At 37.1% G+C, this 288,358-nt stretch overlaps 1 protein-coding gene across 2 annotated transcripts; it reads right to left on the bottom strand.

The window, feature by feature from the left end:
* Positions 1-50,038: 50,038 nt before the first annotated feature.
* Positions 50,039-174,223, bottom strand: STXBP6 (syntaxin binding protein 6). Of its 2 annotated transcripts, none has more exons than XM_074909819.1 (6): positions 139,415-139,447; positions 131,400-131,585; positions 82,498-82,628; positions 80,544-80,709; positions 57,009-57,166; positions 50,039-53,267 (listed from the first exon to the last, which is right to left on the bottom strand). In XM_074909819.1, exons 2-6 carry the CDS (start codon positions 131,551-131,553, stop codon positions 53,244-53,246), a joined length of 633 nt encoding a protein of 210 aa, XP_074765920.1. In that variant the 5' UTR covers positions 131,554-131,585; positions 139,415-139,447; the 3' UTR covers positions 50,039-53,243. The 2 variants fall into 2 exon arrangements, with proteins under 2 accessions (XP_074765920.1, XP_074765919.1); XM_074909818.1 differs by lacking the exon at positions 139,415-139,447 and adding an exon at positions 174,139-174,223 and having other exon boundaries at positions 50,040-53,267.
* Positions 174,224-288,358: the final 114,135 nt, after the last annotated feature.

Genomic DNA, 288,358 nt, shown 5'->3' on the forward strand with positions numbered 1-288,358 from the left:
TCAGTTCCCTCACCCCAACTTCAGAGTTACAGTCTTATAAATGTGGCATAGGGCATAAGGGCGGGGAAGGGAGGTACCATGGGATGGAGAGGCACAGAAACAGGAATGAACAGTTGGGTCCACTCCCCTATTTGACTATGCTGATTTATGAAGATGTAAAGTTTGTGAGCATCTCAAGCACCCAAACAGTGGAACTGTAAAATGTTTAATATGGGCATGTTTAGTGCTGTTGGTTAATTTTCCTTCAAGCTAACTAATTTTTAAATAGTTTTACAATAATCTGATAAAAGCAGTATGAACAATCAGTGAATAAACAATCTTATGCATATGTTTAAGATTAGCAGGTTTAGAACAGACCTGCTTTAACATATCAAATCACATGGATATTTTGTTTAAATGGCACCTGCTGTTTGTAATATCTGAGTGCTTTCAATGAAGATATCAGCAGAGCAAGCAATGATGCATCTGGTGAGACTGTGTGCTCAAAGATGAATGGTATCTGGAAGTAGGACAACAGCAGAATGTAAGCAGATATGCTAGAGGATATAATGTCAGTGGCTGGAAGCTATTTGGATAGCAAATGCTGCAAGTTTTATGAATGGCTGTCAGGAGCCAATCATATAAAATAAACCTTACATAAGCCACATAGAAGCTTGGGAATAAACTTGTAAAATATTTTGCGCTGCCTCCTTTAGGCTCATATGGCAGATCTAGGTCTGGATCTGAATCTAGATCAGATTGATCTTGGTAGAACAGTACCAGATCTCCCTGAATTAGTTTCTAACCTTAGAAGAGCATATCTTTCAGAGATGAAAAAATACATTTGTGAATATAATGATGGAGAAGACATCTTGACATGTCATTCCAGTAGCTAGTTTTTCACATTTCTAAAAATGCAAACACACCTACTGTGAAATTACCTGTCTTCAACTTCCAGCCTCTGGATCCTTTCACACTTTTTTAGGCTAGTCTGAGATCTTAATCTGTACCATCTACTGTTTAGACACTATGATCAAATTTTCTCCTAAATTTTTTAGAGTTAGTGCAAACAGGTATTTCCTAGAACTTTTTCCTACTAGGAATGTTTTTCTACTTTTTTTATCACAGTTATGGTAAAGGCCAGCTTTAAACATCAGGAGAGTAGGTATGACAGACATCTAGTGTCAGCAAAATGCCTCTAGGATGGACACTTGTGGCTTTGACTGCTTACTTTGTCTCTGCAGGAGGAAACAGGAGACAAATTACTTGAATAGCGAAACTTTCCAAAGAGTGCAAATCTCCATTTTCCATCCAAAACCTCTATCCTAAACACAACAGGAATAAGCCTAACAGCAAAAATTTAAATGACCATAGATGCCAAAATATTTTCCTAAAAATATTAACACTAGTAAAAGTCATTCCATCCAAAAATTATAAATCATTTTACTAGCAATCACACCTAATTTACAGCCATAGAGGAACTAAGTAGTGATTTGCCTAAAGTCAAGGTACTGTTCAGAAACATATCTGGAAGTAGAAACAAACCTTCTTTTTGAATGTTCATCAGAGAAAGCATCAAGTGTGTTCTATGGTTTAATATATCTATTTAAAGCACAAGTTAAGTTTTTTAAAGTTGATCTGTCATTGAAATATTAAAACCCTGATTTGGTATGAGTTCACACAAATGATTGCATCTAGAACTTAAGACGCCCCAGAGAAAACTGCATGAAGATTTAAAATGAACTGTTTAACCATAATTTAAATGGCAAGGGCTTTTTTTACCTCCGCCACATTCTATTTAGTAAGTTTAAAACATACAAGAACTATTTGTTTACTTGAATCTTCTTATTTTCTCTGCATCTAAGATTATTTGGTCAGGTGTGATCACATAACCAGGTCCCTAGCATCAATAGGCCAAAGAGGTCTGACACTGGTGAATAAATACAAACCCGTGGACATCCACTGTATGCATTTCATGCAGTTGAAATTGTGGGTTTGCCCAACAGCTGTTCGTATGCACCATTAGTGCCCTCTACAGTATTATAATGTAGTTGTGATATGAAGTATGATAATAAAAGTACAGGAGAAAAGAGCAGCACAGCTCTGAACATTAAGGAGCCAAAGTGTGAGAAGAATATGCAATTTAGTAATACAATATCCAGAAGTATTTATCTGATTTCCATCAATTTAAAATCAGTATCGTGGCGTAATATGATTGCAGTTTGAAAGGTTTTTACTCATGCAGGCTGCTGCACTGACAACTATCAAAATAACTGTAAATTAGAAGGTTGACACAGTGTTATGACAGTTGCATGACATTGCTAGGAATGTGTGTACATGACTAAACACATTCAGCACACAGTAATGGCCTTCCAAGGTCCATTCAAACTATAAATGTTCTTGACTTCGTGACAGTGCTACTCTTACTCTCTGTTTTGTGCAGTCTGTCATCACCTCAGCTATTGATTTAATTTACTCCACTGGCTTTATCCTGCTTAACCATGGTAAGCCCAAACCTGCTTACTCCCACATATCTTTCTCCAATTCCTAATAAAGTTTGTGCCACTGTTTGCTTTTCATCAAAATCCTAAAACTGCTACTCACACCTTTATAATACCAACAGTGAAGAAGCACTCAGTGAAAGACTTCATAAATTCTATGCTTATCCCCAAGATACCAATGATAAGAGGTAACATTATCTGCTCTTGCACCAGCTCACACTGCTCAGATGCTGAGCTACTCCTTGCTGGTGTCAAATTTTGCTTCCTGGATCTTCCTGTGTCATATCCTGTGTCGTATCTCCTCTCCAGCAACTTGTCCAACCAAGGCTGGGAGTAGGGGGATGCATAGAACTATAGTGTCTGTCCCGTATAACTAGATTAGAGTTTGTAGGCTTTTATGTTTTAAAATTTTCAAGCACCTATGGCAAATATTTTGCCTATGCTTGTTGTGGTTTAAGCTCAGAGGGCAACTGAGAACTATGCAGCTGCACACCTCTTCACCCCTCAGCTGAGAAGGAGGGAAGCAAAGATCCAGAAATATGAGATAAGGACAGAGAGGGATGATGTCATCCTTTAAGGCACAGGCAAAAACCAGGTTCGTTAGGGGAAGAAAAAACCATAAATTTAAAACAGACACTAAAAACAACAACACTTTTAACAGACATACTAGGGCTGTGAGAAATATTATCACATCTTGAAAACACCTTGCACCACCCTCCCTTCTTACCAGCCTCAGCTTTGCTCCCGACATCTCTCCCAGCTCTCCCCCAGCAATGCAGGGAGCAGGGAATTGGGGGCGGGGGGGGGCAGTCAGTCCTGCCACTTCCACCTCAGGAAGGGGGAAGCTTCTTGCATTCCTTCCCTGTCCCAGCACGGTCTCCCTCTCACACAGGACAGACCTCCACAAACCACCTCCAACATGAGTCACTCCCTTGGGGGTGTGGGTCCCCCCTGTGTGTTGCAGTCCTCCCAGAACCAAACTACAACTGCAGGGGCTCCCCATGGGGTCCCAGCCTTCTTCAGGGCACAGTCACCTGGTGCTGAGTGGGGCCCCCACAGACCACAAATCGACATCTGTTCCACGGTGGACATCCATGGGTGTCAGGGGGGGCAGCCCTGCCATCTCACCACGGGATACAGGGGAGTATTTGCTCTGGCACACCTCCTCCCCTTCTCCTCCTTCCTTCCATTGACCCTGGTGTTCGCACAGATGTTCTCCTTTCAAATTCTCCTCACAACTCCCCCAGATTCCCCTTCTTAAATACATTGTCATAGAGGTGCAGCTAACTGGCCCAGCTTTGGCGCAAAGGCGGGTCCGACTCAGAGCTGGGGAAACTTCAAGAAGATTCTCACAGGGGGCAACCGCTGTAGCCCCCTCCCCTGTTACCAAAAACCCCCGCCACTCACTCAAACTAGGACATTGTTTCTCATTGGTAATAAATGAGTAGAAATCTTTGACATGGAACTGTTTTGTTTGGATAATAATGTTACAAGAGAAGTGACATTTTCAGACTAGAGGAAGCTGTGCTGTATAGAAGCGATCATACATGAATGATGTTGGAAAGAAATGACTAGGAAGGTGTTCTGCATCAGAAAGGGTAAATAAGGGGAGTTCAAAATGAGGTAGCTTGCTTATCAAGACCATTTGCATACTGTTACATAATTAGTGTTATTATGAGGTCTTGGACATCAAAACAACCTGTTTACTATTACAGCAATTTTAGCTAAACCATAATGTCAAAATGCAGAAATACTTTTGCACCATTCTCTCTGTTTAATTACAGAGTTGTTAGGTGGTAATCTGGGAAGCAGTAATTTTAAAGTACTTTAAATTCCTGAGATCATTTAGGAATAAACAGATGAGTTCTGATCTAGCTGGCTGTGTGGTAAAGATCAGGAATAAAATGCATATACAAGCAGATATTTAAGAAATTATCCAGAATAAGCTAGGAGTTGAATAGCTTTATATGATAGTAAAAAAATGCATATTTCTGTAATCAGATGGTGGAAAACACCTAAGACTGGATGTAAAACAGACAGCTCAGAGAGAGGAAGTAACAACTGTGAAGATGGCAGCCTGAGACATAGTTTTCTGACTCTTGAATGGAATTTTCTAATGAAGCTCAGCAAGTTGCCATAAAGCAAGGGCTTTGAATGGGCCAAATGCTGCTCAGCATTTTTAACACTTGAGATAAACAAGGCTACATTATACCCTGGAGGAAAGCAACATTTCTAGAGTGGTATCAGGTTAATCAAAATAACGTATTTGTCCTAAAAGGAGCTGGTATATTATTGCCAGCAGTATGAAAATTTGTGAAGCATACTTGGATTTTCTAAAAAAAAAAGAGAAAAAAAAAAAAAGAAAAAAAATCGCAGATATGACTGGCAGTAAATGTAGGACAGCAAGTAGGATATTTTGTTCGAGTAAAAGGTCTTGTTTGCACAGATCTTTTTCAATATGTCACACATGGTTGAATCTTGATGGCCCTATCCAAGCTTAAAATTTTAACCCTCACCCAGAGGTCACCTCCCACAGGACAGTATCTTGCAGCTACCAGCCAGTTTGTAATGAGAATAGCCTGTAGCAAATCCAAGTATCTGGAACATTTCAGTAGACTAGGGGTTTAAAGTGAACCTTCACCTTCCAGATTCATAGCTGTTGAATTTAATAGATATTTTTGTCATCGTTATAACCTCTGGTCAAGTGAAAATCTGTTCAACTTAATTTTCTCTCTATCTTTAGAGCTGACTTTCCAAAAAGGCAGTGATTTGCAGGAAAAAATCCATTTTGCAAGACCACAAATAGAAGGCCCTGAGAAAACGAGGAACTCTATGGTTTCTATCTAAAAGAGCTGCCTCAGGCCTTGGCCATAGGATGCTCCTTTTGGGATTTCGCCTCATACTAAGATACCAGTGTATATATTAAGCTACACTATATTCTAAGACTAGTGAAAAAATCAACTTTCTGTCCTTACCTGCAGAAAAAACCCAGGAAATCTCCAGATCACCCTAAAACCACTTTCAAAAAGTTTGATTCTGAAAATAGTTTTGGTTTGCCAAAATTAAAATAAATATTTACTTCAGGGGCTCTCTCTTGCAACTACTCATCAGGTTTGATTTACAGGTCATGTTTTGTGCATGGAATCTAAATAGTCACTGGCACACGAACAGATAACTGCCCTGGTTTTGGTTGGGATAGAGTTAATTTTCTTCCTAGCAGCTGGTACAGTGTTGTGTTTTGGATTTAGTATGAGAATAACATTGCTAACACACTGATGTTTTTAGCTGTTGCCAAGTAGTGTTTACAAGGACTTCTCAGCTTCTCATGCCCCGCCACTGAGGAAGCTGAAGGGGCACAAGCTGGGAGGGAACACAGCCAGGACAGCTGACCCAAACTGGCCAAAGGGATATTCCATACCATATGACATCATAACCAGTATATAAACTGGTGTGAAAGCTTGTTGGGCACAGCTGCTCAGGAACTGACTGGGCACGGGTCGGTGAGTGGTGAGAAATTGCATTGTGCATCACTTGTTTTGTATATTCTCATTATTTTATTATTATTATTATTACTATTATTATTATTATGTCCTTTCTTTTCTGTCCTATTAAACTGTCTTTATCTCAACCCACAAGTTTTACTTTTTTTTTTCTGATTCTCTCCCCATCCCACTGAGTGGGAGGAGTGAGCAAGTGGCTGCATGGTGCTCAGTTGCCAGCTGGAGTTAAACCACGACAGCAGCCGATAGCCATTGGATATGCAGCTGCATCAGAAGTTGCAGTGAGGAAAGGTCTGGCCACAATACAAACATTTCCTTGGAAACTTTCCTGCTTATCTGAAGTTATACCTCTGATCAAACCGAGGGGATCTCAATGGATCATTTTGCTGATTTTTGTTGAACATAAGTCAGCAGTGTGCTCTTGTGGCAACAGGGCCAGCTGTGTGCCAGGCACAGAGATGGACCACAGCCCACAGGCCCAGGGAAGGGACTGCTCCCTGCCTGGCCACTTCTGCTGTACCCAGTCCAAGCTGAGACCTCAGAATAAAAAGATATGGAAAAAGTAGGGAAAGTCTTTTGGAGGGACACCGAGATGATGAAAGAGGCTGCAACACATGCTCTTTGACCAGGAGCTGAAGGAACTGGATTTCTGGAGCTCCAAGAAAAGGCTGAGGGGAGAAGCTCTAGTCTTTCCAAGTGTCTAAAGGGGGGTTGTAGAGATTCTGCTACTGAAACCAAGTCTGATTTTTGGATTATTAGTAAAAGAACTGGTACTTCCTTTCTGTGTTTCCCCATATTTTGGAAGTATCAATAAATACAAACACTTTGCATATATATAATAGAAGAATGCTTTCTTCATACTCTTAAGACTTACTAAGTAGCACTGTTAATGAATCAACAGCAGTCAGACATCAAAGGGTAAAGGTCCTCTCTGACCTGACACTTGCCCATTTAGCTCACATTTCTGATCAGATATGACACAATGAGACAGATGGTTAAACTGAAAGACTGCTCTGTAAAGGAGAATTTTCAAAATGTTTGGGCAAATGTATTTTCACCAGGAGTCACCTCAAGGTTTGGGGAGTACAAACTATGCAGCACTGCTGTTAGCAATGAAGCAAGAATTATGGAAGAGGAACATAAATATATACAAATTAATTTTATGACTGCTCACATAATTTTAATGCTCTTGATCTCTGGTTTCTGTATGTAGGACTGTTCCGGTTTTGCCTTCTATTACTAACAGTCTCTGAATTATTGTTGATATAATACTTGACAGCTTTCAGCTGACAACTTTTTCTCTGCTTCAGCAAATATATCTTCTTTGTCTATGTTTTTAAGTTCCCACTTACTGGTAACAATATTTAAGTAAAATGGCCGATCACATATTTATAAGACAGGGAATGGAAACTGTGGGATTCTGGTGTGACTTATATGTCTACAGCACTATAATTCACTGGCAAAGGTGCAGCTTCCTTATATTTCATCCAGATGAGGGCTATGCGTACATTTATCTTCTGCAAATATCCTCTCACTTCATTTTTCACTATCCTGTCTCATCCCTAAAGCACAATATCTAAATTTGCACCTAGCTATATCTGCTATGAAAGTATCATCCGGTGGTGTGGCCCATTTTCCACAGTAAAGCTCCACTGTTCCTGATGTAAGGAAAGATTTGACTGTCTTACCTTAAATTAGACAGTAAGGCCTTCCAACCAAAGACTGCCTTGTGCTACCTATTTATACATCATTAAGTGAAATATAATTATATTTAATCACTTCAATATGCCTAACTGAATTAATATACAAATTATATGTAACTGCTTCAGTTGGGGATTGATGAGATATTGGGAGGAAATGTGGCTGGCTTTCATCCTCAAACAAAATAATCCAAAATCAATCACTTATGGCAACAGCATGTAAGAATGTATTGGGATGGGGCTAGAAATAATAGTATTAGATTGTGGTGGGTTGACCCTGGCTGGATGCCAAGTGTTCATTAAAGCCACCCTATCATTCCCCCTTCTGAGCTGGACAGGAGAGAAAAATACAATGAAAGGCTTGTGGGTCAAAATAAGGACAGGGAGAGAGCACTCGCTAATTACTGTCACAGGCAAAACAGACTTGACTTGGGCAAATCGGTTTAATTTATTACAGGTCAAATCAGAGTAGGGTAATCAGAAATAAAATCATATCTTAAAAACACTTTCCCCCCACCCTCCCTTTTTCCTGGGCTTTACTTTACTCTCAATTTTCTCTAACTCCTCTCCCCCAGCAGCACAGTGAGACAGGGAATGGGGGTTGCCATCAGTTCACCACACGTTGTCTCTGACACTCTTTCTTCCTCAGGGGGAGGACTCCTCACACTCTTCTCCTGCTCCAGTGTGGACTCCTCCCACAGGAGACAGTTCTCCAAGAACTTCTCCAGTGTGAGTCCTTCCCACAGGCTGCAGTTCTTCACAGACTGCTCCAGCATCGATCCCTCCCATGAGATGCAGTGCTTCAGGAACAGACTGCTCCAGTGTGGGTCCCCCGCAGTGTCACAAGTCCTGCCAGCAAACCTGCTCCAGTGTGGACTCCTCTCTCCATGGATCCCCAGGTCCTGCCAGGAGCCTGCTCCAGCGTGGGCTTCCATGGGGCCACAGCCTCCTTCAGGCATCCCCCTGCTCCGGTGTGGGGTCCTCCCTGGGCTGCAGGGGGAGAACCTGCCTCACCATGGTCTTCATCATGGGCTGCAAGGGAATCTCTGCTCCAGCACCTGGAGCACCTTGTCCCCCTCCTTCTTCACTGACCTTCATGTCTGCTGAGTTGTTTCTTTCACATACTCTCACTCATCTCTCTGGCTGCAACTGCTGTCACACAGCTTTTCTTTCCCCTTCTTAAATATGTTATCACAGAGGTGCTACCACTGTTGTTGATGGGCTCCACCTTGGCCAGTGGTGGATCCATCTTAGAGCCAGCTGACATTGGCTCTATTGGACATAGGGGAAGCTTCTAGCAGCTTCTCACAGAAGCCACCCCAGTAGCCTCACCCCCTACCAGAACCTTGCCACTCAAACCCAATACATAGATGAATCACTTCATCACTTTCATATAGCACAGAGAAGGTCTTCAATTAAATGTCAGCCTTGACCAAGTCTGATGGAGACCAACAAGTGAACAGCCTGATCTCATGAAGTCTTTTAGAAAACAGTGAATTTATACTACTTTACTATCTTCTTGATGGTATTTGTCATGAAAAAATAATCAAGCTCTGGTTTGTTGGAGAACGGCTTGCAGAGCAAGGCCATGGGTCTCTGCAGGAGCTGATGGCAGCCATCTGAGGTAAACAAAGGAAAAACCCAGGGTACAGTTATGCTAACAACGGACTGTTATGTTAACAAAGAGAAAAACTGAGGTACACAATGGCCTTGAGTGTGATGGAAAAACAACCTTGGCAAAAAAGGCAGGCCAGAAGAGGGAAGATGTTGTGACATGCCTGAAATGCCACAAGGGGCTGAGATATTATAATGTAACCTTTTAGACGCATCCAATAGATTTGTGAGTAGTATGCATGATTATTGTGGAGTGCTTACATAAGGTGTGATTTCTTTCAATAAAGTGGAAGCTTGCTCTATCATTCACATTGAATCGACTGCTTGCTTCCTCCGTCCTCCGCACTGGTTGATTTTTTTCTCCAATAAATCTTGATCAAAAGCTGAACCTGCACAACTTTTAATGCCTCACATATTCTGTGAATTGTAGTGCTACACTTTATTACTTTGGCCTTTTCAATATTCAGCAATTTACCTGACTGATCACTTTTGCTTTTCTCTGTTTATAGCTTCACTGACTTTCCTGGTCATTATGCAAAGTAAGCACATAAAAATAAAATTTGCATAGGAAAAATAAACAAAACTTTAAAAATGAAAAGTAGATCAGAAATAAAAACACACAACTTCTTCTGAAGTAGTCTCAAGTCAATGCTGGATGTCATGTGTCAGAAGGTCTCATGGACACTAAAAATAAACAATAAAGTGTCAACTTCAGAAGTGAACCAAACAGTTATAAATTTATTTTCACTGCAGAATTAACTCTGAATATACCTTAAGTATTGCCACCATGTGCAAATCCCATCTCCATCTTAGATGATGACAATAAACTGTGAGTTGTCTTAACTGCCATACACAAGTGTAACCCCTTTCTTTTAATCTAGTCATGATCTGAGTTCAAACTGATGGATCCAGAAGGAATATATATAACATCTTAATACAATTCACTACCTTGTAGTATGATTGCTGCATAATATGAACACGTATTGTGTCATTCAAATGACATAGCTCTTCTGTACTTTCCCAGAATTGCCTATGAGGCCAGGAAAAAACCCACCAGGCTTGTTTTCTTAAAAGCACTGACTTCATAATTCATAGAATAGTTCAGCTTCCTCTGGTGCAGAACCCAAGAAGATATGACCTGCAGGAGACTTGATGCCTTGCACAGCTGAGTGCTGTGCAGGAGCCAATTCTGTCTGACTTGATCAGGAAAACTTAATTGTAGATAAGCCATACTAACGATGCAGTAACAATATACATTAAGATATACATTTACAAACATGTTCCTTTCTCAAAATACCTGAAGATATTCGAGAAATTAGCTCTGAGAAATTTAAAATGAGAAATAGAAAGCCATTGCTCTCACCTGCTAAACTGAACTGGTATTGTTGTGATGATCCCCCTGAAGTGTGTATCTTACCCAGTGCACAAAAGAACAGTGCAATTTTAGGTAGTAGAGAGAAATGGCAGGATGAAGAAAATTAAAAACAATATCTAAAAGATCCTTGTTATTTTATGCAGCAGTATTATGTCTTCTTTGTTTTGGTATTTTGTTCATCTTTTGTTTGTTTTTCCCCAGAACTTTGTTTTCTGATGTATGTAACAAAACATGTGGCACCATCTAGTGGCCTCATAAAAATTTACTCAAATTTTGAGACCATCTTTAACTACATATAATCACATTGGTTTTAGGGACGTCTAAGACGTCTAATGAGTTACTTAAGTAATGAATTCCTGATTAGTGAAACCTTGGGTTTTTAGCCAAAACTGGCACGAAGGTATTATCATTGATGAAAAGTCAGAACAATATGTTAGAAGCTTCTAAATAAGACTGTAACAATTTAACACGATTTCAAATTCTGATACTCTGCTCTTGGATATGTGAATAAAAGATTATTCAACCAAGATGCATCATTCTTCTTTGAAGTGAAATCCCAAGTTCAAATAAATGGCAAAGCCAAAGGAATAGTCTGCTCCTCAGATTCCCATTTGGTGCTGAATTCTTTGATTTCTGCTGCAGTGTGACTGATTGTTTAACACAATATATTAGGGTTGATGTCTTATGTGTCATTGGTTTCTGGGTCATAGCTCTTCCCTTACTTCTTCTCAGCTCTCTCACCTTTGGAAATTAGATCAATGATTTAGGGTGGGAAGGTAATGGCTTCCTTAAAAAAAAAAAATAAATAAAAAGAAGTGGTCTTTTCAGATTTTTCCTAAACTGAGCTAAATTTGCGCATCTACAGTTCTGTCCTCAGTCATTGAGTTCAACAAGGACAAGTGCAAGGTCCTGCACATGGGTCAGGGCAATCCTAAGCACTGGGGATCAGTGGATTGAGAGCAGCCCTGCAGAGAAAGACTTGGCGTATTTGTGGATGGAAAACTGAGTATGAGCCATCAATGTGTGCTTACAGCCCAGAAAGCCAACCATACCCTGGGCTGCATCAAGAGAAGTGTGGCCAGCAGGTCGAGCGAGGGGATTCTCCCCCTCTACTCTGCTTTCATGAGACCCCACCTGGAGTAGTGTGTCCAGCTCTGGGGCCCCAACATAAGAAGGACACAGATCCGCTCGAGCAGGTTCAGAGGAGGCCACAAAGATGATCAGGGGCTGGAGCACCTCCTCTGTGAGGACAGTCTGTGAGAGTTGGGGTTGTTCAGCCTGGAGAAGAGAAGGCTCCAGGAAGACCTTATCGCAGCCTTCCAGTACTTAAAGGGGGCTACAGGAAAGATGGGGAGGGACTCTTGATCAGGGAGTGTAGTGATAGGATGAGGGGTAATGGCTTTAAACTAAAAGAGGGTAGATTTAGATTAGATATAAGGCAGAAATTCTTCACTATGAGAGTGGTGAGGCACTTCTATGTTGAAGCCCAGAGAAGTTGTGGCTGCCCCCTCCCTGGAGGTCTTCAAGGCCAGGTTGGACAGGGCTGTGAGCAACCTGGTCTAAAGTGTCCCTGACTGTGGCAGGGGCAGTTGAAGTAGATGATCTATCTAGTAGATGATCCCTTCCAACCCAAACCATTCTTTGAGTCTAGTAGATGATCCCTTCCAACCCAAACCATTCTTTGAGTCTATGACTGAGTTGTCTGGCTACTTCTGAAAACCATGTAGCGATATTGCTGCATTTCCTACATCAGTCTTTCCTCAATCTCACCTCTCTCCTCCATTAAGAAGTGCAGATCTATCTGATAACTCTGTGTTTTACCATCTTCATATATATACATACAGCACAAGCTAGATTACTCTTTTTCCTACTAAACACTGCTCTTTTTAGAGCTGATAGGATTGCCTTTGTTCATTATAAAAAATAAGATGCACAAAACCAAGAATGGGTTCATACAGTAGGTTAGGTTACAAGAAAATCTTCAAGCTATACAATGAAGATCTGCAATAGATCATTGTCACTACAAAATCTCCCTTTTTAAGCACCTTCATGAATGAAAATTGTTTTCTGCTGTAGATTGCATTAAGCCTGTAAGCCTTCACAAAACCTTTAGAAAGCAAACGTGCTATTCCTTACTATTACTAAAATAATTACTATAAACAATAATTTTATATAAATATAATTATTACAAAAATGTAACTAAAATAATGATATAATCTCTAATCCTGAACAATTAATAAATTCCTAAAAAACAGACGGACATGTAGCTGGGTTGGAATCTGAGGTTTCTTTTTGCCAGCAACAAATATTCATGACTTTGCCAAAGAGCCAATTGCAAAGAAGGTTGAAACAAAACCAAAGATGGCAAAATGTATAAAGTGCAGGTATCAGAAGTCTTTATGAAAACTTAATTTTAGAAGGGTATGAATATAGAAACTCTCCATGTGAAACAATGGAGGTGAAAATCAGACCACAGGGTAATAACAGTTAAGCATTTGAACATTCCAAATGAAATACAGGTATAATTCTTGCACATATCCAGTCTTAGTAAAATTCTCCTTACTCCTCTGGAGAAAATTTCAAGGCACCCACTACTAGAAATTGTTTGTCCAACTCAAGATGACACTTTCAAATCCTGATAACAATTCATGAAGGTTCCCTATATCAACTCTGCTTAAGCTTTTAAAAATCAGCTGGGAAAGCCTTGTGTAAACGTGGTGGTCAGTGGCTTTACAGAAACACATAATTTTTTCATTTGTTAGACTGTGAATCTGTGGGTCTGGATGCACAAGGCTCATATCAGTATAGGGATGCCAACCACTGCACTGCTTGGATTCTTTTTTGTCTGTCCTGCTGCCTAGTGCAATTCACAATGATATTGTAATGATTGAGGGAGAGAAAGAGAGAGACACTATCAGGGACTAGCCAGTATGAAATGCCCAAAAGAGAAAAGTAGGCCATGTTATCCAGAGCCAGTTATTTCTCCAGTTCAATATTCACAGCCATGAATGCCTTTTGTCATTGCCAAAGCAATTTATCCTTTCATGCTCAACAAAAATGAAAGAAAATGAAAGGAAAGAAAAGAAGGAAATTGTTCTTCTGCATTTCTTTCCTGAAGAATCAGTAGACAAAATAGTTAGAATATAGTTCATTGGCATGAAAGTATCACTCAAGGCAGCTGTTACAATCTGGGCATTCAGACCAGGCAACTATTAGCAGCTCCTTCCAATTATCAATTATATTGACTCTACAGGCAGGGAGAGTAGGCAAAAATCAACTTTGACAGCAGCTGAGTAGGTCCTTAGTGAATGCAACCTGCAACTACTGGACTTTGACATCTAAGAGGCATGCAGACATCTAATGTCACCACCTCTTAATGCTAAACAACAGAGACTCCTCACACCAAATAGAAAGTGAAATTTACCAGCATAAGTTGTATGAAATCCAAGGAGAATGACTTTTTGAGCAAAAACTTCAGCAAGACTAGAAAAGGATACCTTGTCATCATAGCTGTCATCCTCTAGTTTCTCTCCTTTACAAATACAGTATTAATTGAATTCTCTGTGATACCAAGACTTTCTGTGGCGGGTAAATGTTTGCTTTTCCTATCATTTTTCCTTTACAAAACAACATTTCAGACTTCTCTCTGTGAAAAAAGTACATTGCCACCAATAAAAATATTTCCATTTATTAACTCGTAAAATATTACCTTTTCCCATTTACTGAAAACAGGAAGTAACTCTGCCCTTAACAGAAGAGTTAGCTGTCTTTATACAAATATAAACTAATGTTCAAATGAAAACCCCTACATTTACCGCTCTATATTGCATGTGCAGTGTGATACTTCTTAGGCTAACACTAATATTCTAAATTTGGGCATTTAGCCTGGTGAGACAATTGATTCCAGTCCTAGATTATCTTCCAGTCATTCAGTTGAGGTCTTATAGTCAGATAAGTCCCCTCTACCCAGAATTTGTATTGCCTCTGGATGTCCTTGGACTCAAAATAAAATATGGATGCTCTGTGGTAAGTAGGAGCTTGGGCATCTGCAGGTTGAGAACTTGTTATAAGAGACAGCATACTATTAGCTTCCCTATACCTGAGCAATATCCTCATCAATAGACACCGTAGTGAGCTCTAGAACAGAGCAGAAGAAAGTTCAACAGGTGTAGATCCCATATGGCTCATATAAACTGGAAAAGAGGAGAAACTGACTTCTTACAGCTGATACCATGTTCAGTGAGGAGGTAAAACCAGTTCTTCATTCAGCTTTACCAAGAGGTAGAAGCTTACTTTCTACAAGAGAAGCCATAGAGAGGAAAGGTGCCTATGGAGGCAGATGCACATCCTGGTGGAGAGTGAGCTCTTTTTCTTTTGTTCTGATGTACACCAAGCAGATGGCTTAAGCTGATCTCTTTGACTTTGAAACAGAAGACAACATGAGACCTTCATGCTTACATAGTTAGCATCAGTCTCATGCAGGAAGCTGTAATTATCTAACAACAGACCAGGCTGTGTCCTAGCTGTAAGCTGTGCTGTCTGTGTCCAGACATGAATTTTTCAAGGTCAGATTCTGAAGGGAAAACCCAAATAATATACTGTAAATTGTGTAGTTTCTTAGCAGAGAAGAAAAAGAAAAAAATATAATTGATATTATGTTTTTAAGGCATGTCTAACTCTGAGAATGCCTAAAGTATATTAAATATTCAGAGGCAGTTCTAACAGAGCTTCTAGATTAAAAAAAAAAAAAAAAAAGTGAAAAGAAAAAATTAAAAATCTGTACTTAACAGTTAGCTCCCCTTCTTATCAGCAAGGCACAGTATTTATAACCTAGTTATACAAATCAAACGAAATTAACTCTGTCCTACCCAAAACCCATACAGTGGTACAGAAATAAGTATAATGATTTTGTCATGGGCAGACTCAAGGTTTCACAGCATTGAATCAAAATTAATGAGGATAAAATAACAAACACTTGCTTAGACTTTCTGACTCAATGTAGCATGACTGCCTGAGAGAAGAGAGATGAAAGGAAGGGCTGTCCTTCTCCAGCTCCATGCTGGTATGTTTCCAGACCTCCTTTGTCTATCAGTAGTAGGATGAGGGAAAAAACAAGGCCAGGGAGTGGGATAAATTTTCTCATTATTGAGACTAAGCTAGTACAATCTCAGCACACCAGGTTGTGCCTGGGGGAGCTGCTCTGCTACCACAGCGATTTTCGTGTCTCTCTGCTGCTGCCTTAGGCAACTGACTACTTAATCTGGACATACAGCTGCCCCCTGCCTTGGCAGATATGCTCCATACAAGTCATACATCAGATTTAGAAATTTAATTTGGGAGATGTCTCATTATTAATAATATTTTTGAGTTATAATATGTTTGAAAAACTGAATTATTTTGCATAATTATCAAACTAAAAATGTTAGTCTGATTATAGAATATAGAATACACGACTAACACAGTGAATACCTCAAAAATGACAAGTGCTCATAGTGGCGACTCTCTGTTAAGGGGCACTGAGGCGCCCATCTGTCAGCCTGACAGTGAGTCACCAGAGGTATGTTGCTTTCCCAGAGCTAAGGTCAGAGCTGTTGCCGAGAGGGTGCCCAAACTTATCAAGAGCACAGACTACTATCCATTGCTATTCTTTCATGTGGACATGAACGACACTGCAAGCCAGAACCTGTGTGCAGTCAAGGAAGACTACAAAGCCTTGGGGGTACAAGTAAAAAGTATTGTTGCCCAAGTTATCTTCACTTCCATTTTACCAATTAGAGGTAAGGGTGCAGCCAGAAATAAATGTATAATGCAAAACACTTTCTGGCTTCATGGCTGGAGCCGTCATGAGGATTTTGGCTTTTATGACAATGGGACATTCTTCTACAACTACAGCCTGTTAGGGAGGGATGGGATCTGCCTGTCTAAAAGAGGTAAGGGAATCTTTGGCAGCAGACTGGTCAACTTGGTGAGGTGGGCTTTAAACTGAAGGATCTGGGGGATGACGTCCAAAGTGGCAATGCTTGCACTATTGCAACCAACTGGGGGATAAGCCAGGACAACCAGAGCAGCAACAGATGTTCCTTAGCTGCCTTGCAAGATGAGAACCAGAAGATCAACCATGTCAAGTGTATGTATACATGCATGCAGCCTGGGGAAGAAACAGGAAGAAATGGAGCTCCATACCCAGCCAGAAAGTTATGATATCATAGGAAACCTAAACATAGTGGGACAACTCATATGACTGGAGAATCACAATAGTTGGCTGTAGGATGTTCTGTAAAGACAGGCAGAGAAGAAGAGGAGGAGGAGCTGTGCTCTATGTTAAGGAGAATCTCGCATGTATAGTAGTCAACTACAGTGATTGTGGAAGCCCTATCGAATGCCTCTGGGTCAAGATCTCCAAGGGGGATCTTAGAGTAGGCATCTGCTATCAACATCCAAACCAAGACAATAAGGCCAAAGAAGCAATATTTGGGTCACTTAAGCAAGCTTCGGGTCAACAGAGCCTGGTTCCTATGAGTGCCTTTAACTACCCAGGCATTTGTTGGAAGAACAATACAGCAGCTCACATGTCATCCATCAGGTTCCTGGAATGCATAGGGGACTCCTTCCTCACACAAATGTTAAACGTGTCAACCAGGAATGAGGCACTGCTGGGCTTGCTACTCACAAATCAAGAAGACCTGCTTTGCAATATCTCTGTTAGTGATAGCCTTGGCTGCAGTGATCACAATACTGTGGAGTCTGGGATCCTGCTGAGCATGCTGAAGGCTAGTACTTAGACAAAAGTTTTAGATTTCAGAAGAGCAAACTTCAGCTCTCTCAGAGCTCAGTTCGGAGGGATTCTACGGGAAGCTTCCATGGAGGATAGATTCTAGTATTTCAAGACCATTCTCCCAGAAGCAAAAAAACAGTTTATCTCCTTTAAAGATTAGGGAAGTAGGCAGAGCAAGAAACAACCTTGGCTTAACTGTGAGTTTCTGTGTCTGCTTAAACCCAAAAGAGAAATGTACCAGAGGTGGAAAAGCAGAATAATACCCACTGAGCACTACAAGGGCATTATCAGGGTGTGCAGAGATGCAGTTAGAAAAGCAAAAGCTCAGCTTGAATTGAAAATGGCCAGAGATGACAAAAACTACAAGAAAGAGTTCTTCAGGTGAGTAAAGAACAAGCAGAAGCAGAAGGAAAATATTGGCCTGCTGTTAAACCGGAGAGGTGAATTAGTCACCACCAACACTGAGAAGGCAGAGGTTCTCAAAAATTTCTTCACCTCTGTCTTTACCAGCACTGTTGGGCCCCAGGCCTTGGGAGCAAAAATCCAGGTTAATGCAAACACAGACCCACTGTCAGTGAAGGAAGAGTTGGTATGTGAAATATTACAGGAGCTTGACACCTACAAACCGATGGGCCCTGACAATATCCACTTAAGGCTGTCATTGGAAGGTCGCTCTCCATAATCTTTGAGAAGGCATGTGTGGTGGGTTTGGGCAGGGGGTGTGGGGGGGTGCTAGCAGGGGAGGGGCTAGAGAGCAAACTCTGTTGAAGGTTCTAGAAGCTTCCCCGCCTCCAATACAGACCTGCCTCTGGCCATGGCCAAGTCAATCAGCGACAGTGGTAGTGCTTTGGTGATATTTAAGAAGGAGAACCTGAGAGGAGGAGGAGGAGTGAGGGAAATACCTCTGCAAACACTAAGGTCAGTGGGAAAGAGGAGGTAGAGGGGGAGGTGTGCTGGAGAAGAGATTGACCCCTGCAGCCTGTGGTGAGAGGGCAGACTGCCCCCCCGCAGCCCATGGAGGTCAGCAGTGGAGCAGATGCCCACCTGTAGCCCATGGAGCACTCTACACTGGAGCAGGTTTTTGTGGTTGAACTCAGCTGGTAACAAATCACCACGTGGCCAGTTGTTCAATTGTTTACTCCCCCCCCCCAATCCCCCAGTGAAATAAGGGAGGGACAAAAAAAAGAAATTTGTAGGTTAAATTTAAAAAAAAAAACAACAAAACAAAACAAGCAAAACCAACAGTAATAATGGTAGTCCAGAATGGGTAAAATGCAGTAATGGCTCAGCAAGTGGTGAGCGGCACAGAGTCCATCCCCAGCAGCAATCTGACTGCACCAGAGGACTCTGCCCAGCAGATCCGGAAACCCAAAACAAAACGACGTACGTGAGAGAGCACGTGCCCACCTGTATGCTGAGCTTTGACATCACATGACATGGAATGCTCCAGGGATCCGCCAGGACCCAGCCTTTCAGCTGTGCTCCCTCTCAGCCCAGGGGAAGCTAACTAACTCTGTCCTGGCCAAAACCAGGGCACAGGCGGCTGAGCGCAGGGACAGCCGTGACTCTGAGGGAGGTCTGCGCTGGAGCAGTCTATTGCTGGGGGGACTGCAGCCCATGGAAGGGATCCACACTGCAGCAGTCATGAAGAAATATTCTGTTTCTTTAAACTGTGTTTGCATTATATTTGCTCATGCTCCACAAAATTAAACACAAAGGTCTCTCTAAGTTTCACCAAGTTTCATGGTATAAGTTGAGATATTTCACTCTATAATACTAAATATAAATACTGTTGTAGTGGGTTGTAGACCTCTTATCCCCAGAAATTCTTCATGTATATTAGCTCTCTGAGCTTGACTGCTTCTTCTTTTTGCATATCTGGACCAAGGCAAGAAGTCATTAAGTTAGTTTCATGATCTGTAAATACTCACTGTAATTTGGCAGCTACAGTAGATTTTAATAAAAACTACTATTTTGGAACCTAGCATAACTGAAATGTGCACTTTACCACACGATTACTAATAGTCACACTAAGTAACTTAGAAAGCAGGCAGTAAATAAGCTCTGTAATTGGAAACACCATGTGTTCTGCAGGAAGAAAATGCGATTTTAACAATTACTTAGTCGTATTGAATAGATTTCACCCCACAGGCCAGATAATATCTTTGCAGAACAAGTGCAGTAGTAGACCAGTGACAGTAGAAGATGCCGACAAATTGTACCTAGAAAAGTTTCAGGACAGAGCCAAATTCTGCTGTGTGCAGTGGCTTCGATTCTAAAGAATAGTCAGTATGATCATACACACAAGATAAAATTAAATACTGACACAGGTTTTTTGCAGAGCTGAGCCAAATATGATGCATAAAATAAAGACAATATTTGCATAATAACATAATTTACTAAAAATAGCTACAACAGTGTCAGCTTTGCTTTCACTGTTTTATAGTAGTATAACTGAGCTGCTGTTTAATTCAAGCAAACAGACAAGTTTTGAGATTTTTTTAAAAATAAAGATACTAGAGCATCTTTTATTATTTGGTTTTGTTCAATATTTCATCCCCAGTGATTCCAGCTCTACTGGAGATATATCAACTTACACATCAGAATTTGACACTAACTTCAGAGATTTACTTTATTACTCCTGGGCTTACAATCTTTATTTTGTTTCATATTGGCCCTCCCCCAAGCACAGCTTGAAATGGATTAAAATTGAATAGCATTACTTTTGACAAATCCCCTGCTAAAACATGCAAAAGAGCAATGCACTGGAGATGTCTGTGTTTATTTCTAATAACAAAATTATGGCTCAAGTAGCTTCTGAAAATAATATTCGCTGATTTAAAACTTTTGCACAGACTTTTATTAATGGACTTAATTTACCACCAATCCCTCTTGATGAACACTGATGATATTACATTGGAATAAACCAGGATCTGGGGCATGTTGCATGAACTTTCAGAGTTTGTTTTGCTAAGATGCTGGTAAAGTTCAACTTGTAAAATTTTAGGTGTCTAACAAAGATCTTTAAATTAGAAAGTTGTTTTCTCTAGGATTCTTTTAAAGACATTAAAAAGCAAGACTTCTGCTCTGAATTATCTTCTGGACGACTCAGAGCCTTTTTGCTACAGCTGCACTGTGGGACAGGCAGAGTCTGGTCCCTTCGCAGGGAGATGGCTGGAGTACAAGACTTCCAGCTCTTAAGTTCCCTCTCCACAGATTCCAGACATGGCCCTGTCACACACTTTGAGCTGAGTGAGATAATCCTTCCTCTGGTTTCACATAACCTCTGTTTCTTGTTCAGGGATAGTAAACCTCACAAGCACCCTGACTTAACCACCAGTGTTCCACCTTTTATTACACATTTTTCCTGAACTTGGCAGATTCATGAAATGGATGCAGGCCTTTCCAGCCAAAAACGTTCTCCCATCAGTTGAAATTGCTCTAGAGTGTGATAGCATCGGTGAGCAAAGATTGTGAATGACTTTTTTTCCAGAAGAAGACTGAAGCGAAGTAATGGTTTGTATGTTAATTTTGCAGGATTTGTGCTGCTATAGATGTAAGGTATTAGACTAACAATAAATTAATCCAGATCCATTAAATCACTTATAAGGTTGTAAAAGCAGAGTCCCTAGTAAATTGTCTTTACTAAGTTTCCTATGGCTGTTTAGAGTATATATCATAGTACACATGTGTGGGAGCAAGTTTTCCTCTCTACATTTTGAATAATTGTTGTTTACATAGAAAATATTTTCTTTCCTCTTCAAATCACTATTTGCTGTCGGGAAGGAAGGTTTTCTTTAGATTAGAATTATTATAATGTAAGAAATCTATCCTGTCGTGTTTCTGAAAGCTCCAATAAATTACCTGGCACTTTCATAGAGATGTGGTACATGACTGATGGTAGAATAGCTGTATTACTATTTTTTCCTTTCTCATAAAGGGCCAAGCATTGCCATGAGTAAGGAAAGTATGATTTTTTTTTTAAATTACCACATAGTTTTCTAATTTAAATCCAAAGAAAGTGTAACATTTTTCGAAAGCACTAAAGCCACAGTGTTCTCTCCAGAAGTTACTACTACAGTGGGTGCTATATCAGCAAAAAGATCTAGGTATGTAATATGGTTGACATACTAAACTGAAATGCAGAAATGTTCATATCCTCTTATTTCTGTCACAGGGCTTGCCTCAGTTAAACTAATCCTTGCCAAACATAACTAACTGCAGTTATAACTCTAATCTAAGCTATTATAGCATTAATTGGTGAGATGTATAGTTCATTTAATCTCTGATACTTGAAGTAGCTAGCATTTCTGAGAATCATCTGTTTAATAAATGCAAAAGAGAAGGACACCCTTTTACCCAGAGCTTAATGGTCAACATATGTGTAGGGATGTGGAAATTCCAGCTTTGTATTTTTTTTTATCTTCCTTGAGGACACTTGATTCCACATTAACCTACAAGCAGAAGAGTGACTTTTCTGCCAGGCTAGAAAAATCTAAAAGAACACAATCTCTCTTGGTTGAAGACTTTCAATTTTATACAAAATAAATATCACTGACAAAGGAACCGAAACTCAGGTATGAAAGTGCTACCACTCTGCTGGAGCTCTAAGGTAACAAGAGTCTCCTTGTAGTGCTGTCTACACAGATAACTAAAAGAGATTTTAAATGCAAAATTTTCATGTTATAATAGAATATAAATTAGAGTTTTTAACCTTTTAAACAAAGAAAAATTCAAGATGACTAAGCCAAACAGGAAAGGAATTTTAAAAAGGTCCAGGCTTGATTGCAGACTACTCACTGGCTTCCCAGGTTGCAACAAACTCTGTACAGACCTTGCTGGTCTCTGAGGGAGTTCGTCCTCCCTCAACTCTGCCCAGCCTGCTCCCTGCTCCTCCCAGTAGCAGTAGGATCTCCTCTTGGCCTTCACTTCTCCAGGTCAGACAATTCCAGTTCCTGCCGCCTCTCCATCATGTGCTCCAGCCCCCATCAGCTTGGTACCATCTGCTGCACTCTCTCCAGCAAATCAGTACCGATAATTGTCCTGAGGAGCCCCAAACTGGACACAGCACTTCTGGTGCAAGCTCGTAAATGTCAAACAGAAGTGAAGGAACATTTTCCCACACCTGCTGGCTATGCTCATGCCTGATAGGCAGGGGGGTTTGCTCCATTAGTAATCATTGACTAGCATTCACCTTGTCATCCCTCAAGACCCCTAGGGTTTTTTCTGCAAAGCTGGCCGCTCTTCAGCCTGCACTGTTGCATGGCATGGGCTTATTCTCTCTCTGCAGGATTTTGCACTTGTCTCTGCTGAAATTCATGAGGTTTCTGCCAAGTCATTTCTTCATTCTCTTGGCGGCCCTCTGAATGGCCCTACCCATAGGTATAGAATAGTTGTCCATTGATTAGGTATTATCTGCAAAGAAGACATAATTTTTTAATTTATTTATCTAAGAATATTTCATTCTGGATAAAAATAGAAAATGTCAAAAGAGATCACAAGATGGCCTGAGAACTTTCTTTATTACATTTTCCTTCTGTCCCTCATGTGCTGTGGAATGTTCGTATCAATATCAGATGTACATTTTGGAAGGCTGTAAATGGGCTTCTTGCTCTTAGATTGCCTTTATAACAAAGCTACTGATGCACAAGAGGGCAGTATGTCACAGGAAAATCTAGCACTGGAGTTATAAAGTACACTGCTGCTGTTTCTGGCATTAAAATGATTTGGGCCTGATATATCAGCTTGGTTATTTTAAATACAGTCACTGAGCCAATTTAATGAGCCCAGGGAACTGAGCAAATTAAACATGTTTTCCTACATTTTCCCAGCCTTTACATCTTTATTGACTATACAGGCTTTGTATATACTATTTCACACTAATGCATGTAGGGAATTCTGCCAAGAGTGACAATAATACAACATTGCTGCAAGCTGCAGCCAAAGCATGATAATGGCAACAATTGACTCTGCAGCAAGTGCTGGCTCTGATACTTCAAGGTCACCTTTCAGTAGCAGCAGAGGACCTTCCAAAAGCTGGTGTTTTGCCACCCAAAGTAACCTGGAATTGAGTTTTTCCTCCTGTGTAATTTCAGGACATGTAAGAAAGATTTGTGATGAATATTCAGATAGAGTTTTTTAACTTACCTGACCATGAAATAACTTTGCATTGTGCCTGTGATTCAATATGACAAATTAATTTAGGCCTTACTGCATTTTAAAGCCTCCTAAAACACAAAACCATGCAATTATCACCATGTAGTCTATGCAGTGTTCTGCTTTACATATTGTGAACACCTCTGTGGTATGGTAATGGCATTCCTAAGGTGTCTACTTTTATGGTATAAAAGAGCTAGGACTCACAATGAATGTATTTGTGCTGCAGGTCTGGAGAACAATATTTGAATGCTGTCAGAGTTCATTATTTTAAAGGCTCTTGTAAACTCTTTTGCCATAGTATAAGCTAGCAAAGTGCATCAGCGTTCCTTGTCATGTCTTTAAGTGTCTTCTGCTGGGGCCAGTGACTGGGATATTACAGGTCAACATACAGATGCATTAAAGCAGCACTGAGAGAAAGCCTCTATAATATCTTCCCATAATGTCTGGCTCACACCAATATTGTTATACAATGTACACTAAACTTAGACTGGCTTAAAAATAAAGGAACATGTATGCAAAGTGAACAAGCAGCCAGTTCTTTATATCAGAAAAACATTCAAGAACCAGCATTACAGAAGTGTAAAGCATTTATATGCCGGGGAAAAAAAGACAAAAAATATCCTATGAGATGTCACTAATTTACTTTTAAAGTACCTTCTTCCCCAGGCTTCTCCCTTCATTGCATGTGGAATCCTGAGAAAAATAATGCTTTTACTGTTGTGCAAGCCATTTGTTATTTTGTACTCTTCAGTTCAAATTTTCTTTTAGCAAGAGAATGTTGTCCCCAGACTTTCAGCAGAGAGAAGGGCAAGAAGGAGGGGGAAGGAAAAGCAAAGTCCAAATGAGGTTCTTATGTGTCTCAGCCGTGTGAGTTTATAATCCCTCTTACAAAAAGAGACTGGAGGTAGTATAGCCGCAAGATGTCCACAGCAACCTCAATAAGGGTATCCTGTGGAACACAAATTTGAAAATATATTTGAATACATATTTGAAAACCTGTTCTTCAGCAAGAACAAACACTGCCATTACAATCTTCCTTTCCACACAATCCTTTCCAGAGGATCAGTCCCCTATGTTGGTAAAGTAATTCTGCCAAATGCAGTCACTCAAATTAATATTGTTCATTTGATATCAGAGCATCTTGCAAAACAGAAATAAACCATCCAGCAAATAGGTATGCCTAAAATGCGAATTAGCTTGCATTCTTGGATACCATGAATCTGAAAAGCTATTTTCTTAAATTTCCTACTTCATTCCCAGGTCTGGGAAATTTCCAATCTGGGCTGAAAAACCATTTAAGCTGTATGAACGGAATCAGTCTCTGCTTAGAAATGTAACTCAGCCACCAGATGAAACACAAGTAATGCTGTGACATTTTAAATTAAAGTTAAAATTTTCATTTCTATGTGCTTCTAATTGATTGCATGTTGTTGATTTGCAAATATATTTAAACACCATTCTGTGAATGATTTTTTTTCTAGGATACCCTTTTGCCCAAGAGAACTCTTACTCGAATCACATTATCTACCATACAATTCATAGACTGTCAACTTCTTCAGATCATACTTCCAGTGTAGAATCCTCTGGGCAGTCTCCACTTGGGCTGCTTTGGGTAATCTGAATTGCAGTTTTTCTGGGCTTCATTTCTTTGTTTTCAGCAAAACTGTTTTGAATTCTGTTTTAGGTTAATTTCTGGTGCACAAGACTGTAAATGTTTCTGACAATCCTGAAAACAGGATCACTTCTAAGTTTTCAAGATCTGTTCTCAAGCTGAGAGAAAGCCCAATCAAAACCCACACTCAAGGTTTCCTTCCCTTACATTAATTTGTGTTGAAATGTTCTGGATGCAAATTTAGCAACATTTATCCTAGCTCCACTTACCACAATTTGCAATAGAGACAAAACTACAATATCATATGCTTATCGTGCAAAAATATTCAGTACAAAAATTAATCTTTTAAATTTTGTAATAGCACAGTAGTAGCAAATGCTTGATAACTGTAATGTAAATATCAGTCAGCTAGATGGCATGAAAATGTTACCACACTATGACTGAGTAAAAGCTCAAGCACATATTTCTAAAGTATTGACTCTTAAAATTGCCTGTATAATTTTCCTTTTTGCAAACATACATTACAAAGCACCTATTGTTAGATAACTAAAATATCTCACATTTAGTGAACTTTTAAAATCTTTTCAGAACCACTTTGAAACATCTATTCTTTTGTAATTGAGTAAGTAATATTGGAGAATACATTTTTTAATGTCCTTTTTTATTGCAAGACTAAATCTTCTGACATTAAATATTTCAGAAATGCTGACATAGTCCTACTGCCCAGCTCCTAGGTTCCACTTACAGCCCTTCTCCTCACAATTATCTTTATTGATAGCCCCAAGGCATTAGGCCAACAGTAGTCTCAAAATCTTGAAAAGTGTGGAGGTAGTCAGATCTCTGAGGAATCTCAGAGCCCAGACATTTGCTGGGCTCATCCCGGCAGCGCACATGCAAGAAGTTTGACTCAGTGTCGGATAATGTCAGCAGAGCTCTGTAAACCTGTTCTGTGTTGTGAAGGTTCCCAATGGAGTTGCACTGAAACTTTCAGTTACCATTACCTCCTGGTGCCTTTTGGATAAACTGTGCCACTTGTAGCTCAGACAGTGTACTCATACGAACTGTAACACCTATCTCCAAAGCAGCTCTTGAGTCTTGGATCTGATTTCACAGTCATGATTCCTCATTGCCTGACCTGGTTCTTGGAACAAAACTGAGAGATATTCAGACTCAGCCGTCATGTCTTTAGAATTTTTCTGTCAAGTCACTATGGCTGCTATAGTCTGAGTTTTCTGAGCCATCCTTTGATTTTGCGTTGGGCTCAGTCCGAAGATTTGATGGAGCATCTTGAAAGTATTTTAATGCACATACATTGCATGAATAAACACACAAAAATCTGATTATTTTTGTTTCCAAAATCTCATATTTTTTACATATAATGCTATCTTTTCCTGCTTGAGTATTACTTTGAAGCAATCTTCTTTAGTTTGTGATTTTACTCAACTTATCCAATGTTTCAGACATTTTCACACTAACCATTCCCTCCCTGCCCCCGCTAGTTTTTTTCAAAAGTAGTCAATATTCTATTCATTGCAAGAGCTTAACTAGGAACACAGTAAAATTATTTCAAATTTGTATTTATAATGTCTTATAGAAAAAGCAGAATGGCACTGGTTAATATTGATATGTCTGAAATTGGTATTTCAGTGCATCTGCATGGATTGCCTTGCTCTGCAAACAGTGGAAAAAGAACAGCTAAAGAGATGCAGAATGTTCCCTGTTTCATCCCCCAAACTGAGTGGTTCCTGATGAACTTTGCTAGAGTGAGGCATAACTGGTAGGAAAGTTCTGTAAAGTTCACTTACATTCAGCCTTCATCTATTTGCAAAGCAATTCAAGGTTGTCGACTGTTTGCATTATATCATTGCTGGGGCCTGTGTATTCAGAACTGACAAACAGAAAATGCCTCAATCACATGGCACAGGCAGTTCTCTAACACAGAGTTTTTAAAAAAAGCTTGCTTAGCTTGAGCAACCACCTCGACAAGTGTTTCCTCGATAGCCAGCAGTCTGTGAAAACTGTGAGGTGCGTGAATTTTTCAGTAAGGTTTCCACCTGTGAGCAGTGGAAATCTCTCTGTGCTGGACATCATTCTTCAAAACTGTTTGGATATGGGAGACTGTAAGAGGCTGTTTTCTTTCTTCCTCAAAAAAAGGGGTTTAACATAGGCCAACACACAGTGAAGTGTGGAAACTGACTGGGTGAAAGATTAACTTCTGATACCAGTACAAGTCAAGGCTGTGGTCACTTCTGATTCTCCTTATTATCTTAACATTGAAATTTCTGGACTTTACTTTTTGATTCAGTCTGTACCTCATCTACAGGACTGGGCCTTTACCGTAGTACCATCATATACATTGAAATAGGAAATAAAATATGTTAATGGAAAAGTTGTTAAAAAAAAAAAAAAAAAAAAGGAAAGCTTTGATCACTCTTCCCCATAGAAAAAGGCTTAAAAGCATGAAAAAAATTGTTTGAAAATAAATTTACACAATTGTTTGGTTTTTACATCGAAATTTTTTCCAGCAGATAAAGACCACATATTTTTCAACCTTTACCAGACTTATTTTTTTAAATAGGATAGTTGTTATAAAATGCCAAAAATCTCTCTAACATCTATTAAAAAACACAATTCAATTAATATCAGACACAGGATGTTTCAGATTTGCAACTTCTTCTGATACAGTATTGTCTCATTGGTGAAATATTTGCAGTCGTAGAAGAGCAACCCTCCCTTTGGAACCAGTGGAGTTGCCAGGGATATCTCTTTGAATGTTCCTTTTTTTATGGATTTCTATATTTAAGGAGCTTGTGTAATTTTGCCTATTGTAGCCAATATATAAAGGATTAAAGCAGTTTATTAGCATTAGTATTCATTTCCACAAATATGTGTTATTGTCTTTGACAAAGATCATCAAGTTACCAAGAAGCCTTTTTCAATGAGTCAATAATGAAAAATTCATATGCCTATATACAATGAATTCCATCCAAGCCCCAGAGTATATTCTGTTATCTACATTGCCCTGCATAGGTGAGAGGAATAATTAGCTTTTCTGTCTTTGTCTCCTAACGGTGTGAGTAGCATAGGATATACATAGGATAAAAAGCATTTTCATGGTGTCCGCAAAACGTCCATGTTAAACTCATCCCTATAGTTAGAAGGATCTAGTAAATTATCTTGGTGATTACTGCTGTCCATACATCCTTCTCCTGAGTTCAGCAAATCTTCCCAGTGTGAAAACCAGATGGGATTTATCAGAAGAGATGCTCAGACACTGGAATGGGACTGAATGAAAAGGCACACTTTTATTCATCATCCTTTGTTCATAATCAGGTGCAATTCCTGTGTCTAATGTATGAGCACAGACAAGTACTTTGTCACTGGAACATATCATATTTTGCTATAAAAAAAACCCAAACAACAAAAAATCAGGTAACTGAAAGCTGATGAATTGAATGGAAATTGCATATACCCCATGATTCCAGCTGGAAATGCACTGAATGAAGAAAAAATTGTGGCTAAGAAGAAAACCATAATTCATTCACATATGCTTGTTTTACCTTGTGTTTATATACATATTTTATGGGGGGGGGGGCCTTTATATTTTAAAAGACGCTGTAATGTGCTTTCAGAAGAAGAAAAAGACAATTAAATCTTCTGAATATTCTATTGTAGAAAACAAAATGAAAAACTGGGCAGAGGATGGCTCATGAATTTCAAAAAGAGCTCATGAATTTGCAAATGTGCCTGCTTAGTTCAGATAGTAGCAACACCTCCTCAGACATCATGCTCTATAATGCACTTTGACATGGTTACTTGAGAGGTAGTAAATGAACTGCAGTCCTTGTCTGGAACGTTTGGTCAAAATGGAACAGTCACAATTGTGCCAGGCTTAATTCACAAAAAAAGGCATGGAGGAAATTAATGCAAGCATATCCAGCCTCTAAAAGGATTTCATGAACCCTTATAGGACAGCAGCCTTTGCATAGCAAATAATCCAGAGCCAGAAAACCAATTTAAGAAAATAGGAAGCATCTATCATTTGCACCAGCTGGACTGCAGTGTGCTGGCACAAGAAAATTTTCAATTTGAACAGCTATTAGCAGGATGTCAAAGTAGACTTTATTTCAGAATCTTCAGGACTTATGACTGTATTTTATAATAAAAACTATTGTCAGAAGTTGACTCTTTCTTCATGCAGAAAAAGATTAATAGCCCTATTCAGCTAGCCTTTTGCTTTACCTATTATATTTGGAATAAGTATTAAAATATAGAGCAGTATCTCAAGTTTCTGAACTACAGCTCCAAAGCAGAATAGAAAAATCTCAGATGTGTCTCCCATCAGCTTCCACGAGAGGCAAACTCTACCTTTCCTATTATAATGTTGGACTTTTAAGGTCACCACTTTTTTATTTCTGAGCTCTGATTTTTTTTTTTTTTTTTTTTAAAAAGCCATTTCTTTCTTTTTGAAACAGGTTATCCAGACTGCAAACCAAGCAATTCAATGTTTCCAGAATGTTGAGACTAAAAGAGTGTACTTACATGAGGATGTACATTTTTTAAAAAAATTATTCTGAATATTCTTTTAGTTAACTTTGGCCACTGTAAGAACTTCTGGAATTCTGTTATAAATTTATGTTATAAAACAAATTGAATAGAACACATAACATTTTTAATGCTTACTGTCACAGACTGTTGTGGTTTGAACTCAGCTGGCAGCCAAACACTATGCAGCCGTTCACACACCCTCCTGCCGCCCGAGGGATGGGAGTGAGAATTGGAGTGATAAAGGGAGACATGGAGGTTAAGATAAAAAACAGTTTACTAATTGTAATAAAATAAGACAACAACAATAATAGAACATACAAATGGGTAATTCACAATGCGATTGCTCACCACCCGCCGACTGATGCCCAGCCCATTTCCAGCTAATGATCCCAAAAAACCTAAGAGCTGGCAATTGCAATCCCAGAAGTGAAAGAAAACCTCCTCCGTCGTGGCTGCCCCTCATTTATATATTGAGCATGACATTACATGATATGGAATATTTAATCGACTAATTTGGGCCCAGTGCTCCGGCTGTGCTCCTTCCCATCTTCTTGTACACCTATGCGTGGACAGGACACGGGGAGTTGGAGAGTCCTTGATCTCTAAGCAACAACTGTAAACATCAGTGTATTATCAGCATTCTTCTCATACCAAATCCCATACCGAATCCAAAACACAGCACTGTTCTAGCTACTAAGAATAAAAATTAACTATCCCAGCCAAAACCAGGACACAGACCTATCTTAGTTGGTCTGGTAACTAATAGCACAATAACACTATAGATGTTAGCCTATATGCAGGAATGCTTTGTAGGCCCTGCTAGTAGATCCACACGAAGATCATAAGAGTTGCACATCTATACAGGTATTTTTCAGACTCCAGCTGTGCTGTTCAGGTCTGACAACACCAGTTTCCTTTACAGTACGTAATTGAAGCTTATTATTTTGAAAAAAAAAAAAAAAAAGTGTCATTAATTCTTGTAATAATGTTACTGTTTTCAAGATCTTTGATACATCTCTTAAAATTCCAGCTGCTGGAGATCTGTGATTATGAAAGGCTTTTGGCTTTCCTTGAGAAACATGCTTTTCTTGACACCCATGGTTGAAGAAAAGCTTGTATATATGACCTGATTGTATGCTGACAGCTCAAAACCAGTCTGAAAAAAAGAAGTCAAATATATTATTTTTAGCATCTTGACAATTTTAAGCTAAACTTTCAAATTATTGTCCTTAATTTAAGTTCAAAAACTTGGCATCATTAAGCAGTGTGGCAACCAGAAAGCCCTAATCTGAATTTATTAATAGTTCAATAAAACGATAGAGAGAAATATTTAAACTCGTTTTTTTCCACAATACTCTGTTACTCTGTTAAACAGAGTGGTAGTTAAATTACATGATTTATGGGCTAGTACTGGGTTCATACTAGCAGTCTTCAGCAGTTCAGTCATCTATTCTGTCCTCCAACATGAGATATTCAGCAGCTTCTGGAAATCTAGACAACAAAGTGAAAGTAAAAATAAGAAGAGAAAAAAAAAGAAGAAAAAAAATGAGAATACATCTCTAAGAAGAAACAATTTATCCCTCATTGGGATGAAGATTAAAAGGAATATAAATGAATAAAAAAACCTGATTTCATTTCATCAATAGAAACTGAAAGAAAAAAAAAAATCTGCCATACTATTTTTTTGCTGTGAACCTTTGCCAGAAACCACATATTACTGCAAGCATTTCCTTACAGATCTTTGGTATTCTATACTTTTAATAATGCACGTGTACTATTTGGCATTTAATTGCATGTAAGGAAGTAATAAAGCAGCAATTTATTTTTGTTTTCAAGTCAGTGTTTAGGTTGTCAGTCCGTACCTTGTATGTGATTCATCATACAAACACTATTCTGAACAGTGAGTGATGAGTTTGGCGACAATTTCTCTATGGTGCTTATCCCTGTATAAAGTCCAAGTCCTTCACAAATAGTTATTATTGATTTTCACAATACTATGGTGTGAAACATTATTTCCCACTTTGGAGGTAAACTAAAAAAAAACATTATTAGTTTTAGGTTGATGAATTGCAACATGTATTGGAGCTGAATTTTTGAGCAGCCATTTTCTAACACCTACTGTTGAAGCACAGCTGTATCTATATACTTGGGAAAGTGCAACTCAGGGCATCTGGAAGAAACACATCAGATGAAATAGGGACAGAATGCCACTCCCCAAGGAAACATTTACCTACCTGAACCCTGCCGCCATCTTTTCTCATTCTCCAGTCACTATATCTAAAAGGGCAAAAAGGATGAAAGCGAGTTCCACCAAGTTGTTACCTCTACCTGAAATTAAGCCAGAGATCTGTGAAGAAAAAATAAAATATTTGGTGACATGACTGAAAAATATTGAATCATAAACCTAGGAGAGTCAGTTTCAAGTTGACAGTACATAAACAGACTATCCCTTCCTAATTCTTAAATGACTGATCTTGCAAACTGAGTGTATATTTATGTATATAGATACACACATGCACACATTATCTACATATTTATATCAAACCTGCACACCCATAAAAGCCTCTCAAACTTAAAAATACAGACGCAAAATTTTAACATAATTACAATTTGTTTATTGGTATCAGCATCTTTTACATAGTTTAAGATAAAGAATATCACATCCAATTAAACTTGTAATGAGATTTTGATCAGAAAGAATATGACTGCGGACTGTGATCAAGACTGTTGAAGATGACAGTCTTGCTTTGACAAAATGCACACTGGGATCCAAAATGAACAAAGTGGACAGAATCTAGCTTGAACCTCCTGCCTAAATGCTATATATCTTGCCGTTAATATCTGACTACAATGAAGTTAAGTAATTGAGTGGGAAAATCCTAAAAGAAACAGAGGAAGTAAGATAATTGTCATACTGTTTATGCTTAACATTTGAACTATATCTTAAGGGGATGTAGTAATAATTTCTGCCAGAATTTGATTCTTGGTGTATAACGTGAAAATTGGAATTTTATATAGTATACAGCTATAGAGTTTTCTTGTGCTTGTGCACACTCAGACAGCTAACTAGGAGGGCAAAGTTCAGTTAATCAAGGCATCCTAAGCCAAATTCTACCCTCATATATATTAGTTCAAACACAGTCACCCCATCACTGAAGATGATATGGAAGTGGCTTTAATGATGAACATAGTTAATTAAGAAGTGTGGGCTTAGTCCTATAAATACAGAGGTGATTTACGCCTTCAGATTCAAATATACCACCTTTTAATAAAATACAGGATCTGCCTTCTGAAAACGGCAGATTACCACTGACAAGTAAAAATTCAGAATCCATGAACTCAGTAAGTATTATCTGACAAAAATCACACACCATCAGCTACAGAGCTGTATCAAGTAGATATGTAACCCCTTAAGCATATTTCCAAAAATAGCTTTAAAGTGTTATCCTGTTAAATTTGAACCCCATTGGTAGAAAGGACACTTTTTTTTTTTACTCCTATTCTCTTTCATACATTCTAACAGGAGGAAAAATATATTTAAGCAAATGTACCCACTGTTCCAATCACTTGCAAAACAGTAGGAGTGATTTTAATGGACACGATTTAAAGTAGACCTTTACCAAGCATGTCCTTCTATTTAAAACTGCAAAATATATTGAGGTAATTCTTATGTTAACATATAGCTAAGTAAAATGCAGAAATTGAAAGAAATTTAAACTTAAGAATAATTATTTAATAGAATATTTTACCAGGCAATTAACCATATTTCACCTAGAAAGTAAAAAATAAATCACAATTGCTAAATTACTCATTTCTGAACACTTCTGTTTTTGTAAAATAAAGCTAAGAGAAATTGGATAAATATTTTTAACTTAGTCTTTTGTCACTCACTAGCAACTCCCCTTACTTCCTTTCACTGGAGTTAATTATACAGTGTATTTGATCACTGGTTAGAACCACATGTTTCATTTCAGGGTTAATCTGTTTTCACCAGAAATATAACTGGAGGTATATATTGGATCATCAACTAGATTTAAAGCTTGATAAAAAATACTGTAGGAAATACATGTACAAGATGTAGACCGATGGCTGTAGGTCTGAATTAAAACAATCAACAAAGAATTACACAGTAAAAATTATATATGTGATTTAAGAGGTCTGAACCATATTTAAAAAAGAAAAAGAAATAATACTAATATTAATTAGAATGTAAACAAGTAATTTTAAATTACCATTTCATACACTTCACAGAAACTATGGTATAAAAGCCTCAAATGACTGTAAAACTTAGTTTCTTTTGTGTATTTACTTTAAAAAGTGAGTAGGGATGATCGTAGTGTATCAGGTGTTCAGAAAGAAGGAGCAGATACATGATTAGCAATAGCAATGAAGATTTTCTAATCTGGCCCGTACCTCAGCTTCTGAGGGCTTGTTGGTGTTACCAAGATCAGTTGAGATAATGTGGTCTCATACTGACAGGGTAAAATATGGCTGGGAGTGGGACAACCCTTAGATCAGGAGCCAAGATATTTCTTACCATCACTGGCTTCTGAAAAAACTGGCATGAGAAAAACTCGTGGACCAAAATGGCTAGCTCACTTCTTTCAGCCCACTGGGCAACATCAGACACTGATTCGCCCAAATTACATGTGAAACATCTAATTCAAACCAGAGTCCTAGAACCATCACACGTATTCCACTGGACACAGTTAAAGGTATTTAATATAAATGCATAAGCTTCACTCTTATCTCTGTCTTTTGCTTTTGATAAAAAAAATACTGATTTATCAAAAACTTCTACAGGTAGTGTATAAAAAAGCAGTCTAACAATTCCTTTCTGGGAATTTTTACTTTTGAAGTTTTTACACTACTATTAAGTTGAACAAAATAAGAAAGGAAATCAGAGAAAAATAGCATACAGTGCTGCTAGGCATGAAGTAATCCACGGAATTTTTTATTTCTGTGTAGTTATGCAATGCTATTGACCTTGTACTTTTGCAACATGACTGTTCAGTTACACCCACAAAGATCTTAACAAGCCAGTTTTGATTAAGGGCAACTGTGAACTTCAGATCCTGTTTACAATGTTCAGTGATATAGTCCAAGACTATTCAGAAGTGTGACAAGCCAATCAATTTTACTTTTTTTTTCTTGTCTTTGATCTTTATACTTTTCATTCTTCCTAATTTCCAAGGAGCCTTAGAGTTTCTCTGCAGAGAGAGAGATGTATTTCAGAGTAACCTCAATAGATTTTTCTACTGTGCCATGTACTGAACTGACACTTTAAAGCAGTCCTCAAGGAAAGGTCACTTACAATCTAATTTAATTCATGATGTAATGAGTATATTTGGGGAGCCAGTACAAGGATAATGATGATGTGAAATGCAGTTTGATTGAGTCTGTTTAAGTGAACAGCTAATAGAAAAGAGATCTGAAGTCACAGAACCATTAATGATACGAATGAAAAGGATACTGAGGTTACCTGCCCCAAGAGAAGATAAATCATAGCTCCATCATTTCTGGTCTTCAGAACTCTCAGTGATTCCCATTCAACCATATTTACACCATTAAGAATTTTTTTCAATTGTCTAACTTATATCTCCTTTCCTGCAGTTGTAATACCATTGCTTCTTAAGCTACCTGCTATTAAACACTTTAATCCTCTTTAATCCTTTGTTCTTCATATTATCTTTGTACATATTTGTAAGTCATCATCATGCATTCTCTGTCTTTGCTATGCTAAATGACTTGAATGTGTTCAGACTTTCCTCATTGCTTAACACTTTGCAGATCATTTTTGTTGCCCTTCAGTTCCAGGCTACTCTCCACTCATGTCAGACCTCTCTGTGAAAGAGTCAACAAGAATGCAAGTAATATTGCAATTTGTTACTTGCACATTACAGAAGTAGTCAAAAGGGTTTGGAACTTTGTGAACAATTTTTTTTTTTTTTTTTTTTTGCCTGGAAAGGCAAAGACTAGAAAAAAAATAATCATAGCAACTTTACAGTTCATTTTCTAGTGATAGAGAAATGATGAAGAGTGCTGGGGAAAGAAGGATGCCAAAACTGTATTAAGCAAAAGAAATGGGGACAGGATGAGGTAGCAGCACACTGACATTGGTGGTTTGAATGTTGCATACATTTGGGTGTAAGAAACTATCCCAGAAAACCTGAATTATTGACGGAGAGGAAGTCAGTCAATTAAGATATCAGAAAAAGGAACAAGCAAAGCAGGTCAAAAATTAGCCAACAGAACTAATTTGAGAGGAAAGGGTATCTATTTAAATAAATTTGTTGCTTTGTGAAAAAAAAAAAAAAAAGTAGTCTATTGTTGTTCAAATGTAAGAAATGCCCCAAGTGGTTTTTATTTCAGATTTGTTGTCATGGTGAGGCTTTAGCTATGGTGCTTCCTAGCCATATTTTCTTTTGCTGGTCAAATATCTGAGGCAGTTTTTTAGAACACAAAGGTTAGCTTTGCTTCATTAAAAACAAACTTTCATGGCAAGCTCAAGAAAAAATATTTGACTAAGACAAGATGGCTGTTTGGATGAGTGTTAGAAAGGTGTTATTTTGAAGAGTTGATATGCATCTAATATCCTGAACAAAATTCTATGTTCAGTGTCCCAGGTCCTTCCATATGGCTAGTATTGAAAATGCAAAAGATTAACAACTTCCTTAGCCACTTTGTTCTTTTGGCTTACCAGACAATCTGCATGCATACGAAGGCTTCTTGGATCAAGACAATAGTTATATCACAGCAATATTCCTGCCTCCTCTGTACGTTCACCAAGCTGCCTCACTTCGTATTTGCTGACATAGATGAATAACCTTTTCCAACAGTACAACACCAGACAGTAATTGGTTTCTAATAATAAAACAAATTGCAGAGGTTTCCTGCTGCTTAGCCTTGGTTTAACGGGAGACAGAAGAAAGTTAGCCACTTGATAAATACTTCAAAAGGTTTAAGAGATAAAAAAAATAATGCAGGCCATAAGGGTATGATTGTCTGCACCCTTAACATAGTGTTGGGGTTTTTTCAATCACAGTGTGACAATGTTGCCAAGGGACGTATATCCCTGCAACTAGCCCATGCAGCATTTTTCAGTTTGTAACCTGATTATTTTACTCAGATGTGGGTTTTGTAGCATACAGGAATTTAGATTAATTTCTAAAAAAAACAGTGAAACAATGTAAAGATTTATACGTGAAGAGCTTCAGTTTCAGTATATACATTTCTTGGAATCAGAGCTGAAATTCAAAGATCTTTAAACATCAGGCATTTATCAGGTCATGCAGCATATACTTCAAGACATTTTTTCAACAAGAAAGTGGTCTCCACTCTTAATTTCCCTCATCATTACTTGTACTTCTTTAACTTGTCTCTTCCCATCTGTACCAGTATCGTCCAAGCCTCACTTTTGGGTCTGTCTGATGTAGATATCCATCTGAGGATATTTACATCTCTCTTGTAGATACCAATGCCAAAGCTATCCAGTATTTACTAGCCACATATAGTAGAAGGACCAATATAGCCACGAGTGGTTCTTTCCTAGCATCATCAAGAGTTCTTTAATGAATTCTTCCAGATTTAAAATGATGCCAGATGTCTTCAAAGAAGAGAAGAACCAGAGTAGTGGAAAGAAAACTTCCACATCTGCAGGAGATCTTTCTTTCTCTTGTGTTGTGATCTAGCGTAGAAAAATTATCTGAATTTTCTCACAATTTATGGACAGCACAGGACAGAAAAAAACAGACAACCTCTTTCTTCCATTAATGGAAGTTGGGGAGCTGTAGTTGACAATAAGACCTAAACTGGAGTCAGTTTCAGCCCTGAGTCACAATGTTCTGCTGAATGTTAGACACTGCTCCCTTGCAAAGGAGAGGGGGATAAATTATGGTAGGTGTTACTGTTCTCATCATAACACCATTTATTCTGTAGTCTACCACACTGAAAGCAACAATAATTAGCACTGACGTAAAAACAACAGCATCTAATACATGCTTAGTTTTATATATAACAAGAAAAGCCAGCATAACCTCAGGATGAAGTAAATCAATATCCAAGTTTTGCTTGCCAATTTCCTGACTTTTACTCAGAATTAGGTCTCAGCACTCAGTGTCTGAACCTTTTTTTCTATCATTTGTTATGCTAGCACTTGCTGGAAGTTAAACACTATTACTATGCTTCTCTCTTCACCAAAATGATAAAAAAAATCTCTGAAACTCTTTGAACTTCTAGTGTCAAAACAAAAATTCTGCGCACAACAGTCTTAATATTTTTAAATCTTCAGAGGTCTAGGATAAAATCACATCATATTCTAAGCAGGAAAATAGTTCAAGGACTTCTGGTTATATTCTTTTCTTTGTCCTTCTCTATGGATCTTACATTATTTCAAGAATAGGAAGTCTAGTGAAACATACAATAAATGGATAGAAATGTTGCTAAATTTATCTTGGTCTAGTTTTGACCAGGGTAGAGTTTTTTTGCCTTTTTTCCTTTTTTTATTTTTCCTTTCTCATATCTCCAGTCTTGGTGGGGTGCTATAATCACCTGTTATCCTCCAAGTTACAGACTCAGATGAGAACATATCACCACATCTGAGAGTCCTCTTTTTTTTTTTTTTTTTTTTTTTTTTTTTTTTTTTCCCCATAAAGAAGCCTCAGTTGTCCAACCATTACCGGTCTCTGCTGTCTTATGATGTATACAACACAACATTGATACCACAATTTTTTCTAAAGGACAGTATAGACAATCCTCTTCAGACACTTTCAAGATATTTTCAGGACACAGGTAACTAAACCACCCCCAATCCCTTATTATTGCTCTTTCTTAATGACCACAATTTCATGGCATATAAGGGTTGGCTGACAGCTGTCAAGTTAAATATCTCTATACACATTGTCATTTTTGTTTGAGATACTCAGATATCATTGAGTTCAATAAATACTACACTTGCTTTGAGCGTTTTTTCTGTTACATTATTAAAGTTCTGCCCTTTATTTATGTTACTTTGAAAGTGTCATTAATATAATTAATATCTTGCTGTCGTTGTTGTTGTTGGCAGTTTTTTAGCCTGTTTCACTTCCAAATACAATCTTAATAACTGTGGTTTTGAACCCAGGGTTATTTTGAGCTTTGTTATACTGAACATTCTTCCAAGAGACAATACCAAGTCTCTTCTTCTCTTTACCACTTGATGTAAGTCAGGTGCCTTGTTTACCAGAAGTGCAATACTATCAAATCAAATTCATTATAGCTTTGCTGATTCTTTGCATTGTATTCCTATATTATTTCTAGCAACTGCATTTTTCAAAAGAAGTTAAACTTCAAAGTTTCAAAATTCATTTCTTGGGGGTTTTGTGTGTTTTTGGTTTTTGTGGGTTTTATTTTAGTTTAGTTCAGTTTAGTTTAGTTTTTATGACCAGGCATAATTAACACTCCTTTCTGAAGAAACTTACATAAACATCATATATGTATTTCTAAAGCGAGAGAAAATATCAGTGCAATGACTTGGCTAATTAACGAACACACTTCACACAGCAGCCTAGACTGGCTTCTCAGTTGAAGGTTAGAGCTATCATCTCCTTGAACTGCATTCTGCACATCCTGATCAATCTGTCAGAACTCCTGTATGTACCCTTCAGTGCTGAACAGAAGCAGAATTTAACAGAGAGCAGATAATCAATAGTAGTTAGGTGAGAGACACATTATTTGTGAAGAATGTTTAGGGAAAAGTAGTTAATTATTTCCTATATAGCCTGACCTGGTTCCTCAGTTTAAAGAACAATTAATACAACATTGTAGTTCAGAAATACCTCTGAAAGAGGAAACATTCTATTGAAGAAACTGTTCTATTTTTTCTACTTTTTAAAAAAAAATTAATAATGCGTTAACTGTATTCTAGTATTTCATATATTGTAGTTAAAGAGTAAGACAATATATTCAAAAGCATTTAAGGATTTTAGAGCTTTTTTTCAATCAAAATTTATATCACTATAATAGGCAAACAAAAATTATTTAATAGACTAATACATTAATAGCACAGCCCACTGTTTGAGAGTTAGAATTATCTAGCAAGAAAAACCCCAGATTCCTTGTTTCTTGACAAAAGAGCATCTCTTCATGTTTTAAAAGAAACCACTGTAACAGAGAAAAAAGAAAAAGTAGTCCTAGTATAATTTGCAGAATGTTATCAGAAGAACTGTAGAAAACAATCTCTGTTATATGGAAAAGATGGCAGACCATAAGCTAAAACAGAAGTGACAATATAAAGAATTGTATCTGAAGCAGAACAACCATGAAATAAGAGGTGATAGCTACAGCCATAAAGTCAGCTGGTAGGGTCATTAAAATTGGAACCTGTTTACATTTTTCTCCTTGTTTTTGCTACTAGTGACTTTCCTAATAGTTTGAACATTAAATACGGGATTCAAGAGAGAAACTGCTTTTTCAGAAATGTGTAATGTATAGTACAACTGTTTAACATAGTTCTGGTGATTTTTTTAAAAGGCCAAGATAATTATCACTGCTAGCACAGTGTAGCTGTTCTATCAGTTTTAATTGTTTCAAGTGATAACTGTAATGGTCTAAGAACTGTAAGTATAAATTCACATATACACTGATTTAGGAAAAATAGTAAAGGATACTACAGTAATATTACTTTTGCTTTTTAATTTGGATGATTGATGAGGACGCTTCTCTACTTCAGAGCAAATAGTTATGCTTGAATTCATAACAGAAAAGAACTATGAAGCAAAATGCCATGAATTGCTTTTTCCTTTCCTGTAAACACTGTATAATTATGATCTTACTAATAACATATTTCAAAGACTATAGTATCATGATCTCTACTCTGCAGCTCCAGATATAATTGTATTGTGCAGGAACAAAAATTAGTTGACAATTCTGGTATTCTTCAAGTCACCATTTTTCAGACTAATTGTCAACTACTGCTTTACTGATATTTACAACTAGAAGTGACTTCTAGAAATCTCAGGAAATAGTGGAATTAATGGTTCAGCTCATGATAGCTAATGATTTGTTATCAAATAGACAAATACCTTACTGTTTCAGAAAGAATTTCCTACAAAAATGTTTAAAGACAGTTTTCTACTTCAGGCAACCTCATCCTTTGTCTTCCTAAGATACAAAAAAACCCCTGGGATACGGGGTGCAAAACTCCTCAGAAAATGGAGGATTTTTATGTGAAAAATGAGTCACATTATACAGTCATATTTCAAATTACAAACATGATAGGAGTATGTTTTGAGTACTGCATGTGTATGTATAATTTCTGTATATTTATTTTGTGCATCTGTGAGTTGTTTTCCTTTCCTTTCCAAAGCCATGAACAAGTACTGGCTGGGTGTGGAGTTTTGCACAAGTTCATAATCAATTCTGAACTCTCAGGACAGTGCTTGAGAGATAAATGTTTACATAAAAACCAATTGTTATTTTCATAGAAAACTGTGAATACACAACCAGGTAGAGTGGGATAAAAACTTGTCTAAAACAAAGCAAAACTAAACCCCAAAACAGAGGCTCCCTCAAACCAGTGTAATTGCAGCATTGTTTTCTTTGCAAATCAATAAAGATGTAATTTATTGAAAATTGAAACTGACTCCAGTGACTGCAAGGATTAATGATCATGACAAACTGACCCAGTGCATACATTGCCTTGTCTAACTCTGTTGTGACCCAAAGTTCTGTTGACCAAGTTGAATTTTTAATTCCCCTAATTTTAAGTCAACATTGTAATTTTAGCTTTCACAAATATCACAATTAAGAAAGGACATTTCTTGATGTCTCTTCCACAGATGCTTCAGAAAGCCTGGGAAGTCCCTTTTTTCTCTTACAACAAATACACTGTGGTAATGCCTCCTCTTTCAAATCTTAATTCTAGACCAGAGACACTTATTTTTTTTATTTCTTCTTGCACTTCTTGCCTACAGTTGGTAAGCCATCCTATGGTACTCACAGAAGTAATCTATTTCTCAGGTTCTACTTCCTGTAATTCACACTTTGAGACATAAAGAATATTAACTTTTTAATCTTTTCAAAGGAGCTCTAAATGACTTATCATGTTGGTTAGAGGAGTCTTCACCTTTTTGGTTTGTCAGGACTGAAGGAAAGTGTGCTGTGCCACACATCCACCTTGTCTTTTCCTGTTATCTCAAAAGGGCTTCAAAGTGTGTGGCTCACTTCCATTCTACATGGCCAGGTTTTATTCTTTCAGAGGGAAACAAAAGGGAAGCAAAAGAGGAGAAGGAAAGCCTGTTATCTAACACAAGACATATATCCAAGCTAATGTTCCACTCCAGAAACTGAAATCTCAGATCCAGAGGTGGTCAAGGGTATCCTTGACCATAAGTCAATTTTAACTATTAGGCTAAGAACACCTACAACAACCATAAATTTCATGGGAATCTGTACTGTATTTGTAATTTACAACATGTAAGAGGCCAAATTAATAAATTGAAAGTTAGTTTCTAGATCACTGAATGTAACTTGCATAATTATGTAAAGGACCATCACAAAATTCCATGTCCTTTAGCAAAATAGTCCTTCAAAGCAGACCTAGGGTGAAATTTGCCACTTATTTATGACTCAATGATTAAGATATACACAGAAGATTGACAAAATATGCTTCAGAAGCAGAGAACGGGAGCAGCAAAAAGTCAATTAAATACCGTAATAAATGAAAATTTATTTTAAGACAATTTCTCTTGATGAACATGAGTGCCTACAGCAGAAGTTGCAATGAGAGTAGGATACTGCTTTTCAAAGAGAGTTAGAAAATATTTGAAAATGTGTGTTTGTTGAAGAGGCAAGACAAAATATTTGAAAATGTGTAAATGTTTGTTGAAGACGACGACAACTTGCACTAATTCTGACACACACACACATGCTTGATGGGATATATTGTTACATAATGACAAATATCAGGATGATAAATTAGTACCAAGAGACAAAGTGAGACTATTATCTTAATGCAACTTAAAAAAGCAGTAAAGAACATATAACATTTCTTAATACCATAGAGTTTTTCTATTTCCCTGATACTTCATAAAGGACACAGTAAATTTCTTTAGCAATTCCTCTCACATGAAAGAGCTGTATGCTAGCATGCAGCTGTCTTAAATAACTTTTAACCTCTGTTAAATTATAAATTTCTAAAACATCACTCCCACACTCTCAGAACTTACAGTTGCACATGCTTTCAATACTAGTAATTGAATGATTATTTTTTTCTGTACACAGCACTTCATGTAGGATATTAAAAGTCACGATGGCAGTATGCTCTACGTCTTCAAGACATTTAAATTCTTTTCTGAATCTCCTCTAGGATTCCATTGCCTACACAATAGACAAGAAACAAGGCACATTATCATTATCACTCATATTAATCAGCATGAGAGAATTAACAAGAATTGTAAGAAATTGTATTTTCCTTTTAGCTTTTGTAAGTAGGCTAATTAACTTAGTAAGTGCCTTTTGACAGTAAAATTGTTTTCTCCTCACAATTTTTTTTTTCAGTTTAGCAAACTTCCTGCATATAACTTAGTTCATGTCATTCTTCAAAACCTTTCTGAGAGGGTCTTGAAAAATCCACAAAAATACTGGGTTATGGAGTTTACTGCAGCAAAAAACATCTAACTAAGCATTTATTTTGATTACACTTGTGTCTAGAAAGAATGTACATAACTCTGCAAATCTGTTCTCTGCACTTACAGAGAACAGAAACCCTGCACTAAGGAGAAATTCAGGAAAGGAAGAACAATAATGCAAACTAATTGCAATAACTAAAATGACAAGAATTAAGTTATGGCTATGTGACTTCTGTCATACTGTATCAAGCAAGCTTAACTCACTAGTCAAGCTTTAAAAACTGGCCATGTAGATTCTCTTAGACTTCCTATTTGTGAAATAAACCATGCTTGCTTAAAACACAAACGCTGGGTGTCTACAAAAGTAGTTTAAGCAAGTTTGTTTTATTGTATAAGCCTGAACCCAGATAGCTGTCAGAACATAACTGATGAACCCATTTAACCCTAGTATCTGAATTGCTTCTGATGTGCCTATGACATTTTTCTAGGGATCAGATACAGCTGACAGGATGAAAGCTATTGGACTTGCATCTTCTCACTGGAAGATGCTCTTCATTTGAACACATGATTACATTTTTATGAGTGATTACATATGAATACATTTTTATAATTCCCTCGGTATGTCTGGCAAATAAGTATTTTCACATACTAATGTGATCTTGCTAACTTGCTCCATTAAATATGTTTTTAATACTTTATATATGTTCCAGATTTCATGAAAAGACACAGTGTACTTTGCACGTCCTCTTTGTTTTAGATGTATCATATGACAGCATGCTAGTTTCTATACATCCCACTCAGAAGTGCCTTAACACACTGTGCCGAAACTCATAAAACTCACAAAAATTGTCTAGGGAGTCTATGATTATACAAACAACCCTAGATCTTGGCTTATGCAAAACAACCCTAAACTATCGTCACCTAGAAAGTCTCTGCTCTGCGCTCTCTAAGGATTCCAGGCAGCCTTCCTCTCCATTCCCTTCAATTTCAGAAAATGAACCACCTTATTATTACCATTCCAAAAGCCTTTCCTTCATTGTTTTACATTGACTTTCTTAGCAAAAAAAAATCTTGAAGCTATTTTATTTGGAGAGATTTCTAAATTCACCTGACACAAGTAGTTGCACCTGCAGTCTGACTTGGGGAATCACTGCTTGTCTGGAAAAATGCTACTCTGTTGCTTTACAATCCTTGTAATGTGAAAAGTATGACAGATTTTAATACAAGTTTTAGTAAGACTACTAAGAATTAATATTTACCAGTATAAAGAATTTGATTGGAACTTGGTAACACTACACTAGTTTGACGAGTCATTGCAGTTTGAAGCATGAGCTGTCAGCCACTAATCCCACTGTGATGTATTTTAGATAGAAACTATGCTAAAAAAATAACAAAATTGAGATAAAGGCTTTGTGTCATTTTAGTAGTAACATTTTTACAAATCTCAGTACTGAAAAATTCCAGATTTGAGGACAGCAGATACTAGAAGTTTTTACTTAACCCCACTACAGGACAACTGGTGAAATATTAAACAGTCAACTCTCCAAAGATCTTTTTTGTGTGGAAGGGATGACCAAAGAACAGTTTCTTCTACTTTTTGATCAGTTAGAATGAAAATTAAGATATCTGTCTGTTTCAGTTGGGTTAAACTAAGACGTTCTGACATTACATTAGCATTTGATTAGGAATGATAAAGTTGCTTACAGCATGAAACTTGAAAATGGTTGAGTTACACTCATTATAAGCATACCTTAAAATGAAACCCTACGTCATTAGAGACAGCTAAACTATTTGATGTTGAAAACGAAATCCTGGCTACTTTTCTATTTGTAAATTCTCTACATGATCTTATGAAATTTAACTCTACGTGACTGTCTTGCTTATTTCTTGCATGACAACCACAAATCACATGCTTTTCACAGATTATCACTTCTCCCCTGAGATGCCGAGTCCTGTTGCCCTCTGAGGATCAAGGCTGTCCAGCCTATCCTCATTTCTTTACTGTGACTTCTTGGCCTTCCTGTGCCTCCTCTGTTCACTGCATGATCCCCATCCTGGGTGACATCCATGGGCAGTAGTAAGTCTTGTTTCTAAAAGTACTTCTCATCCTATTCCACATTGTTATTTTGTAATACAATCCCTTTCACTTCAACCAACAATTCCAGTGCTTGATTTCTAAATTCCAAAAGCAGGGACAGGAAAGACTTTGAAGAGCTTTTTAATTTCATTCAGCTGAGTTAAGAAAACAGCTCATATTAGGCTGCCTGAAATACTGTTTGCAATATGAATTCCTATAGCAAATACCACTGCAGAATAGGAGTATTTCTGATGCTTTATTAGGATTTATATTCTTTTCCTTGAATTACTTTTTTGATGCTTTGAGAAGGGTTCGTGTGTTTCAAAAGGGCAGTTTAATGAAAGCTGACATTGACAAGGCGCTCTGTGTGACTGATACAGAGATGTTTTTGTTCCTTACACTAAGCCAAAGAGTGTCAGAACTGTGTGAGCACAAGGCAACAGACATTTTTTCCTCAGAGATGCTGAAGCCTGTGACAAAAGGCATACATACACATACGCATTCCCCCAAATACCTTAAACTGAGTTCTTTCATTGCATTGATACAAATGCATTCAGCCCAAAAGCCGACAGCTTCTTGCAGTGCTTGTAAGATCCAAGTAGAGAAACAATGAGGTTTTCTGGCTCCCTTTGCCCATCTTTCCTCCGGTGCCTCTCTTTCTCCAGAAACATTTTGCAACAACAGATTGGGCTTTGCAGGCAGTGTATACTGCACACCATGAAAGATACTATACTGCTAGAGCAGGAAGGAAAAACAGCCTTTGTCACAAGCCTACTTTTGTTTCTGAGCTTCTAACAAAACAAGAAAGTAAAAATATTTCCATTATAATCCTGACGTTTTGTACTAGGAATAGAGATCTGAATTCTATATTCTTAGATCTCCATTTACTGTAAATTACTTACTTCTATGCCTTAGTTTATATCTGTATGAAAGAAATTTTGTATTTCCCTTTGAATTCTTGCTACAGAAGGGTGAAAAATACTAAATTCAGTATAAATACCTTTTATTATTACAGCTTCAGCACAGACTTCAGAGAAAAATTCAGCAAGATTAAGGAAGAAACACCTCAGCTGGTGATCTAGCACTATGAATTTCTGACTATGAAATCTTGTCCTAAATGCTTTCAGACATGCTGAAACAACTCCACAACTTTGCCCTTCTGATGCAAAGTATCCTCATTTTATGTGCAGTGCATGTCTACATCTTCATCTACAAACAGCAACAAACTGCAGCCAATAAATAAATCAACAGGAGCTGTTCAAACTCCAAAGGGCAAGGGCTAAAGATCATACTTCATGTTGACCTTAAAAATCCCAAGTGTTCAGCTGTAGAGCCACTTCTTAGCATCAGGGACTTGTGAGTAATGAAAGGAAAACATGATACTGAATATAGAAAGACTGTACTACAAAAGTGGGGACTAGGAAAGACAGTTGGGGTAGTAGGGGAAGCCATAAATAACTTTGCACATCTACTGTGCCAGACAGAAACAGAGGAACAGATTCTCTGAAGCATATCCAGTCAAAGAACATGAACACATAACCGCTTTCTTCCCACCTACTTTTCCTATTTCAGTATAGATATTGTCATATAGAATACAGATTTCAGGGGGAAAAGGAAAAAAAAAAGGATTTTAATCTAACACCTACTAAGCTGAGGTAATTAGTAATAGCTAACAGTTAATGATGCTTTTCTCATGAATGGATGCTAAGAGTTATGAAACCTTGCCTGGCAGATAAATGGTACCTTTCTCAGCCATCTGTCTTACAAATGATCTTATATGTACAGCTATTATTTCAGTCAGACACTGGTAACTCTGCAATTGTTCATGGCCTCAGTAAAGAATAGTACCTGTCAAGCAGTTTGAGTACTCCGCCTTTTCACAGACCTGTTTTCAGCTTGTCTGAAATGCTGAACAACTGCACACTGAGAAGCAACAGAAAAGAATAGGAAAGATAGAAACAAAGGGTACTCAAATTTCTCTATACAGAGGTTTAAAGCCCCTCAGGACTGTCCTGAATAAATTTTGCTAGAACTTGCTGCTAAAATTACAGACGGCTCTCTACCCATTTGTGAGAACACACTCATAGCAAGCCCTTCACCCCTGCTGTCTTCTTCCCTGGGAGCTACATCATCACAGGGCTCTCTTGGCAGTTACTTCATCACCTCTTCTGATTTGCTCATGTGGTGACCCAGAAGTCTCCAACTCTTCACTCATCTCACCCACCCTCATCTCAAGAGTTTAGCCGCTGTTGATTTGCAGCACGAAGAGCGCTTTCACTTCTTTTTCACTAAAGAGCAATATCGGGATGCTTTGAGCTAAACTCTCTTACAAGCCTCTAATGAATGTAGCAATCTATTATTAAAGCCTTTTATCAGAGTGCTGAGCATACCTACAACACTGAGGATCTCATAGCTGTTATATGGGTTTCCAGATGCTGTATTTATAAAACTGGTAAAGGTTTTGGAAAGAAGGAGTCTCATTACAATCTTACTATCTCCCACAGGTAAATGCACTTTTTGTAGAAATCCTTATTTTCTCATAATGCTAATCTGAAGAAAACTTTACTGTGTCTCTTTCTGAAATAGGAAAAAACCCTGACACTGATTTGGCTGCAAATCAGCATGTTGATTAATGTTGGTTGCACATGTTGAAGATTTCCTTTTTGATACGGTATAAAACATGATCAAAATTTTCTGGTTTATTTTTATCCCATTTCCTTTCTGTTCTATTCAGAAGAGAACACTTAAGACAGAAGCAAAAATGTTTGTCCTTCCATTTTTAGCAGCAACAGAATTTCAACACAATACAGGCCTGCCTGAACTTTAGTTCCTCTGCAAAAGTTATCATAATCTTAGCTGCCAGAAACCTGTGAAATTGTTTAAAATATCTATTAGAATTTTGTTAGATGCCTATTCTCTACACTTATAAAGCCACCTGACCTCCCTGACAAGCTTACTTTTGTACCATTTTATACCCTGAATGCTTAGTCCTAACACTGAAGATCTCCCACACTACTATGCTTCCATATAACAGTATCTCTGTATCAAGTACACTTGGTTTAGAGTTTTTCAGTCATTGTGAAAATAAATAGTATAGTATTTTTTGTGCCTGTAATCCGTAGTCAATACCTGCCAAAACTAGCCACCATCACATTAAAAAATGTTACCACAATTTGGGTTGCTTGGGGTAACAGCCGACAAAAAGATAGTAACAACTCAAATAATAAAAAGAGAGTAGAGTTGAAACATATACTATACAGCGCTTCCAGATGATGCACAAAAACTGAAATGACGTACTATGAAGTGGATGCTGAGGTTTCAGAATCATTGGAAAAATTAGTTTATATAAGTTCATGTATTACCCCACTAGTAGCTGACCACTTCTATGAGGGACTAATTTTGAAAAAAAAAAAAAAAAAAAAAAAAAAAAAAGAAATTTTTAATCTGAGACATTGCAATCCTTAGTGAGTACTGGATAGGTCTAACTGATATGCTCACTACGTGAAGTAAGGCTTATCTTCAGTGATATTGTGACTCGCAGCTGAAGGTGACAGGTGGCTTAGTTTGATTTTCTCAGTCAAATATTATGCCTTCAGGAGTGTGACAGCAACAATATTCTACAACACACTCAACATACTAGCTCATCTTTTTCTTAGAAATCCTAATATATTGAATCTGTAAACATTTGTGCTTGAGCCTCTTCTATGAATTAAAGATAACATAAAAGACCCCATTGTATTTATCAAATTATACACAGCAGAAGATTAACCTGATGATTTATGAGAATCATAAAATCAAGAAAAAAATGCCAACATGGTGTAATCGATCTAAAAAAATGGTCAGAAAATGAACCATTTTCTTTTTCTATTCTTACAGGATAAATGTATAATAATGATGGAAAAGAACTGCCAAAATGTTATGTATGAACTACAACAAAATGCTGTTCTGATCAAGTTTGCTTCTGATCCACCAGAAATCTCCTTCCTTCTAAAAGTTTCATATACTTTGGGCATCGGGCATGTATAGCATTCAACATCAGATGGATGACATGCATTCCAGCAAAAATTTACCTAGTAACTGAAGAAATTTAACCAGTTGACAATATTCATCAACGGGACATTTCTGAGATTAGGATCTTAGGGAGTACACTTAAGTCTAAAAAAAAAAAAGAGGTGGCAGCAAAGTCAGTTCATATTGGATACAATTCTTCTGCAAGTAGCCCTCATTCGCTGTGTGTAGAAGAATTCTACCTCTGTATTATTCCCACGGGGCAATTAAAATAGCTTTCACTTTGATAAAAGATTATCAATAAAATTAGATTGCCAAATGAAAACAGTAACAATTTGAGAATAAGCATTTTATAGCAAACTGAAAGCAAGTTAACACAGACATTCTTTTTAACCTGTACAACCTTTAGGAAGGATGTTATCTTAAAGCTGTGTTAACCACTGTCTGGAATCTGCTTGGACATGAAATCCATCAACCTAGTTCCCATTCCTATTTTAATTACAGTATTTTTTCTAGAGAAAGTTTCCATCATTACAGTGGAAGCTATTTTTTATTCAGTTTTGCTAGAGTGAAATACAATTCTGCTAGAGTGAAATATAAAAATATAATTTACAAATCATTTATATTTTAAATAGATAAATAATCCAAGGACAGTTTTCTTTTGATCACAGTTAAAGTATTTAATGACAAAATCAGGGTTTCCAGTAACGACTCAAGAGCAGGTCCCACTTTTTTTCTTTTTCCGCCAGAATGGCACAAAATAATTTCTACATCTTTGAGAACTTTCAAGAAATTGGTTACAATAGATACCAGCAAGTATTACAGTTCTGGCATATCATAGCAAAACCTACCTACCTTTAAGATCACTTTTAGAGAGCATATTTTTGTTAATATTTCACATAATGCACAACTTTTGCTAAACACAAAAGTAGCCTTGTAAGACAGAGTTTGCAGTACACAGTCAAATCTAACAATACAGTATTTTTGTTCTTTGCAGAACTTAAAAAAGATAAAGAAACTATTGATGTTGCAATTTACAAATACATTCTTTCATATGAAACATTAACCTGAATTATAATATATGTTATGTACATGACTATCTAATAATACTAGGTTATATACGCTAGAAGCTAAGTTCCAGAATGAGATTGCAATGCTGTACGATTTACCTTTGGATAGACATTTATACACCTCTGATTTTTCTCTAAAAACTACCGAATCTTGTCATTTAATGAACAGCAAAAACAAATTAAACCCACAGACAAAAAAACCTTTCCTTCATTCAGTAACACTAGGTTACTCAGAATTCCCATAGTAAATGGCTTTTGACAGCTGGATAAAAGTCCTGAGTTATGATACATAACACAATACACTTAACTGGAGGATCTAAAAAAAAAAAAATAAAAAAAAAAAATCAAAAAACTGTCAGTGGGACTAAAGAAATGTTTTAGAACATTCAACTCGCAAAAGGTCTGGAACTTAGCAGTGCAACTGTGACCTTGTCCTGTCCAGTTGATATTCATGTAAACACCTGAAACTCCATGCCTTTTAATCTGAATTTAGACAACTAATTCTTATCAGGTCCATCTCATCTGGGGTTTAGACACTACTAAATTATTGACGAACTTAGAAGACCAGCTAGAGGGCAGCAGTTCAAAACCTATTCTATTCCTTCTTTCTCTCAAGAGAAAGACTTAATGAGGTTAGCAGCAGAATATAGTTAAAGAAAGAACGGAAAAGATGGTGACAGAAGATAGCTATGTGGTCAAAAACGTACTCCCTGACTAATTTCCAATGCAGATATTTTTAAAATAATAGCCTAACATTTTGTCTCCAGTAGAAGACATTTCTAATGAGGGACTGCTTTCCTAGTTAATTTGCAGAAATACCAATAGTCATTACAATAGTGCTCAGACAGGTACTGGCATTTCCAGGGCAAGCATTAATTGTACATAGCTCAATGGAGTGTTCAGAACTCATGTCGTTAATGACCCTGTTCTGACTTATAACAGATGGGGCCAAATTCCTTTTCAGTTGACAGTGCTGGATGTAGTAACTGTTAAAGCTGATGCTATATAGATCTAAATGATCGTATGGTTCTACACAGATGACAAATTTATCGCTTAATTCCCACTCTGAGATTAAATAAAAGGCTTGATATAAAACAGTTTATATTACAGGAAAAACAGATGTAAATTTGAATGTAATCGGTTAACAAGACATGTCCTTAGTTCAAATGACAATGTTTTCCTAAAGCCAAGCATCTTTATACAAAATGGTTATTTCCAAGAGATTTCAGTTACTTCAGTTTACAGTAACTAGAATAATTCTCAATTACTACAGAAGCTTTTTTATCTCTCCTGCAAGCACTGCTCTGATAATTTTAGACTGTTAAAAGTGTCATCGATAATGCAAAAATCTTATTCTACAGTGAAAATGAAAATACAGTACATTCATATAATGCCAGCTTTCTGGCTCTCCAGTAAGATGAGGACAGAAGATGAGAACACATCTTCAGAAGATGAAGGCTGAAACTTCTGCTAGGACTTCTGATTCTAGCTCACCGGTAAAAAAAAAGTGCAGCATCTTTTTTTTTTTTCCCTTTATTTCTTCATTCTAGAAGCCTATTAAAACACTTAAAAATGTTAAGAACACAGTTGTGAAGGAAAACAATAACCTAATTATTTTTGTAAGAGAATACAGTGCATATATTGCATATAGTGAATACAGAATGAAGTAGGGAATCACCCATCCAGTGATAATATACTGAAAATTGAGACCCAAACTAGAAGTTATGGTTCTAATGTACCAAGACATGCTTTTTGAAAGCTTCTATTTAAAAATCGGACAACTAGCTAACACAAAAGTCATTCTAATCAGACAAATTTCTGAAGTGTTCCCAAAATTTCTTACTACAGTATTTATGAAAAACTGAAGACTTGGAAAACAGTGCATTCTCATTTTCCCAGGCCCTTGCATTCTCATTTACACAGAACTTTATCCACAGAATAACAGGTAAAAAGAAAATGAAATGTTGTTTTATACCAGATTGGTAAATTCAAGATTGTGTCTGAGGCACAGCCATGTGTGTACAGATCTAAAAAGTACTTTTTTCCTCCATTTTGAAACCTCGAGCATACATTCTGTAGGTTTCATTACACTATTCAAATAACCAATATGGAAGGGAAAATAGAAATATTCAAAATGCAGCACTGGTAACAGATTCCCCTACAAAATTCAGATATGCACTTCTGAATGCTGGTGATGGCACATGCAAAACTTCCTACATTGGGTAGAAGAAAGTTTTTCCGTTTCCCAGGACAAAGCAGTCTATTCTCCACTACAGTTACAACGCCAGGTGTTTAATTCCAACATTCACATTCTGCTGATGCTACATAAAATGAAGAAAAGTATACCCCCTTCTTTGGATTTTATTTCCACACATACATCCACAACCAGTTAAATAATTATCTGTACAAATGGGGAATAATATTACTATTTTAATCTTGATTAGCTTGTCATTTGGTCCAGTTCCCCTGTTTGCTTTCACTCCTGTAACAATTGAAGTACAGGTAGAAAGTACTGCAGGATGATGTAGCAATATTACAAAAGAGGAACAAAAACAGGTCAAAAAAGGTAGAAATGCAACACTCCTGCACAGAAACTGAAAGAATGCATCTCCACTGAACTGGAAGAAAAAAGCACACAGAAGCCTGGATCTCCTGTAAGAACTGCTGAACGTAGCCTTTCCAGTTTCTCTTGGGAAGATTTCAACTTTGGGCAGTATCTCAGCATTTGTGCTTCATGGCAAGCTGAAAAATGAAGAAAAAATGGATTAAAGAGAGATCACATGTAATGATAGCTAGATCAAACTAATGGGGCTAGTCTGGAACAGAAGACCTTGTAAACTGAATTCTCCAAAAGATGCAGGAAATCTCTAACTTCTTTGCAGACAGATATGCAGTCGTACCCTTTACTGTAACAGAAATGCAAAGTCTCCCTTTGCTAAGCTGACAAGGTAGGATTTATCTGCTTTCTTAGCTGTGTTTCCCAATGTTACATTATTTTGCTGTCTGTGAGAAGGGGCTACAGCAAGATGCTAGAAACAAATATTTGTTTTTTGTTTATTGTACAGCCATTTAGACCGAATGATTTGGATTGTTAAATATAACTAGAAATTCTAAAGAATTAATTTAAAACACCTATTCAGCAGCACTGCCACTAAATAGTGACAAAAAATTAAGAACTGATTGTCCTTTTACCTTTGTGATTACTGATTATTTCCATTTCAAATAATTAAAAAGTTGACTTAAAACTGGGAATGAGAGGGATAAGAAAGAGCTGAAGTGAATTAAATCCTATACAAAAAGTGTAGACAAACTGACATTGGCAAGCCAAGCAGAGAACTTAGTTTTAGTCTCTGTATAATAAAAAATGGGTATCTGTAGATAATAGCATGCTATACAAAGCTGAGATGAGTGAACCCCCTAGGAAGTTGCCTAGAAACCAGAATTGGCAAGGGCAGTTAAAATTTCCTCATTTGCTACCAGTGAAATGCTGTCCAATAAATGACTCAAATTTAATTGACATAAGCCTTTGATAATCAAGGACCTGGTCATAAATGTGCCATTTAAAAAACCCTATTACTTACGAAAGATATACTGGAAAGGCATTTCAGCATGAAAAAAAATTCAACACTTTTCATTCTCACCTCAAACAAGAAGAGCTTTTTTCAGAAATGTTTGCCTTTAGCAGGCAACTCTGACAGTAAGTTTTTATTATACAGAATCCATAACTCAGAGTCTTGTTCAGTCACCAAGGGGAAGAAATTTAAAAGGCAAACAAAGAAAGTGAAGAAGGTGTCATAAGGTGGATTTGATAGATACCCTGAGTTCCAGCTGTTACACAACTAAATATAGATAGATGCTTTAATTCAACAAACTCCAACAGCCAAAACAGAAGCACTCTGTGAGGGCTGCCGATTCTGGTGCAAACTAAGTGGGTTTTTGTTTGGTTTTTGGTTGTTTTTTAAACTTTTTTTTAAAATAGTTTTTTTTAAAGATGATAGAAAATGTATTCCTATGCTGTGCATCTTCCATCTCCAATTACCTGTTTTATATCTTAAAATAACCTGACATATAACCAAAGCAATGTGCAGACATACAAATTAAGCATATCCAGTCATGATACTATAGTGGCAAAATTAATTATGGGCTGACAATAATTCAAAGTACTTTTACTGAAGGCAACGACAGAGAAACCAAAATGGGAACTCCGCTTTGCTGCACAGTGTTCACAAATACTAGTAAGTTAACATTTGGGTCTTTCTCTTCACTGTCACCATTTTGCCAGAAAGTTACGATTTTGCCATTTAAGCAACACTCAGCTGGACCACAATTTTCTGGTTTCACTGGAACAGTATGTTTTCTTTTCTTTACAAACAACCTCTAAGGTCTGAGTAGCAGCTGCCCCTAGAAGACTTAACCACAGGAATATTACACAATAACAGTATTGTACTTATTCCTAAACGCTTCACCAAAACCCCAACAAAACTTTTTGAAAACCAAAGTACACCACCAGAAAGCAACTGTCTCTAATCTAACACATCCTTCAATGGCTGCCCTATGCATTGTTGTGTGATAATGGTAAAGGAATTGCAGGACTACTGCCCCACTAAGATACAATTCCAGACTTGAGGCACCAATAAATGTTGTTAAATCCCATTCTACTAAATTACCTTTACGACCATTAAGATGACAAGTGTTCATTTATGGTCCTTTAAGACCTAAACTATATTTTGTTTTCTTCACACACAGAGATGCTATTTTCTTGTTAAAAAGTCAAAACCGATGCATTTATTACAAATCCTTAACTATCACCCACTGAAAGACTGTCACACTCCTCTTTCAGGCAGCTGGTAACTGGGATAGCTTAAACAGTACACGGCCCTTCACACTCATCTGAGGAAGACTGATGATCTGTGTAACAGGACTGGCAGGAATGTTTCATGAATCTCAGCCCAGCACACTGTCCAAATGGAGACTATCTTTTTCTGTTCTGCATCACCTAGACATTTCTTGCAGAAACTGTTCTCTTTCTGCCATAGAGACATGTAAGCTCAAATGACTATGTACAAAATCCTATTGAGAATTTCCCTATATTTTTTATTTGATTGAAAAAATATTTGTATTGTGGATGTTTTCAGCTTCTCCAGCATTCCTGTTGTGTTTTCCCTCAATTTTTGTTTTCAATTATTATATCAGAAATAAATGTTTACAAAATCCTAAATATGGTACAGCACAGGCTATCAAGGATGGTATTTTCATTACAATACTGAGATTTTTTAGACATAAGATTTCCCTAATAGAATCTGAAAAGATTTGGTTTTGTTCACAGCATGTCTTCATCTGTGGAACTGCTGTTGTGCATATGTGGAAGATGAAAGGGCAACACACACTAATGAAACTCATTCAAATCTTAATCAAGATTCATAGTATCCCAACTACCAGAGGCATTTTTCATTTTTGAACTCCCTACCAAGCAACACTCTATGCTTTACTTGAAAGCAGCAAACCTGATTCTCCATTATCCTAGAAGCAGCGGTAGCTGCTGTGTAAGGCTCTTTTTCTGAGTTGGCACAGTTATCACTGGGGGAGAGGGTGGGGAAAGAAGGTGTTGATAGATGGAAGAATCCAAGAGCAGACTCCATGCTTGTGCCACTAAACTGAACCACGCTAAATGGACCACAAAGTAGAGAATTTTCCCAGTAAAAAATAAAATGTTTTGTGGAATTTTGAAGATTACATAAAACTGAGGCTTGTACAGAACTGCAAGACATCAATCCAGGATTTCTAGTGCTAATGCAGTAGCCAAGCACTGCTTGGCATAAGCACGGTAAAGCCTTACGCATGTCCTAAGCACGAAACCTATCAAACTTGCATGCTAAAATGGCTGCCCGTGTGTAGAAAACTTTCTGCTGTGAATGTGTTACACAGCCACTGAATCAAACACTGTGGATGCCTAGAATTTCTGTCACAGAGATGGAAACTCAGCACCATTATGCACAAGCAGCCGCAACAGGCATAGTGCTATCAATACCTTCCACCAAGCATAGAGAATGTCCATGCATTCCCAAGACTGAACAATTCCTTAAAATCCTCAGAAGTAACTTTTCCAGACATAAAAAGATACCTCTTCAGAAACAGTCACAGACCTATGACTGCTTACCAGTGGGGATTAACAACAATTTCACTATACTGCTGCACAAAGTATGAGGAATCATTCCAAACAGTAGTGGGAAGATGGATTTGGAATATACTACAGGAAGGAGAAGATAGGTAGTTTCAATTCGAGTGGCAACACAGCAAACCTCAGATCTATGCACAGAAATAAACCAAAAAAACTGCCAAGTGAGGAACAGCATATATCAAGGAAAACAGCAAGCTGTCTGTAAACAGTGACCGACTGCAATTCTTTCTAGAGCTTCTTCCCCTTGCAATAAAGGAATGTGTGACACCGACCTACTGAAAGCTTTAGTCCCACCAAAATCTTACCTTGTGTGCAGTTTCTGCAAACTGCTGAGCGCTGTTTTTCAGTTCCTCTGTCTTTTCTTCTGCTCGACCTAGCCTTTCACCACGCTCATTCAAAGCCTGACTTGCCTTCTGTACTGCACTTGTCACACTGTCTGCTGCTGAATGCAGTATGCTGTTTCCTGCAATATCAAAAAAGAAACTATTAAAACACCCAAACATATATGAGCTTTGATTTATAACGTTCTAGAGCTGATGTGTTATCTGCTAGTTTATCCTTTAGCTGCATTTTTAGCAAATTATAAACAAGTACCATATTGCAACATAATATTTGGGTAAAGTAAGGAAGCAGTGGATATAACAGCTATGTATTATTTCTTTAAGCCTTATGCTGATACATCATTTCATGCTATGCTACTAAATCAGTGAAACCATTCACAAATGCACACAGCTTCTTCACAACACTCTCACGGTTCATATAGATCAACTTTCTTTGGAAGTTACACTGTTTCCCACGAGAATAAATGATAGACTCCACAGGACATGTCTGTATGAACTGACCATTTTTTTCCATATTATAGTTATTGTAGTATTAATTAATTTACAAGTGTACCCAAAACACTATTATGACAGTTATTTTATGCTGCTTTGATCTCTTTACCTTTGACCCTTCTCCACATGGAGCACTGGCCATGTTTCATGGGACAACACACTTTATTTAAACCTTACTATCTAAAATCCCAGCAAGCCTCAATGTCTTCTAAGACTGTAGCTTTACCATCCAAATCAACTTACTGGTTTCTCTGTTTCTTCTCTGGCACAAAATGTAGTGGTAGTTTCAAGTTTTCAACAGAATTCCATTTCTGCACTACGTTTATCCCTTTTAAATGCTCACTCTTTTCAGTACTCCTTTCTATACTGCTTCTCAACAGAAGGGATCATCCTCTTTCTGAAATGAACTGCTGATGAATGTTTATAGTATGAACCACAGTACAAACTGGAAACTCTTCAAAGTTATGCATTATCACTATGAACTGGTATGTATTAAAATACATGTAGGTCTTGTCCTTTAACTTTTCAGCAAAAGGACTAGTAAAAATTCAGCTTTTTGCAATACGGTAGTCCCTTGGTGTCTTTTACAAATTTTAAAACTTAATCTACCTTACAGGGAATTTGTTATGTAGCAATTTGTTGTATAGATGTATAGAAAGGCAATGTAGGGGCCAGAAAGCCAACACAGAGTATTAACCATTAGAGGCACACTGTCACTGCTGGTTTTCTAAACTGCCCCAAATATTGTAATCACACAAAGCCTTTTTTCACAGCATTAAAACCAAATATGTAACACTTTTAAATGAATTACACAGGTAAATGTATGAAACCAGCTGAACTGAGCGCTACAGCAACTCCACTGTTACAACAAAGTCTGCTGTTCTTACAGACATACAAAGACAAATGAAAACAAACACAAACCTACTGCTTTGATTAACCTGAAAAGTGTGTCTACCTCAAAAATATTTCCAGGTTAAAAAATAAAATCCAAGCACTAATTTGAAGGGTTACTTTGCTATTAGTTTCATCAGGAAAAAGAGGAACAAAAGAGCCATTCAGATTCATTTTACAGCTAATACTCCTTTTCCTTAAAACAGCAAACAAACAATAAAGAGTGAAACCGAAGGTTGCCCCAAATACCCTGTGCAACAAGAGTACAAGATGCACATGCAGGAACTCCTGAGATAAAAAAACTGCTTTAAAATTTTATTAAACTAAACCACAACTAGTATCAAACTATGGAAGTGGGGGAGGGACCCAAGAACCCACACACAATGACTCACATATGATGAATCAGTGTGAGAAATACCAAGCAAAGAGCATGGTAGCCTCCTGTATACCAATATTGTTACATTTTTCACATCAGCAATTAAACAATAATGGATGTATAGGATGTGAAACAGCTACTCTTTTTTTTTTTTTTTCTTTCTATTGTTGCATGGAGCAATGATGCTACATTTAGAAAAGGAAAGTAACAATTGCCATTAATGTTGAAGAGAATAGTATCTGAGAATACAGTGAGTTGGAATTTGCAGACAGAAATGAAACTATTTTTATAAGTGGTCTCTCTTCAGGCACTGAGGAGTCTGATAATAAAAACAAACAACTTTAAATATTGTACACTTTCTTACTTCAAGATTTTTTCAGTTAATTGGTATTTTGTTCATAATTTGCTCATTTAAAGCCAGGGTTTTTATTCTGTTCAGGTAACTTTTCCAATAAACACAAGTACTGGGCAACACCACATAGTTTCCCTTTTCAGGTGGTTTGATCTAAAGGTTTTACCCTCTTGTATGAATCAGTGCTTGTGTTCTAGGATAAGAGTTTTAAAAGCTCCCAACACTGAATTAAATCTGTTGTTGCTTTACCGCATCTCAAATGTTGCTGAATTCAAGGGAAGCAGGGTACATGGAGACCTTTATAGAACTAAGCATCTTCTGAAGTCTCAACATGTGTTGGGTTAACACAGATTGCTGACCTTCTGTCAATGTCAACAGGAAATCGCAGAAAGAAAATATTCTGTACTTTCTGTATTCCTGAAAATATCAGGATTTGTAGCCAAAGATTGATAATGATTTCTCCACGCTGTTTTCAGAAAAGAATGAACTTGGAAGTTTGGCACAATGATAATAACTGTTTTTCTAGCTAATACAGTATCATGTTCTCTCTGTATTCTTCTATGGGCAGTGAGACTGTTTTAGAGAACTACTTTTGGATAATCTTTTCCAATGGAATGTCAGCACAATAAAAATATCCACTCTATGAGCAACACATAAGCCCATGTGTCAGAACTCTACTGAATTTCATCAGCGTATTTCTAGAGCATGTGTAGGTGGTTTCTGGTATGACTGACTATGCCTTGTCCTTATATTAGTATCACTACAAGAATATCAACACTTGTACTGGATGTAGTGGAGAATCATTCCTGTGAACAAACCACCTACAACCCGCAAAATTTTTAGGCTGCTCTTCAGTAGGTGACTACTACAATTCATGATCTCCAGAGAAGTCTGTCCCATGACTGAACAACAAACCTGCCTGAGCTGTACCCATGTAGGTGTAAACTTATGCCAACCATCTGCACTAAGCCACTGAAGAAAAGCTCAAAGAAATGACAGTCAACAACTCTTTCCTGGAAATACTGTTTTCTATCTTTGTTTGATTTTCAACCAAAGACGTGACAACTGTTGTTAACCACCTTGTTTTGTTTTTTTCTGGTCTATGAAAAGTCTGAGGAGCTCATAAGCTCCTCAATGGAAGACTTTCAAGAGCTTTTCACATACATCTTAGAAAAGAGATTTTATAAAACTTGCAAGATGAGATAAACACCACAAAAATATGGGTATGGGTCAGATGATGTTCTGAGTTGTTTTCAGTAGGAAAGCACTTGCATTATTCCCAAGATGTTCAAACTCCAATGGCCTGTGATCTCAAATTTTGCACAACTACAGTGTTCACTGTGAGCAGTCACATGCTTGTGTTGCTGCTTTTTCTAAAGTATACATGGATCCTCCCCTTTTTGGAGTGCATGTATTTTTCTATAGCTCCACAGAACAGATCTCGGAGTTGAGATTACAGACTTTTTCAAATAAGCATGAAAGCAAAATAGGAAAGTTCACATAATTTTTAATTTTATTAAACAGCATTTTCTAAAGTTTCTATTAAGGGCAAGCACACAGATTTTCACTATCTAACAGTATTTGCAGACTCACTAAGTGGAGCAAATATTGCCAGATAACCTGGAGAAAAATACGTATTTATACTGAGCTTAACATAAATTATTAAATTAGTATTAATTTCGAGTATCAGCAAAACATGTACGTTTAGGCCAACTTCAGTTGAAACTAAACAAATCAACCTTAATTCAGTGTGTTTCTTCAGTTTAATTTCACTACGTATGTCAAAGCACAGAAACATACTGCTAATTTATTTTCAGTTACTCAAACAAATGGCTTAATAAGGTCGCTTCTAATACAGCTTTTTCTTCTATAATACTTTTTGTCTTATCTGATGTTGTCTACCTAGACGAAAGGAGCATGAAGATTTCCAAACCAATCAACAGCTACACAGCTTGGTAATCCAATTTGCTAATAAACTTAAATATTTTATTTTGAATTTCCTGTAGCAAAATATAAACTATTGGAATGAAACTCTCTTTTCCCCTTAGGAAATTCAGTTAGTGACCTGTATGTAACATTATTGGGGCCCAAAGGTGAAACAGAAGGGCAGTGGGCCTTGGGCAAGTGCTTTAGACCAGTGATCCTTGAAGTACTACTTGCTTATGGGCATAAAAACTGAAGAAAGAACCTTGCAAGAAGCACCACTGCTCCTACCTGACCGATTTTTAAATCTGTGGTTCTTATGATCTCAAGCTCTATCAGAGAGTCTTGCAGTCCATGAAATGAGGTGACATTACTTTAGGCCTTTTATCATGCACAAGAGAAAAGTACATCTTTAACCTACCATACCTGAAAGATAAAGAGATACTATCATCAAACACCATGGGAACCAGTCTGTTGAAGAAACTAATTGGTCTCTAGAGACAGTTAGCATGATTATTTTAACACACATTTGTAAAAGGTTAATTGCATTCTCTATTAGCCACATCAAATGAATTTCAGTTCAATGCAGGGATTTAGCTGGACATTAGTGATAAGACTTTACAGTCTTATGTTAGCATTTACTTTTTAGTTGTATATACACTAACACAGCACTTAGCAACTACCTGAGAAGGAAATAAATGCAATTAGCTATAATTAAGAAGTTCCATCTATCACACAAACTTTTTAAAGAAAACAGGTATTTACAATGCCCACTGAACTGTACAGAACTGGACCTGTGTCACTGAGTAAGGGTTAAAAGTATAGTAACAATCAGTTCAACTTCATTAGCAAGACCACCACCATCACAACATAATTATTCTATATGCCTGCACATACTATTTACACCCAGATATGCTGGTGCCACTAGAAGTTCAACAGAATTTTGGAAACATTGATTGTAAATACAAAAAATGGCTACTTTCTCCTTACTATTTTGTGTTCTGTTAACTTCCTGTACACTCAAGTGATCACTTAAGAACCAAAAGCGTTGACCAATTAAAATATCAATATAAAACTAAAGGACATTAAGGAGAAGAGAAACATGTGGAACAGTTAAGAATTAATATATCCCTTATGAAAGAAGGAAGCATCACAGAAATGTATTTTTAAGTGGGAAAGTGGTCTGAAGGAATGGAAGGAGCTATATAATACAGCATTCTCTTCCCAAGTTACTTGAAAACACCTGCTGAAAAAACTGTTTAAATTGACAAAAGCCAAATATAAAAAACACTAAGAGGGGAAGAGATTAATGTAAATTCTGGGTTTCCTGACAAAGAATAGTAAAAGAAGTCTTAAGACTGTATTTCTAATTATAGCTAGGAATTAAGGTTACTTTCCAGTTTATCTCATCACTCCTTAAAAATGAAGGTGACAAAGACAGCATATGTCTTCAAAAGGGAATTTCGAAAATAAATTACCTTTTTAATATCCATGTAAAATTAATGATGATCCTTTTGACTTATATAACAGACCAGCTTTAAATTCTTTGCTTAGTTACAGCAGTTTTCTAACCCCTTCACACCAATGATTATTATTAGACTCCATATATATATATATATATAAAATTTGATTAAAATATAAAGAAAATTGCAAAAACGAGCCAGTTTGCTAATACTTTGATCTTGTGTTCACACATTCCAAATCTCTTACTGGCAAGTTAATTGAGCATAGGAAAAATGCTCAAGATAAACAGAATTTCAGGTCAAGTATTTCAGTGATTTTTTTAAAGATAATACATCTATTTTTAAATGAACTTCCAAAAATATAAAGTTAAATTTTTCTCTTAACCACAAATAATTTCTTTGGTCTCTCTTAGCATTTCATGCTGTCATCAAGGCTGTTAAATAGCATGGGCCTTGGTGCTGACTTAAAAGGAATGACAATAGTAACTGGCTACCTGGACTTTGAACTGATGACCATTACCTCTGATGTGCACCCACCTTGCTGTCTATCTATCCACTCTATATTTCCCCAGCTTTGCTATGATGATGCTAAAGTAGACAGTGTTGAATGACTTGCTGAAGTCAAGGAAGGAGACATCTGCTGCCTTTCCTTCATCCACCACGCCAGTCAGTTCATCATAGTAGACATGCTGGTTCGGAATTATTTTTTTAACAAATTGCTGCTTGCAGCACTCCTTGTCCTCTGTGTGTCTAGAAGATTTGCTCAACAGCCTTACAAGTTTAAAAAAAAAATATTTCAGGTTTTCAGCACAGAACTATCACTGGGTTCACATAATTGTTAAATACCAAAGCTTCTCTATGAATGCAAATAGAATTCAAACTCATGAAAGCCTCATTTAATCTTCAGTCTTACCCATAATATGGCTATTCATGTTGGAAGTTGTCTTAGTTGTCAATGTCAAGCATTAATTTTCAAATTCCAGGCTTGATAAAAATTACTACAATCATTTGCATATCTCAAAGTAGAAGTGGTTTGGTTTTAGGGGGGGATGTTTTTGTTTTTAATTGTCAAATTTTTTTTGTCCACCTCCATCTTAGTTTTCATAAAAAGTTTTGAAAAACACCTATCCATAATTACTGCACAGCAAAGATCCACAGTATTTCCTTGATACTAAACTCATTCACTACTATAAAACTTTTAATAGACTGGAGAAAAATATTCTCAATATATCAGCATGACAGCTCACTCCAGTCACAATGAGACTTTTTTTAAAATCTAATGTCCTTTTGTGTCTTTCTGTCAGTGAAAGGCTGCTATTCTAGCATTCTATTTCTGGCAGGTTCTCTCTCTGGCAGAGATAATGTTTGTTTGTTATGCTAAACCTGAAGGTAATGTAGCTAAAGCAGCAGGAAATTGAGGGGGAAGAAATCCTCTAGTGTGGGCTGCTGTGTTGAAATTTGTACTTGTTCCAGCTAAATATCTGCACCAGCAATGCTAATCAACAGCTTGTGAGTAACCAGGCGCTGTAGTCTGCAGCCCATGAACACTCCTGACATAGTAGATTTAGGGGAGATTTAGGGAAGCCTAAGTACAAGCAGCGCCATTGCAAAACCTACCTCCATGCTCAAGGATGAGAGCTGGGATTTGCCCCACAGAAAAACTGAGGTGTTTCTGAACACAGCAGAAATTGCATGATTCCTGTAACATTACCTTGGATTGACAACAGCGAGATCAAGTCACAGAAAGTCTTAATCCTGAGTTACAGTTAGTAGTGTTTGCCAGTAGTAACACACCTTATGCCCATATTATTATTTAATTTTACTTTCACTTTAATCAGTCTCGCTACACATAGGAACTGTATTGAAGCCAGCTGTTTGATCTCTTTCAGACAGCCATGCTTTAACCTGTTTAAATGCTCTAAACCTTCCCTTTAGGATGTGTTCCCCCTCTCCCCAAAAGCATTAGAGATTGGCAATTTTGTTTGCAAATAATGAAGTAAGGAGATCACTGCTATCAAAGACAAAATACCAGATTTTACTCCGATCTGGTTTGCATGTTCATTATGTTCCAAGAAAACATCTGAAGATGTTTAACAACAATTGATGGACATTTAAGAAAATTACAAGAACCAGCAGATGCTTTCAAAAAGTTTTAGAGCAAGGTAAACATATAGTGACACTTGCCTAGTATATTTTCTAAGTCTACAACTATTTGTGGCTTTGAGGATTTCATAAGAGAAACAGTATCCCTGCACATACAATTTTTGACTGAATTCTTTTCATAAACTTTTCTAAGAAAAGAACTGACTTCCATTTAGCTGGCCAAATAATATTATTTTCAAATATATGCATCTGGATGATCTCTGCTGCTTAACTCCCATATTTCAACATATCCTAACCAGAACTACACAAATTTAAAAAAAAATCATGTAGCATGAAGCACAGCAGACTGTTAAGCTGACCAAAACCTGAAAGCAGCACATGAATAAAATGGCTTCTGCAGAGCACAGGCAATAAAATTTAATCAAGTGGAGAAGATAAGGTCTTAAAAAAAATAAATCACCTTAAGGGTACAAGAATTCAGTATTTTTATTTCTAACAAGCAAGGTGTACCCAAATTTCTCCATGTGGCTTGCAAAATCTTAGATTTAGAAAGAGTTGTACTGCACAAAACCAACCCTTTTTATGGTTCTGTAAGGGACTATAATAACCCCCTGCACAAACAGTTGAGTATGATAAGCTTTCTTGCCAGTCAGAAGAAAATGGAAGTATTATCTCTGATGGTAGTGCCCTTTTATTTAAAATAGGGACATTAAACAACACAGGGGCCATTAGAGTAAAAAAAAAAAAAAGTTTTTTCATTGATGAAAGATCTTGATAATGAGAATACCTTCTGATTTACTGAGATTCCCTTCTGTTTAATTCAGTACTCCATAGCAATGGTGTCAACTAAATTATTCATACATTTGAACAGGTAATCTAATGTAAATGCTTTTGTAACCACAGATTATTTGTGTTAACTGAAAAGATAAGTGTCTTTAAAAATATCAGAAGAAAGCTATGTTGCATAGATGACACGTGAAATAATGTGTTATGTAAAGCTTTGCAAGTATTACTCTGTTGGGTCACCTAAGTAAGACCAGATTCAATGTTGTAGAAAAAGGGTCAAAAAGCATTTTCTCCACAGAAAAATCTGACAAGGACCAAGAAAATGAAGAAAAACTCTGTGTATGAAAAGTTTTTGTTAAGAATGCCTGCAGCAGTCATGAAGAGACTAATCTGATCAAATTACTGATTCAAATTTCAAACAGTAGTTAGAAAAAAAAATCATTTAACATATCTTTGCTTCAATTTACTGTAGGAATTTGGGTCTTATCTTTACTTTGCTCAAAACGCTGTTAATCCTTGGGGGAGTTATTATGCTGTTAGTTATTTTAAGTAAATACCTTCTTACAGATAAATCTTGAAAAATGAAAACCATCATTAAATAACATTTAATGGTGATAGTTAACATTGGTACTTATATTAATGATAAATAGTCAAGATTATTAACCCAGTATATCAAATAGAGGCCAAATGCATAGAAACTTGCACTTTTGGGAAAAACTTCATATCTGAAGAGCCAAGGTAGAAAAGACATTGTATGTAATATGAAAACCTTGCAGAAAGCAAGCTTAACGTGTTCTCTAAAAATAATATTTTTCTTGTGGATGATAAAACCAATAAAGTCTAAAAATCATACTGAGCAGGTTGATATTTGCTCACTATGACAATTATGAGTTAAAGGGGCCTACTCTGGAAAAGTTCTGAATCTCAAGCAATGCAACTATTACAGCTGACCTGACAAGCAGAAGAATGTGCAACTAAAACAAAGAACAGCAGCTACGTACCATGGCAAGCTTCTGTTTTAGAATGAGATGCCGAATTTAAACATTTATCTTACAGGCAGTTCTACTGGGGCCACATGTGATTAGTCATGAATACCAAAAAAACTTGAGAGCTTTGCTGCTTTTGATCAGCTGAGTGGTAAAATCACCAGAAATGGGATAACTTCCACGTGGATTTTTATTGACATTGATATCATCCTATAAAGAGGAAGCATGGGGTTTTTGTTTGAAACCTTTCAGCCATTTCTGCCAGTAGGCGAAATCCTGTATTTCTTACATTGCTTCATGACCGTGAGATAAAATACCCAATCAAATTCCATTCTAAACCAGAGTACTTTTCTGTAAGGCATATTCAGTAGGAAACATATTTCATGTATGATAAAAAGACAGCACTACTAAGTAGAGTTATATTTAATATGAAAAACATCTGATTTTGAATGAAAGCCTGAGGTGAGTTGACCCTTATTAGCAGGTAAGCTCCCACCCAGTGGGATGAGGGAAGAGAATCAAAGGGGCAAAAGCAAGAAAACTGAAAGCCTGAGATAAAAACAGTTTAATACGTGAAGGGGAAAGAATCAAAACGAACAAAACCCAAGTGATGCAAAACCCAATCACTTACCACCAGCAGCCCAATGCCCAGCTGGTCCCTGAGCAGTGGCTACCTTGGGAACTCCCTTCTCCCCTGCCCAGTTCTTACTGCTGAACAAGCTGTTACATGGCATTCAGTATCACCTTGGCCAACTTGGCTCAGCTTCCAGGCTACTTGTGTCCCCTCCCAGCCTACTTGCTGGGGGCAGGCAGAATGAGAAATTGAGAATGCCTTGACACTGTGTAAGAAAGCACCGTTCACCTAAAACACTGGTGTGTTATCAACACAGTTTTGATCACAGGTCTAGAATACAGCATTCTACTGGCTGCTGTGAAGAAAATGAGCTTCAACACAGCCCAAACCAATACAAAGTCTAGTTCATCTTTTCCCTACTAAGGCAATCCAAAGGGTTTACATATGTCCAAATGCAATTTTTTTGTTGTTTTGTTTTGAACTCAATTTACCAAAGTAGTGACATTTCTTTTAGGGTGGGTAGGAGAATCACGTAGCAACATACCCTGAAGATAGAACACAGGATTTTTCTAAACAAAGGTACTGCTTGCAGTCACTGTGTCAACAGCATTGATTGATCTTCTGATTAAGTAGCATTAATTATTACTGAGAAACATAATGCACTAATGTGCTAATGGAGGCATGGAACACAGTGTGTTTGTCAACAGATTCACACTTCTAAATCAGGTAGGTGTCTGAGAATTCTGTTTGCTACAAATTCAATCTGCGTATTTACACAAAGACTATTTAAGTAGCATATTCAAAATCACCAACTTCTGTTACCACGTAGGCTGACATAAAGTTGTAGCTCATGATTAAGAATGAAGAAGACTGAAGTGAGAACTTGTCAAGGTCAGGATGGAGTCGGTTAAGAGCAATGGTTTGAACATGTCAAATGAAACGCAGTGTCTGGCCTGAGACTGACAGGCTGTACAAGAGTAGCTGTCCTCAGGAAAAACGTGGTCTGGTAACCTAGAAGCAATACATTTAAGGGCAATCTTTCAGCAGCATCATAGTCACCCAGGACTGGTACAACTATGTTTATGTCTGAATGTCTTCTCCACTAATTGTGTGCATTTCTCCCATCTGTTTCGATCAGCTACTGTCAATAATAAAACCCTGCTTGAACATCACTTGTATCTGATGAGTCACTCTTACTTAGCAAACACTTTGCAAAAGCCACCTCCTCCTCCACCCTCCAAACCATACTTAACCACTGAAAACAACACTTCAGAAAGAATAAAGCAAACACAGGAAGCTCAAATTCTTTACCTGGCATGTGTTCAGATGGGAATTCAACTTCCTAGAAAACAGAAGTTACAAGTTTCTCTAGTCCGAAAGTTTCCCCTAGGGTGTCAAGGTGGTGACCCCCACATATTGTTTTGACTGCTTAACCTAGCTAAAAAGGTTTGTTAGAAGAAAGAATTTTACCATTAAAAAAATATTTAATAGCTGTTCATTACTGCAACACAGCACTGAAGACAAGAAGGGAAAGTCTCTTCCTCCACTAAAAATGTCCACAAGGAACACTTGTGTCTGGAATGACTCACCAGAAACACAATAGTAATAAAGGACTAAGTGAACTCTATTTAGGCTTCTAACTTGGGAAGCTTAGGTATTTCAAATTAAAAATATTTAAACTGATCAGTTCTGACCGATGGTGCCACTTCACACTTCCATAAACTGCCTCTCCTTACTGAGCATATTTGCTTTCTTAAAATTGTAATTACCAGAGAGTTCCTAGACTACCATGAGCCCAAGGCTTTCCATCAGTACTGTAACATTAACAGCTGATCCCAAAGGTCAACAGGACAAACATGTTCTTCCCCTCCTTTTTCATGCCCTCACCTCCCTGCCAAGTGACTGTTACACATCCTTTCAGGTGTATTGGTGCTGTGCTAACAGCCTTGTTTAGGAGCTCTTTTGCATAAAAGAGGAAACTGCTGCTAAAAAGAACTAAACAGATAAGAGGTTTCTGACCTCTCAGAGAGCCATTCAAAATCCTTATTAAGCAACTCGTGTTATCCTATAAGATAATTCCCTCTTACAACTTAATGAATTCCTGTATCACACGACTGGAAAGTTGCCCAGTTAATTTCTATATTTAAATTATCAGCCAGAAAGGATGATTAAGTGATCTGAAAGACAGAACATTCATAGAAAGTAGTGTATTTAATTGATTTATTAATTTAATTATAACTTTGAAATACTTGAACCTGAATTTAAATCTGAACATAAACCTCTCAAATTATCTTTCAAGGATAATGTACTTCCAAACTTAAGTGTAAGCTATAAAATCTAGAAGTCTCCTAGCTCAGCTTGGACAGGAGGATTTCCACAGACTTCCACCTCCTCTGAAAGCAAACAAAACAGTTCTGTAGGTCTTTGCACCTCAATCTGGAAAGTTTATGACCATCAAAAGAATAGTTAGTTACTAAAGTGTGGTAACTATTGTGATGTACGTAGTATGTATTCTGCACTTAATATAGCTTTTACTAATCACACAACATTGAGTCACTGTACTCTCAAGTCACAGATCAATGGTCCACCTTTATAAAAAATGTGATTCTGCTCAGGAAAATAACACAGGTTTCAGAGTAGAGAAATTATCTCAAATTAAGACTGATTACACTAGTTTCCCCTGTTTTGATGTGGCATAGGCTATTTCTTCTGACACAAACCTTTTAATACCCATTAATGCCAACAGTGGCCAAGAACAGCTGTGAATAGAAAAATGCAAGAAAACTGCATATTATTTTGAAGCAGAGACTTTTAGATTAAGAAAGCCATCTGATCTGATATTTTTTCCAAAGCACATAAGACAAACAGAAAAAAGAAAACAAACAGTGGATTATAAGCACTCTTTAAACCTCTATAAACCTCTTAAAATACGACCCAATATTTTTCAGTCTTCCTGACTGCAACATCTGAAATGAAGCCTGTAACATTAATTCTAGTAATTTAGAATATTTCATACTATAACAACATATTCTAACATAACCCTACTTTGTCACTTTATTGCTTCTGAATACGTTATTTACATCTGCATACAATTTCATTTTATATATCTGTAATCTTGTACTTTTAAGGCCAAAAAACCCCCAAGTTTAACATCTCAGTTTTCACATGAGGAAACAGCATTATTTTATTCCTACTAGTTTAAGTAATATCTATACCCTGGGAGTTAAACAGATGCTTCCAAATTATTTCTAACAATAACAAAATACCTTTAGATCATAACATTATACTTTTAGAAAAGTCCTAATGATTATAAAGGTAGGAGGCAAAATGATAATCCTAACTCTTCAGCTGCAAAACCTTCATGAGCAATCAATAAGATAACCTTTATTGACAGCTGAGATCAGTTTCTTCCTCTGCTCTCATTAGCCATGTCAGCTCTTCAGATTCGCTAGGTACATTTTAAGTGCCACAGGAAAAAAAAAACCAAAAAAAAAACAAGCCACCAAACAAAAAAAAAAAAAACAACACACAACCAACAAAACCCACCACAACTAAAAAAATCAGTCTAGTGGGTAACATCCCACTTTTTGTTTTAGCCCTGGCTTTAACCTATTTACTGAAAAGAAAGCTAAAAAAGAAAGCTATGTATTCTTTCTGGGTCGACTGACTGAACGAAGACTGTGTCTGTATTCCGCATTCCTGCAACGAGTGCAGCCTACACAGCCATTCCAGATGTGGACTGCTAACTACTCAGGGTCTTGCAAGTAATATCATCACAGCTGCACTAATCTTAGAAGAGGCTGCAAGGTCCACCTATTGACCCCAATAAATGTTCTGATTTCAAGACTGCTATAACTAGGCTAATAGTATTCTGCTTAGTAGAGTTATGCTCAACTCATCTGCATGATTTTTTTTATCATACATTTGTGGAAATGTTCTAAATGAGACACGGATGGAATAAAGTTTCTTCACTTTTGTACCACTATCAAGCATGAACCATGTAGAACAATCACAGTATCCTGGCGCTCAACAGCTTAATAACTTAAGAGCTGAAATTCACAATGAATGAAGAGGAATCTGCTGTGCTTCCTGACAGGGGATAAGGGAAGTCTGAAAGACACTACTCACCTTAAATTCAGCAGGAGTGGAAAGACATGCTACTAAAAACCTGTCCAGGTTAGAATAGCAATGGCTTTGCTAACTGTAAGCTTAAGTCGACACTTGAAAGAACTTTACTTTTTGTACTTTCCTGTTGAAATCTATAACTAGCTTTAAAGCATCATTTCAGCACTAGCCCTTCAGAGGGGGGGAGGAGGGGAGAAGGAAAGAGAAGAAAGAATATTGTTTATGTAGGTGTGCAAACTGAGGGTACATACTGAGAAGAAGAAAAAGCAACCAGCCAAGGTACTCTCTTTACATTTTTATCAAATGTAAATATAAAAGCAAAGAGGGAAAGATATAATTTGATGTTATACCTTGTTAGTTGTCTGGCACTGGAGAGAGAGTAGACAATATTACACAGCTTCACCAACTATGTATTATTTTAATGAAGAAAAATTCCTGACAGAATGAAGAGATGAGACAAATGTCATTACAAAATCTGTTTGTAACCTGACAGCAGTAAAGGGTCTTTCATGACTAGCCAGTATAACTAGTCTTTCAGTAGCTTGGATCAGCTTCTAACCTTCAGTAATAGGAAAATTAAGTGATTTTAGGGATTGCCACTTCAGATTTGATTCTACCCCTGGAAATCAAAACAGTGGCATCCATACCAAGCCTCTTCTCCTCTCAAGATGTTCTACATCTGCACAGATGTAATGCAATGCACTAAAGTCTACTAAAGTTTTGCATTTTCTGAGTTTAAATACTGTGAAGAGAAAGAAAGACAGAAAAATCAATAAATTCTATACTTAGAAAATTACTATGATGCCACAGCAGGCATTCTGAAACAATCCTTTTGTAAGTAATTCTGAACAGCAAAAATCCAATACTTTGGTCTAAGACATCATCAAGACTACATACAGTGTTCCATTTCTTAATATTTTATATTAAAAAATGCTAATCTATGAAAAGGAATCATAAAAATATTGAGTCATTGCAACTAAAATTTATGGGTTAATTTTCAAGTGGCTTGAGTAGCCTGGAAGACACTTTCCTGTTTATCTGCTACCTAGACTGATGATCTACAACTCTGTATTTTAGATTAACCTCTTCCAGGTTCGAAATCTAAACAGTTTAGAAAGCTTGGTTAGGAGGAAGTTTTACATATCTATGTTTATTTAGAGACCAGATGAAAGACATTAGACACCCAGAAACTAGCTTTTTCTTCTAAGCCAAAGAACAGGGACTGACATTCTATTCAAATGTGGAGACTGGAGATATATAATTAAGCTAGCATGGAATGGCTGTTAAAATCAGGGGGTGGAAAACAGAACTAGACAATTAGAATGGGCAATTTTATCCGACAGCACTGCCAGCAGACTTTTTTTATTTTTTGAGCAGTTATGTACACAGAATTGAAAAAGAAGAGAGAGATGAAAACATGAAAGGAACATTGTTCAGCAATAAATTGCTTAATAATATTTCTTTGTTGTAGATTTAGTTTTGCTGGACACAAAATTAACTATGTATTAACACATAAAGAAGCAATTTTAGTTGTTCTAGTCTTTTGTTCCTCTAAACAGACTCCTGATTCTGAAAGTTTTAATCCTGGAAAGGATTATGGTTTTATTACCATGTGGAACAAAGGGATCATCTCCCAACATCCCAGCTGCTGAATAACTTTATCTTCCTTCCCGTCAATTCCCAGAAAGTCTGGAGATGGAGAATGTAGTTTAACTGGTATCATTTGCCTCATCTTCACATAGATTTAGCACAGACTTTTCCAACATTTAAATACTATCTTCCAATTCATTTTTTGGAAGCCCTGAACCTGGGAAGGTCAGCCATATTAAAATAATATAGTTTGAACTGCAAGAACTTAGAGGGAAAAAAACCCTGATTTTCTTCCACTGTAGTGGCCTATCCTGAGTTCTGTGTTTTCAAATACTAGGGTTTATAAGAAGGAAAACAAATAAATAAAAACCACAAAAGACCCCCACAAAACACAAATAAATGAAAACCAACAAAAAACACACAGCCCATGTACTATAGATATTATGAATTAAAATGCAGCTATCAAATTAACATTGCATCTGAACGATCAGAAAGGAAAATAAAGTATTAGTAAATAAGACCATCCAAGCAAGGTCTTCTACACATTCTTACGTCAATATGGGAACTGCAAAAGATGAAGGAGAAGATAAAATCCTTCAGAAGAGAAATGACCTATGCTATCAAAGAGAGCCATTGCTGTGAAACCACACGGTGGGGATATATATATACACTGAACTGTTCCTATCTGTGTCAACACAAGTACAGAAAACTGAAAATGTCAACACCAGTGAATTCCTGCTACTTATGAAGGACTACATGGTACTAAATTTAGAATGAATTTTGGAATGGATAACAAATACAAGATAATTTACACTTTATTTACTTCATACAGATGTATAGTAATGTCATTGCCTTATGACCTTGAAAGGGACCATTTATGAAAAATATGGCATACAGGATTTTTACCCAGAAGATCAAGTGATTATTGAGACAGCTTGAGTCCTATACTTTCTGACTGAAAGTGGAATCAAAATTCAAAAATATAACAAAAAGATACACTAAAAAAAAAAATCAATTCATTAAGCGCCACATGGTTCCAAGTAACATTTCAAATGGAGTAGTGGCTGTGCGGTTTACAAACAAGATGAGGTCAAATGGTTGAGAACACTGTCATTTTAAGAAAAACTGTTATTTAATGCTTCATTTGAGTTTTCTTGTCTCAAGCAATCTAAGAATTTATGCAAAAAAAAAAAATCTCAAGGACTTAAGCAGCTCACGAACATTAAGGAATGGGTTTGGATTGACACAAAAGTGAGTCCCATAGCAGTATTTTCAGTAGTTCATTTTCAGTTATTACTATCGAAGCACCACATGCATTCATTTTCTAGACTAGGAAAAATGGCTGCATTGAATGAAGTAACTGTAACCTAAAGAAGAAAAGAAATACCAGGTCTCAGGCACAGAAAAGAGGGATTTTAGTTTTTGAAACAGCTGGGCATTCAGGTGGTACAGTTTTTCCCTTTTAAAATATTTCATTTGGACATCATCCAAGGCTGCTTTTTTCCTTTTTTGTAAGAAGCAATTCTGTTTTCCATTTCTAACAGTTCTGAAGTCATTATGAACATGGACAATCACCTTTCCATATCAGAGTACACCTAGATCAAAAAGTTTCATTAAGGATGAAGAAGCTGGCTGGTCTCACATGGTTACACACAAAGGTGACCAGAAGACGGCTTTCACCAACCAATTAATGCACAGCAGCACCAAAACAGAACTAGCATCCAGCTTATTTTAAGCATGTACTGATGAATTCCAATACTATAAAATACATATACAAAAAACAAGCTTATGTTTCATCTGTACATGAATATATCTATATACCTATACTCAGTATGTGTAAATCAGACTTGTACCTTCAAAACCTATTAAAAACACTAAACTAAGGAAGCTATGCAAGGTGAAACAGTAAAAGATATCTCAGTAAAACAAATCAGGGTCAAACCGACAGTGAACAGCTTTGCCATTATTATCATAAATTACATTCAAGATAAATTCCACCTCTGGGGTAAGAAACATATCAGGCAGTCCTTCAGGTGGGCTTACAGAACTGAAAGTGAGTATGTAATAACTCAGGTGTGCTAAGACCAATCAACCAGTAAAGAAGAAAAACATTAACTTTTCTTCAGCTTACTAATCAGCAATTTTGTTTAGTGAACCACAGCAAATACCAGCTACCTGCAGAGAGCATTTCAAAGATGTCAGCATTAATTTATAAGTCCAGACAGTTGCATTTCATCTGAAATACAGTAACGTTTTTATGTCTGGAGGATGTGATCTCTAGTGTTCACTGCAATGCAAAATAGGACCTACACAAACTTTTTCTTGTCGTATGTAGCACCGTGACACTGTGCTTTCTCCTGGAATCAGATTCATGGCATGACCAACGTGCAGAAACGGACTTCTCTATTAAGTTTATTTTTACATTCTATTCACTTTCTTTCACAAAAGCACCTTTTCAAGCAGAACTATAATGCACCAGAACTGATAGTGCAGTAACTTACAAGCCACAATAAACAATACATTGTTTAAATGCAATTTCCTAGGAAAATACTTACCAAGGCACACACAGTGAAACAAAATATACACAAGTGTATGACTCAAAGGTCTTGGAATGCACTACAGATAGGACAGCAGTTCAGTAGAACTGCATTATAAACCAATTGTATTTTATTTATAGAGAAGTAAATAGAACTGCCACAGTGGATCAGATCCATGGTCTGGCTGTATGCATTGCCACCTTCTCAAAGGCATGGGACAGGCACACGAGTAACTATACAACTAAGTCATCCCCTAAGCCTCATTAACTACTAGTTTGCTTGATGATCAGAAGAACAAGTAAATATCTAACAGATTACATCCAGTCTTTACTTATTAAAAAAATTATTACTATATTCATATTTTTAGATAGCTAATCTTTTAAATGTTTTTTCACAGGCAGCACATTAAAGCAAGGATTTTCATAAGCTAAGTGTTTATTTTCCTTCTACCTTTGACCTTTTTGTCTTGACTTGGTTTTAGTGCTAAAAAATATTCCATAAATAAAAGGATAAGATATTATCTATAATTTTTCAAGCCAATAACATCCACACATTTCAGTTTGTTCTAGGGTTCAACATCACCACATAGTTTTGATGCCCCTGCCTTCCTGCCTCCAAAATACAGTACTGAAGTTTAAAGTGTAGTCAAAATTACAGAAATTAGAAACTATTAATTAAAGTCTGGAGAATATATAGCACAAAGATTAAGATAAACCAAATTGACAGGTCACAAATGAATCTAAAAAAACCTTGTCTTCTCCCTTTCAAATGTACTTCTCCTGTGAATGTCTTTATATACTGGCATTGGTGCCAGGACAGACATTATTGTATATTATGGATTAGAATTTCATACTAGCACAACCTTTACCCTCTTCTAAACTGAGAAATTTGTTTAGACTTGAAAACTTTAAACTCTCAATTAATACATTTATAAAAATCAATACTAACTGAAGTTAGTAATATTTTCAGTACTAACTAATATTTATACTTAATGAAATTCTAACCAACCAGGAATTTTCAGAATCACTAATTACTACAAAACCACAGAACTCCATTCTGGCTCTGTAAGCACCAAAATCTGCTAATTTTCTATGACAAACAGTAATATTCTGGATCTTGAAGATAACACCTCACTCAGACTTTAATTCTTCAGAAAAGACAAGAAAATATCTCACTTAATGCTTTCTGTATTATCTCGTCTCAGAGTTACACAGACCAAAAGGGAACCAACCTTTATAATGATAAATGTCCCTTCACATTTTATGTAACCCTACAGATTTTACAAGAACATAATGTACTTTTTTCCCCAAGATTCCCATTTTAGAAAGTTAATTTAGAGCTCTGATTATATGCAGTATTTCTACAGAACAAGCACTCAAATATTCTTATCCATTCTGATCTCAACACATGGCTTTTATGCTTAAGATAACTAAAACCCATCCAGTTAAATAAAAAAAAATGTAAAGCAGAATTAATCTTGACATGAATATGCAAAGCATAAAAGCAAGCACCTGCAACGGTCTTTGGCAGCAGAAAATGTATTTCTAATATTTCAGTCTCCAGACTGACAGTGGCCTTTATTTCTCTAAAGCAAACAACTGAGTATTTAGTATATATTGGTGAGAATTATCTTAATCAAACACAAAATAAGTTGTTCTTTCTGTATGGAAACATTGCTAAAATTTATCTGATTTGTAATTTCAAAATAGTAAAACACCACAAAAATAATATAGTAGCTACTTTGGGGTGGGTTTTTTTTGTCAAATAATTAATTTGCATCACAATTAACTTACAAGGGAAAATCTGTAAGAATACTACATCTAATTACACAGTTTTTTCCAATGGCTATCAGTTAAGAATTAAAACTAACAACTACCAGGTATTTGACAGGAGGGAGGGGAGCAATTGTCTGTCTTCCAGTCCTAATTTCTAATGGCAAATTTTTGTTTATCTCCTTTAGTCAGTCATTAATCTTGCACAGGATGGTAAATACCACTATATGCTTACCAGGTCTCAAATGTGGTAAGCTAATGCGAGTCAGTAGTGTATGACAAAAGAAGTACTCATTACCATTCTCACACTGGCAATATATTCTTGGAGGAGAAAAAGAATAATCCATTAATAACGCCTGCCAGCTGTCCTAGAGAAAAGGTTACAGAGGCAAAGAAGTCATTACTTTGGGCTTCTAAGAGTATTTTAATTAATTCAGCAGAATGACTGTTAAAACCAAAGCATAAAACAAAAAACCCCAAAATCTCAGGATCACAATCTTCCTTCAACCTGAGGTCTTGCTCCTTTCCAAGGATTATGCATTTCTAATAGGTAACTACAGGTGGCAGCAACTGTTTATTCTTACATGTCCAGAGTTAATCTTTGAAGAGCTTCAAATGCTGTATCACAAGGTTCTATCCAGAAATAGAGTCAAATTCATCTTCAGTGTCAGGCTAATGCTATGTCAAGAATTAAGTTGTTCTAATGAACACAACTTGTAGATGACAAAATTTCTGCACACCACTCATCTCCAGCTTTGTTTTTTACTTTACTGATGTAAAAGCAATACAACCTCATTAACTTGGCCACTGAATGACAATTAACATAACAGAGAGATACTACAAATTAAACATATTCCAGTATCAGAACCTGTATGTTAGAAAGATACAAAAGTGGAAAATATTTCCTACCTCAGTTAAAAACCCCTTTACTCCCAAATGCTTGCCCTTCCTTCCCTCTCCAAGGTAGCACCAGAATGCACATAAGCTATGGAGAGGGCTCTTCTAAATTCTAAATAAAAGAAACTCGAAATATTTAGCACAAGATACTAGTGGGAGGAATCTTGTTACGGTCTTCCTAAATTTGAATTTGTTCTTTCTTCTCAGAATTAGCACCCACACCTTTAATCAGTTCTCATTATTGCTCTAATTACTGATGTAATTAATTAAGTTACAGAAAACGGTCTAGTCTATTTAACTCTACAGACTACATCCTTAAGTGATACTCAAATGAAAATAAAGCAAAAAATTATTCTGAAGGAAAAGAATCAGGGACAGGGCTCCAGCCCTTAGTGTGTGTGTGTTTGGGAAAAGGTAAAAGAAGAAAGGCAACAAAGAGGGTCTACAGTTCCACAGGGACACTCATATTTACTTACAGCTAAGCTCCTAAGCACTTCCTGCAGAAACAGGAGCAGCATGAATTTTACTTTCTTCACTCCTATCCTTTAGGAAGTAATAAGGCTCAATAAGATAAGTAAGCTTGTAAACAAACCCTTTAAGTTCTTTCATCTTCAATTCCACATGGGAGGAAGTGTTCTTTGGTGGTTTGTTTTTTTTTTTTTTTTTTTTTTTTTAAATATGCATTAGCTACAACATACACATTACATATATGATGAGTATATCTATATATAATTACATATACAAGCATGTGGGTATAAGGATATATATATTCTCATAATGTATTTAAAAAAATATGTGTAGCATATTAGAAGTTAAACTGACTAACCTTCCAAAAAAATTTTTCACATCCTCCAGAAAGTTCAGAAGAATATCACTTAAAACATAAATGCTACCTTGGTAGAGAAGATGAAGTGACAGGTTTCATCTGAAATTTGACCGCACTAAGGTTTAAGAATGATTTTAATATACTGCCTTGGCTAATTAGCAAAATAACCCAACAAATTCTGAACTGAACTTAATTAATTTCAAGCTATATCCTCAGGTATATGTTCTTTGGTTTGCTTGGATACAGTTGGACCTGACTTTTTCCAGTCAGGATGAATTTGAGATCAACAACACATTTCACTATTTTCTACAAAAAAATACTGAAGGTTTCAGACTAAATGGGTTTTGATACACAGCAGGCCCATCCCTTGGCTTCAAACAAGGACTAGCAGAACTGCAAGTATCTTACCCCAGTGTCTGACCCTCCCAGCTACCAACTTGCAGAACAATTTCTGAAGTCACTGAATAGTGCTGCTTCTGGTCACTTAATTAGGCCCTTTGCCTCAAAGTAACAGACCAACTAACATAACCCAGTGACTGAATTAACTTCACAGTATTACACATTACCAAGGACACCTGACTTTAACTGCGAGATATTTCAAAGCTGTTATGACAATTATTTATGCAAAAGTTCTTGATGATGATGGAAAGATTAACAAAGTATATTCCCATGTATACTAGAACATTAGGAAAAATGCTAACTAGAGCAGAAAATACTTTCTACAGGTCAAAAAAATTTAGTTAAAAAAATTAATTTAAAAATACCAGCATGAGTGCTATAACAATACTTTTGGAACTGAATAAGAATATGTACACACTAATAAAACTTGTAATTATAGTATAGATACAGTATTTCTTTAGAAAACTTGGTATTGCATTAAAAATACCAATCTGAATAATGAAAGGAATAGCAGATTAAACAGACTTCCCCGGGGGGGGCGGGGGGCGGGGGAGAGAAACAAAAACTAAACAGAACCCCAAGGAAGCTTGCACTTTTCTACAGTTTGGAGACTCATTAAGAGAAAAAACATTTTTCATTCCAGACGGGAAAACATGGGAGGTGTAAGAGTTTTTAAAAGTGTTCTGGTTTGGAGCAGACAAAAAGATGACGACTGTTTTCAGAAATTTCATTCTATGGGAACAACTAAACCATTTTCTTTTCACAAAGAATACTTAGTGAAACATGTGAAAATCCTCCCCAAAGAATAGTTTTTGTTGCTCAGGAAGTGAATGGTAAATACCAATTTCACATATGAACCAGATGTTTTTTATCTAACCAGAAATTTTTTAGTCTAATCCTGGAAGTCCACCTTAAGATATGAGACTTACAAACAGTAACAAAACTTTAAACTAACTGATTCCTGTCAAGACCTAAGAAAATTCCAAAAAACCCATGGGAATTTTAGTAACAACCACTTCTTCACAGAAGTGTAAGGAAATGGCAAAAAACAGGCTTTTAGTAGGAAATATTTCAGGGCACCCAGAAATGCTTCTGGATAAACCAAAGTAGAGACACAAATTAAAACCAGGGTTGCTAAACAGGGAGGAGAGCATGACTTCTGACAAGGCGCATAGGGGATGTTGCCTCTAGAACTGAAGACTAAGAGAGCAAAGATAGCAGAAGAGTGTGAAGTGGTGCTTGATGAAGAAATGCTGAAGCCTAGAAGTTTACTACTGTGAAGTTAGCATATTCAGACCCATGACTTCAAGATGTAATTGGGCTGCGAGCTCATCTGAACAGAGTAACTCACGTGCAAAATCATTTCATGTCCAACTGCACAAAGCACTCCAGCTTCAATTGACTTACCTCCCATAATTTTAGACTGGCAGTTGATAAATTCTGGCTTCTTGTCTGTAAGGTAACGCTGACAAGTGTGATGTAGAACCTGAAAGAATGTGCATTTTTCCGAAGCTGTGCTTGCTACCCATTGGTCAAAAGCATTTTCAAATAGTAAATCAAATTCTGGGGAATCCTAGAAGAAAAAAGAAAACCAACACATCACTATTATTCCAGATTTATAATGATTTGGAGAGTAATATAGAGCTATTATTTTTTAGAAGTTATTATGTTGGAAGGTCACACAACTCAAGACCATTCTGGGATTATTTTTCCTTTGCATGTTTCTGGATGCAAAAGAAGTACGGCAGGAAGTTTTTTTCTTGCAGATATTCTGAATGAGGACTATTCAGCTATGACAAAAATACCTGAAAACAAAAATACTTTAGACCAAAAAATTATAAACTGGAGTCTCATAAGAAATCCTTGGTATCTACAATTATACAGTTACTTGTGTATTCTTCATTACAGAAGGATTTGTGACTTTCAGCGCAAAATCTACTTTCACACTATTATAGAGATGTGGCTCTGCTCTCGATGTCCAGCCAAAAAGGGAAAACAAATAACAAGTCCTATCTACTATATTTACTGTATTATCATAAAGTCTTGTATAGGTCTCAGGATCACATAAAGAAAAGAGCACTCCCAGAACAAATCAAAGTCCAACTCTATACCATGCATCAACTTCCAAAATAAGTGGATTTTATGCAAGAAATATTGCTATATATTTAGCAATATTTGCTAAATATAATTTTGCAATCTAATCTAGTAAATGCTGCCTTTTTTTTTAAAAAAAAAAATAAAAATAAAAATCGATGACACTAGGAATTCACAGGAAGACAAGTCTGAAAGGAACATGTCTAAGTTTAAGAACTTGACAAGACTTTCAATCTGAGATTATCCCAGGTATCTGTTATTTACGTAGCTGCGCAGCACAAGCTGGGAAAGGGCCTAAAACTCACATCCCTTATCTATTGTCACTGCTCTCATTTTCACTGTCCCTTTCCCCAAGGAATACAAATTCCACTCCCTGCATTTCGTAGGACAGTGGCCAAAGGTAATCTTTTTTGTAGAAAAAGGACTGTACTGGGTAGTAACAGAATTTGGTACACCACTGTTAAGATGCTTAAGTGGCTGATCAAAGCACCGCTTTGAACAAACCAAGTGGGCTAGTCACAAACATTTTTCTGTACAGTGAACACAGTAAGTCACTTTGTGATCACACAGTATAAGCCACATTTCTAACTTCTAATTCTGATGGTTTACTACTATAGATATGTATTCATAAGCTTATTGCATATTAGTATGACTGTCTCAAGACAGTTCAAGGCAGGCTGTATATACCACATTAAAGGAGTAATTCTGGAACTATTTAGTGGGGGTTGGTTTGTTTCTTTTATTTTTGGTTTAAATCAGTGTTCACGTGCCATTGGCAACTAAACCACACCATCACCCTTTGTAGAAAAACATAAGCAATGCAGAAGGATGAGAGTAGAAGAATGTCCTAGAAAAAACTCAAGGTTCACAATATTTCACAAACTTGAACCTCAGTAACCTCTCCTATCCTTACTTCTACTTAGTGCTCTATCTTACAACATAGCTACATGCCAAAATGGACCCAAGAGGCTTATAGCTGACGACAAGCAAACAAAGCTCCTGTTTTTCTCTTTACAAAGAGAGAGAGTAGGAAGAAAAGTAGGGAAAGACAGGAAGAAAAAAATCCTATATGACTGTGAGCTTTGGCCTCTTCCCAACTTTCTCATTAAAATCTATTTCATATATTCCATTAATTACTTTTTGAGAATTTACACTTAAACCTGCATCTTATCTTTCCAGATACCTTTCAAATGGTGAAAGAATGCCTGACTCACAAATCAGTAGTAAAAGAGCTCAATTCCTGTTTTCCAGAATTGTTCAAACTCACCCGATTAGGGTCTATACCATTGACCTGGCGAAGCTGCTCGAGCATCCACTGCGTTCTCCTGACAAAAGACGTAGAGCCTTCAAATTGCTTCACCTTCGTAATAGATGCTTGAGCTGGTTTCTTGTTTGTCACTGAACATGGAACAGAAAAAAACATATAACTGAAATGGGTTTAATGTTTCAGAAACATGCCATTTAGTTCACTGTATCAGTAGTTGGTTTGCTGGTGTATTTTCTATAATGTCCCACAAAGTAAATACATGTCACCGATTCTGACAGTAGAACACATTCCCCTTCCTGGATAACATACTAAAAAGCACATTCCTCATTGCCAGAATGGTGGTACAATGCCAGACAAACATTATACTACCTGAAATTGGAAACAGTCTAGCCATTATCAGCTTAAGTTGCCAACACTCTGTAAAAAACAGAACTACACCGAAGGTCTTTCCATCTGCATTCCACATTCAATAAAAATAGTACAGAAAAAAAATCAATGTAGTACCAGAAGGTAGCAGCAAAACTAGATCAGAACAATTAGTGAAATGCAAAGACTAGATATTAGTAAGAAGTGAGATTAAAGATTTATTGATTGCTCAATGGCCTATACACCCAGGCCTAAATATCAATAAAACAGAAGTGACAGGCATCCCATCCAGTTACTTAGTGTATACAGGTTCTGTTTTTACTTCAAGTTTACACGCAACTGAGTGGGAAATGAATTCAAAAGTTACATGAGCAGACCACAAATTTATGTCCCTACCTTCCACAAATTCACCATTTCTAAAATTTACTCATGTCTTTTTTGTCAAGTGATCTGTAGCGTTCCACAAAGTTTCACATAATATTTTCTAGAAAGCAGTACTGATAGGCTATTTAACAGTAGCTCAAGTTTTGAGATCTGCAGATTATTCTCTTTCCATGCGAACCAGGCAATAATCTACTGCTGAATGAGCCATGTATTAAAAAGAAAAAATTATGCACACTATACAGAAACCACATATAGAATTAACCCTAGTAGCACTGCAAAACAAAGCATTCAAAACTAGAAACCATTAGACAACAATTATGTAACCAAATGCTATTTTTTCCTCTCAGTATCTCATGAATAATCAATTAAGAGATACATAGTCTTAAACTTTAATACAGCTAATTTCTCACTTCTCTGGAGGCTTCCACATGACATACATTCTAGTTCTCTTAAAAACAAGGCTCACCATTTCAAGGTGAAAAATATCAAAATCGACATATATAATAGTTGAACACTAAATGTCTGATCTCAGCATCTCCATAAATTGGATGATTTGACATATGCAAAATCTAATTCTCCAAACTTCTCAGTACAGCACTTTTAATAATCAATGAACAGCAGCTTTGTCTTCAGCTGGAGCTGTTAGTGCTCTGTACTTCAGCAAAAGAAGATCACATTAAGTGACTAAACTTTGGCAGCTCTTAAAAATGGCTATTGGTGATCAACTATAAAAACATCTTGATTAGATGACTGTTTCTATATCATCCACCACACAGTAACTCTGGGAGAGGTCAAGAGGGCTCATTTTCTACAGAAGAGCTTATAAGGGTCTTGGGTATCTCAGCTGTCTAAGGCAGAAATTCAGTCTCAAGGTAGCTGATGTGATCCACTTGGAAAAATGGCAGTTCCCCCTTTAGGTCTAACACTTGTAATTATTGTGCACAACCAAACAGATCTAGCTGCATTTCACCTTTCATGTCTTGTTATTTTAGGAAAAAGCTATCATTTCTAGAATACTCAAAACAACAGCTACCCACAAACCCAGCAAACGTGCTTTAAAACCTTCATTTAATCCATGACAGCTTGACAGTAGTATGGCGGTCATTACAGCTCTGTGAAACCCTTTGGCAGCTGAGAAAACCAAACTCACTAGCTGCTCATTATGTTGCTTTGCAAACTAGAGCACTTCCACATAAGCCACTGAGTGGGTGTTACCTTGCAAGCATGTAAAAAGTCTTCTTAAATGTGAAAAAAATTGGAAGCAGTTACATGTTCCTAGCCATATTCCCTCTCTGACAAATCTTTCAGATGTGTTCACTGAAGTCTTCCACAATCATTATCTACCTTAATAAAAGAAAATATTTAAGTTATGCTTCAATTTTAGGTGGTGTTTTTTGTTTGCTTTGGAGTTTTTTGTGTGGTGGTTTGGTTTTTGTGGGTTTTTTGGTTTTTTTTTTTTTTTTTTTTTTTTGTAACAGTACTTAACATTATGCTTCAAAATATGAAGCTGTAGTAGTGTGGAAAAACACATTTATTTGGAACCCATCAATATATGGTAGTTCCATATGGTATTTCTCTGTGTCAGATGCAAGTTAATAAGCTTTTTTTGCCTTTTTTTCTTTAAAGGAACATACAGTTATGGTAAAGTAAGAAAGAATGTGTGAGAAGTCAGCTACAGCAATTTATGATGGAAGACATCATGAGGTTTGGTTTTGGTGGGTTTTTTTACACACTGGATTAACATAAAACCAAAAGTTGCCGAGTCAGAAACAGTACCATTTATTCTGGGATTGAAGACATTAACCATTTTGCATTATAAATAAAAATAAGTTACAGCATTAAGTTTCAAAGAGGTTGTTAAAGCTTGAGAGGCACATATTTAAGTTAAATACTCTTTCAAAAGCAGATCAGAGAATATGAGGCAGAAACAGTCAGATCAGAATTAGCTTTAAAGAATGCTTATGACAGTTAGGAAAGTCACTGTTCTCATTTGGAACACAGAAACAAATGTATTTGAATTCCAGATCTTAGCTAGAATCAAGTATCACGTGCATGTCTCGCATCTTAAGCAGCAAATCTATACAGCTCATCACAGAATGCTACGGGAAACTGAAGTCATAGTCCAACTTCATCTCATCTGAAGTCCAGAATATATTTTCTTTATTTTTTCAGTCTTCTAAAGTACCCTTATTTGAATAGAAAAGATAAAATAATGAAAATAGTTAATTCCTTAAATATCAACCCAAGTCTTGAGAAGCAGTCTAAAAGCTCTAAACCACCACACTATGAACTTTTATTTATTTATTTATTCATTATCAGATTTGAAATGTATATTTAAAAAGCAGTGTCTGTCCTTCAAGTCTTGACTGTGGATATCTGTGTTCGTTCTGGATGTTCTTTAAATTTGGATCTGTGTATTTAATAACTTGAACTCTAGGTAATTAGGAATCTTATGACAAATGGCTTGATCGCCTCACAAAATTTCTAGTCACTTTGCAGTGTATGCCTACAGTAGTTAGTTCAGTGCTTAAGGGAGAAATTAAAAAAAAAAGTCTTGAAGTAGGCAGTGACTGCTGCAATTGTTTACATTCTAACAATATTTTTTTTTACCTGGGCACTACACAGATTAATCACTAAAGCAGCCTTAACTTTTATTGTCATTCTGTCACTAGCTCTTTAGGAAAAAAAATAAAATAGCATAAAAGTAGGAAGATCACTCAAAAATTTACTTTCATCTATGAAATTATTTGATTTGTGAAAATGACAGACTCACTCCTGAATGGCCTGAAGAAGTCTACTGAAGGGATTGGCTATCTGTAGTTCCATCCAAAACTATAATCAATGATGCAAAGTTCAAAGTGGCTGTTAATAATTAATGATGGAAACAAGCTTTAGAATAGACTCAGGACAGTCTAAAGCCTTTTAGAAAAATATCTCTGATGATGAAAAAGTTGAACTCAGTATCATCACTGTGTGATGTGATTTCATAGTCATTGTATCTAGAGCTTTAACACGCCTACCTTCTTCTAAAAACGTTCCCCTAAAGCAAAACTCTTTTCACAGTGAGAGTAAGTCTAAAACCAGCCAGGAGTTTCCCAAAGACCTTTAGATTCAGTCAGAATAAAGAAAGCAGATTTAAAAGCAGTGGCACAATCTAATTTAAAATATTATTTAATATCTGATACAGAATTTATTACAAAATAGATAAAATTATGTATTAGTATTTGTGGTAGAAACACATCTTTTTTTCAAGCCAGTTCTTAAGGAAAAAAGTTATTAATAGATTCTGAGATAATTACTTCTCTATACTTTCCAGTTTTCCAGAGTTACATATTGAAAAGCTGTCTTCTCCCTCCAGACTTCTGTTTGTGCAATTACATCTAATTCTCACTCTGCAAGTCCCTTCACTCCCATCCACCAAGAAAACAACTTGCAAAAAGCTGACTAAAATCCTGACAGTCACATACACATCCTAGTAAGCTATGGCTACCAGTTAGGCTGAGGATCTGCAGTTTCTGACCGTCGAAAAAACAGTGACTTTTTTGTTTCTTTGCCCAATTTCTACTCAATTCTGAAACATGTTTGAATTTGGTATTCAGAGGACATAGCACAAGTAATTTATGGAAATGCCTCCGAAATTTGCAGAAACCCAAGACAGATTTCTTTCTTGAAAATGTCATAAAGTACAAAGGCTGAAAGCAAAGACAGTATCAACAAGATATCCACAAGGACTGACCCTCATTTGATATTCCCACCTATACCATTTCAAAGCAAAAGTCAAGAAAACAAGACTTTGTTCCTCTACCATGAGTAGCTAGCTCTTTCTTGTGTTACAAGAACCACCTTACAATCGTTTTCCCCCACATTTCAAAATTTTACCCACCCTGTTTTATTACCAGTGCAGAAATGGGGACTAGGCAGGGGTAAGGACACTAAGTAACACACCCCTCATCCCTTATGATAGTAGAAGCCTGTATTATTGCTGTTGTGCAATGCTCCAAGTTAGTCTGAACTACTACTGTTCAGGCCACATAGTCCTATAAGCAAAGTATGGTCCTGGCAAGTAACTTTCAGAATTTCCTAAAGCAACTTTCCAATGGTCAGACAAATGAAGCTGAGGATTAAGTAAAATAGAGCAAATGAGTACATTCTGACTAACTTAGGTATTAAAGAAAAAGGACCAGATACATGAAACTGTCTTAGTATACGTGGATTTCCGGAAACTATTTCCACTGTTTCACATGATGGTTGTGAGCTTTGCTGTCTAGCAACACCAGCTTTGAGTTTGAACATCAAAACTTGTAGTATTTCATGCTTTTTCAGAGCAGTTTCAACTAAATGCTGATTTAGTGTGGAGTCTAGATTAATTCTAGAACTTGAAGCATTCCCACTGTGGCTATACAACTGCTACCTCCTGTAATCTTTGTTATCTGCCATGGTTCTTAGACCTCAGCTATCTGTAATACAAAGAGATGCTCTGAGAAGACAGTGCTAATAAGAACCAAGATTTACGTTGCCACCTCTAGGATTATTTTTAGGTACAGACAAAAAAGGGTATGTTTGCACTAGAAGACTGCTAGCCTCACTGAAAGAAAAACAGCTGAAACTGGGGCAGGTTTAAATCACCACTTGCTAGTCAAGGCATGCCAGGTGTCAAAATGTCTGATAAGTTAAGGCTTGACTTCTCAGAATTGCATTTCCTACTTTTGCCCATATTTCCTCTTTCCTTTGACAATGCTGCTTTCTCACCATCTGGGATCAAAGGAGCTGAAAGCAGGGAGAAGCTGCACAGCTCCCACCTTTTCCGCTTGCCAAATAGGACGAGGGGATGTCAGTGGCCCTAAATACACAGCAGTTTAACCAAAAATTAATTCCTTGTGTTTCTTTTGTCACAGCACAACGTTTTAACATCAAATTGGAAAACATGAAGAAAAGCTTTCAGATACAGATAGGCATGCTAGTCATAATCTAACACATGTTTTTTCCCAGAGCCCTTCTCAATAGTTCAAGTAACAAATTCTCTGCATCTTCTGCCTGCTTAAAACAGCATCTACTGCATTACTGTCTGTAACAAGTTGCCAGCCTCACTCTCATTGCTTTCCAGACAAAAGTGTAGGAAATAGATATTGCTTAATTAAGGTTTATTCATAGATTGTTCAAAATAGATTTAAGTAGTATTCTTTCTACATAAAGATAACTTGTATCTGCTGAATAGTAAACCAAAAATTAAGTACTACAAGAAATCAGTTCCCCTGAAAATTCATATTAAAGTATGTGATAACTTCCCAAGACAACAGACTAGACAAAACAGTTTTCTGGTGCCTTTAAATAATAATAATTAAAAAAAATATCGCTTTGGGTTGCAATGAAAAACTTCTTTTCATGTGTAAGTGCTATAAGCCTGAAGTGAGATTGTTTTCCAAATATACCACTGAGTCCAGTAATAACAAACTGCTGCTTATAGTCCCTTGCTTTTCAGTTTTGCACCTAGTTTTCCATTATATTTACTTTTCAGAATGCCATGTAAATACATGTCCTTAAAAATAGCTTTTATGCCTATTCAAAAACTTTAAGTCCCCATCATACCATGCACATTAGTCCCTACACTCACTTTTTATTTCTATAAAATTTTTAAAGCTAGAAGGATAGAAGTATTGCAGTTATAAATAGCTTGTTTAAATTATTCTTCATATACTGCAGCAATATAGTTCGAGGTATTGATACCAAAGCAACTGCTTTTCATATTGGCAAAGTTATAGAGACATATTGGCAGCTAACAGTGGAAAGAATGGCAGACTTCATTTTACAGCCCGAGAGAAAGCTTCTGCTTATCTGCAAATATTTGCAAAGGAATCTTATTAAACACACATTCGCTTCCAGAATGATGACTGAACTTCCAGGTTTTGTTGGAATTGCCTTTTACTATTCTATATTGCAAAGCAGCCAACTTTCAAACTTCTATCGCCTCCTTCTTCCTGCAAACAATCAGCTGCGTTTGAAGACTCAAGATATTTCTAGTCAAATATAGCAAATTTGAGTTGTGTATATGGTTTTAGTTAAAACCTATTTGAGAGAACAGGATGGTGCTCTGACAGATCTACCAAGGTACTGTTACTGCAGAGGAAGATAACCGGTATTCCAGCCAGGTCCCAGGGAAGAGGAGTGACTTCCTCACAACCCAGGAATGAAAGTCTTCACTGAAGACCTCTTAATCAGCACAGAGTTCCGGCTGATCCTGGCCTAGAGCATTTCACACTAGTAGTTCAACTTTTCCTGGGATGGTAGAGCCTCACCTCTTAACTAGAAGGTATTTGGTGACTGAGAATTTCAGCCCACCATAGCATGTGCCCTTCTGTATTATTCTGGATCATCTACAGCTTCAATCTTCTTTGCTCTGTTTTCCTTGCAAGGACAGCAGCATCCTACACAGACTTTGCTGAACAGGATACTTTAAACACTGTTGTAAGTATTTACACACACTTCAGAAAATCCCACTTCAATCTAGTTTCAAAATCAAGGCTCAAGATACAGACCACACGGAATATCTGTGTGGGTGGCTTGAGATACTCCTTTTATCACTTCTGGTCACTTCAGCACCTGCAACTATGGAGAACCAGTTAAAGTCAATACCATGAATGTATTTTTAAACTTACTAAGTGGAATTTGGCATTATTACCATACAAGTTAACAGATGTGCATCCGCATGCAGAGAGTACACTAGGAATTACCTCACCAGCATGAAAGCAATGTTTGAAATTCACAGCAAGTGTCCTGAAGGGGCAGGAAGAGGCTCTGGAAAATTAATGTTTGAATTTGTTACTCAGTAACTCATAAAAAGTGTGGTATTATGAAAGAGTTTCCCCTTTCTAAGTTTTCTTAGGTAACTTGACAGACTCCAGGTTCTGGATTTAATTGGCCAATGACTTTTAAGACCCTACAGTTTAAAATGACCCTGTTGTAACAGGATAGTATTTACTGGAGCTTTTAAACTGACTTATAAAACTGTGCTGTTTTCTTGATGTACTGAATCAATGACCTAAAATATAGCAGACGAGACTACTAGTAAAGAAAATACTTTGCATACAGCAGATGCAAGAAAGGACTATTACATCTGTTCAATACAAAATCCCTAGCTTTTACTATATAACAGCTTAAGTCAGAACAGCAGTGCACAAATTACTCCATATTCTTATGGCTCAAACCTTCAGATGGACAGAACTGTACAAAACCCTTCATGTTCACATGTGGCATGATAATATCCAGGTCTCAATATAAGCAACTAAAAAAGGCTGGTAGATTTTGACAACTTCGATCATGAAGAAATTAACACACACACACACACAAACCCCCCAACCAATAAAAACCCCAGAAACACATCTGTGGGGAAGTACTGGAGGTGATAAAAGGAGAGGCCAAGCAGGATGAAAGACAAGTGGGCTAACAGCTGCCATCCCAAGTTATCATACATTAACTAAGCCAGTTATTTAAAACCCATCCATTCAACAACAAAAGCCAGTATCTGAACCTATCACATACTGAATATCTGAATCAGTTACAAATATCTGAACCTATCAGATAAGCGAGGCCACATCTGGTTTTGGCCTCTCACTACAAAAGGACATTGAATGACTCGAGTGTGTCCAGAGAAGGGCAACAGAGCTGGTGCAGGGTCTGGAGAACAGGTCGTACGAGGAGCGGCTGAGGGAACTGGGGGTGTTTAGTCTGGAGAAGAGGAGGCTGAGGGGAGACCTCATCGCCCTCTACAGCTCCCTGAAAGGAGGTTGCAGAGAGCTGGGGATGAGTCTCTTGAACCAAGTAACAAGTGATAGGACAAGAGGGAATGGCCTCAAGTTGCGCCAGGAAAGGTTTAGACTGGATATTAGGAAGCATTTCTTTACAGAACGGGTTGTTGGGCGTTGGAATGGGCTGCTCAGGGCAGTGGTGGAGTGGAGTCCCCATCCCTGGAGGTGTTCAAGAGTCGGGTTGACATAGCACTGAGGGATATGGTGTAGTTGGGAACTGTCAGTGTTAGGTTAATGGTTGGACTGGATGATCTTCAAGGTCTTCTTCAACCTAGATGATTCTGTGATTCTATGAAGTACTCTACCCCCAGTATATCACACACAACACATTTATTCAGCAGAAGTCATATCCAGCCTTTCTTGTAGCTTATCACTAGAAGTGCAATAATTACTACAAAGGGACATTTTTACATGCTGATTTTTTTTTTTTACTGTCTGAAATATTTTCTGCAGACAACTAAAATGAAATACAGCAACACATACATTTCAGGTAGTTTTGAGCTTGAGATGTAAAAGTAGGATAAGAGTCTCTAAAGTATGTCTATTCTGACTATTTTGAACTTGATTTAAGTTCATAAAAATAAGACTACGAGTACTACTATTATTAGATCTGGGAGAATGCTCAAGCAATGGCTCTTACTACAAATACGCAGAATATCTTACATATCAGCAGGTCCCATCTCTATCCTACATATCCAATAGTCAAAAGTGTGAATGCAACAAATTAACTTTAAAGCCCAATTTTCACAAATTTACATATTAAACACTATCAAAGCAGTTTAGAGGTAAGACCAAAAACTTCCATGAGACAATCCTGTGCAGTGTTTTATGGATAGTTCATCAGACTGCACCCTTGTCACACTTTCAATGCCCATCATACTTCTGGTAATCTGTTCTATGCCCATCTGCAACCAAGGGCTTTCAACTCTCTTGCACATTGAGTTCAGTGGTTAAGTCCTCTTTTTCATAGAATCATAGAATGGTTTGAGTTGGAAGGGACCTTAAAGACTATCTAAAGCCCCATCAAATCTGGCCTTGAACACTTCCAAGGAAGAAGCATGCACAACTTCTCTAGGCAACCTGCTCCTGTGCCTCACCACCCTCACAGTAAAGAATTTCCTCCTTTTATCTAATCTAAATCTACCCTCTTGCAGTTTAAAACTGTTACCCCTCATCCTATCACTACTCTCCCTGATCAAGAGTCCCTCCCCATCTTTCCTGTAGCCCCCTTTAAGTACTGGAAGGCTGCTATAAGGTCTTCCCTTTTCAATGGCATCAACCAAGTGTTTTTGACATAACCCACAGAGACTTTCTTAAACCTTCATAAATATTCCCTACAGCTTGAGTTATTTGAAGAGGCACAGCATGGTCTCTTGTCAAGATGTTCACTAGTATTTCCATGTCCTGTTCAACAACAGCATTTCAGGGTCAGAAGTCACCTTTACTTACTTGTATGCCAATTTGTTTTGCAAAGCACTTTGAGACCATGAGATGGAAGGTAGTATGTGAATATTATTTAAAGTTTTGAAATCTTTAAGCATATGAATTGTGACTTGAAACCCAAGTGAAACTGAGACCCTAAGGATGCTAACTTCAGAAGTAATAAAACCAATTCATTTTACAGAAATAAGTGTCTTGCTAAACTGGGACCCAACCCTTAGGTTCTGTATTTACCCTCCATTCTTTTCCACTATGCTTTATTCTCCCGTTCCATTTTACATTTGTACAATGATAGCATTTCTAAAAATGCCTTTTTTTCTTTCAACTATTGTTTTATTGTAGCCACCCACTGAGCTTGTTTCAGTTTGTGAACAAGATGCAGGTCAAGCGTCTAGAAACTGAAGTGTATGTATATTTTGCTACTTTTACTATACCAATGCTTACATACGGACTGAGCCATCGAAAGGCCCTACCACAATAAACCAAGAGCAGTTCAGAAGCAACACCAGAAGAATGAGTGACAAACACTGAACAACTAATTACAACTCTAAAAAACAAGGAAAAATAAACAGGAAGAAAGAAACATGTAGACCACTTAAAGCAATAAATAGTTATATTTTGGTTCCCTTTTTTTTTTGACAGCAAAACAGAAAAAAAAAAAAAGAGAGCGCCTAATTCAGTTCCCCTCTATCTCCCTAGCTGAACAGTCCGAAATAATCAACATTATCCTGATCTCACTGATGGCACATGCATTAATGAGGTGTGATTTTTGTGGGAAAGAAACCATTAGCAGCTTAAATCCTACAAGAATAGGTCTGTGAATAAGATGATATACATATCTTCCATTGTCACACTGAAAGGTTGTAAAGAAACTATGACATAAGAGTATTTACAGTATGAAAAAAGGAAAAGCAGCCTTCTACTACTGGTATGCAAACAAAGAAAAAAGCCCCCACAACAAAATCTAGAACTATGCATATTTGTCAATACACAGCCAATTTATATTAAACATATATGCAAGACATTTGTAACAGTTACTTCATAACATTACTGAAATTAACAGCAAAACAAATGTGTACTTCATGTTATAAGAGATAATTTTCAGAACTCCAGGATTACAGCACACCACCACTGCACCTGAATGCATTTCAGTAGGACCATCTGAATGGATTTTTTTTTCCCCCCATTAACACAGCAAGTATCAATTGCTGATTCATTGGTCAGTATTCTCAGAGAAGTAAAACCAATGCAGAAAGACCTTTGTGAATATACTTCAACTGTGTAAAGGTATATTTTCTCAATCTTTGAACAGACACTGAAATCTGAGTATCTTAGCTTCACAGATTTTACCCATGTTACAGTCATTCATTTTTTGTAACACTTGGATCCTAGGTACATTCACAGATCAAACATATCCAGTAGGAATATATGCCTCATTAGACTCTGTAGAAACATCTTTGAACTGCAAGATAAGTTTTCATTTTATATTCTACATTACGAATTTCACACCTGCAGTGTACTAGATTTTATTTGAAGATGCTATGTGTAGATAGCATTCAGTTACTCTAGGTAGTATTCTAAGTTACATGACATATGAAATACTGCATACAGTTCCTTTTATTAAGATAAAAGGTTTCACTATAAGGGACCAGAGTAGAAACTAAAAAGCAAATACTTAGCATGTGTGTATTGTTACTATTATTACTACTACCAAAGCCCTCTGCAAAGCACTGAATCTCAGAGCACCCCTGCAAAATGTGCTTCTTTTAATTCAAAGTTTTATTAAAATACAACTACTCTCATCTGCCATTGCACAATCTTGCAATGCTAAGATTGAAAATTTGACTTAAATGATAGTTCTCCTATTTACCATTCTTTACGAAAACTCTCAAAAGTATGAGTAGTTCCTCTTTACCAAGGATAAGTCTACCATTTCCAACCATGGAGCTTTCCTAGCCTTTAAAGAAGAAAAAAAAAAACAAACCAAAACAAACAAAACAGAAACCCAGGTAAAAAGTTGTTGTAGAAACTAAGTCAAACAGGTTTAACAGTAGAAGAAAAGCATGTAAATTTGTAGCAAAATTTTATTTCTCCAACTTAATCGCTCTCCTTAAATGGGGCCACAGCAATCAAGGACTGAGCTATACCTCCTTGAACAATAATTTTAAAAGGTACTCCACCAAAGAAAGGTCCATCAGGGAACATTCTGTGATGGGAGAGAATTGTGCACAGGTAGATCTCACTTCGATATGCCATCAGGGGACAGCTGGAGGACTTCCCTAACAGCTTCCATATCCCAGAACATAAGACTACCTAACCAGCGCAAGTTGAAAGTGAAGATCAATTTTGTAAATTGTAAGTTTACCTAAGCCATATCTTCAAAACCTTACCTAAGAGGCCAACTTTCCAAAGTCCAAGCGATTTATGATGATGTACTAAAACAACTGAATGTTTTGAAAATGTATTTTTAAGAATTACCTTCTCAGACTGGTCAACTGAATAGCTAAAGCTGAATATCTAAAATCATAGATACAAGACATCACACTAGAATGAATTATATTAAAATATCCAGTATGTTGTCAGAAAAGCCAAAATCTACTGTGGCAGACTTTCTGCAGCTTTCCTCCATGAACTCTCAGCAAGTCAGTTACAAGTGTCTCTATTTGTGCTTCCTCATACATAGGTGTAAGAAAACTCCGAGAAATTTTTTTAGTTCTCTTCATCAAGGATTTTACTGACATCAGAAACTTTCTGTAGGTTTATTAAATCCACCAGATTTAACGTGATTAGGTATAGATTTAATCTAATTTATAGTAAATTTAATCTATGCTATTCAATATTGTGTAGTATGATGACTAGCAGGTGATCAAACTGGTATTCAGTCAATCTGCTATTTCCATTTTCCAAAGGGTTCACTGAAACGTGTAATTTCCAGGCAGAAAAACACAAGCAAAATGACAAAGGATACCTTATTACTTACCATGCAACATTTGGGTACATCTAACTGAACTACCTTTCTCATTTGCGTGTGGGCATGCATACAAAGATAGAACTAAACATCTCAAGTGCATGCCACCAGCTTTTTTTCTCTCCAACCATTTTTTTCAGTTTGTGTTCTTTTCCATTTGAAGGACACCTATTGATTTATATCTTAAAATGCATAGCTCCTTATGTTACAGGATTAATTACTGCTATTTCACAGGCATACTCTTACAGGAATACACTCCAGCTGGTCCTTACAGGCCCCAAATTTTCTGCCCAGTAGTGTGGAAGACTGTGCTCTTCTCTTTAACTGTAACTCAACTAAATGAAATTTGGCTTCAAATTTAATCTCTCAGCTGTGAAACTACAAAAACCTAAACTGAATGTGCCCCTGGCTATTACTTTACACATGAAATTTCAAACCAAAGAAAAACTTGGAAACAGTTTTAAGATACAATTGATGACTCATGCTTGAAGAGAAAAATAGATACCCTACAGACATAAAAATGTCTCAAAAAAAATCTAGAAATAACTGCACATTTTAAAGATAAATTTGTTTCCTAAAAACCTTTTAATGATTTACTATGCTAATGCAGCACTGATTTTTAATTTGCATTGATTTTTAATTTTAATTTTACTGCTTATAATAGCTTTTCCTTTGTGAAAATTTTTCCTTTGAAAATTAGCCTGAAAAACAATCTATATTTCCAGTGTTACAAAAGGAGTTTTCTTCATTAATTTATTTTAGAGCACAAAAATTGACTGAAAACCTTATTTCTTTGCATGTTATAGATCCTCATAGCAAGAGGTCTTCACAACTTGCTTTCCTACTGTATACACAATGTACTGCACTATGAGGACAATATCCTTTTCACTACATTTCATAAAACCAAAACCGACTGTTAACATTCCGCAGCTCAATTCCTGTGTTCAGTTTTGGACCTCTGACTACAAAAAGGACATTGAATGACTCGAGCGTGTCCAGAGAAGGGCAACAGAGCTGGTGCAGGGTCTGGAGCACAGGTCGTACGGGGAGCGGCTGAGGGAACTGGGGGTGTTTAGTCTGGAGGAGGCTGAGGGGAGACCTCATCGCCCTCTACAGCTCCCTGAAAGGAGGCTGCAGAGAGCTGGGGATGAGTCTCTTTAACCAAGTAACAAGTGATAGGACAAGAGGGAATGGCCTCAAGTTGCGCCAGGGAAGGTTTAGACTGGATATTAGGAAGTATTACTTTACAGAACAGCTGTAGGCGTTGGAATGGGCTGCCCAGGGAGGTGGTGGAGTCCCCATCTCTGGAGGTGTTTAAGAGTCAGGCTGACATAGCGCTGAGGGATATGGTGTAGTTGGGAACTGTCAGTGTTAGGTTAATGGTTGGACTGGATTATCTACAATGTCTTTTCCCACCTAGATGATTCTGTGACACTTTTCAGGTTAACAGATGTTCACCAAAGCCTTCTAAACACTGTAATCCTACCAAAATGGATACAAAGTAGAGAAGAAAGACTAATAGAACTGACCCAAAGGACATAAAATAGTTTTTGACACAATAAGTGATACATGAAGAGGCCAGACCTAAAGTCATAGCTGAAAAGTGAAGCCAAAAGAGGAAATATATTTCAGTTTGGAAACATTTTAAAGTTACATTTCGGGTTCCAGATCAATACTGAAATATTATTTAACAAGTCTGTATAGACTGCACTAATTTTGTCCATCATCTGTAAATGCCCACAATAGAAACTACTGCAGACATACGTTCCAATTTCCCTCTACCAAGTATCAATTATCAAGTCACAAAGCCCCCAACAAAAAAAGATTAAAAAAAATTAAATATATATGGATCCCCAAAAGCAAAAAAATCTCACTGATACTGTAAATAAATAGAATTCCAAAGAACTGATTAAAAAATGAAGTCAGAACTTTCAAAAAGTTATTTTTACACTATGCATTAGTGGTCACCACTCAATTTAAGATAAACAGGAGGCATTCAGTAGTACAGCACCCAAATGCTACAGTATGCACTACCTTCAACTGTAAAAGATAATTTTGATACTGTCTAGCAGATTTTACTGACATTTTTTCTGAAATATTAGAAACAGTGACTCTCTCCTGCCTCCATTAAGATGTAACCACAAAAGTCCTTCTCCTCCTTCACACAGCAAGAATTAGCCACTATTTTCAGCACTTCCCATATATAGACTAAAATACAAGACCTTTGTTTTTAGAGGTTGAATGACAGAATCAGAACATAATCAGTGAAGCTTACACCTCAAGAGCTGCAAAAGAAGACATCAACATTCATGTTTTGTGAACTGAGTTGGCCCTTTGAAGGGTTATTAATCATCCCTACACAGGGCCATTGAGCTAATGAGTCGGGTCCTCTCAGTTAAACTCTATGGACAGGGAATGCATACTAATACCTGGTTTGAAACAGATCAGCAGATTAACATTTGAATACTATCTTATCTAAACTTGGTCTGCTGTAGTACACTTCATGGAAAAATAGACAGATAAAACATCTTCCTCGGAAAAGTATAAAACGCACCAAAACTGTTACACATCTAGCCCATGCATCTGCTTTGTAAAACAAAACAAAAAAAACCCCAAACTAGAAATAAAAGCATGTCTGTTAAAAGCACTACTGCTTGCCCTTTTTATTAAAACCATCAGAACAGTAGGATTTTATCTGTCCAAGTAGATAATTATGAATTACTTGCTTGAAAGTGTGTTTTGCATGACTGAAATGGATCAATTTCCTATGAGAAAACCGCCACTGCAAGTATAAATTAATTGACAGTACACATAGGATAAGTTAAAGGACACACACACACAGAGGAAAGTATTTCCTTCAAAGCAATATCCATAGTGTTCCCAGACACAGTACACTAACATCAGTCTTTGAGAGAGAAAAACCAATTATTTTCTTTTGCAAATTGTGTGTATGAGTAACACATTTATATTTATAGACAAATTAAAACCAGGTGGGAGGAAAAAAAAAAAAAATGTTCCTCAGATCCTGATCTCCTCTACATTCAGACGTTAAAACTAAAGATATTTTGAAGCAGATAATGCAACAGTTTGAAAGATCTTGAGGAAAAAAAAGCAACACAAAGATAAAGAACAGGCATGAAACATGAAGAAAATATATATCACAGAAACCAAGAATCTTAAATATTTAAAATAGTATCACTGTCTAGCAAGAGTTATACAACCAGGACACTCAATAGTTCAAATCTGTGTCAGCAGGTGTGCCCCCTTAGCTCACAGTCATGCTGTGATTGTTGGTACAAGAAATATAAAAGAGTGGAGGTACCTGCTGTCTCAGTGGGTGGTCATACAGAGAGGACATTAGTACTACTGCAATCAAATTAACAGAGTTATTTCCACAAACAGTCATATAACAGGAAAAATACAATGCTACAAGAGTGCAAAAAAGCCCTAAATCATGGCAGTATCTGGAAGCCAAATATTTCCCCAAACCAGGAAAAATACAGTAGGATCACTTTAAACTCAAAATAGCTACGATAAATCTGTGTATCAAGAAATGCTGCAAAAAACCCCAATCTGCATTTCACCAAATGTCTCCTTACAAAAAAAACACTGTCTGAACATAAAGACAACTGATACTACAAGCACCGCTAACATCATGCAGATTTGTTCCAACTGTTGTCACTATGTATGAATTGCATAATGCAATGAGAGAAATTTATTTTAAGATGGATGAACTGCTTGTTATGTCTCCCTGTACTTAATTCTTCTGACTGATTTTTAGTTTCTTTGTGGTAAAAAATGAGGTGCAGACCAGCATACAATCAGGCAAATTTGGTACCTGGCACGACTGCTAAGATGTGAAAAATCACAACAAATTCCAGTGATTTTTTTTAAGAGCCTATACTTGAAGTTATGATCTTTAAACACAACCACCTTGACAGATGCACAACCTGTAAACTGAAATCTGACAGTGTAGCTTTCTTGTCTCATGGTTATCTAGTCAAAACCCTGCTCAAAACAAGGCAAACATTAACATTCAGTGAGGTGGCTCAGTGGCAAAACACAGCAAAACTAAGTGCATAACTTCACTTCCTCATAGCAATTTTTTTTCCCTTTTCCCTTTTAACAGATCGTGATTTCCCCAATTGTGACTTGTCACATTTGCCTCCTCGTTTTCTACTGTACACATCTAAGAAGAATCTAGTTCTACCTTCTCTACAACCATGAAACATTTAGGGAGAGGAAGGCTGTAATTAGATCCCCCCGGCTTTGTTTTCTTCTGATCTTTTCTAAACAAAACCAGTTTCCTCAGTCTCTCCTCATGTCATATACTACAGCTTCCTAAATAACTTAGCTGACGTGCTAGACTTTCAAGTCTAACAGTATGCACCTTACACTAGGATGCTGAGAAAGGTTTCCAGTGCAGTCCCATATGCCCAGCAGAGGAGACTAACCACTCCTGCTGATCTGTAGGCTACACTCCTGCTCATGGCATCTTCACTGCTGCAAGTGTGGTCCACTCACCCCTATCCAGCCTGTCTTTCCCACAAGGCTGCTCCTAACACAACTGCCCAGTCTCCAGCCTGAGCAGTGGATTATTCCAGCCCAGGTGCTGGACTGGACTTTGCATTTGTCTTGGTTGAATGTCATGAAGTTCCTGTCATTCCATTCCCCCATCCAGAGTCAGCTTATTAAAAGTCCCATCCCCCTCCTCGCATAATGATTACTCCCCTCCAATTTGACATCTCTCGCAAACTTGAAGGAAGCACAGCACATCCCATTGTCCTGATCAGACAAGGACATGAACTAGGATCAGCGCCAGGATCAGCCTCTGCACCATGCCACCAGCTGGCCAGTTAAGACTCTGAACCACTGAGGAGTTACAGAATCATATCTTTGAGCTCTGCGGTTCTCCCAGCTCCTCCCTCCACCTCGCAGTCCATCTCTCCAATCCAAATTACCCTATCTGCTTGCAAGGATGGAAAGGCAGAGCATTGTACCACGCTTCTACATGACTATGTTCCCATAGATAACTGAGTGATATTAAATTTACTTGAGATTTAAAATTCCATTACAAGCATCAATACATCGATTTACTGTTGTAATGCTGAACAGTGAGCTATAGATCTGTCTTTTGATGTCGATTTTCCATAATACATAACTTTTATCCTCACCAATATTCTACTTTAGCATTACTTAATTATTGAAGACTCAGGGCCTAACACTTAAAATCAGACAAATTATATAATACCAAACATAGTGTCTAAGGGTCTAGCACTGAGCAAATTTGCAAATGAAATTTAACTAATGTTTACATAAACTTATAGTGAAAGCTTGAACAGACTAAAAATACATAGAAATTACAGACCTCTTACTCAGAAATAATGTTAACATTCAACTTAACTGCCCTCTTAATTGGTGTCATCATTCTCTTCTGACCAAATTCTATATTCTTCATATTTATGTCTCAGTCATTTTTGGTGTGCGAACTAGTCTGTAAAAGCTGAAAGCACTTTAAAGTGAGGGAATTAAGTCAAAGAAAAAACTCACACTATTTCTAACAAATTACCCATTCCTCCACTTTTTCCCAATCAAATTAAAATTCACATTAAGAAAGAGAAGAATCTCCACAGCAGGGCTGGAATTTCAACATGTAGCTAATCAATTCCTATTTTTCTTGTATGGAATTTATTACTACGCAAGTTACATGCATTTTTGTATTTGACTTTTTACACTTTTTTTTTTTTTTTGGCTTGGTTACGACTTTTTGGAGTTTCTTATTCTATGCTTTATATACCCCCAAACCAGACGATTCCCATACTGCAAGGAAAGCTCCTATGTCTAACCTGATATTCTATGTATAACAGCATTTGCTTGGATTTCCTGTTCTCCAGTACACATTATTAATATATTCTATTATTCTAAGCCCCATCACTTGTAAATTTGCTGTTAATAGCTTCTTCCTACTGCATAGTTTAGAGCCAAAAATCACCAGGAGTGTTGGTTTGTCTGCTGCCCAGTCTATGAAGGCTATCTTGTAATTATCCTGTTAAGAGTCATCAAAAATACTCATTGATAAAACCAGTTAAAAAGTGCAGCAAAGAAGAAAGTATGTCTGCTGTCCTTACTGTAAATTGCTTAGTTTAAACATATCAACGTACTTTTCAAGGGCTTGAAACTACATTGAAATTTGTTATTAAACAAATTCTGTGAACAGAATGGCCTTAAACTACGGTAGTGGTAGTAATAACTTCACAGCTTTTTCAATTTCCTTAAGACTTTACCCTGTGTGAAATAAAATTCTTTCAAAGCTTGCTGAAAGTCCTAAAACATTAGACCTTTATAGCAGTATCCAGAGACACCAATAATTAGCCATCTTCTCCTCAAAAGACAAGTCTTTTTAAAACAAAAAAGTCCAATATAAAATTACTTTAGGAAAATTATAATAAAAATGCAGTTGCATTTGTTAACTTATGTATAGCTGTAGACAAACCAAAAAAGTGGGACTGTGTCCCGAGTGATGCATTTGCAAATCAAACCAGTATCACTGCAACACACACACACTTGTATTCAGCTTCGGCAATTCAGAAAGTAAATTCTGAACATTCGTCAAAACTTACATTAAAGCACCACACTAAGATATTCCCTGAAGTATTCTGCTTATGCTACATAAACTAAGAATATATTTTAAAAGATATTTACAGATTTTACCAGGTCCTATGCTTCTTGGTTGCAAATCTCTATACTTAAGACGCAAGTGTACAAATGTATGAAGTAGACACTCTCGCAGCTTTTTAGATTCTTCTGATAGTCTAAAAATAGCCTTTCCAACAACAGCATCATAAAGTACCTCCTTCACCTCCTATTAGTAACACTACATATTTTCATTACAGATTAGGAAAGATTTCCTGGTAAATCCATCAGTGGTACAGATCTTAAGTTTATGTAAGAAAAAAAGTTACTGCAAAACATCCTCTGAAATTACATTTGCCATGTGATATCAGGATAAACAAAGTACTGAAATCATAAAATTCTGAACATTATTTACAGGCATTGACTTATTAGTTTAAAAGCATTAAGAAAGAAAATGGTATACTTACAGATCAGTGACAGGCATAGCTACATTTTTAATATAACATTCAGAAACCGTATTATGAGAGCTGACCAAGTAAACAAGGGTCAAAACTTCTTAAAAAAAAAAATCCTCCTTAAAAGTAGATTTCGTCACTAAACTCATGCTTCAAGAGCTTTGTCCAGTGATTTCAATGATTTCCACTACCAAATGACCTCTCAAAAGTATTAATTTTAGCAAATAAAGCCTTTATAATTCCACAAAAACAATACAGCAGCCTTAACTCAGATTTACTTTAAAGAATTAAAATACCATTGATATATGAAATGTTAGGAAATTTGCTACATAACTGTAAGATGGTTGTAGCAGGCCTAGGAGTTGTCTGTTTAAGCTAAGGAGTTTGAGTTGTAGGAACAAGGAAAGAAACTCGCATAAACACAGATAAAGGCCCCAAGGACAGAAGATGTGGAACCATGGCGACAGAAGATAATGTGCACTGTATGACCCAAAGGATTAGGCCCAGGCCCTGGCAACAGAAGATAACGGACATCACACTTGAGATAAGGTGGGCAACGAAGGATTTAGTCAGAGGAGTCTGGCTTTTAGGGGCTGGCGATTTCAAAATAGGGGAAAAGGTGATGAGGAAGACTACTGGCCTTCCTCCTGAAGACCCCCGAAGACCCCCACCCGGAGGCGATGCGCAGGTGCAAGAGTGACATGATTGTTTTAAAACTGCTGATAAAGTTTTTTTGACTAACCACGCCTTAATAGTAAATATGTATGTTTGTGTTGCGCAATCCTATGAATATGTATAAGGTACCTGCATTTAAGTAGTAAATCTAAGGGGCTTGGTGTGCATGCTTGTGGAGGAGCAATCCCCCGTGCACCCAGCGCTGCAGTAAAGAATGCCTGCTTTCTAAAGCTCTGATTCTGAGTCTTAGAGAGTTTTTCTTCAACCAGCTTTCCAGTATCACCATGAAATGATAAGCTTTGCTTTTATTAAGATAGTGATATACTAAAAGTCACTTACTAAAAGATACCCTATTTTACTGAGAACTTTATCCCTTACTGAAGACAAAAGACATAAAGTCCCTCTCCATGAACTCTGGTATATCATGCAGTTTGTTCAGCTGGTCAAAAGGCTGTCAAGAGGGTATAAGTCCCAGTCCAATCTCAAACACACGGCCTTTAAATTCACTCATCAGCTGATGCAAATCAATACAAATCCTCTGATGACTGTCTATATTGAGGACTTGAGATGTTTTACAGATTTATTAAGCAAGAGGACAACAGCAAAGTTCTGCCAAAGCAAGAGAACCAACTTCAGTATCAACAGCGGTTCTAGAGGGTGGTTTCTCAGATTTATGAAGCATCCTCATATATTTAAAAAAAAAAAAAGTCCTGGAGAACAGTGTAACGGGACACTCAGTAGCTGAAAGGAAGCATTACAAGCAGAAAACATTTTCCATCTGAATCTTTCTAGACTGTTTTAATGCCTAAGTATCACTTAAAGAGTTGAACCAGAACTTATTCCAGAGAATAAGCTATTAATACTTCATATGTAAGCCACAGAATGGCTATTTCTAATAAAGTCTAAGATTTAGGAAGGAGCTAGAAAATGTATTAGTGAGTATAATGACATGTTCACCCTCTCCTTCACTTCGCCCTCCAAGTACTCATTATTAGTCAGTATCACAGAAACTGCAGCTAAATGGATCCTTCTCAGTATCGCTGTTACAGACTAACCGGTCACAGACAAAGTAACTCTTCCTTACAGACCAGTACAGACTAAGCTGTTCAGTCAAAACCCACTATTAAAACCTGTCGAATCATGCATTTCTTTGCAAGTTACCAAATGCTTATCTGACCGAGGAAAAACAAACAAAAACCACTGCAAGATTTATTTCTCAGCTGCCTTCTGTGAAGTTCTTAACAGACTCAAATAGCTAAAAAGCAAGATGCTGAGCAGTGAAAATAATACTAAGTCTAAAGCATACTGGTGTAAGCAAGTGAAAGTCTCATTTTGAATCAAATTTACTGGGCTCAGCCTCGCACAGTTTCAGGAAGTGGGGATGGGAACCTCAGGACCGCAGCCCATGTATCACTTTCTCCACGCTTAACTGAATCACACATCCCTACTCTGCAGAATTCAGACTTGTAACACCTCCCTTTCCTATGAGAGCCCCATGAAAACAGGATGACAACCTTCTTAAATCAAAATAAAAGGAGAACAGAACAAGAAGCTTTGGCACAATCTATTTTCCCTTAATAGTTCTCTTCCGTGCCATTTCACAGCCAGTTGTCCCCAGCCATCAAGAGATAACTGCATCAGACTCCACTCTGGCTGATGTTTCAGGAAGAAAACAGTTCCAAGCCACTGTCTTATACATATGGCCTAAGGCTAATATTTTTGTTTGTTTGATTGTATAAACTGAGGAAGATTTCAACCATGCAGTGTCAAACTGTCCTGCTTCAGTAATAACTAACTGCTTTGATTTCTCAGCCTGGAAAAAACTCACTGCACTTTATCATGACCTGTTTTATTATTGTGGTTTACAATTTGTGGTTGGTTCTCTAATGCTAGGAATCATTTTTGTACAAAAAAGCTCTAACCAATGAATCACTTAATTATTTAGTTTCCTTCAGTGCTCAAACGCACACATTTTGAGGAGACAGAGGTAATTCAAAACAAGACAAACATGGTATATCTATAGCTGGCTTCTGTCTGTCCTCCTCTCACCCACCAAGGAGGTACAGTACTTCCATACCTTTTCCTTCTAGAAACATCAGACATCCTATTTATTAAATTCCATTGAAATTAAAAAAGTTAGACAAAGCTGTTGCTAAAGAATTTCCGGGGGGTGTGTGTGTGTGTGTGAAGAGCAGAAATCACTATTTTTCCACAGAAGTTCTCAGCATTCAAGTTTCAGATTAAAAAAAAAACCAAACACACAGGGTTTGCTTCACACCATAAAGATTCACTTTCACAACTTCAAATAGTTGACAACAACAGCATATTGTCAACAGCTACCGTAATTTCTGAAGGTCTGATCCTGCCTCCCACTGAAACTGGAAGTTGGAAAATCAGTTGGAAATTTCCCAGTCCCATGCCTTTGAAAAAAAACCAGAACTGGAAGAAAGTCGCAATAAAGCTATTACCTTATTTAAGCTGCTTCAGAGTGAAATTCAAGAGAAAATAACCTACAGAAATCTCCTAGAAACACAAGTTTTAAAAATATAGCAGTATTCAATAGCTTAATTACATAACTATACATTAATAGTAGCAGTTAGAGTACCTTAAAAGGCGGGGAGTGAGGTGTAGGGAGAGGGACCGGAGTTAAAACCACCCCACCCTACAGGCTAATTCTCTTAATGAGAAACATTTATTTGTTTCATGGATATGCATTTCCACTACCTTTTCCATCTAGTAATTATTCCTAGTTAGTGACCTGTTGCAAACACTACCGTTTCAGTTTATGTTTGCTAGGAGCAGCATTCTTCTGCTAGATAAGATGCTTTACTAAACCCAGTTGTTTTGCTTCCCCCCTGAAATAAATAAGATCAAGAAATAGGACCCCTCACTTTAAGGGGTTTAATCCCCCCTTCCATCTTTTCACATGATCATTTGAGAAATCAAGAGAGTTAGTATTAAACTTACACATAAAACACCATCGCAGCATTCCCATTTTGAGTCCTCCCCTGCCTGGCACTTTTTCTGTCACTAGTTTTCAAGAAGCAACATCCCTCTTTCAAAACTCAGTCTCCGCTCATGAAATGGTAAATGGGACATCAGAATATCTGGGAGCCACTGCAATACAGTAATTAGTACCTATCATCTGACCTGCCTAACTACTGCAACAGCTGTTCATAATATTTGCTGCCAAAACCTCCCATGGCAGTAGTGAGAGACAATCACTGAACCCTTCCGTCCTTCCTCCAAGACTGAGAATACTGGTTTGCTCATACATTAACTTGAATCTTAAATCCGTAAGATTAGCTATGAACCTGAAAAAGTTTTTGCCAGCTAGAGAGAGCTATGTACAAGCAGTATGTTGCTGCATCAGCTGGTTTAATGGTTCTTAAGCAGACACATCTGCATCCCAGTTCCAGGTTTCCACAGACCTACTCTATCACAGCTGTAGAGAGTATGCTATTTGAAACTAAAAGAAATGAGAGCACTATCCTAGAAAATTTATACCGCACAGGGACAGGTATTCAAGTATTTAATTCTTCAGCATTGCTAGAAGTGCAGGGATGTGTCCCTATTAGCATGTCAGGACAGAAACTGACGGTAATGAGGCCTTCAAAAGGCTCTTCAGAAGTCAATTTAGCCTTGTCAGATTTACTGAATGAGGTATAATTGCAAACACTGTGAACACAAGAAGTTGAATGTGATCCAGAATAGCTATAGAAGCTACAACATCGGGGGAAAAAAAGCAAAAGACATTTGGATTGAACGGATGCAAGGACTAAAATTACAGGGGAAGGGAGCAGAACAACCCTATCTTAGCTGAAGTGTTTTATCTTAACATCTCACTCTCCCTAGTCAAACTCAACAGCATGAAGCATAACAAGTACAGTACTGATAGAAAGACTGGTTAAAGCAGCATCCCAATAGTTTACAAATGCTCCAAGATTACTGGACAATACCATGGGAATAGTAAGGCTTCTTGGTTTTAATTATATTTTATTTTAAAGGGACAACTGATTCAGTTGTATTTTATGTGCCAAGTTAGGCCAGATCATTCCCAGATTAACAAGTATTAAACATGTCCAGCAAGACTGTAAGGAAATAACTAGGACCCAATTACTTTAAAGCAAATAACTGAATCACATCAATTTCTCTTAAGAAGAGCTGAAATGCATCATCAGCCAAGTGATGTTTCACAGCTACATTACGTATGCACATCATGCATTTAAAGAGTGATGTAAAAAAGGGCCAGAAACTTTTTCACGCTTCCATGTTTGTCAGATTGTCCAGAGGTAAGACAATAGTAGTAGTTTCATCTTAAAGAGGCCTTGCAGAAAGGTCATCCGTGCAGTCATAAAAGACCTTTAAACTACTTAACTTTCTTTCCTACCCACGTAGCACACACATCATCATCATACTTCCAGAAAAACCCAGGAAAAGGGATGCTATCTGACGCAATACTTTTGCTTAAGGAGGAAGCAGTTCTTCATTTATATCTCAACATGAGATACTCACAAGGATTTGAATGTGACAGGAAAATTAATAATGCCATACGTTCTCCACAACTCACCTTATACTGCCAGTCAGAAACAACATTTCTCCCATGATGGACAATGAAGATATTATACAGCTACTTTTACAATAAATTTGTTAAGTTAATTCATTGCAATAAATGTAAAAATGAAGATTTGAGACCATCTATAATGTTGATACTAAGTGTTCAATCAATGGCAAATAAAGAAGAATAGTCTGAGGAAATAAATCATACATTTCACATAAATCTCATAGGGATAAATGCCTATTATCTTTACAATGGGACATAACCCACCATCTTTGAGAGGCTTGAGCGACTGTGCTGGAACACTTATTTGGGCTGCCATCCTGCAGCTGAGATCGCAGAGCAGCTTGCTAACATCTTTATGTAATGGGCCGTTGCACCCTTTAGCTACCTCTGAATGCATATCCTAGTATATATGACCAATTCATCAAGAGGAGTCTATGCACTACTATACAGTAGTAATGCTGTTCTAGCCTTTGGAAAAAAAGCCCACGTGAAGTAACTATTAAGGTCGTTACCTTAACAGCTATTGATTAGGAAAAACCTTGCATAATACCCCAGCCTTGTGCATTTCACTTTGTTTCTGTTTTGAGTATTTATGGACAATATTTTTATTTTATTTTTAATAAATGCATAACTTTTTTTTTAATTTAAATTTGTTTGGTCACGATTTGTACCAGCAGCAAACAAGGGCTGCAGTGCAGAGACAGCAGACTATGGTTAGAATCTTGGAACCTCTACAGCTTAAATCAGGTACTGTTGCCAGCTTCCTCCTCCCATTCCCCTGTTTTTCACCACGTCACATGCTGTGGCTTTCACAGTCACAGAAAGAACCAGACTGCTAAGTGAGCAGGCTGGAAAGGAACACAGGAAAAGAAAAATATTTTTCAGTATAATCAGTTCCTGACCTGGGTCAGTATACCACCTCACAAACTGCAGTGCTATCAGAGAGAGAATGGCAACTCCTTAAACAGCCACCAAAACGTTAAAAGGTAAGAATGAAGACTTATGCTGAAGAATTTGCTTTGCAGACTCCTTTCAAACCTGTGGTTTTTGGATTTTGTGGTTTTTTTTCAGGGTTGGGTGGTTTTTCTTGTTTTTGCTTTGCTTTGTTTTCACTCTGACACATCCCCCAGTACATCACCGAGCAATAATTCCTTGTCTTTCATGACCTGGACTGTGTCAGTCTCCCATTACACTCGATAGGAGCTAACTAAATACAAATTCAACCTCAAGTTGCTGGACAGTATTCTGTGACCTATGCTACAGGAGAGGTGAGACTAGATAAAGACTGGTTTTCTTCTAACCCTATGTTTTCTAAGTTCTGGTTCACACTATGGCCTTCCTGTTGATTTAATGTTTGGTTCAACTATTGTAAGACAGAAGAAGTAAAAACAACCAAAATTCTGCAGATTGAGAAAGAAGCCATGAAATTGTCAAAAAGTAAACCATAGTAAGTCACTTACATGAAGGAAATAGACCCTACTGACTAGTTTAAAACAGTTTCTTGAACTGCGTTTCCTATTATACTTCTCAAGCTAGTACATATGACTGTATCCTAAAGCATTTACATCATTTAAATATTTCACCCAATGGCTTTAACTGAAATTATGACAGATTAATATATGAGAGTAAAAAGTGGGACGACTTATTTCAGCAAATAGTCAAGTTCGGAACCATCATCAAGTACATTTCCTAAAAGAATTCAATTCCTTTATTTTTATAAATGCAATTGCTGAATAACCCCTACTGTCTTAGGACCCTATGTACTTTCCAATTCACTCACCAATATTACAACAACGTGATATCATTAAAATAATTAGTATGTGATTTTTGTTTAGGCTTAACATCTAATTTATCTTTTACTGCTAGATTAGCCAGAAACTGTTCTCCTTAACAAGAGCACTGACAACAGAGCATTAAAGTACACCTTCCCACCGCAGCCCTGCCAGTTAGGACTTGATTGTAACCATTACAAACAATGACAAAATGAAATTGATAATTAAAGCCTTATAACCATCAGAACAATAAGCACCACTGGATATACTATTAAACACACCCAAATCATTACAGCTAAAGACAGTGTAAACAATTCAGTATGTGTGTATATATATCAATGCTGTGGCAAGTACTCTGGGTCATTGCTAGGAATAGTGCTGTTCAGACAGGAATATAAAAACATGGCTTTATGAAGCTGCTTAAGATACTGTGTTTCACATATGCAGAAAGAGGATTCACTAGATGCATATGATTACAAATTGGGGTAAGAAGATAAAGCATGCTAATCTGGAAAATCATACTTGGTACCCCAAATCCTAACATGATACACAGGTACAATAAGCTTTCCGAAAATTCTACATAAGTATCTGTCATCTATTGCAGATCAATTCTTTTAACATTACCAAACAAGGTTATTATTTTAATGTTTTGTTTATAAAGCAAGCCACTTCCCAGAAAGCTGAAAATAAAAACAAAGCTAAGAAACACACCTGCCTTATGTTCAAGTTTCCTGAGATACATCCTCCTCTTTCCATCTGGAAGTCTTTCCTAAACATAAACTGAAGACTTGGAATACTTGCATGAGGTTTCCCATGCAACTGTTGCTCAGGTGAGACTACAAGACTGAACAACATACCAGGATCCTGAGAAACACCTGCACAGTGTGTGCACTGATTTAGAACTGCAAGCACACACACACTTCAGGACTTGCATGCCTATTTGTCCGGAAATCCCATGTAAAAATGCAGGAATTCTGCTTAAGATTGCTTGGACTCCTCCTCAACACCACAAAAATCTCACTCAACTACTCCTTCACTGAGAAAGATAAAGAGCTATCAGAGTTGCATATACATCTCTCAATTGAGCAAATAAACAACGATTCAAAAGCCCATGGCCTGGAACAACATGAGCTAGTTCAAGTAGCTGGAGTAGGAACAAAATGATAGCTGAGATACTTTTCCCTGCCCCTGCTTGTAGCTGTTGGAAAAAAATCCATATCTACTTAAAGTTCCTGTAATTCCTTAGCCTTCCACATACCCAGTGCAGACCATTTTTTGTACTGAACAATTCTCAGAAGAGGTCATATCAGAAGATTAGAAAATTATAGATAGGGTTTTGCAGGGGGGTTCCTTTTTTTTTAGTAAGATTTTCCATGAACAAAAAAGAAATCTTAATACCCCGTGCTAAAGATATTTAGATTTTTTTTAATAGTTGCTTTTTAAAATCAGAATTTCATACTGTACCTACCACCACTGAGATTAAGATCACTGAGGGCTTTCTTTTGCCAATATAGTAATCAGTTGGCTTTAATATGAACCCCAGCATTTTACTTATTCATTCTACCATCCTAAGAAGCTCAGCCTTAAATTTAAATTTAGAAATTATACAGCAAATTCATAGTGAATTCTTAGTATATAAACACTGAACTTTACAAGCGAACACAGCATACTGTACAACCCTACACAAATTGCAGTTGTATAGGCCCAAACTGCAGTAAGTTCTCTTGCCATTGTTGTTTAACCTATTGAAAGGGCTTAAAATCATAAGAAGCAGCTGCATCTTGAAAGCTTAAACAAATATTACCGGCAGAGATCCTGTGGAATATATAATACAGATGAGACACAGCAAAGAGTGATTATCATGTGGATGACCCTGAAGAGTTAAAAAAATACAGCAATGCATGAGTAGGCAGTTACTGGATTTTATTACTACATTATAAGAAACAATGCTAATCTGTAGCCTAAGGTTATGATTTAACATTATGGGATCACAGATATAGTATCATCACAGATGGAGGTTTGGGATAACAGGACTTAGGGCTTGCTGTTTCGTTTTTTAGTGTTTATATATAATCTAGGACTGAAAGTTAATAGTTCTGAAATTATAGTCAAACAGAAATCAGAATAGCAATACCTTATAGAACAAGCACCTCTCAGTCTTCAAAGGGAGATTTTCCAGACGGTATGTCAGAGTACACTGAATAACCAAGCATTTGGGTGAAGTAGTGGTCCATTATTCTTGGGACCAGGAATTACTGCTGGGAAAACTTTGGTTCTTCTGGAGTGCGTCAAAACATTTATATGACTAAGAGGTCAAAGTTTCCTCGAACAATAAATAGAAATGTCTTATCTAAAAAAAAACCTCCCACCTAATAAATGTGTGATTATCCCTGTTAGCATTCCTGTGGAACACTAATAACCAAGTTCAAACACAATCCAACAGCAGGTTGAGCACATCAAACAACTGACCAACTGCATAACAACTTTAACAACGTTCTGAACTAATGCAGAGCCTGCATATCAAATATAAAATAAATTAAGACTTGGTTAAACTGGATATGGTAGCATCCACCTCATTTTATAGATGAGCAGTACTGTCAGGAGGATACACCGACTGCAGACAGAACTATAGCTCTTCTCTCTATTTCTGTCCCCACTTGCCTGGGCTCTGTTTTCTGAAACCTGTCCTGGTTTTGGCTGGGATAGAGTTAATTTTTATTCTTAGTAGCTAGAACAGTGCTGTGTTTTGGATTCGGTATGGGATTTGGTATGAAAATAATGCTGATGAGACACTGATGTTTTCAGTTATTGCTAAGAGATCAAGGTCTCTCCAACTCCCCTCGTCCTGCCCAAGCACAGAAGTACAAGAAGCTGTGAGGTAGAAGAGCCAGAGCACCAGACGCAAATTAGCCAATGAAATATTCCATATCATGTAACGTCATGCTCAGTGTATATATATAAAGGAGGGGTGACTGAGAAGGAGGGGGTTATCTCACTTCCAGGACTGCAATTGTGGGATCTTGGGACCTAGCTGGGAATCAGCTGGGTATCAGTTGGTGGGTGGTGAGCAATCACATTATGCATTATCCATTTCTACTTTCTATTATTATTGTTATTGTTTTATTTTATTACAAATATTAAACTGGTTTTATCTCAACCTGTAAGTCTCCCTTTACCCCTTCAATCTATACCCAGGTGGGGAAGGGTAAGCAAATGTCTGCATGGTGTTTGTCTGCCAGATGGGTTTAAACCATGACATAACTTACCAACTTCCTTGGACAGTGCATCTCAAACAACTAACACACTGAACTTGGAAGAAAGTAACACTGAATTCTTAGAAGCTATCAATACTGTTATCAGCTGTACATCAAGCACTTACTGGTACAACACTAAACATAGGGGGAAGACAACAAAGTCTTTTCAGAACATTCTCTGCGTTTCAGAGCAACAAAACAATCCTAAAGGTACACAGGTGGAAACGAATAACACACATTATGTCACTCAGCATTTGCTTTCAAAGAACATGCAATTTTTTGAGATATGTCCATAAGAATCACCTGTTACTGATCAAATATTATGACCCCTTCCAGATTCTAGACCTTACTAACACAGGGATTACATGTATTGATATATATCAGTTTGGTAAATCAACCTCCTTTTATCTGCTCGTTCAATTTATGGTCAACATCAAAGGGAATGTGAGCTAATTCATTACTTCAACTGTTTGTTCTTTCAATACCATATTACAGTGGCGAAGAAAATCCTGCAGATCCTCACAGTATTTGAAATACCCAGAAATAGTACCTCAATGCCTTGCTTAATCACATTTTGGACGTTCTGCAACCATCATCGTTTCCAGTGACTGATTTTCTTTGTGGTGCCTTTTAAATTACACATTCTACTCCCTTAATCCAGACTGAATTTCAATAAAGTATGTATGAATACCATTAGCTAAAATACCACATCTATGAAAATGTGCCCCAGAGGTTCTGAGCCTCACTCTCCCATGGCTGATGATACTGCACTTAAAGATCTGGCCAGACCGTGGATGTGCGCAGAGCAGTTGCACAGCTGCACCCTTCTCGTGATGGAGACTGCACATCTTGCACAGTGTAGCATCAGCTGTCCCCTGAGAATTCCTGTCATTGGTAACTCAGAGATCCTGCTTCATATGCTTTAAAAGAACGAAACAAAGCACTAGCCAACATCTCAGGTAATAAGGAAATAGCATTCCTCGTGGAAAGGTAATCCTGCAGTCATCTACCTTATGATTCAATGTGTCTTGTAACATATCTTTTGGTACTCAGTACCCAGTAAGATAAAACTAATTTCTATACAAGTTTCAGCCACATCAGTGTCAAAGAATGAAATTAGAAAAATTAGACAAGAACTCTTAGTTTTATACTAGAAACATAAGAAGTGGGCAGTCTACCCCTTTTCTTTACAGTACTAATTACCCCTTATGCAAGCTTATACTCACTTAGCAACTTGGTGGTAACTGCCTTTGTTTCAAGCATTGATAACTAGATTATGAAACTACTGGTTCAGTAAAAATAACATCTTAACATAAAGGACATGTCAGTCAAGTTATTCCTATTCTAGGAATTCTATGTGCACTCTGAGTCAGATTGCTTTGACAGATAAAGCACATAGTCAAGACATAGCTTGACAAAGTTGCATGTGCATGTATTATATTAAGTTTCCAGAATTTACTGAATATCAATTTCATTCAGTTCTTGAGATACTTGTATTATGCTCACAATGAAACAAAATCCATCCTTTAAAAACATTTCTATACTTACGAAAAATAATTTTAAAAGCAGTCCTCAAATTGATGCATTCCTGTGATGATTTAAGAGAAATTGTCTGCTTAGGCAGCAGTCTAAGGCCCAAAGAATTTGCATTTCTTTTATTCTATTTTCTATACACATACAGATGTTTGACAAACTGTGTTATTAACATGTCACACTATCAGAGATAAAGCACTTTATGAAAAAGAGAAAATTAAATCACCATATTACCCAATTTTTATCTGCACTCTTTTGCAAGAAATGCTGTGAGACAACTTACAACAAATAAAGGAACTAGGTCTAAAGCTAACTTTAAAACATATGAGGATGGATGTACTGAAAGAGATCCATTAGTATTCCTCACTCCTGTGTTTTTCACTGAAGCCTCAACACATGGACAATATATTTTTTTATACATATATATGATAGTGTTTATGGAGAAGACTGTGTAAAAAGAGGGGAAGATGATGTAAATTCTTTTTCTATTGAGATTAACATGCAAAAGAGAATGAAGCATGAACAGTAAAGACAAAAAGCTCTCCTAGAGGGAAGGAATAATATGCTTTAACAGATGAAAAGGAAGACAGAGCACAACTAGCTGCAGCAGAAATTTACAGCTGAATCTCAAATGCTTAAGAGAATGCAACACAGCTGTTTCCAATGATCCATCCCCACAAACGTGTCCTAATGACCACTCATATACAGCCAAAAATACAGATATACAAGCCTGTCTTAATACTTTCTGTTTCTTTGCTATTCTGTGCATTTCTTAATTTTCCAAATGGTTTTAAAACCAGGCTGTGTAGCCAAAAACCCAAATCATTTTTCAGGAACAATTTCTCTGCCCTTCTGCTATGTGTCTCCCTGTACAGAGCTGACAAGCAAGTGCTAGGATTGCTTTAATCAAGTATTATACAAGTCAGCCGAATGATACCTTTTGATCTCCCAACAGTGTCTCATTAACAAAGCATGGAGTTTGCAAAAGCCAACAGAAATAGCAAACATCCAATTGGGCTGGAGGCAAAAGCATGCAGGGAAAATAAGAAATAGGAATTCTGCACTCCAAATGATTCCTCCTGAGCAGGGAATGAAGCCAAGTGATAGGATATCAAATTTTCACGGAAATGGCATAGCGGAAGCCTGGATTTACAGCTGCAGCAGGATTCTAGAAACAAAGGGAAAGAGAAAAACAAAGCAATGCAAACCAAAACAAGAATATGGTCCAACAGAGCAGATGAAGTATTGCGAATTAAAGATCTTGACTGTAAGATGGAAAAGTCAGAAGACTGGACTGCTTAAAAAGAACAAGGAAGGTAAAAGGGGATGGAATAATCACATGAGGTTAACAGAGAAACAGCAACATTACTAGTCTGCGTTAGGAATGGAAGAGATTGGTATAAGCAATGGTTGACAAAGGAAGAATAGTGTTATGTTTTACTTGTTTAAACAACCCAGTAGATTATTGCATAGAGCTGGACAGATGGAAATTGAGTTAAGCAAAAACAGCAGCAAGTTGACAATGGATTGTTGCTAATGAGTATTCCCACTCAGAAAGGAAGCATGCAAAATTATAACAAGAATTAACTTGAAGTGAAGGAACTGTATTCAGTGACTGAAATTTCCCCAAGAAAGTGTTGTAGCCTAAAAGAATCAGAGACAATCAGCTGACAGAAAGCAGTAGATATGGCAAGAAGCAATACCAATGGCTGCAGAAAGAATCCGATTCACTAACCATAAAGAAAAAGGAGTATTTTTAAAGCAGAAGTAATAAACAGAAACCTTGCCAAAGCTTCTGCAAATAAGAAGCCTAAAGAACTGTCCACAAACAGGCTCGTTTTAAAGTAGGAACTGCTTACAGAAAAAGGGGATTTCAAACATTTTCTCTAGCTTTTCAAGGCATTTTAGATATGCAAAAAGAGGAAAGACATAATGAAACCAAGTTGATTCCTAAATGATGTAGGTTTTTTTAAAAGGAGAAAACAGCAAATGAAAAGAATAAAATTTGAACAGGTCCACAGTAATCAGAGAGGTGAGAACAGTCTTTACGAAATCCATTAAGAAAGTGACCAAGACTGAGCTGAAACAGTCTGAAATCATATGTAATGGGTAAATGCTTACAACAGGAAAAACAGAACTGTAGAAAGTCACAAATACAAGCAACCCTTATAGTATTTTTCTCCACTTCATGAAATTTTGAGACCAAACCAATCGTACACCTCTTTGAGACTGTGCTATCTAAATGAATGGCTAACACAATTTGTGACAATAATTCTACTGTTTAGACTGCTTCTCTGAATAATTCTAGCAGACTGTCTGAATGACACCACTGTCTCACTACAGACTATTTCTTTGAATACATTATTTAGTAAGTAAAGGCTGGACCAGAGGATCTTTCAAGGTCCCTTCTAACACAGGCTGTTCTGCCATCCTATGATTAGTGTAGTGTAAGGACTGAAATATGACTAAACAAACAAAAAGCCTTTTCTGTCATAGTTAAAAGGCACTTAAGAGTCTTCAATGAAATCTATGTTATATCTCATCACCTGGATCACAAAACCCCCACTACCACTAAAACTTAATAATAAAGTGCTTTAGTCCCTGCAGTATCTCAGTATGGATGGAAAGACCTATCTTGCAAAATAACATCATCATGCTCCAATACATCATTAGAGTTAAGTCTGTAATTCTACCAGCTTGTACAGTTGCACACATTGAGTCTTACCATTCTGCTCTTGCCCTCCCGATCTTTCCCCTGGCCAAGAAAAAAAGCACATTTGACATCAGCACAAAAATGTTTAAATTAGGCTACATCACTTTCTAGCTAGAAAACAAGCCTCACCTTTGGTTAAAATTGATACATATTGCTTTATACAATCTGCTACAAACACAGATCAATACTTAAAGAAGTTGGAAAGGTTGCCTACCTTTTATTTTTGGGGTGGGGGGGTGGGAGGTTGGAATGGGCCACAGGGAAAGACACTAGAGGAAAACCTTTTTTAAAATTTAAGTTTAAAAAAAAGAAGTTAGATTTGATTTGACAGTCCAACTGAATAAAAAATGAATACCTCATGGCTTTATCTGTCAACACACAGGGTGGTCTATCAGTTTGGAATCTTTCAAGTGTCATAGTACAAACCACCCCTTTTTCCAATTCCTGAAAAATTTCAAAGCATCTCTCCAAGTCTCTTCCAATTTTATGTTCTCCACAGCTGAGAACAACTTCTGTTCTTCTGCTTTCCAGCTACACTGGGTAAACAACCAGCATTCCCTCAGATGGGTACAGCTGAAGAATGGTTTGTGTGTATTTGTATGCTAAATTTATGTGGGCTAAACTTAAGAAAGCTATTCTTAAAAGAAACTGACATCTGAATCCAAAAATAAAACAGGACACAAATGATTCCAGAACATTTTAAAAGTTCTTTACCTAGCTCTTTGTTTTCTTTTTAAGTAAACTCAACAATTTCAGCTGCCAAAAATCTTATCAGTACTTTAGATATTCCCACACACTTGAACTTTAGGAATCTGTCATTAATGCAGGTGAACAAACATAATGACTGGAGGATGAAAGCTTTTGTTTATTTAAGCTTTCGATTTTCACCTCACTCAGAAAAAAACATACTTCGTGTAAATGCTTTAAATGCTTTGTGCAAAAGCTTCTCCTGCTAGAAGAGAATACTCTTAGCAGTTCTGTTCTCTTCCAAGTCATTGATCCAGTCACAGAAAACTGCTCTTGCCATTACTACTGTGTTCCAGAGTGACAAGAGGCAGATTTAAGAAAACTAGCACAGCAGGAGCTGATATCGTATTATTCATGAAAAGCATTTACTAGTTATTTCATCCAGCAAGAAGTTTATATTGCAGCTTCCCTTCCAGCTGATCCTGTCCTCTGAAGATATGGCAGAGCAGACAATATGGAAGGACAATTAGAAACTTAAAGCAATTTTTCAATAGCCATGTAGATTTAGGGGATAAAACTGCCTAAAACTTCACTGCCTGATGCGTATGTTCCACAACATTATAAAGCTATCTCAGTCCCACCCCCTAAAATGAAATTTTCTTCAAAGTACTAATGTTAAGAGAATTTGAGCTTCATATGGTTTTAACTCCACCATTCCCTGAGGCTACCAAAAGTTACTGTGTGCTACTGAGCTCTACTGAACACAGCAGAAGAACAGCTGATAGGGTGTGCCAGACCTTCCCTATGAAGTTGTTCCAGCCAAACAGTTACTAGAGATTGTTTTAACTTGGACAAGTGATTAGGCTCCTCCCTGATACAAGGCCAACAAAACTCTGCATAGTTTATATTCTCTCAGCCTCCCCACCCTTCATATGTTGTTTTTCCTTCTTGTTAGGATATGCATAATCAGACTACCCAAACCAAGTTACATGAAAATCTTAATGTTAGTAGGCTGGAGGAAGAACACTGCCTGCTTTAAATGCAGAACAGTTGTTTGCAATAGCATATAGACATGCATACACGAGATCATGAGCTTGTTTTTTTATTGCTGCAGTCTGAAATGTTCAGATGTATTGGTGAGGAAGAACTGGACAGAATTAGTTCAAAATTCCCTCCCTACTGTATTTTATAGGTGGCATGCTACTTGATTGGTATCTGAGCTCCTGCTGCAGCAGTTTGGATGAAGTGGGGAATACAGACAAATCACAGAAGATTAGGCATCAGGTTTTGATCCGTTCTTTTCCTATTTAACTTGCTTTAAAAAAAATATGTAAAGTCACAAACAGAAAATATTCAGAGATCTGGACTGCATCGTTCATCTTTCTTTGTCAAGGCAACAATAAAATCTACCTAATGATAAACTTGATAGAATAATCAGTTTAGAAATTCCTTTGTTAAGTACTCCTTATGTGCTGCTCTGCACTGAAAATTATTTGATAGTACAGTCTTCAAAGCTCAGAAGCATGATGAAAACTTAGAGAATTTGACTTGGCTCCTACAGCTTGGAAGACTATAAAAGGACTAGATTTTAATCTGATGTTTATGTACTAAGAGTCTGTAACATACCAACCACTGGTCAGGCAGAAGTTTTGGATTACTTCACAAGCTGTTACAACTAAGAGCAGAGTTACACAGCAATTGACAGATATCCTTTCTGAAGTGTAACCAGCGAGGGAACAATTCACCTCTTTTCTAGCCAGGATGATTCAAGTTCAATAACTCACAATGCAGTGAGCCCGGGTATTATAAATACCACTCTCCAGAATCAGGAAAACTAAGAAAACTGTTCAAAATGAATTCTACCTCAAAGCGAAACACACCAGTTTTAACTACTATGGTAGAATGAGAATGCTTTCCACTAAAGCTAGCAATTGGGGATACTCAAGCGGGTCTTATATGCATGGCTGCTGTACTTCAACTTGAAGAAATAGATGCCATGCAATACTGTTTAGTATATCCTTACTTCTAGCTCTGCATTTTTATCATATATAAGATAGCACCAAGCTCTGCCAGAAGTCTCACTTGAACAAAGAATGAACAAACTGCTTCCAAAGACAGCATGACATTCAAACACTTTAACCTGGCATTAAACTTGATGCAAGCATCTGCCACGTTCTGGGGAAAACACTGCAGTGAGATATGCTGTACTCACTGAAGGAAGCTACTGACAGCTCTTGAGGAATCCAAACCTACCCAACACAAGTAATTCCAACAAATGCATAAAGCACCACAGAGACACCATCCTCTTCTGAACCTGGAGGTGGGAAAAGGAGCCTGCAACCTCACAACTTTGTGTAAGCCTTCACAATAATTTTTGGATGCCTCCACAGAAAGGCTACAAATTCCAACTAAGAATAACATTACCAAGCTTCCTTTATGGTTAATGTGGCAACAGTTTCATACGTACAGCTTTGCAATCATCTTGCTTTACGAACAAAAACTTACTGCATTAATACAGGCTTCATTTATGAATATTAGACCTATCCCTTTTAATTACTGCAAAATGACATTTCACTAGAACCCATCTGATGCCTCACTCTTCCCACCAAATTTTCCATGATTTTGTTTTGTTCATGTTTTTTCCTTTCTTATTTTTTCCAAGATAATCTCATTTTGGGGTTTGGAAATCTTTCCTATAAGTCCATGTGTGCTTGAAGTGGATGGAAAAGCAATTCCAAAAGCTCACTTCTGAATAAAACTGAAGGCAACATTGGCAACACAAGTTCCCTGGAACAACACATCATTTTATAAAACTGAAAGTGATGCACAACAGTGAAAGGGCTCAAACAAATAAATTTCCAGCAACCACTGATTAAGACTAAACTGTGATACATGAAACCTTTGTTTCTGTTTTACTTTGTTTGTTTCAAAGCTTTGCTTGTGATTTTTGCTTCCCAAGGACTCTAACTGTTTCCCTAGACCTCTTTTCTCTGTTTAGATCTCCCTAAGTAAATCACTGATAGCAGACTCAAAGCCTTCAATGGACACTTGGGCAACTCCTAGAATGGACAAACTAAGATAAGGATGACTCGAACAAAAGGACACAGAGATCCTATTATAGGGAGGATGATCTTGCTGATTTAGGAAGATGACACCTAGACTTGACTTTACAGCACATGCTCTGGAAAGAAGGTCAACTACTGCGAAAAAGACTACCTACTTCTTTCCTTGAACACCGAAGATTCCCACTCCATTTTTACTACGCATGCTCAGCCTATGTAAATAAATTCCTGGAACTTATTATCATAAGACATCCCCTTCCAGGAAATCAAATGAATATGTATGATTTCTGTGTATGTAAACTGATGTCCCTTGCTAGTTCTTGGGAGCCCTTATGGTGGAAAATCCCCAGGGCAACCCCAGCACTGCTAATAAAGAACACCTGTGTAACAGTTCTATTGGATTCTGACTGTTGAGTCAATTTCTTTGTTTCAATAGTTAACTGTGAGGCTTTATCTGCTATAATTGTATTCTCAAAAAAAAACAACAAAAAAAAAACACCACAAAACGCCCAAAAAATGAAAGAGGAAAAGAGCTAAACATCAGATACATAACTGCACACCTTCAGCTTGAAATTTAGAAAATATTTCCTGCACGCAAATTAGATCAAGTAGTGTGTTGGGAGAAAGCACAGGAACACACGTACGTTCTTTCTCCACTTTCAGAAAAAAATACCAAACAAAAAGCTCACTAATCTTAGACTAGATGGTTTCAAATACGCAATTCTGTAGCTCTGCTATAACAGGAGTCCCTCCTACACAAAATTCTTGTGAAAAGGGACTGGTTACGTTAAGTTGAACAACTCAGAGTCAGGAGGGATCAGAACATCAACATATATTAAGGGTGTTATTCTGAATACGATCAATAAATACAGCCTACCTGCCAAAGTAGTTAATAATTTCCCTTCTTGTATTTCAATAAATATAGAAAAATCAATAATGAAGAACAGGAGGTTCATCTGCCCTCCACCCAAAATCTATCAGTTTTTCACTTCAGATTTTTAAATTCCTTTCATAAAATGGAATTTGGCATTTATTAGCATTAAGAGCAAGTGATATTTGGACTTCTAAAACTCCTTTTGGAAACCATGTAGATAACATGTCAGAAATACCTAACAAAGATAAAACATATTCTGATAAAGAAGGCAAAAGACACTTGGTTAAGAACTATATTCAGTATCACAATCACTTATAGGTGAAGGTGATTATATTTTGACAGTTTAATATGAGCACTGAACCTAAAACATCAACACTGCAGCAAATCCACTGAGCCATGATGTAACAGGAAGGCTAGTTTTGAGACAAGCATTACCCTTGTTGGTGCTGCCAGTCTTCCAAGCCTCAACATGAGAGATGTCTGAGCACAGCCAGTTACAATCAATCAGCACTCCTGGAAACAACTGCTTCATTTCAACAAGCCCTGAGGACAGCAGCTAAGAGTAGGTGGAAACTTCAAATATATGTACACATCTGTGTTTATTTAGACACACACAGTACACAAGATGAATGTAACCATGTTAAGCAACAATTCAAAAAAGCATCAGTGCTCTCCTTTACCCAACAATGGTCAGTTCAGAGTAGTGAATATATGTCATTGAGCACCCAGCAAGAAGAGCTGGACATTCATTTGCCCTACAGCTACCCAAATAATTAAACCTTCACCTTAAAGAAGTCATTACAAAGATGAGACAGTGATGGTTATTAACTCTACCTTTAGAAGAAGTGGAAAGAATAGAAGCCTGTTTGGGTTTTTTTCCTGTTCTGCGTTATGAAAAAAAGGATTTGCATTTCACCACAAAACACAGTACAAAGCTTATAATGTTATTATTAAAAAAAGCCCACAAAAAAACTCAGCTAACACCTGAAACTAAAGCAACATGCATGGTTAAAAGCTCATGGTAGAGAAGACCAAATCTGAAACCTCTCTTAGACTTTATTTTTTATTTCTCTTAGAAATTGTCTTAAAACATCAATGCTGTAACATATCTTAGTTCACTCCACAGAAAGGCTAATGATAATATTATGCCTCTGCATACAAAAATTAAAATAATAAAATTTAAGTAACTCAAATTAAGTAGAAACTTCTGATGTGTTTTTAAGTAGCTAGTTGTGGTGGTTTGACTGGCTAAATGCCAGGTATCCACCAAGTCGCTCTACCACTTCCCCCCCTTCCCCCTTGTTTTCTCAACAGGGCAAAGAGGGGAAAGAAAATAAGACAGACCAACCCTTGTGAGTAAAACAAAAGCAGTTTGAATATAAGCAAAGTGAAACAAAGGTCCACGTGCGGAAGCAAAGAAAAGAAAACTGATTTATTCTCTACCTCCCATGACCAGGCGATGTGGGGCCTTCTCAGGAGCAGGGCTCCCATACACGCAGTGGCTGCCTCGGAGGACCAAGGGTGACCCCATCCCCTTCCTCCTTTCTCCCAGCTTTGTACTGAGCAGACGTCATATGGTCTGGAATATCCCTTTGGGCAGTTGGGGTCAGCTGTCCTGGCTGTGTCCCCTCCCAAGATCTTGCCCACCCCGTCCCACTGCGGGGGGAAATGTCAGAAGGAGCCTTGGTGCTGTGTAAGCGCTGCTCAGCAGCAGCCACAGCACCAGGGTGCTGCCAACACCCTGCCAGCTCCCAGCATAAACCACAGCACCGTGAGGGCTGCTACAGGGGAAACCAATTCCAGCTCAGCCAGACCCAGTACATTATTTCAAAAGGAAAAGTAAAGGCAGAGTAAGCATCAAAATTCCTCCAAGCTCCTATGATGGTTCATCAAGGTTAAAAGAAACCCTAGCAAAGACAAGGTAGGGATACTGAAGAGACCTATTTGCTTCAGTCCTATTGTTTTTACAAAGGATTTTAACTCCACTCAGACTGACTTCTGAAGCAATGCTAATAAGGGGAAAATTTACCCATCCATGAAAGGCCATAATCATTCTTGCATATTTGATGATGTAAACGTGTTTTCCAATTGAGAATTTATGTTATGCAGAAATTGACTTTATATTAATACTGACAGTCACTAAGCATCGGATTTTGTTTGCTTAGCATTTAACGACATTTTAAAATTTGGTATCATCACTGAAAATAACTTTGCTAAGCAACAAATATAAGCACCAGCCTAACACACACTCAGTGGTAAGGAAAATAGAGTAATCTGGCATCTACACAATCCCAAGAAGGCACTATCTTATTCAGAAGTAGAACAGATAAGCATTGGAATGATCAAATATTTTTTTTCTAAATTAATAAAGCAAAGAAAGTGGAATAAGACTATTCCATCTCCAAACATTGAAAGTTTGAAGGCCAAGACATACGTATTGAAAAGGACACAGTTCTTGACCCTTTTTAATATTTGCCACAGCCTTCTGACTCACTTTAAGGAATCCTCACACATGCCCTTAAATTTCACTGAAGAGCTTATGTATTTCAGCAGGTTTCCTGAAAAGCTTATTCAATGAATGAAGTTATGTCCCCAGATGAGGAAAGCTTTCAAGACTGAACCACAGTTCCAATTATCAACCAGGTATTATACAGATGGTGTGCTGTACACACCCAGAAAATTGTTTCCCAGATTTTCTAATCTAAAAATACAAACAAAAAACTGAAATGCAGAAACAAGATACAGCATATATGAAATAACATATAAAGGCTGACAACCCTTGTGTATATTTACTTGCTTTCTGGTGGTAAAACAATTACTGTGTGAAGACTGAATAAAAAAGAAATTATTTAGTATAATTACGTTTTACACAGGTATATGCCAACACACTTACATCTAAGCATATTGAAAGGTATCCAGCAGTAGAATAGGAAAAAAGATCAACAGCTTAACAGAAAACAGTAACATTACTGACTTTTTCCTCCCTCTGTGCTGAAGATACTCTTAAAAAAAAAAAAAAAGAGTCTACGTAATAATGTATTAAAAAAATAATCTATCTAGAAGTAAATACAAGTGATCTCTCTGGGCATCTTCTTATCCTAAATACAAAACCAGTCACCTTTAATACAACTCCTGACCCACTTCACAGGTTCTTCCCAAAGGTCTCCGATGACAAACTATGTAAATTTTCAGTTAGCTATACCAATGACTTGTTATTCTTACAGTTAAAAAAAACCCACAAAAACATTTTCCTCATAGCATCTTCATCACTTTATTTTTTTACAACTTTATATTTATACTTTATTTTTTTACAACTGTAATGTTAATCTTAATAATTTCATATCAGTAAAAGTCAGCTGAAATTATTAATGTTTCTCACAGCCAGAGATTCTTGCTCACACATTTGCACCAGCTCAGCTGCATGAGCCATGGTAAAAAGCTTCAGTGAGCTGCTATAGTGAGCTCACAATACAGACACATGAATATCAGTGTAGGCACCAGGAAGGCAGCCAGAGACATCAGTCCACAGAAGTCCAGGAATAAACATGAAGTTGCCATTAAATTGGAACCTAACTACATATGTGTGGAAACCACAGAATGCTACATCAATTTAACTCCACCCACCCTAACAAATTGTATGACTGACTTAGTCAACATGAATGCAAAATTTGCCCCAAATCTGTGTAGGTTAGGTCTCTGAGTAACTGGAAACAAAAGCAGCCACTGACTCCCAACAGTGAGAAGGTTTTAGAAGGATCAGTAGCCAATTGAAGAAAGTCTCCAATGTGTCTGTACTTTGGCACTGAAAAAGACATTAAAGAAGGAATAGTACATCTATCTTCTACATTTTCTGCATTGCAGAGTCCTGCCCATTGAATTCTGAATAGCTTCTTTATTAGCCATCAGAAAGTTATCAGGTATTTTCAGATAAAATGCCAAAGTGTTGAGGCAGAGACCTAGTGATGGCAGCCACACTTTTAAAGCTGATAGTATTCAAGAAACTCATCTGAGACATAGGCATACTTAACATCTGATTTATCTGAGGGACAGAATATGGTCTTTATGTTAAAGCCACCATCTGCAACAGGCAGTCCTTGTCTTAGGTACAGGTACCAGAAATATTTCCCCTAATCCCTGACTGAACATACTGTTTTATGCCCAGATGTTCAGCCTGCTGTGCCAATCTGGGTCCACAGGGCTAGGGAAAGCACCACAACTGGCCTGCAGTTGTCTTCAAATGGCTGTCCAGGTCAGAGCTTGCAGAAGACTGGACCACCATTTCACATGCATGGTCTTCTGGGATGACTGAATCTCTCATGTCAGTCATGTTCTATTTTGCATAAACAATTAAACATTCAATGGAGAGTCTGACATTTAAATGAATCAGACAAAGTGAACGCCCTTTGTCTGACCATGAACACTGAAGTATCATTCTCACTCCTTAATATAACGTTTAAACAGGCGGGAAATGCCCCCCCAAATATGCAGTAATACCTCAGATACGCACTACGGGGAAGTGATTACAACATTCTCCTGGAAAATCAACGGAAAATTAAGTTTACTCTGTTTTCTCATATCCTGAGAAGGAAACATTAGAATCTTCTGCACTATTATGTCCTGAAAATGGGATGTTGTCTTCAACAAGAAGATACAGAAAATAAATTGGGAGATTGTCACTTTAGTATAGTAGTGAAACTCAAATGGAAAATAAAACACATTAGGAGAAAACTGAATTCTTTTGATATGAAGTTCCTTATCACCGCTTTCTAGTTTTCAGTTCAGCTACCATGCTGAAAACTCAGTTGCACTTAACTTGCCCTGGAACGCCACATGACATTAAGGCCAATTTCTAGCAGCCATGTCAAAGAAACAAGAGATAGAAGTCATTCCTGGGTAATATTCTATTCCACGAGCAGCCAGCATGGAAGCAACAACAAATGCATATTTGGAAAAGAATTTCATGGCACCATTGGCTCTACAGGCAAAAAACAGCATACAAAAGCTTACGGTGGAAGTGTAACCAAGTGGCAGTGGTAGATATCTGCTGAAGTAAGTGTGCTGTTAAGAGCACAAACGAGAATATTCACAGAACTATTTAAACTAGTAAGCCAAGCCTCTGTGTCTCTGTATACTTAGAAACAGAAGTAAAAAACATCCTAAACACCTACTGTGGTTAACTGCAAATAGCAGTCTTTTGAAAAAATCCGTGACGTGGCCGATAAGGTTAGATTTTAAAGGAGGAAAAAAAACCCCAACACTCTCTCCCCCTGCACATACATTTTTAAATATTATTTCTAATGATTCCTTTGAGATTTCTTTTGACTCTTCTAGCACCATTACTGATAGATTGTACTTCTGCATAAAAGCCATCCAAAAAAAAAGACCCTGAAATGACAACATGTTAATTTAATTTGGAAGTGGCAAAGAAAGAGCACTATTAAAGTTGTAAAGTTCTACTCCCAGTTGTAAACAACTTTAGCTTTACAGTCAAATCCCAAGCTTTTTAGCAGAAGGACTAGAAAAAGTGGTGCAGCTAAGCTGAGAGTGTTATGACACACAGGAATTCAGGTTCAAAAGGAACCATCTGGTTCATTCAGTTCACTGCAACTTCAATAGATTTTTAGTCCTGAAAGGTCAACACTACATCCATATATACAAACTGGAACACTTCCAATGCACTGTAACACATTAAAAACCTTTTTAAATAGTGGAAGTTACTTAAACGAATGTAATGATAGGATGTCAAAGGAAGTAACACAGAGAACTGTGCACAAGCAAGTAGGAGAGATCACCAATGTCCTATATCTCTGAAGTGACCTTTGAATTATTTTATACTTAATTTGGAATTCTAAATAAGGCTAAGAACTATTTTGAATAATTATGTTTCAATTATATAAGACAATGGTGACAAAATTTAGATCTGATCCAATAACTGTCACTAGGTCTGCTAGTGTGGAGGAGGTGATAAGTATCCACTTTCAGCTCTGAATTTCTTGTCTTTATGATAGATCCTCTTCTACATTAAAAAAAAAAAAGATTTAAAAAATCCCAGTTTTCATCTTCTCTGTTCTGCCTACAGCCACCCCACCTCTGTGTTTCCCATCTGTCTGCTCCTTTCTTGCTGTTCTTCAACTAAGTAACTCCCAAAAGATCTCCCTGGCTCTGCTTGGCAGTCTAACTTGGCCCCACCAACACAACAGGCTAGAAAGGTTGCAGATAACACGAGCAGTCTTTCTACAGCGTTCTTACCTTAACCTATCTGTAGTTTCAGATAACAAACATTAGGTACACCTTTTTTTGAGCATGAATGAGGATTTCCTTCTAAACAGTTCAGTATTTAGTATTATCAATTTTTTAAAAAAATCCAGTACATAGTTAAAATTGGTATTTGATGAAAGAATCTCCTTTACTCTCCCATCTTGCTCTGTTCACTATTTGATTCTTTCAGTGGTTCACTATCTCATCTCTTCAAGGCCTAAGGGTATTCTCCCTGCTCAGCATCTCTATCCATATTTACAAAAATGCAGATATACAACAATTATGAGATAATGTATTTTCAATTCAACACAGAAAGAAAAACACTTAATTTGTGCAATTTGACAGTTACAAACCAAGCAGTAACTAAAAGTAGCTATCACAATGGCTGTTGTTTCATTTTCTGTTCCATATCTTGAATGAAACTATAACTAGGCAGGGTATTTTATATTCACAAATATTTATAAGTCCCTTTACAAGTCAGTTTCTATGTGTATTCTTTCAACTGACAAATGCAGTTCTAAACAGTAAATTATCAAATTCCTTTTAGCAAAGGCCAAACTAAATTAATCAAAGGAAACTAAGAACACAAAGATATTCCAGTCACTACGTTTACCTAATATACTGCAAACCTGGGAAAAATGGTACAACAGTCAAAGGCTGATAAAGGTGTTTCCAAGATAGGTGTTGCAACACTCAACATAAAACCCTGTGTCGCTTTAAATAGAAAATAAAATCCAGAGCTAGCAACCATTGTGTCACATTCATTATACCAAATAACAGAAAAATGGAAGGACACCAAGTACATTCTGTTATCCAAAGATATAGTTCACCTTAGACTGTTTGGGGACACAGCCACAGCTAAACTGACATCCCCACATTAACTTGCCCTTACTAAAGGAAAATTTTTTCTTAATTGGTAATACAAACTTCTTGCAGCAACGAAAACCATTATTGCTTCATAGTCATCACAAACAGCAAAAACCACAGTTGGCAGAAAGAGTTGTTCCCTACCCCTTACTTTTGTGCCATTGATCATACCCATCTAAATAACTAACTGCACTTGACCCTACCAAATTGCACCATCTTTCTGATCAAACTGTTTGGAACTCTAATATTGCCCTCAAACACACAGAATGTCAGGCAGGTCTCTCCCTAGTTGCCCCGTTGCCTACTGAAATTGCCAATGATACTGTATGTTTCATAATATAAACTACAGATGTATATAAAACAACAGGCCTCAGATCCCTGCAAAGCCCCACTAGGAGTGAGCCACACATAAGGGCTCTTCCAATACACTTATGAAGCTTTTCAGTGCCCACCATACAGTAATTTTATTTAGATCCTGAATGCTTCTCCTTGTCATCAGAGAGAAACTCTGCTGAAGTCAGGACATCTGCTGTTTCTTCCTTACTCATAATATGTTATCCTGTTGCAGAAAGACATTAGATGTGTCTAAGATCATTCAATCTCCTAAAATCCATGTTGGCTGCTACACATCAACATGAGGGTGGGGGAGCTGAAGGAAGGATAAGTTCCCCATAACAGCAATTAAAAAAAAAAATAAATTAAAATCCATCTAATGAATAGAGTTAGCCTACAAAAAATTATAAGCAGAGATCACACCTCTTACCTTTCTTCATGAACACGAATATCAAACACCTGGGTATTACAAAACTGACTGCATGATCGTAGAACAGGATTGTTCTTTAAAATAAAATGATTTAGAAAAAAAATTGGACTGACACTTGAAAAGTTTGACTGCCAAAGTAAGAAGAGTTGAGCTTTGTTTCAAAGGTTAGCAATCTGAACATTTCTTTAAGAGATGGGAGACCTAGATTCAGCTTCCTCTGCAAGAGAAGAATTGAAACTTGCAATCCTTAGATCCAAAGAGCATTTCAATCACAAGTGCAGGGAACAGCCTAGGTGAGTAATTTTTTAAACCCTTTCTTGAAGCTCTATATATAGGGAGAATGACAAGCAGAACACTCAGCTGGAAAGGAAAAGTCTTCTGTTTTGTCTCACTGTCATGTGTGTGTATACACTCTGCAGCTTGTATTTTAACATAAGCATTTTTACATATGCATACAAATAACATTTCATTCAATAACACTCCATAAATGTACATTTTGTGTGAAAGTGTGTGTGGTCTTATACCAAGTCACTGAGTTTTACTTCCTATGTTTTGAAAGTTTTAACATAGCTTTCAGTGGAAAAAAATTTGAAAGAGTCCATGGAACATTATTGTCCTTAAGTCCTAAAGTAATTGCAGTCTTTGAGATTCATAGAGCACTTCTTCCTCTGAGCACTAGTTGTACTTTCAGTAAGATGCACACACTCAAAGGGGAGCAACAGATATGTCTCAAAACCTAGGTGACTAAATCACCCTAGGATACTAAAGCTATTCACATACACTCAGCTGGCAGACATAGAAACAAGGGATTTCTGCCTTTCTAGGGAGCTACCTGGAGGTAGCTGGAAACCTGAAACTGCACTGAATGCCTACCTCCAGACAAGAGAATTCCACTATTAATTTTGAAAACAGGTATAAACTACAGGCAAATCAGAAAAACAAACTACTTTCCAACTGCCTTAAGACATAATCTGATGGTAAATTTCACTACAATAACCAGAGTATTCAAAGCATTAAAAAAAATAAAGCCAAAAAACCTGCAACAACCATAGTTAACCATAAGTTACCCAATCACTGGATTTCATTTATACATTTAGAAACACATTAACTGGACCTTTATTTTGATTTGAAAGGGTAAAAATATAAAGCAAACTACTGTGCAGCTACTACCTACCCTGTTCCTGAAATACAGACTGTCACAAGTGCTGATTTGACCTTGGAGAAACTAATTTCATCTGAAGACATTAGCCACAAATTTATCCCTGTTCCCCATGACCTCTCACAAAACATGTCTTTATACATCCTTTTCTCCTTCATTCCCAGTATTTCCATGTTCATCCCTTTTAAAAACAGGTGATTGACACATAGTACCACTGTTCTGTTCAATGGACTGAAAATATTCTGGCTGAAAGTTGTATATCTAACTACCAAATGAGCTAGTAACATACAGAGGCAAATATAAGAGGAATACATATCTGCTTCAAACAAAAAATTTCAGGGCATTATAATGAAATACAACATAAAGTTCATCCCTCCAAGAAAGATCTTAACCTCAATATGCAAAGACTGTTACCAAATATTCTACTTGCTCATAGTCTGCAGCTATGTTGTGAGAGAACACAATTTTTTTAAACAATGAAACCACCTGTACAATAAACATCAATAGCCTTAAACGTGTGGTTTCTCAAGATTGAAGACGTAAGTGCTGTAATTCTCTGGTTACGTTTTTAAGATTCAAGTCACTCAGCTCCTTATGGCTATGGATAACATCTAATCAGTTAACCAAACATAAAGCTAAACAGATAACTGGATGTCAAAATCATTAATCTTACCTGAGAGGCAGATGTATGTTAAATATTCACCCTGACCCCCAGTAGCTAGGAAAGGAATCTTTTTTTTTGTTCTTCTTTTCACTTGGACAGCTCCCAGCATCCTTTCATCGTGCGGGGCAAAAATTTCTTTGCTGATTGCAGACTTGGCATTCATTGTAGATCACAGATATAGTAGACTGCTGCTCTCTAAAAATAAAATAAAAAAAAAATCAGAAACTCCTAAGATATGTGGAAGTCCAGTTAACTTACATGTATGCTAGCAGCAATGACCTTCAAATAAAGTTTTTATAGATTCCAAGACTTTAGAAGCTAATTTCAAGCACTTAGAGGCATAATTTTCAAAGTATCTAACAGTCTTCACTGAAGTTGTTCTCCATGCTTCTTAAATTCTCTTAAACTAGCTTAGCTTATTTTGGGCAGAAGCTGTCCCCACTAGCTCTTCAGTATGATGCAAAAATCTTCTCAGAGAGATATCCTGTTACTTCATGCTGCATAAAAGCTTCATTAATTCCCTCTCTGGTAACTGGAGGGAAACTCATCTGTCCCACATAGACAGGGAAAGCACTGCAAGGGCATAGGGAAGAAACACTGTGCTTGTGCTGGCAGACAGGTCTCATTCACGGAAGATGCAGAAAGCTTCATACTCAGTAAGACTGTTCACTTCAGGAGCACTGCTCTTGGTGACAGTAGTTGTTTAAGCAGCTCCTGCACTTCTTGCAGCTTTAGCACCCTCATCCCATTAACTCCTCTGTAATTATCAACTGGGCAACTGCACAGGAAACAGCATCAGAGAAACCATCAAGGTTAACGCAGACAAAACCACACCTCCTCTTTTCTCCTAAGTAATTCTGACCCAGGTCAGTTCCTCAATGTGTTTCATAAGAAAACAGCACAGTTAACCTAGGAGACATTTGGAGAGAAAAAAAAAATTGTAGAGAACAGGGAGGGAGAAGGAGGGAAGCTGCTTATTCAGGCGTGTCCAGCAAAGAAAAGGTCAATCTGACCACAGCTTACAGAGGAGCCCAGTTAAAGGAGAGAGAATGCAGTTACAAAGGGGACATTAACAGGCTCTTTATGTAGACAGCACCACAGTTATAACTCCAACTAGTTCTGCACCTAAATCTGTTAATAAGTACATAGGTACCTCTGATACCGACTGTGGAATGCCCCTTTTAATTGTTCAAATATAATGATTCTCCAAGACACATGTGTTAAATTCCTCATCTCTATATTATTAAGACTTTCAAGCCCACAGATCTTTGACACCCTTAGCTTTCTTAGTAGACGTAAGATCATCTTCAGGTCTCAACTACTGAAGTCAGATATTCTGCCTGTGGAATCATTTGATATTTGCCACAACTATTAGAAAATATAGATAAATTCCAGTCAAAATTAAGATTATGAAGCCAAAACAGTCACAAAACCATTATTTTTAGTGTGCATAATGCCAGCAGAGTAGTTGTCTTAACACTTCCAGTCTCAACATTTTGTTGGTACTTATTTATGATATTCCCTTATGTTAAAAAAAAAGAAAAAAAAAAAAAAAAGGAAGAGCCATATTCACAGAGGCATGAGGGAACACAACTTAGCCAAACTAAAATTCACCACCTACTTATTCTGGGATGCAAATAGAATCCTCTGCCAAAATACTCTGTAATGGTATACCTCAGGTAACTAACAGAGGTATGTAAATTCTGAAAAGTTTTATCATTAAGTCATTTTATATGCACCTTTACAAAAAAAACCCAACTGCATTTAAAAAATGATCCCATCAAAAGAAAAATCCAGACCAGTTTCAAAGACAACCATGCAGCTCCTGAAAAGATTTTGTAACTTCTGCTATGTAAGTTACCTACCCCTTAACAACAAATACATCAACGTGAAAACAGAATCAAAAGAATAAATTTGTCTGCTAGTTACTCAGAAAAGGCTGTTTTCACATGCAATGTATATACCACAACTTTCTCCTCTTCTGTGTTATGCAAATATTTGCAGTATATCTTATGGAAGATGTTGACACTTATTAGCTTTCTCTTTTATTTTTTTTTTTTTTTTTTTTTTTTTTTAAATTCAAGGCCACTGTCAATGACTATGGGTTTAATCAGACCTCCTCCTGAGATGGAGACTGATAATCTTTGGAAAAATAACTGTCTCAGACCTCTACATGCTTAAAGAATTTTCAATAAAAAGCTTATTGGGAACACACACACAAATGCTGTCAGGTAAAAATATACTCAAGTTACTTCCAACTGAAAAAGTGTTCTCCAGCTTGCAATGATCTGATGCTGTTAATTGTGTTAACTGACTTGTTGAATAGATGTTCTCAAACGTTTTCTTGAGACTCACACACTGCAAAATAAAGTGTGATTTCAAAGATATACTCAGTCATGTAAAGGCTTCCTAGGTTAAGAGAGAATATAAATTTTCCTTACCTACAGTTGATTGTAGCAGAAAATGTTATTGGTTTATAGGTTCAAAACTTTCATATAGTACTTCAAGATTTACTGTAAGAATATTACAATCAATAGGTCTCACTGTATATAGCTGCATTTGATAAGACTCTGCTGAACAGGAGGCAAGCCAAACAAGACCTAACCAAATCCTATTTCATAGACATCCCAAATCGTTTTCCTTCATACGTGCACTACAACACGAAAGTAGAATGACAGCTACACATACAATAATCCAAAACAAATTCAAAACCTAGATTTAATTAATATACCTCTCTATGTATACAAACATCTCTATTAATGCAGTGCTTTTATGCACAATCAACATACAAATCCAACTTTAAATAAAGACTGGCTCAACACAGTAAAGGCAGATTAAATCTCCTGTTTCAGTAGAAACACAGAAGACAACACAGAACCATCAAATATTGCAGTTTATGGCTGCATGCTCTTACTTGCTTTGTGATTAAACTGGTTTTATATACATCTACCAGAAGTTGTACACAGACACAGTAGACACCCATCATTGTAACTGGAACCTCGAACTAAAGTGTGCACTCACTGCCTAGGAGGTTGTGATCCTTCTGTTCCCAGTACTTGGTTTACAACAGTCTCAGATGCCAGAATTAAGCAATTAATCTAATGCAGTGTACTTGACATGACTGCTGCATCCAATGTGGAAACTGACACTAGCACAAAACACAAAAGTCTATTTAAAAAAGAAAACAACTAATTGTGCCTGTGTGCATCAGACCTGCACACTTAAGCTGTCAGCATAGTTTGGATGAAGTTGTTTTTCATAGGTCAAAAAAATCAGCAGCTGGATTTAAATAAGCAACCTTCTCATATTTACTGGCAGATATATGCAAAAGACCTTTGCTTAAGTAAAACATTACAGTGTTCCTCTTTTTCAAGAGCAGACATAATGCAATCTTTTTCTTAGTTTTACTAAAAAAAATATGTTAAGACTTGCTCAAGAAACATGAATAAGTCTCAACTTTTCCCATTTTTCCAACAAAAACACTTCGTCTCATAGAAAAAAAATAAAAAAGGATGCTGGCTGTACATGCACAATTTCATGTAGTACATGCTGATTTCCTTACACAGTAACATTTGTTCTTGGCGCACATTTCAAGACAAATTCAAACCATCATCAGTTTCCATCCACAGCCATGTGGATTCACACACTGGAATGCAAACTGTCTCCCCCATGCTTGAATATAAAAATGCCTCACAGAAGAAACTTCTACTGGAGGATCTCTGAGCACTCCAAGATAGTGTAAGACTTTTCACAACTTTTACCCCTCTAAGGCAAGGGGGATTTAAGCGTTTCAGTTAGAGTCTTTGAACAAAACCTGCATTTCCTGAATAAACACACTTTTTGTTCCATGTATTTAATTCCAGTCAAATCATTATAATGATGCTTTTGGCTGAACAAAGAAAATTCCATTTTCCTGCCACAGTTTTTCACTCCAACCATCACAGAGTTATGGAAGAAGATGCAAGCATTTACTCTGTGCCTCCAGCGTCCAACAGAAATGCCAAGAGGGAGGATTCCTGTGTAGATTTGAATTTGTGCCTGCAATACACTCCTTATTTGCATCTCCTCAAATCTTTCTGTACTGCAATTATTCTGCATGATATTTCTATTGCTAAAAACTCCTCCTAGGAACAGCTGACCATTCACCTATAAGTGTGTGAGGGAACAGTGATTAAAGGTAATTTCTAAACACACACAAAAAACCACAACACAAAACACCATCAAAAAAACCCACAAGTAAAAAACCTAAGATACTTAAGCTGATATCTTCAGAGATCCCACATGTTCAGTAACAGAAAACTGTTTTCTGGGCAGCCAGAATCTCAGACTGTTTTCAGGCAGACAGCCAGCAAGCGGCTGACTTATCTTCACATCCAGATGTTTTGTAGGACTATGCAAGTGGAAAAAAAAAGTTATCTACAGTATCTTCGTTGAGGTACTGGTATACAGCAACAACTGGGGAAACTAATCCTCAGCACGCATAATTTAAATATTAGTAAATTAGAAAGGAGAAATGAAATAAGGAGAAGGAAGAGCAAGTGATGTTTTCCCAAAAAAGAAAAAAATGTTCAGTATGTTAAGTCTTGATGTTTTCAAAGATCTTTAGTTTAATCACAAACAGGGATGGGCTTACAGAACAGGCTAACCCCTGAAATGTTCCCTGCAGTATGAAATCATCTGAGCAACCAACTACTACTGGGCTGCGCTGGTAGCTCTAGCAAGCACTCAAATCTGCTTTTAATAAAGCCACCATCCTGACAGAGAACATCTACTTTAGAAAATCATTGCAAGAGACCATTATTAAAAGCCTAGGTTCTGTCGTGATAATTGTCTGGTATTTACTTACTCGAAGTGTTGAGACTACACATTTGATCATTACCATTCAAAATTCTATATTTGTTGATATCTCAAATAGCTAGTACAACTTTGGAGAAGCACAAAATCATTGCTAAACCAAGGCAAGTAATTTATAAGTCCTTAAAAAACACATACTAAAACATACAATTTCTGAAGTTGCTTTTCAGTAGATTTATTACACTTAAATCTATCCTACAGGAATAACACCGAGTTTAATTAGCTCTGCAAACAAGGATTAAACCAGTAGATCAACCATACTCTAAAACAGTTGAGGTAAAAATCTTTAAAAGGCTTGAACAAGAAGCTCAGAATATCTTCCGTCATCCTTCTATTTGCAAATCTAACTTTGCTTGACAGATTTTTATTTAAATTAGGACAATAGAGGCAGTCACTCTACAGAACAAAAATTCTATTACAACCTACTAACATGAGTTCATGACTTATAAAAGTATTTACAGGGGGGGGAACCAGTCTCCAGAGTTATTTGTAGGCACATTTCCAACTAATTTTTTCAAATTAACTTGCAGTGATAACTGGTTTATTTGAATAAAATATTAATTCTAACATATGAAAATTACAAAATTGTAACTGTATCTGTAGCAATTAAAAGTAAAAACAATAAATGTGTTTTTACTGACATATATAACTATGAAGTAAACTGTCTGCCCAGCTAAGCTGAGCTGGACATAAACAGACTTCAGAGAGCAATGGCTCCTAAATCTAAAATCTGAATCTCTCTTGCAGTGAAGTGACTTTTCTCATCCTTTTAAGTGGAGCCTACTTTATATTGTAGCTACCTAATCCAGGATCAATGTTTGGTGGAACGTACTGTAAGTCAGAAATACAAGCCTTCTTAACGTTGTTTTTAACTGAGCTACGGTTTGGTTACAGGGATTTAATAGCATTCCAGCATTATTTACTGACCCCTTAAAGCAGCCTGGTTTGAATGATCCATGAATCTCTCAAAAACTCCTATCATAAGCAAAAGGAATAGTAAATATACTGCGTACCATACTTTGTGGCTTGAGAGCATGAAGTTTTTAGTCAAGAAAAAAAAAATAAAGAAGGGCAAAAAGTATAGTAATAATATGTTGAAGTCAGACAGAAGCAGTTAAGTGCCTAAATACTAATGTTTGATGTTTCTTCACCTGAGGCAGGCAGCCTGAGGCCCTGAGCATTTCCTACATTTCATCCCAAAAGAAGGCAATTTGAGTTTGGTGCAAGTTGTATGGACCTACAGATATAAAGATATCAAATGCATTAAGAGCTCTGAATGGAATATGTATTTATAAAGAAGCACTAAAAAAAGGGATGCAGAACAGAAATGTACCTTTGAGTTTGTATCATCCAGTGCCTCAACATGGCAGACCAAAACACAATCCATTTTAAAAATGAACAAAGTTCACCTAACAGTTTTGTTCACCTTCCTTCATCACCCCAAAAACCCCCAAATATCGACTTACAATGAGAGATTATCAGGGACATCACAGAAATCCCACAAGTGGGTAAATGCGAACCAGTCCCACTTTCACATAGAAGAAAGAGCAGTTGTTTTCATTCCTGCACTCTGCTCTAGTAGAAATATATTACTGCTGAGAAAGAGACACACATACATTGAGCAGCATGGTAACCAAGATCCTTACTTTCTCAAGCCGAATAGTAGCAAAAGCAGAAGATGCAACATCACTTGGTGGTTCTGAAACTCTGTGCCCCCAAACTCTCCCCAAGAGGTAGAAAAATTAAGTAGGAGGTGGCACAAGAAGGCACCAAAGAAGCATACTGATGGATGGGTTATTGTATATTCCAATCCAAACAAGTTTTTCTTGTTCTGGCATAGAAAACAGTAATTCCAGATCTAGCAGCTAATGTCCTAGTAAACAGCATGGTGAGTCCCAGCTAAACTCTGCTCACAAGCATGTGAATTCAAGTGAACCTACAGTACTGCAAGCTGGAAAAAATTCAACTCAAATATAAGACATATAATATTTCTGTACTGCAATTCTATGTGTGAACAGCTGCAGACAGTATACTACTTTAAACAGGCATGCAAAACAACCATACATTCAAGAACTGTAGCAAATTAAAGTGAATTGCTGCTTATGTTTTCTTAGCCTTTTGGATCAAGGCTATACACCTAAGAAGTTAATAAAATAATAATGCAAGTACTGGTGGACATTGTGGACATTCATTCGCTAAGCAGCCAAGAGCAACAGTGTTCCTTAAACAAGCTTTCCTCCAAAGCCCATACGGACAGCTAGGGCTGCTTCTGGGACATGCCCCAGGGAGGGAAAGGCACCTCTGCAGAAGATGGTACACCCTGTCCGGGCCTCTCTGAATGAAGTGCAACAGCTAGGGACCCACTCAGAGAGGTCCTCATTAGAAGAGTCCCAAAATCTGAAAGCTATTGTCTTAAGTTCTAAGAACTTGAAAACAAGGATAGTCAATGACACCATTAAGCAGCTCCATCCAAACAACAAAACTATTTACTGAAAGGCAATGGAGAAGTGCTTGGGAAGACTGCCACTGGAGTCATCTTTTTGAAAAGGGAATATTCTGAATCTCACAAAGAGATTCACAGAGAAACTTAAGAACTGCCTGCTGAGTGTTGTAACAAGGCCCCAGAGAAAATACATTTGTATTTGTGGAAAACTGTATTTATTACTTCAGGATACTGGGACATTCATAGCAACATTAAAAATTACAGTCTTAAGAGGTCAGCCTAACTCCTATGACCTTTTAGATATGTTTAGATGTTAAGACCAGTATTACATCCACCCTTAGACTTCTATTTGAGGGCTGAACTACTACAGCTTCTTCTGCCATTCCTCAGAGATTTCTTGTTCTAGACACCTCACTTCACCTCTCTAGACTCCTTCCCAGTGGCCCTCATCTTTTTTGAAATGTGGTCCTCAAATCTGGATTCATAGCTTCATTTATGGCACCAGAGTCAACCGGAAAAACCAATGGGTTGGTCACTGTAAAAGGCTCCACAGGGAAGTGGTCACGGCACCAAGCCTGTCAGAGTTCGAGAAGCATTTGGACAATGTTATTAGTCATATGGTTTAGTTTTAGGTAGTCCTGCAAAGATCAGGGAGTTGGACTCGATCTTTGTTTGTCTCCTCCAACTCCAGGTATTTCATGATTCTATGATACTTGATAGACCTTACAGCAAACACTCCTGCTTGTATAGCTACTGCCACACATGGATCTTTTCCAACTGGTCAGCAAAAGGCCAGGGCTTCAGTTCAACATCTACCATATTCTTCAACCTTTTTCTGGAAAAAAAAAAAAAAAAAAGACATTTGACATCTAAGTAACTAATTACTCCCATTTAACAGGGGATTTTTGTACTTACAACCTTCAGGCTATTTCTAAGATTATTTTAACTTCCAATCCTGTCTTTCAACACTTGCAGGTCTCTAGATTGACACACTGAAAAACAGGATCTACACTGTGTGTGCCACCACTTTAGACAGTTACAACTGTTAGAAACCTAACACAGCCTCCCTTCACTCCTCCAGTTAGAACTAGAAAGATTCAACTCCTTTGAATATGCTTCTACAATCACATTTTTCGTTCCTACATCTTACACTACTTCCATGTAAATTTAATTTCCTTAGTTCACTCATGACTAATGTCACGAAACACTATTAAAGACACCATTAAAGTTGAGATATATATATATATGATAGTTCAAATTTATTCGTTTGGTGTTGGAATGGGCTGCTCAGGGCAGTGGTGGAGTCCCCATCCCTGGACGTGTTTAAGAGTCAGGTTGACATAGTACTGAGGGATATGGTGCAGTCGGTAACTGTCAGTGTTAGGTTAACGGTTGGACTAGTTGATCTTCAAGGTCTTTTCCAACCTAGACGATTCTGTGATTCTGTGTGATATGGCCTAATAATTTTAACACAGAAACAAATCAATTGGTTTGAAGTTGGTTTTTTGTTTAGGGTTTTTTCTGGGAGGTTTTTTTGAGTTCTCTCTCCATTTGTTTCATTGTTTGTCCAATATTTTGGCAAAGAAAAATAATTTTTAAAATTAAATTAAAGAATCTTGGTGAGAAGGAGCAGTCCACATTCCCCAAGGAAAGTGGAACTGGTTTGAAGGACTGCAGCTTGGAGCACGTGCACTTTCTTTTAGCTGTTTGTGTTGTTTCACATTTAATTTATGGCCACCTTGTGCATTTATACTGGTAGAAGTGATTCATTTCCCTGGGCACTTTTCTTCCTTGTGACAGCACAAGTGATTATGAGGTAGTGCAGTGAACTAGAGAAGATAATTAATCCAGGTTTAAACCAGTTTAAACGAAGAAAAATAGTGATTAGTTTTGGTTTTACTCAGATCAGCTCTGACTCAGTTGACTATACAGCTGTGTGTCAGCACATGGGAAGGAAGAGCAGGGGCAGGATTAGGGCTGCCTTAGGCACCAGCAGTATTAGTTTACAAGGATCATGAAACTGCAGTTTAAAGACAAAACCTGAAATGTCAGGAGCTTTCAAATAGTGAAATTTGTCGACTGAAGACATGGCACAGAGCCAATCCAGACAAAATTTTTCAAAATCAAAACTTGCAACAAAGAGGCAAACTGAATAAAAAGCTGTAAACAGGCATTCATATGGGGCTTCTTGATAAGAACAAATGTATCTCAAGATAGGAGCAAATTTCTGGGTATACTGACTCCATTATTAGTTGGGTTAAACATACACATAGCAAAAAGACAGGTTGGAAGTTAGGCTCGGACTGCAGTGTGATTTCTGCACTAAATCAGAACCTACTGCATATAGGAATATACAAAAATATTATGTAATGCTATCACTGTAGTATATCCTACATAACTAGAACACACTAAGTCACAGCAGCTACTCTGGGAAGACATCTCACAGGAACCTGATTTTGCTTTATTACCATGAGCAATCACAGATGATCAATAAGGACAATCTGCAAGTACTAAGTACTCATCACTGAAAACCAGATGTTAAACAGATTCATAACTCAGGATACAGGCTGCCAGAGAGATAGGTATTATTGCAGTATTAATAGAAGGTGTTTTAAAGGGGGAAAAAAATGGTTTCAGCTAGCAGCTAGCACATAGTACTCTTGCCACTGCCTTATTCCAACTAGTATACCTCAGTATGCTCTTAAATCATGCTTTCCAAATCCTCACAGTTCCAGTTCCACTCCTCCTCACATAGCTGGTATTGGTACAAACTGCAAATTTCCGCATAGTACAGTCATCTATGAAGTGGAATATTCCAAAAAGGAAGGAGGGAACACAGCCAGTTCTCTCACTCCAAAGATTTTCAATTTTCTCAACTGCAACCTCATATCTGAAAAACGGGGAAGTAAACTCTTGATCATTATGTTCTCTTATGTTACTTTAATGCTGGGGAAGAGTACAAAACCAGAGTAATACAATGGGATAAAACACAACATTAAGGGATTAAAGCTTTCTATTTCAACCATCCAAGATGAATCAGCTTTCTCTGGTAAGTATAGATATTTTTTTCAATCACTCCAAATGTTTGAGCAAAATCACTTACTAGCAAAATGCGTAATTCTTTTAAGAACGGAATATATCAGGTTCTGGGGATATCAGAATCTCTGTAAGGGCAGAGAGACCTCTGTAAAGTATTACACCAATGTTTTACTTGAGGGAAAACAAGAAATGTGTAAAAGTAGTAAACCATCTGTTGGCAGTATCCTAATACTTTCTAGCAGTTAACTAAACAGTTTTCTTTCTGGCAAATAAAACGAGCTGAGCACATTTCTGACATGCTGCATACTTCTTTCCAGGAATCCTCCAACAGCTATAAACTGGAACTATAAGCAACACCCACTTCAAAATGGGTGAGCCCAATAAAGCTTGCAAAACTGAAGAGTCCTGCAAGCTGAAGAAATTACGAAAGACTGATCTGCTCCAGTGTTTTGTTCAAGGGACATAAAAATGCCATCCATGGCTTTTATCTCCCCTCGCTACACACACACACATTTGATTGCTTAGCTCTGCAGTCCTCACAGAACTCAGGAAGAAAAAAACAACACTGCAAACAGACCTTGCACATTTCAAGACTTTTTTTTTTTTTCTTTTAATGAAAAAAGCCTGTTGTTCAGTCTCAAATCTGAGCAAAGCTAGAAGGGAAACTACTGACTTTTTCCTCTCCCTTGATGCTTTCATAGAAATTTGCAATCAGTGATAGTTTTAACAACTAAAAAATTTCCATTAAACATGGAGGTGTGAGGAGAATTCACCTTGTCAAGTGATAGCTTGTTGGGAATGAGATATTCTTCTTTTAAAGTCAAAAAAAAAAAAGGTACCACTACCTCCTCTGCAATCCTTTCAGGGATCAAGTAGTGACTTCTTGAGGATGTGAAAGCTTTCTTCAAGGTTATGAATCTGGACAAACAAGTAAATTTTAAATTAAAATCTCTCACAGTTCAAGTGTGTTATTAATCAACATAGGCATACCTGTAAAAGACAAAGTAACATTTTACAGTTCTACACTAAATTTTGAGATCAACAGTGTAACAGCACAGTGAGGGATGAAAGAGGGGAAGCTTAGATAGCCAAACCAAACAAAACACATCCTTTCCTAGTTCTTTCTATTATGTACTTTTACATTTTCCCAAGAGAGAGTAGAGTACATTTCTCTCAATGTTTTAATTTCAAATAATTACATACGTTTTCCACACCTGAACTGAGACAATACAACATGGAGTCACGAGAAGGTAAACCAAACAGTGGCACCTAAGCATGTATAAAAAACATCCTATCCAAGCAAAAGTCCTGCAACACGCATATCAAATTTAGGAATGATTCCATGTTTCTTGCATACAGAACTTAAATTTATAACCCTTCGCCATATACTCATTTCATGTGTCAAAGGAGGAGGGCTGTTTAAGAAAAACAAACATAAAAACCAAAACATACAATGCACATCTTCCCTTAAACTGATCCCAGAAGATAACAGCTCAATCAATGTATCAGAGATCATTCTAATCAGAATCACACAGTTTGGAAAAGACCTTGAAGATCATCCAGTCCAACCATTAACCTAACACTGACAGTTCCCAACTACACCAGATCCCTCAGCGCTATGTCAGCCCGACTCTTAAACACCTCAAGGGATGGGGACTCCACCACCTCCCTGGGCAGCCCATTCCAACGCCTAACAACCCCTTCTGGAAAGAAATGCTTCCTAATATCCAGTCTAACCTTCCCTGGTGCAACTTGAGGCCATTCTCTCTTGTCCTGTCACTTTCTACTAGGCTAAAGAGGCTCATGCCCAGCTCTCTGCAACCTCCTTTCAGGGAGCTGTAGAGGGCGATGAGGTCTCCCCTCAGCCTCCTCTTCTCCAGACTAAACACCCCCAGTTCCCTCAGCCGCTCCCCGTACGATTTGTGCTCCAGACCCTGCACCAGCTCCGTTGCCCTTCTCTGGACACGCTCGAGTCATTCAATGTCCTTTTTGGAGTGAGGGGCCCAAAACTGAACACAGGAATCGAGGGGCGGCCTCACCAGTGCCGAGTACAGGGGTAAGATCCCTTCCCTGTCCCTGCTGGCCACACGATTGCTGACACAAGCCAGGATGCCATTGGCCTTCTTGGCCACCTGGGCACACTGCTGGCTCCTGTTCAGCCGGCTGTCAATCAGCACCCCCAGGTCCCTCTCTGACTGGCAGCTCTCCAGCCACTCCTCCCCAGGCCTGTAGCGCTGCTGGGGGTTGTTGTGGCCCAAGGGCAGCCCCCGGCATTTGGCCTTATGGAAACTCCCCCAGTTGGCCCCAGCCCATGGCTCCAGCCTGTCCAGGTCTCTCTGCAGAGCCTCCCTACCCTCGAGCAGATCAACACTCCCACCCAACTGGGTGTCATCTGCAAACTGACTGGGGGTGCACTCGATCCCCTCCTCCAGATCATCAATAAAGATGTTAAACAGGAGTGGCCCCAACACCGAGCCCTGGGGGACACCACTCGTGACCGGCCGCCAGCAGGATTTAACTCCGTTCACCACAACTCTTTGGGCCCGGCCATCCAGCCAGTTTTTTACCCAGCAAAGCGTGTGACCATCCAAGCCTCGAGCAGCCAGTTTCACCAGGAGAATGCTGTGGGAAACTGTGTCAAAGGCCTTACTAAAGTCAAGGTAAACAACATCCACAGCCTTTCCCTCATCCAGTAAGCAGGTCCCTCTGTCGTAGAAGGAGATCAGGTTTGTCAGGCAGGACCTGCCTTTCATAAACCCACGCTGACTGGGCCTGAGCATCTGGTTGTCCCACATGTGTTGTGTGATGGCACTCAGGATGAGCTGCTCCATCAGCTTCCCGGGCACCGAAGTCAAGCTGACAGGCCTGTAATTTCCCAGATCATCCTTCCGACCCTTCTTATAGATAGGCGTCACATTGCCCAATCTCCAATCAGTCGGGACCTCCCCGGTCAGCCAGGACTGCTGGTAAATGATGGAAAGCAGCTTGGCAAGCACCCCAGCCAGCTCTTTCAGCCCTCGGGTGTATCCCATCTGGTCCCATAGACTTGTGTATGTGTGTGTGATGCAGCAGGTCACTGACTGTCTTCTCCTGGATTGTGGGGGGTGTCATTTTCCCAGTCTCTATCTTCTGGCTGAGGAGGCTGGATTCCCTCAGTGCAACTAGTCTTGTTATTAAAGATTGAGGCAAAGAAGGCATTAAGGACCTCAGCCTTTTCCTCATCACTCATTAACATGTTTTCTCCTGCATCTAGCAGGGGATAGAGGCTCTCTCTGGTCTTTCTTTTGCTTATATATCTTCACATCTTTGCTTATATATCTTCATATACTTACAGAAACATTTCTTCTTGTCCTTGATCGCTGAAGCCAGATTAATTTTCAGCTGGGCTTTAGACCTCCTGATTTCCACCCTGCATAGCCTCACAGCGTCTATGTAATAATTGTGAGTGTCAAGCTCCTTCTTCCAAACCCCATGAACTCTCCTTTTCTCCCTGACTTGCAGCCAGAGCTCCCTGTTCAGCCAGGGTGGCCTTCTCTGTCACCAGCTTCTTAGAGCACCCGGGGACAGCCTGCTCCTGAGCCATTAACACTTCTTTCTTAGTGTCCAGCCTTCCTGGACCCCTATACCCTTCAGGATCATCTCCCAAGGGATCCTGTCAAGCAGATACCTAAACAAATCAGTCAGCCCTTTACAAGTCCAGGATGGCAGTTCTGCTTAGCCCTCTCCTGGCCTCTCTAAGAATAGAGAACTCTGTTATTTCATGATCGCTGTGCCCTAGTCGGCCTCCAACTGCCACATGATGCACCAGCCCTTCTCTGCTCACAAAGAGGAGATTCAGCAGGGCATCTTCTCTGGTTGATTCTCTCATCAGCTGTGTCAGGAAGTTATCTGCCACACATTCCAGGAGTCTAAGACTGGTCCCTCTCTGCTGTGTTTTATTTTCCAGCAGATGTCTGGGAAGTTAAAAGTCTCCCACCAGAACAAGGGCAAGCAATCATGAGATTTCTCCTAAATGCCTATAGAGTCTTTCATCCACCTCTCTGTCCTAGTTGGGTGGCCTACAGTAGACTCCCACTACATCATCTGCCTTGTTGGCCTTCCCCCAATTCAAGCACAAAGACACTCCACCCTGTCTTCACTACACCTGTGCTTGAAGCAATCATAACAGTGCCTAACATACAGTGCCACCCCACCACCTCTCCTTCCTTGTCTATCCCCCCTAAAGAGCTTGTACCCATCAATTGGCACACTCCAGTCATGGGAGAGATATCACCATGTTTCTGTGATAGCCACTACATCATAATTTTCATTGTGGCTTCAAGCTCCTCCTGTCTGTTACCCATGCTGTGTGCATTGGTATACATGCACTGCAAAAGGGCTGATGTCCGCAGCATCTTTTTACATTTAGAGGTCCTAATTCCAGGCTGACTTTTCACAGGTGTCACCACAGTTATTGATCCATCAATATCCCTTGTACCTTTGTTGCGCTGCATGTCTCCATCCCTTGCCTCCACTGAGATGGCAGGGTGAGGGTCATCACTGGCACAACAGCCCACAAACTGTGGTAATCTACCCTGGGGTTTATGTCTGGGAGTTCCAGTTTTGTCCCCTTTCCCCTTCAAATCTAGTTTAAAGCTCTCTCAATGAGCCTAGCTAACTCTTGCACCAAGATCCTTTTCCCTCTCTGGGACAGCTGTGTCCCATCCAATGTCAAAAGGTCTGGCATCCTGTATACTAACCCGTAACTTAAAAATTGAAAGCCCTGCCAGCTTTACTGTGAATAATTTACATTGCCTCTAAACAGTGGGTACAGCTATGTACCCTGAAATAACATCATCTCTCAATATATCTTCACAGGCTTATACAAAGATATTTGTAGCACCAAGAATATGCTGAGTTTAGAAATATACATGTTCAAATAGACTAAGAATTTCACTCTTCCTCTTTCTTCACTATTCACTCTCCCTTTCATTCTCCTCACTATTCAGTAGTATAATAGACAATGTCCACATCAACAAATCCTCTGTAACAGTTCTGTGCCAAAATCAACTTGATACATCCCACATCTAGTGCTGAGCTGTGAACATGGATATTACAAACAGAATGACATCTCCAACCTTCAAAATGTTTACTGCCAGAAACCATCTAAAAAAATACAAGGTATTTTACATGGCAACACCCTTAAATAATGGCATCCAACTGAAAGAACAAGCAGATATCCCATACAGTCTTATGATTTTTAACATACAAATACTTCCTGCGAGATCAACAGGAAGAAATAGATTGCATCTTTAACTAACAAATCTGAATACAATGTAAGAGAAAACAACTGGCAGCCACACATCCCTGGTTGTGCTGTGCAGCCTAGAAAAGGAATCCATGTAGATACATACATGTTTATCTCAGATGCAATATGTTTTTTCCAACATAAACAGCTTCATGAAAATCCTCCATGTGTGCCAAGCCAAACCACCACTATGCAACAGTAGCAACACATACAATTGCTCATGGACAGAAATACCCAGTTACAGGTAGGAAAACTGTTTCATCAAGAAGTCAGTCTAATCCTTTCCTCAGACAAAAGAAACTTTTCAGCACCAGCTTCTGCCAGTTTAATTGTGGGATGCTACCAAATAAAGTGGTCAACATCCTTCATCTCCCAGTTTTTTGCAGATTCATCAGAACACTAATCCTATACTAAAATTTGCAGCTGCACATCATTAGTATTAACACAGTGAGACTGTGAGAATATGCACTGCTTCTGGCAATAATCTACAGTTCACTGTGTTCATTCATTCTTGAAACCTTACCCTTTTCTCTGCAGATGTCTTTAGAAATAAGCCTGAAAATGACATTCTTAAACTTGATTAGACTTGAATCCTAAACTGATGTCTCTGAGATAATGATGTGATGTGGCCTGTTATAATGAATCTAGAGAGTCCTCTCCACAGCTTCAACTGTTTTCTTTCTTTACTCAACAGGCATGTAACCTCTATCCATCATAACACCATGCTTTATCCCAAACTACTTAACTACTTTGCCTTTCAAGTAGTCCAACAATCATCATAAGTAGTTAAAAGAAATTAGGTCTGGACAGTAGTTAACTACTTATCACACCCAGCATCCAGAAAAATTTACAAGTATATCTTACATTAGGCCAAGTGATTTCTTTGCTATAGACTTTTCCTTTCATCTATTCTGCAGACATAGAAGAACAATACAAAACAAAAAAGTCAGAGGTACTGTTATTGTTTGAGCCCAGAGGGCAACTGAGCACCATGCAGCTACTTACTCCCCCCTTCTCTCTCAGGAATGAGAAGGAGAAAATAAAGCAAAAGGCTCAGGAATCAAGATAAGAACAAGGAGGGATGACTCAGCCATTACTGTCATAAGCAAAAGACAGATTCCTTAACAGAAGAAAAGAACATCAATTTAATTCAGACACTAACAACAACACACTTAACAGAGTAGGACAGTGAGAGTATTAGGACATCTTAAGAACACCTTCCCCCCACCCCTCCCTTCCTCCCAGGCTCCACTTTGCTCCCGATTTCTCTCTCTCCTCCCCACCAGCAGTGTATTGGGCAGGGAATGGGGGGTTGGAGTCAGTCCTGCCGCTCCTCTGTCATCAGGAGGAGTACTCCTCACGTTCTTCCCCTGCTCCAGTCTGGCTCTCCTCTCACAGGAGACAGTCCTCCAGGAACTTTCTCCGACATGAGCTGTTCCCACAGGCTGCAGCTGTTCCAGAGCTGCTCCACCATGGATCCCTCCCATGTGTTTCAACCCTCCCAACGCTGAACTACAACAGCAGGAGCTTTTTCCAGCAGAGTTCCAGCCTTTTTTGGGCGCATCCACCTGCTCCAGCATGGGGTCCTCCACAGGCTGCAGGTGGGCATCTGCTCTTCCAGTGACCTCCATAGATGATACTGGGGGTGGCCCTGCCCTCTCTCTATGGGCTGTATGTCTCCGCTCTGGTGTGCCTTCCCTGCCTCTTCAACGGACCTCCGTGTTCACACAGGTGTCCTCACAACTCCTCCCAGGTTCCCCTTCTAAATACATTATTGCAGAGGCACAGCCACTGTTGCCAACTGGCTTGGCCTTGGTGCTGAGGCAGGTCTGACTTGGAGCCAGGAGAGCTTCGAGCAGCTTCTCACAGGGGCCACTGCTGTATCCCCTTCCCCTGCTACCCAAGGACCCCACCACACAAACCCAGCACAGGTATCAGTAGCATTATCTCCAGACTCGTAACTCCTGAAAACCACCCACCTATAAAATCAGCTACATTAAAATAAAAAAGGTTTCATTTAATAATACGAATGATCCAAATCAAACTTCACTTTACCTCTTACTTTACTTTTCATTTCACAGTCAGTATGTAAATAAACATGGCTTCAGAACCTGATACTTCACCATTCACTAGATTAAACAACTGTAACAAGTCACTTCAGACATGTTCATTTCATAGTGCCTAACAAGTTTGAGGGAAGAAGCTTGAGAATTTACACAGGTAACTTAAATTCATAATACACATTTACAACTTTCACCATCTAAGGATATGCTTATATGTATTATAAGTTATCTTATACATGCAATTACAGAAGAATTTATACAAAGACTTGTTAAAACAAACAATGTACTCAAACTTTGAGAAAATTACATTACATCTCATTTCTGTGTCTGGTTCATCCACACTGAAAACAGCACTTTGGTAACATTAAATGCATAATAAAGAAAAATCTCGCTACATCCACCTTAACAGATTTGCAATCTAGATAGTAACCAGCAGTTACCCTATGTACAGTTACAAGGAAGAAAACATACAAGTGAAACAAAAGTCCTTCGGTCAAAACAGTATGGGTGCAGTCAAGAAACTTACAGAAGAGAGCAATCCCAGCTTCCAGTGATGAAGGGAGAGGAGACAGAGAACATTTGTTGAAATACCAGTAAAAAAATTAAGCGAGTATAATAACCCCAAGTGCAAGAGGCCCTTGATTTAGAAGCTCTTGACAGGTGGCACACTTATGAAATACTTTGCCAGAAGAGATTAAAGAAAAAAGTTTTCCACATTCCAGATAAAAAGGTAAAACTTGTTTCTTCAGCCCACATAACATCCACCACTGCCTAGCAGGAGAGCAGTGATAGACTCTTGTGCCCTGATGGTCTTGGCAAGTACAAAAGTAATTTGTTCATGCTTTAAGTCTTAGGATAAGCCTCCTTCCTCAATTTATGTGCAGCTAAGACATATTAATATAAATAAAAGAAACTTTGAAAATTAAGACTCCCACAGAAAATCCAACCCTAAAGAGGAAATAAAATCATGGGAGGGCCTATGACTCATAGCTGGAGTAAAGGATCCCACTGCTTAATGAGATTACCAGATAGAGCATCCGAATATGGGAATATATGCAGGAGACCCACAGACAGTGCCGCTGACCACCATGGTAACAAAAAATCTCAGGAAGCATGTGCGATCCAGCAGCTGAGGTAGAAAACAGATTTTTTTAAGGGACTGAGACTGGATCAGTTTCCATACAAATCAAAATTAGGGATTTTATAGTGTCCAAAAGGAATGTTCAAGTGCAAAGTGCTTATGCTAGCCCAGCTGTGTACTTTTCTGCCAGCAACAGTTACTGTTCTTACCTTATCAACTACAGCACCAAATCTGGAGAAGATATACAACGTCCTTGCTAGACAGTATTTCAAAACTTACTACATCTCCTACAAAAGTTAGAAAGAATGGACTGAATTCTTGAAAGTCATCTCAATTTCTTCTTGTAAATAAATCATGTCAACTAGATAAAATAATACTTCACAAATAAAACCTCAGAAAAAGCAAGTGCAGAAGAGAATAGCTTCATTTTCAACAACCGTTTTCCATCTACTGGTGCCATAATACTGCTTTTCAAGCAGTTTGTGTTTAAAATGTGATTTTCTTTGAAACATTTCTGTATTACTTTTTGCCAGCCACTCAAAGTTTCTCCCTCAGTTATGGTATTTACCCATATATAAATTTAGGCCAAAACTGAACTCGCAACAACATGCTGCTTCTGACCACTCTTGCCATATTCTTTACTTCCTCTCACTGCATTCAGATTCTTTCTTTTACTAGTATAGAAAATTTTGTCCAAGTCCCTTCAATCCATTGAATAGCAAAGAAAATGGCTCTCATGAAAGAGTTCCTAGTTTCATAAAGGCTCAAAAGTAGAAGGCCATGTGCAAGTATAAAAGGAAAGTAAGTTTTACTGACTTCAAAACATAGTTTTTCTTCTTGGAAAGCAGGAAAGAGTGAAAAAGCTTAAGTCTTCTGGTGATCTCATTGCGCTGAGACCAGCACAGTTCCCAAACCCATGACTCATTTCAATCCCAGCAAAAAAATTGCTGGGGAGACAGATGCTTTGTTTATGATGAATTAATTCCTTCAGCATGTCTTGCTTATAAAAATACCAGGCTCCACTTTGTATACAGAAGATAAAGCATGACAGTCATCTCCTGTCTTAGTCTTTCCTTAACACTATTGTGCTAAATCTGAAATGGCAGTGTATGCTGCCGACAGTTGAACAACTTATTTAGCAAAAAGAAAACAGTCTTGCCAATAGAGGTTTAATTTCCTAGTTATGATCTGTAAAAAAAGTTTAACTTCTAAATATTCAGGTTTCTGGCTTTAAAGTTTACTTCCATAGGTCTTATGCAACAAAAACTATTATTTGTGACAAAATAAAACTAAGCCGAAGTACAACTTATTAACAGAAAATGAAATTGAAAGAAATAACATTCAGCATTGTTCAGTTTGACATCAAACCTCAAATCGAGTGTTTTCATTTAGACAGTTTTGTTAACTAATTTTTTTAAAAGTCTTTCTCACTACACACTTGAACATCATCAGTGGAATTACACTAAAGGAAATAACCGCTACATGACGTTTGTCTCTTCCCCATAAATGTTTATCTTTATCTACCCCTAAAATGTACAGAATTCCAGTATGAACCAGTTCAGAGAGAAATCTGTTTATTATGCACCTTTGTTCTCTCCTCCCCCACCCTCTGTCATCACCATATCCTCCTTTGCACGTGGCTCTGTTTTCTGACACAATATTTCCTCCTTCCTATCCAGTTTCTTTTGTAACACTACTCTAAACTGTATTAGATTTGCATCCCAGTGAAGAAAACCTGGCACTTCAAAACAGTAACAGGAGCTAAATACCCATACCTTAGTGAAATCCGTGGAACTGGAAAAAAGCTTCAGTCAAACACTCCTCACTTCAAATTATTTTATTTATGCTCAAATAAACTACATTTCACTTGCACTTAAGGGGACCACTAGTCTTTATTCAATGTTCTAGATACTGTTCAATACTCCACAAGAAAGATCTTTCACAGCTTTCATACCAAATACAAGAAGAGACGTGCATCCATGCAGCTGAAGTGATAACGATCAGGAAAAACCATACAGCAATTAACCAACAAATGCATGCTTTTACTCATCTGAGCTACAGATGTAGCCCAAACTTGTAATGCAGAAACAGATATAACTTGAGCTAGTGATATAAGAGTTTAGCACTACTGTATGATGCATATAACTAGTTCCTTAGTAAACTGTATTTTCAAACAATTATTTACATATTTGATATGAAAAATACAAACCAAAAAACCCACTACAGTCACCACCTCCCTACCACCCCAGATTTTATACTTTTGCAGCAAAGTAATCCACAAACAACTGTTAAATGCAGGTGTATTAAGGGCACTGTCAGTTATCTGACAAAGATACAAAAGTACAGAACATAACAGATAGAGATCAATTATACCATACCAAATTCTATTGATTTGTCACTGCCCAACAGCCAACAGGTTTAGAGAAGTGATTTTATCACATTCTCAGGGCATTCTTCCCAATAAGTTTGAGATTAATCAAGTTTCAGAGTTATGAAAAGCAGTATTATCTCACTTCTTGTCTACCTTCTACCTTAAATAATGTTATTCAACAAGCAAATTTCTCACAAATGGAATAGGTGGTTGTGGTATATCAGAGAAAATACCCCCACAAAACCATTTGCTTTACGCAATGTCCATAATAACATAAATATATAGCACTACTAACTTCATTTATGTAGAGCCAACAGCAAAAAACATGTCTTACTATGCCACATGAAGTAAAATTAGCGTGTGAAAACTCTCAGACTTTTTGTTGTTGCTGTAAACCATATGACCTTTGGCACATCAATTAGATGAATGAAATTCTTCACATACTAATTCTTAATTAGCATAAATGAGAAAGACAAGACATAAATGGGGAAGGGAACAGTGGAAGTAATCCTCTTTTCTCAGTCAAGGTTTAAATGTAGACTATAATTCTGCAAGGAACATCTGTAAATAAGCAATGACAAGCTGTTATTTCTATAACATCAATCTGACCAAAAATGAAAATGGTGCATTGAAAGTATCAGCAGGGGTACACGAGTAAAAATACTAAAATTGTACAGCACCTCCTATTGTTATAGAAATTTAAAATAAGCATGTCAAAGAAATAGCTAGTCAAATTTTTTAAAGCTATGTTTTATGGTGTAAAAAAGATTTCCAATATGTTCATGATCTTTCTGTGCTATAAAATATCCTCAGTCCAGCCTCATGCACATCTGACAAACACCAGTGCTTCTGCTATGTTGTACTCTTTTCATGTAAAACTCCCTCATATTTAAATAGGTATTTTAAACTGTTCTATTAGGTATTTTAATTTTACAGCTAAAACCATGTATAGGTTTTGTCAGGACCCTGACAGGCCTTACTGGCCCTGTGTAGTCCTGCCGGGCTCTCCCTGCCCAGCCCAGGCCCCCATGTCAGCCCCCGGGGCCATCAGCCCCTGCCCCAGTGATGCTGCAGTCAGCGGGGCCGGTCTCCAGCTCCCCACAGCCCTGCCTGCCTGGCCATGGGCTCACCAAGCCAGGCCCACATCCCAGCATGGCCTGAGCCCGTCCCTACAGACCTGTTCCTGGCCTGGACTTGGCTTGTCCTCATCGCCAGGGAGATGCCCAATGCCCCGGTCTGGGGCTGCACCCAGCCCTGGTTGTAAGCCCCAGGGGAGCCCCTGCCACTCCTAGTGCCCCAGCCACAGGGAACCACCCATCCACAGGGCACCTGGGCAGCTTTAACCAACACAAGAAACAGAGGAGTGACTCAAAACCATCAGCAACTGTGCACAAGGAACATCAACAACAGCTTGAGTCAACTAAGCAGTAAGCAGGATCCAAAGCCCATACTGACTCAAGCTTTTTTCTACCACGCAGTTATTTCAAGTCTCAGTGTGACAGGGAAAAACAAAGGAATCAAGCAAACAAAATTGATTTTTACTTGCTTTCAGAAGGTTTTAAGTAATGGACTGCAGATCACAAGAGAAACTACCATGGAAGTTACCAGTAGAGGACAAGCAGCCCACTAGAGCAGAGAAGCACAAGGAAGGAAACAGATACACCTAACCATTGCTGGCACACAGCAGTATCACCAATTCAGCAGCAGTAGCCAGCCTGAGCTATTTTTCTTTTTCGAAGAAAAGGTAGTTATGCAAGAGACTGCCAGCACAGCAGCTCAGCAGCGGGAAGGAAGATGGCACGCATCTGAAAGCCATAGCACTGAATCAAAAACTTTGTGTTTATTTGTGGTTAGCAGGGGCAGCAAGGACTTCATAACTGCAGATGGAGAGAGTGAGGGCTGCAAAACTTTTGCAAAATGACAGCAGCAGCCTGATTTGACTTTGACCTAGAAAGGGTACACCATCTCCTTTAGTCACCATGCCTTCTATAGGCAAGCCTCAATGCACAGAGCCAAAGTGACTACTGACATTCTTCAAAACACTCACCAGCATCGAAAGAATATACTTAGTCCTTCTGACAAACTCTGAGCTGAAATTTAATGGGAAAGAAAAATGTTATGAGTAATTCTAGTCTAATAAGAGCACATTAAAAAATTGGTTTGGTGACACTAACAAGAAATCCAAACTAGATAGGAGGCAAAAGACCTACTGAGCCTGGCCAGTTCTTCCACTCTAAGTCCAGACAATGAGATCATCACTTTAACAATTAGAGAGCCCAGCACATCATACCAGTGTCAATAAAAATTCCTTCTTGTTCAAACACAATAGTTCATGTATAATAGAAGTAACTGCTCAGACTGCAACTGATCCTTATCAATATTTATGAGCATCCAGAGGGCACAATCCCATCCTAGTGAGAAGATAAATGCAGCAGACCAGCAAGGAAAATTATGCACGGAATAGTCTTGTTCCATGGTTCAATATGGTTCCCTTTCAATACAGGTCAGCAGTGGGCAGTCCTCTGAATTATCAGGGAGAAGCTAGTCCATAAACTCAGAGAAATTAGAAAGAGAGAAATAAATCCTTGAACTTATAAGCACATCTGAACAGAAAGGGAAAAAAAAAGTCCAAAGCATTGTTACTGTATAAGAGAAACATTTTACATCAGACTTTTGAGCAATCTGTGCAGTTCAGAAAGAGTTAAAACCACTTCACAGATCACTAGTATGTGTAACTATCAATAAGACACTGGCTACAAACCTTAATAGTTTATTTAATTCTACCTCTCAAAATGCTGGCTATGCATAAAATAAAGAGACTGCTGCTTCTACCTGAGCAGTTATGAGAAATTCTTGATGAGTTTCAAAGGTTTCATTATTTCCCACAGGTTTTCTCCACTTTCAGTCAGTAGATGTATGAAGTGAAGCACGTAACTACCCATTGTAAACAACTGTTTTACCCATTTATTGATAAAACAAACTGATTCTCCTCAGCCTTGCATAAGGAGGCAACATTTTGAGATTTGAAACAGAAAATAACAACAAAACAGAGAAACTAGAACCACTGCTAGGTAAACTACCATTTAAGAATTACTGATAGTGGGGGAACACGAAAAACAACAGATCAACTTATTTCTAGGGACAGGACTTATTTCTTATTTCTGAAGAGTAGGTAAGCTTTCATTTCAAAAGAAGTTTAATTCATATTGAAACTCAAAAAATAGATCTGGAAAGCATTTCAAAAAATCCAGTCCCTCCTGGGGACAGCTCCAGTACACATTTACAACTGGTAATTCTCTGAGCAGTTTTTAATGTCACCCCAAGGTAACCTTCTTCTAGAGGTATTTTTTCCCCCAGGAGATGAAACCCGGAAACGTCATTCCTCAATCTGTCTAAACCAAAGGAAACCCATCTGAAGTGATGGAGATATAAAAAACCCAAAGGGAACAAGCTATTCCTTGGCTTGTTTTAATATCCTTTAATCCTACTTACTACTAATGTCACTGATACCATTCAAGCCTTGCCTGCTTCTGCATAATAGTTCAAACTCAAAGACACTGTTGAATTGCATAAGCATCTTAAAAAGTAGTAATAAAACTAGTAATCTGACTTTTTAAAATCAGAAACCATTGTTCATGTGTTGATGTAAAAAATTAGAGAAAAATTAGAACAGAGATCTCAATCTTCTAAACCCAAATTTAAAACAGAAAAAATTTAAGAGCTTTCTATTTAGTACTTTATACTATTGTATGATAGATACATTTGTCTATCAAAATGCTAGACATTCGTCCATCCAAAAGACAACCTATTTGTACTAGTTACAGAACATATAGCTAATGTTTGACAGATACACAAGTCCTGTTTGCACCACACTTAATTACATCACTCCGTCAAGCATTCTTCTACTACATAAGCATTCCGTATTACACACAGCGTTCATGTCCATGCTTGTGACACATAAGCATGAGGTAACTGCCATGCTTACGTGTAGGATAAAAGTATGCAAAAGACTCATAGGTCACATACTTCCATGCTAGAATAGCTCAGCACTTCAGCAGCAAGCAGTAGATGGTAGACTGTATAAACTACAAATGGTGATGCTGACAAGTGTTATAAAACAGACTACTTTCCAGCTGTGGAAGAGATCCCACAAACCCATTAAAAGCAGTGAAAGGGGATTAATGCAACCTACAAGCAACTGGACAAAATTCGCAAGTGTATTTGAAAACTGTCATTTATACTGAAGCTCCTTTCGTGACAGTTGAAATCAAATGAAAAATCTAAGATTCCAACTCAAATATTTTCCTTATGGTTATTAACTTATTCAAACACAAAATACATGTATTCCTTCAGTTACAAAGTTTCTGCCCGGTAGCAAGCAAGTTCCAGGCAGAAACAGCCAGTTCTCCTTTTTTTCCAAAATTAGGCTTAGACTGAAAAGAGTTTCTGGGATGATGAAACACACTTACTAAGTACTGCCAAAAGAGAAACAGACTTGATATTCCATGTAACTTCCTTTCAGTTTCTTGTGAATTACTGAATATGTGAATTAAGTTACCCTGAAGAACAGCAAAGGAAATTCATTAAAAAGCATCCTTAAATTGTATGAAAAAGGTGTCAGTTATCACCTTCTAGCACAATCACACAAACAAAAAAATGTTTAAAGCAGAAAGCACACCTCTTTAAGCCAAAGCAGCAAAAGATATTATGAACTTCAGTGACAAACAGTAACACTTGAGGCTAACAAGTGGTTTAATAACGCACAGTGCTCCAAAATGCCAAAAAAAAGACAAATGAAAAGGTTAAAGTAATTAGGGATAATTCTGTTCCAAGTAAATAAACAGATGCAAACTGAAAACATACTAAAATAAAGCACTAAATTCAGAAGTTCACATTTGTAATTAGTATCTTTCTGCTGTCTCACACAAGTTTCCCTCTTCCCATTCCCTCTTCTGAGACAGCATTTCCACATATGATGACAGAGAGGTTACATGGTTTGTCTCCAGTATACCTACACTATTATACCAACATGGGGGAGGAGAAGATAAAAAAGAAAACCTGTATGCAAAGGCCAGACTTCTAAGGCCAGACTTCTAAGCTGTTCTCACTTAAGCATAGTAACAGTATCCATAGGGGAAGATCCCCTTTCTCCTCCTGCTCTATTTCAAAATAGCCTTTCTTTGATTACCTTCATAAACTTGTTTTGCAAAATTGGAATTATCTAGGATCATTGCTGTGGCCACTAGTGGAAAACTGTAGGCAAATGGGCCTTCTTCAGTTACTCTGAAACTACAATATGGAAAATAATGCAGAAAAGAGGATCCTTTCTGTTTCCAGAAGACAAAGAAAAGTATTTGCACTACACCAAAGTAGTCTGGATTTTGGGTAGCTCACAGAAATAATCGGCATTAGGCAACCAGCATTTGCATTATGGAAGCTTCAGTATGACATCAATGTTCTTTTAAAACTTAATCAATCGTGAGCACAAATCACTGAATAGGATTGATGTCTACAGACTTGTCGATTTAAAAAGCTGCTTGCAATGAAGCATTCGGTTGCCTTTAAGAGACTGCATTTTTAGAGAACCATTTTCTGGCAGTGTCACTGTTGCACACACTAACAGATCTCAGAAATCTTCTATGAGAGGAATCACCACATCCACCTCAGAAAGGAAAAAGTAAACCAAACAAAAATCATGCAACCAACTTCATATTGATATAATCATAATTCTAGTATCTGCCAGGAACTCTCAGAAGTTACTGCAACATTTCTTTTATTATGCAGTTTAAGAAAAAAGTTCATCACCATGCTAAATCAGCACCAAAATCTTTTAACATTACTACAATAATCCAGACACAAATGAAAATAGTGGGTTTTTTCACCACAGTACCACACCTCTACTCCAACTCACTAAACTCCTGTTGTATGTTTCCCATTTGGATATCCTTTTTGGGAACGTCTCATGTAATTCAAATCCCCAAATTTCATTCCACAACCTGAATAAACAGAAAATTATGTTAGCTGATATAGGAGATTAAATAATTTATCAAATTTCCCAATATATGGATCTTCCGTACATAACTGTTTGGGGGCAGAAGGGACAGCACTTATGCAAGTGGTATAGAAGAAAAGGAATTGGGAGCAAAGCATTAGAACCGAATGCTATAACCTTGGCATGTTATCCACTCTGATCCACACAAGTCTATTCATTGGCTTTATGAGTGTCCTCCCTGAAGGAGAAGAGGTAACAGAAGTGACCAACTGCCACTTCTTACATAACTTTGGTTTCAAAAAAATGCTTAAAGTAATCAGATCTTTGAGACCATTTATTCCAATGCAAATATATTAGCAGACTGCATTTTTGAATACTTCAGAAAACAAGAACCAGAAATCCATTTTTTTTGAGGAACAGTGTTGTGGTGAGAGCAATCTAGGACAGTTCTACAGTTTTAATAAAATGCCCTCATTGCTCTTAGTTCACAACACATTTGCAATGGAAACAGTAATTATCTTATTTTCCTTACCTTTAAGGAGATGACACAGGGGGAAATCTAAAACACTGTAGTAACAGGTGATTGAAGTTGATGGCACAATCCTGGTATAACTTCACAATATGAATGGAGTATAGGTAAAAGGGAGAACAAAGGCCCCATGTGAAATAAACACCCACAACTTCAAGTTATCTGAGTTTCATAACCAAATTTATGTGGTTCTACCTCTTTAGGGGTTTTTAAATCAACACTGTACAGTTTACTTTAAATCACCAGACTATTCTGGTTACTACTGCTGTCCTCAGTGATGAATGAAATCAGATGAATTTCAGCTTCTGTTCAAGCCAAGGTAATTTGGTTTTTATTCTCATATTTAACACCCCAAACAGATTAAGAGTAGACTTCAACTCTACTCCCTGGCTATACCATTACTCTGCTAACAGATTACAGGATTTTTTTTAATACAATGCTCTCAAACCCAGTCAGCATGGTCTCTGAAGCTCTCACAGGAAGGTTGCCTGATTTTCTCCTTCCTTGTAGTGCAAAAATGTCGGCTATGTTTCACATACAGAGAGAAAGAACTAGGTCTTTCAAACACGACCAGAACTTCTCAGCCTTTTGTTAGGAGGACTCTCCCTTCTCAGGATGTTATTTCCCCATATCAAGAAGTCAGCTGGTACAGCTGTGTTCACACTGATGAAGAGGTGTTTTCAGTGTACCAGCACATTTGGTGCCTTATAAGTTTACCCTGACACCTGTGAGTTGCCTAAAATAAACTACAAGTGTTTGCCAAGCATTCAAATATATGCCGCATTCCTGCGAGCTTTTGCAAGTATGTTAACTGTTTCAACGTATCTGACACCCAGTAAACCCAAGTTACCAACACCTGAGGAAGGCATACATGGAAACTCAAGTTACTACTCACCTTATAGTTGCCACAAGTTCCTGCTCTAAAAGCAGGTAGCTTCGTTAAATAAACTATGTAAATCAGATTCAAGATCAAACCCAAATTTTTACTGTCCTTTAGTTGTCTTCGCTGCTACACAATAGAAATATTTACTGCTTTGATGCCTTTTCACAACAAGAACAATTCAGATAGATCTAGCATTTCCTCATACACAGCTCTAGAGCTGTCTTCACCAGAAACACAATTCTCTCCTCTGTTCCTTTCTGAAAGAAAAATGGCTTAACTCTGTGTTTTTGAGCCCTGTTGCAATACAATGGGAAGGGTAAAGAGCTGTGAGAAAGTACACTGAAGTCAAAAGGAAAATATCTTCAAGCAAACTTTCACCAACTACAAACTCATCCTAGAACTGTTAAAATCTTATTGAAACTACTGTTAATATTCTTTTGTGATCAGTACTCTTCCCTGCAACATGAATGGCATTCTGTACCTCGTTAAACATCAAAGTTTTGTACATTTTTGCTGGTAGCTTAACAGGTTTTTTTCTTTCTTTAAAGTCTTCTCCTTTTAACAGTAAACTTTCACACTCATCATGCTGTAACCTAAGTAGGAATCCTGCTGCAACTACAATCTTTTTAACCACTCGTACCCAAGAAATTTGGTGAAGGGAGGGAACAGAAGATAAAAGAAAGGCAATCCAAGTACATGACACCAGGATAAAGGAGAAGGAAGGTTAAGAAGGAGGAAAGAAGAGAAGGAAAGGAAGCCCTATTAATTTTCACATGAAGACAAGTGTGCAACAGGAACAGGATAGACATTAAAGGAGAAATTTTTTCCTCTGAGAGGAAGACAATCCATAAATGTCATACATTCAACAAAAAGCCAGGATCGTGTTCTATACACAGGTATCTTTCAAGTTAATGATGTTCTGTACTCATTATGTTCAACAACTGGAGAAATCCCTGACAGAGATCTTCAGGACAGGTAGTTAAAGGCTCAGGGATAACTCTTCATATCCAACAGCTCTTCCAGTAGCTCTCCCATTATGCAAGGAGGATTCAGCCATGCATTTTATCATAGATATTATCACTCATATAATACATTAAACACAGTATAAACAAAAAGACAAAAACAAAGAAATCCAAACAAACAAAAAATTATCCATACCCTACAAAGATAATAAGGCAGACCTATCTGATCTTACCGACATTTGCTTTGCAAATAATATTTTCATCTCTACTCTGGTAAGGATCAGTTATTGCATTACCATCACTAACCTTCTGAGATTTAAATGCTGCAAATTTTAGTCTTTAAAAGAGACTACCTGGCTTACAAAATTCTTTCACCTTCATAAATACATGAAAGCAGGACCCACATTCCTCACTGCAGTTCTATAACTGATTCCTGAGCCATAGAAAAAAAAAAACCAAAACAACTCAAACTCAAAGGCCTGAATTCAAGCCTTGGCAGATACAAGCATTTTTAATTTTTTTTTTTAAATAGTGTGTTTATATGCAATGCAGATGTACAGTATGTATTCGAGGAGTAATGCTGAGCCAAAATATAAACTAACAGAGTATATACAGCATAACAGGTACAGTGAGGCCCCCGATGAATCTCACACAGGCACATACAGACAGGTAAAGAAGTTTCAAAAAAGAGAACCAGTAAACATTATCCTTGAAAGGGTCTGATAACACAGTGGGTACACACACATATCTACATACGCTTTCTTCTGATCATACTTCACTACCATAGCTGAAACAAGTTCAGATGTTTTCATGAAGATTCCAATAGCACCAAATGCTTTTTAAAAAGTGGGATACTATCCAGGTTGTATTACTTAAAAATCCTTATTATTCCTGTTTATATGTTAGAAAGATTTCAAAGAAAAAAAATAGGAGTCGACTAAATTTTCAAAGTTAATCTCCAAAAATGCCCGGGGGGGGGGGGGAAGCTTAGGATTTTTTTTCCCCCCCTAAAAAAACCCCCAGAAATCCCAAACATTAGTGCATTTACTAGAAGAAACAAGGAAGCATTTAATTTGCAAAATACAGATGTCCTAAGGGCTACAGGTTCTATTATTTGAGAACCTTCTGTCTCTCCAGGAAAATTTCTTGCAAGAACAGACAAGCAACTTTAGAAAAACCAGCATCTACAATGCAAGAGCCATGAGTGTAGGCACACAGCACGACACAAATATTGTTCTGACAACTTCTTAAAAGGCTTTCATTTCATTTTTACAAGGATACCAATTTGTCAAAAGATACAGCATTGTGAGAGCTGCTTCTAAATCCATATGAGAGGGAGATCTTGAGATTGAGGACAGTTAAGTTCATTCTATGCTTTTAGCTACTGTGCCTAGTGACGTTTCATTTTTTCTTAAAAGAGCAATCTTTTGTATGGCCATCTGCACAACAAGTGAAGAGAGAGATGTTTTTCAAATAAGGGTAATATCAGAAAAGTGTGGGTATAGCCCTAATAGCCAGATGCATACTTTGAATTCTTTGCAACTCATTATTTTTAGTTGCTCATTCAGTTTGACAACTCTAGCATCACGTATATACTTGAGAGACTATTTGCTTACTGTAGGAAAGAACAATTTCATAGAAACCCCAAAATGAACTGAAAGATTTCCATCTGGAATCAAGCAAGGATCTACTGGTAATAAACCTTCCCAAAATATTCCAAGATTGCTTTTTGCCCCAACTGTCCGTTCAAGTCTAAAAAAAAAAGAAGTATTTATTCTATCAACACAGCAGATCAATCAATAAATCATCTACCAAGACTTATATTATCAATCTAAAACATAATACTGCTCAGACCACTTCCATTCTAAGGTCTTCTGTGTACATATAATACAATGAAGCTCTGCAAACAGACAACTGGTTTCAGCTTCAATACTCTATAAGAGCAGATTTTTACTGATACCTGAAGCTAAGACAATTCAGATTTGGTTTAGGTCCCACTTTTCAAACTACTATAAAAAAATGCACATTATGGTTATGCAGAGATACAAGTTCATCTCTTAAAAAGCAAAGGTCTCAGATATAGATAAACATCTAATTAATTTACAAATTATGTATACTAAAGTTAACCCTTAATAAATAATTTTACAGAAGTGCAATAGAAAATTCAGAAGTATGGTATAGATATTACCAGTATTTGAAGTGCTCAGACTTTTTAGAACAAGGAAAAATGACAACCAGAAGAGGAAGCAGCCCTTCAATGTCCTGTGTCTTATTATACAGATAATCCCACAATGAAATAAATTGTTCCTTTCAATGAAAGGTGAAAACATAACAGATCTATTTCTCTTGTCTTTGAATGTACATTGATCCAGTTTTAAGCTTCATTACATATAGAATACTCTGCACAGTGCTCTACTCAGGCAACAACAACCCACCAGCTCAGATTTGTCTTCTTATTTTTAGTGACCATTCAGCACTGGCACAGCATTGGCTGCTTTTTGCTCCACTATAGCATAAGGAGCAATCGTTTACTTACCTATGTAATATAACTCCAGGGCCCTCTCTCCATGCAACCCCTTATTCTATGCACGTTTTCCAGCTTTTCATTTTAGGATTTTCTGGAACAAGTTATCCAGCTCTGCTAATTTAAAAGCATTTATTCTGAACAGCTATTATTTACTCACTGTATATGAAATATTTCACATCCTCCTGTCACAGACTGTAATGACATATCTGGAAGGACCCAGAACATACCACAGTGGCATTTACAGAACACTTACTTTTTATCCCTTACCATCAGTTACTTCACTGTTTTATTTAAAGTGTACAATTCTTATAAGAACGATAGAAGAAACTTTGTGAAAGGGAAGAAAAATGGAAAAGTAGAGAGAAATGGAAGCTAAAAAGAAAAAGTCACATCTTGCTCTCCCTCTACAAGATACCTTGTTTTCAAGATAAGCTGTAAAGTCTGATTATTTACATAAGGAAACAAGAAAATGAGGAAAGGGCAGAGCTAACCTGTCACTGGAAGAAATCAATCTCTAGACAAAATTTTTTGTCTAAGGATGTAGAAGTTAATGTTTAAGGTGAGGCACAACATGGAAATACACACCTACTGAGTCCCTTAAGAAGTCCCAGGGGACTATTAAATGAGGTTTGAAAGAGAGCAGCCTGGTGACTAAAGACACCTATGAAGGACAACACAATGAGAAATGCTGAAAGAATAGTCAAAATTATAAAGGCAGAAAATATAAAGAGCAAGATTAGACAGAGTAACACACAGCTGAGACCAGGTCATGGGAGTAATCCTTGTCAGAGAAGGACAGCTGAACCAGTGCTACTGGTTCATTAATCAGATAAATATCTCCAAGAGCTTCCACACCTCGGTGTTAACAAGGCTACTCACTGTACCTCTCTGTGTTTTAGTGGTACTGAAATCTCACTTCTTCCTATCTCAGACATGCTTATAGGGGGACCGATGCACTTTCCAAAAGTCCTATAGTATTTATTTTCCATTTTTCAGAAGAGTTTATTCAAAATAGCTTATTACAATACTTTATACAGTAGTTTGTGTTCCACCTTTTTGGGACTCCTACTAGCCCCCCCACCCCCCCAGGGTAACTCACTGAATGAAATAAAAAGGATTTTTCTCTTACTGCCACCAAAATCACATATGTGCCCCCATTTCAGAAGAACAAGGTTCCCTTTCAAAGCCTAAATCGTCACTCCATCTCATACCACCCTTTTGGAAAGAGGGGGGGGGGGGGGATGCTGAAGTGATAAGGAAAACCTTCAAAAATTACTATTAGCACTCACATGTCAAAGCTGGGCACATCTTGAAATTCAAACAAGCCTATGCTGTAAGAACATGAAATAAATGCACATAGTATGCACATAGTAGAGGGAACATACAGAAAACTAACCCTGGATTTACTGCTTTGTCACCAGCAGGAAGTGAGCAAATGCGCTTGTGTAACTGGCTACCAAACCAGGTCCCTGCGAAACACCCAGACACTACACCTTCACGTGGTGTGACCTTTATTGCTCCACCTGTGAAAGTTCATTTCCTTCTGGTGCAGAGATCGGGTACATGCACAAACTATGTTAGCCTACAGAGCAAGACACAACAGATGTGCAAAAGAAAGAGGTAGAAAATGTAACAGTCCATATACATCATTAGGTTTCTAGAGTAAAACAGGCAGAGTAACTGGTTTGTTATAAGCTGGAAAGGGGAAGAAGTTTGTGTTACCAGCTGGGCAGATTCTCCATGGCATAAATCCACAAATTCAAGTACCAAAGGGACTTCAAATGCATGCTGAGTTGATTTCAAGTCTCTTACTGAATTCCTTAAAAGATAAAGTTTAATACACTGGCAAGCTACAAAAATGGAAATAGAAAGATGCATTATTATCACAGTTTTACCAGTGAAGTGTAACATGACCTTAAACAACTCACTTAAGGTCATTTACTTCGGCAGCAAATGCAGGTTCACCACACCCAGCTCACACGTACGGGAGCGTTCAGTGCACACTTGTGGGACTACAGGTGCCAGGTGCTATTGAACACCAGGTTGGTGCTGCAGGGGTGCACAGCTGCATTCCTTGGCCCAATCAGTTCTCCAAGAGGGGGGCTGTAAGGAAGCCTCACCTTGCACTCAAAAGTGGTACCTGGATTACTGGCAAAGACAACCTATTCCTGCACTTTTCCTAGTAAATAAATAGAATACAAAGAATAAATACCGAACCGTGCACAGTTAGCTTTTGAATGAATAACAAGACTACCTTCACACACAAAAACCAGTCAATATTTAAAGTTACTTCAAGGTTTCAGATAAATAATTTGAAGACAAGCCATTTCAGCATCTTAACTAGACACTACTTCATAAGCTTCCCAAACATGAAATAAGCAAGTGTCCAATACCACCCCCAAATTCCATTTTATTTACCCAAACATGCAGACAACCGAGTCTTTAAATAAAGTAGTCTCTAATAAAGTAGTGGTGGGGAAGAAGAACCAGACTTGCAAACATGTTCTTATCACCCCTATAATATCAATGCAGTAGCACCGTTGCTGCACTCTAAGGACAAGGACCATCATAAGCAATTAATTCTCCCACTCCGAAACGTTACTGACTCTTCCACAAGAATAACCCCTACAAAAAAAAAAAAAAAAGGCAGTTTTATTTTACATGACATAACTAAGTCCAATATATGTATGTGAGTACACATACTATATATAAAAATATATATACACACATACACTTTCTTCTTTTCTGGAAGAAAAATTTAACACAATCAAGACATTTCTTAGCTAACAGAAGTTATCTGTGAAGTTCTGGGGTTTGTTAGGAGGTTAAGATGCATGATTTTTAAAGAAAATAAAAAAATTAAAAGCTGCCAGAGCCTAAAATATTTTAACTGCATACTACTTGTCCCCTAAATTGAAACATTGTCTAAAAACTGAACAGAACCTGAAACTAGTTGTCTTCTATGGAATTCTTCTGAGGATGTGAAGGTGCCCTATACATAGCTCACATCTATTAGATTCCTTCATCAAGGAATTTTCGTTTGTTACTTCTTTAAGAGCTGGCATACTAATCTTCTGTCAGATAAGGGCTTTGAGTTAAAATATCATCAGATACACAGCTTTTATTTTTATGTTAAATGTCACATTTGAGATCGCATCAAGGCATTAAAAACAAGTTACAGGTCCCAACTTCATCCTGAGAAACTTCAAAGATCAATGAATTCTCTAACCTTCACAAAGCTTTCTCAAGAAACACCCCCATGCAAGCAATCCCCTGGGCTGGGGACAAGAACCATCCACAATTCAGTATCGCCTTGGTAAGTTCAGGCATGCCGGGGTGGTAGTGTGCTAAGATGTGTAAATGGAACATAACCCAACAGACAACTAGCATCACTCACCATGGTACAGTCACAAGACTGCATTGCCTTATTCCCAACTCACATAAAAGCTATTTCTGTTCATGCTTTTTAAGAGAGTTTACTGAATTAATGCCATTACTATTTTGTGAAACACTACAATGCTCCAATTCATGCCCTCAGGGCTTCAGACTCCTTCCACTGACTAGACAGGAAATGTGGACACCTCAGGTCAGGGGATCATCAGGTGCCTGGAGTAGACAGTGTCAAGTCACAAGAGTTAATGCAAGGCCTGACATAAAAGACTCTGGTTTTAAGCCCGGTCTGAACCACAAATGCAATTTGTGACTAGCTGCAGGTTAATTAACAGCTCTGTAAGACACAACCAATCACCATAAGAAAAATCTATAGTCTTAGATTTGAGTATTGCAAGAATAGATTATATACTGTATCTATAGTCTTAGCATCTGAGAAATACATAACACCTAGTCCCAAAGTTACATATTAAAGAAATGTCTGAAGCCTACTAAATACACAGGAGTCAGAAAAGTAAAGCAACTCCACAGGACAAAGCACGCCTAGCTGCTGCAAATCCCCTTGAAGTCAGCTACTGTCTTTAATTTTCACTGGAGTTAAAATAAGTCAGAATCTTCAAAAAACACACTTAAATTGCGAATTTCAGTATGCATATTTCAGGCCCCAGTCAACTGAAAGTGAATACTCAAAGCAACCTCAGTCTGCTACATACCATATCCAAAGTAGTTTGTCATCCAGAAAAGTTATTAAAAACATGTAAATATTCAGTCTGGGTTGCATTTTTCAAATACAGATCATAATACATTACCAGTGATGTGGGAAGTATCTAACTCTTCATGTGCTGTTGAATCATTCTTTGCTCCTCTGACAGTCACTCTGAACAGTTGCAAATGCATGCAGGCTACCCTAAAACGGATGTTTTCAAAATTTAAATGAACTATTGACACATGATTTCAATTCTCATAAACTGGAAGTTTACTAAAACCAGTCAAGTACAATCCTTCTCCAAACAACATATTGAAAGTGTGTTTATACTGAAACTGAACTTCTGTACTGATCAAGACAAAAATTAATAGTTTGGGCACAATTTAAGGTGACTCAGAAAAATGTAAGTTAGGAAAATTTCAGGTTTAGTGAACAAGCACTCCATTCCATCTGTGAATGCCTCTCTGACCTCAAGCAGCCATCTGCTTACAAAGCAACTGGAAAAAAATAAAGCAAAACCTCCTGTGTTTGATATTCCCTCTTAACTAGTGAACATATAAATTTACAAGCAGCAATTTCCTTTCGACATCTTCCAAAACAAACAAAAAAGTTAATCTTAACATAGCTTTTGTCCTAAAGAGAAAGGTGTGACAGAACTGAAAAAAAGGGACCTCCAGAGGTCCCATCCAACCTCAACTGTTCTGTGACCCTGATATTCTGGGGGGTTTTTGCATTATAAAAGCCTTGTTCAGACAATCACTTTGGTGTGGACAGAGATTTTTTAAATGACAAAACTAAGTTGTAAATTCTGAGTTTCAACATCTACCTTCAAATCTGTCCTTAACAGACTAAGAGAAGTTGAATACAAGTCCTTTTGTTGGTCTTTCCCAGTGGAAAGATACCACTTTTTTGTCTCTCTGAATCTTATAACTTGCATTCAAGTGAAGAAAAGTTGCAAAGGCCACAGGTACAGAGCCCATCTGCAGTGGCTGTCTATCAGCAGGAAACTGATAGCCACCGGTGGAAGCCAGTAAGTCCCTTTGCATTGCAAGGCACAGGGGGAGCACATCTCTGAGCATCCATCCCTTCTCCAGTGCACGCTGCCTGAAAGACTAAGGCCCCAACACCGAGTCCTACAGAATAACAAAGTCCGTGCTGTTAGAGTGTAGAGCTGACTGTTAACCTACAGTGAACAAATTCACATTCCACAAAACTAACTGATATGTTAACAGGTGCTAACAGACTAGTCGCTATCTCCGGGCATATCAGAACATTTGGACACTATTACAGTGTCAGCAACCTGCCATACAACCTGAAGAAAATAAATGAACCATCAGGAACTCACTCTAACAAAGTAATACTAATTTGTCAATAATTGATAACATTCTTCCTTTCTATATATGAGTAACAATAATGACCTGAGCATTGTGTCTCTTTAAATAAAGTCTGTATGCTCAGATAAAGGCCCACAAAGGCAAACAATTCAAGAGGAAGCTTGTGAACACCCTAGAACTTCGATTAATTACCAAGAGGGAGTTTCCAAGTGTGGATTGCATATGGCCAATTGTTTGTTCTTCCCCTCCTCCAAAATACACTAGCAAGTGGAAATGTAGAATTGGAATTGAAAGACTTTCCAACTTTGCACTTCAACAGTCCTGAAAAAAACTGTAAGCAAACTTAGGGAATTATGGTTTTGGTTCTGTGAGCAAGTAATTGCAGAACACAAAAGAGTGTTTTCTAAAACAGCCTGCCGCATAGCACAGACATGCCTGGGAAAAGGAGACCCAAAACCAAAATCTATAAGTAACAAACTTATTGGCCAGCACAGTTACTAAGAGGAAATTAGAAGTATTTAAGAGCTTTTTTTATAGATGAACTGCAGGCAAGCACCGAATTTTATAAGTTACATTTCCGATTTTACGTTATGGGGATGCTTCAAGCAAAAGGAATCGTTTCCACAGCAGTACAATTTTATTCATGATTTAACCAGGTTTATTTTGGTTCAGTTTAACTGGAGTAGGTTAACTTCTTATAATGAAATCTAATCAAAACAAGTTTATCATTTATTACTGATACAGGTTTAACTGAACTGTTTTATGCAAAGACAAGACAAACTGAACCTACCGAGAAACCTGTTTGCAAAGTATCTCTATCCAAAGTGTTTCATACCGATAAATATAATCTAGGGGTTTCACCTATTATTAACAGATCTGGCTGTAATTATACCACATGAGTTTTATGCTACTTGGAAACTGCACAGATAAAAATCACATGAAATCTCTAAGAGAAGATAATGAAGGGAAAGCATCTGGTTTACCACACAAGACAGTCAAGGCCAGAGGGCAGGGGGTAAGACTCTTGGAGCGGGCACTGCTCTCATGTCTACAGCAAGACTATAACCAAGTTTAAGAAGTTTAGCTTTCAGGGCTGGACTTTATATCAGCTCGTGACAGTAAAATTTTTTAACAACTTGTGTTCACAACCGTTGGTAAGAAATCTGTACTGCTGAGAAATCTTAAACACTCATAATGCTCCTGTTTTATTAAGGAAATCAAAATTTAACAGAAATACTTAGATTTATTTTTTCACTTGGGGCAACTGTTGTTGCATTACTAACTGTTGTCTACATATAAAAGAAGCTCACAGTGTTGAACATATACATATATAAACCTCGGTCTTCCAAACATCAGAAATCCAATGTAAGTGCTACCTTGTAAAGAACACAGCCTGCCCTTCCAGGAACATTATGATCCAAACTGCTCCCAGACCTGCAGCACCTCCAGCACAGCCAGGAATCCTTTCCCAACACTATTTGCCAAAGAAGTATTATGAAAGGGAAAACAGAAACACATATTAATTGAGCTAACCTACAGTCATGCAATCCCATTTGCAAAGGAATTACACTTATGGCAAAGAAACCCCACAGCATCATCTGTGTCAAAGACCTCAGCTGCAGAGAATATCTGTTTAAACATAAGATGGAAAAAAACATACCTTAATGTTCACAATGAACAACACATGCCAGAAGTCAACTGGGTCTCCAGCAAATGCATACTGGAGAAAGAAAATGGACTACGAGAAAAGGATTTTTTGGGATGAAGGAAGGGTACTGGCATTTTGGGAATAGTTTGAATACAATAATTTTGTAAAATGGTCTGGTCTCTTTTCTCGCCTCAATTACACAGTGAGTACATTTCATGAGTTTATTTCTGCTATATATACAGGCTCAGAAATGCATTTGCTTCCTGAGAAACCATCATTCCTTTCTGTGATAGCAGCTTACTCAGAGGACAGTAGAAAAAAAAAAAAAAGAGGCAGTAAGAGGCAACGTCCTTCCCCCCACCTCACTAAAACCAGAGTACTCTTCACATCAGTCTAAATGTTCAATGACATCATTTGGGCAGGAAAACTAATAGTCCCTTCTCTCATTAACGTATTTCTTGTTTTGAATTGTTGTTACTATTTTGCTCTCCTTTTCTCCAAGTTCAAGAAATTTGTTTGAAACACAAAAAAAACCCCTTGGCTTAGTTGTTCCCTATTAAAGATTTGTAGAACCAAGGAATGCTACACAAAAAGCAACCAGAAACAATCAGGTGATGTTTGTTAGCAGTGATAATATACTAGATTTACCCTAGTTTGTGTGTCCTGATTCAAAACAAAAAAATAGTCAAACCAAAAGCCTAAATTTAAACACACTTCTACACAGTTAACACAGCACTGCCTGCTGCAGTAATATGCAAAAGTGTATTAATGAATTCACTGGCATATCTGGCTACAATACAAATTAATGCCAAGGCTTTTTAGTTCATCCGTTTTCCAAATCCCCAACATCACTAGGGACTGCCAATCAAGGACTAAACAAATTAAGCATTCTCTTGAAGGACTTGATTTGTCTCTATACGCACATTAGCTACAGCATTCCTGTTTGGTTAAAAAACAGAGGAATCAATTTGTCTTACCATCACATTATCCAAACACAGGCTTCCAAAACTGTGATTAAAACACTTTTGTACAACCTTGGCAATGTTAACTTACCAGCTGCACACTGGAAATGAACATTAAGTTACAAAGGAAGAAAAGAGACAGAATGAACAAATGCACTATTATTTAGACAGCATACCTGCCCCCAGAACAGACCAACAGCTACTGCTTTCCAGAGTCAGCATTTCACTGAATTTTATTCATAATAAAGCAGAAGTCATCTTACCTCATATAGTTTTTCAAACGGCATTTTTTTAAAAAAAGGTGTTTAAGTTCTCTAAAATGTACACTTTAATAACAACAGTACAAACACAAGAAGTATCTATAGTGAACTTCAAGTAGCCTGAAGTAGTGTAATGAAAAGATATTCATAAAGGAGAGGAAAAAAATACCTTTCATACTGAGGATTTTATAAATAGCTTATTTTTATACTATCCTCACTGTCTAAAAGTCTTACACGCACACAAGAGTGAGGTGATATGCATATATACCTGGAAGAAAAAACATAAAATATTTCTGTTTAGGCCCTCTATAGCACACATTATTGTGTTATCATCACATTTCCCTGCCTCTGGATGTTCAGATCTGGACCACGTCTAGACAGACACTCAGAAACTTGAAGATAAATGGAACGGAGATGAGAAATCAATGTGTGCGAGTTAACAAGAACTTCACTCCTCACAGCAAACATTCTTACTCAGGAGAACACCTCTTACTTTCCATAGCACAACGCTTCAAAGACCTTTTTCGACCTAGAAATTCCTTCACCTGGAGAAGCTACCACAAAATGGTGATTGGGCTAAATTCCAGACTAGTGTTTTCACTCCACTCTAAAAATGTCACAGTATTTTTCATTTTCATTGATTTATCTTAGCGCATCTTTAAAGGTGCATATTCTTAAAGAAAATCAAGAGTATGAACAAGGGAAATTAGTGTGGCATGACTACACCGTAACTGCATTCCCCCAGGGCAGAAAGGTCCTAAAACATTTCAGTGAAAGAGACCTTTTTCAAGAAATTTATCAAGCAGACTGCCATCAACCCCATGGGGGATCATTCTTCCCAGGGGCAAGAAACTGTAAAATTATATTTCACAGGGGCTAGGGAAAAAAAAAACAAACCCAAAACAAAACACCCACACCCCCCAAAAAAACAAAAAAACCCAAAACCCTCACTATCATGATTATTCATACTCATAAACTAACACAAGTATTTCTTTTGGGTTTATTAATTCAAAAAACACCACACTGGGAGTTTTTAAGGCCTCATTAAAATAGCTAACTACACTTACAGAAAAAATCAGGAGTTAAAGGGAGCTTGGAAACTGCAGATGTTGAAAAGCAACCCCACGACTTGCTAACTCAGAGCATCACCAGCAAGGTACAACTTCCCTGCTGTCTGCTTATTCCCCTCTTACAGAAGTGACGGCAGGCCAGAGACTTCCTCTACAGTTAGATGCTGCGGCTTTGAATAGAAGTCATAATCAAAAGACACTCAAGATACCACATTGCCATCTTCCAGTACTTCAGGACGGAAAAGGATAAGGTCCCATCCACCTCAGTAACATCACGTAGAAAGAGATGCCAGAGGACCCCCATCCTACAAGCAACAACTCTTAAAACTCCTAAGAGAGGTGTCATGGGTCTGCGGAGCCTGTTCGAGCGGTGAAAAGCAGTAACACTAGTTCTGACTCACAAAAGGAAAACAGCCAAGCAGAAGACACCCTAAAGGACAGCTTGTATTTAAACAAAGATAGAGGAATCTGCAAAGTGATGTAATTCCTAAAACGTAAACTCCTCTTTATCAGAGGGCAAAATAAGATTAAAAAAAAAAAGTAACACATTTCTCTAAATAATGGTGAATATTTCCTTGAACGTCAGACTTGAGCAGTGCAGCACAAGCGGGTAACGACTGATGTTTTAAGTTTTACTTTCCCATTAGCAAAGCTAGTTCAGACAGAAGAGAGTGGTGGCCGTTCCTCTGACTGTCAAGGTTACTCCTAAAGCACTGTGCTGGACGGAGACCAGCAGATCCGCTCAACGTTCGCTGGCCGGTTTTGTGCTGCTCTTCGCCACCCGCAGGATCTGCCCGGGGGGAACGACAGGGGAACGACCACTGCCGGGCTGCACCAGCGGCTCCCGGCAGCGCCCAGCCTGCTGGACCGCGGCCAGAGCGAAGCCCCCGGCTGCGGGGTGACCGCAGGGCCGGGACACCCCCCCGCCGCCCGGCTTCGACGGCGAGGGCAGGAGCGCTGCGCAGCCAGCCGCGCCGCCCGCCTCACCCCAGCCGCCCGGCGGACGGCGCTTCGCGGCCGCGGAGCTCCGCGGGCTCCGGCAGCCCCCGCCCCCGCCCCGCCGGGGGCCCGGGAGCAGCCGCTTCCCCTCGAGGACGCGGACCCGCCTGCCGCGGTCCGGCACCCCGGGGCGCTCCCGGCGCCGAGACGGGGAACGCCACCGCGGAGCTGCTCGTTAACTCGCGGCCCCGCTTCCTCAGAGGGCTCCTCCCGCGGGCGCCGCGGCAGCCGCCAGCCCCAACGGGGCGGGCGCGGCGCCGACACCGAGGGAGCCGGTGGGCGCAGCGCCGCTGCCCGCCCCACGGCGACCGCGACCCGCCGCCCGGCAGCTGCCGCCCACACCCCTACCTTCCCGCCAGCTCGGCTCCTCTCCTCGCCACAGCGGTGCGCGGAGACCCGCGGAGAGCCGAGCCGAGCCGCGCCGCGCCGCGCCGTGCCGTGCCCCGCGGCGGCGGCGGCCGCGCTGCCAGCGCCGAGGCGTGAGGGCGGCCCCACGTGCGCCGGCTGCGCCAATCGGGGCCGCCCGCGGGCCGCCCGCCGCCGCCCCCCGCCGCCGCCGCCGTCCCCGTCCCGGGCCGCCCGCGAGGCGCCGCCGGGGCGGGGCGGAGGCAGGGGGCACTCGGCGCGTTAGCGCGGGAGGTTGGGACGGCCGGCGGGGAGGGAACAAAGAAGCCCCAAACGCTGCCGGTCGCGGGCCGTGCGCCGCTTCCGCGCCAGCGGGGCCGCACCGTGGGCGCGGCGCGGCCGGGGGAGGCCCCGCAGGGGCTGGGTTCCGCCGCGGCCGGAGCCCCGCGCCGCTGGAGGGCGGCGGAGGCGCCCGGCCCTGGGTTAAAGGAGTTTAGACGGAGAAGCCTCCGCGCGAATCTCTAAAGCGTTCCTAGGGCGCTCTCGGGAGCTTTGCGGCGCTAAAGGCGCCGAGGGAACCCGAAACGCGTTCGCACCTTGTCCCGGGGGTCCCGCGGCGCCGGGGTCGGGCTGCGAGCGGCCCGGGGGCGGAGCGGCGCTGGAGCCCGGTGGGCCCGGGGCGGGAGCGGCTGCTCGGAGCCCAGAGCGAGCTCCGCGGGACCGGCGGGCGTCGAACAAATAATGGCAGGCTGCAGGGTGGTAACGGAGGGTGCCGGTCCCCGCGGGGAGGGGCGGGTAAGGCCGCGAGCAAGTCCTGGCTGCTGCACTTTCTACTCGGGGTGTGAGCGAGATGCCCGGCCTGCGCCACGCTGGGCTGGAACCGCTGAGTGTTCGGTATGAAAATACTGGGGATGTAATGCTTGAAAACAATAAGCTGGTTAGTAAGAAAATAAACATTCCTGACATAGCGAGATATTTTTGTACTTTATTTTACAATGTTTGATTTATAACATCGCATTTTTGTATGATTGTCAACATGATCTGTAGTCGGTACGGTTTCTGTTACTTAATGAAAATGTTAGTTGATTGTTTCCTCGGCCTGGGTGTGTTTTGATCCCATCGTTTAATATAATGGCTGTTGATGCTAAACAGTGGCAGTTGTTCGCTACCGCCTTAGTTTTTCAGTCCGTTACACTCAGTTCTATTGCTGGGCCTTTCGAGCTCTCTTAAAAATGCTCTGAAATCCATTCAGTGACTCATATTAATTTCAATAAATTTTGCATGGGTGTCGTGGAAACAGACCAATCTACTTTTGTTGTAGGTAACAGCCTCCCACAAATGCCTTACTGCCTCCCCATCTTGTATTTAAAGAAGTTCAGCCCTCAGTGGCCTTCAGTTTTCCCTGTATATTCAACAGAAATTTCCAAAAGATAGATCCCTTTTTTAGTGTGAGTCTGCTTGCCAGTAGATTTCAATGTCTTCCACATCCATGGAATTCTGACCAGATGCACAGCCGTGAAAAGAAAACAGGGAGAATGGGCCACAGTTCTGAAAGGCAAAGTTGGAAACAAGGTTCCTTTTTTTAGGATAAATCTGAGCCTTGAGACCTTCAAAGAGTTCACTACCTTTTTTTAGAAGGATAAACGTGGGAACATCCAAATATGTGATCCATTTTTATCTACTATCTAAATACCAAGTCCTTTAAAATGTCATTTTCTTACTTCTCTGCAATCATACAGACTAGTAACGCTGAAGCTGAGTTGGTCATTTAATTCCCTGATTCAAGAAACCAAGGAGAAAAAAGCTCAATGTGAAATTTGGAACACTAAAAATGACACTTTCCAGCCCTTCAACCTTTTATCCCTTTTTTCTTCTTTTAGTTCTAGGGTATTTTGGTGGGGGTTCGTTTTTTGCTGGTTTTGTTTGGTTTTGGGTGGGGTTTTTTCCCTCTCTTTTTTTATGCTGTAGGTTCTCTGCAGGCAGTATAATAGGTCTAGGCAACAAGTGTGTTTACACATATAAGTAGCCCTAAACAACACAAAAAAGATGTGTCAGTCAACCATGTAAAACTATCTGAGTGCCTAATGGTTCTGACAAGTAATATCTGGTGGATGTAAATGAACAAATTTGAGAGATTAATGCCCACAGCTGTATGCCCGATTCCTTCACAGAGTTTACCATTTGCACAGCGGAACAGGACATGGGTTTGTGTCTCTCCTACTCCAATTCATAGTCTGTTATCTCAGTACAAACTAACCTCACCTCTAACCTACGCATTCCTTGCAGCAAACCGCTGCTCAAACCTAGGAAGTGATTCTGTCTTAAACCGTTTAAACTAATTCTACCAAAGCACATGACTGAGACCCGTAGTGTTTGCAGGGTTGAGATCAAAGAAAAGAACTCTGATCTTGCCTGTATGTTCTGTAATCCTGTGGGATCAGGAGGAAGGTCCAAATTCAGAAAGGTTCACTTTCCATCTGTTCCACCAGAGCTGAGGTGGAATAATAATAATAACCATCAATAACCATATTGATCGTTACTGGTTCCAAAACTCATCTGAGTACTCAAAAGCAAAACTTAGCCTTTGCTCCAGGAGCACATGAAACTGTGGAAATGGCTAGTGTGCATGATACTTAAAATTACATTTCAGATAATAAACCGCTTTCGAGAAATATGACCTCAGAATTCAGGCCAAAGAAATGCAGGCCTGGAGAGCAGGAAATCTATTATAGCTATGCAGTTGAACCACCGGAATGCCTAGGAGTGTCACTGATAAAGAGCTTGATAAAGGACTAATGAACACAATGTCTGCAGTCCATCACAGCACTAACTATGCAGGACACCTGAAGTATTTTATGGGAAATAATGTTCAAACATAATATTTAAAGATACATAGCATACACTGAGTGCACAAGGCTGCTAATGACAAGTGCTGGCATTCATGCCTAGTGCATAGCTAAAGTCATTAAGAAATTTAAATGGTTTACAGATGTAAGATAGAGAAAATAGCTCTTAAGAAACAGAGTGAGACAATGTATTGATGAACTATATAGATAGAGAGGGGAGTTGTGTCCTGGACTTTTGGATTTCTCAGGCGGCGGTGCTGTGGAGCCGGAATGTGTTCTGCTGTCACCTGCATGTGGTGCTCCTCTTGCTAATTGTTCTACCCCTCAGATCAGAAAACCCCACATCACAAATCCCAGTCTGTGATTAGAAGTAATTGGGTGAGTCAGGGGACTTGGTGGATGGCAGGGGCAGGCTCTAGAGCCACTGGTGTTCCTGTTGCCTACCTAGGAAGGCAGCCAGCCTGGAAAAGTCAAGAGGTGGAGTCTGTGGAGAGCCGGAGGGGTAGAACCTTGTGCAACATAGGTAAAAGTAGAAACAAGTCACCCGTGACGAACAGCATGTATACTGCAAAACGATAGCATAACCCCAGTGTGTCATCCAAAGGACCACAACTGTTTCTCTTTTTGCTTCAGAATGAAATAAACAGTATTGCTTTTTCTCATGATGAAATAATGCATCCATATGTAAGAAATTAAAGTGACATCTTTATTTTTTAAAAGGTACAAATACATTTTTAACATAAAAGTATATTCCCATCATCCATGCTCTGTCATATTTTCATCTGGAAGTACCTGGTATTAGCAAGTGTTGCTTAACAAAAAGAAATCTGGTACAATCTGGTCCACAGAATTAATATGATTTACGAATGTTTTCAAGAAAAGCAGTATGCATCTATGCACTGCAAGATTGATAAGTCTATATTAATAGATACAGACAGTGATAATAAGGTAATTTAACAAATCCCTTCCACCCCTTTGTTACCCACAGAGGGAGCATTCAGGAATTCTTCACTTCTTCCAGAATCAGAAAGTATTGACAGGTAGCAAAGGAGGTATTCCTCCTCTCTGCTCTTTTGGACTCTTCCCTTCCCACACAATAAAAAGCCCCCAAAATATCTTCCTGAAAGTATTCCTTCTATGAGGCTGAAAGAACAACCAAAAGGATTGAGGCTGGGAAGTAAGACAGTTTGAAATAACACTTTATAGAAAACAACCTGGATATGAGATATTCTACAGCAGTATCTATAAGACATGTAAATCAAAGCACAGAGGAACTCTCATCTCACAGAACCATAAAAGAAGATCAGCAAGTTTCAATACTTCAAAATATCAATAGAAGTCCAGTATGTGGAAGATGCTGTTCTACAAGATTGTTTTATCCTTAAGACAGACAAAATGAAACACCACAAATGTTGAATAGTATTTCATTGTCATTTTTCTATTTCTTCACTGATATCTTCTGATATTTATTCATTCCTGTTTAAATTAAAAGTAATATCCCTAACTGCAAACTCAGGTCTCCTCTAAGCCTCATCTCAAATTGAAAATTAAGATGTTTAATTAAGTGTGAGCACTGCCCAAATGAAATACCCCTTATCTATATCTAATTAAGATAACATCAAAATATGTACATCTCTCCATGTGTGGAAAATCCAAATCCCAAACTACTGGGATACATTAGAACTGTCCAGCTTCCTAAAATGAAGGTACAGATGCTTGTTGTCACCGAATGCACATGAACCAGTTTAAAAATAGCTATGTAAGAATGGGATAAGAATTGTCTTCCCTTATGAGTGATGTCTCAGAAAGCTTTCAGACGCACAGCAAAGCAGTGGGCAGCACAAGTGAACCTCAGAGTTCTCAGAAATGTTTGTGATGTTTTCCTAAATTTTCTGAAAAAATGCACTTTTCTGAAAAGACATACAGTGGGTTGGGCAGCAGTGGGAGCTTTAAAGGGGCTTGATTAGTGCATGCTTATAGGACTTGGAAGACCCTAGCATTTTATTAGATCTGGTTGGCTTAGTCACTAATTACAGGTTTCTCTTGAAGAGCAGATAAAATCTATGCATAATGTTTATGATTACCAGGGGAGTGGCGTCACATGCTGCCTGGCCTAACAAAGTATATGACTTGACCGCAGAAATTCTAGTGTGATTCATAATATGGTATGGAGAATGCAGCATAGAATTATATATAATTTGCACAGGATGTCTTTCTGTTTATCATCGCTAAATGATTAGTATCACAGCCATGTGGAGACTAGTGTTAAAGATTATGGAGCTGAGTAGGAAATTCAAGGACTGTAGAATGGTTAGAAACTTTTTCATAACAATTAATTTAAAAACTTTTACAACTGAGGATTTTTTTGCTTTGGAGTCAAGAGTTCTTAGAAAGTTTATAGCTATTATTTGAAAAATGCCCTTCATGGTAAAATGGAGAAAAAGCAGACAGCAACTAGATAATTTACTCTGATGCCTGTACAAAGCACTTGTGTAATGTTTTATCAGCTCTGTAGTAATCTTTCTTAAATCATGTGCCAGATTAGATAATATAAATACGTTCCTTTCTTAGAAACAAGTTTATTTTTCTATTCAGCTTGCAGCTGTGAATAAAAAAAAAGAAAAATATAATTGTTTTGGGAAAGTTTTGTTCTTCCAAAAAAACATTCAGATTATTTTTTATTATTGCAGTGATTATAGACCCTAATTTTGTTTAGGGTATAAACTGTTATGTGGGCTTATATTTGAAATATAAAATGTACATGAAATCTATTTTCCTCAAATATTATATTTGAAACAGCTTGCTAATAATAAAAGGAGTAGGTTTAAAGACCATATAGATAGATAACTGAAGATACACTACATGCTAGAAGAAGCATTGAAAATAGATTTTTGAAAACTGTGTTATTTTTATCAATATTATGATGTTGGCTTATGAAGATGCAAAGTTTTCAAAAGGTCCTCATTCTGACTTCTATTTTTGCATATGCAAATGGCAAAATTAAGGTCAAACTACCTTGCCTTTCAGTTGGCTGTGAAAGATAGCTGAATGCTGTCATTTGTGTGTGAATTGTCTGGATTCATACCTAATTACAGGCTCACACATACATATATGCACACTCTAAATCCCAGTTTTCTGAAAAAAAAATAAATTGTTAGCCACATTCAATTTGGAGATAGCTGTAATCCTATGAGAGAGTCAAGGCTGTGAACAGAAATCCCTACAACATATTGGCAATACAATGGAATCCATATTTTATAACCCATTGTAACTGAAAAAAAAAAAAGTATCTCATACTTTACGTTCTGTTTACAACTCAGAAATAGGATAGTACCCTGTACTTCCTAAAACTGCGAGAATAACAGTCTTGCTGATATAGGTGGAGCTCTGGATGAGAGCTGTGGATAACATACGTCCCAGAGTAATGATAGGAAGTTTTGAAGATGAAGGGAGTGCTTTTAGTGGAAATCCACAGGTAATGACAGTTTAAATTCAACATTCTAAGCCAATAAATAGAATTATTCCAATTTTTGACAATTAACATGCATAATACCCTATGAAGTATATTCTAACTTTTCATGAGAAGTGAACACCAGAGATACCAAAAGCTGCATCTTCAAAAGTGATCTCAGACTTCTTGGTGTCTCAGACTTGAAAAACCATTAGAAATGCCCAAAATAATATGCATGAGAAAGAAATGTGAAATTAGAAGTAATTTTTAAAAGTGTGACCATGACTGCACAGCAGCTGGTAGGTTTGGAAGAAGAGGGTCTTTGATCTGTACCTTGTGTTTTTTTTAAGAAGGGCTTCTTTTCTTAACAGATCTTAGCGCTGCAACTACAGTATTGTATGTAGATACAACTGGAAAGAAGTTCTTGGTGATGAGAGTGATGATACTCAAGGACAGGTTGCTCAGAGGGGCAGTTGAATAGCCATCACTGGGAAGGCCAGATCTGTCATTGAAATTAACCCTGCTTTGAGTTTGGACAAAATGACCTAATTAAATTTTCCTGTGATGCCATGACTGAGTTAGATTCAAGTGTCATCCTGAAGAACTGGGAGGAGGCTCTGTCTGAGGCCAGCACAGGCACTCAAAACCTGCCTGAGAAGGTTTTATCCTGACATTGCACTGGGGGGTATGCGAGGAGGTGGACTGGGACTGGCAAGCTCTGCGAAGCTCTCCTATGTCCTCATGATGGGCAGATGTCTGGTAAGACAGAGAATGTTCCTTATGTTTCTTGTAACTTCCCTTGGAAAATTCTTCAAGGAACCACTATCGTACTATCTTTTCTAACTAATCTGCATATTAATGAATCTTCAAAGTGGGAATAAGGAATAAGAAGAATTGCAAGGAGGCATTTTATTGTAAAAAAAAAGGTGAAACCTCTGCTTATAAAACCTCATCATAGGCAGGATATAATGATAAGGCATGCTTTTGAAATACACAGTGAACTATAAAAATTTTCCATTCATGAACATTGCTGCTTATATATATGTTTTGGGGTTTTTTTATGAGTCATCAAATAAAACCATAAAAATCAGAAAATCCATATCTGCAGAGCAGTTAATTGGGCATTGGTGAAAAATTGAAAGACCATAAATCATAAAGAAGCTTAAAAATCTTGCCAAACTTTACTCTCCAGAACTCAGATGTGTTGTTCTAATGACCACATTTACATTTGTTTCTGCAACCAGTCTTGACAAAGGGAGATACAAAAAGAAGGAAGATGCAAATCGTTTGCACCACCGCTTCTTGAATTGTTTTGGTAATTTTTTTTCTAATACGAATTTCTAATAACATTAAAATAGATTTCCTGTGGGTTTTCTTCTTTATTTTTCTACCACTGACCATCTGTCTGCTTTTTGTGAGGACACAGCAAATTGAATATAGTTTCAAAGTTTCCTGTGTCATAGACTTGATATGTGAAATAGTGTTGAATTCAGGGCTGGATTTGAGTCTGCCTCTGGTAAAATCAGCCACAGGCTCTGTTAAGGTATTAACACTGAAAGGGGTTTACTGGTTGCCAATGCTAGAGGTTGTACTTTATATTAGACACAATTTGTATGGTCAGGTTGCTTGGATAGGGACATACGCATGTGGGCGAATGTGATTTTTTAGAATAGTAAGGATTATTAGGTAAAAGTCCAGTTACAACCTGAAAGCTGTAAAATACATTGCTTACATCAATGACAGTAAATTAAATCTTGTCTTCAGAGGCAGAAAGAATCAAATCAGTGGTCTTAAGAAAGAAATTAATAGGTTATTTAATGAACATACATTTTTTAATGTTTACAGGTAAATCTATATCCTACATATGCATATAGATATGTGTGTTTCTGTGGAGATACTGTTTAACATTGTCACCTTACTGAAATAATCACAATGCTCAAAGACTTAAGTACCCTGGGAATTTCTGCAACAGAGGTGACACAGGTGTGCAGTGAGGCCTATAAATAGTGCAAAGCTGTGTACTTAGTCATAGCATGGGCTCTCTGTTGCCCACCAAGATTGTTGGGATCAAAATGGCTCACAGTCCTTACTTCAGAGAAAAGACTCTTGGAATTCAGTCAGCTCCAGCACTGTAAACATCTCAAATTTTAAAAAGGTTTCACAGCATACAGCTGAGGACAGTAGCAAGCATGCATACTTAATAACTTCTGAGTTTCATTTTGTATTTAAGAAAATCAGTTTTCAACCCACACATAGCATAGTACCCGGCCTCTCCAATCATTTAAAAAATCAGTTAGATGAAATGGCTTTGTGTATTCTGACAATGAAATAAATGCCCAATGGGTAATTTTGCACTCATGATTAATGGCACCGTTCCCTTGGGGAGCTAGTCAAACCATGTTTGTCAAAATAAGCAGCTATGCACATATATGTGTATATACAGATATAGATATATATATATATATATATGCACAGAAAGATAAAGCAATAGATGTTCAGTTTGTTTCTTTCTTTCAAAACTGGAGTCTAATCAATACTGTGGTTTTTGACCTGAAATCACTTACCAAATAATACAATTGATAGCACCATCATGTTTCTTTAAATACTAAAAATGCTGATTCAATAGCGTGGTCAATATAGAGAGACATAATAAATTGGGGGGGCAGGGGGGAAGTTCATGTATTTACAATACAGCATTTGAAGGATTTGAGCATATGTAATGAAAAGGTGCTTTAAAAATTAATAGTCTTGAGGATTTAAAGAAAAATGACTGACTTTTCCTTCATATTAGAAAATGAATTTCACTACGCACCTGTATATGGCCAGTGATGATAACTTCCCAAGAGGGATTATAAACTTTCCAGGTACTTGAAGTCTGCTCTTCTGAATACTCAGGGATTAATTTTAAAGTGTGGTTCATTCTGCAGAGCTTTCATTCTCTGTATAATAGTAACAATAATCAGACTAACTTCCTTTCATGTCATTAATAAAGTTCCTTATAAATCTTTCTTAGGATAAACTAGGCAGATCCTCTTTGCAACATAAGCTTTGTCTTCATTAGGCTTTATTGTTGACACTTCCGATAGTGATCTGAAGTTCAAAAAATGAATTCTGGATTGGTTTCTCTTAGCTACATTTTACTTTCTGCAAACTAAGGGAAATAAAAAACACAGTAAACATTCTTTGTCTAGGAAAGACAAGAGTTAACTAAATATGAAAACCAACCAATCTCTTGAATAAATTCAGTTCTCAAGGAACTGTTAGTAGAAAAGTTCCTGTGACATATTTAACTAAATAATAACGTTAGTTGCCTTTTGTTGTTAATCTATTGAAGAAAAGTAATGATGAATACAGTTAATGAATAAAATTCAGAGTCTGTTTCCAACAAAACAATCACTACCGCCTCCCCAAACACCAACCCCAGATCTAGTAGTGTATCTCTAACTTGAAGTTAACACTGCATTCTGTTGACTATTCTACTTTTGAGTCTTATGCTATAGTGCAGGGCAACTGAGAAAAGAAAATTTGTGTAAAGCATGTAAGGAGAAGATATTGTACATAGAATTCATTCCATTTCTAGGCCATTTAGATGTCAAGTGGCACATTGTCATCCTGTGCTTTGTTTCACTACCATTATATTTTTAACCTGCATATCTCTGGCAAACAGTTAAGATAAATTTTCTCCTTTATAAGCACTTTAGTGTCTAGATAAGCAGAACTAAAATCAGCTTTCATTGATACCATCTTGTCTAAGTGAAAAACGTTTTGGATATTTGTTGCATTTGCTTGCTTTTTTGTCTAAAGGTAAACTTTCTTTTTTTTAAGTTAGGAAAAAAAAGGAAAGAAAATATCCATGTTAAGCAACTTCTGTCTTTTAAGACTTGATTCTCTATAAGGGGAAGTAGAAAAAGGTCAGGTCAAAAATTCCTAAAATAAAAAGGACAGTTAAGGAAGAGAAAATCATGAAAGAATACATTCTTGTTAACATCCAAATGCTAGTTTTAAAAGTTAGTGTTCCATGAGTGAGAATATTACTGTAGCTAACTTGTGTTTTAACACTGCATGATCAATATTAATGATAAATATGCAGGGTGTGCTGGCTCTGCTCTGAAATGTGCACTTTGACTTCATTGTGTTCTTGTAGCTGCCTAATTTCAGTGAAGTTACTTCTCTTTTCATCTTGTAATCTTCCCATTTTTTTAAATTCATTTTTCTTTCAATAAAGTACATGTTTTCCTCGTGTACCAGTGAAAAATATTGCTAAGTCTGGAAAAGCATTTTTTTGTTCAGCTGAAGTTTTTCGTAAGTATACAGGATTTTAAAAAATCCCCACTCCCTTACTGCTTACAGCCTGTAGACCAAATCCAAAAGACATTTTTACTTTTCAACTGGCTTCTTTTATCTGGACTTCTTTAATATTCTTCTGTGCAAAAGTGCAGATGCAAGTACTTACGATGGTAAAGCCTTCTCCCCAAGAGTACACTGCAACAATACATAGTATGATATACAGGTAACCACACTGTGTCCTTTAAGAAGTTAAGGCAGTTTAAATGAAGTAAATTGAAAACTTCATGGATTTCTGTGTGTTTTCCAGCACACATTTGATTTCAGAATACTCAGTGATTTGTGAATTTTGTTCTCAGGTGTTAATAATGAGAACTCTCAGTCAGGGAATTATAGCTAGAATGTTTAACATAACAAAAAAAGCTAAATTAAACTAGGGGAAAGCTTTTAGAAGAGAAAGGGTTCTGTTGGTACCTGAGGCGGTGCATTCATGTTCATTTCAAGGGGATCCCTGTGCTCTCAGATCACTATGTAGTGCAGATTTGAATGGGAGGGACCAAGTGTGAATGCAGAGAGCAGCAGTATTATGGCATTTATATCTGCATGCTCTGTGAGCATGTGGGCTACTTTTCCAGATTGCCTGGTGTTTTTCCTCTGTGTAGCTGCATGTCACACTGAGGAGGCTTTTGGCAGCTGGTTCATAGGCTCTCCTGTTTCTGAGCTCAGCCTTGCAAAAAAGCCCCTGATAAAGAACCACACCACAAACAGAACACCATTACCTTTCAGGCCAGTCACTTCCCGAGTGCTTTATAGAAGCCTTTCTGGTCTGCAACCTGAGAGCAGCTGGACATTGGGGATGGAGCTGTGCAGCCACTGAACAGTAAGCACTGTTTTCTGCTCTCCAAAAACCACGGAGTGGTAGGCAGGGAGCAGAGCTGGCAGTGCCGCTAGTGCATCTGACTGCCAGATGTCTGTCTCATAAACATCCAGACACCTCCACCAGATAGTGTCTGGACCCTGAGGAAGATACTGGCTGAGTGCTGTAGAGTGGCATCAGTGAAGGGAGAGCTTCCAGATGAAAGCCAATGCCCACGCATGTAAATCTGTGCTGAGTTCACCCTTTAGCTGCTGAAGTAGACAACTGACATTTCTGCAGCCAGGAAGACTACTGTTGACTATCATCTGACTAAATAATTCAAGAGGTGACATTCAGCAGTTCGAAAAGTCTTGTCCATCATCTCTATGAGTGGCAGATACAGAAGAGATCATCTGTTGTGTTTTCTCATCCCAGTAGTATCTGGCTCATGTACGTGATGCTGCCCATAGCATCTGTTCTTAATTCACAATTCTTCACCAGTCAGCACTTGAAGAGGGGGAATCACTGAAAAATTAACAACTTACTCGGACAATAATTGGCCTAACCCAAATGTTCTGGTGTTTGTTATAGTTCTCCCAACTCTTTTTGAAGAGCTACTTATTCTGACAGCCCAAACAAACAAACATTAAAATCACTCGATATCTATTGGTCTTTCTATGATCAAGATGTTAGTTAAGAGAAGTCACTAAATTTTCCTGTGGCCCTATAATCAAGCAAAAGTTTCTACTTAAAGTTTATGCAGATTTCAGTAATGAGTTAAGGAAATTTTCAGTACATAAGGACTGGTTAAAAAAAAGGCAAGTTGACCCTACAGCTCTGGGACTGTGATTAGATTTTGCAAAACCCACAACTGATCAACCAAGACAATTGTTGAAAATCAAAAGCAAGCTGAACAAAGAGTGTATATTGAATTGACGTATTAGCTATTAAGTATTAGAATAACTATGTACTCTTAAATTAAAATTATTGAAGTCCTTTACGTAAGTGGTACTGATACTGATGCCAGTGCTTTTGGAAGCAAAAAAAGAGAAAGAAACAGAAGAAAAAAAACCCCAAAGCCTATTGATTTTTATGTACTTTTTATTTACAGGATTTTTTAGACAGGATATAGTGACAATAGATATATTTCCTTAAAATATACTGTCACTCTGTAGTGTACACAAAATATTTAAAAATCAATAGAGTGAATAGAGCACAGATTTCAAGGTGGGTACTTATTTTTATGTGAAAACTCCACACCAGAAACACATTACATTGGATAGCCCTGAAAATTACTCCCCAAATTATGTTTTTAGTAATGGCATTGCAGGGGAAAATATACATAAAATATAAACAAAGCAGTCATGTTTTTAACAGTTGGGAATTGACATTTTGTGTTATGACAAGTCAGCTAGGAAGGAAAATTGTGTGGAGAGAATTAATATTATTATATAATGTGACTTTTATTTTAACAGGCATATAAAAATCATGTTTAAAATGATGCTTTTGCTTACTAAGATGCCACATTGCCTGTGTTTGATTCTTATGTGAGGAATAATTCATTCCATTACAACTCAATTTCGCTGGCTGTGTTGGGAAAATACATGTTGACATTACATTGTATATGAAAAGCCCTTCTCAAATGTTAATAATATTATTTGGTTAATGTGCATATAAGAGTAGTAAAGCCTGTGTTTTTCTTTGCTTCAGAAATGTAGAAACCTGAAAATAAAATGCAATTGCTTTAAAAACACACTGTGTTTACAATAAAGAACATACACTTTCCTGAGCAAATGAACAATGGGACAGGAACTCAGACTCTCAATTTTCAGCAGTAAACAAGTTTAACAATAGAATATTTTACATGATTTTAAAATCACAGAACAAAAACCTAAAATTTCCATACTCAGGTAAGTGAAGAGTGTTTTAAATCAGTAATTTCTCTAAAACATCTCCACAGGCTATTTTGTCTGATACAAAATTTCCAGCGAGAAAGCTTAGATGCTTGTCTCTTAGGTAGCTGAACTTCACACTGCAGATTCAGGATTCTGAAGGAGACAGCATGGTTATGCTAGCTATTCCTCTAGAGCACATGGAAAGGCTAAGAAATGTAAGCAAAGGGAAAGAGGAAAGAAAAGGTCTGCTTCTTCTTTTCTTTGTCTAAAACAATCTGCTAATCTGTTGCGTCTGTCCCAGCGAGAGAGGATGGCAAGCTCTGCACAAGCTCCTTGCTGATCCTTGCCACCTTGGAAACTAGCATGTCCATCTGAAATCGGTGTCCGTACCTGCAACAGAGAGGCTTTGCATGATTCTGTTCCTTAGGCAGGCTGAGCCATCTCATGTATGACTTACTACTTAGGATTTTTTCAATTGTTATACTTCTTTCAGACTTCCATGCTACCCAGATTTGCTTCTGCATGTTAAATCCCTCCCTGTATGGCAGGAGTTCCACTGTGGGCCAGCAGCGTGGGGAAGCCATGAGAGAGATTGCTGAAGTAGTGCTCTCAACATGTCCCCAACACATTGAGCTACTTTTGGAGAAAAATATAAGTGAATTCTTCCTTGGGGAATTTGCTGTCAAATTTGGAGATGTGTTTGGACCTTCTGTAAGTGGGAAAGAGAAGAAAGATTTGGAGAAAAATGTGAAAAGGCATGTGGGATTGACTGGGACAGAGAAACAAAACCAAGTTCTCTAGAGCATGTTCTGACACCAGCATATACAACATCTTCATCAAACATTAGAGTCCTTGGATTGCATTTTCCATCTGCAGTATCTGGATGGAGCAGACTGCTACAGTGTAGAGTTCAGGTTTTGGTGAAAGCTGGAGAGAAAGTATGGTGGTGATCAAGGCATCTGTGGGGACTGCCTCAGAAATTTTTATATGCCAAATACTCCCATATTGGCATATGATGCAGGCAGTCCTAGCCTGAGTAAAAAAGACATGTGCGTGTCAATCAGTTGCTAGATACGTGAAACATGGGGTTTACCTCAGAAAGGGGAGGGTTCTTTTTCATCCTGCTACTGTGTGGCTCGTTTGGTGCATGTAGGTGTAGCTGGGACTGAAATGGAAAAGGAAGGGAAGGTCATGAGGATGTCATGAGGCTCTGGTGATACTTCTGCTGAAAGCAGGTATTGTTGTGAGATACTACTGACAGCGAGGAAACAGACTAATAAGCACATTTGAGCCTTTGATAGTACGGTAGAGTAAGACATAGCTATTGAAGAAGACAGCAAAATTACCACTGATTTGACTAAAATAAATTTCCTTTTAATGCTCTAGACTAACGACACATGGACATGTTTTTGCAGAAATAAGCTAAGCAGTCTCTCCTCAGCTGAGTGTTTATAGAAAGGCAAGGGGGGAGAGCCTGCTCACAGCAATTGTCTCTGCTTCAGCAATGAGAACCACAATTCCTCACCCTCACTCTGCCACAGTGCTATAATTATCCCTCAGTACTTGATGACTAATTTCAAGCCAAGCATTCTGAGAGGCTGCCCAAGTAATATTTTAAGTAAATTTTTAGAATACATGTTTTTTTGGTTGGAAACAAAATTAATGAATCTCTGGTAGTTCTTACTACCTACATCTAATACACACTATGGATACAAATGCAGCAGCATTTGCTTGCAGTTTAAGTTTATGAAAAATGCTTTATCCTGGTTGTATAGGCTCCAATTTCTGTAATCAGTAAGGGCACTTTGCATCTAAGTCATATATTAATCTGAAGAATTCAGAAGCATGTTGCTAATAAATCTCTGCCTAGAGCCTCTGTGAGAATAGAGTATGGCTGTTTCCTAAAGTGCTTAGATTAAGGCATAAAGGTGCAAAATGGGAAGAGAAATTAGAATCCTTTGAGCCAAACAGTGAACAATCTTCTTCCTTTTGCACACTTTGTGGACAGTGAGTTGTGAAATACTACCTTAAAAGTTATTTTTCTTTCTAAATGCAACTAACATAAAAATAACAGCTTGTAACAGAAACATGAAGAATTGATGGTGTACAACACAGCATAGCAGATCACAATTATCCTTCCACAGTTTCTAAAAGCATCAGTGTAATACTTTCCTGTGGCAGAGGCAGGACCTTTATTTTCCCAGCATATACATTTTTCCCCCAGAGGATGTCTAAGAGTTTGATATTCCTCTGTGATACAAAGGAGTCAGAGTTCTTTCTGAATGCAGCCTTCAGGCATGCAGCCTTTAGCAGTTTACACTCCACTGAGAGCAAAATCGTGAATCTCGTGTTCCTTGAAAGCACTTGCTCTTCTGTGACCCAGAAGCAGGCCTTCTGTGGTCAAAATAAATTTATATCTGGATTTTGAAGCCCTGCCAAGAGCCCATTTCAGACTATAGAAATAGATTTTTACGTATCAGTTTCTGTAGGTGCTTTGACCTTGTTTGATGGATTCACAGCTTCTGGGGCCATTCTTTTAGGGAAAAGTACAGTCATTTTGCTTCAGTCTCTAATACAAAGGCTTAAAGGCAAAGCACTGTAAGTAAAGAATAAACACAAATCTTTTCCACGTATTAAAAGGCAATAGAAGAAGATAATTTTTGGAAGATGGTTCCACTGATAGCTATTAAACATAAAATTTTGCTTTTAAACCTCTAACTGATCTGCCAGAATCCAAAAGGGGAAGGATCATATAAATGCCCTGGTTCTTGTACTCTTCCGTTATGCATGTGCTATCAGCCACTGCAAGGGTTAGACAGACCTTTGCATTGACCCTATGTAACATTCCTTATATTTCAGTTTTCATCTACTGCATGAAAAGTCAGATGAAACACACAATAAGAAAACCCACAATAAGAAAATGTAAAACTAATAATTTCAAGACTAATGGTATAAAAAAAATGGAAAAATGATCAACAATGTGAAAAGGAAATGAGATTTTTTTTTTAAATTATTTTTTAATGGTGTAATACAAACGTGGGAGGCTAACGTTTGTATTAAGAAAGTAAGCTTTCCTGATATCTTGAAGTAGTTCTGTAAAGGCACATATTATCTCAAGGGATTAAGTTCCTTAGTTTCAAGATAATCATATTCCATTTCCTTTCAATCAAATTAAAACATTTTTTGTATGCCACTTCTTATGAAGGTCAGGGTCTGGATCATAACTGATATGAAGGGTTTTCTATGAGTTACTTGTACTGTGAATCTTCAGGTGCCATAAAGTACTGGAGAGCTCAACACAGTGACATACAGCTATTTATTTTACCTAGTATTTATTTAACCTACTTATGCTCTGGAGAAGTTTACAAGACAGCTAAAGGCTTTATCATGATGCACTATGATCTGGAAGTATATATATTTGTGCATATAGTATATATACCTATATATAGTATATATTATATTTGTATAGAGAGAGTATATGTATGTCTCTATAAATATATAGGCAAATTCAGAGATGGGAACACAACACTCTGCCTAGAAAATTAAATTAAATTAAAATTAAACCCAGGCATATTCAAATGAATGGAAATACTTCAACATGGTCAGGGATTTCACTTCAGTTGTTCCCAAGTAGGACTGTAAGGAAACACATATGTAATCTAGTTAGTCTTTATACAATGACAGCCAGCCAGGCAGCAAAATTTTAGTTCAGAGCTCCACAACTGCTCCACATACCTGCTCCCCAAACCCCCATAGGCTTCCATATACCTCATCTCTACCTGCTGCTCCCAGTAGTGTTGCATAGCTGCTTAGCTTGCATGTGCAGAGAGCAATCAGACATATCCACATACCTACTCACAAACTGTTAAAAGAAATTTGGTTTTCAGTCTTACATATTTTATTATCACACATTCAGATCTTTTTTCTTTTTTTTTCCTGTGCTCTTTCCTTTTGCTTTTCAAATAACTTTGGGAATATATAGAAATTAAGTGGCTTGTACTATAAAGCTTAGCTTTTAAGCTTTCAACCTGACTTCCTTTCCATTGCCTCCAATATCTGCAAATGTGCAAAATGGAAAGTATGATTTATATAAGCTAGCTGCTGTATTTATTTAAGTCCAGTTCATTTCAGATAAGCGGCACAGTCGGATGTGAAGCAAGCAAGCAGATAAGTATTGACCTGAAGCTAGAGAGCTACCTAGTTAGACACCTATACTCTGTAGTCTAATACCCTTATCTGGAAAATCACAGCCTCATGCTTGCAAGCTCAAAAAGGAACCCAGCATATTAAAAGTTACGTGAAATCCTAACAATTTATGTGAAGCAAAGTAAAAAGTGCATTCCATATGGCCCTTGTACAGTTATGTGATGCCTGAAAACACATTAGATGATTGAACAAAAAAAAAAAAAAAAAAAAGCAAGCTATATCTGTTAGATTTGTATTTCTGTAGCAGAGAAACATTTCATACATGGAGGATACAGGAAAATGAGGTTCAAATGAAATACCTAATAGTGCAAGCCTTTATGCAACGTAATCTATTCATAGACAAGGATCTCAACTGGTATTCATCTGATATATTTCTAATTGCGGATTATCTGGCTGTTAGTTTTTTGGAATGATTTTGAATTAAGTACTTTTGAATGGTTAACCCCTCAAATGCTGTTATACTCAGGAAAGGTATAATATGCAACCCTGGTTTGTCTGGTATTCATTTTCTTGAGACTCTCTAGACAGATTTTCATCATTTCACAAGTATAAAAATTTTTCTTTTCCACTCATTTCTTTTTTCCACCTTTCAGATTTACAAACTCCATCTGGAATCTGAAAAAAGCAAGCTGTTCATTCCCTCCACTCTCCTTTCTAATGAGGATTCTGCAGACAGAGCTAAGCTGACAGTTTGGATGATGTAGAGGAAAGGTGCAGTCCAGCTCATTCTTCCATAACTGTACTAATACTATAACACAGCAGTAAAAAAAAAAATCTTTGTCATTACAGTAAGTCTGTGTGACTCCACAGCGTTCAAGGATGTAGATTCAGAGTAATAGGACATCACAACTTACATTGTTATTTTTTCTGACCATAACCTCTGCAGGTTGGTTTATTAGTGGATCTCATTTAATCACATTCTCAAGATGCCTACAGGTAATGAACCAGCATGTATTTCATTATTTGTATCAAGAAGAAAATATCTCTGTACAGCTTCAACAACAATACAAGACAGCTTTAAGAGACCAGAATGTCTTTCTTCCAGGAAAAATATGCCCTTCTTCATTTGTCCATATAGCATTGTTGGAACATTTATGTGACTGTTAAGCTCTACTGTGAGTAGAAATACTGCATTCAGTATTTAACTGTGAAAATAAGATCTGATTTATGAAATCACAAAATAAATAGGAAAGAAAAGATGGCTGTCGTCCTAAATGACAAGCTCATAGCAGCTAGGCTCTTTTGGGAAACTGCCAAACATCAGTTACCTCCCACATATGTGACTGCAGTTCTAACATTAAAAAACAGACATTAAAATGATGTAAATATAACCAACTTTCTGAGATACAACAAGTATTAACAGTTTCACATTCATTCATTTAAAAGCATATTGGAAAAATAAATCCAATCTGCACTGACATCTGTTATTTTAGAGTTTTTCAGTTAATGCATTACATCTAGAAAGTGGATTATTTTTCCTTTCTGAAAACTACTGAAAACTCTAAATATTCTTTTATTTCTTAGAGTAAACAATATCAGAATAGTTTACAGAGATGAGATAAGGAGTAATTAGCAGGTACTCTCTTTACCATGTTTGGTGTATATTTGTGGGCAGAATGAATGTAATGGACCATATCCCAAATGTCTGACCATGACAAAACCAAGATATGCATAATGAAATTCTATAGTCTGTATTTCCATAATGTGAACAGAGGTGATTTTACATACTATAAGCACAGAGGGGCAGGTAAGAGACATAACAGGAATTGTAATAGGGTATTACTTGACTCATACCAGTAAGTAATAAGCAGAGCATTAAAATACGTTTTATTTTTCCATTTCCTTCTCATATGCGTTAATGGATATGGAAGGAGTTCATACAAGTTAATTAAATGACAGCTGTGCCCTGTCCCTGTGCATCACAGTAACATTTAAAGTCAACAGGGGGAACAGTGCCACCTTCTGAACCACCATGTTCACTTTCAAGGGCTGTCTCATATTGGGTATTTTCTTTAAAAAAACAAAGGGAATCTCATTCTTTTTCATGGCCTACCAAGATTCCTAGATCCAGCTGTAAAATGGAAGCTTTTTCCACTTCAACTTGCTAAAGATAAAAATTCTACTTAAAAATTATCCATATAGGAAACAAAGTTTTTCACCTTAGGAAAATGGGAGAAAAAATACCCCAAACAAAAAACTCCAGGTAAAAGAGAAAAAAAAATTTCTCAAAGTATTTTTTTTTCCCAGCACTGTAAGATGTTTTCATTATTTTTGTTTATTTTTCTCTCTCTTCTGGGGAAAAAAATATATACGTATGTGTAGTCAAGCTTGTGTGCTATTTGCTTCTTTTGTATTTAAGAAAACCCCACAAAGTATTGGCGGTAGAGATTAATTTTAAGGCTATTTTCTCAGTCTGTTTTGCATACAGAAGAAGAGAGACCTGAAACAGACTTTTTGGAAGCTTTCGTTATATCTAAAACTACTGCTTTGTATTTTTAACTTTGTCAGTAATATAGAATGTATTCTTCTCAGGTATGTGAACTATCAAGACTCCTAAACAAATTGCATTTTATCCTCTAATAGCATATTAGCTCCCCATATCAGTGGTTATAAACATCTTTCAGTTATACATACTTCAATATTATCTTCCATGAAGAGGGATTAATATATTATTAGCTATCTCTAATAATCATTAAGTAGTAATTAATCAGTTGTACATTGCTGATAGCTGCTATTAGTTCTCCGAAGATTTCTTCTGTAGCTTATAGCCTATTACACAGACAAAATTAATTCATAAAAAGGACATTTCAAGAAATTATTTGCCATTAGTTTCAGTGTAAGTGCCATTCACTTCTTAGGTCCCATGACAATTAACACTTGTGGAAGGCAACAATAGACTAATAGACTAAATCAGGTTCAAAGATACTTCCTTTGATTTTCCTGAATGTCTAAAAAGCTAGCCCCCTTAGGGGATTAAACTTGATTTGTTCAGACAAAAAAATTATTATAATATTCCATATAATTTAAGGACTTAGTTCATCAGTTGAACAGCTCTGTCATACTACAAATTACCTTTTTCAGTTCAGATGTTATTAGGATAGGTAGTAGTAAAAGATAAAAAGCAGAAGAAAAAATATTTGCAAACTATCATTTTAGTTATTTATTATAAATGTAAATTATTTATTTAATTATTTGGATTCTATTATCCAAGGATATAGTTTTACTTCAGAAATATTTAAATAAAAATCTGAATTGCTACAGAAATTAATAGCATTAATTCATAAATATTTATACTTTCATTCCAAGAGACATTATAAATTTAAATGTAGTCTATGTAATTTTAAAAATAGTTTTATAACTAATCTTCCCTCCTTATATACACAGAAATACCCTTCTTCAAGTGTAATATAAAGCTTATTCAAAAATCTTTATTTTAAAATAGTTTTCCTATACATTTATATTTTTTCTGATTTAAAAAGTCAAGCCTTATTTTCTCTAGTTGCAGCTCATCTATCACTGTAAGATCAACCCAAATTTATTTATTTTTAGCAAAATCCTTGGACAAATGTTTAGATCTCAACAGAGCTTAAAAATATGCACAACATCTCCATTCTGACCCCACTTTTTTTTAATCAGAAAAATTTTAGTCAATTCAGGGAATGCTGAATGTGAGTAATTCCACTCACTTTTGCCTAACTGCCAGGGGAACAAGTTTTTTATTCTTCTCACCCAAAAATAAATGCAAGTTTTGATATAAAATTTCAAAGTCATGAATATTTTTATGAGAGCACAGTGAACTACCAAATGCCATACAACCAATTTATGCTCCTGCCTATGCATTCAACCACCTTTTCATCTGATCAAGTTATAGACAGCTCAGACGGAGCCTGCAGTGAAGGCTGGCTCTCACTGGCTGGGTGGCTGGAGGATGGGTTCTGCTAGGAGGACTGGAAAGTTCATCCTGGAAAAGAGAAAGTCTCAGGGAGACCTTACTACTGCCTACAAATCCCTGATGGGAGGATGGAGGGAAAATGTACTCAGACTCTTCTTGGTGGTGCACAGCAATGGGAGAGGTAACAGGCACAGGAACATGGAAAACTCCCAACTAGATATAAAGAAACATTTTTTACCAAGGGGAACATGTTGCCCCCAGAGGTTGTGGACTCTCCAGCCTTCAGTGTATTCAGGACCTGAATACACTTGGCCTGGAGAAACCTGATAAAATTAGACCTGCTCTGAGCAGGGTGTTGGGATAGATGATAATGGAGGTGCCTTTCATCTTAAATTATTCTGTGATTTGATGTGAAAAATGGCCAAATGACAGCAGTCAAAAGATTGAGGTGGATGGGTGCTTCCCTGGCTGGCAAGGGAACAGCTGGATGTACAGCTCAGTTGTTTTGGTATCAGAGTGTCAGTGCCCATTCCAGCAGCTACCCATTGCTCATAACAAATATAACCATTTATAAGCCCTGGAAGAACTAAAATATGCATGAATCAGACACAGTTTTAATGAAGTTATCATTATTTCCTTCTATTAAGATGTGATTTAATTTTCCACAATATGAAAGGCAATTCCTGTGATGGATGGGAAATTTTGTTTGCAAGCCCTAGATACTTGTTTCTGTTTGGGTTTGTGGTTTTTGGTGGTTTGTTGGTTTTTTTTTTTGTTTTGTTTTGTTTTTGTTTTTGGTTTTGGTTTTGGTTTTGGTTTTTTTTGTGGTTGTTGTTGTGGTTTTTTTTTTTGTTTGTTTGTTTGTTTTAATTTCAAGCACCAAATTGTGTGTATCTTACCTTGAAAATGGCTCCTGCTCTGCTTTAGCACATCTGTGCCCCAGCACTTTTATTATCTGTCTACTTATGCTTCAAACCAGTAAAATCTCTGTTGCAGCTGCTATAGATGTGTCTCTAAGACCAACAGATAGTTAAACCTCTAAGACTCCTGGGGAGCCAAACTTCAGTTCTTGTACAGATGATAATGGAGAATGGAAAAGGATACAAAAACCACTCTTCACTTGCAGACCTACGTACTATGCAGACTCAGGCATTATAGAATTGAAATATGAAAGTGTTAAAACATGGTGCTCTACTGCCAGAAGAAACATATACCATTCTCTCTCTCAGCTTCATACATTATCAGAGAACAAGCTGTACAGGAAGAAGCACACTGCTCTACTTAAAGGACTATGTTGCATCTTTGAGTGTGTTTTCCTCTTAATATGTGCATGACCATTGTTTTATATGGGGATGCCTTCTCCTTAGTTCAGTTAGAAGATATTTTGATTTTCAGACTAAGCCTGAAAAGTGTTGAAAGGAGGCTCCAACAGTATGGAAGCACAGTTTTATATTTTGAAGTATTTTGAAAACATTTTAGTTTCTGTTAAAATACACTTAAAGCACAGTTTCTATAAAAAGCAAAATAGTGTGTGACTTAAGAACAGGAAACTGAAACTAAGCTTTTATTTGAAATCCTCCTTCTCAGCTTTTATTTTAAATCTTTTACAATCTGAAGAGCCTCAGCCATTTTACCAGTAGTAAAACTGGATTTAAAGAAACCCTTCAGCTCTGGGAAGCCCCACCACAAATGGCAGTATTCTTCATACAACAGCATGAACTACAATGTGCTTAGCCTGGGCTGACCCACATCTCAGTACAGGAGCCCTAAGATGAAAAACCTCCCTTACTCCTTTTCACTGTATGACCAGGTGTAGATCCTAACCTGAGACCACAGAGATCCCACAAAATCAAACTGTCCTATAATTATGTGTGGCAGAGGGCAGACAACCACAGAGGAGACCTGACATTCTCCTTTGAACATTTTGCCCACTTTTCCAAAAACAAATTTGATAGTATTTGGAGAACTTTTATGTGCCCTAATTGTTCATATGCCATTTTCTGGCCTTTGAAGTTCCACACTGTACCTTGTTTTCCAGCACACACAGCAGCAAGGATCCAAAATCAGTTTTAGTGTGGAACTAGGTAGCCACTTACCAGTTCTCATGTACAAAAGACCAGATACACCTGTAGTGAAGTTCAACAGTGTCTTTCTGCCTCTTCTATGCTACAGGAAATCGGAGCAGATATCTGTAACAGGTTATGTTGTGATCAGCTACATAAGAATCAAAATATACTTAGTTTCATTTCTTTATATAAGGTTTTAGTCAATAAAGGAGGTGATCAACAGTATGAAGTTGCTGTCTGAAGAGAAACTATTTCCCTTTCTAAAGGAAGTTTTGCACCAGGATAGCAGAAGGAAAAAAAATAAGGTTTCAGCTAAATAATTTTATAGATTGTACATTGGGCTCTAGGAATTGTATTTTGCTGTTGGAGCTGGCACTGCTAGAAGGAGGAATCCCCTGCAGAAAATGTTATCATGAAAGAAGAGAGGAAAAGACAAGCTATTTTTCTCCCTAGATAGAAACAATGACCTGTATTTGGCAGCTACAAACAGTGCAAACTGGCCTTATGATACATTCTTCTAACTTCTGCGACTGCCAAAAATAAGTCAAAAAATTAACATAAGATTGTTGCCTGCTCAACAATCCAGTAGGAGCTACTAAAAGGCAAATATTAAGTTGTCATCTGATATACATCTGTTGAACAAGTTTCACTATAGCTCATTACTCACCATTGTTAACCTGCTTATAGCTGAGAAGGTTGAAAGAAGGTCTTAAATCCTGAAGTATCATTGAAAAGATGAAAATGGTGAGATCCAGGCTAAAGTGAGAGGAACATGTAACATAGCAGAAAAAAACCCCAAACCTAACAACAAGATAGAAATAAGTTTATTGTAGCTTATCTTTCCTGATCTTTACTAGATGTTTGCCTGTTTCAGTTGCTTAGATAATCCTGATAGAAATAAATACTGCTAATAAATAGTCAACATTTTAGAAAGTATTTAAACCAGCAGAGTAAGCTCATACCACAGTCTGAATCTGGTGCTTCTCAGATGGGAATTTTTCAGCAGCCATTTCAGCAGTTACAAGTCATCACTTCCACCTAAAGAAGTTCTGCTCACTCCTTACCTGTGTGATCCCTGCTCTCAAGCCTCAGTTGTGTCAGAAAATTGTTCATGTGTCAAAGTAGAGGATCAGATACAGGATCTGATCTGACAGAAATAATTCCTCCCTCTGCCCCTCTTCCATTTTTATCTGCTCAGCTCTCTGACCCAGTTCAATGTGTAAACACACACAATCATTTGTGCTGATATAAGGGATGGGAGGAATGAGGATAGGAGCAAGTTTTCAGTGGTGACCAGGAATGCTTTTTCCAGTATCTGTGCCAATTTATGCTTACTGAAAGTAAGTGCTTGTTGAACAACCTAGCTGACTCTTTAATAAATTTGATCTAAAATGTAGTTAGTGCTTTGGCTTTGTGCTTATATACAATTTCAGGAATATTTTGGTCAAAAGACCTACAAATTATGAAAGTCACCAAATTGTTTAAACATTATTGATATGTTGTAAATAAAAATATGGCATATATTTTAATATACAATTGACTTCGGAGAAAACATATGACCAATAATTTGTCCTATTTTGCAATAGCAATCAATTTCTTCCTACTTCTAGGGTTTTTATTCTCTTCTTCAAAAAAATCTGTCTTTTCTGTCTGACATTACCTGGTGAATCTCCTCAGATAATAACTCTTCCAGAGATATATCACTTACTCATCTTTCCAAGCATTCATCCTTCTCAATTTCTGCTCTGTCAGCACCATTATTTTACTTAAAGTCTTGAACGGCTATTCAAGTTTCAGAAGTTCTCTTTTCTATGTAACACGTCTTAATTCAGGCAAAGTCCTAACTCCTCCCCCAAACAAACAAGCACAAAAAAGCGCAAAACAACAGCTGTACTGTGGAAGCTTGAATCTAACATTTTCAATCCCAAAGCTTTCTAAAACTACTGAATTGGTTTACAAATCATTGTGTTCCAGATGGGGTTCTATCTTTGTTCCTTTTTTTATTTAGCTTTTACGGGGTCTCGCTCTGAAGTTTTTCACTGAAGTAATGAGAACAAGAATCCTACTTTTTATGCCATAAAACATGAGGTTCCAGGTTAACACAGATGGTAAGCTCTAGAGAGTTAAAAAACCTCAAAAACTGCTAGGTAATGTAGATGTCAAGGTAAATCTCAAAACTGTAATTTTACTTACATATTGCTATTATTATAACTGGGAAAACACTATAAAATTGCTGGTAATGAGCGCAATGAATACAGCGTTTCAGATACCATCTGGTCTGTAACTTAATAGTTCTGCTTTCTCAGTAGCTCTATTTACAGTCCTGCAAACAGTGTCCATTTACTGAAGTTTCAAAGTTCAGTTTAATTTATGAAACTCCTTACAACTTGAACGAGTCTGGAAAAATACCATCCTAGAATTGGGGAAAAAATAAAAGTATTCCTAAATTGAAGGTCATGTGCTAAAAACCAAATTACTAGAAGAGTTATTAGCATTACAGTAGAACAATTCTTCTTTGAACTGAGTTGCTTTAAATTTTTCACAGTTCTTACTCAGAGTGAAAGAGTAACACTGAGAATGGCAAAGGGGGAAAGAACGGTGTTTTAATATTTGTCTTTGATTCTCACTACCTGAATCTATTTTAATGGACAATAAATTAAATTAATTTTCCACAAGGCATTCATTGGTAAGTGATGCCCCTGTCTTTATCTCAAATCACAATCGTTCTTATTTTCTCCCCCTGTCCTGCTGAGTAGGGGGAGAGAACGAGCAGCTAAGTGAGAGTTTGACCCTTAGCCAAGGTTCATCCACCACAGTAAAAGCAATTAAACATAGTTTTCAACTTTTCTAACATTTCTGTTTGTGGAGCCCATCTGACTCATTACAGTTCCTTACAAAACTTTTGAACAAATGTATCAGAGCATTAGAAATAAAACTCAAGGTTGTTGCACAGCTTCATTACAATTTTCCCTAGAGTATTTATTACCATATTAAACATGCTGATTAATGAACTGCAATTAGAGATAGAAATGAAGATTTAAAGATTGATATACTGAATTTTTCATCACTGTACTTTTCCTCAGAGAATTTGTATTGCAGAGACAATGGAAAGCCAGTTTTATGTATTAAGCTAATGCTGATTGTATATTATGGTGAGAATTCACACATGGTATTATTTGCACATACTTTTAATGCTGTTCTGCATACACAAGTAAATGTTTTCTTTTAAAGAAATATGTTCAGTTTTGTGCAGAAACTGCTTGAAGAGGAAGCTGGATGAAAGGTTTATGAGCATAGACAACTCTTGCAGAATAGTTTTTATGTAGGGATTGAATACTGAGGCTGATTTGAGATATCAGAGGAAAATGGTTGTTTAGTTGCTGCTTGATCCAATAGATTGGAAGTGTGGTTTGTGCATGTAAACAAAATAAGATTATACTTGGAATCAATTATTGAAATCTGGGTACTGCCTTTTTTAAAAAACAATATGTTATATGCAGATATCTATGAACAATAAGGGAAGAATTGACTTTCATTTTAGAAAGTGAAGAAGACAAACATATTTACATTTCTAGAGAAATTTAATTTCTCTAGAAATAAAAGTAGTCAGTTTTCTCCTTCTTTTGTACTTGGCATAGGAAAGCATGTTACATAAAATAGCACTAGGCATCTGTTGTGTGACACTGACCAAGTCACCTTGCCTCTCTGTGCTCTGCTACACAGTGGGATAAAAAGTGTTTTGACATTTATTTCTAAAAAGACCTATATAAATTATTTGCTGTTATTAAAAACTTACTCTTACCTTTTATGGGAAAACCGAACTCCGTATTAATGATGGACAGATCTGCAAGCAAGTGATAATGAAATTAAAGATCTATCCTGTTCTTGAACAGAATTCCTGTTTCCTTGCATTATTTAAAGAAGGCAGGGACATACCTACAAAAAGCAATGTATCAAGGAAAACTTTTCTTCAGCATATTGGAAAGTATACTGCATGATCAATCCTCCTTATCTAAACCTCATACTTAGGGATGAGATATATGAATATTTTTCTAGAGCAATTGTCTAGCGATGAACTAATAAACTATCTGGTGAGTAAAAGATCAAAACAGTTGTAGTTCTTAGAAATTTATGACAGCAACTTCAGGAGTGGAGTTACCTTAGGCATGCATTACAGTGGAGTCCTCCGGCTATGCTTGGGGAGGAGTGGCTGGAGAGCTGTGTGGCAGAGAAGGCTCTGGGGGTTCTAACTGACAAGCAGCTGAACATAAGCCAGCAGAGTGCCCGGGTGGCCAAGAAAGCCAACGGCATCCTGGCTTGGATTAGAAATAGTGTGACCAGCAGAAGCAGGGAGGTGATGGTTCCCCTGTGCTCTGCACTGGTGAGGCCACACCGGGAGTGTTGTGTCCAGTTTTGGGCACCTCAATACGAGAGAGATATCGAGGTGCTGAGCGAGTGCAGAGGAGGGCAACAAAGCTGGTGAAGGGCCTGGAGAATAAATCTTATGAGGAGTGATTGAAGGAGCTGGGACTGTTCAGTTTGAGGAGGAGAAGGCTGAGGGGAGACCTCATCACTCTCTACAACTACCTGAAAGGACATTGTAGAGAGGTTGGTGCTGGACTCTTCTCACGTGTGGTGTTGGGGGATATGGTGTAGGGGAGAACTTTGTAGAGTAGGGCTGATGGTTTTACTCAATGATCCCAAGGGTCATTTCCAACCTGAATTATTCTGTGATTCTGTGATATGGGCTCTGGGGACAGCTCCATTCAGCCCATCACCTTTACAACTACTGCTTCACACTGAAACTGGATATGGGGGGAATCAGTAGTTACTGACAGGACATGAGGCCTAGAAGCTTTACTGTGTTTACAAACATAATTACACCTAAAGTGTAGTCACAAGCTATCATGCTTGTGAAGAAATTGCTAAGTGATAGTCTGGTAGTAGCAGGTGGCCAGTAGCAGCTCCAAGTAATAAAAAGCATTACGATTATAAAGGTTTCATCAAAGTTCCAAAGATTTCTTTGGATCCTCCTAAAATATTTATCCCACTGCTTAGATCATCCAGATTTAATTAATACTATTGGTTCTTATGTAAATGAGAGACTGAATACAAAGTTCTGTATGAATTGTGTAGGTATACAAGCATCCTTATCTGTGGCCCAGATAGAGCACTTTAATTTTAATTTCAAAAATATTACTACATTCTTGTCTGTTAAAAGTAGATGCAGAGGCTAATGCCAAACTGGGTGGTTACCTGATGTGAGTTTTAACTGTAGTTTCGGTAACTCAGGAGACAGCTCAAGGAAGTTAGAGTAATTTAAAAAGTAATTTAAATTATTTTTTCCACGGGGTAGATCTCTTAAAGAAACAATTTAATCTGTACCAGTGAGTCTTGCTTATTTACTTAGAAGATACTTATGCTTTATTTCCTGCAGGTTTGGTTCAGTAATGCAGTAGAAATAGTCTAGTATGAGAAACACCACTTCTCTGGTAATGACTTTTGAAAAAAGCCTTATTGAGGAAAACTTATTCTGTCAAATAAAAACATTTCCACACTGGGTCACTTTTCTTGGTAGCAGGGACATGTTGTTATCCAATAAAAATATTTTTAACATTTAGAAATATACTGAAAATAATGCATAGAAAAGTCATTATGTTCCGCATTTTTAAATGCTCGTTGAAGTAAGAGATTAATGTCCTCAACCTCTAATATTAACAGCTTCTGCAATCAAGTCAAGCAAATCTATTTGTGGTCATTAGTTTCACTAATCACCGTTAAAATTTGGGGAATGCTTAATGTGTTTAAAATATGAGATATGCATTGAAGTTATTGATACGGTTTTTCAGATGGAAATTAGGAAGCCTGTATAATTGTGCTCCTGGGCAATGTCCAAAAATAGCTCTTAGATAAATCTCTACTTAAAGAAATGTCCAAGGAATGGAAAGAAAATCTATTGTCCAAATTGCTACTTACTGCTGCTGAGTGTGGGACTTCTGCTAAGGCTGCAGCTTCTCAATGTGAGATCCTCAGAAAGAAATCAAGTCTAGATTGTTCTGACAAAGAGTAATGTAAAGTTAGATCCTGTGTCTCTAATCGCCTGCCTCTCTCCTTTTTCCAAAATGTAATATTCAAAGTTGCCTTTCAACTCCCTGAGAAACTCTGTTGCAAGGAAATCTGGAACTGTAACCATATTTGCAATTCCTTAAATTACACTCTTTTCTTTTGTCCTCCTCTTTACCCACATAAGTCTTTTCTTCTGATACAAATGAAAATAACATTTATTTCCTAAGCATTGCGTTGATTTGATCAGATAAGGATCTGGTCCTTAAACATGCATGTCTGAAGATGACAAACAGGTCATGTTGAGGACGGTAGATTTCTGAGGTGGGTACTGTCAGTTTGGCAGGTTTACCTGCCGGCAAAACAGGACTGTGACTTCTCTCTGGGGTTTCTAAGGAATGACAGTGAAAAGGCACTGCTTAAAAGGTATCTAAAGTGACATTTAAAAGTTTAACTGTTCAAATACCCAGGCTCCCATCATGGTTGTGATTATCCATGGTGAGGATAAGTGGGGGTTTTTGTTTTAGTTTTGCACTACAAAACACCATAGTAAAAGAGAAAATAGCCTCTACTTACCTCAGAGCTTAGAAATACTCACAGCAAATTTAAAACCTTATGGCTATTATCATTCTGTCTCCCAGAACATCTTCTTCACACCAAAATATAACCCCAGACACCTACAAAGTTATCATTCCCTCACATTTTCCTCACTGTCCCTCCCATTCCCTAGTTTTACTTGTTCTTACTTTTCACTTAATAGAATTTTTGTTTCCTTGCAACTCTTGTGTAAAACTAAGTGATTCTGTTGATTATTTGAAATTAAGTCTAGTAATTACCAAGAAGTCTAAGAAGGTTGAAGCTTTTACTAGTTAATTTTATTGAGGAATAATGGTACGTCTAGGAATCTTAATTGGATATTTAAGCACTTGCAATATGCAAGGTTGATTTTAAGGATGTTTGACAGACCTTTCAAATAACAAAAATATATGAAGCTGTGAATCTATCTACTGCCAATTTGCTTTCAACAGGCACAAATGGTTCTCTTAGCCTTAGAACTGAAAATAATTTGCAGAATATACTTTCCAGAGTACAGAAATATAGAATATAGAGTTTTCAGGATACCATTCTGGAAGCAAGATTTTGAGTCAACCTTGGCTTATATTTCAGGGGGTAAGACTTCTGAAAATGGAAAAGAGGCAACTTTTCTCTTGAAGCACGTTCAAATTAAGATAGTACACATATTGCATAACTGTTTGAACAAATATGATATTCTTATTAGCTTTTAAAAACCATTCAGACAGCTGATGAATAGTGACCACTTGTTCTTTTTATCTTTCCTTGTGCTTTACTCACATGAATGCAAAGTGCCTTCTCAGAAACTGTTATTCCTGTCTGGTACAAACATTAACCGTGGAGAACAAGCAGGCAGTGAGTCCACATGTGGTAAGGTTTAAATCGAAACAGATGTTTAACAACATTTGCAGCATTTGTTCTTTTGTAACGTCTGATTCTCTGCATGTTCCTGTTATGCTTGACAATGTGCTGCCATTTTACAAAAAAACCCCAAGTGTGAGGGCTTTTAATATCAGTTGTAGTAAGTTTGCAGGTTACAGGCACACTGCAGTGCCCACCCAAGGCCTGTTAAAATTCAGTGGGATTTGTTTCTGAACTATTTAAGGTTATATATTCTCTTAGTCACATTTAAAAATAGTAATAAAATTGAATTAATGATCTACAGAAACATTAATTTATACCTCAGATCTTAAAAGCATTTTCACATTTATATTTAGGAAGAGGGAGCCATATTTTACTCTATAACACTTATGTAAGAATATATAAGCGGTATGGAGGATTATGTGTGCCTTTGAATTGTAATAAATTTCACCTTAGTGATTGCAGGATTGTAAGGCATTTTCTGTTAATTGGAGCAGAAAAAAATATGGCACATTGCCGACATTTTCTAAGACGCTCCTTTGCATGGAATGTGACATGAGTGGTATTCTGGATTGTTGTCTGATAATCTGAGAAGTTTCCACATTTATTACAGTCTCTTTTATTACAAAATAATTCAAACTCCAATCAATCATACAAGTTCACCACCCAGAAAGTTTTGTCAAAACCCAAAAATTTACCACAACAGACTCTCATTGTGTTGTCTTAAAAAAACCTAGGAAATTAAGGATTAAAGTCCCCATTAATCTGTGGAGATGTTATTTCATATTTAATGAAAATATATAATCTTTTGCCTAAAGGAATATAGGTGAGAACTGGACTGTGGGCAGGTCTTTTGGGTGAGATATAGATGTGTAAACTAAAGAACTGTTGGGTTGTTGGTAAAACAGCTTGCAGCTAAGAGGGTGCAGAACATGTCTGACTTCCTAGATATCACTTTTATCCAATAAGCAAGAACATACAAGGAAAGTGATGCCCCTTTTCCCCCTTCTCTTTAAATTGTTTTACAAGGAAAAAGTCAGATACCCCTATGCAAAAGACAGCCCATGTCAAAAAAGGCAGTTTCATGATGCAGACTGCAATCTCACACACATACTGAACTCAGAGATAGATCCAGGTATATAAGACATCCAAAACATTTTAGAGAAGCTCTTCTCTTAAGTGTTCTTGTGAAGATTACACATCTGCTCCAAAGCATGTGTTTCCTGGGAATCCCAAACCTAGTTGTTTAATTGTCCCAGTTCACTCTGTGGCTAATTCAGATTCTTACTTAATCATTGCTGAAACCAGGTATCTGAAAGTAGGCAGACGTTTGTGGAATTAGACTGCAAGGTTTAGCTACAGAAAATTAAATATAGTGGTAATCCCACCCAGCTACAGAAGTTTACAGTATAAGTATGTACATCTCAACTACTCATTCTGTCTCATTGCTTATGCCAGCTTCTTCAACGGAGGATGTCTGACATCCACCTGATTTGTTAACATGGAAGACTTTGTGCCCCAAACGACATTAAATCAGTCCTTCTGGTTATGATTCCTATTATCAAACTTTAGCTGTCTAGAAAATACCTTCTAGGCTAAGTAGCTGTCAAAGCTGTCTATACTCAATGAGGAGAATCAGGTAACTCCAAATGATAGTTTACTTCACCTGTCCTAGTCACTCCTCCATTCTGAGACAACCAACTGTTAGAAATGCTCCTCCTCCACTGATCCAGATGAACCATATAAAATAAAAACTTTTACAGAAAATGAACCATATGAAATGCTGGGGCTTCAACCCCAAGCCCCAAATTAAGGTTGACATACGGGTGATTCCCACAGCCCCTCACCAAGGGGGGGTGAGTTTACCTTTGGGCTTCCCTCCAGGGTGGGGCCGGCCTGGCAGACAGAGCCATTGGGTAAAGGAGCCCCAGGTGTCTGCATTCAGTAAACAAAGGTCAGGTGTCCCACTGAGGGATAAAAGCTGGGACCACTTGCAGGCAGGGGCAGTGTCTGTGTGTGAGGTGGATGCCCTGTGCAGGTTTTTCTGTTGGGGAAGGACCTCCTGCCTCCCTGGGACTGGGCTCCAGTCAGGTCTGGCTTTGTAAGTGTGGGCTGTGTAGAGATTGAGTATGTGTCTTCCTTGGTCTTATGTGTTTGGCTTGTTGACTGGGTTGTCTCCTGTCCCTTCTATGGGAAACTGCATTTCACCACTTATTCCACCCATTGTTGGTGGTGCGGTGTTGTTGTTGGGGTCAGTGGGATTGATGTCTCTTATGTATAATCTGACTGACTGGTTGACTTGTTTGTGCCCCCAGCACTCACCCATGTGCTGACCCTTTTGTATCAAATACAATTTGGTTATTGGTTCATCTTTATGCTAGGCCTAATAGTTGGCAAAACACCCTATTATTCTGATACTAGGTAAGATACTAAGTAAACAAGTAAAAGTGTCTGAGCCTGATTTTGCAGAAACACAGAATGGATGAGGTTAGAAGGGGCTTCTGGAGGTCATTTCATCCAGCCCCTGCCCTGCTTAAGTAGGGTCACCTTTAGCAGGTTGCCCAGGACTGTGTCCAAATAGCTTTTGAACATTTTCAAGGATGAAAAAGATGGAATCCAAGGACAAAATTCAAGAGGTATGTTACATGTACTAGTTTCATTTTAAAATTATAGTTGTAAAAGATGCTAGATGTATTTACTCTTTGGGGAATTAACTTTGACATCATTCTGTATTTCTATCAACAATATTAACACATATTTTTTCTAAGATGGACATATTTGAATTGCTCTTAGGAACAAACACATTGCCCTTTTTAGAAAAAAAACATGTCAAATAATGATGGTGGCTTGTTGCATTGATTGGACAAAATTTTAAAAGAAAGAGATAAAAGAGTTTATTATCTTGAAATTTTATGATTTCATTTCTTATCTGAGGAAATCACTATGGAATCTTTTGTACTTTCTTCTTCCTATATACTGCTGGTAGATTTTTCACTTAAAGTTATGTAATTTATACCATTGGGATTATTTGTCAAGGAAAGAATGTTCTTTAAAAAACCCAGTGGTTTAGTCTAATAGAAATAAAACATAAGAAGCAATTAAAACATAAGAAGTAATTATGCTGAAGAAATCTTAAGATTGTGATGCTGAGAAAGCTGTCTAATAGCCTCTTTAAATAGATGCTCTGTCAGAGATCAAAAGCATTGCATTTCTTAATTTAAGATTGAACATCTCTGAATATCATAGGTTGTTTAAATTTGTGTTACTACTTCCCATGTGAATTCACTCAAAATTGATATAATCAAATGAATATAATTTAAATATCAGAATACAATACTATGATAATGTTTAAGATGAAATGTTTTACAAATTCATCTTTTCTTGAGACTGAACTTTCCCCCTTTTAAGTAGGTTACAAAACATACTCTTTGACTTCAGTGAATATAAATAATTGTAATTACTATTTAATATTTAGATAGCTGTTTAAATCCATTAGGCCTTAATAGCCGGGCAATCACTTTTCTGATTCAAATTCTGCCTCATAAACAGAAACTTTGGCAAGCAAGTTATCTACTATTCTAAAGTGGAAAAGTCTTATTCATGGTTCAGAACAGTAGCTTGAACACTGGTCTACACTTTGCATATGAAAAGATATACATTAGATGTGGGATAGAGATCTTGTCCAAGACTGCTGCTCCCTCATTATTAGAATGAAAGTTGAGAAAATACTTTATTATATATTATTATATATTATTTATTGATCAGTTAGAGGATTTCTTTCAGAAGCAATTAAATACTTGCAAATATAGGGAGACAGTATCAGTTCAGAGTAAATACATGATTAAGTCTCATCATTACATGAAAGTCCAGCATTACTTTCCCAGCAAGTACCTAGTTAAGATATGACTTGATATTGTTTGAAATCTCCCAAAGTGTAAGGAAACAAAGTAGTAGAAAATCATAAAATAGCATTAGAAATACATACTCTTGCAGTAGCCCACAGCACAGATTACATTTAGTTTTTACTGAACTGTTTCACAGAATTAATTATTAGAACTTCAGTGGCAAAACTATTCTCAGCCTGAGAATAGTTTCTTAATGCCAATGGCTATTTTGTGTTGCTGGAAAAAATAGACAGTGTAAGAGGAAAATGGACAGATGTAGAGAATACAAGTATATGTAAAAAAGGCTTTTTTCAGATGTTCTGCCCTTGGCTTTTTCATGACCCACCCTTCTGTCAGCATGTCAATTTTCAGTCTCATCACTGTCACCTATTTCTTGTGAAGTTTGCTATGGAGTTGAGTATATAGAATAATTTCAAACTCATTAATACAATACAGTTTTATCTAGGAGAAGGATTAGTCTGCTATGGAATTCTGATTTTTCTTCAGTCTGTTTCTGTTGCATTTATTTCAGTTGTTACTTCAGTCCTCACTTGGGTTCACACAGAAGGGCTCTCGGTGTTTGGCTGCACATCTGGCCCAGCCTAGCTGTGAAGCCTGGAAATGTACACATTTAACCTCACTGTTCCTGTTCACTCATGTTAACAGATCATCCTCTTTACAGGGAAGACACAGATTTTGTCAATTGTTGATAATCACCCAGTGTCCTCACACAGTTTTGTCCAACCTTCTGACTAGAACAGGAGACTTCTCTTAGCCATCTTACACTAACGCATTAGTAACCCACATCAAAGTTTTGCTAGACAGCTTTCTGATCACATTTACAGAAAGGCGAGAAGATACTTGAGCAAATTAACAGCTAGTATGGATAGATTCCAGCATCTTCAAACCATTTCAAAGGGATTATTTTAATCACAGTGGCTGAATTCTGAACAGTACAGCAGTCTACTTCAAAGTCCTTAGTGAGGCAAACTTGAGTAGCTTGTTATTACCTGAGGTTCAGGCAAGCCTAAGGCTGAGAGGAAAAGATTAGAGCCATCAGCAGAGCTCACCTTCCCCTCTTATAAAACACATTTTAATGTGTTTTATAATTGTAATGTGGTTGTCTGCTTTGTTTTAGCAACAACATTTAATATGAACCTATGAGAATTTAAAGATGGATGGGTGTGATTGTGAACTTTTTCCCATTTTGATCTTAGAAATCAATGACATTTTTATTATAGATGTTCTAAAAGCCCCACATAGGTCAATATCACATCTTGCATGGAAACAAACATATGGAAAGTTAAATGTTAGTTATTTAAGAGAACTATAATCAATAATGTGTGGATAGTACGTAACATTACTTTTTGTCCTCCATAAAATTCTGCTATAACAGGAAATTAAAGAGTCAGTATGTCCCATTAGTTGCTGATTTGAAGAATTAATCATGTAGTTGGGGTGGACTGATATTTTGAATTAATTCTTCTATCCTGTTGGACCTTGAAAATCAAATTATAATATCTTTGGATACTTAATACTGCACTAAATGGTTACAACCTTACAGTGGGTCTGATGCAGTTTTAGAAGCTTGCTCTTTCAAACCTAGAACCAATGCTTGTGATACTGATTACAGAGAACACATACTTTAAATGCATTATCTTTTTTCTATCTGACAGGAACAGTTCCTGAAAATACAACTGCCAAGAAAATGTTTTGTAGATACTGTCCAGCTCTCGGAATGAGTGATATATGCTTATGAAAAAGTTCTTGGCTACATTTCTGTTTTTTTTCTACACAAATGTCTGCAAATCAATTGAAAATCTGTAAGCTTTTGCTTTGATCCATTATCTTTACTCCAAGGTTCAGAAGATTAAAATATGGGCTGTCACTCAGAACATATCAGTCTTACCAGCTTGAAAAGAACAGCATGAAACTGGTTAATACATGACAGCTAAGTTAATGAAGACAGAATTGTTGTCAGTACTTTTTCTCCTGAGGAACTAACAGCACAGGGCACTAGAGCAGAATATAGCCTGGCATTGCAGAGTTTAATCATGCGGACTGTAACTCTACTGAGACATTATATATGGCACAGAGGTGTATAGAAAACTAATTTTTTGCCCTTACAGACAAAAGATTTTTTTCCTTAAAGGAAAAGACCCCCAGCTGCTTAACATGAGAAAGATCAAGCTAGCTATAGAACAGGAGATCTGAGCATGTGGGACCAAGATTTACTCAGGGGCTCAGCAAAATACCATCAACTTTGGTGCCAAAACACCTTCTTCTAGAAAATGCATCAAAAGTCTCAAAGGTGAAAAAAAGACAATATGGCAAATATTAATTCAATTCTACTGTAAAGACCATAATATTATTTCTGGTAGTTTTGGAGGGGAAATCAAGACTGGAACATCAAGAATTATGTGCACCTCAAGGAAGCCTACTGTATTGCTGAATTTGCTAGCCCTGCATAAATGCTTTGCATAGTTTTGTGGACTAGGAAAATGCATTTTGGCTCTTTACAATCGGTATGAACTATTTAGATTTATAAAGGAAGAGATGAATGTATTTTGATTAAATAAAAAGTTTAAAAACAAACCTAATTTTCAAATATAGGCTTGCAAGTTCCAGACTAGAAGTGATTAAACAAAAATTAGAAACCTTCTTTGAAGAGTCATTCTTGTTGCGGTGGGGTTAGGTTGAGCTCATGCCTTCCTGTAGCCATGGTGGAGGTCTGATAGGCTTTCTGGCCAGCTGGCAGCTTGCTTGGCGTGATCCCACTGTTTATGGGGCTGGAGGTGTCATCTTTGCCCTTTGGGATCAGGGCTGCCCTGTAACTCAGGGCCAGGTTGGCATGGCAGGGATGGAGCCCCTTTGTTCATGGCTTTCCATGCCCAGACAAATGTTCACAGACTGCCAGCACCAGTGCTGCCTGTCCTGCTGTATTCCCAGCTTCAGTCAGGCATCCTGGCCTCATTGTATCCCAGAGGCAGGTGAAGCAACAGTAGTTTTGGGTGTGTTTAGAAGGGGGGTTCCCTGGGCTGGGCTGTTATTTTTATGTGTAGTCATAAGGAGGAGTTGTTTGCTGCATGGTGTCTCTGGATTTGGGGATAATGTGCTATCTAGACTGGTTTACTGGCCTGTGTCTCCTTTCTCAAGAGGCTGTTCTTTCTTCCTTGTGTTATTGGCCCAGTAGGTATCCCTTGTATGCCAGGCTGAGGTCTGTGGTAGCTTTTCATATCCAGCTTCCAGAGAGTGGAAATCTGCAGGGGTAACTGGAGGTTCCTTCTCCACTTGCAGAAGGCAGCAAGAAAAGCTTTGGTCATGGAAAGGAATGGACAGATGAGTGTAAATGTCTGTGACTGCTGCTTTTTCACCATGTTAAATTTTTCCTGTTTTGTGTCACAATAGCCCATGGCCTTCTCTTCCTAGAGAGGAATTAGTTCTGTCTATTTGATTTTTAAAATCAAGAAGAAATAAATAAATTACATCAATTTCTAAAGTGGGAAGAAGGTACTTAAATAGTGGAAGAAAATCCATGCTGCAGAAGAGATGTGTGCTAATGTAGAGTTAATCATGCATTTAATTCAGGAAAAGAGCTCAGATAAATGGAAAAGAAATAAAATGTAAACATTTCATTAGAGACTCAACTCCTCTTTTCTTTGTTGTGTACTGTTTTAAACTTCTTTCATTTGGATTATTTTGAAGTAGGAACATTTTCTTTTGTCTTCAGAAGTAATCCAGTGTCAATGCACTGAGCCCTTCCATGTGAAAGCATCCTGACAGATTGGTTGTAGAATAAGGTCTTACGTTAGAAACTGCTAGTGGGAAAACCAGTTGAGTGTTTTAATTAAACTGTAAAATAGCTAGCATTATACAAATAGAAAGTAATGACCAGGAAGTAATTTAGCAGTGAAAACTGGGGCGAAACTATTCCTGGTAGAATAATTAAAAGATGTTGGTTTTGATTGCTTGGATTTTTTTGTCCACACTATGTAGCAAGGTTTGAATTTTTGCTACAGTATTTTTGATAAGGAAAGACAGAATCTCCTGTAGAAAAAAAGGGTAGACCCATCTGTATGTTATAAGTAGTATATATTAGTTATGGGAGTAATTAAAAAATCCAAAGGCTTTTGTGTACCTGTGCAGTATGTACTGTAGGCCTAACTTTCATGGTAGTGTGAGAAGGAGTAAGCCCTTATGTAACGGAGTGAACCAAGCTGTTTGATACCAACAAGAGAGAAATTCTGTATTACTTAAATCAGGTAAGGTAAGCAATTATACCATAAATCATTAAAGTCTAATGAAAAAAGGTCATTCTGGGATCAGGCCAAGAATAGAGTTACAGAGTCAGCTATAATTAAGAACTTTTAGGCATAATATCTACAAATTAATGTAGCCAACTACAGTTACTGAACTATGAGCATAGGCCTGGCACATATGTTTCTTCTCTTATTGCAACATTTATCTTTGTATTTGGAAATTTTTTGCAGATTATTGTTTGAGAACCATGGGTAAAGCTGACAATTTCAATACATGACAACCTGCTGCTAAAGTAAGGGTGAATGTTCTAGAGTTTAATCTTGTTGTAAGGGTAGAAATGTTGTAGGTGTCATCACCCAAGCTGAGACTAAGTCAGACAAGGGATGTAAAAAAGGTAATATTTTATTAGGCTGGAGGATAGCATTTTGGAAAACAGACATACTTTGGGGAAGACAAGCCCTTCATTAGGGATAAGTTTTGCAGGGACCTGTAGGAGGTTTATGCATCCAGAAGTGTAATTTCATTTTTTGTTAGCTGGTTTAATAAAATACATTCTTCTCTTTACAGATTTAGACTCTTTAAAGGATATAGATGACTGTACTTCTTGTGACAGCAGTATTATTACCACAGTTCATTGGTGGCTCTATGGCTTTTTGCTGGTGGGGGGAGCTCAACAGAATTTTGTAGCAGGTGCATGTATTCATATTTGTGTGTATTATGCAACAGAGGTTTAAGAGAAGAATATACAAAACAAGAACAGTATGGGTTATTCATCATCAAGCCAACAGTAACAAGATAGGAATATTTAGCTGCTGTCAATTAGAAAGCAAAAAAAAACCCAACCCAGACATCATTTTGTAAAGGACCCTGTAAGTCTTCTGCAGACCTTGTTTCATGCTCAGACTGAGCATGAAAACACCACATGCCCTTCTTCCCAAATTTAGGAAGACCCAACAAAATCCCCACTGTGGGCTACTGCATGAGTTCATGGATGCACAAAAACCCTATGAGGAATTTAAAAGTTGGTTTTAAAAAAGGAATCACATTTGTGACGTAGTATTTCCTTATTACCGCCTTCTTTTGTTGCATTATATCCGCTGCAGTTCACTGAACTCAGAATCGCAAAGAAAGATTAAGGGAGTTCCAGTGTGGATGGACTCCACTCTCCAGAGCAGGAGTTGCCCCTGCCATGATGACATGTGCCTGTGTTCACATACTAAAACAAAACAAATGTTAGAGTGGGACATTCTTCTCTGTGAGGGTGGTGAGGCCCTGGCACAGGTTTCCCAGAGCAGCTGTGGCTGCCCCCTCCCTGGCAGTGCTTAAGGCCAGGCTGGATGGGGCTGTGAGCAACCTGGGCTAGGGGAAGGTGTCCCTGCCCATGGCAGGGGGGTGGGAACTAGGTGATCCTTAAGATCCCTTTCAACCAAACCCATTGTATGAGCCTATGATGTGCTGTGACAGAAGAACTGGGGCACTCCTGGACTCCTGTGTACCTGCTGCTTCTAAGATTCACTGGGATTGTTCACACTTCTTGTTCAAAAGATTTAAGAATATTGAGGTACCATGATGATTTTATGGTACTTCCTGGAAAAAAATCTCTGGTGATGTAGAAAGTTTAAACAGAGGTATGAGAAAGAAAAGCAGATTTATTTTCACCAGTACTGATGTCGTATTTTATAAATTGAGAAGATCCAGTTGTCCTCCCATGAAATGTTGATTTTAGAGTGGCTACTGTCCCTTTCAGTGAATTAAAATGATCCTATAAAGAACCTCAAATATCTCTGGAAACAATAGGTATGACCCAATCAACCTTTATTTCAGTTCAAACTCTTTCTAATTCAAAGGCTTATAGGTGGATGTATATAGAAGGGTTGGAGACATTAGAAGTATACAAGGAATAACAAGCAAGATTTTTGATTCAGTATCACATAAATAGCTTGTGAATGAGAAAGGGCAGTCTTTTGTGCTTCCATATTCAGGAATGGGAGATTAATTGGCCTTTGCAGTCTCAGGATAGTGAAATTTAATAATTCCTCCCTCACTTTTGTACTGTCACTGGCAATTCATTAGGAGTGATTGTGGTCCAAAAATCAGAAGGATAATTTCAAGAGAAGCTGGAAGAATCAAGGCTGAAATTCCCAAACGTGCATCTTAATTTACAAAGTTGGTGTGGGTATGAAGAAGTGATTAAATAGGATTTTTCTTAAAAAAAAAGAAGCCTAGTGGAATATTTTTAGGCTGCTGGTTCAGTTCTATTGACTTTATTTTCTTTGTAAATCAAATAGGGAATAACACCACTGTATAACAAATCAGTTCCAGAAAAGAGAGTCAAGAAAACAATACACAAGAAAGCTTCCCTCACAGCGGGGACCACATTTGCTGCTGCTGTAGTTTAGCTCCTTTGGCTGAAGCGTTAGCTCTCTCTTGTTATTTTTCTGCTGCTGTTGCTGTTTCTCAAATTAGGCTGACAGCTCAGTTTCCACAGTCTACATCTTTTCATGCTGAGAAGCTTAGTAAAATGGTCCAAAAATTGTACTGCCCATGCAATGGGTCAAAAGTTATAAGTATTTAATCTTGAAAACATGCACAAAATCGAATGTCAACTGTATTTCCATCCCCCAGAAAAGTCACTGAAGGCAAGTAAACAGACAACCACAGAAGAGTCAGAAAATATCTGTGAAAAATAATTTTTGCAATTTAATAACAAAACAAAACTTCTGTAGGAACCAAAAAAATGACCTTAGAACACTAGCAAGCTGTTCTCTGCTTTCCCATTTGAAACCCTGCTCTGTGGCTTGGAGATCCTTAACAGAAGGGAAAGGTACATTACTCTGTGCAATTTCTGCTATCCAGAATCACCCTAAGAACTGTTACCATCAGCCTTGATCTAACATTCTCACCGTCAAGGAGAGACTCTTTCACTGATATTTCCATAGTAAGTGTACAGTACTCAGTACTCAATGAACTGGTAGTCTGTAGCTCAAAACTTGGCAGCTTAATGTACTGCCCATCATGCTGACATGATGATTGTCATTTTCATCCTTGCTGTTCCCATTTGCCTCTTACCTTATACTCAAGATTAAAAACATTATCAGGAAGGAATTGACATTGACTATGTAGGTATGCAGTGTGTGGCATACTCTGTATTGTATGATTGTGACATATGACATCAAGTGATTTGTCCTCCACACTGATTATGAGGTGATGAGGTCTCAAATGTTGGTCTTTTATAAAACCCCTAGAGGTGCTGTCTTAAGATCTCCATCATATTATAGATAGTATGTACCCTAGGTGCTACATTAACACTTGCTGAATGCCTGATGGTTGCTAGATGGCAACCACAACGTTGCTTTAAACAAGCAATTATTCTTGATTGTTTTCTCAGATATCTGATGGACAAGTAGAGCATAGCGCTATGGTTGTTTAAATCATTTGTTCTGTTGTCACCGAGCTAATTCATATTCAGCTAATTCAGACTTGCTTGGTCAACCTTTGCTGCACAGAAACCAATATTAATTTCTGGATATTTTGAATCGTTAGTGTAATCTGAAAATAACCCTGATGAAACCCAACGGTTGAAGCTGTATTGACATTGGCCCTCTACTTCCCTCTTCTGTTTAAATATGGGAATCTCAGTTTGTTGATTTTCCTGCGGATTTGTTTTTCCATTTTTCCAAAGTTTAGTCTTTTAGTGAACAAGCTGTTTGTAGAATGCTGTGTAAATAACTTATTTGTCCTCAGAGGTGACATTGAATAAACCATGGTCCATATTTGAGGCAGATGTGTTACGTTAGAGTGTTACTTTTCAGTGGGACAAGAATATCAAGATGAGACAAATATGAGTTAAAAGGAAGTATTCCTCTTAACAGATAACTTATGAAGTTATGATTTTGTTCTGCTCTGCACTGCTGAAAAGTAAACATAAAAATATGGGTTCAAATTTTTGTCTTGGATATTCAAATACTGCATAAAGTTCTCCTTTGTTCTATGCTATATTAATTTAGGCTTGTGCTTGAACTGGAGATTTTATCTTCATATGTCCATGGCAGTTATGGAAGAATAGACACTTGGGCTTGCTCGACTCTGGAATAAGGCAGCTGGCTACTGAGGTTTTCAGAGCTGGAGCTGGTCCCCTAACTTAGGGAATCAATACAACTCTGAGCCCTCTGTATTTTTCTGCTTTTTTCTCTCAGAATTGTTCCTCTCCACATAGCCACACTGTAGACTGAACAGGTGTGCAGATCAGTATTCCCACCAGCGCCCCCCCCCCCCCCCCCCCCCCAAAGCATAAACCTCCTCTGGAAAACAAATCCATGCATTTAGTTATAGTAAAATAAAATCCAAGCATGTGACCAGAATGAGTTTATGATATTGTGTGACAACTGAGTTTTGTATATGGGTTGACTACTAGCCAGGTCAGAGATAATGCCACAGAGTGAAGGTGATGAGTCATTAATAGTGTTTATATTGTAGCTTCTCTGCTTCACATTAATTCTGCTTCTTACGATGATGTCCAAACTTTTTTATTTACTGTAGTAAAAATTACACAGTAAAAGTTGAACAGTATAGCTGGACTAGATGTCAAACCTGCAAAACAGGATAATTTTGATAAATGTACTAAATGTTCACAAAATCAGTTAATTCCACATGAGATTTAGAAGTTGTTAAATCAACAGTTTGCAATGGAAACATTCAAAAATCTTTATATGACGTATTTTAATCAGCTGCATTATAGTACTTGTGCTAAAACGTATAAACTGATTCCCTGTAAAATTTAATACATCTTCTTAGTGATCAAAACATAATTGTCCTCCAGTTTTGCTGTCCATTACCATCTGAATTCCAGTACTATTGAGAATGTTTGGCTATTTCTGTCATCTTTGAGATTAATTTTCAGGAATGATGACAGTGGTTTCATTGTTTGCTTGCATAGTGCATAACGTGAAAAGCATAGAGAAAGGGTAAGAATATAGCTATTGTAAGTAACAGCTCCCCAGAAATTTCTCCTGTGCTTCTCCAGCATTTTACAGCTCAGACACTCCAAAGCCAGAAATGAATTCTTTATATTTATTATAGAAGTCCTTAAAATTATTTTTTCTTCCATGGATGTAACCTTTAGCTTTTTTTGACTCCTGTAAACTCTTAGCATCTACAGTTGCTTGTGACAACTTAATTACATATTGTGTGAAGAACCACTTCCTTTCATTTGTTTAAAATGTCCCTGTAGCTTCCCTTAGAGCTCCCTAGTGTACCCTTTTTGTAAATGTCATACATCTTATTGTCAGTGAGCAATTGTCATGTCCTGCTCAGAAGAGGGAGACAAGTGATTCATAAATCCCCAGTGGAGTGGACAACGGTGAGATAAGTCTCAAAGTCCAGACATTTATTGACTTCTCACAATGTACTAATTTGGTATACAATAATTAGCTAAGTATATAATGAGTTATGGCAAGTGATATAGTATGCCTTGTCATACTTAATGGTAGTGAGGGAAATAGGGGAAAAAGGAAAGGAGGGAGAAGAGAGAAATAGAGATCACAGGCCTAGGTTCCTGTGTCGGTCCTATCCAAGTTCATCAGCGATGCATCTGTTTTCTTCACTTCTTCATGTCTTCTTTTTTCTTTCTCTATTTCACTCCTCTTCCCCCCCTCAATTTATATACATGTTCCTTGGTTCCATCCCCTACGTCAACCCACGTACCGACATATCCCATGTATGGGGAGGAGTGCTTCATGGGGTGATATAATTAGCATGATGTTGTTAATCTTTATTAACATATTCAGGGATGTCAACTTTATTATGCATTTCATAGATAATGAAGCAAAGGTCATTCAGCAGACAGATGGCTCTTGAAACTTTACAAGGTGCCCCAGAGCAGAACCGTCCTGCCTTCACAGGGCTCCAGCTGCTCCTGTGCTGTCCAGGCAGCCTTATCAGCTCCAAACTCCACACTATCCACCCGGTGACTATAGTTTTGTTACTTGCGAGTGTTTGAGACATTTCTTGGCTTGGAGGGCCTCTGCTCCCCCCGATCCCTTATCTCTCAGGCTGTTTTTTCTCACAGGCCTGTTTCTCTCAGACCCTGTTTCAGGGAGTTACAAGTCATCTCTCACAGCAATACACTGATAAAGTAAGGGGCAGTAATAATTTTCCCTGGTTATGTAGGAAATCAAGACTATCCCAGGTTGTCACAGTAACTCCCAGGCTATTCTTTGGAATCTGTAAAAACAAATTAGTCCTTACGTCTTGAAAAAATAATTCTGCTTCAGACCTACTTAAATGGACTTGAAATTCATTTTGATAATCAATGAAGTGATACTTCTGAAAAAACTTATCAGTGAAGACAGAGGCTAAGTAGGCAGAGAGGCTAACAAAAAGTGTCCAGACAAGACCACAATGTCAACATCTTTTGATGTTGCAGACCAGTACTAGCAGAATATGCTAGTCCCCACTCAACAAGTGTGCTTGTTTTTTCCTGCTTCAGAAAACCTAATGGAAGTGAAAAACTCATATGGAGCACCAGGAATTTATGGAGCAGGGAAAAGAAGAAGGAACCAATTTCTTTAGAGAAACAGAGTGAGCTGTAAGAAAACAATATAAGAAGACAAATTCATCACAAACCATTGTGGCCATTTCTGTCTATAGTATATAGAAAGCCTAGAAACTAGCAGCAGTATTAGCTTTAAGGGGCCCAGACAATGTCTTTTCTAGACTTCTTGTATCAGTCGCACCTACTGAGCATATGCAATAAACTCACTAATTTAGAAATTCCATCTTTTTAATCTCTTACCTTGTTTTACACTCATGCATTTCTTTCCTCTCACATTGTTTCTGTTCTATATATGGTTCGTTACAATTTTTTTCATTCTTTCCTTTTCGTTTTCCCTTCGTACTTAGAAAGATTTTTTCCCCTTGTCCTTTTCAGCATTCATCTTTGACTCATACTTAAATTTCTTCAGTACCTTTTTGTTCTCTTTACTTCCTTTTTTTTTTTTTCCCCAGTTACTTGCTGTTAGCAGTTTCATATCTCTCTCTAATAAGTAACATATATAGTGCTTTATAATAGTGAAAATATCCATCTTCATTCCTGGAAGAGTGGAAAAATTCAATAAAACCACAGAAATAACAGGGGTCAGAACTGCAGGCACTGGAGATTTGTGCTGCCAATCCAGTCATTACAGATTTTTTTTTTTCCCATGTCTTCAGAGATGTCCCTCTTTGTAGTCAGAGATATTACCAGCTTTTGGGAACAGGATTTGGCTGATATGCAGACAGCTGTCTAAGACCTGAGAGGAGGTTTGTCCTGAGTCCTGTTAATGGGAATTGAGTCACCCAGTGCAATTCATTGTCCTGAATTTTCCTCACATTTTGAAGAAACCAGCCACACAACAGCCTGATATGGGTGACCACAGAAATTCAAGATGTATGAAAAAAGACTCTGGATTTGGAAAATTATGATGATTGGTCTGTTAGACCTACAGTCAATTTTCATTAACAAGGGCATTTGATAGGTAAAGAACACTCACTAGGCACTTAATTTTCTTTTCTTTTTTTTTTTATGTTGAGTATTTGTGTTTTTCTGTTTCCCAAAGAAACACTTTAGTGTTCTATAGCAGTTCCTGAATCAAAGTAAACTTCTTTAATGCTTTAGTAGGTGGTGGCTATTATAGCGTTTGGCACTTTTCCTAACAATACTTAGTACTGCAGTGGGGAAAATATTCAGACAAATACAATATATTTTATTAAAGATTAAAATATTCAATAAAAGACATTTAGGCAGTATGAGTTTAAAGTGTTTATAGTGTAATGTTTGTACTGCAGTGTAGCTATATACATCAGTAAATCATAGTATATCTGAACCAGGAGGATGTTAGAGAATTTTGTTAATGCAGTTCAGTGTTTTTTGATGAAGTCTTGGTGTTCAAACATTTATGCTGATCTCTTTCTGTATTCAACAAAAAGGGTGAGTTTTCAGGAGATGCTTTAGGATAAAATGGGTAACACCTTTGATGGGGAACAGAAAACTAAATTTGAGGTGGAAGTTTACACTCTAATTACCTACATTTGATCAAATGGGTCTCACAAAATGTCTGCACCACTGGGTGGTCCTTTCTTTGTTGTTATATCATCTTATCTGTCGTTTTATTGTCAGTCATTAAGTGTTATCAATGCAACACTTCAGTGTAAATTGAACATTGATTAGCCTGAATAATTTCATATTAGAAACAAATTATCACTTCATTATTCCCAAATGTTTTGTTAATATTTTGAACTACACAGAAGACCTTGTCCCTTTGAACCCCAAGGCAATTCCTCAGAGTATAAGAACTTAAACATAACTCTCACAGCTGACATAACTGAAATAGTTAGGGCAGCTTGCTGTCTGAGGGATTTGTTCACAAGGACAGTCTTTCAGATTTTGAAGGATCTATACTACCCATTACACAAGGGTAATTATATTTAAAGAGAATAAGTCTTTCCGTACAGTCAATGCTTAAATGAATAATAAATGTCATGTTCATCTTCACAAACTAGTTCCTCAGATGTAATGTTAAGAAACAGTCCTTGAAGTATACCTTCGGGGAAGTTTAGCTGAATTTCCATTCATACATAGGTAGCTATTAATAATGCACACGGTGCTGTGTATTATTCAACACTTCATAAATGGCATTACGGCTTTTAGAATATGTGGCTATTATAAAGGATAATAATAAACCACTGACTTTCATGTGGGAACTTCTCATATAGAATGTTTGCTTTCTAATTTAGATCAGATAAACTAACTTTTAAATTTCAGCAAACATGGCTATAGTTAGCAATTGTGATTGAAGTATCATTGTACAGGATACCAGACAATTTATCATCTCCAATCAATTCTGATTCATCCTGGCATGTAATCATGAAGATAGCTTACCTACATTTGGACTAGTGTCTGAATTTAATGGTGAAACAGCAAAATTGTCTTAACGTACTCCACAACACAAAAGACCCAAACATATAGGAATTCTGTGACACCTTTACGAACCATGTGTGGCCTCAACATAAGCATATGATGACCGGTCTGTAGAATGACAGTAGGATAGGCTGAAACTAATGTGTGTTTTAATTGATTGAATACTAATAAGATGAGTTAAAGGTGAAAGAACTGCACCAGTGGCTTCAAGGAAAGTGCCACTTACACTGCAGAACATCATCTCTTTCTACATTGTTGTATAAACTCCAAGGGTTTCATTTAACCCCTTCATGGTTCACATGAAGACTACATACTTGGGCCCTATGTGGCTGAAGTGGAGTTCCCATCTCATGAAGATGTTATAAAAGAGATGAAAAGTGAAGCTCAGCTTTTGCTTGAAACAATAACTAAACATTTAGGACTATGTCACAAATGAATATCACAAACCACTCTGTCCCAGCCCTGCTCTATCTAATGTAGCTTCTGTCAGTTCTACCCAATACATATAGTTCTTCGTACGTAACAGTTCAAGCACAGATCAGACACTTAAATAACAGTAATCAAATGAAGAAACATCTTGGTGTGCTATGCCACAATGTTATGATCTTTAAAGGAAAAAGCTTTGAGAATACCATGTTCTCCAAAATTCTTCTGCAGCTAGCCCACATAAGCAAAGATGTGGTTTTCCTTTGTGGTTCATAGAGCAGGTCCCTTCAATACTTTCACTGGCCTAAGGAAGATATGTTCCCTTCATGATACTTGTGCTGTATGATGCCACGAGAGCACTGTGATCACAGTGTATTTTGCTGAAATCTTAGCTGCAAATGGAGTTTAGATGAGAGTTAGTTAAGCATAATAATGTTAACATTCCCTACTACAGTGAATTTCACTGTTAGTGAAGAAGAAAAGCTACATAAAAAAAAGCTAGCTGCAAGTCATTAAAGACTGTTTTAAAAATATAAATAGTATATTTTTTAGTGCAAGTTTTATATTCCTAACTTGTAAAGGTGTGCAGAACTATAAACTGTTGTCTACATTTTTACACCTACATATTCTACATTTTTGAGATTTTCATGTAAGCATTTTGAGGATTCTGAGTGCTATTCCAGTTTGAATTCAAAGTATATGAAACAGTTTAATTACTTATTGTTCCTTTATATCTACTTCAAGAGGCTACAAAAATTACAGGAAGTCCTGGACTCCATTGTAGATTTGGAAACGAGCCTACTATTCTATTCCAGATTACAGAAAAACCAGGTTTAATTCATATAAGAACACATCAAGTGTAAGGTCTCAAGGAATGAATAGGCTAATATTATGTGGTTAAAACAAGGCCTGTAATATACTACAGAGTGCATCAAATTAGTATCATGAAAAGCTATTCATAAGTGTATGCCATACTACACATCAAGTCATTTTATCATCGTTGTAGACACAATACAAAAACTAGACTGGCTGAGTTGTAAAAACCTTTGATGCCTTCATATATATTCAACTCTAACACAGACATATGACAGTATAGCTATCATTCCCCATAGCACTGATAATGACCTCCAAATAATCATGAAGATTCTTCCACCTTTTCTATATTGATACAAGCTATCAAGAATCTGAGTTAATAAAAAGCTATGAAAAACTTCAAAAGCTCTTATTAGGTTCAAATGCAGCAAAACATTCAAGCATACACTAAATTTTAAGAGGGATTACTACACTTTCATATGTTTTGGCAATTAGTGTTGGAATTACTCACATGGTTAAAAAGACCATAAGATTCTCTAAGTACCTTATTGAATTAGAGGTGTTATTGCAAGTAGAATTTTTTTTTCTATATTACTTCTAAAACTGCAGTCCTTTCATTGACTTTTTGGAATTTAGCAACATTACTAGAGTAAGCAGATCAGAAATAAATTCTTAAAGGTGGTAATATGTTAATATCAGCCTTAATTAAAAGCAATCCAGTGATAATAATTGGTCAGCCTATGCAGGTGCCTACTTTGTAACCTAATAATGGGAAAACTGCTGATTGTCCTGTTATTAAAATTTTAAGTAATAAATTAATTATATGCTTGTGTAATGAAAGGAAATGTGAGTTTTTATCATTTTTTTTACAAAGGGTGATTATTCTTCTGCAATTTCTGGAGTAAATATTCTACAGTCTTGCATTCCAAATTGTCTAGTATCATCAGTGCTATCACAAAATTTCATGATTTGAATTTGCTCAGAAGGTCGTTTCTTACTTTTTTTGAATTAATTGCTCTACCATCGTGTGCAAAGAACCCTATAATAATTATTATACCTATTTAGTCTCAAATAAAAATATTTGCATGTGATTTATTAGGTAAATTGGACTTTTTAAATATTTTTAAAGCAAACTTTTTAGTTTTCTTTAGCTTTTTTTTTGTGTGTCTTTTCTGTTTTAGAAGTTAGGGTTCCCCCACCATCTTGTTGTTCTTGCATTTCTTGTAAAAAAAAAAAAAATCAGTTTAGATGAGTGACAAGAGGTAATGGCCTCAAGTTGCACCAGGAAAGGTTTAGACTGGATATTAGGAAGCATTTCTTTACAGAATGGGTTGTTGGGTGTTGGAATGGGCTGCCCAGGGAGGTGGTGGAGTCCCCATCCCTGGAGGTGTTCAAGAGTAGGGTCGACAGCACTGAGGGATATGGTGGAGTTGGGAACTGTCAGTGTTAGGTTAATGGTTGGACTGGATAGTCTTCAAGTTCTTTTCCATCCTAGACGATTCTGTGATTGAGTATCATTTAAAATGGTGTGGAGTGGAGGCAGATGGGGGAGTGACAAGGAAGTGGCTAGTCAAAGGAAGAGGCTGGGAAAGAAGAAAATTAGGTGAGGTCATAGAAAACAGCCAGGGAACATAATGTAGAAATAACACACTGTAATCATTTCTACCCATTGGCTTCACGACTATTTTCTGCTTCAAGATAAATGATGTGACAGGATATACTTTCCAGTTTGTGAAGCAGTGGCTAAGAGATACTGTAAGTTTTCCTACCATACCTAAAATCTGCTGAGAACTAGGTTTGGCTGATACTGGTGTTGGTAAGAAAAATGAAACCAGAATAGAATAACCCAAAATTCCAACACTGATATAAAAACATGACACATTTTACACTTTTCAGCAAGTCTGAGAAGAATCTTTTCTTTGGTAATATGTTGAAGCAATAAATTATTGGTGGATATTTCCATGAACTCCAGTTTTCTGGTTTTCAGTGTCTATTATTATTGCAGTAAAGGCACCCCAGCAAGGTGGGATATTTGAGCAGGACATTACTTCAGACAGAAGAATATCTCAGGTATATCTGAAGAAAGTGATATGTGCCATATTACACACAGTGTAGAAAGACATTTTAGTAACAGCTTTGTTCTGTTTGTCTATTATTCTCCCAGCAGTTCTCTGGTCAGTTTTACACATTCCATTACACTCAAATAATGTTTCTCTACCATATCTACCATGGAAGTCTATGCTTTTCATCACTCCTTCCAGCTTATATATTAACCAGAAACCTCCTGCTAAATGACAGCACCCCTTGGATTAAAAGAGACAGATGCATTCATTGCATAAGGAAGATCAAGAGCTATGGAAAAAAAGTACTTTGACTCACAGTTTGATCAGTGCCCTGAGGGGCAAAACTCCCTGTCTGAGAGTGCCCCGTGGAGTGAGCACTGGCAAGAAACACAAGTGACACACATCTCCAGTTACATATGCTGTGCAAGGGGCTTCCCCAGCAATTCTCCTGTTATACAAAGTTTCTGACTGATGCAGGCTCTCTCATACAACGGAGCCAAGCAGCTGGGGTCCCAGAGCAGAAGGCAGAGCAGGGTTCAGCTCCAACGTGTTCTGCTGGAAACCATGTATCCCTGGGATATGGCACCTCTAAAAAGGTAGCTGGAAGCACCTAATGTGACATGAACCACTGTGTGTATGTCTCTCATGTAACTAGTTTCATATGCAAGGCCCAGTCATTCACCTCCTGAGAGGTGTGCCTTTATCTTTTGTTATATTTTACTTGTCTAGTCTTTGAATTCTTGTACTTTTAAGTGTTTTCTACTGTTTTCAACTTTCAAAGCTTAATGCATTAAGTAATAATGCCTTTCAGACTGTTGTCTTACATTATAGAAACATATAGAGGAATTTCAGGTGAAAATCCGTAACGCCAAGAGAATCATTAGAAATTACTAAGCCTTTTCACAGGAAGCAGTAAGGTCAGAGCAGATGAGTTAAAGATCTTATATGTGACCTCGGCTGAGCGAACTAAATATTTTCCCTAATATTATTCCAGCATTTGCAGTCCACCCTTGAGCCCAGCTTTGTGAAAAATTATACTGCTTCTCATAACTGCAACAGCCTTGAAAACTCTATATTGCTTAAATCCTTTTCTAACCACTCAAGAAGCAATAAGATAGACAAATCAGCTGTTGACATAGAAAACTTTGTCACGTCAATATTGTTTTGCTGGTAGCTTGACTTTTCATAAGCAAACTTACAAGTAACACAATTAATTTATTAGCTACTATTTGTCTTGCTGATTAGTTTTAACATGTGTATATACACAAGTATATACACACAACCCCCCCGTATATGTTCATACATACACAAGTAATTATTTACATTTTCAGCTACTAGGTGTTTCTTTCTCAAGCAGACGTTTTCCATTTTCAAATAGTCACTGAAAAAAATCACCACATTTGAATTCTGTGTAATAGCTTAGAAGAGTAATACTGATACGAAAAGCTGAAGCTTAACTTTTATCCAGGGTCTTATCTCAGAATTGCTTCCTGTCTTTGGGATACTTAATGTTTTGTTAAAAAACATTACAGTGCAATAAATTTTGCTTTGCAATGTAATCAACATTATGTTTGCATTTACTATACTGTTGGAGGAAAGAAGAGAAAATTAAGATCTTGGAGAAAACAAATACATCCTGTCTTTACCCTTGACTTTCAACATGTTTAAAATGTCCCAATGAAACTCTGACATTGTCTACAGAGACCCCAGTCCAGGTGCTAAGGAAGTGGATCCCACAGGTTTTCCTGGACTAAGATCTACAGAGATGACTCAAAGCATCTGGTTCCCAGGAAGTAAGCCATAGTGCTGGATATTGGGTTTCTACAGAAAATATCTACTTAACTCATTGAAAGTTCATTGTCTGGGGAAAAAAAAGGATTCCTATAGTTACTTTTATGAAAACAGATTTTGTAAAATGCATTGTAGTTAACATGTTTAAATGAACATTGAAATAGGTTAAGCATTCAATTTCTGCTTTTAAAGTTTACACTTTTAAAATTAAGATTGTGAGAGTAGAAGCATACAAATACAGGTATTTTAAGAACCTGGTAGCAGTGCTGGTGATTGTCAGAAAGATCAGATGATAACCCTACAAAAGTAATGATTTCACTTGTTTATCTAATCCATATGCATTGAATTGTGTCTGAGAAATGAGAAGAATAAGAGGTTTAATATTCATAGACATTATTGGAATTTTGTTCAGTCTCTTTACTATGCCTCAAATAACTGTTTCTTAAGGATCTGTGGTTTAATGATCAGTTTGATTTTTTGGTTTACAGTCAGGATTCAGCTCCAGTTATCTGATGTGCAGTCTCGAGCAACACAAAGGGCTGGGTATTTATATGCAGTAAGAGATTTTACTCTTTACATTGCAGAACCAGAGGTTTGATCTGTGGTCTAGCTCTTGAATTTTAATTATATAGTAAAAAAAAATATATATATATTTAGCTCAAAGGCAAGGTTAAGGTGACTTAATTAGTTTAATTAATTAGTTAATTAATTAGTTTATAATTACTTTTTTTGGTAGTAGTTCAAAAAATTTACAGACTTAATGGCTGAAAGTTAAATTCTTTAAAGTTGAACTAGAAAGAAATTTAAAACTAAGGGAACACAGTTGATAAGGCTGCTGTAAAAGGTGTATCATTTGAACTTGATCAACAGTCTATCTGTTCCTAAAACAGAAGCTTCAGTTTAACTGTTGAGGAAGCTGGAGAAGTCACTGGGTAAAACTTGATGGTCTGTATTTTTCAGATAAGATTAAGTAATTAAAAATAACTTTTATGTCTTTAAAAGTTATTTAATACTCAAAACTTTCCATTTACGCAAAGGCAAAAATCATGAGACAAGACAAAGTTATAAGAAGAAATAATGCACTATAGATAGGTAGGCAATTTATATCTTGATAGTTGTTATTCTTTAAGATAATAGAGAGGTGTGAATATGAAAATAACAATGGAGAATGCATTCAAATTATTCAGAAGAAAAAAAGAATATTAAAGAAAGTGGAAGGAAACATAGGACCCTAGGTAGGAAGATATTTGGTTGTGTCTGGCAGAAGTGAACAATTTAGATTTGGAAATAACTAGTAGGCCAGTAACAGGATGATCTGCAGAAAGCCGTATGTTAGAAAGTTGTCAATTTTCTTAACTGACAAGTCAATGACTATATAATGTAAGAAAGACATGTGGCAACGTTCATAAGAATATAGTCAAGGTCAACTGTAAGGAGGAATTCTGTTGCTAACCTCACTTAATCACTAACATCTATGCTTCCAACATCTTGTTTTGCTCTAGCAATTTAACAGCAGGTTATTTTTTCCTTGTGGTTCTTATCAACCCTGATCTTCTAAGAAGTGAAAGAAAGTTTTTCCTGACTACAGTTTTAGCAGAGTTCTAAAAGACAGACTTAATAATAGTACTTAGCTCAGAAACACATCCTAGGCCTAATTAGTTTTTGTAAAACATGTAGAAATGGGTAAATTTAAAATCATATCTTTTAATTGACAGGTAGCTTGTAAATACGGATTTTGTTCTGACAAAGTGACAACACATAAAATAGGGTAGCAAGATGGAATTTTTCCTAGTACTCCTGGTTTAAACTAAAAAAACCATCAAAGGACAAGGGAGATTTCAGTCTCACACAATCTGTTTTTCAAGAGATAGAATCAAAAGAAACAAGCTTGAATTCTCTTCTAACATGGTGCCTAATTGCAAATAGTGAATGTATGTCACAATTCAATTTATCAGCTTAAAAAATAGCACTGTAAGACTGTTTAGAGATGAACATAAATCTCCACCTATAGGTTGTTTTTTCTTTCTTCCCTCCAAATATAAGAACATTCTAACAAGTATTTTTAAAAATCTTCTATCTACCATGACAATATGCCATGAAAAGATTTTGTGCTCTCCTGTGCTCCTTTATATTTTATATTTTGATTTAAATGGGAAGAATTTTTATATTATAATCAAATGTATATTTCATTAAACCTGGGGCACAGGTTAGGATATATACTTCAAATCTATGCATGGATTTTTATGAAAGAGACAGATAAATGTGGGACATATATCTAATAAAAAAAGGATTCTTTTATCCTTTTGAAAATACCACTCGTAGTATCTTTTTATTTACCTTCTACTGTCTATGGAAATTTTGTTGTGCTTATTCAACTTCCCTAAGTTACAGTGCAACATCATTTATACATTCTGCTGGATAACTTAAAAAAGGCCTTGATCTTTAACAATGTCACAAGAACTTGGCTTGACTCAGTAAAAAATAACTCTACTTAACCTGTAGATATGAAGGTACTACTAGTCAGAAATTTTCTCTTCAAGTTATTATATAACTTGAAGATATAACTAAATGAATATATAACTAAACTTGATATGTAACTAACTTGAATATATAGCTAAACATCTGGTTTGTGCTAATGGGAGTTACAGAGGAGAAAGCTGTGAACTAATCTGGCCTGGTCTTTCTGGTGAGATCACAGTGAATGAATGTCCACAGTTACTTGCATCAGCTACTTACACCACCTGTCTTCCATGTGAGGCATGTCACAGAAAGAAAGGAGCTCACCTGAGTTTGATAGACCACGCTGATTCATTCCTCAGTATGGCCCCTCAGGAATCCAGAAATTGAGAATGTCCCCTTAAACTTGCACTAACCAAACTTTGAACTCAGTTCTTCTCACCAGACTACAGCATCGGTCAAAATGGGTTTGGTAAGAGTGGGTCAAATCATTGCTTATGTGCAGGGAAATCATGGCAGGAGGTTTATGGGAGAGAAATCACTAATTCCCCTCAGTATTTCTCACTGAGTCTTTAACAAGCCAAGGAGAGCGACTTTGTCCACTTCTCTCTGGCAGTGCTGCTAGAGCTTGCTTCCAGAGGTGTTGCAGTCACATACAGAAAGTGACCCAAAACTCCTGTGAACCTGACTCTGGCACTGCCCTGTACTCTTCCGTAGTAGCTTCCATGGACCTTCATGGGTAGTGCAGGAGAATCTCAGCTCTGAATCCAAGCACATGCAAATTTTTTTTTTGCATGATAATAAATTTATTCATGTAAATATACTCACAGACATATGACTTCTTATAATCCAGTGCAGATCACAGTCATACCTGCTTTTTGATTAAGAAAATAGTGGATGTAATTGACTTCAGTATTTTCACTCTGTTCCTTTTTGCTCTCATTAACAGCACATACCTTCTTTGTTAATGTTCGCTTGTTCTGTAGTTACACAGGTTACTGCACCACATATCCTGGCTGAGTTCAGTTTGGATCAAAAATACTCGATTTAAATGTGTATACCCTTTGGATATTCCAGTTTATTCCAGACACTGGATTTTAGTGAAGACTACAAAATGCAATGAACGTAATAGGAAGAATGTCAGGTTACATCTCAGGTAACAGAAGAAAAGTGTAATTTTTGCATCAAGGTACTTGTGCTACCAAATTTATTGAAAACAGAGTGTTTTGTAAAACAGCTGAATGTTTCAAGTAATTTGTGAACACTTCTTACAAATGAAAGTGTTACAAAACACAATATACAATGATGTTGAGAGGACAGAAATATTATTTGTTTCTAGAATGTAGAATTTTTTTGAGTGATTTCACAAATCACTGAGATTTTTATTATGTAGATAACAATTGTTGCTAAATTATTATTTGAGTTGAAATTTGAGAACATATGCATGGAAAACAGTTGTTATGTCACTATTATGTCAACCTCAGTATTTCACTTTCCTGAAGTCTCGGAATACTACTAAGATCTTTGTGAGACTGTATTATTTTCCTGTAATTTGTAGTGCATTAAACTTGAGAAAGATGACTGCTCAGGGGAATTAGCTGCTATAAATTACTGGTGTAAGGAATTAATACAGAGCTGGATTTTAATTTCCTGACTTCATAAATTGCCTTCAATAGGACTACTCACAATGAAAAATATTCGGTATCAGGAAGGCCATCACAATGAACTCCTAAATGTTCTGTTTGTACAGTATATTTTATTATACATAGTGTATGAATTGTGTTTTTTGTTTCCTACCATGTGCTATAGATAAGAAATTTAAAATATAGGTAATACAGAGTGTTCTCTGCAGTGACACTATTTTTAGCTCTGAGCAAATAGAACTTGTGCTACCCTGAAGAAGCTACCTTTCTGCATTAAATAAGAATGTAAACTCAACGTTTCTGTAAGACAAGCTACTTAAAAACGCTGTTTTTTTCTGACCAAGTGCTCACAGCAGAACAATAACAAAAGCTGAATCATCTTTTTGCTAGTTTGAAAAGATTCTATTAATGTTTTTGCTTTTCCAATTGTATAACATTTTAACAAGTGACATGACTTTTTGAAAATCATCTACAATACATCCATACACTTTGGACACATACTAGAGTATCATCATAGAACATTAATTTATTTTTTAATGAAGTTTTGATGGCATTGATTAATTCTCCAGACTAGAGTAGTTTCCTCTTTGGTGTTCTACACACAAGGGCAAAAGAATCAATAATATGTATCCCTAAATCCTGTAATTTTAATAATCTGTGAAAGATTGCTGCTATTGCAGTTTAGCAGATTATCTGTTCTTATGATGTCCTTCAATAGCTGAAGAAATATTTGGACTTTCGAATTACTGAGATTTTAAATGACAGCCAATAGCTTTAATTTCTTGTTCTTTGACAGGCACTGTCCTGTTGAATTCCTCTTGGTCCAAACTTTTTCTTCACCCTTATTCTATGCAAAATAAGGTGTAATATTTTGTCAAAATCTTAAAAACCAGTGGTAATATCAGATCATTTAAACCAGTACAGGTACAGTATTGCAGAGAATAAACTTTCATTGGTGAATTGCAAGACAAAGTATTAATAAATAAAACCTTATGTTTAACGTATATAGAGAAGTTATATGTGCTAATAATGGATTTACAGAGAAGCTAAATACACTGTGGTCCAAAGTTGCGTAGATGGAACCACTGTTCTGTCATTTAAAATTTGCCCTTCATGGAGTTGAAATCATTATCTTTACTTGCTCCTTTACAGTATCTCCCATATCTGAACTCCCAGACACCAAAGTTTTTAAATGTATGGATAGTAAAATGCATTTGAAGTTTCAGTGATTGGAATGAAATGTCAATTTGACTTAGATATATAAGTATTGGGTGAAATAAATACAGAAAGTCAGTAGTGGAAGTATTTAATAGATTATCTGACCTGTATTTAAAGGTAGACATATGCTTGCACTTCTGTTTAATTGTACCTGATGATTATATCAGCCTTAAGGAAAATTAAAGGCAGATTGTTGCATGTGAAATTGCTTGATTTTCTGTAGTAAGCAGTTTCAATTCGGTAGTCCAGGAATAAAATGAAAAGCCTGCAATTCAAAAAAGCTGTGAAAGTTTAAAAAGCTTGAGATTGTTTCTGTTTTGCAAACAAGTATCTGTAAAAGTGATATTCTGAAAATTAAGTATCCATTCTTTCCCCTGGATAGACTCTCAGAAAACTTTCTTTTTTCCTTTTTTGACCTTTTCTCTGTATTCCTATTTCAATCACTGTCTTTGGCTTTTCATGATCATGACTGGAAGACTGTTGCATACTGAGGAGTTAGTGATCCACATAAAAGTTACCCTGAGTATGTCCAGGCTGGTGCTGTGCTGTGCTGCACATCCAGCATGGCCTTCAGGACTGCAGCGCGGCACAAATCCCTTGGCCACAGCATGACCTCAGCCAGCTCCCACTTGGTGCTGGTGACTACACCACCTGCGTGGCCTTGCCTTTATCTAAAAGTGCAGCAAGAAGTTCTCATGTGAATGTCACTTCTGTTTGACTGTAGAAACGATAGATCGAGTAATTTCCTTTTAGGAAAATCTTGTAATAGCTCAAATGACCAAAAGAGGAGAATCTCTTCTATGGAGAGGGTTTGCTTTGCATGCTGCACGTGTGTCCCCAGAAACTAAGGGGATGTAAGATTATATACACTACTATCTTATGGTTTTAGCTCTAACAAATGGCATTCAAAGTCATACTTTGCAGAGTCTGAGTACCTTTCTTATGGGGACCATAATGGACCAGCACCTCCTGTTGCAGAACACTCTGCAAAACAATAATTGTATTTGCTCTTTTTCCCAAGATTACCTTGAAGTATTAAATTATAAATAATTATTTTAAAGATAAACATAGTTGGAGTGTGTCAATTTTCAAGAAATCACTTAAGGAGAAAGTTAAGAGAGTGATTAAAAATCTTAGCAAGAATGTGTTTACTTCTAAAAAAGTAGTTAGACGGTAAGGAAGAAGGAATTCCCACATGACTCCTATTGAAATGGGAATAGATTCAAGCCTCAGGACACATACATTAGTCAAATTTGTTACAGGTATTTCTACAAATACAAGGAGAAAGCTGTGTGATAAGACCTATCTATATTTCATGTCTTTCTGTGTAAGTACTGTGAAATACTGAGGAATTTCCAAGACTTGGGCTGACCTTGTAAGAAGCTAACTCAGCTAGCAGAGATTGTTACAACTTACTTTAACTTTTCTAGTTGAGGAAACTGTGTCATATGCCCCAGGAAGGCAAAGTCTGTAATTCCACACTTGTACCAATTACATGAAGGACTAGAAATCAGTTCCTTCCTAGGCCAGCAGTAAAGTCCATGACATGCCTATTTCCCATGGGGTTCTGCTGTGAACTTGTAATTCCATACTGAGGCCACAGCTTGTCCTCCCCTGCCCCCAAGTCATTCTCAGAAGTTATCTTTTCCTATTAACAGGCTGTCTAGGGGTTCTTTTGTTCACTTTTTTGCTTAGTGACTTTGACAGAAAAAATGAGTAGAGAACATCTTTAAATCAAATGTGACAACTATGCATAGCTGGCAAGCTTTTAATAACATGCAAAGTGGATTTTCCATCCATATTTACATTCTTCTAGTGTCAAAAAAGGACAAAGCGGGCACATATGTTATTTTTAGATCTGGAGAACGCCTCATAGAGTATAGTGTAGAGCTGAGAGTGCCACAAACTGAAGAATAATTACAATCAAGCTCATGAAATTTTAACACGGAAGTGGCTACATTATTTAGAACATTAATGTGGTTTCAGGAAAAAAAGTAATTACTGGTTATCTATTTCCAGAGACATCGTTTGCTGTCTAACTCCAGCAGTTCTGTTTATGTAGGAATTAATGCAAATCGTTTCAAATATTTTAAGCAAGTCTACAGTAAATATTTTTTTTGTGTGTTTCAACTGGCTTTGGTTGAAGAAACTGGACTAGTACCAAATAGAATACGTAATTTCTCCTTAATTATGGTGAATCATATTTCTTTCAGTTTTCTAGAGTGATTAACATTGCAGAATTTTCCCCATTATAACAAATTCCTCCACAACTCTGTTAGCATGCCAAGCTGAGAAAAATCTTGGGCTGCTCAATATGTGAGGCTGTATAAGCAGTAAGAAAAACATTAATTGATAGCTCCCACTTGTAAATTTTGGCCACTTGAAAGATGAAGAAAATATGTCCTTATTTTTTTGTGTTAAAGCAACATCCAAACCACAGCAAGAGATTTAAAAGTTTGGAAGATATTGAATTAGTCCATGTGCTCTGCATTGTGGTGTGGGATGAGAGAGGGGAAGAAGAGACCGTGCAGGGTTTTTTCTTTATCTCAAGAAGAAAAGTCCAGCAACAAATGGTGTAATTAAATAGCTGTTTTAATAAGATAGAATACAAATATAGATTGTGAGTAAATCTTCCCTCTCCTCAGATGCTGGGAACCCCACGTCCATGAAGCATCAGATGGACCCCAGATGGCTTTCCCATGGCATGCTGAACAGATCCTCTCCATGGAGTGAAGCTCTTCCTTTTTGGTCATTCAAGGTATTATATAATTTTCACACAAGAAAATAACTCTATTCATAAAATATATTTGCATGACGACCTCTCACTGCACTTTTAAATAAAACCAAGGCCATTTTAAAATAAAAACAAGGCTATGCATATTCAGGTCCCCACACTTACATTCAAACTATTTCAAGAACTTAATGGTTAAACGGGACAAACGTGAAGACACTATTTGACTTATGTTCTTGCTTGAACTGGCAGCTAAGACTGCAAGGATACCCTGCCAGGTGCATGGCAGTGAGCACGCTTCCCAGGGAACTGCTCCCACCACCCGTGGAATAGCTGCTGGACCAGGCTTCTGCCATGTGAAACTCTAAACCATTGCCTCATTACTAGCTTCAGCTTCAACATCACGAAATAAACTTCGTATTTTTAGTAAATAGGTAACTAGATGTGTGCCTGACCCAGCTAGAAGTACTGTACTGCAGTTTCTGTTCTATATACTGGAAAGGTGACGGACTGTGATCTAGACATTTCTTATCTTTCTTTTTTTGTAAAAATTTTTCTTCATTAACAATATTTATAATCTAATGGAAAGAGTAAAGAATTATGATGTCAAGAATATAAATAAAAACCCCACAATGCTGGATAGAGCTGGTTGAAAACATTACATTGGAAAGGTTTCCATTAGAAATTGCTGATTTTTTAACAAAAACATTCCAAGGGAATATGTCAGTTTAGATAAAGTCAGAAGTAAATTAAGCTGATTGTCTGTGGGAAACACATTTTAATTCCTGATTAGTTCTAGTGGCAATAACATCCTGGCTTAAATTATGCATTACTTTATGTTTATAGTGGCCCAACTGAGCTCATTTTAATATTGCAGGTGGCTTTCGTTAACATCAGATAGCATATACTAAATGTGGGTAGTGAAGCAGTTCATAGAGGATTTCCAGTTTTCCACCCCTTATTCCAGAAGGTCCTACTTTGTTTTTTATTTCCCATTGAAAGGATTTTTTTTTTTTTTTAATACTACTTGAGCTGTATTGGTGTCCACTAAATACATCTGTAATCTCACAACAGCAAAACTGTGAAAAATCCCTGCTCTTCACTAGAGATAATTTTTTATATGTTTTGATTTTTTAGCATCAATTTGTCTTCTTGATATTTGACAGGCAAATATTTTTGGATGAAGGTTACCTTCCCCTCTGTCCTCTGATGCTACATTTTAGACACCCAAACAAGAATGATAATGTTCTTGAGCCAAAAATTTAGTTAACATTGAACATTCTCTGTGCAGTCAGAATCTAGTGTGTGTCCTCTTATTTTAAAAGAAGTTTGCTGCTGGCAGGTAAAACATACATTAAATACTATATGAAGCTGTAGACAATATAAACAAGAAAGGAGAAAAAGTGGAGCAGAAAAGTGAGAAGTCTGAAATGTGTTACTCAGCCTCATTATGTATTGCATAGTGTAATGCTGTGATACAGTTTAACAGATGATAATAACTCTTCAGTGAATTTAAACGTACAGTTACTTATTAAAAGGAGATGTAAGTGATGAGACCAAAGTTCATCACTAACTGTTCATCAAATTACAGGATTAAAATATTGCATAAGTTATAGACCCATAAACATTTAAACTGGCCTGTAATGATTTAAACTAGCTACAGATTAACCAGCAGAACTGATTAAGCCAAACATTACTTGCATAACCCATTTCATTGTGCTAACACAACAGTTTTTACATCTGCATGGTGAACAGCCAGGGAACTTTTCTATTTGAAAAATGACCTGCTGTGGAAAAAAAAATAAAATAAAAATTGCTGATTATTTTACCATGAGGTGTTACAAATGGTTCCAGAAAAACAGAGGAATTGGGATGTATTAAACCAGCTTTTCTGCAAAACCAAACCAGTATGACTGCAACCTTAGAGCAGAAATATTCTGTAGTAAGTTTTGACTGCAACACAACTCTTCTTCACTTCTGACCTTGCATTGTTAAATCTTATTACTTGTCTTGTGATTCTTAAAGCACCTCTTGGATTAATTTATCAGATTCTCAACTTTCCTGTATTGAAAAAAAGATTTTCCCAGTCCTCAAGGCTTTAGAAAAGCTCAGCTGAACAATATCAAATCCTAAGAGCAACACTGAAAAATAAAAGACTATTCAAAAACTCCTTGAAAATGGACTTGGTATTTCTGGACATTTAGAGCTGACAGTACTGCTGACGCTCATATGTGGGTGAACAGTTAGGTCAGAGCTATTTTATGGACTGGGTACTATGACAGCTTTATACCACCTGGAGAGTTTCTTTCTGCCAACTGCTCATTGACAGCAAAAGTTGACAGGAACAAAGAACTAAAGTCTCATTCGTCATTTTAGCACAAAGGACTAAAGTCTCATGCCTCATTTTAGCCAATTTAACAAAAAAACCTGACACAACATCTTCACTGAATGGAAATCTCCTCTGTGACACACTCTGTGATAAAAAGATTTTTTTTTTTAAAGCAGAATGCTAATGAACTACAATGATATTTGCAATTTATTGAGCTTTTTTTTTTTTGTCTTTATGTTCCATGAAGAAAATAATAGGTAACCCAATTATTTTGGAACTTGAGCCTTCTTTGAACTCTGAAGACAAAATGACTACACTGATGCTAATTCCAATAATCAGGTTTAAAGACTTCATGTAAGTTTCTAATGAATTTAACTGAAGTGAAACTTCTGACAGTTCTTGCTGTTTGTATTACTGGCTGTGTATACACAACAGTATTATTAAGATTTTGGTTGCAATTTTCTAGAAAAATATTATCATTCTTTATCCTTATGTTTTATGTTTCAGTTTAGTCCTAAATAATTTTTTTAAACTGCAAATCGGTAAAGTCTGGTATCAGTTTTAGAGGTGAGTCAATAAGATTTTCAGAACTCTAATATGTGATGCTCTAACAGACCAGAAGCAGAGCAGTATCTTAGAAACATTTTGCCTGAAGCCATTGATTAAGTGATATTGCAACCTTTTTGAAGAAAGAAGGCTGATAGGGCAGACAAATGAACCTTGACAGGAGAGAATGAAAAAGAAAAGGGTTTTGAAGAAGGAAAAGAAAAATATTTTATATCTTAGATGAGGCTGAGGGCCAAAAGCTTTAGAAGAAACCCTCTCTGTACCTCATGTTACATGGTCTCATACTGAGCTGATGATCAGATATTCTGTAGTCATAGAAAACTGGCAGTCTCTTAGAAAATGCTCAAGAACTGTGAAGAAATTGTACATATATTATTGTTCATGTAGTCTACATCTGGTTTGCTTACTTCTAAGAAAGAATACTTCAGCTAGGCTTTCATACTATGATTTTGGCCTCCACACACAGAAATTAAAGATATCATACATGGACTAGCACACAATTAAACAAATCCACCCAGGTTTTTTTTCATAGTCTCATATACAGACTTGAAGTTGGCTGGATGAGTCTGATCTGCAGACCAAAGGCCCTGTACCTGCTTAACATGGATAGCTTACAGCTAACAATGTTAGAAAGGAACTTCTGACATCATGTGCTAAGAAACTCAGGGCACAGTGGAGTCTGGGCTTTATAAAAGACAGGAAAACTGAAAGCAGATGGGGTCTATTGGGTGGAACTCAAATGCTACAGATGCTTGGCTACCTAAAAACGAGTCTTTGGCCAGGGCTTTGACAAATTTACAGACAACTTTTCACTGAATAGCTTATTTTGATCCCTGTCATTTTCATTTTATCTTTCTTAAAGGATTGCATTTTTTTTGGCTACACTTATGCTTAGTAACACTAACATTTTATCTGCTTTTGTAAGGTTCTGGAATTACAGACTAAAAGTTGTTTGCATGCAAAAAAACCCATGCTCTTTTATTAAAATCAAAAGCAAGTTTGCATGCATTTTGACTTCTAATGAAAAATATGTTCCAGAATATAAAAAACCTCTTTATGAAATTGTCATATGCTAATTAAGAAGACATTTCCAATCATTTCTGAAAGTGAAGTACTATTTTACTATAGCTATAACCTGTAATATTCTCTGCTGTCAAAGAAAAAACATTTGTCAGAAAATAGTATTTTATGTCAAATTCATGTTTACAGAAGAGAAAAAGGTTTATTCATCCAAGTTGCTATATAAAGGATTAATTCTCATCACACCTCATGACCTTCTGGGATCTTTGGAAGACTTTCCTTTGTAAAAGGAATAACAAAATGAAAAATCAGGAAGAGATTCTACAACACGTTATGTCAAATGGGTACTTTCAGAAGGTATTGAGTTATGCTAAAGACACCTACCCATGTGCTCTATGCACATTTCTAAATAAAGTACTGGAGGATACACTGTTTTTCTACAGATTAAATCTATTTTACACTTACGGCATGCTGCTTCATAAATGATTTTGCCTGGTAGCATTGCTGGTTAATGTATTACTGTCATCCCTTACACCACTGAAAATATTTTAGCGTTTATAGACACCATTTTGCTGTTCAAGTGATAGGAAAGCATCTGATAGAATGAAAGAAAGGTGTCATCTTTCTTATTAAAGGTTTATGAATAAAAGAGTACTTACTGACTGAGATATATTAAGTACGTTATAGAAAATTGTAGCAGATTATAAAGCATTTATAAGTATATAAGTAGAAGGTTTTACAATTAGAAGCCATGGGTATTTACCAATTATGTACTAAGAACTCTAAATCTGTTACATAAAATGGCTTATTCAGTAATATTTTCAGTATCTTTAGATGACACTGCACTCTACGAAGTTAGTATATATTTGAACCTTCTCAAGCTGAGATATGTGTATATATGTATAGAAAGGTTTGGATTTGCATGTATAGCTCATTGTAGAAAGGTTCCATGAGTATTTTTCTCCATGACAAAAAAAAAGACAGAAACAAGATCAATTAAGTCAGTTCCTTTTGTCTGACTGTTCTTAGGCTTGTTCTGAAATCAGCAAAACTGCTTATTAGTTATTAGACACTTAGTAGACTTAATTCAAGATGTAGTAGCCACATATTGGGTAATAAGCTTTCTACACTTATGAACGTGTGCGATGAATTTCTTTTATATAACATAACAGTGTTCATTTGGAAGAGCACAGCAAATGTTTTGACTTTTAAATTTATCTATAAAAAATACATAATCTACTTCATTCATTTCCTAGTGTATCTAAAACTGTTATACCATGATGAAGTCCAAGTCCTTCTCTCATTGAATTTCACGTGAAATGACAACATGATTAGACCTTTGTTTCTAAGGGCAAATATTCCATAGAAAAAAATCCCAAACTTTTCTGATGAAATAGGTAAAAAACCCAAGGACTGCAGTCTAGCATGCATATTCCTTCACAGAACACTGAATGAGAATATCTCACTCCATCCTTAGCAGGAATAACAGCTTCTTTAGTAAGATTAAACAGATGATGCAAGTACTTGAGGATTTCAGGTTTCAGAAATAATTTTTTAGCTTGAGGAAAAAGTCTGACCTCATTCCTTTCCCATGAAGAAGCTTTTGGGGGGATTGGGGTTGTAGGGGGGAAAGTTCATACACATAGACTATAGAATGTTTTTCCAGTGTGTTTTGGTTTAAGCTGGCAAGCAGTTAACACCACACAGCTATTTGTCCACTCCCTTGCAGTGGGGTGGGGGAAAGATTTTGAAAAAATCTAAAACTTGTAGGTTCAGATAGAGACAGTTTTAATAGGACAGAAAAGAAAGATAAAATAATAAAAATGATAAAACAAGTGATGCACAACGCAATATCTCACTACCTGCTATCCGATGCCCAGCCAGTCCCCAAGCAATGGGCTGCCACTCCCCGGGCCAAGTCCCCCCCGTTTATTGTTCAGCACAAAGTCATATGGTATGAAATATCCCTTTCGTTGGTTGGGGTCAGCTGTCCTGGCTGTGTCCCCTCCCAGCTTCTTGTGCACCCTCAGCTTACTGACTGGCAGGGCAGTGTGAGAAGCTGAAAAATCCTTGACTTAATGGAAGCACTGCTCAGCAACAGCTAAAATATCAGTGTATTATCAACGCTATTCTCATCCTAAATCCAAGCTGCAGCACTGTACCAGCTACTAGGAAGAAGATCAACTGTCCCAGCTGAAACCAGGACACAAAGTTAGGCTGCTACTGTGGTATATAATGTCATACTTCAAAATTACTGATTGGTGTAAGAAAGAGAGATTGATGTAAGGAGAAGAATTTCAGTCTGGTGTAGTAATATAAAGTGTCCTTTTGCTAGGAATGTAATTAATACATTGCTTTGTCATAAATAGTAAAGGCAATTATCTTGAACAAGTAACAGAAAGAAACAGAAAGAATTTAGACTTCTGCATTTCTTTAGTTTAAAACATGTTGAATTAAATTATGCTGAGGAAAGACTAAAAAGCTAAAAAAAAACCCAAAAGATTTAACAGGACAGAAATAAATTGATGAAATGATTTTAAGAATACTTTCTGAAATATTTTCTACCAAAGTCTCTATTGATCGCTGTTGATATGTGAGATTAGACACCCTTGAAAGCTATAAGAAATGTGAATGTAACTGTATTTTTCCATTATTTGGACTAGACATTGCAACTAACAAACTCATGTATTTTCCAAGAAATGTATATATGGTGGTTTGACCTTGGCTACATGTCAGGTACCCACCAAGTTGCTCTGTCACTTCACCCCCTTCCCCCTTTTTTCTCTCAACAGGGCAAAGAGGGGAAAGAAAATAAGATAGACCAACCTTTGTGGGTAAAACAAAAGCAGTTTGAATATAAGCGAAGCAAAGGTCCACGTGTGGAAGCAAAAAGAAAATAAATTTATTCTCTACCTCCCGTGACCAGGCGATGTGGGGCCTTCTCAGGAGCAGGGCTCCCATACACGCAGTGGCTGCCTCGGAGGACCAAGGGTGACCCCATCCCCTTCCTCCTTTCTCCCAGCTTTGTACTGAGCAGACGTCATATGGTCTGGAATATCCCTTTGGGCAGTTGGGGTCAGCTGTCCTGGCTGTGTCCCCTCCCAAGATCTTGCCCACCCCGTCCCACTGCGGGGGGAAATGTCAGAAGGAGCCTTGGTGCTGTGTAAGCGCTGCTCAGCAGCAGCCACAGCACCAGGGTGCTGCCAACACCCTGCCAGCTCCCAGCATAAACCACAGCACCGTGAGGGCTGCTACTGGGGAAACCAATTCCAGCTCAGCCAGACCCAGTACAGATATATTATTCCTATTAAAAAAATGCTAAAATGAAGGTATTTTGTATCTTTGTATATTTTGGGGTTGATGTTTTCTGTTTTACTTCATATCAGTTTACTAAATGGGTAAAAAATGAGGACTATTAGAAAAGAGACTGTGTTTATTTTCATCCAGGATTGTAATTCTCAATATCAAATATTTTACTAAAACAGTACTGAAATCAGAGTTATCTCTAAGTGAGATCAACCTGGAGATTTGTGATTTTGAATAGTCATGTTGAACATAAATTATACATGTTTCTTTCCACTGGAGGAATTATATATTCTTAATAGTCAGCATATATTTTTCTCAGTACTCTCAGTCACTTTTCTGCTGAAATGAGATTCTGGATAATTTTGCATACTGTGTTTCCTTTATTGTATTTGACCAATTTATCTCTGTCTCTTCTCATTGTAGTGCAAGCAGCTTTTAGCTGCATACTGGCCCTGTAGTGATTATCAGTCTACTGAGTAGCAACCATTATACTAATTTAAGAAACAGAAAAGGTTACAGAATTTTAACTGGAGTATTATTTTTGACAACACTTTTTTTTCTTCATTTTTATTTCTGTTCTTTGCAATAAATCTACTGCAAGAGATATCTAGAAACCTGTTTAGGAAACATTTTCTCCAGAAAAAATAAAACCTCTACTTAAAAATTACATTATTTGGATAGGTATTTTGTTATTTTATATTACTGTTAGAATTTTTCTATTTTTTCATGATGTCTTAGTTCCAAATGTATACAGGAAATAGCATGTCACTTCATATCCGATGATAGATCATGTGACAATAGTATAAAAGAACTTAAATATTCTAGTTTCTTTTGCCTCTACTTAATTCAAAAAATGAAGGGCACACATCACATAGAACAAGTCAACATATATTTTTCAGAAGTGTCATGTTGGGTACAAATTTGTAATCAAACTATTTCAAAACATGAATGTTTCCACAAAGAGAAACTCTCAGTTACTCAGTCTAATTACAAGTGCAATGGTGCATTCAGTAATATTTTTTTTTCTTTTACAGGGCAGAAAATCAGATAAAAATATATAATTAATAATGGAGCACTCATCTTCTACACTGCATAAAATGTTGTAGTTGTATATACCTAATGGGAAGAAGTGTGCACCAGTTGTATATACCTAATGAGTGGTTTCTCTTTGAACAGGGAGAAAGGTGATGTGGAAATATTGGGGGAACTTCTGAGGATAATGGAAGTGCAAAATCCAGAGTTAAGCCTAACAGGCTGCTGAGGTTGGACCCTTAAGGTATACTGCTGTCTCCACACCTCTACATTCATTTCTCTTTTTCCAAACAACATATATCTAACAAAACCTGTACTTTAAACAAGATTTCTATTCCTCTGTGGTTTTTGTTGACTTTGTCTAGTTTCACATCTTCAGTAGTACATCTGTTACTTTCATTCTGATACCAATGGCCTTGCGTGAGCATACAAAGCTTCCAGCTATTTCCCTGGACTTCATCTGACATTGTGACCTGACAGAGTACTGATTCACTCAGTGTTTTGTACCTTGTTACTTCTCTCAACAGCATTACCATTGTTGCCTATATACCTATTATTTGTTCCTTACTAGATCCTCCTGTTTTAATTTTTTTTTAAAAGAGCATGGAAATTACAAAAATACCTCTTCCTCCCCTTTTACAGTTGTGACAACTTCTATTCAAATTATGAACACAGGGTTTCCAATTAATCCTAGTGATGATATCCATAAAGATGAGATCCTTTTTTTCCTGCTTGTTTCCTTAAAGCTCTCTCAGAACATCAACCTTTGATCTTATTCTTCATGTTAATCTTCATATTTGTGCAATGTTTTTTTTCATTATTTTTCTTTAAAGAAGACATCAAATGAAAATCAGTCTTCATCATGGGACAGTTTATCCAACTTGACCTTCATCTGGTCAAGTAGGAGTCCAGTACTGTTTTGCACAAAGGTAAGGGAAAATCAGTAGGTGTTTTTCCAGAGCCCAGCATATTTTTTAAGAGACTCATGGCTATATCTACAACTGTTCCTGTTGTCACCCATCACATATTCTCTTTCATGAGCTTCACATGTAAATTTTTATTAAGTGTCCACTAGTATACTTCGGGATCTCTCCTTTTTTCTTTCTCGTTACAACAGTAACAATGCCTGTGTACTTATTAAAATTTTTGAATGGAGTAGCAAAAATGCAAAGAGTCAACAGAATTAATTTAAAACTCATCAGAATAGTGCAGAAGAATGTACCTCAGCACCCTGACTCCCTAAATCAATGTTGTGCACTGGGAGTGAGTGAGAGAGGTGTGGTATGGGACTCTTACCCAATCTCAATAAGAAAAGCCTGACAAATGGCATAACAAATTCCCTCTTTTAATAAGAGAGAATAAAAAGAAGAATATAGATAGATAATAAATCTTATGTCCTTTCAATGATGGGAATCCTACATTTGTGCAGCATCAGGCAGACCCCAGATGATGGCACACTCTTCAGATCTCATCTGTGGAGAGGTTTCTCCTTCCTCCTATACTGTGGTATATTTTATTTTGTGTAACAACAAAAAAAATCATCTATCTTCTCCTGACAGACTGGAATGCCATCTCTGTCATAACAGCCACTAGCACAGGGAGTTCCAGCAGGCTCCTTTAGAGCAGCTGCTCATGCTAACGGCTGCTCAAGCCTTAAGTGCAGGGCCCAATAGAGAAGGCATGGTTTGCGCAAAATTACTGCCTCCTTGAATACATTGCATTCCACAAGGCTCCAGTTAAGAAATTTTATAGGCCATTTTGTAAGAAATAACTTTTCTCAATCCTTCCTTCCTTCCTTCCTTCCTTCCTTCCTTCCTTCCTTCCTTCCTTCCTTCCATCCATCCATCCATCCATCAATAATTTTGTGCAAATTTGACACTGTATCAATAGGTATTCAATAGACCTTTTTTCAGTATCTGGATAATTAGTTGAGGTAGCATGGAATAAAACTATTAAAAGTCTAAGACAATAGATATGCTTGTTTCTATTAAAAAAATATTCTGTTGGGCAAACTTTGGCTATATTAATTTTGACTTTTTCATTTCACTCTTACCTTGGTAGTATGGATAAGCGTTTAATACACTGGAACAAATAAGTGAAGTGATATATTAGATTTGTACATGTTTCTATAATATTAATGGCCCAAGCAGTATTCAGAGAGAAAACAGGAGAAAATCCTTTGGGACAATAGCACATTAGCTTCCTTTCTTCCTTCCAGAAATTGCTTTGAAGAAGTTGTAAAGAAGGTGTATGCTCAGATACTCCTAAGAAAAACAGGATCCCTCAATGAAATTAAGTATTCTGGTCTACTTAGTTAGTTTTTAAGTGCAGAGGTTGTGCATTCAATTCAAATGAGTCACACTGGCAGGCTGGTAGATTTCTTTAGAAATGGGGGAAAGAACTTTGAAATACCAGAACACATATGCATGAAAATGAGTGTGCAAAAATTATGTGTGTGTCATATTTTTTTAGGCATCAGACAGGAGCTTTGGAGTGAGTCAATGGAAAAATAAGGGAAAGGGAAAAGAAGGACTGTCAGCAATGTAACTAATGCTATAAAATGAAGAAGGATAAGAAGAAACCATGAATGTAAAGCACCTTGCTGAGTTGTATGTTGCAATCTTTTATTTAAACTATAGAACAAGCTGTGTTAGTCTTAACAAAGAACAAGGATAGGATAAGTATAAAAGCACATCTAGGACTAAAACCCACAGTAGGATTCTCATAGTAGGAATTCAGAATAACTTTTAAAGGAAATAATAAGAAATTCCACCGAGGTAGTGGGAGAATGGACTAAACTGAAGTAAAGAATTTATTAAAGCAGAAATCCATGGAAACGATGTAAGACACAGAAGAGAGAATAAATCAGGTTGTGCTGAAAAGGTAGTTGAGTAGAAGGGTACTTCTGGGAACCATTATACAACTTTCACTAATCCCATTGGCAGAAAACCTGGTATCTTATCAGTTATAAATGACAGATAATTTAATTATTCTAAATGTGCCAGCACTGACAGCAGAGATTAGTGGTAAAGTAGAAGAAGGTTTACTATGGGGAACTTGTGAGGAAAGTAAATGAATTTTAAAACTCTAGATGAACAAAGCATCAAAGAGTACATTTATCTTTAAGTAAAGAAATAGGTCCTATATGAAGTAAACTCTTTAAGTAATTTGTTAAATAGTACTAATGAGACAGAAGTAGGAAGGAACTGACAGAGCTGTGCACCTTGGTAAAGGGAAAAAAAGTCTGTACCAGCTCGAGAAAGGTTCTGAGTGAATGGACTGGGTTCCTTCCGTGGACAAAGGCCCTTTTGTCTCACTTGCTATGTAAGTAGTCCTTTTCTTTTCAATACAAGAACAGTTTGAAGCCCCTCTCCCCCTTAACTTACACTGTGTCTGTTCGTACCCTATGTGCTTTGTATGCAAAATATATTTTGAATTCTGAACATACTTATTAGTTGTCAGCACAGATTTTCTGTATACTTATCAGGTTTATCAATTAACATATTTTAAAACAAGATTCTGAAAACATAATTAGATGATGAAATGATCTCTAAAAACATATACCTGATACTTGATTTCAAATTGTAGTTGATAGCTTGGACTGAAATCTTAACTGTCTTTCAGGGATACTACTTTTTTTTTTTTTTTTTTTTCAGTTTGCATTACCATATATAGATGACACTCATTGTTTATTAGCTGGTATTAATTGCTGTGTGTTTCAGTTCAGAGATCTCTGGAGACAGGGATATTTAATTCGACATTTATTAGACATGACAGATACTTGCTAAAGATATTTACCATTAATGTTTCAGGAAAACTACTGGTAATGACTCTGCAATTATAAAACACCGTACTGTAAAAGATTTTACTAATAAAAAAGCAGGAAACCTCTGCAACACGATAATGAGTTAATCACTAACAAAGAATAAAGATCTGACCATGCTTCTACTATATGTAAAGATTTAGAGGTTGTAGCTTGTTTTTAAGACTTTAACCTGGACTGATAAGTTTTGTAGAAAGTTTACCTGCACTGATAAGTTTTGTAGAAAGTTTAAATTTTGATTATCTCTCTCACTTCTATTTCTATTAAATAGATTAGCAAGAGATTAAGTTTTGATATTTTTGTTGCTATTTTTATATAAGAACAAAATAATGAAGCTTAAAGGATTTAGAGTTTGTGATTGTGGAAATCTGTACAGGTACATTTGTAAATACGTATAAATGGAGAAATGGTGTTGCCCAGACTATTTTCACCATCAACTGTCCTATCTCTGCAAATTTGCTTTCTTTCTGTTAGGTTATGGGATAAAGGCTGTTAGCACATCCACAAAGGAGCACAGAGAGACAGTCTGGGAGCTCAAGTAATACCTTGTCTTGTCTCCTCCCGGGCCCACCATAGGAGATACCAGCCATCCAAGGCCCATCTTCACAAGCCCAGGGGAGCACATCTGCATCGGACCTCAGGGCACTTTCATACATTGAGGAATATATCCATACCATAGTTTAATATGACCAAAGCCAGACTATTAAACCCCAGACTTAGATCAAGAGTTCTCAGTAATATGAAAAAAACATCAGTTTTGCAGTGTCAGAAACAGAACTCATCCTCAATAAGCATTTTAGGAGCCCGTGGCACAGGCCTGAATAGCTCCTTGACCTTAATATGACCATGAAAAAGTTCTGCTGCCAGTATTCAGGTCCCACTCCGCACCTGTGCTCCTGACCAGGTGTGCCGGAGTACCTATGTCTTAGTCCTGCTTGCTGGAGTTTGTGATTTTACTTTCTATTAGTTACTCTACTCAATTGCCCACTTTTCCTGTACTTAAAACTAGTCTTACTATAACCAGCACATAAGTAATATAGGTAAGCTAGATGATTTAAATAATATATCCAACGTCCCAAAGCTAGGAGTGGAACCAACGATCATGTGAATCAGTCAAGTGCTTCAATCACATCATTGTATTTCTAAATGTTTTCAAAATAATATTGAAATTAACATTATATTAATTCTATCCTTGCAGTCTATTATATAATCTATTGATTATTGATGTAGGAAACCAAACTTAACTCTGAGCTTCTTTGCTTTTTGTGGTTTGAAACTACCTATTAGTTTGGTGGTTCAAGTTTGCTAAGAAAATAATGAATACTGAATGCAAAAAAAAATATTGGCTTACTTCATCAAAGATCTTACAGCAGAGTGGATAAGTCTGTTATTTTGATGCAAAAGGTTTGAAAATTCCATCTCAGTGTATGTTTTACAGCTTCTGAATATTGGAGGTATAATACTCAGCACATAGGATGAAAAGAATAACTGAGAAAAATTTTACAGAAGAGGAGAGAAACAGTGTAAATTTAAAAAGCACTGGTAAATAATGGCATTTTGAAAAGCATAATTATGACATGAGAAAAAGAGGTAATATTTTAAAAATATGTTGAGGTTTGAACTCAGCCGGCAGACAGTCACCACGTGGCCAGCCATTCACCTCTCCCCTTCCAGGTGAAGTAGGTGAAAAAGAAGAAAATTTGTAGGTTGAATAAAAGGAAAGAATTCACTAAATATAACAAGAGAACAACAGTAACAATAGTGAGACCAAAAAAACAGGTAAAATGCAGCAGTGGCTTGCTGAGCGAGGCAACTGACCTCACAGCAGCTACTCGACCACACCAGAAAACTGAAAACGGTGCGTGCCAGAGAGAGCCCGCATCCGCCTATATACACCGAGCATGCCTTCACATGGTATGGAATACTCCAGTGATCGATCAGGACCCAGCCCTCTAGCTGTGCTCCCTCTTAGCCCAAGGAAAGTTAGCTATCCTGTCTGAAACCAGGACAAAATACAATGAAAATAGAATTATATCATTATTAATGATATTTCAGCCACAAGCCATCCTAAGGAGTAATATTTCATTGTTTAGCTGCACCAGTAGTTATACATAAAAATATGCAGTTCAAATATTACCTGCAAAAAGGACCACATGCTTCAATACACACCAATGTGATTGTTGTAGGCAGGCACAGAACAAATGCAAAACATGTTCATTAAAACCAGCAGCTAGCTGACACTGAGTGAGCACTTGGAAGCCACATGAATTGCATCAAATGATATAAAGGATCCAAAATCCTCTCTGAATACTGCAGGGTCAACCATATCTCAACTATATCTCCTTGTTTATTATGGACTTTATTCAAAGTATGTCAGCATTTGCCAAGGTGTTTGCCCTTATTTCAGTTACCGTCAGGAGAATTCCTAAAGCAGATGGTGGTTTTAATGGATTATGGAGAAAACAGAAAAAACCCAGTCATAAAGCACTAGCAGAAAAGAAATAAGTTGTTGCCAGAAATTTGTCTTTAAGCATCTGTCCACTGAGAATCAAAGTGAGTGGGAACCAGTCATTTCGTTCTTCCTGGTGAAGGTGCTTTCAGTGGAAGAGTGTGGTAACACCTGTAGCTTGCTTAAAAGTCACATGATAGGGTAAAAACAAGGAACATATTGCTACTTAAGAGCACTTCTCTATTGTGGGTCATGGCTCTGAGATGTCTGAAAGAGCAGTGATGTGTAAATTCTCCATCATGGTGGTGCTTGAGTTCAGTGTCTGTGGTCTTAGTGCTAGCTATGTTCTATAAATTATAATCCTTTATTCTGGATATGCTGACAAGTAAGTGCCTACAGTAAAGAAATAGCGGATACATCTGCACTGCATCTTAGAGACTTCATTAAGGCAGTCCTAAAGATCAGGATCATGTGCAATACAGATGATAAGCCTACAAGCATGGTCCCAGACATGGCTAGTGCCTACTTTTCTGAGCGAGTGAGATTCAATGTACATAAAAGACTAATACTCTAAAAGGCAGCAAGTAGGTGGGTTTCAGAGTATATTCTACATATAACTCCTTCTTTCTGCCAATCAAATGCTGTGTACATACACTTTGGAGTGCTTAATTTTTCCATCCAGGAATTTGGCATAATTTGCCCTCAGCAATTTATGTTGTCTCAATAATAACAAACAAGTTGTCCAATTGATTTTTTTCCCCAGCTGATATGATGTATTTTAGCATTGCATTCACCATTGTATTAAATAATTCACAATTTGATACAATTTATTTTCAGAATTATAGTATCTATAAAACAGTGAGGGCAATTAATCACTGACAGTCATGTTCTTCATGACTTGGTGACTTTAATTAGAGTTGGATTTCCTCCTAGAAGTAACAAAATAAATTTTCAACACACTTATATAATTTAGACTCCCAATTTCCACTTTTGAAATTCTTGTGCATGCTAGTGGGGGGAATATCAAATGTTTTGACACCACCACAGACAGCCTGATTGACTGATGCCAATCAGAAAAAAGTGTCAGGCTGCTTCAAGTGATTGCTGCTACTGTCAGCTGAACAGTGAAACAGACTATAACACCAATGTAAAACTTAATGTCCAGCTATGTTCTTGACTCCTGGACTGTACTTTGATTTTACATCTTATATTGTGAAATTAGACTTGGAATTATGAACATTAACTGAAACTCCCTGACGGCACTTAAACAGTTAAATTTAGAAATGTGAACTGCCTCATTTATCTCAATCAGGAACTTGTGTTTACTAGCCAAGTTTTTCTGTCCAGCTGGTATAAGCATCAGTTATGAGTAAGCACATTTTATTTCTCTCAGCTGCAAGAGTCCAAGTGCATAACCTTTGCCAAGGCTCAGAAGCCCTCTTTCTATGAATAATACAAGGAAGTTTCAATGATTGTTACAAGACAGATATGACTATGTTTCTTCAATCTTTAAGTCTGGACAGCAGAAAAAAGTTCTCATCAAGCTGTATTTTAACTAAGACTTGGTATTTATTCCCAGTAGGTTCCACATATAATCACAAAATGGTTGAGGTTGGATGGGACACCTGGAGATCCTGTAGTCCAACCCAACTGGTGCAACCAGTGTCAGCTATAGCAGGTTGCCCAGAACCGCATCCAGCTGAGTTTTGAACATCTGCAAGGATGGAGACTCCACAACCTGTTCCAGTGTTTGACCACCCTTACAGTAATTTCTCTTATGTTTAAATGGAATTTCCTGTGTTTAAGTGTGTACCCATTGCCTCTTGTCCTTTCACTGTGTACCACTGAGAAGAATCTGGCTGCATCATTTTTTCTTGGTCTCTTCAGGAACTTGCACACATTAGTAAGTGCCTGCCTCTCCCTTGAGATATCTTCTCTCCAAGTGAAAAAATTCCATTTTTTTTAGCCTCTTCTTATATGACAGTTGCTCCAATTCCCCAATTGTTTTAGTGGTCTTATGTGTATGTGCTTTCTTCTGCAATACCTGTGCCTTCATCCCTCAATACAGCTGTCAATTTTTTACTAGAACTTTTGAAGAGAAAGGTGGTGTCAGCCAATAAATCATTTGTGTGGCCAAAAATGGTTCAAGGCATTGGTTTCACACAACCTGTATCTCTGTTAATTTTGGACCCTTAATTAAAAAGCCTCTATGAATTATTTATTTATGTATTTTCAGAGAAAGCTGAGATGGAATATTGGTATGTTGTAAATAATGGAGAAATGCATCTAAGTATATAATTCATGTAATTTCTGTTGTAGGACTTGAAAAATACACTAGAAGTTTATGATGTATAACATGTAAGGTTTAATTGCACCAAAACCAACTCCTAATGTGAAAGGAATTTTTAAAAATCTTTAGTCTTCTGAAGCATGGATGTCTCTTTCATATATTTACTCACATGCAGAATCACAGTGATCACTTATGCTCAAAAGGTGAACCACATTAGAAAGGAACTTCTGATTCAAAACTATATGATTGAATCTGTGTCATTGCAGATTTCAAGGACTTATTTTTCTTTTCAGCTAAAACCTGTATTACCTTTTGGTCTATTTGTTTAAGTAAAGGTGGTAGGTTTGTTTTAAAAATATTTGGAATTTTTTAAAAATCTCACAGGAACTAAATCTTAATGTATTTACGGTCAAATAATTTCTTCTTCCTCAGTCATATTTTTAATAGTTTTTACAGACAGTGTTGCATCAGCAAACTCTACTTTTGCAAGGACAACTATCATACATTTTGAAAGATACTTTCCAATCAAATTGCAAGCAATCGGTCATTACCTGTAAGCCCTTTCCTGTTTCATAAAGCCTTTGCTATAAATCTTTTTAAGAAAAAGAAAACCCCACCAAAATGCTTTGAAAGTAAATTCTTAACAGCACATGGTTTTGAAGTTCAAATGATTTAAATGAAAAAAAAAAAGTTTATTTAATTTGGAATAAAGATAATATGTGAATAATTTAGCTGTTTTTCCTAAATTCGATATGTAATATTTATGTTGATGAACTCTTTTTTTCTTAATGACTATCAAGAGCTTTTTGAATTGAACTTCCTTGGAGGCAAAACATGGTTATTTGTCTTATTGGCAGACAACAGTGCCTGTTATAAAATCCTAGTATCAAATATAACTGCTCATTTCAAAGGGTAAGATCTAAATATATTGCACTCTGAAAAGGGGGATGGATGGAAACATCTCAAGTGCTCATAGTGCACTTGTAACCACCAAAAATGATGGTATATTTTATGTTATGTTTAACCAATAAAGTCTGAAGGTGCAAGTGAATAAAATAGTATATAAAAACCACAGTGCCAGGTCTGAAAATGAAGAGCTGAATCTGCTAAGGAGTGACCTTTCTCCCTTAGTTTTTGCTCTGAAAGTTCAAGCGTATCAAGGAGTCACCACATCCCATGGACACAGAGAAAAGAATTGTTGGAAGGATAGCGTTCAAAGGAAGATGAACATGAAGGATTCCACAGCCAAAGGATGTCCTCTGTAGCTGTACTTAGTTCCTGTATCTACGTGCATGTTTGTGCACTACTTGTTGCAGATGGTGAGAGCCTAAGAGACACATCAAATCTACTGCGAGATGCAAGGCTGCAAGCACCGTTGCAATACTGTTTGCACAAAGATCGTAATGTAAGAATTGCAATGAACCCCCTGTCAATTTTCCTGTGCTCACCTCATTGTCTCTCCTCTTCATAACCTTCTGCAAGTGTGCCTTCAACAGTGGGCCTCAACAGGCTTTCATTGCCATCAGTAATATGCCATTGTTGGCAAGGGTCTAAAAATAGTTCCTGCTCTGCTATGTGACAGGAAGACTATCCATACAGAAGAATTACCACCACAGAGAATGGTGTCTTTGAGAAGCATGACAGTATAGTTACAGTATTTCATTTAATTCTTTCATACATTTAATTCAGACTGAAACCCATTCAGAACAAGGAGGATGAAAACTTGGCTCCTGACTATTCATTTACAGGAGCTTATTCCATTCCCCTTCATCCCATTTTAGCTTCTTGGCTATAATGAAGCCCCATCCTGGACAAGGAGAGAGGAGATATCAGTAATAACATGACTTAAAAAATGGGAAAGAGAAGAAAAATTAAAAGCTGAAGAAGACACTCCAGCAATAGCAAGATAACTGCTGGCTACGTATCCTCTATCTGGATTTGATTTAGAAAGGAAAAAAACATGGAAACTAATAAACTTTTAATCTAAGATTTCTAATGATCACTAAGAGTGAGATTTTTTAAATTCTTTGCCTCATTGGCAAATATGTAAATATATTTTGAATAAGCACTCTTTTATATGAATACTGTAGTAAGTTATGGTGATGTAGATTTCACGTAACATCAATGTTGCCCCACTGGACTAATGTTACACCTGAAAATACAATGAGGAATAATCATGTACACCCATAGTAGCCAAGTTCAACTCCATGAATATTGCAATAATTTTTTTTCTTTTTGTACATTTGATTAAAATATTAATTAGATTTTTCTTTAATTTGTGAATTTTGACATTACCATTAAAAAGTATAGTGTAGCTTGAATTGCCTTCTTATACTGAAAGAAGTTGTGTAATAATCAAACTCTCCTTGAAGACTGAGTTGATATCATAGAATAATCACTCCAATGATTATCTTAAACTGTTGTGAAATGAATCTGCTGTTTTTTGGAAAGGAATTTCTAGAGGTCATTAAATAATTGGGTTACCAGTATGCTATGTAACTCTCAAGGCAAGAAACAACACTAACAGGAAAGGCAAAAACCATATCTGCTAGAAATGGTTCAATAAAATAAAAATCTACACTTCTCTGAAACATCTTTTGAGTTCCTGTGTATGAAGGCCAGATAATATTTCCCCATTTTTCCATTTTCCTAGGCAAATTCAAGTTTTTAACCCTACCAAACAAAAAAATCTTTTAAGGTTCAATGATTTTTTTCCTTTGTTTCTTTCAAGGCCCATGAAGTTGGCCACTTAGTCTCTGGAAATATTATACTGCATAAGAGGTAAATTAGAACAGATCCTGATTTGGCTCTAATATGACAGGTTTAATTTGAATAACAGTGAAGAGAGACCAACCATTGTGATATGTTCTTCATCACCAACCATTGTGATATGTTCTTCATCTATGTCCTTTGTCTTTTCTTTTGTCTGAGAGGGTCTGAGCAATGTGTGGAAGAATTCTTGCATATCAGGTCTGTACTGAAGATATTTTCTCAGCAGGGAGCTATTCCTGTTATTTTCCAGACTCCTATATACCATTCAACTTGTTTAAAAACCCACCAACATAACAGACAATTAGCTCTTAATTTTTTTGATGTAGATAAGTAGATGTGTAGCTGAGTAGATATGGATAAAATAAAAATTAGTCTTGACTTGCACTTTGGATATTGTTCAGATCAGACCCCTGAGGTTAAATGAAGGCTGCTGCAGTTTTTTTAAAAATAAAGATTACTATTCATGATTTTGGCTGAGATCAGAACATAAGATTTTAAGGGACTCCTGAACCATATTCCCAGCTTGATACAAAGCCAAGATGTACTACAGCATCTGTAAAAAAACTATCTTTGTGAGTTTATAAACCTATTTTTAAAGGTAAATATATCAGATCTATTTCCAAAACTATTGAGTTTTTGTATCCAGGACTAAAAAAAAAAAACATAACCCAAGAATAAATGAAAAAAAAAGAATAAAAAAAAAAGAAAAAAAGTGATGGTCATCTTGTTCAATGCGAGAAAATTATTCATGATAAAATTACTAGACTGTAAGGCAGAATGGAATAAAGACTTTTGCCTAGTTTTGATATTAAACAGAGTTCATTTCCATATGCTCTGAATTAAGTGTTATTGACAAGGTTCATTTTGGTCTAATAAAAAAGCATAGTTTTGGAACTTCAGACTGCAGGAAAAATATGATGAATATGAGTCATTACATTTTATTCAGGTTAATTACTTTAACCTTGTTTGAATCTGTCTGAAAAATATAGATAATTGTAGCAGTTGCCACCAAAAAGAAAATTCTTTAGGAATGTAGTAGTTCAGGAAATATAAGAAATTTTTACCAGTATGATAAACTATTTTCTGCAAATGTAGGTCTTTGAGTACAAAAAAATTCCAATCAGGTTTCTAGTTATTGGTTCATTTTTACTATCTAATTTGTTCTTATCTGTAACCTGAAACAGGGACTGGCTATTTCCAGAAACAATATATTAGACATTATGGACTACTGTTGTCTTTTCTAAACTTAAAAATTGGAACTGTTAATCAGATTTTTTAAACTAACCAGAACAATGCTCTCAAATGCATATATGAACATGGTTGAAGTATTTCTTCTTACAAGTAAGAGTCAGTGTTTGGACTGGTTCATGGACTTGTGAAAAGGACTTCTGCCCTTCAAACTCAATGAAATACTTTTGTCTAACTAACTTTTCAAAGATCTGACTATTTCTCCCTATCTGATTTTCATGAGCAACATTCCACATTTGTTTCAGCCTCTTGAAGATTCGTGATTGTTAGCTGATCTTTTCATCATAAGCCTTAATCAGTCCATCTCATCAGCTGGAGAAAGGAAAAAAGAGATCTCTTAGCACAAATTAAGGATTCAAAATTGCAGTATCCAGTTGAGTTCATAATTTGACAACAATGTAAAGTTCTCCTGAGAAATTTCAGCTCAGAATATTGTACTACGACACAAAAGATATAATTTCCATCTATCCAACTACTATTAAAACAACACAGAAATCATACGTGTTCTAGAAATTGACTCTTCTGCAATCAGTGATATGAGTGATGGACTATATGAACAAGCTGTAACTGCACAGAGTCATCAAGAAATCACTGATTGCAATTGAAAGATATAGAAGCAATCCAATTAGCTTTAGATAAGTTAAACATTAAAGTTTGTATTAACAGTTTCTTTAGCCAATCGAAGTGTAGCAGCACTCTTAGACAGCAGCTTAAGATGTTTATATATATATGTTATAAATAGATTTATAATATATTAAGGTGTTATGTATATGTTATAAATAGAGTGATTATTAAAAAAATAAATGAAAAATATTATCATGGAGAAAAGCTATGTAAACCCTCACTGTTGGCCAGGCTGATCCTAATAGAAAGTCCTAAACCAGAAGGTTGTTAAACATGTTAAATTGAAACAACACAAGAGTGAAGGAACACGAGTGGCACATGTGACTCCATCCTTGTAGACCCATTATACATGCTAGTATAAGACTTCAGTCAGTGCATGCATCAGGAAAGGGTCATAAGAACATTGTTCATCCTATCCCAAATTTGCATTGCAGAGACCACAGCAGGGATAGATGTACTTTATGCCTCACTATAGCCATAAGTAGGTGGCATCATCTTTTGCCAATAATGACTCTGGAATCTGGGGAAGGTTCTCAACAGGAGCTGGGTAGTGGTGAAGAGAAGTGATGTAGCTGTAGGAATAGAATTGCTCTGGTACTGCTCATCTTAAGCATTCAAGAGTCATGACTAAGGCTGTATAGAAATCATGAGAAGCCATAAAGTAATCAGATACAAACAAACAAGCAAACAATTTATAGAAGTGAATGGAATTGTAATTAGCCACCAAATCTTAGCCCCTAATTTTAACTAGCCCCCCAGGAATCGTTCAGGTTCACTGAGGTCATGTGTTCTAGCTTATTTTGGTAGCTACAGAAGCTAGAAACAGTTTTTAAAAATGAAAGATTATGCATTCATATAGGCAGAAACAGCCTTATGGTTCAGCCTTAACTTATATACAAGCATTAAAAAAATTTGCAAGGAATGCAAACTATTTTTCTTTCTCTAGTATTTCCTTTGTTGAGTACTGAAGAAAAATATTTTTGCTTTCTTTCTTTACATATGATACTGGCAAAGAATGTCCTTGCATCTTTTAAAAAGGAGTGGCAATTGTCTTTAAATGAGTTTTCTGAATAACTCTGGTCATCTTCTGTCTGTCTCTGACCTCCACAGGCAGATTCCTTCAGGCATCTGTCTCCTGGGTGTGAAAGAAGTGGCACTTGCTTCTAGATCTCTAAATAGTTCATTGCTCTGTTTCAAAAAGTACAAAGAGCTGCTGAAGTATATGTTCCTGAAATGTTTCTCCTTATGATAGTTTGAAATACGTAAGAATAACAAAAAAGTGTAGTTTGTTTCTCTAAATGCAGGTGAAAATATGTCTGGAAACTGCTGAAAATTTACTTGTTTACCTTTTTCTTTAAGTATTTTTTTTACATTGTTTTGTTAATTTCAAGTGTTCATGTACTGTGATGAAAAATTCCTGTGTGTGCCACATCACTGTGTTTCTGTATTGTACAAATCTTTATACAATTCTCAGTGACATCTGCAGTGGTGTTTATTAATTATACAGCAGATCCTTCAATTTTCAATATGTAATACTTCTGCTAAGCCACAGCTACCATCACAAAATGGGAAAATCTCTTTCTATTGGTCTCTACTGCACAGTAGAGTGTTTTCTAAAAAAAAAAACCAACACAACCAGGAGAAATTAAAAGACATTTTCCCAACACTTTGCAAATAAATGCTGATTTTAACAAATGGGGAGAATTTTACAAGATAAATAACTGAAAATATTCCAATCTCTATTACATCTTCTCCTTCTTTACTAAAGTATATTACTAATACTTTGAGTCCTTTTTTGATGTGTTACTGCTTATGTAAGTGGGTTTCTCTTTTTTCTATACATTTCAGTTCTATAAATGATACTTACTTTTTTTTGGGGGGGGGGGTTATAGAGAAATTAAGTCTGAGTGCTCTGCCACCAATTTCAGATGAGGCTGTGATTAAGAACCTACTTACTGGCTCTGAAAGTGAGCAAGGTGTAGGACTGATCAGCTCTTTTTTGTCATCAACTTTTCTTTACCCTTTGCTCCTAGTAATCACTTTGGCTAGTTACTCACTCATTTCAGACTATAACTCTGCAGTTACAGTTCCTTGGCAGAAATATCATCATATGGACTATACCTGTGTAGTTCTTATTTTAAGAGTGATTCACTACCAATGAAATTTTGTTGATCTTGCATTGACTAGAACCTCTCCAAGGTTAAAATGAAACTCCTCAGTTGTGACAGATGGATTGACCAGGCAAATAATAGAAATATAACTCTAATTCCCTCAAATTCCTTCCTTCCTTCCTTCCTTCCTTCCTTCCTTCCTTCCTTCCTTCCTTCCTTCCTTCCTTCCTTCCTTCCTTCCTTCCTTCCTTCCTTCCTTCCTTCCTTCCTTCCTTCCTTCCTTCCTTCCTTCCTTCCTTCCTTCCTTCCTTCCTTCCTCCCTCCCTCCCTCCCTCCCTCCCTCCCTCCCTCCCTCCCTCCCTCCCTCCCTCCCTCCCCCCTTCTTCCTCCTTTCCCTTCCCTCCTTTTTGTAGGTAGAGTATTTAGGACTAGTATTTTGATGCAAGTTTGTGCTGGATGGAAATGATGTACACATAATTCTCATACCAGAAGAGTTTATCTATAATATGCAATGTTTAAATAAGGCCTGAGTTTTTAAGGTACTAGTGCTTTTTTTCCTTGCGATGAATGTTCTCTTTTAAGTGGTTGCTTCCATAACAGTAAAAATGACAGTGTGTATTATGACACCAGTAAATTTCATTGTGAGAAGCATGTCAAAATTCCTTGGAACAAAGAATATTCATGGTAAAGTCTGAAAATATAGTTTTGGACATGCAGACCTTGGTGCAGATAATGAAAGAGTCTTGTAATGAAGCATCAGAAGCTGCTCTTCCTTTCACCCTTCCACAGTAGTTGTTTCAGAGGAGCTGCATCTCTTCCATTGCTGTACATTTTGCTTGCATTCACTTTGTACTCAAGGTGCCATTCTGAGCAGATTCAGTGAGCTCTGTGTTGTACATTACTTCATTAGAATGACAGTGCAATAATAATTTTTTTAGTGCCTTGCAAGCAGATTCTCTTTTGATGAGGATTTTTTATTTCACCTCATATTTAGTTAAGACCATATTATCCAAGGGCAAGTATTTGCTTAAATGTGTTGTAGACCAGTATTTGTTAATTTTAGCAATTATTCTTCATTAAGTGATTTAATGTGCACATGGAAACATGAAATTCAGTACAAAGGAGTAACAAATCTTGGATAAAGTAATTTTTTTTTTTTTTTTTTTTTTTTTTTGCCATGACTCAGTCACTTCACAAACTGAAAGTTTTACAACACAGTATGTATGGATTGGCCTGCTGCTGTTTGCTTCATGCCTTTTTTTTTTTTTTTTTTTCTGTAGATAACTGAGTTCAGTGTCTGTACTTTCCCATTTCTGCAGTATCATTTATAACAGAACTTGTACTGAATTAGGCAGGGCTAGGCCCAGGTTAAGTTGGTGAGGTGTAACATCTGCTTTAAAAGTATGTTTGCAGAACACTGTTCGAAGAATAATGAAATTATGTTGGATAAATAATCAGGAGGCATCCTATTTTATGGTAACTGCCCTTGAAAATGATGAACAAACCATAAGTAATTGTTTCTCACAATTTCCTTAGAAATCATCACATTCAAGTGTTTATACCTGGTCATAAAAATGTACAATAGACTTGAAACACAAGGTCACATCATGAAAGTGAATTTACTATTACATCGTGGAAGTAGTTTTATAAATCAGCTTTCTATAACCTTGAAACAGAAAACTAATTTGAACACAGATTAGACCAGACTGGAGATTATTTTTGAGCAAGCAGATTAAGAAGAGCCAATAATTTCATGCTAGATTTTTATTTTTTGGCTCAACTGCACAAAGAACACATTCTAATTCCTGCAGAATTAACAAAATTACTCTCAGACATTCATGCTTAGATCCTCAAAGACACTAAGGGTATCAGTGGAAGTTTGTCACCTAAAAAACTTTGAGGGTAAGAATAGAATAGAATAGAATAGAATAGAATAGAATAGAATAGAATAGAATAGAATAGAATATTTCAGTTGCAAGGAACCTACGATGATCATCTTAGTCCAACTGCCTGACCACTTTGGGTTGACCAAAAGTTAAAACATGTTAAGGGCATTGTCCAAATGCCTCTTAGACACTGATAGGCTTGAAGCATCAACCAAGCTCCAGTGGCCTTGAGATGTGTAGATTAGATGGAGGAAACTAAAGACAAAGCTGTTGTGCAGAAAACAGGATTTGGAGCAGTGAGCTCTGCTGCTGTATGTGAAAATGCAGATATCATAGCTTTTTAAAAGCCTGGGTAATATAGTTTTCATATATAGACATTATAAATGACTTGGTTCCTGCAGTGTCCCTTATAGAAGTAATTATCAAACCTGAAGTCTGTCAAAGCTGTGGATCATAGAATCATAGAATAGTTTGTGTTTTAAGGGACCTTTAAAGATCATCTAGTCCAACCCTCCCTGCAGTGAACAGGGACACCTCCAAAAAGATCAAGTTGCTCAGAGCCACGTCCAACCTGACCTTGAATGTTTCCAGGGATGGGGCATCTACCACCTCCAGGGCAACCTGTTCCAGTGTTTCATCACCCTCATTGTAAAAGATTGCTTCCTTATATCTAGTCTGAATCTAACCTCTTTCAGTTTAAAACCATTACCCTTTGTCCAATTGCAGCAGGTCCTGCTAAAAATACTGTCCCCTTCTTTCTTATAAGCCCCCTTTAAGTACTGAAAGACCACAATAAAGTGTCCCCAGGCCCTTCTCTTCTCCAGGATGAACAACCCCAACTGTCTCAGCCTGTCCTCATAGGAGACGTGTTCCATCCCTCTGATAATTTTTATGGCCCTCTTCTGGACCTGCTTCAACAGGTCCATGTCTTTCCTGTGCTGAGGACTCCAGAGCTGGATGCAGTACTCCAAGTGGGGTCTCACCAGAGTGGAGCTGAGGGACAGAATCTCCTCCCTCGACCCACTGGCCACATTTCCTTTGATGCAGCCCAGGATACTGTTGGCTTTCTGGGCTGCGAGCGCACATTGCTGGCTCATGTCCAGCTTTTCATCCCCCAGGTCCTTCTCAGCAGGGCTGCTCTCAATCCACTCCTTGCCCAGCCTGTATTTGTGCTTGGGATTGCCCTGACCCAGGTGCAGGACCCTGCACTTGGCCTTGTTGAACCTCATGAGATTCAAATGGGCCCAGTTCTCGAGCTTGTCCAGGTCCCTCTGGATCACATGTCAGCCCCACCACATAGCCTGGTGTTTGCAAATTTGCTCAGAGTGAACTGATCCCAGTCTGTGTCAATGATGAAGATATTCAACAGTACTGGTCCCAATACGGACCCCTGAGGGACAAAATCGTGTAGTAGATCAACAGGGTACTTCATGTTAAAAACATTCTGAAAGACTTAGCAATACTGCAGCCATGTTTACTATATTAAAATCATTACCTGAATGGCTGACACTAGAGAGGTCTTGAAATTGCATGTACAAAGGATGACATTTACAATATTTAGACAAACCAAAAAAACCCTATTTCCTTCTAATGTTCAGTTATTTTAAATATTTTGAAAAGTTTAAATTATAACTTTATGTTAAAAATAAAAGTGTTGGAGAATTCTTAGTGAAGCATGAAGTTCAAAGCCAAAGTCAGTCTTTATACAAGTATTGGAAGAAAGTAAGTCACAACTCTCTAGCATGCTATTCTGTATTTACTGCTGCAATGGAAACTAGCACAATGGGATTTTTAGGATGAGTTTGGAGTATTACCACTATTTGTTTAATGTTAGCATTTTGCAAATTATTAGCACAATTTATAATGGTAAATACACTGTGCAGTGGGGAAGCAATCATCTGAAAGTGCAGCCTGTGAAATGTAACACAGAGAATGAGCAGTTCTGCTGCAACCTGTAATGTAAATATTTTCCAAGGTGAGTCAATTAAGCTGGTACCTTGCCAGAGCTGTTAGCTCTGTGTGACTTAAAATCATGGCTGTGCTTAGAAAGATTGTAAATAGTTTTAAAAGTATTTATTCTGTTCTGAAATTTTTATTACTTTCCAAGGCCTCAGCTTCTGCTAATTGCATGTGTTGCAGTAACGTGTCACTCTATTCTGCTTTGTCTTCTTCAGCCCCCCTGAACTCCAGGCTTTCTTTCACACTCTTCTAAACACTTCAGCTTTTTCTAAGCAGCAGTCATCAGAAATTTCCTTTTACCGTTCACATTCTAAAAACTTTCTGCACCATGGAACACTGTAGCTCTAAGGGTTACACACATATTTTGTGTCATTACTTTAAGAAAAACAAAAGGTTTTCCATACAGTGTACCTTCATCTGATAATACTTATGAGGCAAAGGCTGTTGACTGATTGTTAAGGTACAAATGACCAGCTGTCCATCTATGGGAAAAAGAAAATAAACTACATACATTAAATTGGGCATTCAATAATTTTTCAAGAACTAGAACATTCAGTGATAAATAATGTTTATTTAGCATAATTTTTCTAAATGTGCATGTTGACTCAACCACCCTAGTGTCCTTAAATTCATTGATGATGTGGATCCAGCCAGTAGCTTCAAGAAAGTACAAGCTGGTGCAAATTACAGTGTTAGTGAGATTGAAGCCCTTTCACACTGGTATATTCCTGAATTAGTAGGAAGAATCCATAGCCCTTCTCTCCAGTGAAAAAATAAAATGAGTATCAATAAAAGAAGTACTCAAATAATAACAGAAGAAGGAATTTGTCATGATTGTAACTATTTCTGACTGTGCCACAGTCAAGACACAGGTCTCCAGTCACTTTTTAGACAGATTGTCTCTGAAACAGTTTAAGTGTTTTTCTTTAATTTTTACAGTGAATAACAGTATACTATTCTTTTTCTTGGTGAAACATTATACGCAAAAAGGGAAATCTGTGGGAAATTTTGATTTTTCACTCTTTGGTTAATTAAGATCAGGTTAATCAAGACCTGAAAGCAGATTTGAATTTTTTTCATCGTTTGAGGGAATAAAACCACTTCCAGTAACTGCTGGAGTTTTCACTACCTGACATGTGCTCAACAGCTGTGTAAACTCAGAGGAGTTAAGTAAGGTTTTCTTAGCAGATTTTTGGTACTTGGTACTAAAAAACATCTAATGATTACACGAGGATAGGCCCAGAGGTCCTCATTAAAAAAAAAAAAAAAAAAAAAGTAAAAAAAAAAAGTAATTTAGGAATAAGCTGCATCAGGAAAACTCTGAAAAGCTCAGTCACAATGATTTCATGTCCCATTGCTTTCACCTGAGGAAAAGCTTCTCTGAATTCCTATTTCTCTTCTATCTCATAAAGGGACGAGCTAAATGAGAAAATATTAAATATGAAAGTTTAATCTGGAATCTGGTATTCCTACATTTCAGACTTCTGATGAAGAAAATTTACTACTCAGGACCTAGTAAGGAGTATTAGCTCCCTCTTGTGGAAAAATGCCTTTGTTTTGGTGTATGGTGAATGTTACTGAAAGCATGTACAGCATTGTATCGAAACAACGCGGATGTCAGCGAAATATCTATACAGAAAGAAAGAAAAAAAATTAAGTATGGTACAGTTTGACAAGACTGTCTGTCAGCAGTCGTTATCTATAGCCAAGTAACACTAACTTACTGCTTGAGTATCTGCTTGTGTATGGGAGCAGGAATGAATTTTGGTTGTGTGCTTTCGGGCCTTTCCTTAAAAAGGTCCTGCTGTGCTGCTGACTGTCTAGAGCTGGGGGAACCACGAGTAGTAATTATCCCTTTGGAGTTCTTCTGAAAGGAAATCTGGTTTTGGAAGAGATGGTTTAAAAAAGTAAAAGGGCATGGGAATCTTGTTTTATTAATGTAATTAAGATGTCTGTTTTCTGTTTAATAGGTAGAATTAAAGTTAAAGTTTAAGGCATTTCTGTCAACACTAAAGAAAACTTATTTTCATGCAAAAGACTGTATTGCATTAAAATCTACAGTGTAATAACATTTATTGGAAAGGTATTTAATCAAAAACTCAGAGGAGTTAAAGTAAATCTATACTGTATTTGTGTGGTCCAAATCAGCAAAGCAGAAAAATTCCATTGCCAGCTCATTTCAACAAATAACAATTTAAAAGCGTGTAAGGATCTTTTAAGAGTTCACTCTTGGTTGGATTGGTGTTTGGAAATACAGCTTGTGGTGTGCTGTCTGACAGTCATCTGATATAATGAGATAGAAAGGATTTCAGACAATAAAAAAGAGTGTTCCGGAACTCATATTCTACAATTAAAGAACATAACTCTAAGTGTCATGCTCACAGTTTACTTGGGGAGCAACCCAATCTTAATTAATTGCATTGCATAATTAGGCATATTTCTCTGAGATACAGTCTTTCAAAACTCAGTTGAACTACAGTGAACTTTCATTAAAAAGCACAATGTAAAATTTATCCAACAGATGGTTTTATGTTAAATATATGAACATAAATAGCTCAGACCCTGAATGTTTTCTCTTTTGTGTATTTACAGAAATGCACCCTTACTCAGTAATTTGTGAGCTGAACAACTCTTTTATCCTCTTTTTGTATGGTAAGGTCACCATTTTGGTGATCATTACAGAAGTTCCTTCTTTGTGTTTCTTTCAGGTTCATTCAGTCTATTCTAAATATCAGCTACTAGAATTATGCATTGTATGCTAAATTTAGTTTCACTGGAGGATTATACAATGCATTACTGTTCTTTTTTAAATAATAAGACTGAGATGACTGGCAATTTATATTTACCTTTGTAATGCTGGTTTCATATTGACAGCTCACAGCCATTCTGAGGTCAGGTGTCGCAATCAGTTTTTTCTCCTTTATAGCGCTTCTACTAAGTTTCAAGGTTATAGAAGTTTTTTTGTTATTAAACCCCAAGTACACAGCCTGGTATTTCAGTTCACACTGTAAATTTCTGTCTGTGTCCAGCTCTAAACTATCACAAATCAAACTCTTACTTCACTCAAATTTAGGAAGGTATTAAGACATGTTTCAAAGCAAATAGCTTCTCTGTGGCTGATTCTTTCTTTTATGGCATTACCTATTATGATTTCTCTTGGCTAAGTTTCTTCCCAAATTTAACATTCAATTACTAATCTCTATTTTCTAAATTTAGTTTATAGTATCTTATTATTCTAATTACACTACTGACATTGTAGATACAGAATCTCAAATAGAATTATACATTGCACAATGAAAAAAGTTTCTCTGAGACACACCCTTGCAAAACCCCATTGAACTGAAGGAGGCATTTCATAAGCAGAGCAGAAAAGAAAATGTATCCCAGTTAAGACAACAAAAGAGAACTGATAAGGATTATGTGACAGAACAATAACATGATCAGGATTTCTGTCTTATTTTTAATTTGCAAACATATTGTGCGTCAAAGAACATCTCTGTTTATAGTAAAATGTAGGTAATTTGATATATACACACATGAATACACTTCCCCTTCATAAACATGCATACCGATCACACATCAACAATGATTTACATATTCTGTTGCACATAGAATAAGATTCCCAAAGTATCATGAGTCTCTTTTCCCTGTTGACTTGCAGGGTTTTTTTGTTTTCTTTTTTTCCACCTCAATACTAGAAAAAATACTTAATGTTGATACTTAATAATACTTAATATTTAAATAATGTTAAGGCAAATACTTAACATTATAAATGTGCATGGGCCTGGGTTCTTGGTTTGTTTTAGAAAGACTAGCACTTGAAGAAGCATAGCTGTTGATTAGATTTTAAAAAGAATTTTATTATTCTTCATCTAAGAAGAATCCACAACTTTTTTTCATAAGCAAACATTTTAGGGTTAAGAAATAATTGTGACAGTATAAAAAACTCCTTACTTTGAGAAATAACAAACATATTCTGGTTAAGCATGTAAGAAATGCTTTTGCTTATTCTACTTTTACTCCACATCAAAACACTTTCCTCCAGAAAACAAAGAATAAACACCTTTTGTTAAAAAAACAGATAAAATTCCCTGAATCATCAAGAAGACTAGTGTGTTTGGGTTTTTTGAATGATACCATTGACAATATGTGCTTTGAGAGTTATGATTTCAGGTGTGAAAGATGACTGCTTTTGCGCATATAGCCATTTACTGATGGCAGCTGCTCTATTTTGCAAGACAAAATTCATACAGAACCTAACTCACGTTATTGGACACACTAGTCCATCCATGAAAAGCTGATTGTAAGGCCATGATTTAGAACTTAAGGACAGTCATGGTCAGGGAAAAAGTTCTTCGAAGTCTAAACTGGCTGATAAGAAACAGGTAGGAAAGAATGGTGAGAATAGGGCTACCAAAACCATCTCTTGATCTGCAGTTCAGTGTTTTACTGAGACAGAGACTGTGTCTTTATGTTTAATAGTTCTTGATAGGCACATTATTGATTTATACACTTAGTCTGTAATTACATTTTCTACTTTGTTTTCTACTAGTCTTCCTAATATTCAGATTGCCTTTTTGACTTGGGAATTGAACTGGTGTTCTTGTAGAGCCATAATAATTCTAAGATCTCTTATCTGACTAGCAATAACTTGTGCACAGCTCATCTTTGCAAGAATACAGTTAAGTTGGTTTTTTCCATTTTTTTGCCATTTTGTTACCCATACACTCAACATTGCAAGTTCTTTCTGCAAGTCTCCATGGTCAGCTTTCTGTATAACATAATGGTGCATTTTTCCTGTTCACCTTTAAATCTGAATCAGTGTGGAAATGAATCCTGATGTCATATCATATCACTGACAAATACTGACAAATTTTGGAGAGGAAAGACATGTGCATGTTTGACCTGTAACGGTTTCCTGGGTAGAGACAGTGTCTCACATAAATGAAATGAGGATGCTGAGCTTTTTTCTGGTGTCTGTCCCACAGCAGAACTTTAGAAGAATGATTATTTTCTCTGTCCTTCAATGACAAAATAGATTTGATGATTTTAAGATAATTACCGTAGGAAATGCAATATAACTGTAAGTGACTGTATATTGAATGTGGAAGAGACCAACTGAAAACAGACTTTGAGAGGAAAGAAATCAAAACAAAATTCAGATTAACAACCACCTACCCCCTCTCTCCCCCAAACAGGAAAAAACAAGCTTACAGGTGTTTAACAAATCTCTTAGTCAGCCCACATAAGAGCCCACTGTGATCAGCACAATGATCCTAGACTATTACACTCCTCTATATGCTTTTTGATTGCACATGATATTTTGCGTTTAGTTTACAGGTAATTCCAATTTTTCCTCTGAAGTTATATTTCTGAAGAAGACTGAAATGTTGACTGTTTCTAAATTAGCTCTTTTTCTGTGGAAAATTCTAGGTTTGCTCGAAAGTCCAAACTGTCTAATTCCTAGCATATTTCAAGTGTTGCTGTAGATCCAGACTAGTCTTATGACCACATTTCTCTCTGTGGTCCATCCTTTTCATTATTGTCAAGGACTCCTAGGGTTCACAACCTCCCTCACAGAAACACTGTACAACACTGTGTGACATGGAAGATTCCTACTGACAAGAAATATGACACTGATCTACAGTATTTTCCAGTAAAAATCCTTTTTGGCTGAATGTTAATTAGCCAACGTCTATAGTTTTCATTGATACCTGAAATGAAAACCACATTTAAAACTCTCATTGAATTTCAAGAATAAAATGTTTTCAACATTTGCCATGCAGAGGTGAAAGTGACTCCAACCAGTCAAATTCATTCCTTCCGTCACATCTGGATTGGTGGTGCTGTGTCGTTACTGAACCAAGTGAAACTAAGTGCAAACAAAACCCTCAGAAACTCCAAATATGTAGTCTTTAAAAAAAACCAAAAATAATAAAATTATCGTTTAATTTCTGTTCTTCTTTCACTTCACTGTCTTGTACAAGTCAAATTCACTTGTAAATATAGACACATATTTAGCCCCTCTGAGATTTTCTGTTTCAGAAATATTACTGCATCTTAATTGTGCAGTAATTAATCCAAACTGAGGCTACAGTTATATCAATGATTTTTGATCTTTCTCCTTCCTCCAAATTTTTGAGAGAAACTTTGCATGTAGTCTTAACAGTGAAACCCTGCCCACCATGAATATCTATATGGGCCTGAAGACAATATTGTACTATTTTTGTTTTAGATTAGTTACATCTAAAAGAAGATTTGGAAGAGCCGTGATACTGTTTCCGAGAATGGAACAGGAATTCACTCCAGAGGGTAATAGACAAAGAAAAGAAATAGCTAAAATGTTACTTAACTAAAAATTATAACTGTAAACCAATTATTTCAAGTACTCCTGCATACTAATATTGTTTGGAGTTACTTTATATGACATCAGTGTTACAGAACTACTCCAAAATCTTACACACAGATGGATAACTTGTATATATCTGAAGGTATATTTACTTTCATTGTATTCTGACAGATGCTCACATGATTATTTATTATGATTATTCAGTATCTCAAAGCTATTATCAGCCACTGCAGTTTATCCAAAATCATTGCTTTCTGGTCTCTTGCCTGTAATTCTGTTTTCCCCAAACAGTAAATTCAGCCAAACAAATCTGTTATATTCCCTGGCATTTTGTTTTTTTGGCAGAGCTACTGAGGTATTTAAAAAAAATAAATAAAGCCCTGAATTGTAAAAATAAATGAGATGTTAAAATAAGAAAGAATGCTAAAAGTTTCATTTACAAACAAGGTGAATTTGAAAATTGTAGGGGAAAATATTTCATGTTTACATAGCAGTCTTCAAATATGGTACATTTTCCCCTCTTGGTAAACATCCTGAAGAGCATCCAAGGAAATACTACTGTAGCATTTCCTATGCTAGAATCCTGAGCAATTGAATTGTGAACCAATCACTTCTCAATGGACTGCTTTCTGGCTGGGAAAATTGCTTTGAATGACAATCCAGCCAATGTCAGGGATGGGAATGTGAATTGCCTCTTATCCTGTTGCTGTGAGACGTGCTAAAATGTAGGTTATATTATTTGCAGTAAATAACAGTATCTCTTATAGCATATACAGACTGCTTGTCATTTTTTCCTGTAATGAAGACGTGGCCTTCTGCAGTCAAAGGGATTACACTGGTATGTTGTGTTCTGGCACAGAGAAAGTAAGTAAAAAAAGTAATTACCAATCTCTTACAAGAAGTAGAGGTCATCCTACTGAACAGAATACATAGATTTTTCACATAATAATAGTTCACACTGTTAAAATACAAAACTCATTATTAGTAGATGAAGTCAAAAGTATTGATGAGTTTGAAAATGGACTTTCCTTATTTTGAAGTGGAATCAGTGCTCAATCAGTGTTTATGAAACAAGATGGTCCAAATTTGACTTTCAATTTATGGAACATCTACAGTGTTGTTTGCAAGAGGATGGGACAGGATTCCAGAGAAAAGGAAGACCTATATATTCCTGGTTTCTTTGGGTTTTGTTTTTTTATTTCCCTAAACATCTGTTACAGGACACTTCTGAAAAAAAAAATGCTAGACAAGAAGAACCTTTGGTTTGACCCTGTTCATGTCTTCATATTTTATCTGCTGTATGATGTTAAATAACCGTCTTAGTAAAAAGTGTGTCTGGAAAGCTAATTTATTTTATCTCACTACAGAGGTGCTGACAGAATGGCTGTCTCCTCCTCATAAATTAGAAACAGACACCAAAGGATTATAGTATGCTTTGAGAGAGGATAAATAGTGGCAGCAGACTGACTGTGTCTCAAAAAGTTACCATAAAGGATATAGATTGCTATGAATACAAAAGCTGTCCAATACTGCTGTTGTAATGTATGTCACTGGGCATGTATATGTGTCACTGGTCATCAGAGAAAGTAAAATGACTAGCTGAAGTTTTTAATCTCCTTGAAATCTCAATTATTGAAATAACTTGTTTCCCTGACAGTTGACCTTTGGACATTTCTGATGCTGATTTTATAAGGATTACCAAGTGAAAATAAGGATTTGTGAGAGTTTTCATTCTAGTATGAAGTATAAAAGTTCTATGAATGCTAGGTGTTGGAATTTTATGAATTTGTGAATTACTTTAGCTTAAAAGCATTGTCTGATGTAGGCCTAAATTTAATGAAAACAAAACAGAAACCTTTTTCATACACAACAGCTTGTGTACTTTTCACTTGAGGAACTAATTGCTTTCTAGCTTGCACTCATTTCTACCTACAGGATTAAGGCATGACTCCACATTTTACTTTACCCACGTTCAAACACTATAGAATTTCTACAGTTAGATTTTTTTTCTCACTTATACTGTAGATAAAATTACTAACAAAACTTCTAAAGCTTCAAAATCTAGATCTCAAGCGCATATAGGTTCACTGGATATTTTGATTGAGAGAGGATTGAGCCACTGAAAAATAATGGTCATTTGCTAAATTTTGCCTTCAGTATTATATTGTGAGCACTCACAAAGTTGCTCTGGTCAGGGAGGTTGCTTGGGAAGAGTGTCCAAGTGCACTCCCATCAGTGCTCCACTCTTTTTGGACTTTGTATGCTTTTCCATCCCCCTTATAATCTTCTGTTCACTTGTTACTCTGCAAAACTTTTAAGTTTCAGGTTACTCCTGCAGAGCCTCAGGAACTTATGACTGCTTTTACATTCTGATGTTGTTCAACATTTTCCTTGCTATTATTTAAGCTCAGGAGTAGTATTCAGCAGTAGTCGCAGTCCTGCCTTATTCCCTAGAGTGTTTGCACCTATACACTACCTTAGTGTACCTTTAAAAAACAAATTTTAGAAGGTGCTTTTCAGACTCATCAGGTTTTTAACTTCTCCAGAATTTATATCCATTTGAAACTCACATTCCTTTGTCTGAATCCTAATCCTATGTATGAAGCTCTGTCTGCTCATTGAAATGATCCAGTTCTCTCAATAAATACACAAACATGCAATTCTTATTTATTAAAAAAATCAAATTTCTTTTGGTAATTTTTCTGTCCTTCTCAGAGACACTTGAATTCACTCTACTGATTCCTCTTCTAAATTCTCTATGTAATTTAAAGAAGAAAAATCAAATAACTTGCATCATATTTCTCTGGCAAATTATTTGCTTTCATTACCATACCTAGCATAATATCTGAATACTTACCTACATTTAAACTTAAATGCTTATGAGGTTGGAATGGTTTGTGCATGCTTTAGCAGAAAAGCAAAATGTCAGAAACTGTCATTAATAAAATTATTCCTGAAAAATATCAGAATTCCATTTCATTTCACTGTATTAATGAGTAGGTCTTAATTTACAATGACATTTAAGTCGTTAAAGGACAGAACCCTTACTGTACATGGTATTTAATGCATGCTTGCTTGGGTGTACCTAAATCTGTAAATTGTCCAGATTTGTACCAAGCTTTTCTATGACTTTTGTTTTATCAGCTGATTGCATCATTCCACTTACAATGTTTCTGCTAAGAACAGTGGGCTCACTGTACTCACATTTTTTTGAAGCTGAGATGTTTGAAATTAAGATACGAGCTCTTTTCTTAATAGGTGGTGAAAGTCTGGAACTCATAAAGAAGAAAGTATTGTCCCTATTAAGAAACTAAAAATATGCATTTTCAAGCACTAAAAACGTAGTTTATCTTGAATTTAACATTTCAGAGAGCTGTTACCCATTGCAAAATCAGACAGTAACAAACAAAAGGACAATCCAAACTGTAAGTTAAATAGCAGAGCCATCTCTTAGTCTCTTTTTTTCAGCTTGCTAAAAAGACAAATTCAACTGTTTTTTTTTTTTTTTTTTTTTTTTTTTTTTTTTTCCCAAATTAGTGTAGTTCCCCTTCATATATTCCTTATTCTTAGTTCCCTACTTAGGACCAGCATTTCTCATCCAACTTTATTATTTGGAGGCTAGAAAAGAAGCACACTTTGACTATTCTAATGTATCAGAGGTCTGTTTAACATAGTTGTTTGTAGGTCAGATGAAAAAAGGAACAGAGAAAGTAAGGAGTGTGGCTTAGAGCCTTGTAGAACCGAAAGGATGACCATTACTAGTGGGTAAAGGTCTTGGGACTTATCTTTTTCACAGGTAAATCTAATGGATGGAGACAAATACGAAAAAAAAAAAAAAAAAACCCTGAGATTTTTTTCTGAAGTTTTTTAGCACGTAGAAGTCTGTTTTCTATGAAACAGAGTTTCTTCTTGTCATGTTTCAGGCCCAATCAGCAGCCAAGTGACACATGGCCACTCACTTATCCCCCTTCCCAGTGGGATGGAGAAAATATAACAAAAGGTTCAAGGGTCATGGGCAAAAGACAGACCCGACTTGTAGAAAACCAAAGCCATCAATATAAATTTGAACATCACCACCACTACTAATTACCAGTGAAAATAAGAGTAGAATAATGAGAAATACAGCTACATCTTAAAAACACCTTTGTCCCACCCCTCCCTTCTTCCCAGGCTCAGTTTTGCTCCTGATTTCTCTACCTCCTCCCTCCCAGCAGGGCAGGGAGGCAGGGGATGGGGGACGCGATCAGTTTTTCACCAATCACCCATTGTTTCTGCCTCTCCTTCCTCCTCAGGGGGAGCACTCCTCACACTCTTCCTCTGCTCCAGAGTGGGGTCCGTCCCACGGGAGACAGTCCTTTATTAACTTCTGTGATGTGAGTCTTTCCCACAGGGCTGCAGCTCTTCACAGACTGCTCCAACATGGATGCCTTCTGCGGGCTGCAGTCCTCCCAGAAACAGACTGCTCCTGCTGGCCTTCCCTCAGAGTCACGGCCTTCCTCGGGCGCGTCCATCTGCTCCGGCGTGGGGGCCTCCGCAGGCTGCAGGTGGGCATCTGCTCCACTGCTGACCTCCATGGCTGCAGGGGCACGGCCTGTCCTCTCACCACGGGCTGCAGGGGGTCTCTGCTCTGGTGCACCTCCTCCCCTCCTCCTCCTCCTTTCTTCAGCTGACCTTGGTGTTTGCAGAGGTATTTCTCTCACATCCCACTTCTCTCCCCCTGCTGCCAGTTTTCCCCTCTTAAATATGTTATCGCAAAGGCACGGCCACTGAAACTAATTGGCTTGGCCTTGGCCAGAGGTGGGTCCGACTTGGAGCCGGGGGAGCTTCTAGAAGGCTTTTAGCTTGTCAGTCTGAGACACATTTCTCTCATTCTCTATTTCTACCGTCATCTGTCCTCTTTTTCTTCTCCAAGTGACTGTGGAATAAGTATTCCTGAAGATTTTCAAAACTTGTCTTGACAAGGCTCTGAGCAGACTGATGTCATATCAAAGTTAGTCCTGCTTTCAACAAAGATTTGGACTTGATGACTTCCGGAGATCCCTTCCAACCTGAATTATTTTGTTTATGTCTGAAATGCATTTTCTCTGGTGTGAAATGATACATGTCACTTAACTCTATGAATCTACACGATATAACAGAATCACCTGCTGCCTTCTCCTGCAATCTTCCCTTGCGGGAACTGATTTTCATTTCTGAATATGAGTACAAGCAGGAATAGTTGTCTTGCATCAGAGGAGATAAGTTCTTGTCTTTGATGCAAGAAATCAGCTTCAACCACTATTTATTGCCTGTTTAAAATAAGAAAAGCACTGGAATGGTATAGAAACAAATCTGACCAGATGGATAACTCCTTCATAGATCATTTCACTTCCACGTATTGTGCATGTTCATCTTTGCATCTTACTGTTGCCTGTTCTTGGTGCACTTGGTTCACAGTGACATTAATTTTCATTGTTAGCAATAAGAAGGTTTTTAAGCGCATTTTTCAGATGCAAATTGATTACATACAAGAGACAGGATACAACAACCTTTCATGAGTAGTCATGTAAGAAAAAGAGTGCCTGTCCAGTTTTAAGGTGACAGCATTAGAGATGTGAGTCTTAGATAGTGGGGGAGTGGCCCTGTTATTCACGTTTGGGGCATCGGCTTTCTCTAAAAGGACAATGAGATTTTTGAAAACAACTTTAATGGAAATGGCGTTAATCCCTAATGAAGACTTTTGCTTCTTCGTTAAAATCCTCACTGAAAGAAAGTCCTGCTGCGCTTTCGTTGGGAACGTGCTCGGCTCCCGATGCACTGCAGCGCTGGTGCACGCTGCCACCTCGTGCTGACAGGGGAAAGCAGCCGCCTACTGAGTCTGTGATTTTCATGGATGCTGGAAGAAGAGTAATTCTTGCTCTATACTACTATGAGGGCTTTCTTATTGCCTCAGTTTGATCCTTGCAATTAACCTATGGAAACTTGCCTTTTATAAGGACAAAACCGTGTCAGGAATGAGTACAAGTGTGCACGGGAGGGAGTTGGGGACAAGGGATGAGGGCAGTGCGAGGAGAGAAAAACAAGAGATAACCAAGGATGCAGGCAGTAATCAGGCAAAAAAAATACACTGACTACATTTGCAGCTATCCTGCTGCGCAAAGAATCAGAACAAGTGTAGTGGAGTGACCATGTGAACCAGAATAAATACAACAAAGGATGTATGTAGAGAGTATTGTGACCTTGAGAGGAATACCAAAGATATGGAGAGAAAAGATGAGGGAGAAGTGTTTGTGCACTCACAGAGGGTTTGTGATTTAACTGCCATATTGGCTAAATAATACAAGCAAATAATTTAAAATTAGTGTTTTCATAAATATACATACATCAATACAATTAAAATTAACCAGAATCATTAAAGACTGCTCTGTCAACTAGTCTTACATCTGCAAAATTACTAGATTCCCCAAAATAGTCAAAGATCTCAATCATGGGAAAAAGCCATGCATGTGAGACACCATTCAAAATAACTATATGGTGTATAGTAAGGGTCTCCCAATGCATGCTGCATATCAACGTAAACATATTATAACTCATACATAATTACAATAAATATAAGAAAAACAATTGAACTCTGATGACAAAATACAAACATGGGTGTATGATTACTCTTCCTTTCCTCAAAAAACCTGAAAAGAAGAGCACTCAAAAGAAAATGGCTATGCATTTGCATACACATTTTCATTTTAAATATAATTTTAAAGGACTTTTATTCTTCCCCAAAATTAAGAGAATAGTTTCGATAAAGAAATCTTTAAACATGCATACACCTGTAAAATCCCTCTTGGCACTTTGCTGTTAATTAAAATTACTACTTAAACATTAGTAGTGTTTTTTATAATCTGTCCTTACTTACAAAAATGAAGAACAATATAGATTTTTAATTATGATTTCTTTCTTGAGTTGCAAAATGAAAACTATTACTTTGGTTTTAGATATTTAGGTCTAGAAATATAATTATTTGTTTTACTGAAGCTAAAATAATATGCAGACAAAGCAACATATGGCACCCTAAGCAGTTTCAGAATATTCAAAAATTTGTTATTTCCTTCCACAGGCAGACAGCAGACAGGCACATGTACACTATAAACAGAGACTTGTCTAAAGTTAAAATTAAAGTTCTCAGTCAATATAGAAAAAGCCTATATTGGAAAAGCCAATATTTTTCTCAGAATGTAATTATACAGTGCCAAATTGTCAATCATTCCATTAGACAGGCCTTTAAAATACCAGTTTGAGGTTATAAATGTAGAGCATTTTCCTTCAAATAAGCAGAAGATTATACTTCAATATGCCTTACTGATATAAAATATTTGGGTCTACCAAACTGAAATTGATTTCAAATGGACAAAAATGTGCCTACTGAGCTATGAACATTATACAAAGTTTAACAGTATTCACAGAGAAATTCAAGTGGGTTTTTTTCCTTAGAAGTTTTAAGAGCTTCTGTGGTGGTGTTTGAGAAACTTCCTTCTTCACATGCCTTGGGAATATATTAACAAATAAATTTATATTTGATACAATTTTCTTACCTATGCCATTTTTCAAGAAATGTCATGCATTGTGTATCTGCTTTTTGTGTTGTAGAAATGGGTCACAATTGTTTTAAATTTTCACCTATAAGACAATTGTTGTTTTATCCTGCTGTGCAGATCACAATAGGAGCTATAAAACCTCCAAAAATATGAGCTTGCTTATATTATAAAATGTCATGATCCAGAATGGTGAGAGCCAAAGGGTGTGCTGTCTTTCACCGGGAACAGTTGTAGAATATCAGAAAAGTTAATGACAGCTTTGCCTATGGAAAGCTGTTAGCATGCAAGGACTTGATTGTCTTTTTCCATCCTCTGAGGCTGTGAGTGTATTAACAGCCTTGGTAAAACTGATCAGATACATAACAAGTGTCTGGAAAAAACAGGCTGCAAAGTAACGTATTTTCAAGTCCCCTCTCTTTCTGAGAGGCATTGTTTACAGAGACAGTTACAGTTTCTGAGACCCCCTGAGGTTCGTTATTGTTGTGTTACTGTTTTCCCTTTTGATGCTTTTAATCCTTCCTGCACAGCAGATAACCTTTCTGGGTTGAGAGCTAACAAGAATTATCAGGGAATAAAGATGACTAACAGTTTTGAGAACCACCTGAATGCCAAGCCATATCTAGCTGAGACAAATTTAATCCATTATCAAAAAAAATTCTGGTTACCTTCCACATTTATCTTACCAGTAAATAACAGTCCAAACAAAACCTCTTAACTGCTGTGCCAGTATTAGCAAAGTTAATTTTCCGGTAGATGTTGGCACCAGTCACTTCTTAAAAGCCAGGGTAGCAATCAAATGCTCTGCTCCTACCAACTGTTAACATTCAAAATCATCAGATGAACCATATAAATATCTTTAGCTTTCCATGTTGAAAAATACTGTCATAAAAGTCTTGACAATGAATTTGTAATTAGCAAAGAGTTTTAACAGACATAATGAAAAGGTCATATGAATAATTTGCTCATAATCTGTGTTAGAACAATTGGAAGGTAAAGACAGTGTCGCAATGATGATAAATTATCTATGTAGCATGCATTTTAGATGGGAATGTGATTCTCATTAGTAAAAATAGTAAAGAAAAAAGAAGGAACATAAAAATGAAGATGCTTCTGTAGTTTTAGAAATTGACTGGCACTACTCGATGGGAGTGAGTAAAGGTGCCAGAATCTGCCTGGAGCTAGAATCCTATACAGCTGTATTTTTTTAAAAATCAAATGTTTCTGTGCCTATGTGTTCACATTAATTGCAATTCTATGGACTGCTGAAGGCACTATACAAAACAGAGTGAATAAAGCTTGAAAATCTATCTGCCTCAGAGACACATTCTCTCTAGACCCAATACTAAAGTCATTACAATGGCCTTTGGAATTTGGCCACAATTTTTAGAACAGTTGTTTTGTTCTCATTTTGAGGATTTGTTTAGCCCAGGCAGAGTGCAAACAGTCTCCTGGTTACTGATCCAACGTTACAGAGTTCACTGAAACTTCTGCCTTTTATGGGAACTAGTGCTTTTACTTTTACTTGGACTTTTATATTACTGCTCATAAGAGTGTAATAAGTAGCCTAACTTGGATGATGACTGCCAGAGAAGTTCGTCTCCTGCCTCCAAGTTAATGTGTAAGACATTGTTGCCTTAACTCTGTTGACACCGAGTACCTGTGTTTCTCCTTTTGGTCATGTCTCACCTTTTCTGAAAGGATTGTCAGCACAACATTGTGCAGTCCCATTTGACTTAATGATGCCTTCAAAGATGTCATGGTAATGCTGAACAGATCAGGTTCCATATATCACTCCTAAAATAATACAGATTTTTTTTTCTGGCATGTTTTTCTGGCGGATGAAGCTAGTGGTATTCCCATTCTTGGCCATTATTTCAGGTACTCCAGAGAACAGTTATTCGCTGGTGAAGACATGGAATAGACAATTTTATATTGTTTCCCATGTTACGTGGTTTCTTGATTCATTCTGAATCAATCTGAAAAGACCTCTGTTGACAGTGCAAACCTCAGGCTTAATGGCTTTAGTCTTACCAGGCAGTAGATACTGAATGTTTTGGATTAAGTCAGCTTGGAAAAACACTGAGAATAGTAATTTTCTTCTTCAGAACCACTTTTTTTGCATGCACTTGCATCTCTTCATGTTTTTGGGGATTTTTTGTTGTTGTTGTTTCGTTGTTTTGCTTTTTTATTTTTCTAGGAATGATTTTACTAGCAAGAATACATTGAAACAGCAAGTTTTATGTATGTATTACAAAAAGCTTACAGACTTTCAAACCACACTCATATGCACACAAAGACACTTCAGAGTCAAATATATGTCTTCTGCTCTATGTCTTACTGTACAACTGGTCTGAGGCCAGTCTGAGATTCTCTTGGCACTACTTGAATTTCAGCAGTTGTGCTTCCCCACATAGGGAGCAGACACATCTTTAACCAAGGAATTTAAATGTGTAATTCTTCCAAGTAATTGCTTGTGAATGAGTTACAGATCAAGAATAATTCACAAATCCTATTCCACAGATAATGATAAATTCTAGAAAATTGCAGTCAAATCACATATAATTCCTGAATGGAGAAAGAACCGAAACAAATCAGTGAACCAATTTGTTATGATTACTTTCTCCTCTTTCTAACACATCTGAAATCTGTTATTGAATGTTATTATGCAACATTCAGATACATCTACAGTAAAGATTGCATCCAGTATTCGAAAGATATCTTTAGTAGTGGTTGCTTTTAACATCCATATCTGACACTGCTGGAGAATTTAATATAGCACAGAAAACTGTGGTCCTTGGCACAGTGAAAATAATTGCTTAAACTTTTCTGCTTCTTAAAGTTACCTACACTGGCAAGGAAACAAGATAATGATCTGATCTGTATGACAAAAAGTTCAGGATCTAGCCCACTGTCTTATCTCTCACTATATCAGACTACCTTTCAGCAGCTTCAGTTTGCTAGTCAGGCTGAAAATATAGAACATGACTGCAACAGTGTTTCTAAATAAAATGACTTTCAGTAAAATTAGCGAAAGACTTGCAGACCAATTTCAAACAATCACACTAAGCTGAAGTAAAACTCCTTTTCTTTCTAAAAGTTCCCAACGGACAGAATACCCTTTGAATTCCATGGCCATCTCACAGACCTTTGCATAGTAAGACATTTCTCACACAAGATGTCTGGCTATTGGGATACAATTCAAAAAGAAGCTTATGCTTCAAAGAGCAGGAAAGCTGATTTAAGCTTTAGAGTAAATACCAAAATCTCTTATCTTTCCATATTTGTCATATGTTATAATCCTTGCAAGAGTGGCCTCTGCAATAATAGGAAAAAAATTCTAAAGATTGGCTTGACAGACTAACAAAGGCATTATATATAAATGCTGGTTAAGGAACAATTGGGGGGGGTTTAAGCTTTAGAAATTATAAATGCTCATTTATATTAAAATGTACATGACTTTCCACAGGGAATGTTTCATGACACATAAAAGCTCTGCTTCTGAGGACTGATTTATTCTCTAGCATGTATGAAGAAGAAAGTCTCCCTTGGGTACTACCAGGGCACGAACAGATAGTTTCCGTGTCCAAAAATATTTTTTAATATTCTTTATATTAGATACTATTTTTATGGCAAAACATGTACTTGATGGATGCATAACTCTAAACAGGCTGGGCCTCCTTCCAAATTTTGTATTGTCATAAGAAATAGACAGTGACAATTCTCTGAATGCAGTACTAGGGGGATACTTCATATTGATTCTATAGTTAGGCTATAGATGATTGGCACTGTGATTAAACTCTAGCTTTTTTTTCTTCCTATGACCGGAATTAGTTTAGTTTCTACATTAAAAAACTAATGCTTTAAATAGATTTGTATTTTCCTAAGATAATCTATCATTAATTTTAAAGGAAACATTTGAAAGTGATTTGGTTTAGGAAATTCCTCCCTTGAAAACTGACATTCTTAAAATATCGATTATACAAGCTCACTTGAACTCCATCTGATTCCTATGCTAATTTCCATAACAGAACATTTTATGTGTCACCAATTCATAAAGAACTGCTGCTTCTATACAGCATAACTAAATATAACTCCTTGAGGTATTCTCCAAACAGACATCTCTACCTTAACATCTTCCCTCTAAATCCTAGAATTATGCTGCTTTGAAGATGACCTGCAGAGTCGGCTGAGAAGCCCTGGGAAATTCATGATCCCTGTGAGAAAGCAAGGTATATACTCCTTCTTTCCAGCATCATCCTTACCTGCCTTTGTTTTTCTCGGCAAGTGAAGAGGATGCAGACAATACAACCAGTGAAAAACTGAGTTGATAGAAATTAGCTTAAGTAAATGTAACTTTAATGTTACCTTAGTTCTGTATTTTGTCCTATTTAGGGACATTTTAATGCAACAATATTTAGGTTCATCCTGATCATAGCAGATGTAATTTGCCATAGCTTTTGAGATAGTTGTAGTTCTTAAACCAATAATATCCTTTATCATTATTATTATTTCTAAAATTAAAATGCAATTATTGTATACTTACAATAGATACTGAATACATACTGTACATCAATTTTCATGTGCTAGGATATACTACAGAGTGCCAACAGACACTACAGAAAGAGAACACAGGAAGGATGGTAGAGCTGTCTCTTTTTTCTGCACATTACTACTCATTCATCACTTGTTTAAAAGTTAATAGTAATATTTTTCTAGCAATTTTTCTTTTTTTTTTCCTCTCTCTTTTTTTTTTTTTTAGGTTGCTTTCTGCAATTATATAAGAAATACATTTTCTTATGATGTTTTCTTTTATTAACATCTCACTAATATACCACAAAGAGGTGCTCTAAACCCACAGTAGCTATGGAGATCAACTCTACCAAGAACAGATAGGACTGCTGTAAACTCGCCTCAAGGTAGGGGTTTCTGATTTTCGTACTGTTTTTTTAAAAAAGAAAAAATTCTGATGGCAGTCATTGTGATAAAACTTGTGTCCAGCAGTCAGAACTTAAAATAATGAGATTCATAGCTGTCACCACATTAACAAGTCAGGTGAGATTTATTCCATGGAATAGATTCAGGCAGAATACTCAGCTATCCATCATCTCATTTTTCATAAATAATCTGTTCAGTTGAATAGAACGTCTTTTTCCCTACAGTAATAACTATGTAACAAGTGAATTGTTTGGCACTGTTTTACAGACGTTTCTGTTCTGACAACTGTGGTGCATGTGTTTAAAATACCATTTTTGTGAATTATTCTGTTGTCTACAGCTGGTTTATTTGTACACGTGAAGATGAGCATATGTACAAGTCTTCACACAATAAGGGCTGAAGAAATAAATTTCCCTTGAGATCTAATTTCTAAATCTTCCTTTAATCCAGGTGAAATTAGTTTTGTAATCCAAATTAGTTTTAACAATTTTTCTGAATCTCTGTACTGTTCAGATTGTCAGAGAAAACAAGTGTGGCTAAGGCAGAGAACTCTGAACACTGCTGTATTCCTCAACTGCATTGCTTGATACTAAAACAGATAGGAACGAAATTTGGTTGTAGGCTCTGCAAGAAGTACATGGCTTTGATCTATTCAACCAAAAGAAGATTCACCTGTTGTAATGACATCATCTGGGGGATCTTCATGTAGGTCTACAATTACAAGAAGGCCACTGGAGATGAAGAATATGAAATTCTGATTTTTCTTGAAAACTGAACCTGTACATACCAGTGAAGAAGTATTTTTTGCCATTCTGAGTTTGGGGAAGTCTGGATCTGAATCGAGGTAAAAGTTCGTAGTCAAGTTTATTTGGAAACACTACTTGAACAGCCCATTTTTAGTCTTCATTTATTTCTGACTATAATTTAGAAAACTATGTACATAATACAGTGTATGTCACTTGATCTGTGTTAATTTTGTGCTACATAGGATAAACTTTATTTCTTTATTGGATCAATAACAGTTGTCCCTAAAAACCTCTTTACTTATGAAGAGCTATGTTTCATTCTCAAGGCAACTGACTTTGAGCTTCAAAATTTAGCTCTGTGTTTGTATTCCATTGTGAAAATATTTGGGTGCTTTGGAGCATTCAATTTGAAAGATTTCAGAGACAATTAGCATTTTGGCTCCATATTATTTATAGTGTAAAGATCAATTCTGTATTTTGAAAGTCTGTCTGCAGTAATCAATATTTATAAATGTTTAAGAAAGAAAGAAAGAACTTCCAAAATGGTGTTCCTGCCAATATGATCTATATTTAATAAATGACTTTTCAAGCAGGTTTCTTTTTTACTTCAGCAGCCTCTGCCCATCTTTAATGGAAATATCACTTGTGCTTGTCAAAGTCTGCATGGTGTTATAATTGTTTTTAGAGCTATACAACACTGGAACACACAATTTGCTTTGGGACTGCTAGGTAAGTAGGCAATTCAATTTGAATTCTTCAGTCTAAAATATACAGACTTACTGTACAGGTTCCAGCTAAACACAGGATAGATGAAACACAATTGTTTAGGCAGAAAAACCGTAATATTAGATATAATGAAACAGATTTTGTAACTGAAGTAAAGGAAGATAAATATTAATCTTAGATACAGTTTTCAGACTGTACATATGCCTCAAATATATGAAATAGTATTTTTACTATAGTATAAATATATATTTTACTATATCATATATAATATAATATAATTCAGTGTTTTTGCCTTGTTAGCCTCATCAGATCTCTTTTAAAGTGCTTATTAAGTATTTTCTTCCATTATCTTTTATGTCTATATGCTTGCTAACTGGAGGTTCTTTAAAAGCTATGGTGAATTCTCTCCAACTATTGAAAGCTTGGGCTGCTGTCAGGAGTACTGCATTGCCTGAAGTTGCATTAAGCAGAAGTTCATCAGCATTCAACACCACTGCCATAGCGCAAAGCCTGGAAGTGGGAAAAATACCTATTGAAACATAAGAAGAGAAAATGAAAAGAGACCAGGGAGCAGAAAGAAAAGCTTCTTATGTCTGTTCTGAAGCTTCTTTTTCTAATGGATCCCCCTCCCAAGCAATGTTGCGAGTGGCCGGTGATGTGTTCTGCAAATAGATCAGCAATGTCACTTCTAAAATTGCACTTCTTGGCATTCAGGTGTCAAAGCCAGCCAGCTGGTAGCCAGGCTTTACACAAGGCTGTATGATAGAAAAAGAGTATATGTTAGATCATCTAGCAGCAATTACAGTAAAACACCTCTGGCTTGAGCCAGAATCACTGTTACTGTTGTTTCCTGCAGTGATTTCTGTCACTATCATATTTGCTTTCTTTTTCACTCCCAGGTGTCAAATATATTTGGCTAGAATTATTTTGCTGGGCTGATTTTGTTCCACAACTTCTTCAGAAGCTGAAGTGATTGTTAGCTCTCAAACAGTTCTCAAACATCGAGATCGCAGTGAAAAATTGCAAAGATATATATCAGATTATGTTTTGAAAGGTATTGCAAAATGCATTAAATAAATTATGAGATATCCATTGGTAGATCTGCTCTAGTCACAGGTGTAATATTTTTCTTCTTTCTTTTTTTCTTTTTGCCATAATCATCACTGCAGCAAGTTGTAAATGCAATGAAACCCCCTGCTATCTATGATGGAGAGAACACAGAAATTGATTTATGATATTGTACTGTGCAAAGCTCAGGTGAAGTCATAAAATCTTGCTAGTTTCAGAAGTCTCTAGAAAGAAGGAAGGAAGGAAGGAAGGAAGGAAGGAAGGAAGGAAGGAAGGAAGGAAGGAAGGAAGGAAGGAAGGAAGGAAGGAAGGAAGGAAGGAAGGAAGGAAGGAAGGATAAAAAAGAATCAAAGAAAGAAAGAATAGAAAGAGAAAGGAATTAAAACAGAATATTCCCCTTCTCACTTGTAAAAAGTGTAAGAGAAATTTGCATGTGTACAGATACAGTAATAGAATATTCAGTTGTTATTTGCAGTTTGTATAATTCTTGCTTATCACATTAATTACTTAAGATATTTGTATGCTACTGTTACTGCCAGTTATTGTTACTACCTGTACAATTCTGTGTGTTTTAGGTATTAGTATTCAGTTGTAGCTTAAGCTTTGTGCAGCACTGTGAATTATTTTTCACAGGCTTTCCAAAGAACTGAGAAATGCTGTGAAGAAAGCCTGCACTTCTATGAGGTTTTCTCCCATTGTGTCTTTAAAGGGCTTCAAGAGCTGGGGAACAGAGCTACCATCTTGGGAAAATGTGGGGCAATGGGTGAAGCATGGATGACATTGTTACACGGTGACTAGATTATGTGCAGAGGTTGGGTCATGGTGTGAAGGCTTGCAGCTGTGGCAGAGGGAAACTGAGGAAGTGTAGGAAGAAAGGGGTTCGTTAAGTGGAAAAAAGGGATAATAACAATATTCATATAAAATGAGTAAAGAAATGAGGAGTTGTCTAAACCTTTTCCTCTCTAGCCTCTCCCCTGCCCTTTAGGCCAAAGCACTGTCTTGCTTTCCTAGCTATAATAACATCTCTGTGCTCTTGATGGCAGTGTGATGAAGGCAAAGTTCCTTTGCTCCTACCCATGTCTTCACCCCACCAAGGTCTGGCCTTTCTTAGAAGGCAGAGAACAACCTTGTTGATACAAACTGCCTTTCATATCTGTAAGAAAAGCATATTGGAATTCTCTGATTTCTCATTCCGTCAGCAACCGTAAAATGCTAGAGGAATCTACAAGTCAGCCTCTCATGAGGGAAAGTGTGTTTGCCTACTGTCTTCCAAAAATCCAAAGGCAATACCCACAATATTTCAGGAGAATGAATTAAAAGATATTTCTTTTAGTTCACTGAGGTCTTTGAGGAGTTGATTTAGCTCTAGCAGCAGTGATAAAGCCTTATTCCAAGGGAAAGATCAGTCTGTGAACAAGGCTTATGCTGGAGATCAATGATTTTTATTTTGTGATTTTATACTCTCATTTAAAAAACTGGTGCAAATAGACGTATTTTTTCTATGTCCAATTCATCCCTGTCCTTTGACTATCAAAATGTAATTTTTAGTCTTAGCTCAGGTTATAGCCACTTGCACTTTGAAGAATGAAAATGACCACAGTCATTATGCTGTCAAACTTTCAACTGAAAATATGCAGGAAACTTTTCTTTGCCCTCTCCCTTTCAGTCAGGATGTTTCTTACCTGTATCAGAACCAGGGATCTACTTTTGCAATAAGTAATTGCCCATACTAAAAAGAAGTTTCTGTCTGGTCTGTGTTCATTTCATCCATCTCAACATTTCTCTGTTGGTAGTGAGATAGAAGAGTACATATACGAAGTCTTTCAAAGTAAAGATTAAAACATATTTAGGAAAAAAAAAAAAAAATCAGGTTTACTCTAAACCATACAAAATGTAAACAATTTAGTGACTCTTTTGAAAAGTGAATGTCCTTCTGTTCCATGTTCCATGTGTAATGTTTTTTGGGTTTTTTTAAATGGAAGTATTATTTTCTCAGACACTGAAGTGTCACTTTTGTATTTTTAAAATTAAATAAAATTCAACAACCAGCCAACCAACTAGCAGAACACAATTGCCTCAGGTTGATTAGATTTCATATTTCAACACCTAACTTACATATCCATATTTACCTTTTCACTTTCTGCAGAAATTTATATGTACTTCTTTTAAAAATTAATTTGAATTAGGTATGGAATAAAAAAGAATAGGACTAAGAACTGTAAAATCAAAAAGCTTTAGAGCTGAGACTTTGAGTTTAGCATAGTTTTAATGACTGATAGATTGAACATGACTTGTGTGGTCTGGCGTCGTGTATGCATGGGACAACTACACATGTGAAGGGTCTACAAGTCAATCAGAATCTATGAGGCGCTGATGCAGGAATGAAATTACAATACAGGAACCATGTGCGATGAGAGTTGTTCAGATTAAAAGCAGATAAAAATGAAATCTAAACCAGTTTTTGATTCATACAGAAACTGCATTTTACTTACTGATAACAGTAATTCTTTGATCAGCAGTGACATAACCTTTCTTATGAGGTTATTCTTTGATTGGCTGGATGATACAAGAAGATTGTTCCCTTAACCAAACCGAGTGCTGCTTTTTAACACTACTACATTAAGCAATTTATTTCTGCTGAACCAAGATCCATTAGAGAAAATTATTAAATCTACATGCATCATTTGATACAACAGAAATGAAATCCCAGCAGTAGAACACTTTCCTAGGACAAATGTTTCTCAGTGTGCCTCAGCATTTACTTTCATTAAGCTTCTCTCTGACTATATGCTTTTTTAACAATAATCTATAACCATCCTATGAAAATGTCTTAAATTTATCTAGCTTTTCCTGTGAATTTAAAAATATGTTTATTACTAAACATATTAATAGCAAGATGTGCCCTTCTAAATAACTGAAGATGACCAACACGTTTTCACTTTCATCAATGTGTGAATCTAACAAGATATTGATACAGCTTACAAAATTTCCAGTCCATAGTCAGAACAAGTTTATCCTTCAACAAGTCTGTGCTAACAGGATTATTGCTCTTTATAATGCCTTTCTAGTTACTTGAGTCAGTACACTGGAAATGGGACCTGTGCCTTTATTGTAGTTTTCAGAGTGTTTTTATCTACTCAGAGAGGTAGAGTGAAACAATCAATATCATTTCAAATCACTGATATCGATATTAGAGCTGACTGCTACCACTCTTTGAATCTTCCAGGACTACAGGTAATTTAGACTATTCCTTTACTGAATATATCATCCAGGAATGCTGATAGGAAAGGGGAACTGACATTAGAGTCCAATCCTCCACAATGAAGTCATATTATAGCATGAAAGGTGGCTTAGAAAATTACTTCCTTCACAGGCCAGTAAAGTATGAGTTTCTAAGTACATTTTCCATTTTGATTAATTTTTTTTTACACTTATCAATATTGCACTTCAGTGTCTTCCAGGAAAGTACTAAACAATAGAACTAATATCTGTTACTTGGTAAAAATAATATTCTTGTCTCTTGCTGCTGTGTTTGTTTTTTTCTCGACCATTGTACAATACCATAGATGTGGTTCAGTGTCTCTTTGAAATCAGTAGTTTTCATTTTTGTGTGTGAATTAGTAACATCAACCACTTCAACTTGCAGTCCTAAGCAAAGAAAAAGGAAATCACATAGCTGTGTGCCAGCTGCTAGGGCCTGGTGCACCATTTTAGCATTATAATATACGGTCTATTTGCAGTTAATCTGAATTTAGTATGTGATATGAGTGAGTCAGCATCACCTTCTTTGCAAAGTAAAGTAGCAAGACAACCAGTTTTTTAATGTTGTAAAACTTTCTAACAGTTTTAATCATTTCTAAAATAAAAAAAAACATGTTCTTTTCAATTATTGCAAATGAATGGAAAAAGAGAGATGAAAGGAAAGAGTTTAAGATCCCACATTTTCCACTCTTGTCCAGTCTTGCCTAAATAAGCTCTTGATAATCTTTTTTAAATACTGTCAGACTGAGAACCTGCTCCTGGCTTTAAAGGTAAAAGCATACTGTACTGCGTATCTTATGCATATGACTTCAAATGCAGTAGTAAATTAAAAAAGGCAAGTGGCAATGCAGATTTGTGTATCTGAGGAGTGGGCTGAAATCTCACCACAATTCACATACACTAATTTTTACGTAGG

Source organism: Athene noctua, chromosome 6, assembly GCF_965140245.1.
Source record: "Athene noctua chromosome 6, bAthNoc1.hap1.1, whole genome shotgun sequence".
Taxonomy (NCBI): Eukaryota; Metazoa; Chordata; class Aves; order Strigiformes; family Strigidae; genus Athene; species Athene noctua.

Coding starts and splice junctions, on each gene's coding strand:
- STXBP6 (XM_074909819.1), bottom strand. CDS start 131,553: ATGAATGCCAAGTCTGCAATCAGCAAAGAAATTTTTGCCCCGCACGAT. Junction 80,710..82,497: donor ATGGTATAGACCCTAATCGG/GTGAGTTTGAAC, acceptor TTTTTCTTCTAG/GATTCCCCAGAATTTGATTT. Junction 57,167..80,543: donor CCAGTCTAAAATTATGGGAG/GTAAGTCAATTG, acceptor TTGATATTGCAG/GAAACAGCATACTGCATTCA.